The sequence below is a fragment of the Cyprinodon tularosa genome, unplaced genomic scaffold (genome assembly GCF_016077235.1).
Source record: "Cyprinodon tularosa strain WSP-4 unplaced genomic scaffold, ASM1607723v1 ctg23, whole genome shotgun sequence".
Taxonomy (NCBI): Eukaryota; Metazoa; Chordata; class Actinopteri; order Cyprinodontiformes; family Cyprinodontidae; genus Cyprinodon; species Cyprinodon tularosa.
Window position 1 is genome coordinate 1,557,382 of NW_024038861.1, and position 288,358 is coordinate 1,845,739.

At 38.0% G+C, this 288,358-nt stretch overlaps 2 protein-coding genes and 1 long non-coding RNA gene across 7 annotated transcripts; 1 reads left to right on the forward strand and 2 right to left on the reverse strand.

Moving 5' to 3' along the window:
* Positions 1–292: 292 nt before the first annotated feature.
* On the reverse strand, positions 293–35,072 carry LOC119784634. Its single transcript, XR_005280951.1, has 3 exons — positions 34,874–35,072; positions 3,966–4,110; positions 293–447 (listed from the first exon to the last, which is right to left on the reverse strand). It is a non-coding gene; the product is annotated as an uncharacterized LOC119784634 (long non-coding RNA).
* Positions 35,073–40,240: 5,168 nt separating this feature from the next.
* Positions 40,241–129,010, forward strand: zfhx4 (zinc finger homeobox 4). Of its 4 annotated transcripts, none has more exons than XM_038286775.1 (12): positions 40,241–40,504; positions 62,948–65,480; positions 65,887–66,099; positions 66,512–66,806; positions 68,445–68,986; positions 86,193–86,427; positions 109,677–109,775; positions 116,912–117,045; positions 117,995–118,195; positions 118,549–118,669; positions 118,815–124,202; positions 124,691–129,010. In XM_038286775.1, the coding sequence occupies exons 2-12, from the start codon at positions 62,994–62,996 to the stop codon at positions 126,250–126,252; spliced, it is 11,277 nt and encodes a 3,758-aa protein (XP_038142703.1). In that variant the 5' UTR covers positions 40,241–40,504; positions 62,948–62,993; the 3' UTR covers positions 126,253–129,010. The 4 variants fall into 4 exon arrangements, with proteins under 4 accessions (XP_038142703.1, XP_038142702.1, XP_038142701.1 ...); XM_038286774.1 differs by having other exon boundaries at positions 40,241–40,421; XM_038286773.1 differs by lacking the exon at positions 40,241–40,504 and adding an exon at positions 43,669–44,118.
* Positions 129,011–152,618: 23,608 nt separating this feature from the next.
* Positions 152,619–163,831, reverse strand: pex2 (peroxisomal biogenesis factor 2). Of its 2 annotated transcripts, none has more exons than XM_038286720.1 (2): positions 163,743–163,831; positions 152,619–154,787 (listed from the first exon to the last, which is right to left on the reverse strand). In XM_038286720.1, exons 1-2 carry the CDS (start codon positions 163,744–163,746, stop codon positions 153,805–153,807), a joined length of 987 nt encoding a protein of 328 aa, XP_038142648.1. In that variant the 5' UTR covers positions 163,747–163,831; the 3' UTR covers positions 152,619–153,804. The 2 variants fall into 2 exon arrangements, with proteins under 2 accessions (XP_038142648.1, XP_038142649.1); XM_038286721.1 differs by having other exon boundaries at positions 152,619–154,784; positions 163,743–163,825.
* Between the last annotated feature and the right edge of the window lie 124,527 nt (positions 163,832–288,358).

Genomic DNA, 288,358 nt, shown 5'->3' on the forward strand with positions numbered 1-288,358 from the left:
AATACAAGCTACAAGCGTCCATAATGCCTAACAACATTGGACCATTTCCTATTTATTTTTGAACAGTTTCTTTTGCATTTCTAGTTGTTGTTGCAGTGTGTAGATACATAATCTACAGCCAGGGAACCACTGGGTTTTCAACAGAACACCCTTGGTTAAAGGCAGATACACACTCACACACAGAGATTGAAAGGATGGAACAACATCAGTGGAAGAGACATTAACTTTCTTTTGTGCTTATTGGGTGCATAAATGTCACACATCACTACATAAAGAAGGAGACAGCATTCTGTCACAATACAAATACCTTTATTACTCCACTGGATCTGAACTCATCAGTATTACAACAGGCAATCCTTTAAAATTAAAGTCTAACAAGAAAAACATATCAAAACGAGATCTTACAAAGATGGAAAGTGTTCATCCATTTCGGTTCATTCTTCATACCTGCAGAGAGACGAAAGTGGGAGAAAAAGAAACAATAAAGATTCATTCAACAATAATGTTAAAGCTGTGACAATTAGAACAGTTCTCGCAATAATAATTTAGATGTATAACATCTTAAAAGTGTGGTTGTTTATTGACAGAAATCAGCTGCTCTGATAACCTCTTGCTCAGACATAATGCCATCAAAAATTTCTGCTATACAAAGTATAAAATGAAAGCTAGATGCGATACGAAACATAAATGTAACCTTAGGAACCAAACAAACACTAAAAGTGCATGTTACGGTTTAATTCTTTGCCCCAATGTTCACTCTTCTCTCCATCCAATTTACTCTTCCTTTCTTTCTGTTTTGCCAGACATCTTTCCCCCATGCTACAAAGCCCAAGTCATGTTCAGAGCTTTTCGACATAAGTGTTTCATGTCACTCCTTTTCTTCTAAAACACACTTGCCTATTCCGTATGTTCCTGGTCTTATAGTTGAGTTTGAGAGTGGATAGGTAACTTTAAAGAGCTATCACTTTTCTCTCTCTGTCATTCCCCTACTTCATACACCATTTGATCTGAAGCCAGATACGGCTTTTAGATGTAAGCGTGGACACACACTCTCGCACACACACATGCACTCGAACACATGTTCCAGCGCTGCAAGAGCGCGTGCACACGCCCCCTGACTGACAGATAAACAATTTTAGGGGATCGCACACTTTCGAGCCTGCAAAAAACATTCCTTTATTTTACAAGGCTTTTATTTTGTGCCATTCCTCTCCGCCAAACATCAAAAGCAAGTAGCAATTCTTTTCACTTCACACAAAAGCACATTACAATCCTGTGCACTGTATCATACCATTTGGAAATACCCCACCCTCGACAACTTGTGGAATAAGTTGAAGGAATAGAGTAGTCAAACAAAAAAGACATAAATACACAACAAATACCACCCACAGCCAATAAAATATGCATGGGAAAGTATGAATGTCTTTACTGTCAGAATTACTAAGTTGATAGGAAAATATAGCAAGCGACTGTCTTCCACAGGTGTGTCTCTGTGTGACTTCCTGATCTGTTTTAGTTGTCTTCTATCTTTGCAGCTTCCTTCCCTGAGTTTTAAGGCAGTGCTGCTCAGTTTTTCAAAGTCAAATCTACAATTCATATAATTAGTTGCTGTGTAGACAAGAAACAATAAAAATGCGTAATTTGGGCAAGCAATAAAAAAGCATGCAATAATTTTCTAAAATGGAAAGCTTTTACAAGAGAAATTACATAGAAAAATTGAATAAAATTATGGGACTCTTGTGAGCTTTAAATATTCAAGAACAAAATGTTCTGGCTGTCAAAATTAATGCACTTAGATTTTAGAGGCACAAAGCCTCTGATATATTAGATCCCAATAACTCTTTCCCTGTACTCCTGCCTTTGTTCACTCTCTCTCTGATCTGTAATTGAAAAAGCATTCAATTTTTATTTTGCTTCGCTATCCAAAGGCTAAATCCAAAACACCAGCCAAGAGGTTAGCCTGGTCACCTGGCACCCACAGGGACTCTCTCCCTCTCCTTCTTTTTCTTTATCATACACACACACACACACCAGTTTTTACTAACACGAACACACACACAAACACAAGCACACATACCTGACTGCTGTGCTTCAATAAACTGTAAATTCCTCCTCTGCACCCACCATACCCAAGATAACCCTTTAAAAGTCACCCGCCTCCACCTTGTAATGCATGAACACACTCACCCAGACATGCACATACATACTTACGCACAGTCGCACACAACAGACAAGTCCGAACACACAAAAAAACAATGTGGCTTAGTGGATGGTATCAAATTTAGTGGCCACGGGGATCTTGCTGGGGTCATAAATCTATATCCAACATGTGAGAAAATCTCTCTATGAATATCTGGAGACGCAGAGGGAGCGAGAGATGGAGAGACAAACAGCGGGATACAGGAGAAGACAGACACAAAGGAAAAGAAGCAGAAAGCAAAGTGAGAGTCTTGTGGAGAGCAGAACCACAGACAAAAACAGCAGGACTAGGACACAATGGCTCGAGGGAGGTAAAGCAAGAAATATACAAACTCATGCAAGATGGTGGGAAAACAGAGTGGGGAAACCGGGTGACATTAAATAGCAGAGGACCATCAGAGTGAAACATGGACTGATAGAAAGAGCAAAAGTCACAAATGGAGTCTGACAGCAATACATACTAGAGAAGGAGGAAGAGAAGAAAGACAGAGCTGGAGACAGACAGAAAGAGGGAGCGATACATGACCCTCTCGCTCTAACAATGGCTCTTCATGTGGTGCCCAGCTTAGCAGGCGGGCTGTTGGAATCTGGAATGTGGAATGTTGGATTTTGGACCTGGACGAGATAGCTAGTCAATGTGTGTAATATCTAGGGCCAAAGTAGTGAGTCCCTGGCACATTATGAAACACAAGTGATTTCTGTGCTGCAAATCAGTCTATAACTTGTTTCAGTAAGAATGTCCAACTAATGCATAAAAATAGATAAAGAATTAGGATGCGTAGAGTTTCATCCTTCAATAATCTGTAGAAATTAACAATTAATAAGGTTCTTCCCAAGTCCAAAGCAAAATTAAAGTATCAAATCCACTCGTTTCATTTCCACTTTCATGTATTAGACTATTAAAAGGCAGGATACATCCAGGTCATCAAACAGGAAGGAAGCACACCTTACTCTAAATCTACCGCTATAGTTCAAAGTGAAATAAATTCTAAACTTAAGGTAAAGTAAAGTTGATATAAAATATTTAAACATACTAGAATAATATTCCCAATACACCATCTATTTTCAGTTAGATGTCTGATCGATTTGACACAATAATTCAAGGAAGTAGTGAATTTATTAAGTGTTTATTTTATTTTTTGTGTTAAAGACAAATAAACAATACTTGCTAATTAACGTGTTAGAGTAGAAGCATAAATGCTAAATTGTGTTTTTTATTTATTTTTTACAACTGTACAGCAAATGTATCCTGTTCACAAATAAGGCATTCATCACTACATCAATTATCATATATAATATAGCTGAATCAAGAACTATTCAAAACACGGGAAAGGCAAAAAAGTGAAATAAAAAATATTATATTTTACTTATTGGATCTTTCTCATTAATGGGTTAGTAAGGTAAGCTTTGAACTAAGAAGAAGCAGAATGAAAAATTATTTATAAATCACAAATAGTGGAAAGACAATAACAAAACAGATACAAATATAAGATTAGCATTAAACATTCCTATTTTTTTATACTTTCTTTTAAAAGGTGTATTTGCAAAGAGGAATTTTTTTAAACCTCCATATTTATGTTGCTAGGAGGACTACAAAATAATAAATTTTCCATAATTTCTTAATAGTAATAATTTCCATAATTTCTTAATAGCAATTTCAGATCCTATAAGTAAAAAGCTCTAAAAGATTCCTTGTTACACAGAAATATTCATGTTTATGCAAAAATATAGCCACTCTTTCGATTTAAGATGAATCCAACACTCACACACACATATGTACTGCTGCCGCTAACACAGGAGACAGTTGTTGTCGGCCGCCCCGATGACTGTCATGGCTGTCAGGCCAAATCCCACGAATTTTGGCTTTTCCAGATGTAAGAGATTTCTAAGCTGCCTCCAATGGCCTACGGCCTGTAGTGTGAAAACAGAGAAGAGGGGGAAATAGAGAGAGAGAGAAATTTGGATTCATGCAGTGCCATATGAAAGTTCTTCCTTCTTTCTCTATTCCACTTAATGATTATTTACGGCACCAGAAAAGAAAGCTGTCATCACGGTACATTTTCTTTGAATAGAGGTTTATTGTATGCGTCAGACATTTAAAGTTATTAATGGATGCGTGGTTTGCATTTGCAAGAAAAAGATAATCCGGTTTTTATATTCCATATTCAATATGGGTTTCTTTTGTGTCTTTTTCCAGAAAAAAAATATTTTTCTTTCTTTTAATACTGTTTTTTTTTTTTTTAAGAAAGCAATCCTACATCCTCTATTTGTCTGAATGACTATCACATGAAGTAGAGATTTAGCACCCTCAGCTACCATTTGCTTCCGAAGTTCACACAGTGGTAGTTCAGTTTGACCAGTGCATCAGTTTAATTTCCCTACAAGCGTGTCAACACTTAAAATTCAGTCGCCATAATTCCTTTCATTCTTTTTAGTTTGCTCTCACTTTTTCTCTCATTAGTACTTCGTAACCAGACAGTTTATTTGAAATTATGAAAGCATTACACTCTCTGATGTAGCAGTTTAAAAATCAATAGCCGAAACCCTAGCTGCCTCACTTAAGCCCTCTCCTATGGCAAAGGGGATGTCTCTTTCTCCCTCTCTCTTAAATGGTAATTTCATTTGCAGTCACTAAGACCTCACCGATAATTACCAATGCCCTAAGAGAAAGGCAAGTAAAAGAAAGAGACGAGGGATGCGAGACAGGAGAGGGGAAGAATGAGAGATGGGTTAAGAAAGCAGAGTGAATGCCAGTCATTAGAAAAGCTTTTTTCTTTTGGTGCTTTGATCAGAGTTAAGGGCGCACTGCGTTCACTCATTTGCTCCCTGACACTTACCTGTGCAAAAAAAAAAAAAAAAAAGGATGGGGCAGGAAAGGGGAAGGAGGAGTGGGATGATGGTGGTGAATGAGGAAAAGCCAAAGGAAAAAAAGACCCTTAAATCTTAAATAGTAGTTCTTAATTTCAACCCTGAGTCGCTCTGTTCTTGGGTTACGCCAGGGCCGTCGGTTTTCAGAGAGCTTCACTGTCTATTTTTTCCCCCTTCTTCATCTTTCAAATGAACTAATCAGAAAAGGGAAAATGAAGTGTCCTGCAGGATCCATTTGTCTGCAAGCATATGGCAATGATTGATAGGCACAACTTTGACTTTCTGGGGTCATCCTCTCTGCACACATCTGGGAGCACTGCTGTAATTCTCTTTAATTTTTGACCTGGTCTCTTCCTTCTGTCTGCTTTTCCCCTCGCCTCAACAAACTTCAATTTTATCCTGATCAAAAAAACCTGACTCCTCTTAGATTGTCCCTCGGTCCACCAAAAACACCACCCCCACCACCCTTTTCAAAGACTGGCATAAACATCCATTTTAACAACAATATAAGCACAACAGTGGTTACCACATGTTATTATTGACTTTCGCAGCAAAGGGCTGTTTTTTTTTTCTTCCTCTTGTGTTTGTTTTACATTTCAAATGACTATGTTTGGGAAGAATAGTAAAGACCTGACGTTATTATATGTATATTGCCTTTGCTCTTCCTCATGAGAAAAAATTATTAATATAATGCTTTGAATAGAATTTTGAACCATAATCTTTTGCAAAAAGCAGAAATATTCATGCTGTTTTACAATTGAAAGTAATGCAAACACAGCTATCGTCCTTTTTTATGCTCTTTATATGCCTTGCAATTACTTAAATGTAGCACAAACAAATCAAAATTAAAAGGAAATTATCAGTCAAAAAATAGTCAATTTTAGCCGGCCGCTTCTTGATTAAGTGTGAAGGACGAACGAAGACATACAGCTGTCTCAAATCCCTCCGACAGCAACTGGACCTTGTTAGCTGTAGCAAAGAAATCAACCCCGACTCATGGTTTACAATAACACTGAGGAACTTCAACCACTAAATGCTTTTGGGAAACCCAGCCGTCCTCCCGCTGCCATGTGATGATCCCACCTCTGAAATATTCAGCACCATTAACATTCCGATGGGTATCATCCCCTTTCAGACACAATTCGCTTTGCTAGTCAGACCTGTGGGCCAAGGCAGGGAGAGGCCTGGAGCAGATGTTATCTGTCCTCATTCCGTACAAAGACCTTTCCTGCTCCATACAGGCACTGTAAATACCACAGTTTGGTGTAAAAGAAACAGTACAATCACAGGTGGCACAATAATATATAATTCAGTCATAACGATAATGGAACACAGAATTAGAGGTTTATTTTATTCTTTTTTAAAGAAACTCTGTAAAGAAATCAGATTATTGTATAGATTGATCCAAAGACTAATCAGCAAATACTTATTCAATCCGAGTTGGTTAATCTGTCAACAAAGAGGCAAATCAAAGATCTTAACAGAACCATGCGATTTGATGCAATTTACTGCAATAAAAATGATTCCACACTATACTTTAGAACACTGATTACCAAAAATGGGGTCGTTATTTCAATTGGGGTCCCTTTAATAACATCTATGGGGTATTGAGATCCACAGAAATGAATTTAAACTATAAGCATTCATGTGTAAGTGCTTGAACACATAAAAGCATCCCTTGGAAATGGACAAAACCAACTATGTTTGTTGTTAAAGCCATTATTGATATTACTACACTTATGACTAATTTATTTTGTAAAAATGTTGACCCAACCAAATATTTGAGTCATGTGTTAACCCTGGTACCATTGTCTGGGTCAAATGCTGAAACCTTTGGGAACGTCTGTATTTTTTTTAAATTGAACTTTATTAATCTCATACTGGGGAAATTCACCTCTGAATTTGACCCATCCTCTTCAGTGGGATGCCAATGTGCAACACCATGGTTGCAGTGTCGGGTTAGGGGTGTTGCTCAAGGTCCCAGAGTGGCAGTCTGTGAGAGTAGGGCTTGAACTCAGAACCCCTGGGGGGCAACAGCAATGCCCTAACCATTAGGCCATCAATCCCCAAAGATATCATAGAAAAGCTTTGCAACTGACTGATATTTGTCACTGTACACAATGTTCTTGGATTTTTTGCATAAACACCTGTTTATGCAAATATATTCTTCTAGTCTTTAAGTCTCAAAGCATCTTAGCCAGTAAGCTGAAAAATTAAGACTCAAAATGTATATTAGGCTTCTATGTAACTACTCATAAACTAGGAAATGTAGGTTTTACTAAGGTCCACATGATGCAATCCTAGTTTCTTAGAAGAAAAATAAATCTGACTTATCTTACCCGTAGTGCTAATCTTTAAAAAAGAAACAAAAAAATCTTTAATTGTAATAACCTTGTTATAAATCTAAATGTTACACATAGAAATGCAATAGTCTGTATTGTATTTAACAGTTAATTCACAGGATCAGAATGAAATAAAAACTGCACGACTGATGAGATATTAAACATGTCAGGCCTGATTTTCAAGGATCCCAAATAAGGAGCACTAAGTTGCAAAAAAAAAAAAAAAAAAAAGAGTTGTAAAAAAATAAGCGAGCATGTTGCAGGTGAACTGAAAGAACTTCTTACACTGATGGTGGTCAGAGTGCCTGATGGCGCCAGTATACGGCAGCCTCGCTTTTGTCAGTGAGCCCCAGGGCAGCTGTGGCTACAATGTAGCTTTCCACCATCAGTGTATGAGTGTGTGTGTGAATGGGTGAATGACTGAATTTAGTGTAAAGTGCTTTGGTCAATTCTCCTGACTTGAAAAAGCACTATATAATTACAGGCCATTTACCATTTACCATGATAAGACAAACCAGTTAGGATCTGCCCTATTAAATTGAAACGTAGCATGTGTTCCTGCCAGTTTGAAAGGGTCATAAAAGAAATATTAAGTTTTAAGTTATGGAGTTAGAGGTAAAAATTATAATAGTAATTAAATCTGCTCAATTATCTTATATGCTCATTGACTTACAGCTAGAATAAAAGCCACATAAGAAGCACAAAATGGTGCCATATTTCGTCAATCTTGAGATCCCTCTTTTACTTTATCCAGGACTGGGTTGCAGGGGCAGTAGTCTCAGCAGAGACTCTCAGACTTTCCTTTCTTTAAACACCTCCTCCAATGCTGCTGGGGCAAGCCCAAGTCATTCCCAGGCCAGCCGAGAGACATAGTCCCTGCTGGGTCGTCTCTGGGGTCTACTCTTGGTAGGACATGCCTGGAACACCTCCCAAGGGAGCGGTCAGCCGACATTCAAAAAAGAAGCTTGAGCCACCTCAGTTCTCGATTTGGAGGAGAAACAGCTCTACTCCAAGCCTCTCCCTGGTGAGCTCCTTACCTTATCTCTGGGGGAGTGCCTAGCCAACCTGTGGAGAAAGCTCATTTTAGCTGTTTATATCAGGGATTATCTTCTTTTGGTTATAATTCAGATTTCATGACAATGGTTCTAATCTTGTTTTGGTCCATTTCTGTGCTTTGTCTAGATTTTATGGAAAGACATATTTTTTCTTGAAGGAAATTATTAATTACTACGATGTTTAATGCTAAATTAAACCGTAAAAACAAAACTAAAAGGCTAACTAAATTGGTAAATAAATACAAGCAAAAACCCTTGACAACTTACAAAATGTGCCTGTTTTGAATCACTCTTAATTTATTTTGGCCTCTCATGTTATTTCTCTTGAATTCAGAGGTATAAACATCTATCCATCCATTTTCTGTCATGCTTAATGCCAGTTGTGGTTGCAAGGGATGTTGGTGCCTACACCCTGGACAGGTCGCCAGTCCATTGCCGAGGTATAAACATACACTGTTTTAAATGAGAGGCAGGTTTTCCCTCTACTTGTTGGACCTTATGTCAGACAGTTTCTGTTTTAGGACAGCTACGATAACTGAAATAACTAAGACTAAAAAAATCAAACAATTTAGGTACCCATTTTTAAGCCTACTACAATAAGGTGATTTAATAGTTGGCCCATTCCCTTTCACAGAATTGGTTTACCTGTGATGGGTAGGTAGGTCTCCTTCTCTTTAACTGTGCTTAAATTTTTTCCATGCAACTGTGATCAGTTTTATGCGATTGCCAACTCAAATTAGTAAAATATTCTGACAAAATCGTGTGAATCTAGCAAAAAATCACTATCTTGATGCTTATTTAGGATATCTCATACGTGTCAAGTTTTGGATTTCAAAACTCAGAAAATTTTACAAAATCCGCTTTAAACCATCCGATTTTCCGATTCTCCAGCATCCGTTAAATTTTAAGGCATTTGCACAAGACATCTAAAATAAACACTTGTCCATCAATTACAAACTACACTGTTAAATAAATAGAAGGAACAATCAAATAACACACCCTAGATCTGAATTAATTATTGAATTATTATTGAATACTTTGTGCTCTTCAAAGTTGAATGTTCTGACAACAAAACCACTCAAAATCCCCAAAGGAAATCAGATTTTTTAACCAATGGAGGCCTGGATTTAGAGTCACACACACGATTAAAGTGGAAAACACACTACAGGCTGATCCAACTTTGATGTAATGCTCATAAAACAGGTAAAAATCAAGTATTGTGTGTGGCCTCCACATGCCTGTATGACCTCCCTACAATGTCCGGGCATGGTCCTGATGAGGTGGAGGATGATCTCCTGAAGATCTCCTCCCAGACTTGAACTAAAGCATTCGCCAACTCCAGGTCAGTCTGTAGTGTAATGTGACATTGGTAGATGGATAGATAGACATGATGTCCCAGATGTGCCCAATGGGATTCAGGTCTGGGGAACGGGCTGGGCCAGTCCATAGCTACAAAGCCTTCCTCTTGTAGGAACTGCTGACAAACTCTAGCAACATGAGTTGCACCATTGTCATTCATTTTGGAGGGACCAGGGCCAACTGCACCAGTATATGGTCTCTGCCGGTCTAATGGAACTCTTTTCGGTAACTAATGGCAGTCATGCTACCAATGGCAGGCTCATGGAGGGCTGTACGGTACTCCAAAGAAATGCATCCCCACACTTTTATTGACCCACTGCCAAATCGGTCATGCTGAAGGATATTACAGGCAGCATATGTGTGCGTGAATGGGTGAATGACTAAATGTAGTGTAAAGCGCTTTGGTCAAGTCTTCTGACGTGAAAAAGTGCTATATAAGTACAGGCCATTACCAGTGTGAATCTGCTTTTCATCTGTAAAAGCAGACTGGGAAGAGCACAGGGAACCAGAGGTCAATTTGCAAATCCTACTTTTCTCTGGTAAATTCCAGGCATCATGCACGGTGTTGGCCTGTGAGCACAACCCCCATCTATGGACGTTGGGTCCTAGTACTATCTTCATTGAGTCGGTCTTTAACTGTTTGTGCAGACACTGTGAAAGTGTCACTTTCACAGTGTCTTCACAAACGGAGGTCATTTCGCAGGGCTCTGGAAGTAGTCCTCCTGTTCCTCCTTGCACAAAGGCAGAGGTAGTGGTCCTGCTGCTGGGTTGTTTCCCTCCAACGACCTCCTTCATGTCTCCTGGTGTACTGGCCTTTCTCCTGGTAGTACCTCGAGCCTCTGGACACTATGCTAACAGACACAGCAAACCTTCTTGCCACAGCAGCACTACCTGAGCCACTTTTGTGGGTTGTAGAGTCCATCTTATGCCTCCACGAGAAAAAAAAATAGAAAACATCTTGGCAACTGACCTGAGCTATTAGTTAACTATTAGTGTGCCATGTAGCGATTTCCTGTGACTTTGGAGACAGATAATGGCAATTTTTTTACCTATAAGTTTGCAAATCTGAAGGGAAATGTATCAACAAATAACTTTAATCTTTTCACTTTAACAGATTTAGCTTTAAATTGTGGTAGCAATTGCTAATGATGTAATAATGTGGTAAAATTGTTTTGCCAATCACAGTGTGTCCTCTTACAAACATGCAACCGTTTTACCCATCAAGCCCCTCAGCTGAGCTGCCGAGAATTAGCTAGCTGAGTGCGTTCGTTAATCACCTGTGATCATGTGAGAGACAAGCTACACTTTGAGCTCAATTAGCCAGGCATTTAGGCGTCTCAATTAGTGACATTCGATCCTAGGCTCTTGCTGATGAACCACTTAGAAGCAGACGTATGGATTAGCAGCCTGTAAAGCTCTCTGTTCTCAGATGTAACTAACAGGTCAGGAATTAGTGTTCTTAACTGAGATTTACAAATGAAGACAGCCGTATTGACTCTCACAGAAAGTCTTTACAATTCCTCTTTGCTTTATCCAAATACTCTGCACTTTTTTTTTCTTTTCTTGTTATCTCATGTCATGCATTTATCTTCCTATCTGCAGAGATAAGCTTCTGTTTGATTTTTGCTTTGCTTCTCTGGTAAGACTTTATGCACAGTGTCTCACAATTTAGCGTTTTTGTTGTCATGGGTCCAATGCTGTCCTCGTCATCTGTGCAACATGCTCTGTGGTTCATGGGAGCCTCATAAATGTCATGTACTGACAAAACCACTCTGGAGAGCAGGAAGTCCTTGCCAAAAAAAAAGATAGATAGAGCGCCACTGGTGTTGAGGATGCCATGCTGCATTAAATCATTTTTGCACCATGCATAGCCAACAAATAAAATGACAGCCCTTGTGTTTTCACAAGCAGCTGTTCATGCTGTTATCACAAACACATATACACAAATGTTACAGATGTTCCGAGGACTCAGTTTTCTTTGTTTGCTTCTTTACTCCTTTCCTGTCCATTAAAGAAATATTGTTCAGTGAGCAGTCTTAGAATTCCAGCCGCTGTAGGTGTGTCATTTCTTTTTTTTGTTTGGCACGCTTTATCCTCCCCAGGTCATTGTCACGAGTTCGGGCCTTCTGAGCAGGAAGGCTTTACACAGGAGAGACAGCTCTTGTCTGTTAGATTAGCATGTCTTGAGCATCACATGCCTGGCCTGCACACATCAATTTTTGTCTGGAGGTGAATGTCGAGGTTCATTAGAAAATCCCGAGATTCAAGAAATTTGGTCAAAAGGTAGACAAAAGCATTTGTGATCCATGAAGTGTGGTTTCCAAAAAAAGATGGGAGAACAAATTTGAATTGATTCTGTGTGAGTACAAGAATGCAAAATATAATGTTTTCTTAGATAAAACAAAAAAAAATCTTGGTTTATTCAGATTTAAATACAATATTTTTAAGTTTTATTGTTCTTATTATTTCTAATCAATAAAGCAAAACCTAGGCAAGGCAAGGGCCAGTCAACCTTTTAAAATCCCCTGAGATTTCTAGATATCATGAGACCTTCTCTCAGATTCATTGTGGGAATCAGAATTTATGATGAGCAAATTGGGCTTCTTCATCTGTGTGCCGGGGGGTTTGCAACATGCGGCCGAGATGGCTTGACTTATTGATTACAGGGAGTAGCATGCCCCATTTCAAAGGGATGGAGAGCCCCCACTACGCAACTTCTGAGAATTAATTTGCCTGGCATGGGCGTTCATGAGAAACACATGTTCATACACACACAAATGCAAGCACAGACATAAACAAGAACAGAGCATCCAAAAGCCTTCAGGTGAAAGAATCACCCCTCCCTTTCCAAAATAAGAAAAAGCAAAAAAAAAAAAAACCTGCACATGTACTCAGCCCCCTTTACCCCCACCAACACTCACAAACAAAAAGTAGTTTTTACAGTGCTTCAGGTACTGTTGGTAGTTAAGATTGTGCAAAGAATGGGCCTGTTCTTCTTGAAAGGAATGCATGCAGTCACAAGTATCTCACAAATTCTCCTGGTCTTTTGCAGAAAAATTTTCTTTTTATTTTACTTTTTTATTTTTAAATTCTAAAAGAGAAAATACTGTCTATTTCAAATAAGGGATATATGTAAGTACTTTCCATCTGCTGTTTTCTACACTTATATATCGTTTTAGAGGTTTATTAATCACAGTAAAAAAAATGAAAAAAGGACAAAATTCAAAACCCTTCTTTAGAAACCGTTTCTTTAGAGTACCATCTGTAGTAACTTTCCTGGAAGAAAATCTAACACAGTTTCAGCCCAAGTGCTTCTCCAGACCGCCAGAGTCACAGCTGAACTATCAGTGGTTCATCCCTGGCATTGTCCACTTTATCATCCTCGGCCCTCAGACACCAGCTCCTATTTCACCAGCAGCACCCGTGCTAATTTATCATTGCCGTCCTGACAGACAACACATCTGCGTGTGAACGGATTAAGTGAGGAAAAGTGTAAGAGGGACAATGGGGCCAGCAACGAGGAAGAGGAGGAGGAAATATGGTAGCTAGGAGGATTCCAGTCCTTACAAACCGGGCTTTTAAAGGGTCATATTTTGTTTGAAGGGCCCCCTCCTACCCTTCACTCGATCTCTTCCTATCCCTCCTGCCTCCACGCTTATAACACAATGTCAGCTAACCCCCTCGGCAACTGGACAGCTCATTGTCTTGGGCTATCTTATATTACAGCCCATATACTGCAAGTGGGATATAGAACAGAATTAAAGAGCTTAAGGAGTGAGCTGAAAATGCAGACCTGCAGAGGTTTATGTCGGCGTATAAAACGGGCCATGAAATGGCACATCTATGATGACCAGTTTTTTTGTTGACTGTTCTGCCTTGAATTTTTTTTTTCTTAAATATTCCTTGACTGAATGACACTGTTACATTTGACAGCATGGCAAAGACGTGCAGATATTCTAGCATGAAGATTGATGGGCAAGAGAGGTTAAAATACACACGGACAACAGATGAGGAGACACGCACTAGAACTCTCTTATGTTCGCATGTCCCGTGCTTGCATCCGTGTTGTATTTTTGTCTGGGCGCACATGCATACGTACGACACAGCAGGTGTGCACATACATGCGTTCTCATGTGTGTGTTCAAGCAAGCATATCTGTTTACTTTTAGCCTCCAAAAACCCATTCACATTTGAATGCTGGAGACAGGACACATCTCTCTGCTCTCTGAGCCGCTAGACAGCCAAGTCAGAATATTTTAGCATACACACACACACACACACAGAAAAACATTTCACCCCATGAATGCACACACACTTCCCTGGGGTACCCCGTTTTCGGTGTCTCGGGAGTGCAAAATGGAACTTTTTAAAAGCCAAAAATACACTTTTCCTGAACAAACTAGACTTGCTTAATAATACTACGCTCATGTTTCTCTCCTCTCTCGCGACAGGCTGTCATTATCTACAAGAGCTTGTTTCGACTGTTTTAGAGAAAGGTCTTACTTGTTGTTTTAGCATCTGAAAGCCAGGCTACAAGACAGACGGCAAATAGACTTTCAAATATTTGGAAAATGTGCATCAGCAAATTGTTTTGCTATGGAAATAAAAAAAAGGAAGAAGTTAGGGAATTGCAGATTTAGCATGAGGGAAGAGAGGCTCACAAACTCTCGAGACACTTCAGTTACTGAATTGCTGATTGTGGACCTTCTGGTACATGTTGCAATATATTTATGTTTATTATTTTGGGATATCATGAAAAATCTATGTTTTTTTTTTCTCATATACAGTGTGTGTGTCTTTTTGTTTAGTTTTTTTTGTGTGTGTTTTTTTTAGGTGAGCAAAATTAAGTTTTGTGCACACGCGAAAAACAAATATACAGAGCCCAGATCTACAGCCACTGTTTATACAGGCACATGCACAGCTTCTGTTCTTATGAAGATAAATATGGCAAGGTGTAGATTTTCACCCACACCTACTAAACGGGACAGATGCATTCATCTTTGCTGTAGGCTGGTGTTTTTGGATGTGTGTGTACGGTTGTGTGTGCCGCGGTGCTGGGGCCAGATTGGGGATACAGCAGCGAGGGTGTGTGCACCTCACTGCCTTCTCAATGTATGGAAATGTATGTGCATTTCTAAAGTAGGAGGGGGGCTAAATTTATTTCTCTCCACCCCCGTGCACCCTTCACCCATTCCTCTCCCTCCACACCTCATTCCCAAAGCTGATAGACCTATGGATGCATGATAGATGGGGAGGGAAAGAAAGAGAGAGAAATGAAGGGGGTCTCTGCATGGATGCATACATGCATGCATAGATGTATATAACACCCCCATTCCCCTCTTTTCCTCTCAAGCGCACACTATAAAGTCTCTAACATGCACCTATGCATACAAAAGCACACCACCTGAATGCAGGACTCATAGGCATACCAAACGTAATCCATAGTTTTACATAATAGGGAGGCTGAAAAAAAGGGAGGCAAGTCAACTCCTGTGGTAGGGTGATAAAGATAATATGAATCATCTGACTCTTTTTCTTTCTCCCTGTATGTATACACATTCACCCAGAAAGATGCTGATATGCTATAGAAGAGTATAAGCAGATATGGAGAAGGGCCCCCCACTGATCCACAAGAACACATGGGGGTCATGTAGGACTTTTGTCTATTTCTTTTATTTTTATATATTGCTCTGAAATTTAAGTAAACTGCTCCAAATTCACTATGCTCGTACAATGGAACTGTATAGTGTTTGGTTGTCTCTGGAATAAATTTAGAAAAGTATGAGATACACTCGACATACAAACAAAAAGGCAATGCGCTGTTAATTATTCACAGAAAGTTAATTTTTTGGAATCTAATTAAAGGCATTTAACCATCGGGGACAGAGTGAGATCAAAGATGTATATTTGATGTCATGCAGATAGCATTTTTAAATTAGCGAACCCTCTTAACTTTATAATTATCTTTGCTGCACAAAATGAAGCAGGAAGTCCTTTTGTGTTAATTCTGGGATTCAAACAGTCTCCCAAGAAATAGATGAAATTAATTATAAATAATTACAGATAGTCATGCATACTGCATTTCCAGTGCAAAGAATTGCATGCAGTAGAGAGTATAATTAAATAGTAATTTCTGTTGGGTTTATTTTATAGTAATTTAGAATATATGCAAATGTATTTGTGTGTGTTTAGGGGACGTGAATAAAAAAAGAAGGCAGGAAGAGAGAGGTTGAATTCTGTGATCCCTTCTTAGAAGCCTGTTTGATAAAAAAAACAAAAAAAACAAAAACAAATAAAAATAAAAACTGTTTGCCCCTGTAATTAAAGTCAAAGCCAAGGCCAAGCTAACGTCTTCTCCACCATTTGACTCCCTCCAATAGTTTATCACTTTAACTACAAACAAAAATGCATTTTCTTCCACTACAGAAATGTACCCTCAATGCTTTATCTCATAAACCATGGCCCGGTCTCTATTTCCTTCTTTTTGTTAAGTACGATCAGATTTTTTGTTACACCAGTGCACAAGCATATATGCCTGCAGGTGTCCGCGCCTCATGTGTTTATCGTCTCAGGAAGCTGTTGACATAGTCCTCGCCCCCACCACAACCACCCTGTGTGTTCGTAGGAGACCCCTTGAACCTGACAACAGTAGGAGAGAGGGGGTGTAACTGGAGCGAAGACTTTAAACAAACCATTCTGATGGACAACAGGACCAAGTACATGAAGGGTGGGAGCATAAAGGTTGGGATTCCACAATGAAAATCGTTAGACTGTGTTGTGTAGGTGTATAAGTGTTTTAACCAGTTTCAATTATTCTACCTAGCTACCTAATTCTATTCATTACCTAATCAACCATTCAGTCAGAAAGAAATGTCTCATCTTTTTGTATATTTAGATATTTTCTTGTGTTGCAGTATTTATGACACTAACACTGCCAAAAAGAGATGCTGCAAAAGACATTTATAGTATCCTATATAATGACAGTAAAGCTTCTTCTTCTTGATTTCCGTGCACAGTTAGAATAACCAACATGTCATTCCAAAGCTTGTCAAATGGCTGTACACTCCTTATAAACAGCTAATGCTTCCAACAGCAGATGGACACGGGGTGAAAAATACAGCAGAGTACTGCTGAAAAGTGAAAAAATGTTTCTGACACAGACCAATACTCCAAATAGATACGGTAAAGATGAGTTTAAGTAAAAAGCGGCAAAGAGAAGATGAAAGGAGTCAGACTAATGGCAGGGAGTCAGATGGAGAGGATAGTTGTTTATGGATGAAGATGGTCGGAGAGGATGAGAGGAGGGAAGAGGCTCCAATGGAGACAGTAGGTAAGGGAAATGGAGGTAAGGGTGAAAAGAAGAGGAAGATTAAATGGAGAGGAAAAAGGGAGAAAAAAAATGTTGGGGAGGGGGCTGAAGAAGACGAAGCTGGAAGGAGAACAGGTGAAGATGGGAAGGGGCTGAAAGAGGTCAAGGAGCATGGCATTTTTTGGTGAGAAAAATGAGGGAGCTGTGTGGAAGTGTGTGTGTGTCCTCCAAGACGGAAGTGGGTTAGGGGTGAGGTCTAGGCCCACGTTTTATCAAAAATAAAAAGTAGGAGATTAAGACAGACAGTCTAAAGCAGCACTGAACCCTTTGTATATCCGTGTGTGTGTGTGCCTTGATACGTGTGTGTATCTCAACGCTTTCTCTGTATGCGTATGTGCCTCTGAGTGTGTGTTTTAATAGCCACAGTCAGAGAGCCTCTGTCAGTCGGTCAGCTAATTGGCCATCTTACAAGTACAGAGGAGGCTGCTCTCAAATTGGCAAAAAGGGCAACCGGCTTCAATCTGATACCAAACTCCCCTCTGTCACGGTGCTGTCCATTAGACAACAGCTTAAGTCAGGGAAATGGAACAAAAATAAGGAAAAACAGAATACACAACAAGGGGAAAATAGTGCCGTAATTGTGCTTTGGAGACTCCAATTGTTGTGCTCGACCCGTGTAGAGCGAGACAATGGGGATCATGCAAGACTTAGCGTAAATAAAAATTTTGGGGGGGGGAACATGGAACTCAAGGGGATGGTGTGTTTTTATATTTGCGTGTGTGTGTTTTTACTGTTGCAGAAGCCTCGTGTATTTTAATCCATGTAAAGTCCCAACTGGGTTCCAATTAGGAACAGGTTTCCTAACGCCCTGTGGGGAAACTGATAATTATGCTGTTGACTGTGGTTGTGACTTAAAGTGTTTGTGTGTGCCTGAGTCTAGCTGTGTTTGTGTGTGCCTGTGCAGAGTGTGGTGTAGGGGGACTTAACACGTTATATGATACTCTTTTTTTTTTTTTATCTTTCTCTAATGTTTACAATGCTGACATTGTTAGTTGTATCAAATGATCCTTCATAATTAGACACAGTACTAAAATTCAAAATCCTCTTATCTCAGTCGTTTATCATAAGTAGTGCTACAAAAGCACACACACCAGCCACACACAGCCTTGTATGTTTTACCCTTAAACTAAGTTGAAGGCAAAATAGGCCATTATTGTTAGTAATTGTGTCTTCTTAATATATGTGGGCCATTATTATGATGCATTTTTGAGCAATTTAAATGCCTTTTTGAGTGACTTCTTGTTTTCCTCTCACTGTAATGATTAGCAAATGATTCAATTGACAATCAGCAGTCTTGCAAATATATATATATATATATATATATATATATATATATATACATATATTGAGTAGCCTACCTTAGGGATTAGTTTTTTTTTTAAACAAACAAAGTAGAATGTTGTTCAGTGAAACAAAAACATTATATCATAATTTTAAAAAGCTTTACATAAAAAACAGAAAAAATCATTAAAAATGCAAATATATTCAGGTACCCAAAGGCTATATATCTGATGCAAGTCTTTTTGGGTATATCTAAACAGGTTTGGCTTATCTAGACACTAACATTTTAGGTCATTTCACTTTAAAATTACCGCAAGCTAATTTGGAATGGAGAGAGGGAATCAACACTTTGTCTGTCCCATTCATTAAACAATCCTTTTACAGTTTAGAGTTGTTGTCCAACTGAAAGGTGGAATTCTAACCCAGTTCCTCCTCTTTTGTATTTAATTTTTTTCAAGATGGCCCTTGCTCTAGCGTGGTACTTTATCTATTCATAAAACCGACCAGCCTCGATCTCCTTTCTAATGAAAAGAAACCCCCAATTTGAAATAACCACCGTCATTTGGCAACCGATGGAGGTAAATATTTTAGGTTTAAAAGTCAAGCTGATCAGAACACATACTTGAGGTAAACTACTTTAAGGGCTTATTTTTCCTTTATTTTAACATAGTTTGAAAGAAAGCTTAACTCTTCCATAAAGCAGGATTTAATGTTAATTATTAATTACCCCTCTGACATATCCCCCTAGCTGAGTTGTAGAATTTCTGCAACTTCTCCACTGTTTCCATGGTCCTTTTGGCTACTTCCTTAAGCCATGCTCTCCCTGTTCAACCTTTTAGTTTATGTAAACTGGCTAGATTAGTAGATTAGTTAATTTAAGAGTACTCTCTAAAATGTCCCAAGTTTTAGATATTTTCTTATAACCAAACCCCACGTTAAACTTTTCAGCCATGACCTATCTACTCTAACAAACTAGAACAAACTCCTGAACCCTCACAGTACTGCTGAGATAAAACTAGCCATATATAGACTCTTATTACAAGTTGGATGACTTCAAATATATAAAAAAGAACTGAATTCGATGATCAGAGAAACAGGGGTGAATACATGGCATACAATGAGAAGGTGCACATAAAGTGTTTTGTGTGAGCAGTAATGTTTATACTATTCTGACAGGTAGCGGTGCTGTGGCGTTCATACCCTCCATCTAACCTTGAAAACAGAGAGTGACGCTGATATAGTGGACAATGTGCCTCTCCTATCTAACCTTAAATGCTGAAAAATGTCCCCTCAAATAAAATGGATGACCCAGCTGTCAAATCTGTTACACCATATACATTGTTTTACAAGGTTGAGCCAACAAGCATAGAAGAAAAGGTACGATTTTATATTTGCAGTTGCAAGCAATTTAAGAAATGTGATAGTGTTAGAAAAGTAAGGAAAAAGGGGAAAAAAACTGTGTTTATATGATGGGAGACAGAAGGGCACATTCTTACTTTATACCCACAACTTTTTAGTTTGAGTTTTTGTTCTTTTGATACCATAGTGTTTCAAAGAACCTTGTGGTAACAGTTGCATAAATAAAGGACAGCTTTTTTTAATCCATACAGATGTTCAGGCGGGGGTTACTTTCAGACTTTTTTCAGACTTATTCATGTTAGACGATACTCTGTTAGGGGGTACTGGATATAAATCCATCTTCAATTTAAAAATCAGAGATAATTCCTGAGAATTTTTCACTATTAAATGAGTGGGCGTAGGTTTAAGAGGTGCACAAGGAATCTTTTGAGTCTGCAAAAACAGCATAACTGTTTAGCTATCGAATCGGGTGTTATACTACACATAATATATGGTTATTTCATACAGCCTCCAGACTGCCAAGATGTTTTCAATTTGGCATGGCCCTGCGATCATGATATCACAGAGGAAAAAGTAAGGGAGAGCTTCCAGTCTGGGATGGCCAGAGCAGCAAGAGGGCGATCATTTCGCCAAACTCAAATGCTGCCCACCCCCCCTCCTTCTCTCCTCGCCTCTTTCTCCTTTTCTCACTGGGACGAATAATTCCACAGTTGCTGAGGCACTGAAAAAGCAATCTGCGGAATACCCCAGGGTCATGTCTGTGGCGGGATGATTTGTGTGAAATGTCATACATTAAATATAAGTTTAACATTCGGCCCGGTGCACTGTAAAACTGCCCTGTCGTTGCCACAGTCCACCATTTCCCTGCGTGCAGGGAGGGTTCGGGTTCAGGAAAGCGGTCACAAAGGAGTTGGATACACACATATTCACACACACACATGTACACCACCCCCTGTGTCGGCCCAATCTTAAAGGTAGTTGGAGAAAGGCAGGCTGCAGACAGCAGGGAGTTATGAGACCATTCAATCTACAGCTGCATTTCATTTTTGAATGTGAAAGCAAAAACTTATTTTCTTGGAATCTATCTGTTTTTTATTTGTATTTTTTTGTCTTTATTTACATGTGTGTACTGTATATACAAATAACAACAGAGTGAGCAAGACAGACAACAACATTGAAAAGATAATGGTCCCAGAGAGGCTTTTTTTTTTTTTTTTTTTTTTTGCTTTACAGGAATTGAGAAAAGTAAGGTAAAAGAAAGAGAAAGAGGGAGGGCAGTGAGGTAGCAGCAGACAGACTGATGGACAAAGGTGGACAGTGGGTTTCGAGGCAGGTGTTGAATTTGTGTCCAGGCTGTGAGATGAAAAAGTAAGAGAAGTGGTGAAGAATGGGGAAAAAAAGAGGTTTGTGACTAATTCATAAAGTTTCAGGAAAATAGCAGCCACTCAAAGCAATAGAAGCCAGAGACAGGGGGGGAAAGGTGTCTCCAGGGACTTCAGTGAAGCAGTCATCCCAAAGAGCAGCAGAGAGAAAGAAGAATCTGTCCATCCTAGTAGATGAGAAAGAAATGACAGAGGGGATACAAAGGATGTCATCTAGCAGAGGGACAACTGATGAGTTTCCTCTCTTTTCTCTTTGTCTTTCTGCCTTCTCCCCTCATGGCTTGTTTGTTTGCTCTCTGTCTTTGCCTGGAGAAAGTTTCTGTCTCAATGACTACAATCAGATCATGTGTTTGATATGTAAAGAAGCATGTTGTGGCGATTCCAGAAATGTGTATTTCAGTGAAGATAGCCAAGTTCGGTGATGATCAAAAGACAAGAGCAGATGCTTTAAGTGTAAGTATAAAACCCTGTATCGGCTATGATTAGGATATGCTAGGCTCAGGTGGATATAGTTCATGAATCTAATTATGTACCTCTGTGCGTGCTCAATGTATTCTTATCTACTTGCCACAGTTCAATTTAGTCTTTGCCTGGTGGTGTTTGACAACATTTGCATCTAAAAAAATCCATGCATCTCTTCTACAAATTCTGCTTATTATTGCCATGAAAGAGCTCACCACCAGATTTATCAATTTCACCTTGAAGGTGTTGTACTTGCCAGTGCATTTGTAAGCAAGCTGGGACTCTTTGAAGACAAACACAGTATCGTTCAATCTGCAGCCCCCCTCCTCTTCCTTGCACCTCTTCTCCCATTTCACCCCTACTTCAAAGCAGGAAGCCTGAGATGAAGGTTTGGAAAGAAATGGAAAACAAATTGTTCATTTGTATCTGGGAGGAGACCAGACACTTGAGCAAATGTTCTCTGCATTCACTCTTAACGCACGCAGCACTAAAGTTATCTTAAGGTTAGCTGCAGGAGGGACAAAAAAGACAAGATCTCAGTAGCTGTTGTTTTAAAATATCAACCAAACAATCAAACGTGTAAATAAAACTGAAGAGACTCAATGATCACCTCCGGGGCAAATTTTCAGAGATACTAAATGCATACAGCTGTATGAGAATCCTCCACAAGCTCTTCGGAAAGAACTTGTCTTGACATGAAACCTTATTTCCATGAAAAAAAATATCAAAATTAATAAATAAGTACCGATTCTCCTATTCACTTGTGCATGTTGGCTTTTATTAAATACAAAAATTTAATCCATTATTTAAAGAAACATTATTTAAAGAAACTGTCAATTAATAGGTATGGGATACAAATTAAAATTACAGTACATTAAAAATTATTCCCATCCCCGTCATCTGTTTTTTCTTAATTCTAATTAATTAAATGACTTTAAACTTACAATTTCAACTTTAACAGGTGTGGCTTTGATTTAGATTTAGCCCTCGTTTATTGCAGTATCCATTAATACATTCTAGAGCATCCATACAACTTCCAAGTCACCTAGTTAGAAGATAGAGGTTACTTTTTAAAACAGCTGAGCACCTACCTAGACATGGACATACAGTATACTTCGTCTTATAGGCCTCACAAGAAGCATTAATCAGATAAACAACCCATCACTTCTCTGAAAGAGATACAGAGATGCACGTCACTAATGGTAGAAGAACAACTCTTAGTCATGCATTCTAGAAATATAGCAAGAAGAAGGCCATCAAGACGTCTTTTTGCAGTTTCCCCCGGGGCGGATAGGGGATACAGTAAACACGTAAAAGGTCGCTGTTGGGCCAAATGAGACCAAAACTAAATTTTTTAGCCTGTGTGGTGGAAAATGCAAAATGTACATGAGTTTGAATACATGTATGAAACATAGAGGTGGCTCCATTATGCTGTGGGCATTTCATTTTCGATCATAAAATGGGAGCTAAGCTGAAGCACAGCTAATAAATTAGTGGAACTGAATACAGGGAATCCATGGAGAATAACCTTTCAGAGGCTGCAGGAGTTCAAACTGTTTTTTAGGTGTTCCTTATTATTATATATTAGATTACAATGTATTTTACATTTTTGTGGTAATGAATATAAAATAACAACCAAAGTCTAAGATCAAGCCTTCACTATTAGTAAAATAACAGTGTTCTCTACCTCTATTTAGGAAGCCATTACATTCTGTATAGATAAAAGACCCAGTGGCTTTGATCATAGGAAATAAAATTATGCTCTTTCATTGACAAAATAAGAGCGTCTTTTTGATGACATGCTTGACTCAAACAAACACACCATGCTGAGATAAAAAGATGCCTTCTATTAGATTCTGAAAGGCATTCAGAAAACATGCATATTTTTCTGTTTCTCTTCCAAAGGTTATGTTGGACACTTAAAAAGATGAAGAAGAAACTAATGTATGCTCTAAACCACCTCTGCACCAATTTGTTGTGCCTGTCTTTGACTGATGAGAGCAAGGACTGTGTGTATGAACAATACAGTAAATGGATCTTAACAGCAAATGGCTTTCATGTTCCTGAGCTGGGTTCCCTTTCAATTAACACCTAGAGACTGAATATGAGTTAGTGGTTGAGATATACATTTCAAACTGTTTACAAGATAGTTATGCAGTTTTAGTTAGACATTTGACATTGGACTATGCATGTATTTAATTGATCCAATGTTTTTAAATTTTTTCGTTTTTAAACTCTTCTTGTCATATAATGGAATGGTTACACAACATATAGTTACTTTGATTTTTAAAAACTGGATTTACAAGTTAATTAGAGGGTTTTCTGTTATCTACATGTCTCAAAATGTTCAGAATGTATATAAGAAAACCAAAACCATAACTTTTAAATAGTAGGGGATTGGTTGGGATATGGAAAAACAAGCCAGGGACCACTGAGGCCCAAAACTGTCAGAAGCTGGAAGATGCTGGAGCTACATTAGCTATATTAACCTATGCGAAATTTCCCCAAACTGATCTAAATCTTGTTTGATCAGAAATTCAAAATCTCTGTCTGCATGGACACCAAATAAAATGATCCAATCATGATGTGTAAATATGTATGAAGCATTCAGTCAGATTAAGAAGTAGAAGAAGAAAATGCCTGTTTTGTAAACAAACATACTTGTCCGCTCCTTCTCAAATTTAACTGCTCTCTGTGCCTCACATTCTTTCAGCTCTTTTGTCATGTCTGTTATGGACTTTTATGGAACTTTGGCACATCTATGTATCCATATTTTTGTTTTTGGTGGTCATGTTAGTCAAGGTATTGTCAACTTTTGTTTCACATCACAATGAACTAAGAGGGTGAAGTCCAGTTACAGCCTCCTAAAATGATATCTTTACTCTATTCTAAGGTTTGTAGTCACTGAAATAGATTAATAAAATGCCATCTGAAAAAAAAATGGTTTGTGGTCATTTGGTACAAAGGTATAGCTATCTGGTCAGAGTGACTGGAAAAGGTTTGTATTTAAGGCAAAACCTTCCAGCTTTGTGCCACAGGCAAAGTGTGTTGGTGGCTACGCCATGTTCTGTTGCATTTTCACTGTCGGAAGTGATTTGCAAACAATAGATGGAATGATGAGGAAAGGAGGTCTACCTTTGAAATCTTCCAACTCATATTTAAAATCTTTGGGCTCTGTTCAAGCTCTATTTTAGGCATGAAACCCAGCGATTTAAGCCATATTTACGAAATGATGGTGGATGTAGATTCTAAAACAAATCCCGCAGCCTATTTAAGAAATGTTTAACCAATAATCATTTATTATGTAAAAGTATTTTTAGCTTATATGCATATTTATTTCCTTGTTTGGAATAGAAAAATTCAATAATACATTTTAATTTTCCTCTACATCCAGTGGATGTAAATAAAAAGCCAGGAATATGAATATAACCCCGTGATAATGATATATAGACTGGTGGAAGGAGGTCAGGCTATGACTCTCTGCCATTATCCACAGGCAGGCAAATCAAGGCAGCAAATCAGGAACAATGGAGCCCCTCAAAGAGCAGAGTGGGGATCAAAGCAGTGCTAACTGGCCTTTGCAGTCCAATTGAAATATTCACTTTGCATTTTTCCAAACATAATGGATGTTGAAAGTGGGAGGTGAAAAGAAAGAGCTGCTTGCTCACATTGATGTAAAATTATGGATGCTAAAAAGAGAGGGAAAGAAGAAACATGCATGGCTGTCCAGGCCTTTTCCAGTCATCTACTGAGACTTCATAATGTCCCTTGGTTATTTTGACTTTGAATTTGTAAAGACCCATTCTCCCTGCCTTTTTTCCTTCCTTTGAACCCTCCAATGGTAACATCAGAATGATATATGAGATGCTATACTATAGCTGTTGTGCATGTGGAGTTGATTGAAGCAGGCTATTTCTTAAAGTGTCCTCTCACTCTCATTCCCTCTGTACTTTCCAATCTTCTTTCTCCATTCTTCCTCTCTTTGTCTCTCCCATCACTCCCTCTCTCCATCTCACCAACTCTCCATTTGAATGTGTTGATCACCTGGGGAGATGCTGCATTAATGCTGACGCCCAGTAAAAGGCAGAATCTCCTCTTTATTTATCTGCACTAAAATTCCTCCCAATCTTTCCAGCACATTTCACTCAATCACGCAACTCAGGCCTTTCCATTAGCCACACAGGGGCGTTTTACTCCATTGAGCACAACACGCCACGCACTTCTATGAATATAGATTCCCCTAAATTATGTATAATGGGAGTGCTCAGATTTTAGCATTTTTGCTAAGAGGGTTTGAAGACGTACAAGTTGTTTCTGCTGGTTTTTTAAGTGCATCTTGAAATTTGCAGTATGTAAGAGAGACCAGAGATGCTTCTTTTGAGTTCGTATTGAAATGGAGGGTGGAGGAGGTTGATCATGCGAAACTGGCAACACATCATGTACAACTTTTACAAGTGGAGAAGTTAGGAAATTGTGGAGGAAAAGTGAAACAAATACACATCCAAGCTGTTAACTTCTCCCGAGGTAATTACATATCAAGTGTACATTTAAACTTAATTATTTGATATAGCTTTGGCTTTCTATAGAATCTGTTGTTGTTTTTAAAACTACACCATCATTTTCAGACATCTAATAAGGAAGTAAGGTCCTATTATCAGAGGTCTGAGTTTGATCTCTTATCGGGGGGAACATTTCTACTGCTCCAAGTGTGAGTAGTGTGACTAATTGGATGGTGACTAATTTTAATTCACATGTAGGCAGTTGGTTTCCATGTAGCTCAGCAGGGGGTGGACACAGTTGAGATATAGCAACAAACAGACCAGCAATTCTACAATAAGAACAAAATCAACATCCTCATTACTGAATCCAAGCTGCTGCTGACATAAAAAAAGCGTCAAAACTCTTTCCCCTTGTTTTCAGGCTGTGATTATGTTTAGTGTCAGGCCAGATATATTAACATTTTTCTCTGTTGTTGTGCATGAAAACACGCTTGCTACACGGATGCTGATGAAACACGGATGCTAACAACTTATGAGGCAGGAATGGTCAAGTTATTTTTATCTGTGGTATTTTTGTAAAATCGGTTTCGTTACAATATTGAGGTATTTTGTAGTGACTAAAAACAAACCAATTAACTGTTGACATATTTGAAAGGCCAGGCTTATGAAACGGCTAGTCAGAACCTCTGAACACAGAACAGATGCTGTTGTTTTGAGTTCCTATTTTCCTGCACACAGTTTCTCAGTGTGCTCATCATAACATTATGAAGGCTCTTATACTATTTTGATTACTTTGATTTTCATGTGCTGCCGCATATAATTACCAAAGAGATTTTACTGTGGAAAGACCAAAGCAGAATGACTGCAAGTAATGTGATTTATTTATGTACATATTGTTCTGTTTTCTAGCACTTTGTCTGGATCTCCATCAGGACCTTGTATAAATGCCCAAATTTATCTAGTTTTTTTGTTTTTGCTTTTTTTTGTGTATTTATTTTTTCATCCATATGTGGTCTATGCTGTGACACCTATGTTTCAAAGCCAAACTATTGGTAAAATTATTTAGAATCAACAGGTGGATAAAATATGCATTGTCTTTCTTCTGGTTAGTAAGTTTTGTTTGTCTGCTTGTATGTTTTAAACAAAAGTAGGATAAATGTTCATTTATTGGGTTAAAAATGCAAGTGTGATCTTAACCTGTCCTCACATTTTGATATGCTATACTAAGGGATGTCCTTGTTATCATTAGGATGTTTTTTAAAATGGCAAAATACTATAGATTTGTTAAATGGATTGAAAGGATGTACAGTATTCAATGTTTAAACAACAACACCTTTGAATGCGACCCTTTTACTCCAATGCGCCAAAAATGAGGTCAAAATCCACTGCTTAAAAAACTCAAGGGTTCACCTTTGTCTCAGATAATCATAGAAGCAGCTAAGTGCCCCCTGTGAAACTGCAGAGATCCCAGTTTACATAGCAGAATCTGTTGGTGGAAGACCTATTTTTGTATGTAATCCGTAAATTTGGTCTTCATGTAAGTTTAGCCAATAAAAAGGATTCGTCAGAAAGAAAACAAAAGGAGGCTAGGGGTTAATATTTCAGCAGGACAAAAGCTATAAACTGCAGCAATAAATCAGAGAATTTGTGGCAAAACTGGGCACTCTGAATACTTCTAACCAATCTGAGATTGCACTGACTTGCCAAGTAAAAGGGACACTTAAATACAGTCTTTACATTTGGAAAGCTGATGGGGAACTGAGACTTATATGTATGAAAAATTTAAAAAAAAACTTTATTTATGCTTCTCAATTTACAAGTATACTAGTATATTTTACTTCCTGTTGGTCAGTCACATAGAGATATAATGTACATAGGAAAATAATTGAGGTCTGTGGTTAAAAAGTGTGTTTCCAAATTTAGAAAACTTTCAGGGGATATGCAAACTTTTGCACAGCGCATGAACTCTATTTTGGAATCACACAGATTCTAAACTAACTGCTACTCACTTATGTAGATGAAATTTTAGTCTAGAATGTCTCCCTTTGATAATTGTTCAATTCTGGCTTTACCTGTAATAATATTAAGAAGATACTGTATCAGATTTTACTCACAAGATATACTGAAGCCTGAACTTATGTAGAAAGGCTTCTCAAGCTCCAGACACTCATCTGTGTTATTTTATTACAACCTTATCCTGAATAATATATTCTTTTCTAACACATGACTGTGTATTTTATTTGTCAGTGGCTATGCTTTGCAGCAACCCGCAGAAAAACAAGGGCCAATAGGTTGAAGGCTTCCAAGAGATTCTACATGTTTCATGAACATTTCACCTGTGACACCTGCTGATATTATGCTATATAGACACAAACATGTGTCAAAATCCTTTAGGAAATGACTCCTGGTGATGCAGCAACAGTTGTAGTATGCAGATAAGTGGCACAGAGGCTGTCAGAGGGTGTCTAAAGCTGCGGTGGGCTTGGAAGCCTGTCCATGTTGTTAGTGTGTAATGGAAGTGTCGCCCTCAAGGAAAAGCTGCTGGATGCTTAGGTCACGATGCCCTTCAGCACATCACACACACCCATCATCCATGTGACACAAATGTGCATAAAGCATACGGACACCATGGCAACTGAATCTGTGTGTGTGCGTGCTCACAAGCTTCCACAGCTGCCGTGTGTTTGTGCCCATATTGATCCAACGTGATGTCTAAACTGTATTATTGACCTAAATGTTGTTTCTAACATCTAATCTGTTCTAGCTCAGATGTAATTTTGTAAAGAATTTAGAAACACTTGTTAGTTTCACTTAAGAAATTGTCGGCTGATGGGAATTTATTGCGCCGATTCAGATGGATTGCTTTCATAAAACCTGATGTTGCATTGAGGGAGCCAAATATAGCAAGTGTTCCAGTAACTCTATGATGCCTCAACACACACACACACACACACACACACACAACTACCTGCCTACACAAACACACTCACATATAAACATATAAACAGCACTCTCACATATACACCCTTACACACACTTTTATTGATCTACAGCTTAGCTCATGCCAGCAGGTAGTCCAACTCACCGGTTATTCTGAGGAATTGCTTTCAGTAGTTCCATCCACACACATGCTACGTGATTGTTTCCAGTGGCTAAATCTACACAATTTGTACACGGCCAACTCTTAAGACAGCATCACCTCCTCTTCATAGATCAAGAGCTCAATTCGTCGATACCACACACATAAATACACACACACACACACACACACTTTCACACTCCGAAGCATGCTAACTTTTAACTCAAGCGTGTTTAAAGCTGTGTGAGTATCAAGTTAAATTCTGTTGCATAGTTAGCTCTTTGTCCTGTTCTACCAGCCCTCCATTTCCATTGCTTCCTCCTCTAAATATTGCTTTGCATGCTTTTCTGTCATAGTCACGCTTTTTGATTTCTCTTTACAGCCAGTAACGCAGTATGGGGTGTAAAGAATAAGGGATTAACGCATCTCGTTGGAGTATGTTTGAACGACTGTGGTGTGCTTGTGTGCATGTCTGCTTTGTTTATGTCTTGCATATACCGCTGTGTCGCCTCTTTGAATCTATTATGAAAACAAGGAAAAGGGGCACAAAGTTCGGTTTGTTAAACTAACATTTGGCACAATGGAGTGTTTCTCATTAAAGCCAATCAGCCAGTAGACAACAAAAGAACCTTTCACTGACAAGTATGAAGTGAAAATAAAAAGCAGGGAAAGATTTAGCTGTTATATGTGCTGCCCCCACCTCTTCTCCCAAAACTGGCCTCTGTTGTTTGAAAGTGATCGAATTAAGACGTTCATGGATTTTCTTGGTGCCCCCCTCATTCTTCTGAAAGGTCACAACTCCATTATAAATTTTGGACATAACTTAGCAAGGGGAAACAGATGCCGAGAGATGATATGAACATATATACTGTAACCTGTAATTTTCACTAAAAAAGTAGCTTTATTACAGCTGAATCAGTACCTTTAACTAGGGCTTGTAAAGCAGGCCTGTTAGAGACTTTATTTAGGTTTACCTCTGTCTGACCTCCTCATACTCTGCCTTGACTCTCTCTGCGTGAGAACAGCTGTGAGTTTTGCATGAGAACCAGGTGGCTGTGCATATTGTATACATAAAATTGCCCCAGTAGAGCAGACTGTAAAATAGACATTTAATAGATTTAATGTAATATACAGAACGTGTAGCTCCTCAACACGTTAGTGCTCAAAATTAAACTCTAGTTAGGGCTCAATATATTTTTTATAGGTTTTAAAATGTTCAGCATGTGTAATGTGTTATATATAATCTAAGTCTGGTCAATGGTTTGTCAGTGTAATCTTTTACAAGTATAGTTAAGAGTCATTTGAGTGTAAATAAGAATGTGACTCTTGATATACAGTTGTGTCTTTAAAACACACATACTATGCTTGCACGGATTGTCTGCCTTGCAATATTTTGCCGACCGAGTTCCTCAAGAAAAGCCCTGTATGTAGTTCCTTTTATCTTTATCTAGTTTCTTTGTCTTTGCCAGGTAAAAGCCCCCCCGACATCATGATGATGCCAGCGTTCATGTTTTCATTCCGGTATGGTGAGTTCAGTTTGACTTGCTGTGTTTTTTATTATACATTGCATTTGGCATTTAGGCCAGAAAGTTTCTTTTTGGTCTCACATGAATGAAGAGAATTCTTTAATGTGTTTGCTGTGTAACAAATATTTTCTAGTGACAATAATAGTTATCTTCACAAAAAAAAGAAAAGAAAAAAAATAGCTTAAGCTCTCCTGGAATCACCCCCGCCTGCCAGTTATCTCAAGAATTATTCATTTGAAGGTTTGCAGTAATGCTATTATGTTTCCTTTTCATAATATTTTCTATCATTTAAAAAGGTGTTTTTCTGATATGTTCAATATTTGGAAGAAAAAAAAATATGTTAAAGCAGCTGTAATTCGCATATGATTGCTTTTAGTTGATTGGGTGTTTGGTACCAGTGGAATCTTGTAAAAAGCTGGTCAGCAATCATGGGATGGGTTTGATTGCTGTAACCTCATTAAAAGATTTTTCTATTGATCATTGAAAAAGGTAGTAATAATCTTTTGCATCCTAATGTTTAGCTGTTTTATTAGACATTGTGTTGCATTTTGTTTTCATGCTCTTAAAATCTGAGATCTTGGAGAAAATAACCGCTTAAAGCCACACGGCAATAAAAACTTGAAAACGTTTCCACAACTCAGCAGTTAGAGGAAATAAAATATCTCTTTTCTCAGAGATATTCAGAGAAGCATCTAAAACATTAACACACTTCTTTATGTAATACCGATCATTCACCCACATTGTTTAGCTATGTAAGCTTTACACTTTTTTACATTTTATGGTGGTATTTTCACCCAATTAACTTGATAAAAATATTAAAATTTTCAGTATTTAAATTCCAGTCTAATCTTAATTGTTATTGAAGAAAAGAAACGCACTGTGATCAAGACGAAAGCATTGAAAAAAATAAATAAAATAAAGAGAATGGGCACAAAATAGGAGGAATAATAAAAATTTCAAAGATTCTAATAGGCAGTAAAGAGACTAACCAACAATGAAACAGGTGTATGTGCATATCTGTGTAGGAGGATGGAGGTGGCAGTGTGAGCATGCTCTATTTGCTATTTTCTTGACTGGTAATCAGGCAAACACGCTGCAAGTCTCCTGCTATGATTTGCCCCCCAGTGTGTCTCCAGTCTCAGCACCTGTGAGTAACTAAGTGTTTTTCTATGCAGACATGTATGCATTTATATAGTGTTCAGACTTGACAGCATATAGTGCATGCCTGTTTATGTATTTGCATGCAATTTTGCTTTCGCCCATGTCCAAGCTTTCTGTTATTTTAAAATCTATATCTCTGTGGCTTCCCTCTGCTCAGAGGTATTTTGGTGACTGAATTTGATAAGTTGTGTGTGCATACTTGTGTGTTTTTTTCTGGCTCACAGATGTGTGTGTTTTCCGGATAAAGGTACAATTCCTAGGACATTTAATCTATGGGGGGATTTTATGCCAGTTACAGCTTGTCGTCAATTTTTTTTTTTTAAAGTAAAATACAGCAGCGTTCTTTTATCGTAGGATATCTGGGACAATTTCACTCAGACCTCTTAGTTTTCAGCTGCCCCTCTTGATAGATCAAAATGTATGTTGTGAGAGCAGGCTAAAGAAAGAAGAAGATGTTACTGCCAAAGTTTTGTTTCCGTTTTGATACCTTTCAACAGAGAAATGATTTATGGTTGGATGACAAAGTTTAAGAGCAAACTCTACTTCTAATATATTAGAAAAACTCTCATTCCAAAGCTTTAGGAAGGACTGGCCTCATATATCTGCAGTCATATGTGTTCACTTAGTAAGCCACAGCTGCTAGTGCCATTAGAATGATTTCCTGTGTGCATATGTCTTTTTATCTGTCCCTTCAACACACACTTGCATCTGAAGGTTCAGTCCAAATTGAGTTTAGCAGGACACATATTTTACAGCCTTCTGAGTCACTCTGATGTTCAGGTGCCTTATTGTAAAATGTGACCCAGGTTCTGTTGTTACACATATCACAACCCCCACAAAAAATGTTCCATGTTCCCTTCTTCATTTTTTTTAATCCAAAGAAAGAAAAGAGGCCAATAGCTTATCTAGATCTTAATGTTAAAAGCTTTTAGTATTTAAGCTGGTACGGGAACAAAAAAAAACAAAAACAAAGGACACATTTGTTTAATAGAATAATCCTTCTTTGTGTTTAAGATGACTCCAAAGCTTTCATGTTTGAGCCTTAATATTTCGACAAGCTGTTCAATCAGTTGTTTTTTGAGGAGATTGCAAATGGCAGGCTGTCTCAGAAATGCGTTTCCTTGTTTTACCTGACCCACTTTTCCTTAACTGTGTGTTCATGCACGTGTGTGTGTGGGTCTGCATATGTGTGTTGCTAGGTCCCTCTTTGCTCAGAAAGTTGTAAATATAATCTTAGACACATGTTACTCCAGCAATTCTTTTTTTCATATTCATGTCAACTGAGATTAGCATAACTGCTGCCAAGACAGAAGAGTGCTCTTTTAGGCTTGGCCCCCATACATGGTTACTTGCTGTCTCACACACAAATATATGCATGCAAACCACTGGGTAAACCTTAAATCAGCTGCCATTTTGAATCATTCCCCAATGATTATTTGACGTTGTGATTTATCTGGAATGCAGCTTGAAAGCAAACTGAAGCAAGCAAAGGAGAGATATCTGACTGACAAGCTCCGTAACAAAATCTTTCTCCCAGACTATCTCCTGAAAAGCTGTTCCCTGCAACATAATATTACACCACGGCCTCCGAGAGCACATTTTAACACTCCCCGGCCTCTAACTTTTAATGTCACCCTGCCTGTGTCTCAGAATGCAGCCATGTAAAATGCAGCTGTGACCATTGTACTCCTTGCCGAAACTGTTTCATTTACATTCATTTTGTGCATGAGAGCGAAGGTTTCCTATTCCATCCTGAGACAGACCCTGTGCAAAACGAATTTCTCGCCTTCCCTGGAGAGCAAACGGAATAGGGATTCTGAACACACCCATCAGACAATGAAAGAGGTGGGGGTCTCACTTTTTTCCTCGTATTCTCCACACCTCCCTGACCCTGCTTTCCCTCGACTTGCCCCAGCAAGGAACAAGTTCAAGAGAAAGGGAATAAGCAGAGATAGTTTTTTTTTTTTTTTTTTTTTGAGACATACCCAAAAAAGTGTAATAAAAGTAGTTAAAAGAAAAACAACAGGATGGTAGCCGACCAAATGCTTGCCGACAGTTCAGGAGAGGAAGACGGATGCAGTACGGGACGAAACGAAGGGTAGAGAAGATGAGAATATATATGTGGTGGCCAGTGTTGTGAGACAAGGCAGGTTGCTGTCACTTTAAAAATGACTGTAATAAAAGTGACCGTAGGAAGATGGATCTGGTGATTTTGGCTTGCTAATCAGTCATCTGTGAAGAGGACCACAGCCCAGATTCAACGGCCGGCTGACACCTTCTGATTGATGCCTATGCCCGATTTAAAAAAAAAAAGAATGAAAGAAAGAAAAGCCCATTAACTGTACTCCCATTAAACTGGACAAAAAGACAAAAAAAAAAATCATCCTTTCTTCCATGAAGTGCTGTAGATCTCTTTTATGTGTTTTTCTTATCTATTTTTTTTCCTAAGATATCCTGTTCCTCTTACTTATTACTGGCATATAGAGGGAGGAGATGTTAATCAGCTGGGCCTACTTTTGTGGTCATTACTGTACTTTGAGTGCAGCCCTCCAATCAGATCAATATGAGGCCTAAGCTCACCAATCAGACGTGGAATCAGCTATTTTCTCGTTAAATATTCAAATGAGAATCCCCAAATGATGGACATATCTGCATGTATGACCTCAGACCTTTGTCATTTTTACCACATGACATGCACAGAAAAAGATTAAAAAAAAAAATAGCCCCACAGTTGAATCTCATATTTCCTCATCCCTCCACCACTAGGCACATACACAAACACACACACGCAAACACACACAGGAAGATTGCCTGCAATAATAATAACCCCACAGATGACAGCTTCAGCCCCCTCCTTCCAATCCCCACTTTACCCCCCACCCCTCCTCCCATCACCACCACCATATACAATCAAACAAAGCCTCACTCTTACCTTGCGCATGACCAATCCTTCCATCTCTCCCCCCTTTCTTTACCACCTCCATTATCACTATGCATGCTCTTCCCTCTCTGTAAACCTAACCACACCTAGCAGTAGCAACACCTTGCACTGTCCCGACTGTCCCACAGCCTACAGCATGGCACTCACACCCCCACCAAATGCAACCCTAGTCTGCTGTTTTTCCCATCTATTCCTTTTTCTCTGCCCCAATCTCTCCCCCCCCCCCCCCCCCCAGTCTCTCTCTCTCTCACGCTTCCCTTTCTCTCCTCTCTTCTCCTTTCCTTTCCCTCTGTCTTTCCCTCTCCCCTCGCTCCTGGCTGGTGCTGGTGAAATATCAGGGCAAACGGATTCCAGCTTTTTTCTCTGGCTCAGAGGGGTTGTTCTGTGCGATTTGGCCCTGGGGTGCATTTCAGCGCTTCTGATGTGAGAGACACAGAGAGAGAAGGTATTGGAGGGGAAGAAACAGGAAGTGCGGGTGCATGTGTCTGGGTGTTTGTGTCTGTGCACAAGATGGATAGAAAAAGAAAGAGATATATAGAGAGAGAGGGTTTATCCTCTCATACTGAGGGGGTAGTCGGTGGTGTTAAAATGACAAGCCTTTGACCGGCGCTGAACCGGCAACCAAAGGTTTGCCTGCTGTTCGTAGTTTGCAGAGGCCTTGAGTTGATCTCCATATGTAATCAAGAGAATCCACCTCCATCACAGGTGTACCGCCATCTTGGAGTCTCTAAACCAGTGGGCTTAAGCAGAGTGACCCTGTACTGAATTTTCAAAAAGATATGATGCAAAAACTTTAAATACATGCATCATTTATTTTTTTCTTTGTCTGATGTTACATGTTACCAAGCAAATATGAATCTTTAATATATAACTGGAGTTTTTCTGATTGACTTTAACCTGTAGAGCATTAAAAATGTATGATAGACATAACAGATTCATTGAAATTTCTTTTCTTGTTAATATTATTTTCTTATATTTTTAAATTTCTAATTTAGGTTTTTAGGCCAGACATGCCATTATAAAAGAGATTTAGTTGATCAGAATGATGAACTTTATTTTCCAGTGCAGATTAAGTATAACCCTCTCATACATCCATGCACATGAACAGTTAAAACAACGTTGAGTGTGTCTCTCCTGTCTGTGCGTGCATTTATGTTTCATAATCTCACATCTCACTGTGGGGTGTCTTGAAAGGATTTGTCATTCTCAGTTCAGCCTGATTGTGAATTAAGTGTATTTTTAGGCACCTTTTTTTTTTATCCCTTTGTGAACTCAGTCACAATTGAGGTCAAGCCACACATATAGTGCACACACACACACACACACACAAATAAATACACACACACCCCTCTTCTAGAAAAAAGGACACATAGCTTTCAGAACAAATCACTGTTGAACTACCCTGTGTAGAGCGTTTCTGACATTTTGTTTGGGAGAAGTAGCATTTAATTGAAGGGAGGAGCAATATGGATGGCAGTTATGCAACCAAGGGAAAATGTCCACATTTCAACCTAAATTGAAAACATAACAGAGACTGTGTTTGTGTGCCCGTATGTGTGTTGATATATGTGCACGGTTTTAATAAAATTCCATCTGAATCTATGTTTTATTTAGGATAAGTTTAGGTTCAGGGGTGGAAGCTGTCCAAATTCATTTAGGTTATCTTCAGAAATGTATGAGATGATGCAAATATAGATTTTAGATTTTATGTATTTTTTAATAAATCCCTATTTCAAAACAACAATAACAAATCTGTGAGGCCTTTTTTTTTATTTTTAGGGCATTTATCATTTTAGTATATACATATAAATTGGTGAATTACTCATCTAGAAGAATGTTTGTTTTGTTATTAATTAAAGTGATTATTTTTAACAATAAAATGTAAAGCTTGCTCCTTGTGTATAAAACTGTTTTTTTTTATATTGCCATCTAACTCAGTAAGGTCAGAGGTCAGAATCACCAAAGCACAGGAGAGCCTGAAGAGCAGTATTTTGCTCACAGGCACTTGGGTGTTTGCAGAAATGTGCTGCTTGAACTCGGGTCACCTGGTTTAATGATGTTACCGGGAGAGGAGACTGAAGAGCCCTCATAAGGACCCTTCTATTGCAGCAATGAAACCAACAGGAATCTTTCAGGATCACTGTACATCACAAAAAAATGACAACAACAACAACTAAAACCAAACAAACAATCGGATGCCTCCATCCTTTTTTTTCTTCCTTTTTTTTAAATTGCCATTTCCCTCTAAGCATTCCTTATTTGTTTGGTCCATGCGTCCCTTTTAACCGCACGCATTTATGCATTGGTCATTGTGCCTCAGGAAGACTTGGCTGGGTTGGTGGATGATGATGGCGTCCAGGCAGCAGAAGCACTCAACAAGCTGACAACAGTGGTCGGTAGAATATATCTGCTTTTAGGTGCCTGCAATATAAAATAAAAAACCGGAGAAAGAAATTAAATAATTGTACTCAGGACTTCTGTATATTTACAACTTTTTTAATGAGGCCTAAAGCTATTTATTATCATATTTTAAGCCTGTACATTATATTTATTTTCATAATTCTTTTATTTATTTATTTTTTAGATAATTGAATTATTATTTGTATCCAACAATTGCTTGGTCAAAAAAAAAAAAAAAAGTCAGCATGAGAGGACTGTGGGGTTTTTACTCAAGGTGTCAAGATGTCAATTTGTTGCCATGGAGCTGACTTCTCGGTGCTGACCGGGTTATTTGTACTGTTGGGACGGCCGATTGAGTGTCAGAGGAAAGCTAAAGGAGGGGAGGTTTGGTGGAGAGAGAGAGAGGGTGGGCCCGACCGGTGGATGATGGGTTTGAAAGGTGCAAGGGTGACAGTGTTTGTGAGTGTTGGTGTGGGGTGGGGTGGAGGGGGGGTCCCTGCAACATATAAATTGACACATTCAAGGCTCCGACTTTAACAACAAGACATATAGTACAGATTACACAGGTTCGTTAGGCCATTTAGTGCAGGCCTTTACAAGTAAACTTAATTTAGTCAAATTTAAAATTGTCATTATGATCTATATGCTATTACTATTATTATTAATAATGTTATGTTGTATTATTATAATTGTTAATAATAATAATAATAATAATAATAATAATAATAATAATAATAATAATAATAATAATAATAATAATAATAATAATAATTTATGATCATTATAATTGCTTCTTGGGGTGGTAATTATATATTATTTTCTGTTTTTTTGTTTTATTGTAGGATTATGTGACAGTATGTTCTAATTAATTATTAGTTTCAGTTTTTTCGATTACTATTATTACTTTTTTTTTTTTAAGTGATTCACTCTATTCACATCAGCTTCAAAATATTATCCGTTTGAATCTGATGAACAATAAATAAAATGCGCCATTAAAATCTATAAGGTCTGATTCGGGACATCTCTACGCGGCGTTTTCCAGGGGTCTTTTTTTATTCCTTTGTCCATATATGGAAGGCATTCACTGGACGCGTGTCTATTAAATAGAGTTCAACAATGAAAAAGATCGGAGGACCAAAGGGGCAAGTGGGAGGAGGGCAGCAGGGCGAGGTGAGACTGAATGGAAAGTGTGTGCTGTGTTAGAAGCGCGCGTGTGCGTGTGCGCCCGTGTGCGCTCAGTTAGTGTGGATTTCCTCTCTCGTGTGAGCGACCCGAAATGTGGGGCGACCAACTCTGTCATGTCATCCTTCTCCTCCTCTCTTGTTTCTTCTTCTTCCTGGCTTCTCCTTCCACACTTGCTCAGAGGCAGCGGTAGTAACAGCAGCAGTTGTATCATGGCCAACTTTGCCCCGCCTGTGTCTCTAGAAAGAGTTTAGAGGGGGGGTTACGGTTAGCTCTTATCAAATAAACACAGAGGCACCAGCAGACCCACCGTCCCGGACCTTCAACCCTCTTTCTCCTAATCTCAAGAAGCCCCCCCACCCACCCCAACACCCTCTCCTCCTCCCTATGGAGCCACCCCACCTCTTCTGTTCCACAGCCCTAGCAGCTGTGGTCCCATGTAAATTTTACATGATTGCCGCCTCCTTCTTTTACCCCTCAGCCTGTCCTGACCCCCCCCCCCCCCCCCCCCCAAACAACACCTCACCCCAACCCCCCATATCATGTTGCACATTAATGCACAGTTTATGCAACAGCTCATCTGACGCTGCGCACCGGCTGTCATGTCCGTGCCTTTGGCCGTTGAATTTGCATACGTGATTACAGCGCCTGAAGTGGTTGATTGTTCTTTGCGCAGGTTAGATGATGTTGAAATGCGATATAAGGTGCGGAGGCGGAAGATGGGTATAGGTGGAGAATGGAGGTGGGGGTCCCCTTGACCCCTGAAATGTGAATTAATCCCGCGTAGCTCCGTTTGATTAGGGCATTTTTCTAATTGTTGTCATCAGGAGTTGGCCTATCTGTGCATCTGGAAGCACTTTGACATCCAGGGCTTAAAAGGGGGTTCAAGAACCTCTTTTAAAATAAGCCATGGGGGTTGGGGGCGTGGAGATGAACTGAGGAATTGTTTTATTTCTCCATCTATTAATGTAATTAGTGATCATATGTGTTTAAACAAAGGTTTATCTTGCAGCTTCTGGTATAAGCATTACTTAATTAACAACAAAAACATACTGGGGCCAAAATCCAATTAAATCAACCCCCAATTTCTGTGTGATGGGCCCTTTTTGAAAGTCCTTGATCAGAAAAAAACATTTTGGATTGTTCCTGCTCTAGGACTGATGTAAAGGTCTACTTTGACAGTATTTGTTTCTAAGCTTTCCCTATTTTCCCCTCCTCTCTCTCTCCGTCTCTCCCTCTCTCTCCTTAAAAGGGAGCGGAAGAGTGGGTTGATACCGGTCTCATGTTGCGTATGGATTTTCGTTTATATAATCGATCGAAATGACCCAATACATTGATTTTGAGTTCAGTGTTTTACAAACAAGCGTTTATAGGTCTCGATTTTATGTTAGGGGATGATTCCAATGTGACAACGACAAGCAGAAAGAAAGTCGGTGGATTGTTGATTTCTAAATAAATGACCTAAATACAAACAAATAAATATCCATTGTTTCGTTTATAAAGAGAATCTAAAATGTGACTGGAGAGGGGAGAGGAGGGGGGGAAAAAGAAGAAAAGAAAGGGGAAACAGAAAAAAGACAATATTGTGCTGCCTTTCTCCTTAATCAAATAAAGTGGTGTAAAAAAAAAAAAAAAAAAAAAAACACGCGCACACACGCGTGCACACACACAAAAGCATTTCCTTCCCTCTGAATTTCTCCTTGAATTATATGCCATCACTAGTGTGTGTGATTGCGGAATATTAAATTAAAGTGGGATAAGTCCGCACCGAGGCGGGCTGCGTCCAATCCCCAACTCATTTCCCCTGTTGTAGCACCGCATCACTGCGCTCCTCTCTTTTCAATGACAATGTGCCAAATCTGGGCATTTTGAAAACACTTTCCATATGCTATTATCGGATCGCTACTGAGCAAGAGAAAGACAGGAAAAAAGAAGGAAAACAGAATGCTTACCAAAGGTACCAAAGAGTCTACATTTTTTATATTGCTTCTTCTGTTTTTTTCCACTTTATGCTTTTTGGGGGAATTTAATAAAAAAGAGGTAAGAAGAGGTACATTTTGGAAGCTTTTTTTTCATGGTGGTTTCTGTTTTTTTTTTTTGCGCACCGCTGTTTGATGGCTTTAAGACTCTGTTTGACATTTTAGAGACACTTTATTTTAGGGATTCCGTTCGTTTTCATGGATTTGACCACTTTTTCAGCGTTTTATTGCTGAAAAGTCAAAGGTTGAAAGGCACTTTTCTGTGGGGTGTCCCGTATGTTGAAATGAAGTCCACATTCAAAAGACGCTTTTTATCATTTCTTTTTATTCATTTAAAACGAAATGATTTTGCAGCTTGGAAATTAACCACTTTGTCTTGCCATTTAGGGTTATTCTAACAGTATATTTATTAATTTGCCTTAAACTAGTTTTGAAGGGGGAAATGCATGTTCATTTTGTCTGGATCTGTAGAGTTTGGTTTAAAAGAGTTGGAGATAACTTCTTGTCTGCTGTATAAGGCTTTATGATTTGACGCTTTCTTTGCATGTGTTGTTGCTTGGCGATCAGTGTGGCAGGTTGCGGGTCAGATCTGGGGACTTTAGCGTGGTTTTGTGTGTGAGGGGTCAGCTCTGCAACCCCATGAGGGCGCCGGCGCATAAAGGTTGAAGTCTCGCTGAAGTTTTGAATATTCTAATCCAAAAATAACAAAGAAACCAATATATATCCAGGTGTTTTTCTGGGACGTATTACTTTTTCAATCTCCTTTTCATCAATTGAGGTTTCTAGATCTCAGAGAATATATTGATTGATCGACAATAGTTCAATCCCTTGGCATACCTCAGTGTGTCAAACCAACATGGTAATGTATCCGGACGATTCAAAGGTATTGATCTCCTGGTGTGACATAAGATCACTGAAGGTGTTCAGTGCTACGTTTTGCAAATCAATATTTTAAAAAAATGGCATAAAGATACACAACATTTTATTTCTTTTTTTCCCTTAATTACTCTACTTTAGATTTAATTGCTGCTGATTTAAAACGAAATGTCTTTTGGACAATGTTTTCTTCTTTACGCGGCACACTCGCGCGCACGCCTCCACACTCTGCTTCCCTCTCTCTCTCCCTTACACACACACACACACACACACACACACACACACACACTCCCACAGATTCGGGAGTTTACTGATAAAATCTATAATTAATTGAGGATCTTGCTGATATGGAAATGGGGCAAAATATTAGTTAACGTGTCCTATTGTCAAGCTGCGTCCAGGGAAAGAGCATCGTCTGCCGGGAAGGAGGGTGGGTGGGGACCATAAGGGGGATTTACAAAAAAAAAAAAAAAAGCAAAAGGTTAAGGTAAGCGCAAGCCTATATCAGCCACCCAAATCCGCTTTGCAATTTCTTATTTCTTCTAAAAAAAAAACAAGTAAAATCAAACGCATCTCTGCAAAAAATGTAAACTGAGCGCACCGAGTTAATTCAACAGAAAGTAAGAAACAAGCACATCCTCTTACAGAAATGTAGGAAAAAAAACACACACAAAAAAAAAAATCACACCGATTTATGTAAAGTCCTCCGTTTAGATGCTACAAAGTCGTAAATGATAAATAGGTCCTTTTCCTGCAGCTTTCGGGAAGGCGCGCGCAACGTCCCTGTGGACTTTATGCGCGTTTCGCTGCAGCAGCGGGGTAAACTCGCCTCTCCATGCCGTCTGTGAGCGACGCCTCCCAGGGCTGACGGACTAGCAAACCCCCCTGGAGGACAGGGAAGCAGCTGCAGCTGCAGCAGCAGCAGCCACGGCAGCAGCAGGAGCAAGCGCCTTGAATCCGGGTGGAAAGTGACGCCTCCGTTCATCACCTCGACCCACCCACCCCTCTTTGTCAGAGACCTCTCTAAACCCAGAATAAACAGCCCTGGGTCGGGTCGGGCTTGGATCTTTAGGCTTCTTAAGGATCCAGTTGGTGTAAGTGCAGTGTAGTCAATGTGGCTGCAAAGTAGACCATAGTACTTCACTTGCCAGCAGCAGCAGCCTTATCATCACATCCAAAGTCCCGGCTCATGCAGTTCAATTCACCCCCAGCTTCGATTTTTTTTTCCATGGAGGAGAACAAGATCTCTTGATTTTCTCTCCCGTTTCAGAATGTGGAAAACCTTCCTGTACTGCCCAAAAGCTTCTATTAAGGGACCCGATGGAAGGAAGACAATGAACGATTTGATTTAAAAAGTAAACATAATCAAATAAGCGGGTCACTTTATGAGAATAGTAAATGTAAACTTTGAACATAGAGGGAGATTTCTTTTTTTTCATGACCCTGTATTCGATCTTTTTTTGTTTTTTTATTTTTGTTTGAATCTGTTGAACCCACACGGGCCTCAGCGGCCCCGAAAGGGCAGCAGATGGCTTTAAGACATTAGATAAAATACTGGTTTTGATTTTATTACTTTAATGTTAAGAAAAGTAGAAGTTACACGATATCATTCAATTTAGAAAACAATAGATACCCTGTTAAGATCGTGGCATATGATTCTATATAAATGCATTTCCTGATATGTATTCTGGTATGTTTTGATGCGTGGAATAGGCCAGTTTCCCTGTTTGATTCTCATTTTTTTATGGATTCACTCACACTGTCACTTACATTTAAAGAAAGCTGTCTTCCAATTTTTTAAATGCTTAAAACTGAATCCAGTAGGAACATCAATATGTAGTTAAAAAAAAAACATAAATTCACATAATCTACAAAGACTCAGTCTCATTCCGCGTTCAGTTCACCTGTGGTGTCATAATCAATAAAATCCAGCTGATATGATGCACTTTAAACAGCAAGCGCAAACTTTAAAGGTAATCAATTCCTTGGAAAATCAAAACACATAAAAGGAACTATGTTTTTTAATTTGAATGTTCATTTGTAGAATGAAAGGGAAAATAGAGTTTTAGTATTAGAAGTCATTAGAAGGAGATAGTTGTCTGTGTGATTTGGCCCCTCGGAGAGAAACAGCACAAAAGGGATTTTCTGGGCGCATGGACCTCTGCGGCCGCCAGGGCTCCGTTTGCGCGTCATTTGCAATGTGGAGACTGTTGATCAACTCACTAATTACACTTCTCTCCACTCTCCCTCCCTCTCCGTCTCCTTTTTTTCTGCTCCCTCCCTCTCTTCTCTCTCTCTCTCTCTCTCTCCCCTCTCTCTCTCTCCCATTCGCCCTCTCTCTCTCTCTGTCTCTCTACCCATTCCCAGAGTGCATATCGGGAAATAGACACACAAAGACATGCGCACTCAACTTAATCAGCCATTTTTTAAACAGGGCTAAAACGATAATAATTAGCAGAATAAAGACATATCGGATTTTCATTTCCTTTCCTCCGTTACCCCGACCTCCCGTCCAACGAGAGAAACTGCGAGGCAACCCCCGTCGACACATCGTTTCCACCGCCACCGGAACCAAAATAAGGGATAGCTCTCCAAAAAACGCTTGTCATTTGTGATTTTTTTTTTTTTTACCCAGTTTTTTCCATCATAAAGTTGGAGGATTATTGTAATTTTCCTTTTCCACGTTTTTTTTCTTTTTTTTTTTTTATTGTCTAATTTCGGAAGCCGCTGGATGTGACTGTTTTACAAAGCCAAGAGCGGAGAGTGGAGCGGAGGTGACGCTTTTGGAGGGGGAAGAAAGTAAGTTTTTTTTTCTGCTTTCCACCTCTCCCTTTAACTTTTATTGAGTAGTTTGGGGGTGCGTGTGTTCAAATGTAGGGGTCGGGTATCGATTATCTATCTGAGTGGAGGATCTTTGGCACCGGGGTTGCCCGGATAACAGGTGCTGGGTGTTTTTTAGTCCACAACACAGAGAGGGGGGGATACGGTGATGATAGTGTAACTCCAGCGCTTTGGCTACAAGCGACCGTCAGGATTGGAGACGTTTTGGTTTTTTCCGGATGTGTTCATGGGGAAAACATACAGAACACAATCCGATTTTTGCAAAGTTGACGTGAATTTCGGCTGATCTTGAATTGTTTGGGGATTTATTGAAAAATAAAATAAAAGGAAGCGTGAGAGAAGACGAGCGGCTGTGGCTTTGCATCGCGGATCTGCCTTTTCCTGGAGTCCGTTCCCTTCTCGGACATGTCCGCTTCCAGCTTCTTCCCTCTCGATGCGTCCGGTTTCTCGTTTCCAGTCATCGTACCGAGCCACCACCAACCTTAACCCCCCCATAGAGTCCAGTTTAAGACGCACTTTGGATGCGCTCAAAGCCACTTTTATTTGTTTGTTTGTTTAAGTCGGGTTTTACGCACGAGTCTCTCTCCCGCGACACGGTCCCCTCTCTACACGATTGCACTTTTACAAACAAAAAAAAGCCTCTTTCAAACGTTTTTCCTCCTTCTTTTTGTTGCTGTTGCTTTTCAGCCACACAGTCCCGATTGAGCAGCATGTGTTTGCTACTACCTGCTGGACTTAGAGAGCGGTTTGGTTTCTACCGAAGCTCGAGCAGATGCGTCGCCTGGAAGCGGAGAGCGATCGCTGGGCTGCTGATCGCACGGGGTCCCTTTAAAAACACAAAACTCCCGGTTCTCCTGAATTTCCCAGACATAAGCATCTTAAAAATTAGACTTCATCCTCAGCATATATAGTTATTCTCATCAATAGATTTTTATGCATTTTTTTCTACATAAACTTATATTTTTTAGCCATACCATAAAAGCATTGGTACAGTGCTAATGACATTCTTGCATAAATTCATTTTCTTAATATTGACCCCAGAATATGCTGGTTGTAATTAATATGATTTTGGAATAGAGCTTTGTATTCTTTACATCCGGTGGCTGTTTTTGTTTTCTTAGCTCGGCGGGGTGGGTGGAGGGAGGAGGTGGGGGGGCATCGATTGCACAGGATGATAAAAAAAAAACAAAACAAAAAACACCGGGGCCAAGGGGCCGGTCACCTTCCATTCCGGGTATGCGAAGGAATAGTCGGGAAGGAATAGTCGCTCTGGGTCAACGGTACGCAAATATGAGCGATTTCACAGGGATGCTTTTTGTGCCCTTTCTCATTCGAATAACGTATTTATTTACCACCAAAAATTAAATTTCTATTTTTAGACAGTTCATCACAGATAATTTCATTTAAATTATTGGATGCATTAGATTTTTCTAAAGAGTAAATACATTTATAGAAAAATTAGAAATACAGAATAAATGAAATTTAGAATAACAATACTGGTTCCATATAGTTTTTTTTATTCTTAATTTTATAATTGTAATAATAAATATCAATATTTTTTTTTTATTTCAATTTAAAAACTGAAATACAATAGACTATGCACCCTATCTTTCTTCATCTAATACATTATATGTTTCCACTTATTTTCATGTTTATAAAGCCAAGGATTGATTTGTATTAGACAGGATGGATCTTCTGTTTCGCAGACAACCCAGCTGCATTTAAACAAAAGCCTCTATTTCAACACCAAAACACGCAGCCAAGGCCTGATAGAAGAATCATAATTTAGAAACGGGATAATCCTGTCTAATTGCATTGAATTTCATCAGTTAATGATGGTGTTATCTCACACTATATTATTCCATAATAAAAATAATAATTTATATTCTGCTTTGTTACTTTTATCCTTTATGTCTTGCAAATATATTTTGATTTTCTGCTTTATAATTGCAGAATTTTAGGATTCTTGTTTTTGTTTTTCTGTTCTGGGTGCACTTTTGTGTATCGCTCTTCTTGTTAGTTAAGCAATTCACAACATTCATTTTACCCATGGTAGAAGGAGGGCTAAACACACACACACACACACACACACACATAGTGTAAAAGATGACCAGACAGCCCTGGAAGGACAAAAGCTGTTGGCTTGAAAATGCTTCTTGATTATTAAAAGCTAATGCATTTTCAGCATTGCAGCCCTCATTAAGGGTGTGGATGGAGGGGGGCAAGAGGGATGAGAGGGTACTGGAAGGAGGAGAGAGAGAGAGGGGGAGAGAGAGAGAAAGACAGGGGCTGAGTCTGTCCTATAACTCCTGGGTCTAAGACACATGCAGCTAGAAGATTGGCTCGGGCCTCTCCTAGGGGTCGACAATGTGTCATTTCCACCCGGCTAGATTGCCCTCTGCCTATCTGATATTAATGTGCAAATCAATATTTCAGGGATTAAATTTCCCTTCTTCATTTTTTATGGTTTCTACCTCAATAAGTCTCCCATCTAATAGAGGAGGCTGGATGATTTAGAAGCCTTTGCTGCAGAAAGAGACAGAAAGAAATAGAGAGGAGCTTTGCAACAAGGCTACGGCTGCATTTTAATGTTCCTCTATGTGGATCTCCCATAGGCCCTCAGTAAAGAGGGCTATGTTACTGCCTTACAGTGTAAAAGCGGTCAATTTGACTAAAAAGGAAGAATAGGAAAATAGGAGCATGGTTGAATACTTAAGACGCTGTGGTAATCCGAGAAGCAGGTATTAGTTAAGGGCGAGCTTCCCCCCCGCCTCAAAAAGACACACGCGGAGCTACATCCGAACTTGCATTACCAGCCTTCATGCTTCAGTGAGCAGTGTAGCTCGCTACACGCTGGACTGCTGGAGCAATATCCATTTTTTCTTCTTTATTTTTTAGCTTTTTTGAATAGGCAACCATCGACACCAATTGAAGAGATTTACTCTCCTGCATAATAACATCTGGCGTGCGCGTGTGATCGAAATGAATAACTCTGACACAATGACCTGCGTATGATTATCGGGGAAGGGAGGAGCATATTACCATAGCCATAATGCTGCATCTCATTGAGAGTCAACTAAATGAGGTTGGACCTTCTGACTCCCAATAGACATTCATTAAGGGACAGCACACACAGAGGCTTCTGTCTAGCAATAGGTGTGTGTCCGTGAGTGTGTGTTTATTTGATTTGCCTTGGTGTACCATCTGGTGCGTGTATAGTGCACGCATGTGTCCTTGTGTGTCCAGCAGCAGCAGCACAGTGTGAATTTCCCTCCATTCAGCCCATATACTCCCCTCATTCACCCTCTGCTGCAGAGCAGTGTAGACTGTTTTAACATACCCTCGATAGGTAGAGTGTCAGCGATTGAAAGCAAGAAAAGAGAAGGAAAAAGAGACAGAGGAAGAAGCACAAAAGAACTCTAATTGTAGCTCGACCGCTTGGCTTCCTCCCTGATTCACGGCCATTACAATGTGAAAAGCACAACCGCCTGTCCTCCATTATCAAAACGGCAGGCCTACACACTCTCACATCCATGCACACATGCTCCCTGGAGGGAATCTTGTAGGTTCTTTTTCTTTGTCTTTTATCAATAGCTCAAATAATTGTTGTCATTCTTGGCACCTGCTTTCTTTGTTTTTATAGTATTGGAAAAGTCCAGAATTTTCTTTATTTAAAAGATTTATGCTTGAATTTAGGAGGTAAAAATTAGGTTAAGATGTGTAAATGCACTTGTTTTTACAGTTGGGGTAAATTTGTCCTGTTTCAGGCTGTTTCTTGTATACCTCTTATCCCTCTGATTTTCTTCCGTGTAACATCTATTAAGGAACGCTTTTAAAATCTGTACTTTTTGATGCAGAGATATTCAAGGTCTGAACCTTTTTTGCATGTGTGTTTTTGTGTGTGTTTGTGATGGTTAGGGATGTGCAGTAGTAATGGTCTCAGGATCTTCTGGCCCAGAGACTCCTGAACAGGGGAGACGCTAAGAAGTTCACTACAGCTCAACATCATGTCTGAAAGGGGTGGGGGGTGGGGGGGTTACCGTGTCAGCCCTCGGGCACCACTACTAACACACTGTTTCTTTCTATCTTTCACACACACACATATACCGACACACACATAAGTAAGACGCGGAGGAGGGTTAAAGACTTGGAACAAGATCAAGCCCATGCAAAGCTCCTGGGGAGGGTACTTGTGAATATGCGAGTTTTAGTGTAATTAGCACTTAATTATATTAACATATGCAAATTGTCAGGCGGAGAGCTTGTACTGCCGGTGGGTATGGGCTAAGATACAAGTGCGTCTATTGTACCGAGGCAGCAGAAAAGAGAATAATGGGTATGTGTAAGGCAACAAGCCAGCAGCAAGCAGCCAGCCCTCAGCACTAGCACCTAACAAGCTAGATCATTTAAATCTATGGATGGACAAATTTCATTAGTCACCTTGACAACATTTCTGATTGTCCTGACTAATGTCCCTGTGGTAATGGCTGGGATGAGTACAGTCTTCCCCCTTCCACCTCCAAAAGTAGAAAATAGGACTGATTGTTCAGATTGAACAAGTCCACAATGACTTGTCTTTACAACGTTTCGCTACTGTGAGTATTTGCATATTCAAAAATACTCTGTCTGCTCAATGCTTGTGTTTGCATGTTTGCAGGCAAGCAGCTTGCATGTGGAGGCAACATACTGGGATGAGGGAAACAACAGATCATTTGTGTATAGCATATATATCTCACATACAGTCCATACAGCAAGACGATTGAGTAAAGAGGGGAACTTGTGGAGGCCTGTATGGCAGTTTGACTGGACTTTTGTTATGAGGTTTTTATACAGCTGGGATTTTGAAAAGGGGATGCTTGAAACAGAGGGACAACAGTGAGGTGCCATCCCCTCTCTTTATTTCATCTAAATATCTAATTATAAGACATTTAAAGTCAAACCCCCAACAGAGCAACCTGACTTCCTTGTATTCAGGGAGGGTGGACTAACATTTAATGTGCTCTGCTTTCTGATAGCCAAAGGTGGATAGAGACTGGGCCTAGTTGGCGCTACTAGTACTTGCATGCTAATCCTGTTTTTTGACAGGAACGTAAACTGATATAATTGCTTTTCAGAGGCAGGAACGGCAGTTTATACAAGTGTGAAAGCACGGGAAAGGGGATTAGCATTATTTTGCATAATGCTGGGCAGGCGCTGAATGGGGCATTGAACGCTTGACTGGGTGACAGAGATGAAAGAGAGATGAAATGCTCTACCCCTGTGCTCTCTCTCTCTCTCTCTCCCTCTCTCTGTCTCTCCTCTCTCTCTCTCTCCGCCTGCCCCTGTCTCCCAGGCCCCTACTAGTACTCGACTGTCTGTGCTAGGGAGAACCCCGGAAACACAAGACCAGTGTTTTCAGGTGTTTGTTCAGATGCCAGCAGACAGAAGTTGTCATGAGGAGCAATATGTATGATAATAGAGCAACAGTGGAGACTAGTAAAATCCCTAAGCCTCCATATATATACTAAACTGGATCCCTAAAGCACTGGAGTGTACAATTATGTCGTAGATGGTCGTGGCTCAGGTAGTATTTACATGGAAGGAAGGGAGCGGCTTTCATGGATCAAATCGAACTACGCTGCTCTTACATTTTCCTTTATTGGGATGTTTGCCGAGGATTTGGTGGGATATCATCCGGACTGAAGCAACTGTGAAATTTTGAAGCAGGTGTGTTTTATGGGATTGCCTGCGTGTGTGTGTGTGTGTGGGTGTGAGAGTACGGAAAGCGCGCAATGGTAGTGAGGCAGCCTAAAATCACCACCTTGACTTCCATATGACCAAGCTCTACATTGTAAGTAATTTATAATCAACCGTTTTCGTCGGGTGCATGGAAAAGATCCAGGGTTAAGGGAGGGGCACAAGGTTAGATGGTGGAGAACATGAGCAGCACAAAGGCCGGTGTGGCCTGTTTTTGTTGTCTCTCATTGGACGGGATACTCTTTCTTTGACCTTTTGCACGCCTTTCTTCGCCTTTCATATGCTAATCCCTGGACAGACCCGAGGAGGAAACATGCTGGAGCTGAGTGGAGGAGGACAAAGACTTGCTCTCTTATTCTCTGCCTCCTTTCCACGCTATATCTCCTCTTTTCTTGCTTCTTCCCCTCTCAAACAACTTGACAGATTTTGGCATGAAAGGAAGTGAGTGCTTAGTGGATGAGAAAGGTGGGGATGCCATTCTCACTGTGACCCACACCACCTGTGAGGATCAAGTGTGCTGCAGAGATCCTTAGTTATGTGTATGTGGAGTTTTATCTGGAGTGGTCCTTGTGGTGTGTATTGACATTCGGAAATATTGTGAACCATCCTGCTGGTAGTGTTATAGCACAGGCTGAGTCAGTTAAGGAGAGATTTGTTGCTTTTCTTGTAGCTCCAGTCAGGTTGTTGTAATAGCTCTATATTTTTCCTGTCTCTCTCAGCTTTGGCAACTTCTTTCAACCAGTAAAAGGACTGTCTCTGACGGGGTAAAAGGATACTAATATAGTTACTAAAACCCTCCCCTAACATAATAATCCAGTGCACTACTCTTGAACATGACGTTATTTCAAGGCTCTGTTGGCTCTGTTATGGGAAGGGGGCATGTTATCTGTAGGAAATGTAATTTTTGTCCTCATTGAAATTGTTCATTATTGAGCGCGGTTATCTAAATGTTTTTGTTGCTGTTGGGCCAGCGCCAGCAAGGATTGCGTTACCCTCTCTCTCATGTCTCTATCCCTCTTGCTCTCTCTCTCCTTCTCTCTCTCACATCTCGGCAAGCCTTCATCGGTCTCTTAAGGGAAAATAGAAAGTGGGGGATTTTTCTCTACCCTCTGTGCTCCGTCCTGTTCTCAGGCTTTCCTGCCTATTTTGCATCAGCCATCCTATACAGGATATTAGCCATGGAAAAACATGGGTTTGAGTATTTGAAATAATATGTTTATCCTTTTCATTTCAAAGTGGAAGTGGGGGTATTTCAAAGGGTGGGGAAAGAACAATCAGGACTGTGTGTTTGGGTATTCTATCTGTTTGATCAGAGGTCCTGTGGGCCTTGTGGGTGACAGAGATTCTGAAATTTATGTCAGATAAGATAGGCCGGTGAAAAAATGAGGCTGATCACTCTCCCTGTATGTTCTTGCGTCGATATATAAGGTTCTCGTATGCTTTCAACTATAAAGTAGTCAACTAAAGATTATTAAGCAGTTTATTTATATATATATCATTATATATATATGTATATATATAAATATATATTTTTATATATATATAGCTTTAATTTAGCTTTAATATAAAATATTTAGAAAGGTCATATTTATACATATATCAGATAAAAGGAAGACAGCTCATTTGTTTACTTTTTAAAATCTGGATAGAAGTGTATGTTTGTATCCATCTCAATCTCATCTCATTTCATCTAAATGAAATTCAGTCCATCCAACACCACTTACAAGTCTGATCATTTGTAAACTAATTCAATTTCTATGTTAATTCAGCTGTACTGTGAAGATATTAGGTCAGGTAAACTTAAGGCCGAAGCTCTTGAGATCTGACAGAGCACAGTTGAATTAAAGTTTTGAAAATGGAAAGAAAGAGTTTACTATTACTACTCTACTAAGACACTGGCTATGTCTGCCAAGAAGCTAACAACATAGCCCAGAACACACCATTCCCTCTGTGGATCAGGGTGTTGACAGCCAAGGAAGAGGTGCTTCACTTGCATTTATTTAGGGAATCTACAAATATTTCAGTGCTTAGTTCTGAACATCAGGGTCTAAATGCAAATGCAAAACTTTTTTTCTTTTTTTAAATTTGATAAAAAAGAAAAATGTGTATCCTTTTTGAGTCCTTGTTGGTATATCACATGGCAATAAAAAACAATAGATGTAAAATGTAAAAAGATGTAAAATGTTTAAGGGCTATAGTTACTTTTGTAATTTACTATATATGCAGACCTGGTCATTATGCTCTGACATTGCTTGTCCTTTACACTTCAAATTGCATTTGCCGTGAAGGACACTTCCTCAGCTCTTCAGCTGCACGTGAGAGCCTCAAAGTTCTCCCTCACATATTCTCCAAAGTGTTTAGCAGCCTGTTTTTTTTTTTGTTTTTTTTTTTTTTTTTAGAAAGGTTTGTCCCTCTTGTACATAACAAGGAAACAATGTGTGGTACAAAAGGTTATATGCCACATTCTATCGATTGCTCTCAGAAGAATTTTCAAAGCTATGAAAGCTGGCAAGATAGAAACAAAAACCATGAAAAATATGCACAACTACCTCATTCAAACAGAAGAGGCAGCAATCTGACTTTAGAGGAGGCAACAATAAAAAAAAAACTGTTGATGAATGACTAAGTCTCTCCAGGTTTTAGAAAAAGAAGCCCACAATAGCGCAAGACGTCTCATGACAAATGATACATTCTCTTCCCTGTTGGCCAAAGACAAAGGAAAGGATTGAAAAGTCATAGAGCCCAGTCACAAGATCTGCACATTAATAGACCTCAAGGAAAGACTGAAATGTGAGATAGAGTGAGACTGTGTCAACAGGAAATAATCATAAATATTATTGTTGATTACTTAAAAAAAGTCTCTATGTCGGTGTGAAATCTGTATGCTGAAGATTTGTGACTCGGAATCATCTTGAATGGCTAAATTCTTTGCACAAATAAGGAACCTGAGTGTTTTAATTATTTGCATCATAAATAACAGCTCAAACAATAAACAAACTATGTAAAAAGCACGATTTAAGGGGATACATACTGTGCAGACTATAAAACTAAACATAGCAATATGTGCAATATCTTTTCAGAAATAGCTGATTGTCTTTTGGTATTCCTGAAGGCAAAAGCATGTGGATATCAAGGCCATTGGCAAGGTTTGTCAAGGAATAAGTGGTCAATTAATTATGCATGACTCATGGCCTTAAACAAACAGTGTAATGAGAGTTGAAATGAAGAAACTCGAGAAATTGATTTGGATGCAAGGGGATTCTGGTTAGTATTAAAATCCAGAATCCAATGACATATAAAGAATCCTAATGCACAATTTGAGGAATGTACGGAGATAGCATTATAAAACAATTTGTGCATGAAGTCCCTGCTAAAACAGAGTTTGTCTATGGTACGCTAAGGATTAAATCACCGTTCTAGTTCCAGTTGCTAAAATACTCCGAAAGCCACACTAAATAAGTCTTGATGTGTCCAATTCGTATTTGCTGAATTAATAGCAATAAAATAAATTGCAAACGATTTGTTTTTCTTGTGTGGGTCTCAGTCTATTCCAAAGCGGAGAAGCAAACATGTGTATCCACAACTCCCCAAGGAGGTTTAAGCCAAAAGTATCACTCTCAGAACCCAACTTCTTTTTCTGGCCTGGCACCAGCTGTGGAATAATCTAAAATTATTTGCTTTTCGAGAAGGAAGGGAAAAAAAAAAGGAAAGACAAGACTCCTCTTTTCTGTGACAGTAAAGAAGAAGAGCAGAGCAGGCACTGGAATGTTCTTGTATATGAAATTGCAGGTATTAACAAGGCTCGTTTTGTCAGTGGTTTTCACTGATGTATCAGGTCTCTGCACCTAGACTAAATAGTGAGGGGAGTTTTGCTTTGTTTCATCCCGGCAAAGATGAGCAGATATTGGAAGGTCTTTGGAGGAGCGGCTAAAAAAGCAAAGTATTTTGAAGAATGGACCTCTTCCTTAACGTTATACCCAAACAACTGTCACAGCATAGTGATGGATAGTCTGTTAGTTAGCTTGCTGGAGACCCTCAGTTATATCTCTGGTATATTTTAAAATGAAAAGTACAAGTTTTGTTTCAACCTTTACACTTTTTATTTCATTTTTTTTTTTATCTGACCTCACCACCAAATTACTCTGTAGTTATTGCAAAATAAGTCATTTGTACATTGTTTTGTCAATAGCTTCCATAGATTTGTTACATAAACAGCAATGCCCCATTACTATACAGAGAGAATTAAAACATTGTGAGCTTGTTACTATTTTTCTTATGTATGGGAAATAGAAAGGTAATGGCCCATTTTTATCTTGGTTCTTTCTCTGCAGGCTGGCCTAGATGTGCCTCGTGGGGTGTTTATTTGATAAAAGAATATTGTGGGGTTAATCTGAAACTATGCTAATTACATGTGACAGTTGTTTGTTTGTAGTAAAATCCAATTAAATTGTACACTTTTCCACTCCTCTGCTCATTTTTTTTTTTTTTCGTTCTTCTTGCAGTTCTCTGCTATCCTCCTACGGTAACAAGGGAAAGAGCCTATGATGGGATAAATAACAACTGAGCTTTGCTTGTGGGTTTTTTGTGAGAAGAGGGCAAACTCACAACAGCTGTCAGAAAAAGGGGGTTTGTTTAAAAAGCAAATGGCTTTGGTCTAAAGTTCATTTGGAGACCTCTCTAATTAAATAGAGAGCCGAAAGCTTAAGTTAATTAGTAATTCCCTGGGTCCAGAAATTAGACCTGTCACGAGTAGTCAAGCTCTTGGAAAGCCCAAAAGGTATTGTATGTTTTTCCACACACCCCTGTTCCGCTTCCATCTTTATTTAACTAAATGGGTGTTCATTTGTGTTTTTTTTTTCTAATGCAAGGTAAGCAGATTTCTTTTCTGTTAAAATGCTCAAGACATTAATGATCTTTTTGTGGCGTGTCAGAGAGGTGTTCAGGGGATGTTTTAGTCAGCGGCGCATAGCTCGTGGCGTCAGCCAGGATACCTGCCCTATGATTATGTTTATGAAACTAATGACAGGGTCGGGAACCTGCCAAGCACCTTCTTTAGAAACAATGGGGACCTGAACTTTAAACTTTGTGTTCACTCCTGAAAAAGAATCGGAAGATTTGGCCAGTATGGCTAAAAGATAACAATAAAATATCTGAATATTTTGTGATGTCCTTTTCTTTTCTCTCTCTTTGCTGTGTGGGTCTGTAATCAGCCTGATAAGCGCAGGTTTAGCAAGCATAAATCAGCTGACTGTGACACACAGGAGAGACAAGGTGTCCCTACCTGTTTGGACCATAATTGAGTAATAATAAGGATTTGAGACAGCCAGCAAACACACGACTGCTGTAAAACCTATTGAGTTGAACAATGTTTTCTTTAACATATTTCTATGTTTCTGCTTGATACTGATAGAAATCTTTCACCAGTTGGCTCAACATTTGTGACATTTTGTTTTCCTAAAAAGGAATTTGGCAACACATAGCAGGAGTTGCTACAGTAGTTTGTAACGCTTAATAATAGCCTTTGGAGTATCAGCAGGACCTCCTGGTCTTGCAAAACACTTTTCGGAGCTGGAAAATAACCACTATGATTTTTTTTTTTCTTCAGGATACTAGGTCGAGTTGTAAATATATACCTACTCATGGTGTATTGGACTTTTCATCACATACAATTAGCAGAGAGCCTGAAACACATGGTATTCCATGTAGTATAACCCAGCCATTTATATTTACCAGGTGGATATGAAATGCCTGCGTCAGAGGCTCCTCACTGTGTCTGTGCACACTATCCTTGACTGACGTGGACAGTGTTTGCTTAACCTCTTCTGTGCTGCACCACCAAGGCCTTGTCCATTTAAGTGTCTGTGTGTGTGTGTGTTTGGTATGTCTCAGCTATGGGAGTTTTCTCTTTTCATGGTCCCAACGGTTCTTAGTTTTTTTTTTGTTTTGTTTTTTAAAGAACTGGCTGAGAGGCACGGTGAGATAGAAGAAAATCCCAATCACGTCAAATAAGTGGTAGTTTATTTTTTTATTTGAGGGTGCATATTATTATGCATATGCATGAACCCCAAGAGAAAACATTTGCTTTTAGATTTTTTTTCAGGATTTGTATTTAGCAGGATTATTAATTTTAGTGGAAAATAATCCCACCCTGTCACCCCCTTTGGCTTGATGTGTTTTTTTGCAGAGAGGAGGTGTCTATGCATGTGTATGGTCTCATGATTTGGTATCATCCAAAGATAAGGCTATGATTTATGTAACAGCTTAACCCTCTCATATTGTGTATGTTGTGCCTTACAAGAGCATGATGAGCACAGTAGATTAATATTTATTTAGCACAGGCAAATCAAGGATTAAGCAGTCATCATTTTAGCACTAATCCATGTCTCTAGTGAGATGCAGAGACAAAGCAGAGCAGATTAATACACACATAACACTGCAACACAACAATTAGAAGGTGACTTGCTTTGGTTTGTTGTCCACAGGAAAGGGTGGCTAGTCGATGTGCAAACATTTACAAAAAACACCAATCCCAAGTTGTGTTTTTCTCTTCCTGAATGCTAACCTTTCCTCATTTTCACAGCTCCCTATCCATCCTGAGAAGAATCCCTCATTGAAATTAGTGGTGGTTTGTCTGAATCCCTCATCTGACGTAAATGTGTCTCATGATCTTTCCACTGTCCGAACACACACATGCACGCTTTCGCGGATTCACTCGCACCAACTGACACACATGCATGAGCAATGAATACTTCTTTTTTAGCTTCGACCACGTGGGAGTGGGACAGTTTGCTTAAACTGTGTAAGTTAGTGTGTTTGAGTTCGTGTGTGATTACGTGGGACTCTGTAAATAAAATTACATTCTTTGCTAATTGAGTTTCGCTGCTGTTCTGGAGATGTGACAAAAAAGATGAAGGGTCCCTATGTTTTTGGTTAGGTTTTCTTATTGCAAATGTTTGCATGTGTCTGTGAAGTGCTAATCTATTTTGTTTTTTAGCACTCTCTTATTCCTTAAACGAGGGATCTGTGTACCTTTTAGAGTTTACACGTTCTATCCTTTAGTAAAATACTCAAGAAAATCAACATTGTGTGATTTAACTTTTGTGTGAAGGAGGAACCCATGGCATAGCAAAGAGCAACAGAAAACAAAAAAGGGATCTAAAAGAGCAAAACAGATCTGTTTTAGAGATGTATTGGTGGCGTGAGTCGGGGGGGCGGGGGGCTAAGGGAGGACTCCATACCAGATGTTATGCTGATTGAGAGAAAGTAAAAAGAAAAGAGATAAATAAAGCAAATGAACAGATGAGTCGTGCTGTGACAGAGAAAGACGGGGGTAAGCAGAAAGAGAGCGAATGCCATCCTCGGTTCCCCTTTGCCCTCTTTCCTCTCTTTCACCCAGCCCCTGAATGTTAATGGCTTTTCTGACCCTCACCCTATGCCCCCCCCCTCATCCCCTCCCAATGTGCACACACATATATCCCTCCCCATGGACACTACCGCATTGTTTGTGGTAGGGCTTCTATTCTTTCAAACTTAATTACCTTCTTGGCTTTTGTGGCATCAGGGGCTGGAAGTTTTGCTCCTTGACAGTGGAGGTCGTCACACATTCTTCACAGCACGGCGTTTGGTTGGAGAAGTTATGGGGTGCAGGGAGTAGTTAAAAAAAGTGAGAGGAAGAGTCCATATCATCAAACTCCACTGTCCTGGACTCCCAAGGTAGCTTAAGTAACTCTTAGTGCACGTGCACACAGGCATGCCTGGTCGTAATAGCCAGGACATAGGCTGCCCTTTGTTTGTGCGGTTCACTTCCAATCAAGCCTAATTAACTAGAGAGTGTTTCCAGATTGTCGGCAAAAGAAAATTCCCCACTTTTTTTTTTCACTCCACTCGGTCTTTGCTGTTTTGAGTTCGTGCAAAGGGAGGGAAAATGTGGAGGCATTAGCTATGTAGATTGGCTTCTCCTTTGATGCCAGAAAAAATCTTTAGCAAGGGCAGTAAGTAGTGACTGTGACCCAGCGGTGTCTCACTGTTTATTTTTCTGTTTCACATTGAATTTAGTCTGAAAAATAGCTTCTTAAAAGCTGTGAGGCTTAGGCATATATTTAGACTGGCCTTCATAAGCATAAAGTCCATTTGTAAGAATCTTAAATCCAGTCAACGTTTAATCCATTAAAACTTGTCTATAAGATGTTACATCGCTGACACTGATCTATAGGGGAAGATTTCACACAAGGGTCATGAACTAAAGCTGAATTTGAAATCTTTGGGTATTAAAGGTTTAGGTTTGTAATGTAATCAGATTTTAAACCAGAAAGAACGAATCCAAGGCCTGTTATGAAGGTTAGCTAAAACAATAAGGCCAGATTGCAGTCCTCATATACATTGTAAAAACTCACAGCATGTTTTTATCCATATAACTCCTGTAAATATCATTTGTTACTTTTCATCTCCAGTGTCAACCTGCTTTCTTTTTCCTTAACAATGAAATATCAGCCTGAGGGGAGTTGGGTGTAATGTTACCTGAGCAACCTATGAGACCAATTTACTTGTCATCAACCTGAGGATAGAACCCACATACCTGGTCTCCGAAAAGGATAAAAATGCCTCCTCTGTCCTCTACATTTTTCCCTCATAACCCCCCTCCTGTATACCTCATCTTTCTTTCCTTTACCCCCTTTAACAGTCCTACCTCATTGGTGTAAAGCAGTGTTAGTTTTGATTTTCTTAAAGTCATTTTCAGCTGTGTAAAGAATCTGTTAAACAGGATTGCTATGTTAGAGTGGATCTTAATTTGCCTCTTGGATGCCCAGTGCAATAATGACAAGGTGTCTTTTTGTAATGAAGGCCTTTGCTCACAAAGGAGACACAAAGTAAAAGACAGGGACAGAAAGGGGGCACTGTTTAGATCTGCTAAAACTTGTGTCTAATATTACACCTTTAGGCCACAAACAGGGGCTGCATTAAAACCCTTTGTGTGTGTTAAGAAGCAAAGACGACCAAAAAAAAAAAAAAATATATGTTTATCTCTGAAAGCCACCCCCCCTTATCCTTTTGCATTTTGTTCTCTCTCTCCTTTCTTTTAAGATTGTTAGCAGAGCATTAGGCTCTCCACTGTGATCGGGTGCACATGTGTATGTGTTTGTGCATAGATGCACCAGGGCTCTTTCACGCAAACCAAATCTTCTTTCGCATTGTGAGGAAGGCAGATAATTCCCATCCTCCTTTATCCAGTTCGTTTTTCATTCCTTCATCTTTGCATGGCAACAAATAAACAGGTCTAATTAGACAGAGTAGGTCTATTCATGGTGCTGACAATGGGAGATGGATGCAGGGACATTCACTCCGTCTCTCCCCTTTGTCTTTGGTTAATGCTCGGTGACATTTTGATAGAAGATTTGGTGTTGGACTGAGGGGCCACATGCAGTGAGAGAGCTAACCTTCTGGACCTTAAGGAATTGATGCACAGCTGTAGTTTCACGCTGTCCTCTGTGTTTCTTGTTTGACTTGAGCCAGCTTGGGTCGCTTAGAAGACCTGGCCTTGATGTATTCTTACTACTCATCATATTTGTCTTCTCGAATAACATCAAACAAAGAAGAGGAAAAAAACCTTTTGGTCATTGTTGACCACATCACAGATTAAGAAGATGACTAATCCCAGTATTTATAAAAGTTGTAAATATTCGCCACAGCTTTAACAACACTTATTGCCTTTACAATAAAATGTCAGACAGTAAGTGATGAAGAATTTGAATCCAGCAGATCATTACGTAAACAAAGACGGCAGTGTTGTGGACTGCAATTACAGGTTTGACACACAACAGGCTAGTGTGCTGTAGGCTGACAAGACAAGGGAAGTAGGAGGAGACTCAGTTGCTCAGGTTTGAAAGCTTTGCATTCTGTTCAACCATTACTGTACAAGCATATGTATTATAACTGGGATAAAAATGTTTAAGGATGCAATTTAAAAAATATTAGGTAGCCTTAATGCAACTTTTTTAATTTAAATTGATGTTTTTCCCTTCTTAACTTTTGTAACTTTAAGCTGAAATTGAAGCCTATTGGGATTATTTTGAGTCTACAAGATGAAAAGTTGTAAAAGAGTGAAATAAAAAAAGGAATCCCTCCTACTGACTGCTTCTCGGCCTCTCAGGGGGCTACTGAAAAGCAGATGGAAGGATAAGGGAAAGAGCAAAGGGGCGGGTGGAGATAAACAAAGGAGTAAAGAGTCTCTTAGTCCCTTTCACCCATCAGAACTTGCAGTGTCTAAAGCTGGCATTCCTGGGCTATTATTTGCTTCTGATCTGCCACTTTAATTACCTTAATGTTATGTGTGCCTCTCTCACTCTGTGTGTATGTGTGTAGGTTGTGTGTGTTTGTGTCAGCCAGTGTCCGTGTGTATATGGGCCAAAGCAAGGGGGACATGCTTAATTAAAAAACAGAGGTAGGAGCGGCTCAGGCCAGCTCTTTTGTTCTCCTGTTAAAAGAAGGGAACTGTTTCTGTATTGTGGAAAAAAAAATCTTCATTGTTAGTTTCTCTGTATGTTTCTGTCTGCCTGTTTCTCTCCAGCAAATGGAAGTAGTCTGGTTGGTTAGCAGAGCGAAGGAAGCCAGTGGGGGAGAGAAACAGGAATGTTTCTTAGCTGGAAGTAATATGATCTGCCTTAAAAGAAGGACAAGTGGGTCTGCTGCTGGGAAAGGTGTGAAGCATAGCCAATGGAGGAGAGTAAGGATAGGACTGACTACAAGTGTTTTAAAGAATGTTGAATTATAAGGGTCAAGGTATCCAAAAGCTTCATTTTAACCTGAGAGATGTTATTGATGAAAACATCAAACTACAAAATTCTTAGTTTCCCTGGGATGCTTCGGAAATAATAGATAGTCATGTGACCTGTTTGATTATTTGTGCCTATATTTTGATCTTTATTGTAGCAAAAAGATCTCGATGAGGTGTATAGCTTGAATCAAGAGACCAACCATGAGTGTATCAAACTGCAAACAAAATGATATATTTAACACTAAGAAACATGTTCCACATGTCATCAGTGCTTCACTGATGAGAATGTTTTAAGATCATTTAGAATAGGTAAAATAAATAATAGACACTTATGTAATAGCTGGCAGGGAGCATACATGTACAGCGAACAGATCTGAACCTGTTAGCATTACGGAGATGATATGTCAGTTTAAAAGTGTTTAACACACTGGCTTAAATGTAGAACATAATTCCATTCTTAAAGAGATGCATAATTCATAAACCACAATGTTTTATGTCCGAGCTACAACTCAAAGGGGTCGCTCCCCGATGAACTCAGAGGCAAAATGATAGCACGGACGTGCAGTAAATCTTGTTGTATGTGTCGCATTATCCATCAAACCAACAGCTTGGGAGAGGCTTTACCCACAATCACATGTTAAACATGCACTTTGGGACACAGACACTGGGGGAAGATATGAAAATATACGACTGTGGGTTTGCGGAACATCAGGAAGAAGCACATAATTTTGTTTTAGGATTCCTGGGTGTAAAATGACTGACAGGAAAAAAAAAATCTTAATCAGATGTTATGCTGATTAAGGTTTTTCCATATGCAGCAAAACTGTTTGGCTGTATGTCTATTAAAATGCAACAACATTGTGCAATAAAGTTTAAAATTAAGTTATACACTAGTGTAAGAACTCTTGTCTGTCTGCCTGTCTGTCTAATATCCCTTGTTTATTCCTGGTATGATGGGCTTTACGTTTTTATGCTTATATTATTTGAACTTACCATTTTTTGTTGTTGTATTTTTCTTTTTAATGTGGCTACCATAAATATGCATAGTGAGACAGAAACATAATTTCTCCAGTATTATCTCTTGTGCTAGAGAATCATCTCTAGTACATCAGATTAAATCGGATTGTAATAAGAACACACATACATACATACATACATGTACCCTCAATACACACTGGTGCTCATGTTTGATTTCATCACTCACACATTCACTGTCCCTCCCACCATCTTTATTTAGCCATGGATCATTGTGGATTAATCCCCTAATTGCTTTGTAGCTTAGTTGTGAAGAAAAGGAAAGAGGGAGAGAGAGTTAAGCAGCAGGTGGATTGGGTTAAAGGTTAAGATAGCTCCTTAAAGTATTCTTCTAAGGCTATCTGGTTTACACTCAAGCCTCCTAAAGATGCCTAGTATTATACCAAGTGACAAGACATTTGTATGTGCAAGTAGTTCTCATTTTATTTATGTAGTCTAGGAAGGAAGTATTTTTCGTAAAGTAGCAGTGAACATGTGGTTCTTATGTTTTTATTGGAAATTACGATTGTGATTACACAATGAATTTGTTTGAGTGAGTGCTAGTGGGTTTGGGTGATTTTCTGCACTGTGTGTTTGCTGGCAGCTTTACATATGTACAATACCTTGTGGAAATCCCAGAGAAAGATGTAGTGAGGGGTTTAAATATAGGCTGGCACCCTGAGATTGATAACATCTCTGTGGTATTCCAAACATTATTTCTCATGGAATATTATCCTTTATGCAATGCTCTTTCTCTGTGAATCTTTGCTTCTTTTCATCGTGTCTCCTATTTACTTAATAAAACCATAAAATATTAACGATGAAGACGATCTCTGATTTCTCTTTCTTTTTCAATAAACCATTTGATATAAATTACACTCTTTATTGTGTTACTCAAGGTACTGACTGTCTTTTGTGTTTCAAAACAACAAAAGGTTTTTGTACATACAATAAGTAAGTTCAAACTGGTATGAACAAACTAAGGTTGAAAGAAGTCTCCATAAAGGAAGAAATGGCCACTTTTGGTTCTTTGTTCAATCCATTTGTGATATAAAACATTTCAAGAGTTGCTTCAGGCAGTAACTACCATTTAACATAACAAGATTATGTCTTTGCAAATCTTATGTACATCTTCTAAATGTCTACAAGTAAAAACAATAATGTTAAATTCATCTTATGCTATCTCCAAATAGGTGTGTTTTAATACAGTTCCTTAACACAACATATGTACTAAATATAGTATATTTGTTTTTCTTCTTTCACCAGGTCCCTGTTGGGCTCGATGAGATGAGATCCCTATGTAGTGGTCATTATGGCAACTTGTGACTCTCCCCCTATGGTGTCATCACGGCAGCAGGACTATGGTGGTCAGAGGTTGGATGCTGCTGCTGAGGACAACTCAGTTGTCTCCATGGACACCACTGTTGCAAACAGCATCAACAACCAGTCGTCACCTGTTGCCATTGGAGAGTCGGAGAATGGCCTTGGAGGGCCAGTTGTGAGTCCACGTAGATCCACTTCTACCCCCACCACTGTCAGTGCAACTATCGACCCTGTAACTGAACAGAGTCGGAGAGAAAGCTTTACTTCCGGTAACAAAGGGAGTGTTACCGGAACTTTACCAGGAGTAGGAGGAGGAGCAGCTTTGGGTTCAGACTGTTCTGCCCCTGCCACATCTCCTGTGGCACCGGCAAAGGAGATCCCCTGCAACGAATGTTCTAATTCCTTCTCCAGTTTACAAAAATATATGGAGCACCACTGCCCTAATGCCCGCCTGCCTATTGCTGGAGATCATGAGGAGGATGAGGAGGTTGAAGGGATGATGGGGGAGGAGAGTGAGGATGAAACTGAACGTGACGTTGGTGCTGCAGATTTAGGGGATATGAACAGTGAAATGGAGATGGAAGAGGATAGTGATGTGGAGAACCTGTGTGGCGAGATCATCTACCAGCCCGATGGCTCTGCCTTTATCGTGGAGGACTCCAAAGAGCAGCGTGGCAACCAGGGGGGGCTATCTGGGGCTCTTCAATTCAGGGGCCTCATGTCACCCCAGACCTTCCCTAGTGTCCAGGGCAACAGTGGCCAGAGTGGCCTCAGCCCAGGTGGGGAACGGTTGGAGCAGCCTGCTGCACCCATGTCCTTCTACCCCCAGATCATCAACACCTTCCACATCGCCTCATCCCTTGGGAGCAAATCACTAGCGGCTGACCACCCCTCCTTCCCAAATACCTCAGCTGGAGGGCTGGCAGGCGCTGGTCCTGTGTTGCACAGTTTCCGTGTCTATGACCTCCGCCACAAGAATGACAAAGACTATCTAACGGCGGAAGGTGCAGCCAAAAACTCCTGTGTGTCCAAAGATGTCCCCAATAATGTGGACTTGTCCAAGTTTGAGGGCTGTGTGGCTGATGGGCGGCGGAAACCTGTGCTGATGTGTTTTCTGTGCAAGCTGTCTTTTGGCTACAGCCGTTCCTTCGTGACACATGCTGTCCATGACCACCGTATGACCCTGAATGAGCAGGAACAGAAGCTGCTTAGCAACAAGCATGTCTCTGCTATCATCCAGGGCATCGGCAAGGACAAAGAACCTCTTATAAGCTTTTTGGAACCAAAAAAACCCCCAAACGCTGTGCTACCCCACTTTCCCTCACCTGCCAACTTCCTGGGGCCAGACACGGGGCTCCGTGGCTTGTGGAATGCTTTCCACAGTAGTGGGGATAATGCAGATTCTCTTCAGGCAGGGTTTGCCTTCCTGAAGGGCAGTGCCAGCAGCTCCTCTACTGACCAAACCCCCAGAACCCAAACCATGCCAAAGGCTGAGACCAACCCAAACCTCGGGGGTGGGGCTGGTGCCCACAAAACCCTCAGTGGAAGTTCTACTGCCGCTACCACTGGTGGCAGCCTAGAAAGTCGGAACTCTGATAGTGACTGCAAAGGCCACGTTAGGGACACATGCACTTTGCAACCCAATGGGCCGGACCTGAGCCAGTACCCGCAAATCAAGCGGGAGCCCGGTACAGTGGGAGAAGAAAGTCCAGAACAGGATGAGGATGCTGATTCACTTGGTGGAGGAGCAGAAATAGATGCAGATGAGGAGGAAGAACAGGTCTTGTCCATGGCAATGGCAACGCAGCGGGCCGACAGCACCAGTAGCAAAGATTTCCCTCTCTTAAACCAAAGTATCCCCCCCCTTTCCAACAGTCTGCTTAAGTTAAACAGTGACAGCAAAGGCCCTACAGCCACCTCCTCTTCCTCCCTGCCTGCATATGAGAAGCTGGAGATGGAGAAGGGCCTTCTATCCACTGCCCTAGCAGGTGGCAGAGAGCGAGAGAACAGTAGTGACTCAACCACTGACGGTGTGGCAGGCCGGGATGGGTTATCACCATCCTCTAATCCCCTTGACATGATGATGTTGCGCAGAGATGATGAGAGTCCTGGTCCGCTACATCAGAACACAGGAAATGCCAGTACACCTGGAACTCCAGGGACTCCAGGCACCCCTGGTCCAGGTGAAGGATCCCCAGGCAGTGGGGTAGAGTGCCCAAAATGTGACACTGTCTTGGGATCTTCACGGTCTCTTGGAGGACACATGACAATGATGCATTCACGTAATTCCTGCAAGACACTAAAATGTCCAAAGTGTAATTGGCACTACAAGTATCAGCAAACACTTGATGCTCATATGAAGGAAAAACATCCAGAATCTGGTGGATCATGTGTGTACTGCCGGACAGGACAGCCTCACCCTCGTTTAGCTAGAGGCGAAAGCTATACCTGTGGATACAAGCCTTTCCGTTGTGAGGTCTGTTCATCCCTTGTTTTATCTTTTGGATTTTGTTTGCAATACATTTAGCCTTGCCATGTAATGTCTCACTGGCTTTTTGAATCTTTTTAATTAATTTTTCCTCGCATTTTGAGAGTTTGGCTATAACTTTATAAAATTATTGGATATCATTTACAAGAATAATTTCATATAATAAGCTGTTTTTTTTTTTTTTTTAAACACATGTCAGTACAGAAATGGAGTAATATTACAATAGAGTTCTAGTCCCTAAAATATCTAAAGAAAGGGCTTGTGCCAAAAATTCTTGAGATAATATAAGAAAAAAAAAAGAATTTAAGTGTCCATTCATACATCAGATACCTGTCGGTGTTTATCATAATGTTTTTCATGCATCGGTTTTTCTACAACGATCTCTCTCTTTTAGGTATGCAATTATTCAACTACCACCAAAGGAAACCTTAGCATCCACATGCAGTCAGACAAGCATCTGAATAATGTGCAAACACTCCAGAATGGTGGCAGTGAGGCACCGTATAATCACAACCATGCCAACCCTGTGTCTAGTGCCAGCCTTGGTGGAAGCTGCAGTGCACCCTCTCCATCCAAGCCCAAGCAGAAGCCCACTTGGCGCTGTGAGGTATTGAAATAAACAGAGCATTATTGTAGAATAGTGGCAGCACACATGCCAATTAGCTTGTTGCACTGTCTGCACAATGATCCGGTTATTTCTCTGTGCGTCGCTGTGTCTATTATTTTTTTTTGCAGCCATATCATATGACCCCTATTATAAACTAGTGACTTATACATCCAACCAATATCTCTTATTGTTTTATGAAATGAAAATGTAGCACCCTTGCACCAGTACCTTTAACCCCTTTATAAGCTGTGTTTTTTTGGTTGGTTTATTAAAATTAAATTTCTGTTTTAAATCCAGACATCATAGAACTGTATATAAGTGTTCTTGCATACAAACTGATTGTGATTTCACAGCATAAATCAATGTTGAGGTAATCAAAACCCTGAATCTAAAAACCTTTTTATTTTGCCAGGTGTGTGACTACGAGACCAATGTGGCGCGAAACTTACGAATCCATATGACCAGCGAGAAGCACATGCACAACATGATGCTGCTGCAGCAGAACATGAAACAGATCCAACACAGCCTCCATCTTGGCCTGGCACCTGCAGAGGCTGAGCTCTACCAGTACTACCTGGCCCAGAACATGGGACTCGCAGGGGTTAAACTTGAGAATCCAGCTGGCAGCGGTGGACCAGATGCCCAAATGATGATAAACCCATTTCAGCTAGATCATGCAACTGCAGCTGCTCTTGGATCTGGGCTAGGTGATTCAATATTTACCTCATAAAACAGAGTTATGCATGCCTTATAAATTAGAAAATGTAGTCACTTTAAAACAGAAATACCTTTTCATTTAATTTGTTTTTAAAACATTTCCTTCTTTCTTAAAAAAAAATAAACATTCTCTTTCTATTATATAATTTATCTGATGCCATCTTGGTATGCCTCTTTATCTTTTTTTGTATTTTCTGTTGCTCATCATCCATTTTTACTCTCTCTCTTACCTTCTTTGTAATTTTCCATCATTTCTGCCTGAGCCCCTTTACGCTTATCCTTCTCTTGATTTCTTTCTCTTTTATCTCTGCTCTCATGTGGTGCCTGTGTCATTGTCTCCTTACTTTGACCCCTCTCACTGATTAAAAAATGATTATGAGATGCCACATGAGAATTATTCTTAATCTTTCGTTTGTAATTTTCTTAAATCAGCTTAATCCACCCCCTCTACATTGCAACCGGCATCACCACTACGACAATATACACACCATCCAACCTTTACTCATTCTGCAGAGGTGGATTCACACACACACACAGACACACCCCGATACACACTCACAAACAGCAGGAAGCGGATTCCCGTAGGAGTGAGAGAGATTTAACAATGACCCTGCAGTGCTGCACACCCACTCCCTCCTCTAGTGTGGAGGTCACAGCCCAGCTAGCAGATGTACTCTTGGTGAATAACACTGATAACTCACAGCTCCCCATAGTGAACGCAAATGTACATAGGTATAAGTGGTTGGAGCACAAACTGATTCAAATTTAAATCCATATTTAGCAATATATATATACATACACATAAGTGTATATTTAATGCACCTTTGCATTTAAAACTGCTGTAAGTTCATGTTAATTTGTATAATTGTGTTAATGTATAAATTCCTTTTTCCTTAATTGCATAAAGTACTTTGTAAAATAAATAATTTAGTCATGTATTCCTTTGCACACACGTGTTGTGATATTATCTTAAATAAAACAATCATGATAACTTGAGAAACATTCATAGAGGAACAATGAAGGGATCAAATGTTTGAGTTAATTGCATTTGCATAAATTGTAGATCTCATTTTTGTCCCATGGTTGGTGGGCGGAAGAAAAAGGATAGTGTGTGTAATGCATTGATCAGCTTTTCAAATCTTTGGTGGATGGAAGAAAAGCTCAGAGCCCTAAAACCATTGTACTACTATTGCTTGGAGTAGTAATTAAAGCTACCTGATGAGCGAGTTAGCAAGTTGAAAAGGATGATTGTAATTGATCCTGATTCAATCCTATTAAGGTTTTTTATAGACAAGACTTTGTAAGTAGTCTTAGTTCTCTGTGAGGCTTTATTTTATCAAACCCCTTTGTGCAGAAGAGGCCTGCATGAAGGCAGCTCATTTTCTGTACTTAATTTCATTCAAAAAAGAAATAAATTTTCTCTTTTTCTCATGTGGTTATCAGACCATATGCATGGTAGCCTTTTTATCATCGCCTTAACTTTGTATTACTGACATATGGCTTTTTTTCTTTCTTTTATCTAACACGTTACCTTTTTCTGCTGTGTGAAAAAAGTTTTACTAACTACAGTGCCTTAATTTATTTCTAATTTGCTGTCTGACCTGTGTTTTTATTCATTTCCCCTATAGTGAATAATGACCTATCAGCAGAGTTGCGACTTGCCAGCGGTCAGCTGATGGCAGATGATCTATCCCTGGTGTCTTCAGGTGGAATGGGGGGCATGTCCTCAGCAGACCCTTCGCTCTCGTCCTTGTCGCCACCCATCAGCGACCCCTCACTGCGCCTCTACCAGTGTGCTGTGTGCAACTGCTACTCCACAGACAGCCTAGAGGCTCTCAACGCCCACATCAATGCAGAGCGCTCCCTGCCTGAAGAGGAGTGGCGCTGTGTGGTGGGTGATGTCTACCAGTGCAAGCTCTGCAGCTACAACACACAGCTTAAGGCTAACTTTCAGCTGCACTGCAAGACAGACAAGCACATGCAGAAACATCAGCTTGTGGCTCACATCAAGGAGGGAGGCAAGGCCAACCAGTGGAGATTAAAGTGCGTGGCCATCGGCAACCCAGTGCACCTCAAGTGCAATGCCTGTGACTACTACAGTAACAGTGTGGATAAACTGAGATTACATGCCACCAACCAGAGGCATGAGTTCGCCATCCGCCTCTACAAGGTAAAAACCCTTTGCTTCCAATGAATCATACAAAAGGCCTTTCTGTTGTCCAAGCAGTGAAATAAAAATACTCAACTGTTAGAAATCACACAAAAGTCTCCTGATAGTAAAATAGATTTATATTTGCTTACATTGGAGCACGAGTGAAATAGCAATACATGATAAACTAATATATTTTTATTTGAACATAAACTGTCCTGTCCTCCTAAGTGCACTGTCACACAGATTAAAAAGTTCCCATGAAAATTAAAAAGACAAACAAAAATAAAAGGGCACCATGAGAGTACCAAAGCAGACCTCAATTTGATCTGGTTATGTTTCCTGCAGGGCTGGCACTGCTGTTTATCGCTATTACAAACACAGTCATGTAATATCAGTATATTTAGATTATCCTTGATAATTTGATCGCCTTCACCTATCTTTGTAATAATAAATAGCAGTGGAATTATTCAAAAACATATTTTAATGTCAGACATACCCAATGCAAATTAGCTTTCTACTATGCAAAGGAACAACCAAGTGTTTCTTTGTGCTGTGAATAATACTTTAGATGTTTAATTATTCTTTGGAATGTACACAAAAATAAGTAATTTAACTGCAGAGTTTACATTTGCAAAATAAATTATATAATGTGTATCTATTCAGAACTCCTCGGCCGGCAAACAGTTTTTTTTGGCAAAAATAAAAATAAAAGTGAAGCACAAGTTCATTAATTTATTAAATTAAGTGCTACTACACTATTTGGTCGTTATACGTAGATGGATGCAAACTCAGCAGGAACTCAGTTGAAAAAGCAATTAGACTTGTTACATTTGGAGCAATAAAGCGCTTTTCTAAAGAAATTCAAACACATCCAATATTTGGCATCGTTTTCTTTTCCTATATATTTAGGGTGATTAAGGTTGTGAGACATCTTCTCTCCTTCAGCTTAATAGGATGTTGCTACATTTCCAAGGGCTGGATCTACAGGAGAGGATGAAATGCATTACATTAATGAGGATTCTTTTACAGCTATATGCAAGTTCTGGCACTTAGATGTATTTGTGTGTGGATGTGTATGAGATTGTGAATTGTAATACCATATATTTCGGAGCAGTGCACAGAGAGAAATGTGTTTAGTAATTTATATATGATTTTACACACATATATATATATATATATATATATATATATATATATATATATATATATATATATATATATATATATATATATATATATATATATATATATATATGCTAGACCATACCTGTAAATTAGGATGTTGCTCATTTTAAACAAAAAACAATTATTATAGGCTTTGTGAACTGTTGTCAACATGTCACAGGTATGATTTGCACGATTAGAGATTTTAGCATGACTAACTTTAAATACCAGTTTGTGATTCTCTTGAAGACATGTGAGTGCTTTGAAAAGGCCCTTGCCCCTAACAATTTTGTTTTACAGTTTTTTATCTTCTTTGTAAGATTACATGTCTTATACTATTAGACAAATAAAAATAGGAGACCTGCGATAAACTGAGGAAATACAAAATGCAATTTTTAGATTGTTTTTTTTCCTTATTCATTGTTGAATTGCACAATGGTCTTAATTCAAAAAGGAGCCACTCAACCCACCCAACTGTGTTTTTTTTTCTTAAAAATATTGTGTAATATTTAAGGTTTTACTTTCATTTAAGAAATCTGACTTGATCTTACATACAGTTTCTATTTCTAACTAGATTAGGCTAATTGGCATTCTTAAGGCTATCTAAAACAGTCTTAGCTGACTTCAACAGGATGTTCGTATTAACACAAGATTGTCAACAGTCTGGCAAAAGCTGAACTTGGCATGAGATGAACTGGAGATGTCTCTGCTCAAGGGAAATTGAGAAATTTTTAGCAAACGTGCAGCTTTCACATTAGACTACATTACCTGAGGCATTGGCATATTGAATAAGCATGATTAGTTGACTCAAATCAGAATCTTCTTTTTGTCAAAGAAGGACTTGCATGCTAGTCCATGTGTCTGTTTTCCACATATGTACACACATTTAAAAGAGCTGAACCAGCTTTTGCTGATTCTTTTTTTTTACTGATATAATACGGACCACTTTAAAGACCAGTTACCAAGGTTACTCTAAATATTGGCAGCACTTAAATCACACAAATGGTTACAATATCAGGGTAATATGTGTAAGCTGGAAAAGACCTAAAAGTCTAATAATACTTATTTTATCTTCTTGCTTCAAAAAGGAGCCCAAAAATTAGGCAAATGCCGCTGCTTTTCCAAGACAAGTGAGGGCTATCCTGATATCCCTTAAATGCATCAAATAAAGATGTAACTCATCTACCCATCTATACACCCACTCCACATATATATATGTATATGGATTTTTTTTGACATGTGGTGGTAAGACAAAGTGAAAGGAAGCTAGTAAAAGTGTAGACTGGGCTAAGTGAGCTGGAGAGTAAAAGCGTAGGGGAAAAAAATCATTTCTTTATTTGACCAGAAAAACACCTCTTCTTTTATGTATTGGCAGAGGTGAAAAGCACATGGGGATAGCAGTAGCTTGGCTGCAGGCATAACAGATCCAAGTGTCAACGACTTAACCATCTGGCTTTTTGGAAACAGAGAATATCTTTATGGCATGGGAAACCATTTGAAGATACAAACAAAAAGCATATTCAGGAAATTTTATGGGTGCTTTGTAGCAGCCATTGAGTACTTCTAAGGGGAATTGAGAGTTTCAAAGTCATTTTTTTTTCCAGACTTTGATACAGAAAAAAGGGAAATGACATTAGCAGTTCATGGACATCAAGCCATCTTGTGTCCAGAGCTCAGCAGGTGGCGAATGAACTCACAGGCCTTGCAGAGATAAAATGGAGGTCTGCTCCTCCCTGCTTATCGGAAATGTAGACAGTGTGATTGGTCCTAGATTATTCATCATAAGAAAAACTATTTCTTGGGGTATTTTAGTATAACTTTCCTGCATTAGATTTAAAATGCAAATAGTGTGTGCTGAGCATTACTTTTTAGTTTTATAACAGCTTTAAGTCCAAAACAACTCTTCCATTACTCAAGAAAAATTGACAAAGCAGGAGATATTTCAATTAAATATATATACTACCAGACTATATTGTGTCCATAGCGGGTCTGGTTTATATTTAGCTTAGACTCTGTTATAAAATGTATGAATTGGTTATGATTTTTAATAACAAACATTAGCCTTAATGCACATGGAGTTCGGTGTAAATCTGTCAGTGCCATTCACAAGAGCTGCCTGGATAAGTAGGGGGTTTAGTTGGAGCTGAACATATGTGTTTGTGTGCAAGTCTCCCAACAGGGCTTTGAGGCTGAGACTTGCGCTGTGCTTGCCCCTGGGTCATTAGGAGTTGAGAATGTTCATGGTCAATGTGGCACACTGAAGGACCACACACACATATACACACATTTTATGTCCCCCCCCATCCCACACACACACACACACTCGGGACATAAACACTGTGTTTTAGGGACCATGCCACCTGCTTCTCCAATGGTTATCCAAATAAATATTAAACAGCTCTAAACCACTGCTAGTCATTTCAAATTTCTTCATAACTCTGGAAGAAAAGGAGATACAAATTTCACAGTGGTTTTGTTAATTTTTTTCTAGCTTTTTAGCCTTTTACCTTTTATCACATTTCTCAGAATTTTTATGCATCTGCTGCAGATGTTTTTCATCAAGGGCCTGATTTTTTTTAAAAGATTTTAAATAACTACTACATTGCTAGTGCAATTTTCTTTTTCAGTATCTGCAACAAGTGGGCGTGCTGATCTAGATAGATTGCTGTGCAAAAGTTTAGTTGTGCAAACTGATTTGGTTCTGCCCATAAAATGAGCAGATAGCATGTTTTGAAGGCAGTTTGAGAGTGGCCATAAAAGAAAGATGAGGTTCAAAGACATGGAGATGGGGGTAATATTAGTAATATAAAAATGTAGAATAATAACACAAAGTAGTATTTATAGTGTGCCCTGTAGCCTATTCAAAAAGTGCTACCAACAAAAGTGAAACAAAATAAAACATAACCGTGCTTTCTGCACATTAATGTTTTATGAAATTGAGGATAAAAAAAAAAAATGGTCGTAACGAAGAGATGCTCTCCCCTTAATTGTATAAAGATTGCCTGCCCCCCTGCTGCATTAATTCAAACCAGTTTTATTTCATTTGTTATGGTTAAATATTTTAAGGTGAGCCCAAAATCTCTCTTTATCCCATGGCACTGCACCAATGCCTCCTTTGTTGCAACAATTACTGCAGATATTTTTGTAATTCAGCTTGCACCTGACTTTTATAAAAACAACACTAAAAATGCAGCCATTGTTTAGTTTCTGATTTGGAAAATATCATTGTATGTGGAAAATGTTTACATTTGCATATCCTCCACCCATCTATTTGCATGCTTTAGTCATTAGAATGTGATCTTCATATTGATGAAAGCACATACGAAAATTTTTTTTTTTAACACACTTTCTGTTTAATTGCAATCACAAATGACTTTGCACCTTTCTTGAGGTTCTGCTCCCATTGAACAAACACTTTTGCATCTCTTTTAAGATGCACAAACCTTCTGAAGATCAGGCTCTAAGGGTTAGGGCTGGGTATTGTTAAAAAAATTTCGGTTCCGGTACCAATACCGATACCTTCACTTCGATACCGGTTCCTGAACGATACTTTTTTCGATACCAGTTTTATAATATCAATTCGAAAAAAAAGAAAATTACACAACATAAAAAAGTACAAATCTTGAGTTTTATTTTAAGCTCTGTTTTTCCATTTACATTTTTCCTCTTACATAAAAAAATAAATAATTCAGTGTCTAATATTCACTGTTACATTGTGAGGACCTTTTTACTTAGCAGTTTTCCTTTAGAAAAATTACCATGTCTGACAAACAAGCCCGTTGAATGGGATCCTACTGACAGCGCACCGCTGGTATGGGGGGGGTCTGAGCGGCTCCGACAGAAATATTGAAGGCAGGATGAACTGACTGCACTGATTACGTTTTCAGGTGGATTTTCCCACTTAAAAACATAATAAAACTACTTTATTCCCACTGATCACAGCAAATATTGCTGCAAGGCAAATAAAGGATAGAGTAGCTCCGCCCAACGCGCGTCTGACCCACTTTGCGACCGCGCAGCCAGAGCAGCAAAGCTTCTTCAGCAGCGCGTCAGAAGCTGGTACAAGCAGCAAAAATGAAGCAGCAGACGAGATTTTGCTGCTCTTGCTGCGTCCAGTTTGAAAGCAGCATGATTCACTCCGCTCTGGCTTTGCTCTGCCCACGGGCTGCTGAGAGGAGGATGGTCGCGCTGGCTGCGGTCCGCTCTTCTTGCAGTCAAACACAGAGCGACTTTCTGCTCTTAAATTATTTCTGTGCACGATGTATTGCATTGTGCACTATTAGCATCAGTCTTAATAAAGTGAAGCCGCACTTTTGACCTGGGGGGCATTTTAAAGGGGTTCCGCGACGCTGCAACCAGTTCACAAAAGATACACATGAACCCTGGCTGTAGGCGTGACCACCTGTGTATTTTTCCTGGATGACGCAATCACCTTAAGTGTTCCAGCCAATCACCGAAACTTGGTACCGAAAGACGAGGCATGTTTCGATACTCTGTAGAACCGAAGCATTTCGGTCGGTACCATAAAAGTACCGAAGTTCGGTACCCAGCCCTACTAAGGGTATAACCTCCATTACTTGTTTTAGACCCGCTTTGACTGCTGATGATTTAAATACAAATCTAATATTAGTCTTCTTTTGGAAATGGAATTATATCATTCAACTTATAGTCTCCCTTATAAGATACAAGTGTCTCAATGAAGGCTTATAGCAAAACAAAATTGAAATGGGGCTTAATGCACAATCCATAGAAAACAATGGCAAAGAGTTGACTCAAAATCGTAAATGAGATTAGAACACTTTAATAACAATCACCTTTTACTTGTTAAAACACTTTATTACCAATAAGTTTTAGTATATATGTAGGTATGGCATGGTCTGTTTATAGACAGACAATGGATAAAAGGTTGAAGCACCTCATTTCACCTCAGACTTTCCTTCTTCAGGGAAGCAGCAGATAGGACATTTCATTACCTATAATGCTCTTGGCAAAACCACAGCTTGGAATCATGGGGTAAGGGGAATTAAACCAGAGAAATAATGGAGGAGAGAGAAGGGAAAGGAAAGGAAAGGAGGCAAGATTTGTAGATCACATTCTTTTTTTCTTCACCAATCAAGGATTTTTTTTTTCATCTTGTCTTCTTCAATCTCTGACCCAAATTAAATTTTCCCCTATCTAGCTCAAACTGAGGTAGCTTTCCTTTTGCATCTCTGATATTAGGCCACAACTGTGCCTTGACTATTAGCTAGGGTCAAGCCTGTTCTCTCTCATTTAAAAATCAAATGGCCCAATATATATGCAGCCCAAATTATTGGACTGTCAATTGGACTTGTGTGATGGGGGAAATGGACAGGAGATTGACTTCCATAGATTTGCATAAAATATCATTGTGCTGGTCCCTATAATAGAAAAATGTCTGGGTCTATTTCAGACGCACTGTCCTATTTATGGTAGACCGTCACAGACACACAAAAACACATAGTTGTATATGCACATGCAGTGGTGGAGTACTACAGTATAAAGATCCATAAAAATACTCACAAACGTAAGTATTAAGTTACTATCTTTCCAGTTGAGTCGACGTATGCCTGTACCAGATGAGTTATGTTGATGGCAGGGTCCTTGTCTTTCACTCTTAGGCAGTCTAAGACATGATATTCTCTTTAAAAATGGATCTTGTCAGACACTTCACGCTAGATGTTACTTGAGTCAGAGATATAGATTTTTATGTTGACGGAGATATATGATGCTTGAAAAATTCAGAAATTTACACAGTTTTTACAACTATAAAGAGTCTGTTTTATCTTCACCCTTTTTCCTTACATTTGAAACACAGTAAGGCCAGTTAGTAGTGTCAATAAGTCTCCTATTTCACCTGTGTTAGAATTACAATGCAAATCTTTCAGAACATGGGGCGGGACATTAGGGATTGTGGCAAATTAAAACATAAAAGAAGATGGGTGTGTTTGTGTATATGCGTTGCTGGCTTTTAGTATGAGGCAGTGGCTTGAATGAACGCACATCCACACCCCTTGCCCATCTGCCTAATAATCATCAAAGATATGACAGAGACTTGCGACCATTCTCCTACCGACTCCTTTACCAGACGGTCATGTAAACAGTTGAATGTGTTTTTTTGTGATGTGAAAAGTTAAGCTTTGATCCGGCTTTTGGCTAGCGCTAATAAAAAATACTTAATTCCCTCCCACTCCCAAACACACACATGCACACAAATACTCAGACACACCTTTCTGCTTCTTGACTCCCAAGTGAATGGATTCAGGCTGTAACATAAATGCTTTTCTGTATTTTTCCTTATAGAAATCTACTTTTTGTCCTTTTGAAACTTAGAAACAGACACTGCTGGTTTTCTCAGATTAATAGCCAGATGCGATCCTTTTAATAACCATTCTCACCCCTAACTGCGGGTCATTTGGGCTGTGTACATGTGCAGGAGACTGTGAAGCAGATCTGGGCTGACAGGTATGGGAACGATAGCAGAAGGGGGCAGGGGTGGAGTGAAAACTGGGGGTATGGGATGTGGGGGGGGAGCAAAGGCCAGAGATGTATGGGAAGATGGGGTGTGGGTAGTGTCAGGATTGCAAGAACAAAGACGCTGACATGGGTTTGTTTTTGATTTTATGTCATTTCCCCATATTGTTAATGATCTTGTCCTCTTACTATGTCCTGGCCAAAATACACACCTCCACCAGATTCAAGTTATGCACTCCTTGCTCGTAGCCATTTGTATACACCTCTAGCTCCTTCCTATCTTTAGTTTTCTCTTGGGGTTTAATAATCCCATCTGCACTAAGATGAGAAACACAATTAAAAAAAGTAATAATAAAAGACAGTGCTTTGAGCTCAAATATGATCCCTTGTGGCATGTTCTCTCCCCTTCTGAAGCATTGATTTGATCATGCCAACTTCAGACTGATCACATGGCAGGGAGATCAGATTAATTATTTAGTGGGAGTTGATTAGATTTACCTTTGAGATGACTTGACATTAATTAAATGTGTTCTTAATTTCTACGAAATTTGTCATAAAATCATTCAGTTCCGCTGCTTGAAATGTTACATTAGCTCTACAATTGTATTTAGATCGCACTATCATGCTCTAACTGTCTTATGATTCTATCAGGATATTGATATGGACAAAGTTGAACTGAAATACTCCTCAACGTCCTTCTAAATCAATAATCAATCGATTTGAGGTAATTGTGCTACTCCCTTGGAACAATCCCAAGTCACTCTCTTTCTGGGCTCCTTACCCCCCACCCTAGTCTCACACTCTCTCTGTCATTATCAGCATGTGTAGCCGTATTCGGCATTTCAGCATACCAGCTATAATTGATTTTAACCATTAGGTGCTCAGTGAATAGATAAGTAGTGGGAGATATTCGATTATACGGTGAGGGAGAAGGAGACAGGGATGAAAAGAATGTGGAGAAGGAAGGAGAGAGAAAAATTTGGGGATGTTTTACGAGAGCTGTGGAAAGGGGAACTGACCTGTCCTGCTGTCTACCCAGTCTACCACAGGCCCTGCATTTTTGCAGCAGCACAATACCGCTGACCTCCTGTGAGTTCAAGCAGCTTAGTTTCTGCGAGGTAATCCCTAATGCTTTGAAATAGACCTGATAGAAAGCCCACTTACTTGTTCAGGATTAATGTGGTTTGTGTGGGGGTGAGCGGATCCCTGATTTCTCAACACATTCTGTTAAATTAACCCGTTGGAATTATTATAGTCCACTTTAATTGTTGATGATATTAACTGCTACACATTTTCATCACTATAAGAAATCAACTGCTAAATAAGGATCGGCAAACTTATGAGGCACTTGCATTTGCTCATCACCTCTAACAATTTCTGTTGGGAATTACCTGCAAGTGATCAGCTTACTACAAAATCTCTGTCGCCCATCGCTTTCAGAAAAACGTTTTGAATCTGAAGGTAGCTGAGTGCTATTGATTTGCCACTCTTTCCTTTCTCATTTTTTCTTCATTTAGGAAGCTCTCTAGGTTAGGACTAGGAATAGGAGCAGATGGGGGAGGGAGGGTGGTGGACAAAGGCAAACATTTGAGTAATCTTCAAAGGGCCCATTGGTATGTTGAGTGGACGCCGGTATGCGGACTGTGGCTAAGGCTTTTTCAGAGCAAAACAATATTCTTCCTTTAGACGGCTGGGGCCTGGGCAAACATCACCAGCCAGGCTTCTCTGCTTAGTGTTGCCATCGCTATCAGCTTACCCCCTCCAGCCACTCCTGCAGAAAATCCTGGGGTTCCACTAGTTCCGAGGACTGATCATCACTGTGTTTATGTGGCTATATATGTGGATTTATGGGACTAACCTGAACATCCAAAGGCTTTGTCAACTGTGTGCTTGTTAGAGTTTACATAAGAAGTCAGTAAGTGTTCTCTCAGTGTGCTTTGTAAAGTGCAGTTACTATTTAAATCTGTGAGTTTTGAAAAAGGCGGTAAAGTAGACAGAGATGGCTGCCTTTTGTAAAGAGAGAGATCAAGTGTGCCATCTTGTAGGTCAACTGCAAGGCATTTGATTTCCTGTGGCACTATGCAAAATAGCTCTGCTGAAGAGGTGCTTTCATTGTGCTTTCCCCCCACAGAGCACCACTCTAAAATAGGCTTACATTTTCCCTTGTTTAAACACAGTATGCCCAATGAGTGACAGAGAATGAAAAGTTTTGTTTAATATTTTAAAGCGTATCAACCATTGGTGTTCGAACATAATCTTGTAGAGATTCTCTGACTTCCAAAGAGATATTTATGCCTATGTAGACACTTATAGTGCAAGCCAAAAAGTGAAAAATCAATGAAATTGTATCAGATAGAGCAGAGGGTGTGTGTTTTTTTTATCTTAAGGAAAAGCAGTCTGCCATTTGACAGTTTCAAAATGAATACCATTTGTCCAGTCATCATCAGCCATTTTCTCACGAGGATCCACCACAGGGATAATTTCTCCCATTTCTCTGTCATTAGCAGGCCCTGGTATTAGGCTTGTGTTTTGTTCCTTGTACCTTTTGTTTTGTGCTAAGTAAAACCATGCGACAGGGTAGGGGCTAAATGGAAAACAATACTCCCCTTCACAAGCTCAGGAATGTGTAATTAGTGATTTGAACCCAACTATGCTCCTCTAGAATCTCCCCTATCTTTCCCCCTCTCTCTCTCTTTCCATCTTTTCTTCTTTTGTTCTTTTTGTCTCAGAATTTCTTCTTTTTCTTGGTATCTACCAATGTATGCTTCTATCATTGTTTTTCATTGTCAAATATACCAGCTTTAATTCAGCACACCCTTCTTTGATGGTATCACCCAAAAAATAAGCCTGTAATTTATTTATTTTTTTGGTTTAATTTGTGTTTTTTCCCATCTAAGGCCTCATATGATTATTTCCATGATAGGAAGTTCATCAAAAGCGTACAAGCCTGTGTGGTTGTGAAACATCTTGTAAGGAAATATATCTCAGCTCAAAGTGTTACAGTAAATAAGGATTTTGTGATCTTTGTCTCACTGAGTCGATGGAGAAGATAATCACAGGGGCATGATAGTGTAGGAAAATGGTGCGGTCTGGTCAGTCTCACCTGGCAGCGATGGAGACAAGCGGCAGCTTTTAGACCCTAATGGGCTAAGGTCAGGATGGCTAATAGGGAGTAAGTGGCTGAGCTGCACTGTCTAAATCTAATGCTAATGTAAATACTGATCCATTTTCATGGGGTGATGGAGGTAAGCTGACTTTCAAGACTCCATACACACACGTGCCAATGAGTAAGAGGACATTAAGGTGTTTTTGTTTTCTAGAATATGTTATTTCGAACTGCTTGGCAGGAAAATATCATTTATATAGTCTTTTGCAATAAGCAGATAGCCCCTAAAATTCATACTTCAAGCGTTTTTCCATAAATATTTATAACCAGTAATCTTAATGATTTTCTTATGTATTTATTTTTTGACATCATCATACTCTGAAGGGAAACAAAAGCTATACATTGCTTTGGTTAAGTTTTTTTTTCTTCAAATAAAATTCTGAAAATGTCTGGTTTGCATTTGATAGCCCTAAATAAAATGCGGTACAAACAACTGTAACTAGAAGTCACCTACTTAGTGAATAAGGTTTACATTTCAGTTTATGTTTCTATAAATGTGGCTGATAATGGTATCTTTAGAGGAGCTGCACAAATCCACAGCACAAGTGGGAAAATTTGTTTGGAAAAAGTGTAAAACTGCAAAGAAAAGAAGACAAAGCCTAAATCCAGCAGGTAATGTGTTAAGGAACACTAACACTCTATAACACATTGACTAGATTATAACCCCACTAAGAAATGTGGTGGTGGCAGGATCATTTTGCAGAGGTTGCTTTTTGTCAACAGTGACAGAGAAGCTTGACTGAGTTGATGTGAAGATTTAAGTTTCATGGAAGACCATCTATACTTTATTTCCTTCAGGTCTGACTGAGGTGGATGTTTTTTTTTCAAAGATGGGCAAAAATCATAAATCCTCCTCATATTCTTTAGCTTTTATTTAGCATGAAAAGAAACGTCTGTGCACTATTTTCAGTTTTACTATTGTCCTATCAAGTAACCCCAATTAATTGAAAATGTAGGCCTGCGGTCATAATATATATATAAAAACAATATTGCTTTGCAAACACAATATATCCTAAACATCGTTATTCAAGGCCAGAAATAAATGTATTGCATCACAGCTTTAACTTTTATGAACATTTTGGCTTTGTGGGAGATTGGGTTTGCTTAGGGAACAGTGTAAAGAGACAGACAGTAATTCGACCAAAAAGCGGCTAGACTTCAGAATTATTGACTCCAGAGCAGCCTTTACACTGTATTCTATGTCAGGACACACTTTCTATGCTTCAGACGTGTATTATCTTTAACACAATAGGCTCTATTGTACTTATTTCTGCTTGCTGATAAGCAGCAAAGAGGAATATATATTAAAAATAGAGGGATGGATAGAAAAGCAAAGGAGAACATTTTGGAAAACTAGATGCAACAATAAAAGGAGAACTTATCATAAATAATATTATGATAATACATACATCTTTTTCGGTGGCAATAGACAATCAAACACTTATTTTTATTGGGTGCCCTAAACAAAGTTCACCTAAATCCTTTACACCTCAGGGACAAGCTCTAGAACTGGTACGACATAGTGATTCCCAAACGGGAGAACTGATTTAAACAGGAGAGGCAATTAGGCTCTACAAAATATTAGTATCTGCATTTATAAAAGAGTCCGATAATAAAAGGTTGAGCAAAAAGAAAATACAATTTGGATTTTAAATATACTTTATTTTATCTACTGTTAGAATAAATATGTCTTTTTAAAAGCAAAAAGAAGAATATAGTTAACAACAAAATTTTGCATACAAATTCAGCAGTTCAGACGGTGTTTTTGTGCATGCACTGAGCTTAAACAGTGTCAATACACCACTGTTACCAAATTGAACCAAGGTGGCACATACCTGGGCCTTCAGTGTATCCTTTCAGCAGTGCAGTCTGCCAGCGGTTCCATTGGCAGCGGTCTTGTGTTACATCTATGTCTTTGAGGCTGAGTGGCGGTTAGCAGTAACATGTGTTAGGGAGGTGGTAGCACTGATGGAATTCTACTCTTGGCAGCCTTCCAGGCAATGCTGGTATGTGTTTAAAATACTTTCAAGGAACAATGCATGCTTTTGTAGTTTGCTGGTCCAAGTGGGGCTGTTTTTGTCTCTGATGGCCCCCGGAGGCCCAAGGGGGTAGCACCGGAAGCTAGTAGTGTTTCTAAAAGAAGGTACATTCAACAACAAGCTTTAGGGTTTTGCTTAAAAAACACTGATAAAAGTCTAGAAAGAGGTTGTTTTTTTTATAGCCACAGTGTTCATGTGTATACTCTCAGCAAACTCAGAGCGAATGTGTGCACTGATTCTTTACGTATGAGACGTGTGTACACATGCTCCGACTCACACTGGTTATTAAGACACAGCTGCTGTTAAAGAGCATTCTTACTTTCAGAATGTATTCATTAGCTGCCTGGTTCTATACTTAATGGCAGGAAAAGAGTCTTAGTGTGTTTGTACCGAATGCGCTAATTTGTCATTAGGTTTATGGTGTAAAACGCAACCCCACCACTCTGCATTGCTTTCAAAAATATTTTTATGATGGCGGTGAACAAATCACATGCAAACAAAAAAAAAAGACAGAAAAAAAAAGAAAAGAAAACACGCTGGATTGAAATTATAGACAGGCACCAAAATACACTTACAAGTTAAAATGAAGAGTGGAAATTACCGATGCATAAAAACCATACACACAAGGCCAGAAGAATGGATGGATTGAAGCCTTATCCACACACACACCCACACACACAATCTTACATTCGTGTAGACAGAGAGATAAAAGAAGTTGTGAAATGATGTCTTTTGGCTTGGCTTATTAAAAATTCAGTTAATGAGGCAGCTTTGTCACCCCAGATAGAACAAATGGATATCAGACAGCGGCACGGAGACTCTCCCCACAAATCCTCGTGAGTGAGAGTAGGGGAGGTGCGTGCACGCTTTTGTATACATACATGTGTGTGTGAGGAAATGTGTTTTGTAAACATTTCATTCTGCATAATGAATGCAGTCCTCTGTCATACACACGTAAACAGACACAGCAGCAGCAGAGGTATAAAAACAACAACACAGGAGAGCCTCCTCCACCTGTCATATTGGCTCCCCCTCCCCTCATACATGTTGCAATGAGTTCATTCATGTGGTTGTGTGTGTGTATGATTGAAGGTTGACAAAATTGTGCTTTTGACAGCCGAACGGAAACTCATGAGAGTTGTAATTTGTATTTCATTTACACAAGGGGTGTGCATCCTCATCCTTCCTAGCCATCTGTGCCACGTGTTGGTCCAACAGAGAATGCTGTTTAGCCGATCTTCATCGGCCCATGGGGAGTGTTAGCTTATTTGGTTGTTTGCCAAACACTAATCCACAACAATTAACCACCAGGCCTTTTGGAAAGGTGCCATATTGACAACGATGGCCTCTTTTTTTTTACATTTCTGCCACACAGACACACAAAGACACTCAATACAAATGTTCATACAGCGCAGTTCCAGACAGACAATCCTACTACAGCATAAATTACATACACATTGCGAGCAGACACAGAAGGGCGCAAACCCAGGAGCAGGAACAGTGTGTTTGTGTGTTTGAATATGCATTACACAGCTCATGCCTGGCAGGAGTCAAAGTGCTTCTTTAAAAGTTCATAAATCATGGATGGTTCTGGCCTGTGATCACCAGGCCGCCTGCTTTTCAGACCCGCAGAGTTCCACAGAGCGACAGACAGCCTCTAGTTTTGGTCTTAGACAAACCCTCTGGAATGTGCTGATGGGGAGAGAATTAATATTTAGCCTAAACCTATCTGGCAGCCTGGTTCAACACAAAGTATATCATTTGGCTGCTCCCAGCTGACGCCTTACATCCCAAAATCCCTACAACATAATCTAGGATGTGTGATACTTCAAACCCCAATTAACGGATATGAAAATGTTAATTTTAACACTCTACAAATTTTCTTTGTGGCCATGCCTAAGAGACAATTGAAAACAATAAGGGAGACTTTTAAGAAACATTTCATTTGAAGCATGTGCATGGAACTAGAAGGGAGATAAAAATACTCTTTTCAGAACACTCTCCTCTATCTCTTGTAAACATGTCATTATAGTCAAAACATTTACTTTTAATGGTTTTGGCCTCTAGTTTTAAAGATCTAAGAGGTTTAGATGTATCTTTTTAAATAATAGTATCATAAAGTAGTTAGACACAATTAGAAATTTACAACAACACTAGAGTTTTATGGTCTATTTTTATCTTTTTCTTATTTAATTCTAGGTGAATCCAATTTCTCTTTTATGATAATATAACATAAGAAGATATAGCAACAACTATAATAGCAGCAGTATTCAGATTTTTGTTTTTATGGGCTTGCTAATATGATCATTAACTGTTTTCTTTATAAAAGTGGATGAGACTTCACTTTGTCTATATGAGGAGTGGCAAAAAGCATTGTTTTACTTGTATTTAGTAACAGACATTTGCAGAGTTAGCATTACCAATCCTTTAGAATCATATATTAGTAGTACCTGTACTACTATGCCAGTTCAGGAGATTCAGCAGACCATTCTAATACCTCAGTATACAGCTGTATTACCTACAGAGAAATATTCTAATTTCTAAAAGCCTGCAAAATCTTGCAGGTTTTTCATCAGACAAAAGTTAAAAGTTGGGATAAAACGTGAATTTTTCTGTTCTCAATTTAACCCTTCTGTTATCTGGAAATCTTGCTTTCTCCTGGTTTTTCAAAGCATGGGTCAAAAGCAGAAATGTGCTGACAGGTCACAGAAAATAAAGCGTATTTCATCTTTACGTCTTAAAAAAAAATCCTGTCCTCCTTTGACTTAATTGTTTTCAGGTGTAGTGCCAACACTGAGAAATACATGAGTTTTCAACCGACTAGTGAAGGGACTAGTTAGATGGTACATAATAAAAGAAAAGGCCATAGAGAAGACTTTACTAATTTGTATGCAGTGCATTATATGAGGTATAAGCAGGTACATACTTTTTAGAGACAATTATTTTATTGGGATCAAACAACCTGCTTTTAGAATTTTAGAAGTTGAGAAAGTTCTAACTTCAACAAAACGTCCAAAACTCTTACATTATTGTGTTTGCCAGTGATAAATACATGTTGTCTTCTGTAGCGCACGTGTGTGGTTTCCACAGAAAGGCTCAGCAGTACGGTTCCTCTGTAAAAGAGGGAGGGGATAAAAGAAAAGAAGCAAAGAAAGAGAGGAAAAGCAAAGGAGGCCTCCTTTCACAGAGAAACAAAGATAGCTGTAATTAATGGCCCTGAGCTCTGGACTGGGGAGCTTTCTTCTGACAACTCTGACTTAATTAAAACTTAAGACTTCTGAAAGAGCCCTCTGACTGCGAGGGGACGTCCCACCGTCTCGTGAGAAAAAACCTCACTAGATTTCCTACAAAAGGAAAGAAGGAGGGAGAGACAGAGAGAGAAAAGATGTTCTAGCGGCTGTAGCTATGTTGCTAATCCCTGTTTGTCAAAAGAAAAAAAAAGGAAGAGGGGGTGTTGAACTCTAACACCTGCGTCTGACTCCTCTTACCACCCGCATTAACATAAACACGCATAGACACTCCTCCGTCACATGCATCTTTTTAGACTCTTTTTGCTCTGTATAAAATGATGCAAGAATGTGAAAATATTACCTGTCTAAGTTTTAATTACTTAATTAAAGAAAAATCTTCCTATAGGAGGACACGAGAGCTGGTTACTACACACACACATTCACACAACCACACACACCAATGCACGTATTAATTAATGCATGAAGCCCTGCACCTGTTTCTCACAAAAGCAGTGTGAATAAATCTTAACAAAGTAGAAGGCAACCTTCATGAGCCACCTCTGTGTATCTGTCTCCATGCCTTTCTCTCCTCTGCTCCCTGTGCCCCCTCCTCCCCTCCCTTTGCAGAGGGTCAGATAATAAAAGCTTGGCCTGCTCTTTTGTTTTTGTGCATTGTTCATTAGCCCGGCAGCAACAACAGAAGCACACTTGATATGCTTGGCTTGACTGGGTGTATGGGAGTAGGGCAAGGTGGGAATGGGGGTGGGGCGGGAGTGTGTGTGCATTTGGGTTCATGCACCTACACGACACAGAGGGCGGGACAAGAGGTAGGGGGTATCTTTGCATGGCTCCAATGCCATTATAGAAGCAACTGGAAAATGAAGGGCCTGCAACTGGCAGCACACGTTGAATGAGAAACTCACACAGCTGCCATTAATGAGGAGAGCTGGATAAAATTTGTGTTAAAGACAAATCATAAATCTAGACTTTTCTAAACTTTAAGCGCTTTCGATTTTAGGAAATAAATCTCCTTAATTTTAAAGGTCTGTTCAGGGGTTAGTTTGGTCAAACATATTAAGCAGGGCTTAAGACTTTGTACAACTGTTGATACATTTCTTTCTCTACTCCCACAGCACTTGCAGAAGCAGGACAGCGCTTACAGTCAAGAGTCGTGCGTCTACCTCTGCGCTCTGTGTGACTACACCACCAAGGCCCGCCTCAACCTGGTGCAGCACGCCCGTTCTGCTCGCCACCAGCAGAACGAAGGCCTGAGGAAACTCCAGCTGCACCAGCAAGGCCTGGGAGGGGAGGACGATGGACTGAGTCTACATGAGATGTTCCAAGTGAAGGAATGCCCCACCAGCCCAGGTCTGTTCTTCATCAATCCATTTTATTATTCTGCTGTTCTTTTGACTTGAACTTTAGTCCTACTGCTACTTTATCATTTAGCTCATTTTCCCACCTGTTATCTCATCTACATCTACACATTTTTAAATAGTTTTTATCTTCACCAAATCTTGATATCAGCCTATCAGTTGTGTCAGTGTGCTCTATTAATTTGCTTATATCTTTAGCCTTTTTCTTCTGATTATGCATGAATTGGAGTTTTCTTTGCCAATTTCTGATCTCTGGTTTGCCCAAAGCCCATATATTCAAATCCAGATTATTGTTGGTTTCTATTTATCTTTGCAAACAATAATTTAACATAAAAGCCTTTATATTTCATGCCTGTATGGTTCTTGACATCACGTGTGTGGGAGTAAAAGATACTATTATATCTCTGTATTATATTTTATTAGAAACATCTCATTAAGTTTCAAATTGTCTTTAGTATCTAAATTATCAGTAGCAGCGCTAGCATGACTAGCATTGTTAAAGCCTCTGTTTTAATGTATTTGTTGTATAGATTGTAATTATTTACTTTGGAGCTTCCAAAAGGCTGCCAACATTCCAATGGCAGCATGTTGCGTGACAGACAGATGTTTTGAAACTCAAAAGGATAAAACGGAGGAAATTGCCCTTTCTACCTCCAGTCTTTCTGTTATCTGCTTTAGATCTTACTCTCTCTTATTCTTTCTCAGAATGAGTGAACTAAAGCCATGTCTCTACAGTTTTTAAAATGTAAAGACTTACGTTTACTAGTTTCCTACAGTTTTACAAATAGGCGTAGCTAAAACCGAACATTTCAAAACCATGACACCTCTTCACTTAGTGATGACTTCAACTCTATAGTTATTAAGACCTGAAGGCGGTTAGGAATCACTTGTTTCCTAATTATTTGAAAGATTGCTTTTTGGGGGGTTTCCAGCCACTCACTGATAAGAGACAATCAAGCTTTAAAACCCCGATTCTGGAAAACTGTCAATTTCTCAGTGCATCTTCATATTATTTGATCAATTTTTACTCTCTACCTCCTTTGTTCCCTCTTTTCTTGGGCCTTTGCATCCAGACCACGTCTCTTGATACAGACCCGTCCGTTCCCCCTAATCTCCCCAAAATGAGCATGCTGTTCCCATTAGGCTGCCGCACTTATATTTGAAACACACAGGCACACACCGTCCCGTGCACAGGGACATCCCAGGCCAGCAAGCAGTCAGCTTATGAAATTTCACCTTGGGAGGATCTCACAGTGGAACGCCTCTACACACACACATACACTCACATGCATTGCTGACACACACTCTCATGTATGCTATGGCTACACAGTCTCTCCCTGGAGTGAGCTTTCATTTCCTTTCTCATGACCAAAGCAATTTGGCTTTCATTTAAGAGTCTCCATCCTGCCAGCAGCTAATAAGTGTAACAGAACTGTAAAACATTCAGAGAGACAAAAAAAGGAAAAAAGATTAATCGTTTTTTTCTTTGAGTGGGGGTTGGATGGTTGGTGAGGGGTTGTAGGGTGTAAGAGGAGGGGGCTGTGCTTTAATTTAAACCAGAAGACTGAGAGTCAGGGTCCATTATTTAGTCATCCCTATGTTAATGCTGCCGGGAGAAAATGAGTGCTTAACTTGCTTTTGCTTTCCTTGACCTAAAGGAGTGGGTAGACTGGGGCATAGTGTTGGTGCAGAGGGGGGGGGCACGTTTTTGATATAACCTCTGCCCAGCAATATGCCATGCATCCATTTGTGTGTGTGTGTCTGCCCATGTTTGTATTTAAAAACTGTGCACCCCAAAGAATCCTGTTTATACTGTGCCTTTACTCCCGAAAACAGATGGAGACTAAGAGCTTACTAATATATAAGAATCACAACACGCACTCACACGAACAGGAGAAGAGGAGAGGCTTTCAGTCCTGAAATAGGACTGATGCTGGCGAACGTTTGGTTTTAATTACACATGGATCAAAGCATCGGTGAGAATCAGGGTGCAGCAGCAAAACATGCTTAGATAAATCATAACCTTACATTTCAACTTGACCCCATCCATCCCTCCCTCTTTCTCCCTCTCTCCTTTTTTGTCCTGCTTGTTCGGTATCCCTCTGACTCCTGTTAGTGTCTGTTTTTTCAACCCAAAGAGTCTTTAAGCCCCTTTTTTTTCTTCCTTGTTCTCTCTTTTTTTTAACATCTCTAGTTAAGCAACACAAGCAGGTTTTAAAGTTGTCAAGAGCACAATATGCTTGCTACATCTCTTTCTAATTACACCACATTTAAAACATGTTCTACTTTTAAATGGGCTTTTAGTTTTGCCACAGTTTTAAGCCCAAATGTAGAATTTTCATTAAGAAGTTGCAGAGCTCTACAGATGTTTGCAATTTCTAAGATACTAGATCAGATATTTTCTGATGCCTACTTTAGTGACTGCTTAATATAAGGGCATTTTTATCCTACTAATTATTTTTGTTTATTGAACAAATACAAAAGATTTGGCTACAGATCAAAGTTTTAGGGTACAATTAAAATTATGCTGCTTTGTTTTACGCAGTGAAACGTTTAAAAATTTGGTTACAACGTTTCTATTTCTTTTATAGTCATATCTAGTGCATATGTTTTGGTTTTAATACTTGTCATACCCTAAGATGGATTTATTGCCTAATGGTATGTGAAGCACTAATTTCCTTTATTTTCAAATAACTGAAATTTTCACATTCCTTCATCCATCTTCTGTTGTGTATCCGTCAGGGTTACAGTGGGTCTGGTGTCGTTCTCCTGCAGCCTATGGGAAAAATAATGAATGTTTTTCCAAATAAAACGATAAAAATGTTAGACATTTTCTCTACGTTGAAAATTAATCTATATTAAATTAGTTCAGATTCTGAGCTCTGATCAAGCAATCAAGCTTTGAAGAAAATGCCAACTTTAGCATCATGGACCTTGCAATATTGTTAACAAGTTGCTGTATCCTAACTTTGCTTACAGACCCTTCCTTTCCTATCCTTTATTCTGTCAGTTTCCTTTTTATTTATTACCCCAAAATCCTCCCAGTGTAAAGGATTCTGCAATATATTAGAAACCAATCAAAGGGCAGTCAGTTGATATCTTTATTAGCTTACTCTGAAAAGGCAACAATGCAACTAAAAAGCTACTTCCTTATAGCATAGGAATAAGAGCCTCAAACATGGAGACAATAGTGTGTTTCGAGGTTAAAGCATTTACATTTACACCCCGAGCCCATAGTAATAACTTATTTCACCAGAGGAAGTCGCATCTTCACAGCATCCCCACTACGCTTAACCAGACGGGGCTTAATCAATATCCTGAGAACTTGTGGCATGAGATCTCATTACTCCCAGACTGGGATTTCATTGTAACAAACAAGGATTATCTGCTTCTCTAATAAATTTAGGCTAGAAGATTTTCTTTCTACAAGAGTAATATTTTATGCTATGAGAATTGTATATTTTACTGCCGTATATGTATTTATAACTATAGATGACGTAACTGTTTTAAGGGTAGCAAAACTTTCTAGTAAGCAGCATTTTAGTCAGTCTATGGTTTGAGGTTGTATGTGTGTATATGTGAACGTGGCTCTTAGTTTTTCTGGGGCTGCAACTCCTGACTCGAGCACTTTCTGTTCATTAGAGGCTGGTATGAAAAAGATTAATTTAAGTGCTGACCGGTATCTTTCTCTTAAAGCCTTGGACTTGGAACCTTGCCAGATAATTATAGGCTCATTTGGGAATAAGAGTTCTAATGCTCTGGACTTTATGTACATGTGAATGGCTTTCATTAAACAATTTGGATGTAGATTTTATGGCCCAATTAAGGATACAGCATTGCAGACACATTTTAAGGGTAAAAGTGTTTTTAACAAAGACAGGAGCAAAACTAATAGTATGTTGTTTGATTATGTTTGCATATACTGTTGTTTTATTTTGGATAATTCTAGCTTTATTTACCCGTTTCAGTCTAATTTTTAGAGGCACATCTCAAAATAAACACAGTTATGAGAGTGAACCAGACAGAGTGAAGAGTTACTGCGCATACACTGAAAACCTTTCCTGATGATCGTTTGTCTGGGTCCCTCTCAGACAAAAAGCTCACTGTGTGCATATTTCTGAGTTAAACTGTCTCTCTTTGTGTACAATTATAAGTGATAAAGTAAATTGAGTTTATAAAAAAGAAGAGCGAGCATAAATGAATTCCCTCTCAACATGGAGGACGCGGATGCCATTTTTGTTTGAGGGCTGTCCAAAAATGATTAGAAGAATTAGATTTTTTTTCTCTCTCTCTCTGTTCTCCAATGAACCCTGAATGGAGCTGTTTAGTGTAGTTCAAGGGGGGAAAAAAAGAGCAACTATGATAAATGGTAAGTCATGGGTCTTCCATCATCAGTTTCATAATTTAAACAATTTGTTTAGCTAGATGTTTGGGGACATCTGGAAGAGTCTCTGAAGTTGAGGTTGTAACAGTGATTTTTCTGTTGTCGGCTCCGTTTCAAGCATTTCACCATTTGTTTGGCCACAAAGCACATTGCTATGAGGTGCACTTGTGTGTGTTTGTGTGTGTGAGAGTAAATGTGTATCCTCGACCATTAGTCCTGCTTTCCATCATGCATACAGCTCTACATAAGTCAGGCCGAGTAGAAACATGGGGCTTTTTCTGCATACTTTCTGTCATTTTCCCCCCTTCTGTGTTCCCTCTCTCCCTCTCACCAAAAAAAAAGATAAAGAAAGCGAGATGTGATCTTATGGAGGTAATTATTTCAGAGAGCCTGTCCTGTCATCCATACTCCACCAGCCCACCATCCACACGTCTCCATCCCGCTGTAGCACCCATCCCACCACCACCCGACATGCATTAAAGAGGGAGTGAGAGTACCCTCTTTGTCTGAATACCCCCTTTAAACAAAAGACCTCCTCTGACTTAGAGAGACCAACAACACTTTTATCATGTGCTCAACACTGTGTGTATGTGAGGGTGTGCATATGTTGGTGTGTTCTGCGTCCCTTTGTTTTCTCTGAGTGATAAGGCTCTGGGACATTTTTTTTGGTCCTTGTCAAATTAGTGTAGTCGTGCTAACCATTTACATAGCAGCTGTAGGCTAAAAAACAGAGCCTAATGCACTCCTCTTATCCCTGCGCTTGTGTGAGAATATAAGCGCGTTTTTGTTCATCCAGAAGGAAGTGATGGAACATCGGAACAGCAAAAGTTTCCTCCGACACGTTCCGCTCAACTCAAGCTGTGTCGTAGTTGGGTCAGAATCACTACAAATGCAAAAAAAAAAAAAAAACACAATTCATCAGATTTTTGTTGTCGGAATAAAACTGTCTCTTTCCACAAGGAGCATTTTAAGAGCCATGACTCCAAAAAACCTTTTAGGTATTAGGTTTTCCCTTCTCCCTTACTTTCACTGCTTAATTTTATCCTTTTTCTCCCTCTGGGTGGTGGAGGTGGTTTTTTTTGTCATTCCAGTGGTTTTCTTTTTCTTTTTTATTCTTTTTTTTTAGTTTCGGGCAAGGTCTCTCCTCAGACATAAGTCTATTTCCAGGGTTTGTCTCAGTAATTTGTGGCTATTACATAAACATTTACAAATGCCCATAAGAGTGAGAGAAATCATAGAACACGCTCCCAGACCTTACTAATCACCAGCGTTAGCACAGGGGTGGCCATTTTGTCATATAAATCTGCATGGAGAAGATTATGCCATCTAAGATTTTGTAAATATCTTTATCATTTTCAAAAATATAGTGATAGTTTACCACTAGTTGCCACTAGTGGTAAACAAAACAAGCATTTATGTTAATGAAAGCTGTAGGAAGTAGTTAGTTGCAGATGAATATAGGTAGTTTGCAGATATTCTGAATTTATTGGCTTATTTTTTGTGAGTAAAAGCAGAGCATATATTTTTAAAAAAGCCACACGGTGATGCACTGGTTTATATCTCTATCTACCCACCACTTTCAGGCCAAGATCTAAAATGTATTGCTTGATCAGCATTAAATTTAGATTTATGTATTAAATTTTGCTCTAGACAATTGTCTTGGAGATGTTTGCTAGCAGAAATCTAAATGCTGAAGTTATGGGCTAGTCTTAGAGAAGCCAAGGACAAGGTGGACTCATTAGTGTGTAGATCCAGTTCAAAGTAAAAACTATCTTAGTAAATTATGTAATTTTATTTTAAAATGCTTTGATTTTTACTTGAAAAGAGTTCAGATACCGTAAAAGGCAAATATTACTTTAGCACAACATTTCCTTTATTTAAACTCCCTAAAGTATTTTTGCATTTTACACACATTTTATACATATTTTACACAATTTATATCTGACGATAAAGACTGACAGGGGTCACTTAAAAGTCCTGTTTTTGGTATGTATACCTGGCAACACACAACTAGGGCTGCACCACCACTTGGATAAATTGATTGATGACTTTGCCCCAATGTTCCATCCATTGTATATTAGGAAATAATAAAGGACTTTACGTTCACAGATTTATGTCAGAGTCATTCCTCTAACTATCAAAACCTTGGATTTTCATTTTGCATCCACAAAATGAGTTTAAAAAAATTAGTCCCCAATGAGACATAGGAATTTCACTCCTGAGGTTCCTCTTTTCAATCACAGAAAAATTAGCTGGAGACAATGTGCTGCATTTTAAATCATTTGTCAAATCAAAATGAGATACATTCATATGTGTATATTATTATATTTTCGTCAAGTAGCAATTTACCCCATATTTCCCAAAACCATATTCTCTTGCCGTGGGAGTAAAAGATGTGGTCACTTTTTGAATAATTCCCTCCAAGCAAATTATAATTACTTTGTGGTCTGTGTGTGCACATAGAAGAAAAAGGGCAGCGGCCTGACTTGTGCTTCAAGGGGGAAAAAAAAGGCTTCATTCACCATAAACTATTTTTGAAATGGTGTGTTGGGGCGGTACGGACTCAGGCCGATTGTTTTTCTTTTGGAGCTGAGCAGCTCTTTGGTGAAGGGGTATTACCCGAGCTAAATTGTTCCCTCATGTTTTCCGCCAAGGTTCTGTGCCCACCGCACTGACAGTTATAATTTGCAGAAATTGCACTGATTATCTGAATTTGCATACCTGACCAATGCCACATTAGCCTTATTTACAATACAAAGCCATGGAACTCTGAGGACGCATACTAAATATGACTTAACCCTTTGAAGAGGGGACTGGTGTCACAGGGCCATGATGTCTTTTATATTGTTGATATCACAAAGAGCTTAAGGCCCCGCTCCATATGGAACTAAAAACGTCTGGAGGCTCCAGGAGCAGGAAGTGATATGTAAAGAACCCCAGCGAAATCACAGGGTCGTTGCACCTTTATCCTTATCCGTAGGTTCTTTTTGACCTTTCTCTCTCCATATTTTTCACCTTTTAGCTCTTGTTTCCATCTTCTTTTTTCTTTTCTTCTTGTCACTGCACACCACCCCTTCACCCCCTCTTTTTTTCTCTCCCTCACCTCCATTCTCTTCCCTTCCCGATCCCTTCATACACCCCCTGTCCATTGACTCTTAACCACAGATGGACAAAACAATGGACCATGTCACACAGCATTAAGACAAACAATCCAGTGATGGGAGGAGGGTTGTGTGGAGCCAGAGCCACGGTAACCAGGCAATGCACTCATAGAGTCCAAGCAGCTACTAATCTCTGACAGCAATGATACAATTCACAGATGACATTGAAAGCACCCTATATCCTGCAAAGGAAAAAAAAAAACAGCAAAAAAAAAGCAGTTTAATCAGACCGAGCTTGAAGAGGTACAAATCACCCCCTTTTCAGCTATTTTTCCTCATTCTTCTTTTTGAATCCTTTACCACATCCATCAATAGCAGTATGGAATTGATAGCAGCTATTGATTTCCTATAGGCTAAGGCTAATCGTCGCTAACCGAAGGAAGCTTTGCAGTAACAGCAGCTGTCAGAGGCTTGTAGTGTGCATGTGTGTGTGTGTGTGTGTAGTTTTTCGTGGGGGATAAATGTGTGTGTGTGAGTGCGTATGACCCTCCAGGGTTTCAGTAGCAATAGCTGTGCCTCTCCATTGTTTACTTACAGCAGGCTAATGGCCTAACAGCAAGGCAACGTATAGGAAGGAAAAAAAATAGTTCTCTTTCTAGAATAAGGAAAATGTATGTTTCATCTGTCCAAAAAGGGAAAAAAAGGGAAAAAGGAGAGATATGTCAAGTTTCACCTCTCTACCTTTCCGAGTAAGACCCATCTCCCTCTCGCTTCTTTTCTTCATCTCCCTAATAGGAAATTTGAGCACACTGTGCGAGATTAAAGCAGAGAATCAATGCCTTGTGAGCAATCATTTCCAGACAAATCTCTTTCATCTTTTCTCCCCCCCCCCGACGTTCTCTCGTTCCCTTTTTTTTTCTTCTACCTCCTAATGCTAACAGGGGGTCCTGTGTCATGACATCCCTTTTGCTTTTATCATGTCCTAATAACGCTCTGAAAATAGAGAGGGAGAAAGAGGAACGTGACAGAGGGTTAAAAAAGGATGCTGGGAAAAAAAGTACAAGAAATGGATAGACTGATAAAAATCTATTGAGTGAGCATAGAGCTTGATTTCTGCTTTGATGTGGATGTCTTTGTGCAAATTAGACAAATATGCCTGCTGTTTTAGTCATCTTGAAGCTCTTCTTAAGGGACTGTCTTCCTGTTCTTTTTTTTGGGATAGAATGAATGGACCAAAAATGACAGACAAGTTCACTGTAGGGCATAAAAGAAAAATATTTTGTCACATTTTGGTGACTGGATTGACATAACAGGATATGTAATGGAAAGTGGCTACATACAGGTACAATAACAACGAATAGAGTGTCTGCAAAAGCAGTTGCACCCCTTCAACAGTGTTGTGAGTGTGGGGTTCACAAGCCAGCATATCTTAATCAAATCAGTGGTTCATTATTGGGCATCTGCTAAGCTGAATGACAAGCTGAGGGAATTCAGCTGTTAGATTCAGGTGTTGGAGAGAACTTGCACCTAAAAGTTGCAGGATGGCAGCTCTTGAGGATTAGACTAAGGCACCTTTTAGCTTGACCATGATTCCACATAGAAAACTGTTCCACATTTAAAAGCATTCTCCTCAAGAAGTGATTTAAAAAAAATCTTTTTTGCTTAACTGAGTTGACAGAAAGATATTCTGAGTGATAGAAATTCTTTAGAGTATTTTAAAGGGTGGTTACCTTGCAAGCAAGATAAATTGTCGCAAGATTTGTGAATTCACAAACTCCCGAAAATGCAGCTTTGCCAGAAGCCAACAGATGCATCAGCCTCAATACAGAAATGTTTCAGATCAATGAAATGCAGTGATGTGTATGACTTAACATGCCAACCAGTAGTGGAAGACTGTAGCTAAAGAAAAAAAAAGTAGCTGGAATATCCTCTATATCTTTTTGAAAAACAAGCAAAAACACGTGATTTTTGCATATGTAGAAGATGTTTGCTTGCTCCTCCCGACCTGAGTTGGAAACAGTTTGATTCATCAGCTAGCTCCGTAAAACAAGTTAAGAATGCGATACATGTCAGCTGCTACGGCTGCTGTGATTGGCTAAAAACATGACATGGGAGGGAGGTACCCAATCAGCTCGAATTGCACTTATTGTCCCTCCCTCGTGCAATTATTTTCAACAGGAGGATTTCCATATCGATGCAGAGTGGAATTCAGAATGAAATACACGTATCAATCTGGTTTATGCCAGATTATAAGGGGGGAGATTGAGTAAAAAGTTAAAATGTCTCTGCTGTTAGGTTTTGACTGTTCTGGTTATTTATTTTTTTTTTGGCTAATGAGGTTTTAATAAGGACTAATGCGGTGTATCAATACCACAGAGGTAAAGGGTAAGCATGGAGGCCTTAATCCTTAACATGGCTGTGACAGGTTGGAGTCACTGCCTGTTTAATTTTGCCGTACACTTTCTCACTTTCTCCCAACCCCATTTCCTGTCTGTCTACTATTAAATAAAAGCTGCTGGTGCCAAAAAAGAGCTGGATTCTAGAGGAGTCTTAAGTAACTGTTTAATGATCTTATTCTTAACTGAAGAAATTTCACTCTTAAAAACTCTTAAATCTGGTCCCTAACATTTTTAGGGACCAGATGTTATCTGTGGATGTGTAGATCTTCTTCAATTTGAGTACTCAGATGAATTTTAATTGTTAAGTATGATGTGACTTGGTGTGATTTAGCTCAAAACTAATTCATGTGTAAAAATGGCCTAGTTAAGGCTTACTTAATCCAGTTGATAATCTTTTGCAAGACCCACAAATTTGTGATCAGTCTCTTTATCCAAACTGACTGAACTTAGGCACTTTTACAAAGAGGCATGTGTAAATACTTCAGCATGAAGATGTTTAAAAGCTGGCTGCGGCATGGGCCAAAAGGCTGTAATTACAGCAAAAGTAGTTTCTACAAAGTGTTGATTTCATTCAGTTGGGCTGAGTGTAAATCACACCAGTAGTTTCAAATTTCAATTCATTAAAATAGCAAAACATTTTTCTCCTGCTTCACAGTACATCACACTACTTGATGTTTATCTGTAATATAAAACTCCATATCAAAGTTTTTAATTATAACATGTGAACATGCCACAAACTTTTAAGAAGAACAAATGCTTTCACAAAGCTCTGCAACCTTTAGGTGATCTGCTTGGTTAGACCTGCAAGGTGCTTTAAACATAGGGTCCATGCACAGCAAATACACACGTCTAGGCCCGGCCTTTGTTTCAGAAGCAGGTTAATGGGGAGTGAGGAAGAGGAGCATTGCAATTTTCTGCTCTTTAGGCACCAGAGAATTCTCTTCAGTGTAAGAGAGACCAGACTCTCAGTGTAATAGGCATTTTACACCCTCATCACCCCTTGCACACGCACGCAAATATAAACCTGTGGAGTGAAATAGGCATTCTGTGGTGTGCATTGCTGGTCCCCAGAGTGCCAGTAAGTGTTAGACATGCAATGAGTTGGCAATGAGACAATCAGCATACTGAAATTGAAACCTTGTCTGAAGTCACACAGGAGAGGAGAGAAGAAGAGTGGAGAGGAGACATAGTCTGGAGGAGCAGAGATTGGAACAGATGGTATAAGAGAGGAGAGCTACAGAAAAAGTAGAGAGGAGAGACAGAGGGGGAGGAAATAAGAACTGATGTTTGTTTAATTGCCTCATAAGTGATGACAAAGATAATTATGTCGAAAGAGGAGATGCTCCTCTTAGGCACGGCCAATGAACAGTTGGATCTGTTTTAGTCATTTGTGCGTATGTGTGTGTGGTGCTGTCTCTCTCTATAGCCTCATCAGCTGTTGTCCCCTCCAGCTCCATCAAGTATAGGACACCATTAAAGCATGCGTACGGTTTGTGTCACATCAAATCAATCAGCTTAATTAACAAAAAAGAAATAAATATTTCAAGCAAAATGCATACAGTCATCATTTGGAATCATGTTAATTACTCTACAGCATCCTAATTATGAATATCTCTGCTTCATGTATCCGAGAATATGAATATGAGCACGCTAAACCTGATTTCCTGCGATGTGTGTGCGCTCACGGCTCTTTCATGTGTGTAAGCGATGCTCCCTTGACTTCATATCTAATTGTCTTTTTTTTAAATCCCAATATTCTGCCATGTGCCGACTGTACGTAATGAGTCAGGGCGTGTCAAAGTGCAGGCCTGAGCTGTCCGACTGAGTTAAGCTCTTCCTGTCTACTGTAGAAGCCTCCGGCTTGTGCGCTTGCACACTCAGAGACACAGTATCAATGTGGGAGTTCCTGTATCTGACATGAGATTAAGAGGGCCAAGTGGAGGAACGTCGAAGAGCTGCCCTGTTGCATTTGCAAGAGGGGAAAAGGACCATCCTGTCACACGTGCGTGCACACCCAACCACACACATGCAGAGCACACTGTGCTGTAAGTGAGCAGTAGCCTGCCTTGCATTATTCACAGTGGCCGAGTGATCGAAGCCCGGTTCAATAGCACTAAAACGGCGCACGCTGGAGAGATTTGTCTTACAAAACCTTGACACACACACAGGCGCACATATGCTCTCACACGCATTGATTTTAGGTGGTGGGAATCTCTCAGGCTTTGGACGAAAGACATGGACATAAGAGGGGTTTCCCCTGTCAGAGAAAGCCCCTAGCAAACTCCATGTGCTGCTCCTCTCAGTCTTAAATATACACTGAGACAAAGGGCACAGGGAAAAGCTGTAAGGTGAAGCTTCGCTTGCCAAAAATAAGATTTTGATGATGTCCGCAGCAAACATTAATATTAAAATTAAGAAAAAAAGTGAATAGAAGAGGAAGGATCTATGTCTTAGATCTGATGTGGTTTCATTCACTAGAAGATGAGCTGCTGATAAAAATAAAAAGCAAGCAAAAAAGCCTAACTGATCATATTTCTTTTTTGCTGAGTCTCCTTTTTTGCATTTTACCATCAGGAGGCTTTTTGCAAGCAAGGCAAAAAAGAAAAATCATGCTATGCACTATATGTCACATCTTTCCTCTGCAGTGTGTGTTTTAGTGTTTTTTCTCGTATTTTTTTTTCTTTTCTAGAGAACTGTTTAAACTTAAACTGAATAGCAAATTTCCTCATGCATCCATCACTTCATTCGGTTTCCCACTTTTTCTTACACTCTGAAATCCCACCATCTCTTACTGGATTTTTTTTTTTTTCTCTTGGCCAAATTAACATGTATTGACAAGCGAGGACTTGCATGCCTGTAAACACAAAGGAGCAAACACACAGACGGATACACACCTTGGTCCCCTGAAGACATGTGATGGAGCAGACCCAATCCCCTGTAATCATCTGGAGCTCCCACTTGTACCCACATCTTGCTCTGTTTCAATCCCGAGTAATGGTTTGGGGCAGGGGGCCGAAGCGGTGGGCTTCTTTCCCTTAGCCCCAGTGTCTTAAGCTGCCATTGATTAAATGTTAACTGATATACTCGGCCCTGGCAATCTTGTTAGAGCCGGAGTAGGCAGGCAGCTCGACAGACAGTTTAGGACCTGCACCCTCCTGATCAATAGCACAGATAAAGATTTCATCCATCAATGGGCTCCCAAAACAAAAGGTACCTGATACCTGATTAGGCCCACAGGGACACATACACACATAGATTGAACATGAAGACATGCTTCGACATTACTATATGAACTGAAACAGATGAATATACAATGAAATAGTATAGACGTATGGATTTAACACAAAGTCACACTCTTATTCTTTATGTTCACTTATTTTGTCCAAAATAATTCTATAAACAACCCCATACCAAGTCAATCAGTGGGGTAATTACAATAGATACTCACATATGCACCTTCAAACATATGGGCAGTCAAGCCTGCAGGTACGACAGCTCTGACTTTTCCCAGATGAAGGTTAATTATGCTCTGTTAGTCGACTTCGGTTTGTTCATTTTGCTGGCCCATGTAGGTGCGAGTTCATGCGTCTCCACTAAAAACTGCATGTGCACTTAGCGTGGGTGTGCGTGCCAGAGGTACCACAAAGTGGTTGAATCAATGTCTGGGCGACCACCACTGTTAAAGTGTATCAATAACGTTTCCCTATCTTCTTTCTGAGCTATTGTCACAGGGCAGCTTGAAAGTCCAAGCAGGGCTGCAATTAAGACTTAATTATAAATCAATATGTGGGGTCATTTAAATATTGATTTTTCCCTTTTCCTCAAATTGTTAACATATTCCACACCCTGTCTATGCCTTTTTTTTTTTTGGGTTACATCTTCAAGAGGGAATCAATACTTTCCCTTACAGTCAATCAAGAGGAGCTTTTGCATTGCTCGAACTAAAAAAAACAAAAAAACACTACAGGACATCTTGATATATTTCGACAAATGTCACAGCCCTTTAAATTCTAATGGCTTTTTTAATGAAAAACAATGACAGTTTGGAGCTCTGTAACAGTTGTCTCACTTTGAGAGTTTTTGGGTTGCGTTTGTTGTCACAGTGCCAAGATTAATTTGCATAATTTTCACAGCTGACATTTTCTTTGATAGGTGCATCAGAGCACCCTCCAAGAATGATATCAATGCAGCCCAGTAACCTGCATGTTATTTGATTAAATGATAAATGAGCTTTGGAGACCCTTTTTATTATCCTGCTCAGCCATTGCAAGCGGCAGAAACATTTTCAAGTGGCATGTCAGGGGCTGGAGGTCTAATGCTTGGAAACATGGAGCTCTCTGTTTTTTGACGGCTAGCAGAGATAAGGTGGAGATATGGCCCTAGCACTGGTTCAAATTTAAAACAGATCCCACCGGGGGAAGGGGTGTCGGGGGTTCGGGGGTAGTAAAGGAAAGGAAATGGGGGGAGAAGGGGGAATAGCAAGAAGCAGAATATTGTCAATCCTCTAAGTGTCTAGTGGTGTCTCTCTTTCTTTTCGTCTTTCTCTCACTCTTTTACTCCCCCATTCCCCCTCAGTAATCTGATTTATTTGAAGCATATGTGTGTAGCTCTGTCTTTGTCTGCTTCTATTAGGGCTAGTGGGGGCCCATATGACATTGTTTAGCCAGTAATGAAATGGACATTTTTTGCATGTTTTTGAGAAAGTCAGAGGAAAGCCAACACTCCGTATTTGTAACAGTCTGCAAATACCATCTCCACAGCAGTTCAGTATCACCTCCAGCCCTGCTGTGACTGTGTGTGAGTGTGTGTGTTTCCATTCCTTGTTTTATATTTGAGTTGGACTGACTATACTGCAAGTAACCACATGATAATTTAGCTTAGAGATGTTTTTCTTTCATCTGACCTTATCTCTTTTTTTTGTGTGTACATATAAATCTCAGTACATATAAAACAACAACACATTTTTCTTGTGCAAATGCTTGTATAAAAAAAGTATTATCACATAAAAGATATAGAAGTAATTTTATAACAGGTTGGCACAATTTAACTTGTCCGAAATTAATAAATAAAGATTATATATATGAAGAAGTCATGCTTATCTAGATCAGTCTACGGTCAAACTTGTTGATTCAAAACAACATCATTTATTTAAACCTGGTAGATTTAAATTTACAATAACCTTTTAGTTTTATTTAGATGTTTCTTCTGAAATAATACTATTTAAATGTATTTATTTATTCGAAAATAAATATGCCAGTTAAAACATGAAAAAGAGTTTAATTTCTGCAGTTATAATTAAGATTTTCTTTTAATTATTGAAAATGTGTGAATAAAGTATAATAAAATGTAAAAAAAAATAAATTACATAGTTTATTAAAGATTATTTGTTTACTTAGTATGGGGAGTACAATTTTGATTTTCATTGTCAGAACCAATTAAGTGTAAATTGTCTGGTTCCGATCTTATCTCTTATCTCTTATTTTATTGGTACAGAGCTTCACATGGTGTTAATTTAAAGTTTCACCATTATTATAAATAACCAAAAATTAATAAAATGTTAATGTGAGGGTCCCTTTCCTTTGTTTTCCAACTAAGATTACAGCTTTGTGTCTTATGACGGATCTGAAAGCAGATTCTTTGATGCTGCCGAAAACGGGACAGTAGCCCAACAGGATAAAGATCTGTTGAAGCATTATCCATTTGGCCACTGCCCGTCCCAGGCCTATTTTAAGCATACACACCCACCGCTCCACACCCGCACGCAAACAGACACACATATAAAACCTATTCTTTCAAACCATGGCAGCCATTTTATTAGATTCTTCGTGTTCAGGGCTCGTATTAGTTCCCGGAAAACAAATAAACCTTGAATGCATGACAAGGACCAGTCTGGTCAATTCCAAACTATATCTATCTGGCCCGCATCTTTGTTTACCGGTGTAGTGATTGATGGAAAGATAGAAGGATAAATGGAGACACTGAGAAACAGATGGGCCAGGCATACGGATGGATAGCTGTGTGAAAAGATAGAAAAATAGATAGACAGATAGAACGATATGTGGATAGATAAATGAATGGACAGATGGATGAGTAAAACAGGCAGATCTCGTTGAGCTGATAGAGTTGAGCAGGTATGCCGAGAAACAGCTGCTTTCTTCATTAGGTTCATCTATTGATCTCGGACCCTTGTTGTGCACATTTATATATGTGTGCATGTGTGGATGTGTGGTTGTGTGTATGGGTGCATAGTTTGAGAGCAAGGGAAGAGAAAGACAGGAGCCTCTATAGATAAGTGCTGGTAATAGAACAGAATGAATTCTTATCACAGAGATGGGAAGGCCATTAACCCTCAGCTCCTAGTTCTCTCTCACTCCGTCGCTGTCTGGTCTGACTCCCTTTGCTCCTGTTTCCCCCCCCCTCCTTCAATCCCCCGGTCTGGACCTGACAGGGTCACGTTGCCAACTTTGTGTGATATTTCCACTGCATGTGTGAGTCACACTATGTGTGTGTGAGGGGGTGTGTGTGCGACTGCATTTTTCAGCTGCTGCTGCTCCATCGCCCAGATGTTTATAATCAGGGGCTGGATAAATATTGGACAGAGGAATTATGAAAAAAGAGAGAGAGAGATGGGAGGAGATGAAACAGAGGAGAGGAATCTTCTTTTAAAATTATTCTTAAATCCCTCGGTAAGCTTGCCATGCCGCCTCTTCAATTCACCTCTTCAGCCTTAGGTGATTTAAACAGCCAAAATGCAATATGGCTCTTGTGTAAGATATCGGTCTGTGTGTGTGTGTGTGTGGTGTACAGTAGCTATGCTGCTCTATTGTATAAGGACAGGTGTTGCTGATTTTTTTCCCTCATCACTGTATCTTTTGAAGGCATGTTTTTGTCCTGTAAAAACCCTTTGTATTTGCGATTTAGGAATCATTAACAACACCTCGCCGACACACACATCCAACTGAACACACACACAGTGCCCACAGCATTGAAAATGAAATCCCACTTTGCACAAAACAACAGTTTCTTTCTGCACAGCAAGCAAGACATGCAAGCCTTTTATCCTGGCTATGTTTATTCATATGATTTCCTTTTTTTTGGAGTAATAGGTGTTTTGTTAGCTGCCTGTAAGACAGGAGAAGGGGGGGATATGAGTAAAAAGAAAACACAATGAAGTGTCCCAGGAAGTTGTAATTGACAACAACAAAGCAAATTTGATACTGCTGATACAAGCACTTTTTTCCCCTGCTTTTTCCATTGGTTCACTTTGCCGACATTCACATCAGAACCGTATCAAAAGTGACAAACCTATTGTCTCGATTTCAGAATCTCCCTGAAACCCGTTTTTTTTCCCTGGCGTAATATGTTCTGGAGTGCTTTCACCCAACAAATGGCTGTGCGTGGGTGGAAACACGTGCGTTTACTGGCTCTGGTGTGTTTACACATTAGCATGTGAGCTTCTGACGCTTGTGCGTGAAATACGGCGAAAGCTGCATAGGAGCAAATGTGTGCAGTATGCATCGAGGGCTTTATCATTTAGGTGTGTGCGAAAACCGTGCGCGACAAGTGAGGGAGTTTTTCCCAGGCCCTGTGCAGGAGCTGTAGACCCTCTCCGCTAGGTTGATGTTTAGTATTTTAGACATGCTACATTAACAACATCTGGTTAAGATCTAAATGCTTGTTAAATGCGCTGAAATTCGGGGGAAAGGTACAAGGAGAATGAGGGAAAAGAGAAGAGGGGGATACAGAGGGAGAGAAGGGTAAATAAAGATTTGGGGGTGAGAGAACAAGAGGGAGGGAGATCAGTAAGTCTGTAAGGTTATTACTCTGGCAGTATTACCACTGGCCCTTGACTCTGTGTGTATATATGTATGTAGGCCTGTGACTGTGTGGGATGGTGTAATGTTTCAAAGCTTCCCCTTAAAACCTGGAGGCCACACTAGAGCCACGCGCGCGGCGCAGGAATGTGACATCACAGGGCCCCTTCCTGCTCTCTCTCACACACACATGCACAAATAGTCTCACAGGGGACATGACCAGAGTTGTAAGAAGGAATCAGCATCAACATCAGGCCTAACTCAAGGAGACATGGCAGTCAGGGGTGCAGCCCGAAACATTAAGGCTGCATTACTGCCATAGATATACTGGACATAGAGAATCTAGTCTTCATTAATATTTATACATGGATAAAGTCTGTCCTAAGACTGTTGTCTGACCCATTCAGGCAGAGTTTTGTGTATTTATTATGTCTTTTCTCTTTATTTGTCTCTTGATGTTTTCTGTTTCCAGCAATTACAGCTTCAGCTGATGCTCCATTTTTATGGCGTCTCTGATTTAAGATAAACAAAATGTTGAGAGAGATTTTTTTTTTCCACTCTTTCGCTTCTTTAATGAGCAGCCTCCTAGCCCTAAGGAAGCAAATTAGAGGAGGCTAAGCCCAGCTAATGAATTCAGCCATTTTGGAGTCTCCAAACGTCCAGTTTCCCGGAGTGGCATCACTCTGCAGTTTGTGTGCTTGTATGACTGAGTCTTCCACCGGGCACATAATGACCCGGCATGGCGGTTATGGGCCCTCAGGGGCGGACGGGAGGGGGAGCGAGTGGTCTCAGAGCAGGTCATTATATAGCTAGAGGGCACACTCTCTCGCACATACGCACACATACACAGCGAGAGTGCTGACACTTTAAATACATTCTTCATTGCTTCCATCTCCCATATGTCTATCGCTTTATTTCTTACCTTCCAAATATCTCATTTTATATATCTTTCAGTGGTTTCTCCAAGATGAATCAATTTGAATGCCTTTTTTCTCCTTTAGATATCAAAGTATTTTTGTCTTTTTTTATTTAACAAAAAATCTTATAAAAGAAATGCTTTTAATTAATCAAAACAAATTTCCAACTCTTTATGGACTTTTAATTAATGGTTAGATTTTAAAGCAAAATGTTTAAACTTTAACTATGATCAAGAATCTCCTAATTATTCTTCCACTTTAATAGTTAAATATAGGCTTGTGTCAGTTGCTGGGTAATCCAACCCAGGTTCTGTGGTTAACTCAAGTCCACCGCCCGGCTTTAATGTTCCGACTTGCCCACATCAAAGATAGTCCCACCAGGCTGCCAAAATCACACCCCCTCCACATCCACAGCCTGGACTGCTCTCCCTTTTCTCTGTTTGTGTCTGTGCGCTTGTGCACAGAGACAGAGGAAGGTGACTGCGAAAGTTTTCCCCTTTCCTCTGGTAGCGATTAAGTTGATGGTTAAAAGTCTCCCCCCGTCTTCTTCAAACACACACACACTCTTGCACATGATATCTCATATTCTAACACATGCAGTCTCTCTCTCAGTTGATCAATTACTCACACGCGCACAATAAAAGACTGAAGCGCATGCACAGTCAGGGACAGGCGTGCACAGATGTAGGCACGAATGCGGTGCGTAGTTGTCAGGGTCAGTCGGAGGGCAGACGTTGGGCTGATGTATGGAGGGAGCTCGTCTGGGAATGTCCTCAGTGTGGAAGCACATTCCCTGGATTCACACAGACACACCGCAGATATCACTGACTATGGGGAGAAAGGAGCAACAAAAAAAGGGCTGATTGGGCCCAGATGATCACACTGCCGTTTCTTTTTTATTCTGTTTTCCTCACCACTCCCAGTCCTCCTTCATCTCTTTTTGTTCAGTTTTACCATTCATTTCCTCTTTTCTAGCTACAGGTATACTGCCCCCTACAGGGCTGTTGAAAAACCTTTTTTTTTAAGCCTTATAATTTTGGACTGACTTCATTTTGACCTCTGTGTTGGTTTTGTTTCCTTTGTTCTTGTGTCCATAAAAAGGAAAGATTTTCTGTCAGATTTATATAATCTCTAAAATGCTACTTATTTCTTTCAAATGTGATATCAATCAGGGGTTACATCAAAAGATGAGCTGTTAATGTTGATAGTTTAGAGACAGTTATTTCTACTAATATTGAAAATGTTAATATTTACAGCTTTTATTCAGACTTATAGATATTTTCTTAAATGATATAGAGGATGAAGCGTTAAACACATGGTTTTACATTATTATGACTGTAATTAAGAATCCCTAGAGTTTTAAATAGCTGCATGCTCCTACTACAGTACAGATGTGCAGAAGCACCCCTGTACTGTTTTTTTCCCCTGACAGATTTGAGCTGGTTTTATTCTCACTCTTTAGTCAGAGCTTCTTTGAAACATGATCTTTAATATGTTTTTCGCTTTGCAAAGCTCAGTTATGCATAACAGCAAAAAAAAAAAAAAAAAAAAAAACAGACATGAAGGATTTCCAAGCTATATACGTGTATAGCAGTACAAAGCCACACAGCCTTTCTCCTCTCCTTCTTTATATGTGAAGGTGAGGTGAATTAAAATACAAGATGGACGCTACAGCAGCAGCAGTGAAAATTGCAATTTCTGCAGCCAGGGCTCTCCCAGCTGACAGGAGATATTTCATCTCCGTTGTCACCAATGTATTAATAAAACATCAGGAGCAGAGTGCTGTCCCGGTCTCTCTCGCGCACAAACACACACACATACAGGCTCACACAAATGTGTACATACATGTGATACAAGTGCACAGCACACACTTGGGGCTAATGCAGAAATCTAACAATGAATGCAACACACACAAACACTGCAGCAAATTTCCTCAACAATCACATGCCAGCATCTGCCATAAAAATTTCATGCTGTATATAATGTCCTCTTAATGTGATGCTGCTTAAAGCAATGGCGCCAGCGCTTAGTCTCAGCTTCTGTGTTTTGCACCATGTGTTATGTGAAAGGGTTAATCATATCATGTTTCTTATGCAGGGTTTGGAGACCCTGTTTTGCCCATCATACAATGGCCAAAGTAATTGTATTCAAATGAAAGCTGACCTCAGTGCACCCACACCACGATTTTGTTCATACCACTCTGTGTAAGTGTCGTGTGTGCGTTTGTGTTTCGCAAACCACGGTTATGAAGGATCTGCTGGATTGATGAGCACAGGTTTTTTTGAAACACACACACATGCACACAGATACGTAGCCATCTAATACTCTAAGGGGGGAGTCGGTTGGTGAGGGAGAGCCCCCTCTCCCTACCTCTCTTTCTAACTCACCCCATTTTAAAGACATGAAGTTTTAACGTTTTTGTGTGTGTGTGTGTGTGTGTGTATGGGTGTGTTAACACAATGGTGTATGTGTGTATGATTTGATGCCTGTTTGCAAGTGTTTCACTTTGATTTTGGACTGGTGTGTTCTACCCCATAGATGGAGGAGTGTGCTATATGTGTGGGTTTGTGTGTGTATGGGGGTGCATGTGGGTGTGTGTCTGGTTATCTGGCCTCTCTCAGACTGCTCAAAATTCATTACAAAGTGACATCAGCCCAGCCGGAGACAAATGATGGCTGGATGAAAGGGAGCGCTGGGGCTCGGCTAGGATTAGTGTTAGTTGTGCTGGCGACACATATACGCACATACACACTTACGCACAAACACGCATGCACGCACTTTAATCCACTGGCAGAACACTGCAGATACACAGAATTATCAAACAAGGGGCTGAACTCGCAGAGATGGGCAGGCTAATCTGCTAATAGTACAGAGCTGCACGTGTGTGTTGGTGTGTGCTTAAGTGCAAAAATATGAAAATTATGTGTATATATATATATATATATATATATATATATGTAAATGTATATATGTTAGGGTGTGCTTTAAGTGCAACGAGGCTTAGTCAAACAATAGGAGAACATTTTTTTTTGTGTGTAAAACAAGATATATTTTTACAGGCTATAAGACATTGAGGGATTAATACTATTTCGCTCTTTTTTCATCATTCCTAACCTTTAGGTTTGTTTTTTTTTTTTACAAATGAAAAAGAAAATAAATGAATTGTTTCATAAATGATACAAAGATAAGAATGGTATATAGTACGTTTGAAGAGGTTGTATACCCTAGGTGTTTTTGGTCAGACACAAATCTTATTTTGATGCGTTTGATGACACCGACAATAATAATGAATGCAATGCCTTATTTTGATTATTTTAATGTGTATTTATTTATTTTTTTTGCCACTGAAAAGTACTGTTTGAACTGTAACAAATAGTTTGCAATATTTCTTGATTTAAAATATTTTAATAATAGTTTACATCTGTAGGTTGATAAACACATCTGTGTTTTTATTTGATGTCATTTCAGTTTTAGTTACACCAACAAAAAACCAAAGAGTTACAGAGTATATTTAGTTAAAATACTGCTTCACAAGAATAAAAAACTCTTCAGTAGGTACCTAGATGTATTCAAAAGTTTTATCCTGGTAAAAGTAAATTCATTATGTGTTAAAAATTGAATAGTCATGTTAATCATTAGTATAAATCAGGCATGTTTCTTGATTTGTTTGCTTTAAGTCTGGCAGTTTGGTTATAACTGTATACTATAAAGTATTTTTTTTGTCAGCACCTTTTTCATGAATGAAAATATATATTTAGCACAAATACATAGATTAATTATTTTCACAATTTTTTTAATTTGATGAGGGTGTCTTTCTTTTGAGAAACTTGAAAACAATATTAGCTTAAGTATTCATGGCTGTTTGCATGATATCTATAGGAATGATCATTCATGTATGCTTACATTGCCAGATTTTTTTAATAAGTGCCCCATTTAAACTAATTCATTTCATAGAAGTTGCAATGAAATGGGGAGGGTTAACCTTAGGAAATGGGACTGAGCCTAAATGGCAGTTATTTTAGATTTTTGTTTTTACTTTAATATCGTTTTTGATAAGGTTTAAAAAATATTGTTGGTTTTAAAATCTGTTTCAATGCTAATTTTCCAATATGAAAATCATTAAGTATCGTCTCCATAGTTGTCTACATATTGTAGATCTACATATTTTATGTGCAGAAAGAACATTGCACATTAATGAAGGAACATTACTGAGTTGTGTTTAAACAAGTTTGAAACATTCATGATAATAACGTGCATCTGAAGTACTTTCCCTTTAGGATATATTTTAATGTGCTATAGATCCCTGCTTGCAGGCCATGAATGGATTGTGTTTTACTAAGTAGAAGTGGCCTTGCAGGGCTTTATTCATTGAACCCTTTGTTTAAGCAGCTGCATTATATGATAATGAGTTTTTCTATCCACTCTATAATACTTTTAAACTTGACATTTGAAAAATAAGGTTATCTGGCATTACGTGTAGATGAGTTGCAAGCATTAGTTACAAAAAAAAACTTTAATAGCTTCAAATTTTCTTGGTTAATCATATTTTCAAAAGAATATACTTTTGTCCTACACACAAAGCTGTTTATAGGAACCATAGGTAATAAACCCTGTCTGTGTTTCCAGAAGAGGCTGCTGAGGAAAGTGAGAGACCTCTTCGATCCTCCTCCAGGCCTGGACTCAACTTGACTGACCGAGATTTGACGGAAAGCAAAAGAACTGACCGTAAGTTCACAAATAAAAACCCTAATTTGTCAAACAAAACACACATTAAACCAATGGCAACTATTTATCTGCATATCTTTCACTTTGATAACATACCAGCGCATGTGTAACATGTGAACGCTGCTTACTAGCCATCATGACCTGCTTTAATCGCTTCCATCTGACAGATAGAGAAGGGGAGAAAAAAGAGACTGAGAGAGAGAGAGAGAGAGAGAGAGAGAGAGGGAATAAGAAGAGAGAAAAATGAAGAGAAAGAGAGAGGGAAAAGTTGAGTGTTGTGAATATTACCAGGCAGTGTCCAGGCCCTAGATTATTTTTTAATCAAATCAGTTTGCGTGCTTGTAATTTATAAGCGCCTTGCATTAATCTTTTCTCGTTCTTGTGCCCTCTCCGATGACATATTAATTTTTCATAAGCGCAGGATTAGATGGGGGGTTGTGTATATGTTTTTCTAATATTGCACTGCATCCCTGCAACCCTTAAATTAGTTTTTTTTTTCTTTCACCAGCACCTACCCTGCATTTTCTTTCTATCCTACCCCACCCCCCTTTTTTTAATCCATAACTTAATTGTTGTCCATACTGTGACCCTATCAGCAGTAATACCAATCATACAAAAATGGCCCGATGTAGAAAGAGGGGAGAAGAAACACAAAACGAAACACAGATCTGGAAGGGACCACAATCTCTAAAAAGAAGCTCTGTGTTTTTTGATTTTCGGCAACGTATTTGGTTGTGGTCAGGATAGTCCTGGCTTTGTTAGGTTTTATTTGCCCAAATAAGAATTCATCTAGTTTTATGTATGAGATGGAAATCCATGGCTGGGGATGAATATTGCATGGGATCTCTGTACACCTTTTTTTTTTATTCATTGCATAAGGTTCTCATTTTTCCTCCCCTTACAAATGTATCTCATTCCTCTTTAGTCTTGCCCCCTACCCCCATTGCCACCCCCCACCGCCTCACAGACACACACCAGCTCCCACCCTCTATCCATCTGAAGCTCCCTCCACACCTTCTTTTCCTACGGTGCCATACCTAGCTCCATAATGTGAGACTCAATGAGGCAGAAGGAGAGCTGAGTGAAGCTGGGGCCTATTAGTTTAGCTAGTCATCGATCTTTTAGCTCTATCATTCTGACAGGCCAGTTTGACCAACCGGTGGGGAACCACCATCCATGCATTTCTTGCTGTATTTCACTGCAGAGTGTCATTTCACAGCCCCAAAAACATGCAAAACAGGAAAGCGACACCGTGCCCAGATCCCAATCTGTTCTGAGGCATGTTTTTGTACTGTATGCACGTGTCCTTGCATGTTGTTTGAGCATAGTGAGGCCTGTTTTACAAGTAGGAATGCTTGCCAATTTTTTTTGTGAATAACTGCTTACAAGAAATGCCTTGGGGGCCAGGTTTTAGCTTTGCTGCCAAGTCAAATATAATAGTGTAAGTATTTTATTTTATATTCGGATTAACAATGCTTTCAGAAAGTTGACTCGTAGAAAAATCTATGGTCATTGTGTTTCGGCGTAAATCAAGTAATGTGGATTTTCCCCAAATATTTTTTTCATCACCTACAAATATCTGGCCTGCTTAATCTGTTTAAATGAATCATGTGATAGTTCAGATTTCTCGTTTAAAGTATAACTTTAAGCTAAAATAACATGGTATTACCATATTTATACAAATATCTAAAATGAAATGTACACATAACTGTAAAAACTAATCCAATTTGGAATGTATAATTACTGTCTTATTTATTTATAATATTCAATTCAAAGCAGGCATCCACATTTTTTAGTGATTTTGTGATTGTTATTCTTCTGCTGTGATGCTGCAAGATTGTTAGCTGACCAACAGCTATGGTAGTCAGCTTGCAGTTGGTTGCTTATGGTCAAAAACTCATATCCTGCACACTACAACGCTACTTAGAACTGAACAATTTATTAAAGGGTAATTTAATGCTCGGAATTGATGTGTACAAAATCTCAAACAGAAGGAACCGCTTTAATTTTTATATCTGGCGGGCAGCAATATCTCCGGAGACATGCATGTAAACTATGCTTGCTAATAATATTTTTGACCACTTCCCTGGACTTTCATTGTCAACATCTGATGCAGAGCTTGGTAACTGAGGTCATACATTTTAGACGGGAGAAGGGGACAGTTGGAAAGAAAATATGGGTTAAACAGCAGTACTGAATAATACTGCAATGTAACCTTTCCCTAGAAGAGAACAGCCCTAGTTTTAGCTTTCTGAGGCTGATGAGTGGTGTTGATCACTTTTCTAAATAAAACGTGTGCATATCCTTCACAAACAGAAATATACCCAAGTATTCATATTCATCTTCCTGGTAACCATTGTTTTTTCCTCACACTAAAATGTCTTTAGTTTTTACATAAACTCTTGAAAACCTTTCCACACCTTGATATTGATAACCCGCCGATGCTTAGTTCCAAAGGAAGTATTTCCAAGTTGATCAGAGTGTGTACTTCATCTCAATGACTGAAGTGGTTTAAGTACAGAACAGCAGAAAGAGAAAGATATTGTAAAAATGATGTAGATTTTTTTTATTTATTACCAATCTTTTTTTTTTCTAATTTAGATGTCACTTTACATTAACTATATCTCCTGTTAAGTTTTTCATGCAAATGCACTTGATCTGGATTACTTCCAGAAAGCTTTGTGCCGTGTGTGTAGATGGCACATGTCGCCACTATAGCTCAGGGGCCCAGTTCTTATAAATAACAGACCAAACAAAAGCCCGGCATAGAAATGAGTCTGTCAGATAGCCCTAAGAAATTAGACATCTCTAACCGATTTAGATTAGAACAGAAAGCATTTATTGTTCCTGCAATCAAATGTTAAATACAACTGTTGTGAAGGTAAAATAGGGGGAACAAAATCATTTACAAAATACTCCATAATTGTTTAGTCATATTCAAAACATTATCAGGGATTTGTATGTGCATATATCTTGCAAATTTGCCAAACTTGAGAGCAGCGATGTGCTTCATTTCTGAGGAGATTAAATATGTTAAGCAAATTAGCATGTTTAATTGCAGGCCTGCAGCAGTTCCTATGTGGGTTTTCTTTGTGATGACAGCTTGTTGAATGTCTCATACAGTTTGTCAAATGTGACAAGACCTTGCTCATATTTATATCCCATTAGATGTGGAGATGGAGGTGAAAGGGAGGCTAGTCATTAAAAAACACAAACTATAAAAGACAGCTGCTGTTTAATAGCCTTTCTTTGCCCCCCTCCCTCTCTCTTTCACTCCCTCTCTCCATGTATGCCTGTGCTCCTTTCCATTTTCCTCCTTTCTGAGTCTATCTCTTTGTGTACTTCCCTCTGGCTAGACCTGGGCCCGCTGAGTGCTTCGGTGGGAGTTTGAGGTTCAGAGTGTGTTGCTGTAATGTTATCAGGTGACCAGAGGTCAGCCTAATGCGTAACCCCAGAGCAGTAGGCCAGTAAATCATCTTGGTTGGCCCTCCCTGGCCCGCTTTGGCCGGCTCTGCCTCCTAGATTTACTGCTCTGTAACGCTAGCCAGTCTGCCAGGGATCAGAACAGCTAAATTGAATACTAAATCCATGCCACCAAGCCTCCATTGCTCCATGTTTGTGTGTTTTGTTTCTGTTTTTTTTTTTCATGAATTTGAAAGAGTATATTAAAAATACTTGAAGACATATTAAAAATTATGTAAATATTTAATAAAGTTACGTGCTAATGTAAAAATGTTGTTGCAGCTTTACAGCTCAAATCTGCAAGCACAATGATATTTCTCCCTGAGTTTAAACAGAAAGAAACTGAAACTTGCTTATGCACATAGCATCTCATCTTGCTATATGTAGTGAGGATTATGTGTTGACTCTGTGACTTTATTGATTTTCAGTTATTTGCAACCATCTCTTTGTCCAACTCCTGACAATAGCACTAAACCGAACCATCAACAGTGCATACCTCATCCTGAGTTTAACTGACACAACATAGTCCTAAACCTAAGTTTTAGTAAAAAGATAGAAAGGATCACCAAAATATTTTCACTTCGGTACAAACGGTCCTCAATTTGACAGAAAAAGGAGCTCAGATGCACATGATAAACCACAAATATCAGGCTATATAACCTTTTTTTTTTTTTTAATATGTATGTTTTGGTTTTTCAGACAATACCACTTTCTCTTTTAGATTCAACTTTGCATTTGTGCAAGTGTGTGTGTTGCTTGCAGGTCTTTAAACGCCACTGACAGTTGCAAATAAAGATGGGTGTTGTGTTTTCTGGTCTTTCCTCCAGCAATGCAAAAGGGGCTTGAGTGTCATAAATCACTTTTTGATTTATCTAATCAAAGAAGGTCCTGCTCTGTGCAGACATTTGTCACCGGTGGGTTGAGAGGGAGAGGGGTGGGGTAGGGTTTATTCTGTCGATCCACTTCATTTGGTGAAGGGATGAATTTAAGGTGGAAGGACAGGAGGATACAGAGAGGGGGATGGACAGTCATTAAGTGTGGGTTGCAGATTTGCAGACAAAGAGAAGAGTGGTGCCAAAGAAGATAAAGAGAGGTTTTTAATATGTATAATATTTCTGAAAATAAATCTCAATTTCATGATTATTTTATTTACCGATCTATAGGAAACTCCATCCTTGGAAATTATTTACCACTTGAATGTACTTTTACACCTCAAAACAGTTTTTTTTTATTCACCATTGATTAAAAGCACTAGGTCAAAGATACATATAAGCCAGAAGGACATATCAACATGTTCCATGTGCAGAAAAAAAAATAACTCACACATTACACAAATACGCATTTACATTCAGCATGACAGTAATCAATGGTGATGTGCAGGCCCCGTTTCCCTAGCCACATTGTAAATGTGTTTGCAGGCTCTTGTCCGACAATCGCCTCATCTCTTTTCTCCTGAATGTAATTTAGTTGCAAATTGACTGGAAGACGGGGGTAAAAATTGAAAGTTGAAATTAGAAGTGGTTATAATAAATGTGGGAGGCGGAGATGCAGACTTTGGTGAGGTCATGTGATGTGACTGGCGCTTCTAGCCAGGGCCAATCTGACCAATGGAGTGTCAATGTCTTGACAAGAGGTGAATATACAGACGCATATATGCACATACACACATATGCGAGCCTTGCAGGGGCCATCATGAGCAGTGAAAGACAAAATTACCTCGCTCTTCTGGGTTGCAGAGCAATTCTCGGATGTTCTTGGAAATTCACATTGTGCCCTTGCCCCCACCCCCCCACGCTTTTTTTTTTTTCCAGCCCACTCTACTTCTTTCTCTCTTGTCACTTTCCTTGACAGGCCAATATTTCAGGCTCCAGATATAGGGGATTACAAATAAAATAAGTGGAACGCCTACTTAATGCAACAGAATTAAAATGCATGAACGGGCCGGAGGAATTGATATGCGTCCAATACAAACACGAGCCAAAGAATAATATGAAATACAAAAATGTTTTTTTTTCCACCCCCCTCTCCATGTATCAGTGCTTTGATTTCCCCTTTTTTCCATTTGTGCATCTAGCGTGAAGCGTTGATTCGCAAGAGTGAGGCTCACATATTGCCTTGAGTGACCAGACGAGGGAGGGGACACGAAAGAGGGAGGGGAGGAATAGCTGTGGGAGAGGGGGAGGAAGAAAGCAAGAGGGAGGGAATGAGGGAGGGAGAGTTGCAGTTGCTGTGTCTTTGTGTCGAGCAGATTGGGTAAATTGCAGTGGCAGAGTATAGCAGGGCCTGCACGCCTTGTATCTTAGGATGAGGCTAATGAAAGATTTATCAGTGGCTGCAGCATTTACTAAATACAACCAGAGGCTGATCTCTCCACATTGAGCCCCGCTGTTTACGTCTCGCGTACACATTCTTACACGCGCACACACTGCCACTGTACCACCAGCCGTGACCGGGCCTTGAAAATTTAGCATCTCGTACAGACACAGGAGTTGTTGAGGCAGTTGGGGAAATGTATATGAACTAATGAAGTGTATAATATTACCATAACATTTAATGTATGTCGTGCTGTGATAATGAGCCTGACTGAGTTTTTTCCCCATTTTGTATGTCCTCAGGGCTGCATCACGTCACTGTATGTGAATATGAATTGTACAATTTGTGCTTGTACCCATGCTAATGTTGTTTTGGAGCTTGATAATTTTTGAATCATCACCTATGCCCCACTGAATATTAATTAGAAAAGCCTTTTTTATATATAATCTCAATATTATTTGTAAATAGATAATCATTTGATCAATTACTGAGGTCATACAGCTTCATAATTTCAGCATATCAGCATGTTTACTAAATGTAGTTTTACTAAATGTAGGATCTTATTTCTATAACATGTGGGATCCAGGTCCTTAATCTTTGAAGGATACTCACATTCCTTTCACATTCCAGCAGGTTGAGATCTGTACACTTCTCATTGCATTTCACTGGCTTAAGATAAATTAAATTTTGGTAAATTTGGCATTATCTTCCTACACTTTTGATAGTGTAGTATATGCATGTTTATCAGTAAGCCACACTACAACAGGGTATTTTGTGTTGCAACCTATGCACCATAAGCATAGCAGCACTGATATGCCGTATATAGTATACATATGCTTCACAGCTATTCGGTTTACACAAGTGCCAATTAAATGTTGCTGGAATAACTCAGGAAAAATATTATTTAATTCTATATCATGCTATGCAGAAGTTCTGTCTGCACAGATAAAGATTCAGCATGCAGAATTTTAGAATTGGCTTAAACAGAAGCATTTGGGGGCAATAGGTGGTAGATTGAACACAAAGGTTTGATTCACATCACAGAGTTGTTAAGTGATTTGTAATTATCTCAAAGATTAACACAAATACTTTATGGATAAGACAGGACCTTGTATTTAGACCCACATAGGATGATTTTCAGTATATCAACATACATGCCAAAAACTGTAAAACTCATGGGGAGAAATCAAATCAGTTATGGATTCGATCTTTGTGTTTGGTAGCTTGTATATTTTGATTATTAAAGCATTTTGTTAAATCAAAGTTTAAACAATCTAAACTGCTAAAACTATTGAATGAAACATTTGCTTTTAATTCACAAATACTATGAAATTTAACTGATGTCATTTTCTCTTTTATAGGACCGAATGCACTGTCCAAAGAGGCAACTGGACTGAATGTCATGGGTAAACATTCCCTCCTACCAGATCGACAAATTGAAAGTCCACCCAAAAGGCCAAGGTCTGCAGAGGGGAGGACATCTGCCAGCGACCAGGTAAAAGTTTGCAGAAAATTTATTTAAAACTAGAGATTTTAAGGATGTGTTTCCTGGTAACTTAAATATTTTGGTTCTTAAGTTTACACTAGAAATAGAAAGTGTGTGCAGGTTGAATATGGAACATTTTTTTTCACCAAACTATTCACGTGTTTCGAGTTAAATATTACCCTCAAATAACAAATGCTTTTGAAGAATTTGTCATTGCTAGTACAGAAAGCTAGTGGCTAATGAAGTAGGTTCATAAGCACTAATGAAATCTAACCTTCACTGTCACTGTGGGATGAGCTAATGGGAAAATACTTAACTGTAAGAAGTAAAACTGCTAAGCCAAGCATTTGGCAATTGCTGCAGCCAGCTTTCATTCAAAGGGTTAAATGTATCCCTCCATCCCTCCCTGACAGAGTGTTTTAACATCAAGCCCAACAGGACAGCTTTTGTGTTCTGAAGAGGAATACCAGCAATAGCCTTAGGCGTCCCTCTCTGCTTCTTTTTCTCTTTTTTGCATCTCTTTAAATTATATGTGTTTTTAAATTAGATTATGAAGTATTAGCTCATCTGGTTCCGGGCCCTGGAAGGAGAGAGGATGTACTCATTTCAGAAATGGATTCTATTAAAACAGGTGATAGAGACGTAGCTAGGCTTAGAGTACTCCGTCTAATGAGGGCAGGACATAGCTCAGGAGAGTACACACCTTTATCATCTGTAATCTCCTGAGTAGAAATTCTAGTCAATCATGTTTTTTCAATAAACTTGCACAATTTGCCTACATTTTCTGTGTTATGATAGGCTCTTAATATTCAGGAGAAGCTACTTTCATAGGATGAAACAAAAGTGAAATAGTTGACTAAAAAGAACAATTTCGTGCAGTTAATATTGACTTTTTAAAATCAAGGTCCATTTTGACTTAATATTTAATGAAAGGTCATCGTGCTTTGTTGTTTTTCAGGTTCAACAGTGTCCATATTGCAACTACAGCAGCAAAGATGCCAACCGTATGCAGCTCCATGTGATGTCCCAACATTCCATGCAGCCTGTAATACGCTGCCCACTATGTCAGGATGTCCTAAGCAACAAAATTCACCTACAGCTGCATCTTACACACCTTCACAGCGTGGCTCCTGACTGTGTGGAGAAGTTGATTCTAACAGTACGCAAATTTGATGATTATACACAAGACTTTTATGCATGCGTCAGCCAATGTAATACAATAAATAAGTTAATCTAATTTTACAGGCAGACTAAATATAGATAAAGCACAATTATGAGTCTAGTTTTTATTCCAGTCTCCTGTGTGCTTTAGGGCATTGTTGTAAATATGTGTTTATATTTAAATAGTGTTTTTTTCTTACACAATAGACATAATGTACTTTAATCACATTTTGGCAGTTGAAGAAAGTATTTTAGAAGTATAACTAAATACAACTAATATAGCTTCCTTTTCTGAATATTGACACTGTATACTCCACTAATGTAACTAATTTTATTTCTTTCCCTTGATAGGTTGTTGGACCTGATACAGCCACACCAAATAATGTAATGCATACCCAGACTGGACAAGGGAAAACAACATCTTTAACTGAGTCGCCAACCTCTCTTACTGATGGGTCAGGTACAAATAAAGGTGAGCAGGGAATTATATTCCCTTAATTAATATATTTAAACTGGAAGAACTGATTTTTTGCTCTGTTCATTTATAAGCTGAATTATAAGATTGCCGATTTAGGATTTTGTGTTACAATTCTACAAATTATTGTATTGTCTTGTAGGAAACACCTCAAAGGAGGATCAAACCATTCAAGAGAAGAATGAAATAGAGCACCAGGAACTCAAGCCCCCCAAAGAGGCTTCAGAAGCCCCAGACTGGAAAAGAACCACTGGCCTGGGAAACGATAGCAAGTCTCCTGATAGCCTACAAGACCATCTCACTGAGCTCCAAAGACTTCAGCAACAACAACAACAGCTTTCTGTTTCTGATCGCCATGTATATAAATACCGTTGCAACCACTGCAGCCTGGCCTTCAAGACAATGCAAAAGCTTCAGATACATTCTCAGTACCATGCTATTAGAGCAGCCACTATGTGCAGCCTTTGCCAGCGCAGTTTCAGGACATTCCTAGCCCTCAGAAAGCATTTGGAAAATGGACATCCTGAACTGAGTGAAGCTGAGGTACAGCAGTTAATTGGAAATCTGCCACTGAATGGTGACATCACTGAGAGTGAGGTCAGGGCCTTGGAGGAAGCTCAAGGCTTTGACCATGACTTGGATAAAGATGATGAAATGGACCAAGAGGACAAACCCAGTCCTACTGGAAGTGACAGTAGCTCTCTGCTTGATGACATGGGAGCAGAACCAAAACGGACCTTGCCATTTAGAAAGGGCCCCAACTTTACAATGGAGAAATTTTTAGACCCCTCCCGACCTTATAAGTGTACAGTATGTAAAGAGTCCTTTACCCAGAAGAACATTCTGCTGGTTCATTATAATTCTGTTTCCCATCTGCATAAACTGAAAAAAGTCCTTCAGGAGGCATCCAGCCCTGTTCCTCAAGAGACACCCAACAGCATTGACAACAAACCATTCAAATGTAACATTTGTAATGTTGCCTACAGCCAAAGCTCAACCCTTGAAATTCATATGAGGTCAGTGCTCCACCAGACCAAAGCAAGAACAGCCAAAACGGACCTAAGCAGCAGTGGTGTCACTGGCAGTAGTGGCCCCACCCCTGCAAAAAGTCCAGCTCCAAATGCACATGGAAACACTAGCAACTCAGACAATGCTAGAAGTGGAACTCCCTCTTCTAACAAAGAAAACACAGTTGAACCCAAAGAGACCAACAACAGCAACAACACCAAACAGACACCAAGTAATGAGCATGTTTCAGCACAGACAAGCAGCCACCAATCAGCACAGTCTTCAGCCCAGCTTCAGCTGCAGCTTCAGCATGAACTCCAGCAACAGGCAGCCTTCTTTCAGCCTCAATTCCTCAACCCAGCATTCTTCCCTCATTTTCCAATGACTCCTGAAGCTTTGCTCCAATTTCAGCAGCCTCAGTTCCTTTTCCCCTTTTACATACCAGGTGCTGAATTCAATTTAAACCCAGAACTTGCTCTGCACTCAGCAGCAGCTTTTGGAATGCCTGGCCTGACAGGGTCATTTCTAGAGGACTTAAAACAGCAGATGCAACAGCAGCACCAGTTACAACAGGCTCAGGCACAACAACAGGCTCAACAACAGCATCAAGCTTCTCAGATTCAGTCCCAAATCCAACAGAAAAGCCAGCAATTGCAGACTAACAAAACCAAAACTGAGCCAAACACTGTATCAGTTTCTGATATACAGATGTCAACCGAGGCCGAAGACCAATTAGATAAACAGGAAAGCAGAGCTAGGATGGAAAATCCAGGAGATGGAGTGAATGATGGCGTAAAAGAAAATAAGGACCCCAAAAAGTCAAAGTTTTCAGAGCCACTGATCCCTCCTCCACGTATTGTGTCAGGAGCAAGGGGTAATGCAGCTAAGGCTTTATTAGAAAACTTTGGATTTGAATTGGTCATCCAATATAATGAAAACAGACAAAAAAATCAAAAGAAAAACAAAGAAGGCATTGAACAAGTAGATATCAACACAGATAAGCTGGAGTGTGGGATGTGTGGAAAACTATTCTCAAATATGCTGATTCTCAAAAGCCACCAAGAGCATGTGCACAGTCACTTTTTCCCATATGTTGAGCTAGAAAAGTTTGCACAACAGTACAGAGAGGCCTATGACAAACTGTATCCAATAAACCCTGCTTCTCCCGAGACCCCTCCACCACCACCACCACCCCCTCCTCCTCCACCACCAACTGCTCCAACCCCAGTATCAACTCCTCAGCCCCCTCCTGCATCAATGGCCAAACCTCAAACACCTGCACCATCACCAGTTGCTGTCTCTCATCAGACTGCACATCAAACTACTCTCCAGACCCAGCCTTCGCAACCCCCACCACCACCTCCTCCTCCACCGCCCACTGTTCCACCTGCACCACCCCAAGTGCAGCTCCCTGTTCCATTAGATTTGCCACTTTTCCCACCTTTAATGATGCAGTCTGTCCAACACCCAGGCCTCCCACCTCAATTGGCATTACAGCTTCCCACTATGGACTCTCTGTCCACAGATCTTACACAGCTCTGCCAGCAGCAGTTGGGTCTTGATCCAAACTTTCTTCGTCAGTCCCAGTTTAAGCGACCACGTACTCGTATAACTGATGACCAGCTAAAAATACTTCGTGCAAACTTTGACATCAATAATTCTCCCAATGAAGAGCAAATTCAGGAAATGTCAGAGAAGTCTGGGTTGCCACAAAAAGTCATTAAGCACTGGTTCCGTAACACCTTGTTCAAAGAAAGGCAGAGGAGTAAAGACTCTCCATATAACTTTAACATTCCTCCAATTACCACTTTAGAAGATATAAGAATGGAACCCCAGGTCAGTGCACATGAGTACTACAGAACTGACTCATCCATTAACAAGAGGTCATCTAGGACTAGATTTACTGATTATCAATTGAGGGTACTTCAAGACTTCTTTGATACTAATGCATATCCAAAAGATGATGAGATTGAGCAGCTCTCTACTGTACTCAACCTGCCAACACGGGTCATTGTGGTGTGGTTCCAAAATGCCCGCCAGAAAGCTCGTAAGAGTTATGAAAATCAGGCAGATTCAAAGGACAATGAGAAAAAGGAGCTCACCAATGAGCGTTACATTAGAACCAGCAACATGCAGTACCAGTGCAAGAAGTGCAACATTGTATTTCCACGCATCTTTGATCTTATCACTCACCAGAAAAAGCAGTGCTATAAAGATGAAGATGAAGAGGGGAATGAGGAAAACCCCTGTGAGGAATACATAGATAATCCTGAGCAACCTATGTTCAAAGCTACCCTGGCACAATTAGAACTATCCAAGCCATCTCAGACAGGAACTGCAACGAGTTCTGGCTCAAGCTCCCCTTTGATGGCCTCTCCTCGTGCACCAATGGGGAAAACATCACCTAAGCCAGATATTTCAACTGAAATAGAATTAAAACAACCTGAGATGGCTCCCTCACCAGTGATGAAGTCTCTACCAGAACCAAGGCCATCTAAGGCTTGCACACCTCAACCATCGCCACAAAAAGCTCCGCAGCCACAATTGTCAAGACCCCATTCTCAACCACAAGCAGCCACAGTACCCTCAAGTCCCCTTTCCCTTGCACTTTCCTCACTCACAAATAGTCTCCCCCACCAGATGCTTCAGTATCAGTGTGACCAATGTAAGATTGCCTTTCCCACCGTGGAGCTGTGGCAAGAGCACCAGCACATGCATTTCCTGGCTGCTCAAAATCAATTTCTTCATTCCCAGTTCCTTGAAAGACCCATAGATATGCCATACATGATCTTTGATCCAAACAATCCCCTAATGGCTAGCCAACTATTATCTGGGGGACTGTCACAGATACCATCCCAGGGTAGCTCAACTATGTCTGCAGCTGCAAGCTCTGGAGCAATGAAGAGAAAACTAGATGAAAAGGAGGAAAATGTTAATGATAAAGATGGTGGAAACAGTAGTGAAGAGCAACACAGAGATAAACGTTTGAGAACCACCATTACGCCTGAACAATTAGAGATTCTTTATGACAAATATCTTCTTGACTCTAATCCAACAAGGAAGATGTTGGACCACATTGCAAGAGAAGTTGGTTTGAAGAAGAGAGTTGTGCAAGTGTGGTTCCAAAACACTCGTGCAAGAGAAAGGAAGGGTCAATTTAGGGCTATAGGACCCTCACAGTCCCACAAGAAATGTCCTTTTTGCAGAGCACTTTTTAAAGCAAAATCTGCTCTAGACAGTCACATTAGATCAAGACACTGGCATGAGGCTAAACAAGCGGGCTTTAGCTTGCCACCGAGCCCAATGATGAATCAAGACAATGAAAGAGGTGAAAGTCCAAATAAGTATAATTTTTTTGACTACCAACAGTTGCCCAACAAGACCGATTCAAATGACTATGAGTTGCCAACTGCATCCTCAACTCCTGTCAAACCATCTGAGGCGCAGGTAAAAAACTTCTTAAGCCCTTCATCCTTAAAAGCTGAAAACTGTGATGAAACTGAAGGGCCTAATAATAATTCAGCAGAAGCTTCATCTTATGATCTCAGCAAGATGGACTTCGATGAGACATCATCAATTAATACAGCCATTAGTGATGTCACAACTGGAGATGAGTGTAATAACAATGAGGTTGAGAGCCTCACATCCAATGGAGGGGATAAGATGAATGAGGGCAAAAAGGGCCTATTGCAAAATTCTGATGTTGGTAATGAAAGGTTCCAATTCAGTATGGTGAGCCCTGCCCTCAGCTTCTCTGGAAAAGACTGTGACTCCTACTTTAGCTCCAGAGATGATGAAGTAGATGACTTTAATGACAGAAGTGAGTCATCCAGTCTCACCGACCCTAGTTCCCCCAGTCCATTTGGGGCAGCTAACCCTTTCAACAAATCTGGAAAAGTCAACAATACTGGTGATCGACCAGGCCACAAACGTTTCAGGACCCAGATGAGCAACTTGCAACTTAAAGTACTCAAAGCATGTTTCAGTGACTATCGCACTCCTACAATGCAAGAGTGTGAGATGCTTGGGAATGAAATTGGACTTCCCAAACGTGTTGTCCAGGTGTGGTTCCAGAATGCTCGTGCTAAAGAGAAGAAATTCAAGATAAACATTGGAAAGCCATTCATGATCAGTCAGGGTTCTCCAGAGGGGCCAAGGACTGAGTGTACACTGTGCGGTGTCAAGTACACAGCTCGGATGTCTGTTAGAGACCACATTTTCTCTAAACAGCACATCACAAAAGTGCAAGAAACACTAGGAAACCAGGTGGATAGAGAAAAGGACTACCTAGCACCAACGACTGTCCGTCAGTTGATGGCCCAGCAGGAGCTGGATCGTATGAAAAAAGCAGGAGATGGACTTAGTCTGCCTAGCCCACAGCAAACATCTGTGGATAACAATAATGCACTTCACGGCCTCAGCCTACCTTCTGGGTACCCAGGATTGTCTGGCCTCCCACCAGTCCTACTTCCTGGAGTAAATGGGCCATCATCACTTCCAGTTTTCCCACCCAATACACCTGGTGAGTTATTATGACAAACAGTGAAAAAAACTTATTAGAAGCTTTATGAACTGAACTTTATCATGCACTATTTTATTGTACTATATAACTGATTATTCTGCATCACAGATATGTTTGTGAAAAATCTTAATTTTTAAAGCTATTTTACATTCAAGAATTGTGGTAGGGAGTGCATGTATTATGTCAGCAGCAAAGCTGAACTGCTATTTGCTAATTTCAAGATTTTACTTAAAGCAAATTATCTATATAACACTTTGTTTTTATTTGCCCCCTATTTTAGGTTTGGTATATTTATGTCATATTTAGAAAACTTTAAATTGTTAAAAAGCGCATGTGACAGTTTTGATCCATAACAAAACCTTAACAAAAGATTTAAAGATTCAGCCAGTAACATGATCTTTATCTTATGACATCAAATTTCCAAAGTGATCTGGGATTGAATATTGAATCATTGAATATTTCCATATTTATATACCACTGTATTTCAGCTTTAGCGTCTCCCGGTGCTGGCATGCTTGGGTTTCCTACACCAGCCACCCCCTCTCCTGCCATGTCTCTCAGCAGTACCCCAACCAAGACTCTTCTGCAGACTCCTCCTCCACCTCCTCCTCCTCCTCCTGTTCCCTCCACATCTTTGGCAACAGTAAATCACGCAGAGCAGCAAGGCACAGATGCAGAGAGAGACAATATCAAGAAACCAGGAGACAAGCCACCTCAAATGAAGATGAAGGACAGAGAGAATGACAGCAGCTCACGCCCCAACACTCCAAGCATGGCCAAATCAAGGGAGAGATCATGTCCAGTGCCAGGAAAAGCAGGAAGTGAGACTGTCCTTGATGCAGCACAGCTCCAAGCACTGCAGAATGCTCTTTCTGCAGGTGATCCTAGCTCTTTATTGGGAGGCCAGTTCTTGCCCTATTTTCTTCCTGGATTCCCTAACTGCTTTTCTCCTCAGCTTCCCAGAGGGGTGCAGACAGGGGGCTATTTTCCACCAATGTGTGGAATGGAGAGCTTGTTTCCATATGGACCCACAGCAGTCCCACAAGCTGCCATGGCCGCTGGTCTCTCCCCAACTGCTCTCCTGCAGCAGTACCAACAGTACCAGCAGACTCTCCAGGATTCCCTGCAAAAGCAGCAGCAGCAGCAGCAGAAACAACTTGAGCAGCAGCAGAAGAAACTTGAACAGAAGCAGTCACAGCGACCAACCCCTGTTAAGACACCTCAGAGCGTCCAGAGCACCACAACTAATTCCTTCAAACCAAAAGAAGCTATAGACGCTAGGGATGACAACAAAGGCTCTTCGACAGAAAGCACAAAAGAAGAACCGAAAACAGACTCCAAATGTACCATGGATTTCCCAGATGCTTTTATTGTACCATCTGTCAAGCATGAGTTTATATGCAGGAAGTGCCAGATGATTTTTGCTGATGAAGATTCAGTGGTACGTCATCAAAAGTCTTTCTGCTACTTTGGACATCCTTTTACCGACCCGCAAGAGACAGTGCTTCGAAAAGCAGTGAGCAACTACACTTGTGTTGCCTGCAATGTGGTTGTTAATGGGAATGAAGCACTTGGCCAACACCTTCAGTCGAGCTTGCACAAAGAGAAAACAATCAAACAAGCAATGAGAAATGCCAAAGAGCATACTAGATTATTACCTCACTCTGTCTGCTCCCCTACTCCTAACACCACATCTACCTCGCAGTCTGCAGCTTCTTCTAATAACACCTTTCCTCATCTCTCTCGCTTGTCCATGAAGTCCTGGCCAAATGTCCTGTTCCAGGCCAACACAGCCCGGAAAGCTGCTTCCTCTTCCCCGTCTGCGTCCCCCCCTCCCCCCCTCTCCTCACCCTCAACAGTTACCTCAACTTCCTGCAGCACCTCAGGGGTTCCAACCTCACTACCCACCGAGAGTTGTTCAGATGAGTCTGACAATGATCTAAGCCAGAAGCTGGATGACTTAGATAATGCGTTGGAAGTCAAGGCTAAGACAGCCCCTGGCCTAGACACAAGCTTCAGTAGTATAAGAATGGATATGTTCAGTGTGTAGGAGTGACAAAAGGATCCCTTGCTTAAAGAAAAAAAAAAAAAAAATAAGACTTTTTAAACTGCAGTTCCAAAGTTTCTCTTAACCCAAAAAAATTACAGTACCAAATAATTGACTCAGGATTGTTTTTCCCATATTGATATGCTGGCAAGATATTGATTGATTTTTGTTATGGACAGAACTGTTGCAGATGCTTGACTGAGCTTATATTGTATACAAAAACAAGGAGTAGGAAAAAAATCTCACAAGCTCCTTTGGGGAGCTTGTTTCAAGCCAAAAACTCTCACGATAGCAAATTGCACCTCAGATGGATTGTTTTCCAAATGCTAGCATGTACTGTATGGGATGACGATCCAGAACCCTCAAAGAGAATTTCTCTTAGTTTAGATAGGTGTAATTCAGTAGCTTTAAATTCTCAGGTCAGAACATAACATTTCTCATTTGTTAAAACAGCACCAAGCCTGGGTACACTTGGCTTATAACCAAAACATGTCAAGCTTTATCGGACGCATTTCCTTGATGTGTATAGAGTACCAAGAGACAATATTACTGTTACAATGGACAATGTGCATATCCTTTTAGTTTTACCCTACAAAGACAGTATGGGTTTGCCACTGAGGGAATTTAGAATGGTGAAGTAAATGTGTATGATGCCCCTGTGTTTGCCAGTTTGTATTACAGCAAGCTGTATCTATTTCCCACCCCCTGTTTTCTTGTAGTATATACTTATCTGTGCCAACTCTTACCTTCTCACTTTTACCTCTGCTCACACCCTTTTCTGAAGAGGTAATAACTCTAGTTTTGATAGACTCTCAGATTATGTGAATATATCATTTTTCATTTGTGAATTGCTGTACTGTTACGGTACCTGCTTGTGTCTGGACTATAGTGCACTTAATTTGTTTTTATTTGTCTTTTTATTATTTGAGTAGGTCATTTGTTAATTTAATAGATTTTGTTTATATGTATTGGTTTTAATTATTATTTGTGTCGATCGCAGCAGCATATTGGTCCATATGTGTTACAGGATTAATGCCTAACAATCTAGAGACCTATTTAACAATTGGTGCATCAAAGAAAGCAGTACTGTATACTTGAAACTGTTAAGGTACAAGTTGGTCACAACGTTAGAAAAAATGTATAATAATTTGCTATATGTAGGCAAATATGCTGCTTTAAGAGGGGGACAACAGCATTTTTTGTTTATTACCATTTCTTTTACATATGTGCAGGATTTAAAACAGTGTTAAACCTATACACAGCCACTTAGTGCATAGGTTAACATTTTCCCATCAATTTTCTGGGCACTTCTGAAGATCTACAGTTGAAGTCAACCTTAGACTCTTTCGTATTTAGTTAATTTTAAAAAATTTTAGAGTATTACCATACAACACTTGCTGCTACTGTGTAATCTTAATTTGCTTGCCATAAAGTCTTTCAACTTTCAACAAAACTGTTCCATTGAATGCTTTCAATTTTTTTTCTTTTTTATATTTTATTCTGTGGAACTAAGAATGTGAAAGCTGTCAAAGGGTGTTCAATTTTTTTACGAATCACTTTCTAGTTTGGAAACCAGTGTGATTCATTCCAAAGTAACAGAAGGCTATTTGTATGAAAGAAAAAGGCTTGTGAACAAAGAAAGCTAAGCTGTTGTACATATTCGTAGTTGGCTGTGCATGGTACAAATTTATTAATATGAAGAAATGCAAAAATGTATTGCTTTTGGTATTTCCTATTCTGAAATGAGCAAGTAGCATGTAATGCAACTGTTTGACAGGTTAAATCGAATCATGCTTAGTTATTGTTTCAAACAATGAAATCAAGTAACATTTCCTCTTATGTTTTATATTTGTAAAGGTGTTTTTTCAAAGTTTTAAGCAGAACATCACTTTTTAATTTTCTGTGTGAGCTTTTCAAATGTCATTATTTAGATTTTTAGTATTTTACATTTACTTTATTCCTGAGGACACTTTTCGATTGTGTTTCATGTGAGACATCCTGGCCTCCCAAGGTGCAATTCTGCCATTGTACAAACATGAACGACTGTCCTGATTCCAAAGGCTTTCACAACTCTGGCTTTTTGCCTTTCCCCACTTTGTGGCTCAGCATTATAAGACTGAACTGTCAGCTAGCATCATGTGCTAAGATGCTGGCATCAGACAGGACACTTCCCACATGAAGGACTGGTAAAAGCTACGAAACCAACAAAAAGGATGGTCTATCAATATAACTGTACATATATATTGCAACTGCACAGCAGCCAAAAAGGAAAAAAAAAACAACCTTTTTAAAAAAAAAAAAAATGGATGGATTGTGTCATGTTCATGGGGACAGCCTTCAAAAGGTTGAAATTGGAATTGCTCTTCTAGATGTCAAAGGGATTTTCATGGCGCAATCATATCCTACACAATATGTACTCTACAACATCTGGGTTACATAGGAAATGCACCCTGAGGTTTTAATAAGAAGAAGCCCCTATGGCTAAAACTTTAAATAAACTAAACCAAAAATGTTATTGATGTTTTATATATAGAGAGTAGTCGCATTAGTTTTTGTTACTGTACTGTTTGAGGTCTCAACTGTACCGTATCACGGTAATAACATGGTTTTGAAACCTTTTTTTTTATTTTGTCACAGACCTGTTGTCATAGTTGAAATGACGTTTATTGTAGATGGTATTTGAACAACTTCTGGAAATAGTTCATCAAGTATGTTTGTTGCTCATTGTTGTGATACATTAAAAACTGTATCTGCAAACCGGTTTTGTCTCCTCATATACTTATTTTATTTAATTTTTTCAACAGACATAAGTTCCTGGTATCGACTGTTGCTCACTTTTTTGTAAATGAAAATATCAGCAAGCTGTTTTTTTGCTAGTTTTCATTAGAGTATGTAACTGGCCATTTAAAGGGTTCAGTTTTGTGGTGCTAAACTGTAGATAGATAAGTACATCTTCAGATAAATTATATATGAGTTTGGTCTATACCCAAGAATAAATTTATACCACTAATGCATATACTAATCTTATTCAGAAATGAAATATTCAAAAACATTCTAACAAATTGAATAGCTAGCTATATTAGAGTTTTACATTTTACCACCCTTTTTTTTATTTATTCAAGGTTTTCAGCATTTTTGCTGGGGTTTTTTGTTGCATATCAAGAGCACTTTGACATTATGTGCAGGTTTATGGCTAAATTGTAATCTAGGATCCTACTTGTTGGTGAGATAAACAAATTAATGTATATCTCAAGTGAATGGATACAAAGTGCTTTACACTACATTCAGTCATTCACGCACAAATTCAGATAGTGATGGTAGCAAGCTTTATTGTGGCCCCAGCTGCCCTGGGGCTCACTGACAGAAGCAAAGCTGCCATAGAGAGACTCAGTGGTGCCTTGGAAAAAAACGTTGATAATTGTAGATCAAAACCAATTTAAAATGTTTCGGACAATCCAGCGTTTTAGAAGAAAGTATGCTAAAAATAAGGAGGGCGTAAAAGGATAATTATACAAACAGGCATAGTAAACATTTACTTTGAATGTAAAGATGTTTGGATAATGTAGTAAAGAGGAACATGTACTGATGTTCCATACATGTGAAAGTATTTTAAAAGGGAAAGTAGATGGAATACAATTTGATTGCTGCAGTAGAACAAAGAAATTACAGTATTTTAAAATTTTAAAGTTTGTTTTTATTAGTTGTGAAAAAAATACCAGGTGGCTAATATAATCTCAGATAAGAAGCAAAGTCTGAAATCCTACATGTTCTGATTCACAAACAAATGATGGGACATGTTTAACACATTTTGAAAAAAACAACCATTTCATATTGTAAAGGATATTTTTCTTTTGAATGCAGTTCTGTTTTATCTTATCAAGATTATCTGCTAAGGTACATTATCTTATTTTTTCAAATCATCAGTCTTGAGAGAAGAACCAGCCCAAAACATTAATCGTCCACCACTTTGCTGAAAAGCCATTTTACAATATTTCAAGATGAAAGCAGATGTACAATTCAGACTTTCCTCTGTAGAATTACATAATCCAGTATTAGGGAACTTGTTAATTAAGCATTTCACGATGTGCACTAGAAAATACAAACTATTTCAGTTAAAATATTTTTTTCAGTTAAGCTTTGCAATATAGTTTTCTTCAGTAGTTTTTTCTGTCAAGACCTTTAAGTAAGGGAACTTTACTAACATTCTGGTGCTATACTTAATTTTGCATTGCATCAAAATTTGGAATCCTCTAGTGCATGCTTTGTTTTATTAGGCCATGTGTGATGACCAGTTTTAAACAGATGCTATGGACCGTGGTATCGGAAAAAGTCCACCATGATTAATGACATTCATAAATTAACAGATGTACAGCCACAGCGGGCAGCATAGAACATGCTTTATTACTTGAAATTGGTGAAAGAATATAATATTTTTGCCCTAGATTTCCTGTTTGATAGATCGATAGACCGATATATGAGAAATTGTTTCACGTCCTGACTTTATATCGCCTTTAGAATTCTATTAGGAGGCGAAATGGATGCTAGTGTCAGAGAAGAGGGTGACTTTTCAGATGTGAGGTCAACAGAGGCTGTCACATTAAAAATTGCACCTCAGGAAAACCTTAACACAATATATCACACCCTGCCAGCGAGACGTGTCCGCCACCGGTGTCAGGGTCACGGAGAAAGCCGACATTCACAAGTTGTTAAATCCACCTAATGAAATTTCACAAGGGCAACAAAAATAAAAGGGGAGGATGAGGATCTTTTCACTCGGGAGGCGTGGTGGATCTTATTGGCTCTGAACGCTTTGGTGTGTCACGGTAATAAAAACTCAGCAACACGTAAAATGCCTCAAAAATAGCATTTTTCTCTCTTTTCTGTATCCACCCTTTGCCCTTGACGAATGTGCTTGAAACACAGGGTGCAACTGTTCTGCTGAATGGCCCTTTCCTGTTGCTCGCCCCTAAAATGTTCGCAGTTGCCAGGTTAGCCCACCCCTCTTTCGTATTATGGGATTGAATTGCAATTGACCTTTGTAGAGAACAATGGCTGAAGGCTTTTCATTTTTTTTTGCCCTTCTCAGCACCTAGAAGGACCTCTTTAAACAGTATTTTCCCTGTGGTCTGCCAGGATTTTATATGCGGGATCTGTTGTGTGCTTGTATTACTTTATACAAAATAGCATTTTCTTTGTTATCTTTATGCCATAGATAAAAAATGAAAGTTTAACACACAGTTTCCGCAGATCCACTGCTGAACTCCCTTTGGACTACAAAAATATGCCTGAATAAATAAAAGAGTAGGTTATAGTTTGGGCACAGTATTGCTAAAGAGGCCACCGCAGTGAGTGATCTTGCCCTGAATACACAATAAAAGGTTTACTGCAAGTTCTAAATGGCGTTTTCTGCAACCTATACATCACTTATGACCATTAGGTTCCACCCTCTCAGTACAGCGCAGCTTCCTGGGAGCAGCTTTCCAGATGATACAGTACAGAAGCTGTGGTGGAGGCAGATCTGGCTTTGAATAGCCTCCAGCCAATGGATTTTCTCTGGATAATACAATGTTTGGGACGGAGAGGCAGGGATTAGTCCAGACGGATACATCCACCACTATCACTCCCCCCCTTCACACACACATGCCCAATCTAATTAGACTGGAATCAGTTTAAGATGAAAGCAAGCCCCAGCATCAACACACTAAATACTGGAATTAGTATTCCCCGCATGGGAATTTAATGATGGAGACTGAAAATCCAATCACATTCACTCCCAGTTTAGCCCCTCATGCATTTGGTCTGGACAATGACGACACAAAAAACAACAATGATTTGTTTGTCAATGGATATTGACTAACATCACATTTGAGGCCACTCATGTATTGGCATAACTATGTTGTCATCATTTAACCAGGATAAACAGCTTATAATCAGATGTTTAGACAGTCTGTTTCAAATTTACTCCACAGTGACATTCTGACTTCTACTGTGATCAAGGAAAATGGAGGATATTTCAGGCCATGTCTATTTCATTGTTTGTATGTTTATTGTGTCAGAAACATTAAATGTCAGAAACATTAATGTATGATGGCAGAATCCAAATAAATATTGATGGTTAAGATATGCTAATGTTTAATATCTTTGTCTCTTGTTTTATTTTAAAGAAAGAATTACAAATTACCTGCATTGTACTGGTGCATCCTAATATATTTGGATGTGATTTATCTAATTTATTGTAGTTATTCCTTTCAAAAGTAAAACTCACATGTGGGGAGTGGCAGCCTATTGGTTAGGGCATTGTACTTGGAATCAAGAGTTCAAGCCCCACTCCCACAGACTGACACTCTAGGGCCCTGGGCAAGGACCCTTAACCCACACTGCTCCCTAAGCGCCGCACAATGGCAGCCCACTATTCCTAAAGGGGATGGGTTAAATGCAGGGAGTTCATTTCGTTGCTCTGTCCTTGTGACAGTGTAATGAAAGTAAAAACTGGAAAAAAAAAAAGAAAATGGGACATTTATCAAGTATTTATTTTCATTTCTCACAGAACAAACTATTTTCAACATTGGTCAATTTCAAACATTGTTACTTACAACTGATAAAACCTAAAATCCTGTATTGTTCCTAACCCTAGTATATAGCATTCAGTCACAAATACAATACATTTTTGTCACCGCTGCGTTTTCATGACCTTCCAAATGGTTTGGAAGACCACAGACCTGAATAATACCCTTTACAAGGAGGTTAAACAACTAAAGGTCATTGCCAGAGAGCTGGCTTCAAAAAGAGTACGGTATCCAAGGATGAGAAGGTAAGTAGAAGGAAAAAGAGAAACAAATACTCAAGTTACAGGATCCTCAGGTTGAATTTTCTACTTCTGAATCAGATGATAATCCTAACTACAACTAACTGCATATTATTATTATTTAACCAAGAAATGTACACAGTACTGCACTTTAAAGTATTGTTTCTTGTTTATTATTATAGCTTGTGATTGTGTCCATTTTGTTTTTACTTTTGTATATATGCAGATTTGAATATGCATTTTCTTATTAGGTTTTTCTTTTTTTTTTTTTTGCTAGCAGGAGTCAGTACTAAAACAGAAAGAAAGATTTTCAGTTTTCCCACTTTCAACTGAAAAACCACTCAGGTAAAATAAAATGACAGAATGCCCAACTACTTTTATGGCAACAACTTCGGGAACAAATCAAATTTGGAAATAGCACCCTTGAACAGATTAAAAAGCAATTTTTTATAATAATTTCAGGACAATGTTAAGGAGTGAAGGTCACAATGTCAAGCTTTTACACCAGCAGATCATTTTTACAGCATAGGTGTTATCCATATGAAACAACACGCTTCCTGTAGAGTAAAATTTGTGTGTCTAAAGATGGCCAAACTCCAGTTTGTATTCCCTTTTAGCTTCAGTGATGTAGCAGTGAATGCAAAAAGGATCCCCAACCAAGTATTTATTGTGTATATCTATCTATCTATCTATCTATCTATCTATCTATCTATCTATCTATCTATCTATCTATCTATCTATCTATCTATCTATCTATCTATCTATCTATCTATCTATCTATCTATCTATCTATTTGTTTGATATTAATTTTGAATTTACCCACTGAATGTTTTCTTTCCAACAGCCTTATGCCATAGTCGTCAACATAAATTTAATCTGTCTGGATTAAATCCATAGAATAATGGAGCTGAGTTTTTGAAATAAGTTAACATTTTAATTTAATTTTGATTAACTTGGACACATTTGCTGCTTTGTAGAAGCATTATCCATATTACTAGTCTTGTCTTTCCATTAAGACCTTTGTTGCTTGATGAGGAAATCATAAAACGTTATGCAGCAACTACTATTTTACTAAATTTTAAATGCATATTTGCAGCTAAAATAGAGTAAATATTTACCTTCTACATCTAACCCATCTCTCATGACTTTGCCCTTGTTACTTTCACAGCTAAGTATATGAAGCCAAGGGAACTCTATATTAAACCACTAAAATGCAAGCCATACTTCAGCGTCAGGTTGGTGATTAACGGCATAGACTGGAAATAACTCCTGCACCTGGGTTCCATCAAGCACACAATATCCCCTACACCTGCGATTCATCCTATTCCACCTGAGAAATCAGGAAGCCATTGTCCCCCGTGCACAAATACTCAACATGAAATCTTATTATTTATTGCTTGCTGTATTGGGGAATGCGCACCAAAACAGAACATGCTTTTTTCTGGTGAAGAGATGTAAAGCAACTTTTGAGCCTCTTTTTTTATGATTCTGCAAAACTTTGTTATGTTTACCCATGGGGGGGTCGAGTATGTTCCTCTTTTTATTAGTAAATGAAGTAAGGCTGTTTGTGTCGCTGGTAGCAGTGAGTCACTGGGGAAGAGTGTACTGATTCTTTAGCACACAAAAGAAATATCAGCTTTTTTTTTTCATAATTCTAGTAACATGTTAACAAAAGCCACACATAAAACTAGTTTTTAAAAAACCAGCCGCCTTCCTTTCTCCATAACTTTGCTTAGGGCTTTCTTCATTCATTGTTTATTGTTGCAACACCTCATTTCTTAAGTATAAAAGAAAAGAAATAACACAAAGAAAATGAAGTGGACAGGAGTATACTTGCCTTATTATTTTCCTGCGGATGAAGGATACAATCATTGCTGGCATTTCAAGAAGATACAAAAGCCAACTAACACGCATTTTAAAGTGAAGGAGAGGGAGGAGGAAGTGTGAGAGAAATAAAAAAGGAGAAAAAGGCCCGAGAGAAAAAGAGAAAGAACCAAACACGGGCAAGCCAACAGGTTGACAGGGACTGACTGGCAGGAACGAGAAAAAAAGGGAAAAAGAAAGGCAGAAAAGCCAATGATACAGACAAGATGAACAAGTGATAGAAGTAAAGTGAGAGTGAGAGCAGCAGAAAAGAGGAAAGGAGGGGCAACCTGAGAGAAATCAAACATGGGCTCAGTGTAACTGAGGTGCGTTGGCAAACGAGCATGTTATGGCAGCCCGCTGGGACTTCCCCAGCACATCGTGCTGCTTCCCAATCTGTTCTGAGTAGTGGCACAGCCCCACATGGGGACGTATGAAGGCGTCAAGATGGGATTGCTTAAGACAGATGAAACAAGGTGTTTTTGATGCCATCTAGAGCGGACAAAAGCCTGATTTCCTGTTTTGCCTGTGACACAAAGGGTGCTGTGTAGCTTGCTGAACAGTTCAAGGCTGTTTGTTGTCAGGGCTGTAAATAACTAAACACAAGAGAGGAGAAGTTATGAAAAGCTGGATCCACATGCCAAACACTGGAAAAATGTGTGACACGTTCTCCTTTTTCTGCCGTTTACAATGCTTAACACCTGTGACAACACACACTGTTAGTCATTTTTCTTCACAGTAAAATCATTCAAAGTCTTGAATTTTTTTTTTAGCTCAGACCTGTTTAAATTTTAGACTGGGCATTGCCTTGTATGAGTTTCCCACTGGATGAAGAACTAAAGCAAAAACTACCAAATGCTCATAGCATTTACACAAAAATGTAAAACAAAATGTATACCTGGAAACAAAGGATTTATTTACAACTTTCTGCTCTGGCTAATGTCTATTTTTCATCCTATTAATTCCTGTTTTACTTTTATTTTTGCATAGCTGCTGAAAAGCCAATGCACCATATGATGAAAATGGTGCATAGGTTTGGCATCAAATAAATGCATATTTTTTAAAGAGGATAAAAGCAAACTATATGGGTAGGTTTGATTTAATGCGACACTTTCCTGCCTAAACCTTCAAAACTACTGCACCATTCACCAAGAGTTCCAGGAACTCTCATTAAGCAGACAGACTGATGATGGGTCTAGACCAGGCATCCCCAACCTTGGTCCTCGAGGCCCACTGTCCTGCAAATGTTAGGGGTTTCCTTGCTCTAGCACAGCTGATTTTAATTGAAAGCTGATTAACAGGCTTTTGGTCTACTGCAATCATTATAATCAACTGTGCTAAAGCAGGGAAACCTCTAAAACCTGCAGGACAGCAGTCCTTGAGGACCGAGGTAGGGGATGCCTGGTCTAGACCACTAAGCCCCTGGGATTTGTCAAGAAAATACATTGTATAAAATTAACAAATTAATATATATATTGTTTATATGTTACAGTATATGTTGATTGTACCAACATCAAACACCTTTAATAAATAGTGTAAATCACTTTCATAGCACTTATAAAAAATAATTAATAATAACAAAAAATATAGAGACTTTAATATAGAGATTTTTTCCAGATATTCATTTGCATTAGCGTCCATGTTAATATCCATCATTGCTTTGGAATTATCAGTCCATTTCTTGTTCCAGCAAATATACTGGAGACTTTTGCGCCTGGAGAGTGCCATCTGTCTGATGTTTGTTACATCTAGGCTGAAAACTATTTTTTCTTAGTCCAGGTAAAAATAATATATAATATTCAACTAAGAAGCTTGTTTATCTTAGGAAATTAGACAATTCTTACTCAAAATATACACTTTTGTTCCTTTTTGTATTCAGCCAGGAATATGGAATGAGTAGCTGTTATATTTAAAACGATTTTTAGGTGATTATTGTTGAAATGATTGTACCTTTTACTTCTAATGCTAATGCATTATAGATTTAAACTGGTCATTAATTGTAGATACTAGCTGATTTATTAGTAGAAAAGCTTGGATTCAAATACATCACAGACAATGCTGCTTGTAGCTTTTGAACATCAGTTTTATAACAGCATCAGTCTGGTAAAATATGTCTTTGGTGTGTTTTATTTTTAACGTTCATGCCAACATGTTGTTTACTATTACTGGATGTAATTTAAAAACAAAGTAATTTTCTTTACCTCTAATCAAGGGGGAAATGTTGAAACCTTACTTCAGCTAGTTGATTGGCATTGTTCAACAACATATCAGTCTTGGACATGTAATTTAAAAACCATACGCTGCCATCATTCAACAAAATGACTAAGCTACAGGAACAGAATAATTATTTAATTATGCTTTTTAAACCCACTTCCCAAAATCTCTGGATATTATGATAGGAGTAAGCAGTCAATGCTTTAAGAGGCAATAACCTATAAGAAAATAACTAAACAACTGTCAATGTTTGGTGGAGGCTGGTTGAGGACCCAAATGCAGGGATGAGTTTTGCTGATTTAATGCAAGATCTAGAGGCAAACAAGGGGCAAAAATACAAAGTACTGAAAACCAAAAAAACAGATGTCAGGGACAAACACATGCAGGGAGCCAAGAAACAACAAAGCAACAAAACAATAAGAAACCAGCATTGAAAAACTGCAGAGTTGGTGTATATATGGGGAACAGAACAAATAATGGGCCAATGAGCTGTGCACATTGGAAACAGGCCCAAGGTGGCAACAGAGTGTGACTAAAGAAATACAAAACTGCATAAATATAACACAAAATGGAAAAGAACCCAAAGAACAAGAAAAAACTGAAAAAGATAACTCATAGTGGAGCTGAAATCTTTAAAAAGGGGAGTGGCAGCCTAGTGGTTAGGGCATAGAGCTTGGAACCCTGAGGTTCTGAGTTTGAGCCCAACTCCCACAGACTGCCACTCTCTCTGAGCAAGAATCTTAACCAGAGCTGCCCAAGGGGATGGGTTAAATGCAGAGGTAAATTTCTAAAATGTGAGGAAAAATTTAAAAAGAAACTCAAACAGAAGTGCATGAGGGGAGATTTTAGTGGAAAACTTGAAAGTTTTAAAAAGGTGCTGATGCTTTAACAAGGCATAATGAGTCATTTAGAAAATTAGGGAACAAGAATGAGCAAGTATGGAAGAATGAGCAAAATTTAGAGGAACACAGGAAATGTCTCATGTTTTGGCTTATATGCAAACATGTATGCATGGTCGCTGACTGAAGTCATAACACATACAGTAGAAAAGCAGCAGCTAAACAAATGGAAACTAAATGAAAAGTGACACTATGCGTTTCCCAGATTATTCACAGAACCTGCTCTGAATCAAAATGCTCCACAGCTTTAGGCATTATCACAAAGCAGTAAAACTAATGTTTTATACAAAAGATTGCCAGAAGGTAGGCAACGTTTTATCAAGGGGGACCATATATTCAAAAATGAGGTTTTCTTCTTCTAATCCAGTAGCCTACCTAAAGAACATGGTTCTTAACAATTCTCTCTGCTTAGCAATTCCATGTATATCTAGCTTTCTCTCAGTTACTCTGGTCATTCTTTGCAATTTGATCCAACCATATAATCCTTATTGTGACGAGCTCTCTGTGCAACATTGTGAGGTGCAGTTAAAAGCAGTACTCAGCATTTTTTCCCTTTAATTTTTCTTTTTTCTACTTGCATTTACAGATCCAACCGTGTCATCACACACACACACGCACTGAAGTTAGTCATAAAAAGATATTTCTTTTAAAAAAAAAGGGAAAAAAAGCCATGCCTTTGCATTTATAGAATCATCACCAAACACATGAGGAAATGCGTTTACATCAAATTGGCTCAGATGCTGGGGCATTATTAGAGTCCTCTTTGTAAATCAACTCGGGTTCCTGGCAGGAACATTTGTAACAAAAAGCTTTTTTAATGTCTAAATGAAAATTTTAATGAGACTCTGTGTTGCTTTTCCTTTCTAGGCTTTAAGAGCTCTCTAAATCATTAAAACTTGCTCTTTCTTTGATTTCAAGGTCATTTGAAGAAATAAGACAGCTTTAAGTGGCCCTCGGACCAAAAGTGGCCTATATGCCAAAGACCGCAAATGAACGTAGTCTAATGCTTTTTAATTTGCATTCATCTTTAAAAACATAGATGAGGCATCTCCAACTTATAATAGGCTGAGATGGCAGTTGGAGGCCCTCCAGTCATTAGTGGCAATGCTGCTCCTCTAAAATGAAGGCCTTTCTCATCTTGTTTCAACTTGGGCGCATTACTTCAAAGATGCATTAGCCTGTTGTCCATTTCTCATGCAGTACTTCAGTCTGACTACCTCTTTGTGTGCCCACATGCAGCATGTTGAAATTAGACTTACCTCCTTATCTGCCCCGCAACATGCAACTGCACATTTCCAGGAAACACATGCATGCAAAAAACAAAAGACACAGAAAACTGGGACCTATAGGACATGATGACACACATTGTTTGTTTAATCACGTGTTTGAGGATTCTCTGTAATTATGTTATCTTCCATCTGTTTCATACGTGTAACAGTCAGCTGCTGCAGCCTGCCACATGAGTCCACATATCAAGCTCAAACAAAGCTGGGTGAGACGTTTATTCTATTTTTTGAAATGTTTAAAGGGTCCGTCATTTCAACTTCTGGAGCCCATATTAAAGGCCTAATGTTTCGCATTTCAAAACACATGAGGACAGGGCAGGAGGTTTCTTATACAATTTTGCCAAATGGGTGAGATTGCAAATATATTCTGCTAAAATCTACAAGGAGGTACAATTCCTGTTTCCTCTTTTTTGCAAAAATCCTGAGTGCTTTGCATGTCTCTGTTGTTGTGCCTTGCATTTCTTTGCCATTCTTGTTCGGTTTCCTTTATCTGCCTTGATTTCCTTCTTGGGTGTGTCCTCTCATTCTGCGACGGTAGGTAGTGCGCATCTGAGGAAAACAGAACATCTCCAGCGAAATTGGTTTTCTGTGGAGAAACTGATGGATCACTCTGTGTTCCTGACGGGAGAGTATAAGGGGTTGTTTATACCACATGGACAAATACATGTGTACACACTTTTACACACACGCACAAGTGCACAAGGGTGTGAGGACAAGGAGATTGTTTATGCTGAAGCAGAATGAATTTTTATGAGCCGTAGATTGCTGTTTATGGGAAAATACACTTTTAAGCTGCGAGAGATGTAATCTAGATTGTAGCATGACCAACAATGAATTATGGTTTTGGAGCCAACAGCTGCAGCAGCATTCCTCTCAACCTCCATTTTCTCAACACACAAAATTACTGAGACGCACAAACACAAAAGATTAGCAGCAAATTGTTACTGCTTTAAAAAAAAAAAAAAAAAACAGTCACACACCCAAACAAGAGAAACCGACTTTATACATCCTTTAAACCAGACACATTCATGTGAAAGTATTCTATTTAGAAAAATTACTGCTTGAAAACTTAGGGATAGATGGGTAATTTGCAACTACAGTTAAAAAATAGAACCATTAAACACAAATAAAGAGGCAGAAAACTGCTGTAAAAAGTAACACAAACGTTTATTCATAATTATTCATTCATAATTTCCTTGTGTTCATTAAATCAGCAATCAAAAGAGAGCTGTTATTTGGCTTTCTAATTTTAAAAATATGTCAGATTCTGATGAGGCCTGTTTGTACTACTAGTTTGTATTATTACATTTTGATATAACAACCTTTAATCAGGTGTTAAAACATATTTTACTATAAGCCCGTTTCTATACTGAAATTTGTATTCTTATTGGGCTAATCTAATGTTCTAATCTTAAATGTGTTTTTATGATTAGCTGCAAGTGGAAGACCATCAAAATGAACAGAAAGAAATACTTAAAAAGACCAGTTTGAGTAATTAATCTATATAAACTTAGTGAACAGAGTCACTAAAACAAAGGAAATGTTAAATATTATTACAATTTATTGAATATGACTCTAAACTACAATATATTACTAAGATAAGCAGTAAGAGGTTTGAGAAATATTGAGACTTCACTTTTCTTCATCTTCAGCTTTTTATCTCCTTAGATAATCAGATAATTTGGGTGCAGTTCTAATTGCCGTTTCTGTCAGAGACAATAGATCTTTCAGGGCAGAAACAATGGCTGATTACATAAAGTATTGCATAACTATTACTGAGATATGTTATTACATAAAGCAACCGTATAGATAAGAGAATAACAAATTAGTTTTATTCTTAATAAGTAATTAAAAATACAGAAAAATCTTTAAGAAATGTTAATCTTGAGGCAATAAAACAGTTCAGAATCACACACTTGAACAGGGATCACACAAGTACTAACATAACCAATACGTGACACACGAGAAAACGCATAAGTCAATGATGCCACCACTTAAAACAAAACAGCGAAACACAAAATCTAAATCTAATTAACATAGGATTGACAAAAAACTAACAGTAATCAGAATTTTTTTTCGGAATGAAAACAGGGATGACTTTTAAGTGGACGGAGATATAGTCAAGTCAAAATTACTAATACCTCTAAAAGATTTAGATTTATAGTTATCTTAATTCAACCAACTAGTTTCTGTTATGGGATGACAGAATCCATTAATTGATACTGAAACAAACAAACAAAAAAATAATAATAATAATTCCAAATATTATAATAGAGCAGATACTAGAACAAATAAAACAAAAAGTTTTAATTACAAATATTAGAATAGAGCATGTGTGAAATTATTTATACAACACTCAATAACTGCTCAAAACGTTTTTATTTCCCATCAGAGGGATCAAACTTACATTTTAACTGATGACCAGCTTGTTAAATCTTAATTCTTTATTCTTATTTTCTAATGACTCCTATTTGGTGATAACTCCAAGTCTTTAAGGTCAGAAGGTTTTATTTTTTTTTCCACTATCATGTAATTTTAAGCTGACTGCACAGATGATCTTTTAGATTTAAATTAAACTCTGGCTGGGCCACTCATACATATTGATATCATTTTTAGTATTTTTAGTCAGAAGACACACTACCCCATAGAAATCAAAGGGATTGCCTTTTTGATAATGAGTCGATGTAATCAACTGGTTAGAAAACTTTGAATCAATCTGACTGTATGAAGTCTCTTTAGATTACATGTGTTTTGAATTGGCGTTATATAAATAAACTGAATTGTAATAAAGAAACTTGTATGTAAATAAAATAAAGTACACAACTTACAGTATCTGAACTCATAGAGACAAATACTGCAGGAGGATGGTAAAGAAGTGGATTCAGTAGCAGAAGGAATTTAGTTTCTTTGTTCACTCCCTCACCTGCAACACAGGTGAGTAAATAAAGAAATGAGAAACAGCTGTGAAAGAGTAAGAAAGAGTAAGAGAGGGAAGAACTGTAGAGTAAACCTGGAAACAGAGAAATAAGTCTAGGATAACTGTTAATACAACAAAACAAACTTGGAAAATTAGCCCAAAAAGAAGAAGAGAAAATATATTCTTAGCTAAGCTTAAATCTGAACAGAATGCCACGCTAAAGTGTATTAATAAAAAAATAATAAAAAAAAAACATGTTTTTTTTATTTTTTATTTAAGAATGCCCTGAACGTAAAATATCCCTTTGTTTACTTAAAAGGACCCAGCGTGACTGGGCCATCTGGGAATTTCATTGGGTGTGCTGTCTCTTAAAACTGACAGGACAAAAAGCATAAAAAAAGAATTTAAATAACAAAATAAGCGACATGGTGTGTTGAATTAATTACTTATCTCATTTCTCTCTTTTTAGGCCCAAGTTTGCATCAACTGTCATGTAATAAGTCAAGCAAAGAGATGGAGCAGCTGTATATGTATGAGTGAATGAATAAATATGATTAGCCAGTCTTGGACCCTCTCAATGACAAAATGTTGTGCTCCCCCTGTGTCTCCTCATAACTGCATATGTGTATTTTACTCTCTGTGCTTTGGTTCATCCATGTCTCAGCTGTAGATGTATGACTATGAATTTTCATTTTTTCTCAGCGTCTTCATCTGCATTTACAAGTGTTTCCTTGCGTGTCTGTGTGTGTGTACTGGCTGTCCCGTTCATGTCTGCTTTTTGTGGAATAATGACAATCTACCTCGCCAAGCAGCACAAACACAAATACCCATCTCTCCCTGCTCCCTGTCTTGCCTCATCTGTGGAAGTCACATTCACATACAGCTGTTTGCAGGTGATGTAGCCAGGAAATGCTGCCCTGTAATTGTGTCACTCTGTCTTCCTGCGGTGAGGTAGCTGATGGCTTGGTGCCTGTAGCCTGCGACTCACCAGAATTACCAACTGAGCAGCGAGTAGGAGAGGAGGGGCTCCATTAAAATGCAAAATCACCACTGCTGTGCACTGCGGCGCCTTGCACCCTCACTTTTTTCTCCGAGGCAGCCATCTTATGATGGAATGAGTATGTGTTTGATGGTGTGTGAATGTGAGTGTCCAGGTGTGTGAACGCGTGTGCACGAGCATCTCTATGTCCCTGCTTTTGATAGAGTGTAGAGTTGAGCTGCGGCGAGAAATGGTGAGATGGTGTGGTAAGCAGGTTGGTGTGTGTGTGTGTGCAAGGCAGGGGTGATAAATCAGAGCTAGGTAAAGGCTTTTTAATGCAGCGGACCCCTCTCCCAGCCTCCATCCTCTGTCAGGGCTCAGTAAAAGATGAGAGCCCCCTGGGGAACAGTACTAGCCCGCAGAATAGCACAGCTACACCGCAGGTCACACACACATGCATGCAAGCACACACTAGGATAGATGCATAGCCACTGACTGGGCCTTGTGAATGAGTGAATACATGAATAACTGAATCAGCTGAATGCATGAATATATAAATAAAACTTTGCGAAGGAGCTACATTTATTGATGAACACCCCAGCAAATAAATGTGTTTTTCAAATGATTTCCAAATGAATCCCTAAATGATTTATGGCCGGTGATATTGCATTTAGATCAGAGAAAATATTTTTGCACAAAACAGAATGAATATTTGGTTCATTTCTGTCTGGGCTCCGAAGGTCAAACTCAGTCCCTCTCGTTGATGTGCCTTGAGTCTTGAAGCGGCCCCAGGTTTCAAGAGGCCGGATATGAAAAATATGTGGAATTTGCCAACATCTGACAATACTTAGTCGGCAATATATCTCCTGTCTGATAAAAAATGTGTTCTGAATTGCAGATACGCTCTCCTTTTTGGCATACCTTTTTAATTTGACTTTAAGGGAAAACATGCCAAGCTCTGAGATAGACAAAGAGAGATATGACCGCTGAATTTTGGGTAGGCCATTGTGGATGGGGCAAAAGGACTCCAGCAGCTTGGCTCAGAAGTACAAACACTTGAGAACATAAAACTTGACAGGGAGCCCAGAGTGTCAGGTAGGGGCCCTATAGAGAAAAATCTGACGTGTATTAAATGGAAAAAAAAAGAAGCTAGTAATGCAAAAGATTATACTTAGGATAAATCATAGTTTAGCTTGGAAATTTCTACTTATTTTAAATAAATATTTTGGGTAATTTAACAGCCTCACATTACTGCCTTGTGGAGAGAAATGCACATGCAAAAGACCACAACATTTTTTTTGTCAAAAACAAAGCATTCATTGACATTGTCAACAAATGCCATATGACGGTGTAACAAATATAAAAAAGATATAAAATATATCAAATCAATTTTTTGGGACAGTTTTAATTACATAATAAATACTGTCTTTGAATGAAATTTCCCTTTAATGACTTATTTCATTCCCTTTCTATGTTGATGACATCCAGATTTATATGTCACGGAGTCCTGATGATCTGCAAGTGGTGAATTGTTAAAGGATAAATAACATCCTAGAGTTTTATAAAAGTAAGCAACAATAGGACTTTTTTCTTCGTTATTTAATCTTCTGGGCAAACCAAGATTTAAGGTATTTAATGGCCATCTGAGCTTTTAGACTTTTTAATCAATCCTTTATTTCACCATGCAAAACATTAAGACGTCCTATTTACAATGTCAGATCAAACAGATCAGTTCTGAAATTAAAATACATTCCCACTAATAACAGAATAACCCAAAATATAAACTGTTTTAATCAAGGTTAAACTGCTGTATTTTTATTTTATTTTTATTCTGGCCTAAATTTGTGTTATCTTGTGTGGAGATCTAAGATTGGAGCCTGAATAAGAGAAAGAACCATTAATATCTCAGTACTATGCAACCTGGCCTCTTATGTTAGTTATGGTACTGATTCATTTTCTGACTTTCCATTTCAAATCCACTTAACACACATTAAACCCTTATTTTCTTAAGTAGTATTTTTACTTTACTTTTTACATTCATTTCTGAGACTGGCTGGACTGGTCTTACCTCTGAGTTTAATCTATAGTGCTTTGAAAGATGTCTTGTTCTTCACTTTGATTTTGAAATGCTTAAAAAAAAAGAAGAGTTACGGTAATTAAATCAGGTTTAAGATAAACAAAATGTTATATTTCATCCAGTGTGGTCAGTTTCACAGCGCTTTGAGACATTACGTACATGCACTCTTTTGGAGGTTTTAAACAATATACAAGGACTAAATTTAGCTGACATGTGCCCTGTCTTACATCTTAGAAATGGCTTCACTCTGCTCTTACTTCCATGTTTAGGAAGATGTGCTTCAGTTTGAACTCCATTTAGAGACCTCACTACGTTACTCCAAAAACAGCAATGTGCATGTTGCTGTGTGTTTACTATTTCTCTTTTTCTTCTCTGTATTGGTATTTGTGTCTCTGTGCATCTTTCGGACTGAGCAGGTTAATGTCGGTTGACACGTGCGGCTCACTGATCTCCAGGAGGAATCATGACTCCCAGCTAAATGTTCGCACACAGGTATCCATGGCAACTACTAAAATATGTTTCTTTTTTAACCATGGCATAGGAAGCTGGAAATTCCAGCATTAAAAACACTGTTATTACCTGGCATTTTCATACTTTACAGGGTTATGCTTTCTCTTGCCAATGGTAATTGTTGCCTACATAGGTAATATAGGAATTGTCTTATATTTTTTTCCTACAGTGCACACACTGCCTTCCAAAGGTAATCACACTCTCACATTTTCTTCTATGAAGCTATTTCTAACCATACATCATTTTCCTTTTAAACAGTTATATGCATTTCTTTTTGCTCATCAACATATAAAGCAGGACATACATGTAACTTAAGTTTTAATATGGAGGTTACAAAGTACAGCAGCGTAATCCAAACATGAAAAAAGTACCATTTTGATATGTATTCCTTTAGATTTAACAATACTGCAGTTTGTCAATAAACTAAAGTAATGCTGGTCAGACTGACGGGATATAATCAAATATTCATGACACTTTACACATGTCCCTGCTTGTATTTGGTTTCTTGAGTGTATTGGGAGCCCGGTTGTAACATTGATTGATGGATGATGGAAAATACAGGTCAGTTCTCTTCCTGTTTTCTTTCTATGTGGTTGACAATTGCTGGTTGATTGCAAAATAGTTCTTATGGTTCTTGCTTTCAACAATGCAAAGCTAAGGCAATAAGCGTGTAGCAGCATCCTATTTACAGTTGAGCATTTTATTTAAACATGAAATCATACCATAAATCTCACCGTCGAACGCGTTTCAGGTGTCTTCTCGCAGTTATTAGACATACACCCCAAGAAAATTAAACTATGTCCAAAGTTTCATAATGATGAAGCCTTTGGGGCAAAATATATTATTTGAAGCAAAACGCAAAGCAAAAGGAGAACAACAAAAAATATCTTGAGCCAAGCGCATGCCTCCCACTTTATCTCTTTTAAGGGAAAAACAGAAATAAGTACATTGTGTTCTGCACCACATTCCTGAACAAGCAGAGGCTCAATCACATTTGTAGAAGTTATCAAAACTTTCAAAGGGCTCAGCTGGTGCCTTAAGCCACAGGAAATTCACTGGGCCATCTGGAGGGATGTGTGCAGATTATTGCTCATTTAGTCTGCTCTAGACATCAGTAGGAAGAGGACTGAGATGGCTAAAGCCGTGCGCAGACATGACAATGCACATGCACAGACACAAACAGTTGTTATTGCTGGCACAGACAGCACACCTGTGTGTAATCCCCCCTAATACCCTCTGCTATCTTATTTGTCCTACCCCTTTGTTGCTCTTGGCAATCAGTGGACAGATCAGTGACATGCAAAGATCTTGCAAGTCTTTTTGTTTAAATAAGAAGGTGTGAATATAGAATGATAGCAATGTACATTGATCCTTACCATTTTTATACATCTACTTTAATAATCATAAGCAGCGCTCCTTCTAATGCTAATTTTTCATTTGGTTTCAAAACACAACACATTTCTTTCACCCAACATCTTTTCTAAAAGATTTTCAATTTATTGTCGCAAATGATTAATTTAATCGCTTAAAGAACTATATACCAAATATTATGCAAAAAAAAAAAATAAAATAAAATAAAATATATATATATATATATATATATATATATTTTTTTTTTTTTTTCTGAAAACATAGGGGCTTATATGCATGGCCAAAAGTGCAATTTTTGTCTCATCTGTTAATAAGATACTACCCCAAAAGCTCTGTGGCCTTCCAACATGTTGTTGGGTAAATTCCAGTCTGGCTTTTTTATTATTCGTTTTCAACAATTCTTGGGTTGTATTTCAATGATTGCAAGACTGTAGACACATGTAATGCTAATTGGTGGACAGACATTGATTTAACATATGACTGTAACAGATAAATTTTTCAGTTCTATCATTTTTGTTCAGATCTGTTCAGTGAGATTTTTTTCTTTTGTAATTATTGAAAAGCAATGTCTGACTTTGACATCATGGGCCTTCTTTCATCAAGCAAGATGTGGAAACAATTTTGTCCATGTGTTAACACATATATATATATATATATATATATATATACATATATATATATATATATATATATATATATATACATATATATATATATATATATATATACATATATATATATATATATATATATATATATATATATATATATATGTGTATACATACAATATTGAATTTTTTGCTAACCACTATATTCAGAAGTTTTCCGACAGGAAATTGGGTTAAGAGAGGACAGAACATAAAGCCAAGGTTCGAGGGTTGGGACTCAAAGCCAGGACAGTAGCAATGAAGCCCGAGGCCTTGTTACATTAGTTTCATATTCTACTCAACCATCACGACAACGCTATCTTGTTATTTTATGATGCAAAGGTTGTATAGTGTGTAATGCTAACATCCTGTAACATTTTGAAAGTGTAGGCTGGGTGTTGTGCTTTTAACTCACTAAGAGATACCATCTAATTAAAATAATTGACCATGTGAAGGGGATGCCTGGTTTACACAGCAGGAGAGTTGTGAACACATTTGCCCTGATCTTCCTCTTCCTTCAATCCATCGGACATAACATTGTGAGGGCTCTAAAGATGAGATCCACCTGCTGGGTGTGCTGTGTGAAGACTGATCCAGGACTCTGGGATCGCTCCGACTTCAAATTGATATTCAACATGTTGAATTGTATTGGCCTGGTGTATGGGGGGTGTTTTGAGAAGAAACAAGTATTCTAATTTTTTCATGTTAAAATTTGTCCACACTATTGTAATTGTTCTTTCTGAACTCAAGAGTTTTTAAGATTTTTATCTTATATTCGAATGCCTTATGAATTACATCTGTTATGTGTTGTGCTTGCTGTGTGCCTTTACACTACACCACCATGACGTAGAGTCATTGCCTACAGTGGCAAGGATAATGCTATGACTCAAAAAGAGAGAAAACTAAAAATTTCTCCACTTGACTCTTAAATAAATTTGTTTTCTGTTAAGAGTTTAATATTTCAAATGGTCACATGGCTGAATTTATGGATTGCCGATTCAAGTTAGGCTGGAAAGTCAAGGCAGTGATTAGCTGTGCCTCACCTCTTGTGGCTAATGGCACAAGCATTTGAATAGTGACAAAGTCCTTTCAGGAACTAAGCCAGAGTAAAATAATGGTTTATTTAGTATAACACAAAATAACATCTTCTATTTAATAATATTAAATTGAGGTTCTGAAGGATCCAAAGACAGATGCAGTAATTTTAGACGAAGATAATCTCAGGGTGAGAACTTATTTGACGGCATCTGGGAAGCCTCTGATTTACCGTGTATCTCCAATAACACAGAAAAGGTTGTTGCTAGTCTCTTTGTGGATGAACAACCACTAGATGGGTTTTAGTATTTGCTAAATATAGTCAGCAGGACTGGGAGGGTTTGCTGAATTACACACAAACTCTAGTTCACTTTCTCAGTGTTGTAAGATAACTGATACTTTGGCTCAAAATATATTTCCCCTTTGTTAAAGTCCACACAATACAGTCACAGAGAACAGAGTTTCTTTGCTCTGTGCTCCCACAAGTCTGTCTGTCTGTGTGTCTGAGACCTGACCGCTGACAGAGTGGGTCATGTCACACAGAAGCTGCATAGAACAGAACAGTGTAATTTACTGTAAAAGGATACGGTGAAAGTTGAAAACACTAAAAAACCCAAAGTTTGTTGCCATTAATCATGTATGAAAAACCTCTATAATTAGAGTTTTGCAAATAATTTCTCCACCCCTGTGCTACACAGAGGACAACAGGGGAGGCCAAAAACCTATTGTCTGCATTGCTTTTTACATTTTTTTCTTAAGAGAAATCTAAACTAATATAAAAATGTTATAAATCAACTGCAAAGCCCAGCATTTATGCTGACACATTATAATTCTAAAATGAACAAAAGTTATTATTAACCAATGCTCCTTTTTTCAAATCGTGGGATAAGGTAAAAAGAAGCAAAACATGTCAAATAGATGTAGTAAGATAGAAATAAGGCAATATTCACTCATCATTCTCTGGACTATATACACACACGTCAACATGATTTGTCTTCAATGTGGCATAGGCAGATTCAGCTTTTAAATTTCTGAAGAGAAAAAAATCTTTATCGATCTGCGTCATGACATGCAGCAGTTTACAGTGCATCCTCATGATTGCCCTTATACATATTGGGTTGGAAGTATGATAACATAAACCCCCCCAAATTACCCTGGGACCCAAGATCAAAAAGGGAAGGCCAAATTCCCAAACCATAGCTGTTCTAGCTTTGTGTGAAATACAACCAGACAAAACCTAAACATCATGATAAAAGCAAAGGAAATTACTTTCCTTATTTTAGGTCTGATTGATTGTCCCCTTGACCTGTTAGACTGAAGAGGTGGTTAAAAAGAAGAGGCAGACTTAGATAATTGGGCCCGGTGGTATCCAAAGCCCGGCAGGTGTTGAAAAAAGTCTCATAATACAGGTACCAGCAGCGGCTGCAACCCTGAACTTCAGCACACCTATGATTTGTCTACCTTCGAGGAATTTTTGCGTTTTATGTTTAGCGTTTCTTTTATTGAATAGATTAAATATGAGCTACTTGTAACGCCTATTGACGTATTGGACATGCCACAAGAAAAAAGGCATACAGGTGTCAAGAATCCTCAGAGATGTCAACAAATAAATAGAGCATTTTTGTTTCATCTTTTCTTGGCATGGAGAATAATGTCATTCTGCCTTTGAAAGTGATGTCAGTTGTTAGAAGAATCTAGCCAATACATAAGGGAAATAATTCCCTTACCTGTACAAAAGTGGGTAAAAAGCTCAGGCTGTCAGGAGAAGGATCACAGACTGAATTTAGTTGAACAAAAAAAGCGCAGATGTTTTCCCTCTTTAATTTTATTAGTGAATCATAGGGCTATCCAAACCTTCTAGCCATTTTAAATTAACAGGTAAAAGCCAGGCATGAGCTTTAATGATAACATTTTTTCTTAGAAAAATACGCATGTTCTATCCTTACCATTATCTGAAAGCCAAAGGCTCTGTTCCAATTAGAGAATACCACGGATGGACCATTCAACAAGCATGCACACAAACGAACCTACAATAGGTACAGTAAAGTACCCAGTATTAGAGAGCCTAGAGAAGAGCTTTTTACTTAAAAAACTATTTAATCAGGAAAATCAACGCTTCACATCAAAGAAATGGAGATGAGGGACAGGCGGATAAAGAGGCTCAAAAAAGAAGGAGATCTAGTTAGGGATTCAACGCCCTAATTCACTTTCTCTTAAAACCTTCGTCAGAGGGGGCACAGGGCCAATTTGCTCCCTAAATGGCTGCGTGTGAATGTGCAGATTGCTTTGCATAGCCGCTGGGAATGTGGGCTTCCTCCTCTTTTTCTTCTCCACATAGAGCCTGAGAATTAGAAAAGATCCAAAGACAGATAGGCTTAACTGAGCCACAGCTACCTTCTTTGAGTCCAGAGCCCTGTTCAAACTTTCCACTAATTTAATACATGTCCTAACTCAATTAATAGACTTTAATGCGTTGCTTCTTCCTTATTACTTTTCTTTACTGGGGACTGGGGGCTTCAATTAAGAATTTTAGAGAAGTGTCAGCAAAAAAAGGGTTTGGACTGAATGTTAAGACAATGACAAGTCCCAGAGGCATTAAGGTTTATCATACAGTATGTGCATCCTTAATCTTAAATCTCAACCTTATCTCAATTTCTGGGAATTGTTCAACATTAGTTTAATGTAGTGAATAAAATATTGACCACCAGTGTTTCTGTCTGAGGTTTATACGTATGAGTATTGCATTAATTAGTCAAAATGGCCTTGATATACAAAAGAACTTCTAAGAATCCCTGTTTTCAACAGAATGTCAACTCAATCATCTTCTAGGTATGTATCAACCTCTTCAAGGTTTAGGTTTCCTTTTACTACATCACAGGGCTCTGTCATTACTTCTATAGGTGCTTTAAACCATACAATTGATTAATTATGGCCTTGAATTACCACAAAGGACATTGCCCATAGAGACCTGGAGAGGTTCTAGGACAAAGAAAGATCACATTGTTCCGTATCATATAAATTATTCAAAAAAGATCAAGTCAGCAAACCAACCCAGTGTTCTTCAGGGCCTCATCAGGTCAGATATTGCACGCTTTATTCTCCAAACCAAAAACCTTACTTGAGTGAAAATTGTGCCAAAAGAACTGAAATCAACTCTTCTTGCTCTCCATTGCGTCTGCAGTTCTGATTGATCATCTTGGCAATCAGCAATTAAGCACTGGTGATCACAGCAAGGAAAAAATGGGGGGTGGGGGTGGGTAACAACCGCCCCGACCCCCCTACATCCCCAGTATCCCGCTCCTCTCTTGTAAGCCCAGGAAAGGCTTCACTCAGCTGGGTAGAGTTTGGCCTGGGGCTGGGCTCACTGGTGGAGGTTAACTCCGGCATAAATAAGCATCTTTGGACTCATTACAGGGATTAGGGAGTAATTCGCCTGCGAGGAAAGAGACGACTGCCAGGGTTTTGGTACAGTTTACTACAGTCTTATAGGGGCGAGGGCCCTTGAGATTACAGAAGGAGAGAGATGGAAAGGCAGCAAAAGAGAGAAAGGCCAAGGGAAAAGAGAGGATGGCTGTCAAGTGTGTGTGAGTCAATCCAAGCCCCCGGCTGCCCCCTTGATCTTGAGCATGTTGGGGTGCTGTGAAAACGGATAATGGGAGTTAGAACGACCAGGCCTGTCTAGAGAGAAGTGTACTGATTGTTATAACTTTCCCTCATCTCTCACTCTCTCTCACTCCTCCACTTAACTAAATAAACACCCAAGAGGTAGTGCTCTATCAATTTTAATGATGTTGAAATACAATTTAGGCACAAAATACACAACAAATGCTAATTTGGCCATGATGAGAGGCATCAGAAATTCTTCCCATTATTTATTCAGCTGACTTTCTGCATTTTTCATCAGAACAAATATTTCCATTTCAACAAACACACACACACATCCACGCGCCCCATCACAGAGCCAATTTGGAGCATAAATCAACACATTCACTCATCAAATATATGCTCTGTGTCGTACTCTGCAGTCTGTCCAGTGCACCAAAGACAAATAATTCTACCCAAAGTCCAGCCAAAGAAACAGAGGGCACAGAAGACTGTCAATATATGCACACACATTAAACATAAAAGATGACTGTGTGCTCAGAAAAGACATAATAAAAGTTCTATCATGAAGTCATACATGGCTAAATATTTGAAAAAAAGAGCAAATAGTGAGAACTGACAGCTTATTTGTTTAGAATTTACTGTCTCCACCCATTTGTGTTTCCATTTCTGTTTCCCGTTTAAAGGGATCATTCAATCATTTTTAAAACCATGTGTTGAAAGGTTGACAGTAATAAAAAAATACCAGCATAACTACATTTCATAACATCCCAATTTGTATAAATCTAAATAAGATGGATTTTGGATGTGAAGAAAATGGTTCATCTGATAGAGGCCGATATCAAAGTAGACTTCTGTTGACTTGAAGTGAATCCATTCTCTAAATACGAAGCAGGTTAAGGATCTTTATATATATCTAACTCTTAGTAAGAACCAATTATCTTAGTGTTTCCAATCAAAGTAACTGATATAAAAGACACATACAAATCCATTAGTTTGTATTTCTTTCTTATTTAAGCCACTTCGGTATCTCTGGCGGCAATCCAGTCTTAAATGTAAACCAAACCGATGTTTGGTTTGAGCCTTTTATGAAGTGTTGCCAAAGAAGGCTATGCGGTTTCTACTTAGGCTGTATTAAGCTAATAGAGGTCTACTTTGGTCAAAGCCTTTAGCCACAGGGCCCAATTAATGTGTATTTTTTTGGAAGATGACGATGGTTAGAGTTATCTGCAGAACATAAGATATGGCCAATCTAACACATTTTAACAATATGTCATTGAAACGTTCCTTAAGTATCCATTTCATTCACGAGAGGTTTTAAAGAATTCCCGTTTAGCTGGATGAAACCGTCACCTGCCTCCAACCTGCATCTTGATCTCGAACATCTTAGGTGTCCCTGCTTCTGCCCCACATTGTGGACATGAAAGGTAAGGGTCTGCAATGCTGTGGCTTTTTATGCAGTAGTAGCAAAAAACATGCCCGCATCCCACTGTATGAGGCATTGTTGGCCATTCTCCACATAGTCCACAGTATTTCCACACATCTTGTGGCATCCTTGCTCCTTCTTCATTGGAACTTTTTCCCCCAAGCACATGTAATAAAACAGTACTTTTGAGTTTCCTTAAATTGACCAGTGGTAACAGGAAGATGAGGAACTCCGCAAAGCCATGCCAAAGCAGTTCCCTGTTCATGTACTGGTAATTTACATCTCGAACCACATTGGGTTTACTGAAAACTGTCTGGGCTCCTGCGATTCTTTCAGCTAGGACAGGGTGACGGCCGTTCCTTAGGAAAACAAGGAAGTTTACAAGGGTTGCAAACTTTGCCAGACCAGAAACGAGAACCAGGGCTTTTCGAAGACCTCGCTGGAGCAATCCATCATCCATTTCTGACAAAGCCCCTCTTGCGCTTAAACCGAAATATGAAATGAGCCTGTAGGAACGCTCCTGCAGCCAACGAGGGACGAGAGTAAGTAAGGCAAGACCTAACTTCTGACGAGAAGACAGTGGCTTGTAGTGTGAAGATACTGTTGTGCTTTGATAGCGCAGACTCAGTAAAGACTGACCTACTGTGGCACTGCTAGAATAAAGAGTGAACCTCCATAGCAGCAGATAGAGTAGAGCTTTCAGTTCAGGCTCCACCGGAGTGAGCACCCCTGGGGGGCAGTTCTGGAAACACTGGGTAAACTGGGTCCACAGCAATTGCTCAAGGGCCGAGTCCAGCTCATGGGCATCCAGCTGGCTGATGCGCAAAACTGGTGTCTGTAGGTTGACTGCCGAATCTGAATCACAATTTCCAGCTGTCCTGTGGTTGTGGTCTCTGGTCAAACCTGCTAAAGAAAGTAGCAAAAAATAGACTTTAGTTAAAAACTACTAAGGTTTTCAGGATATAGTTTGAACTAGTTCAAATATTCTGAAAACAGACAAATGCTGACTGTGTGAATTTTCAAAGAGATATTGTCACTATGTTTAACCTTATGCACCAGTTCAACGATATATTGTTACAAAATGTTACGCATAAAGAACAAAAAATTTAAAAAAAACTAACATCTAGCTTAAAGATACAAAAAAACAGGACACAGACAGTTTGCTCTAGTTTTTAAGTAACAGTTTCAAAAATTGAACAAATAAAGAGGTGGATTTCTCTTAAAGTTCTGACACATTTATTGTAGATTTTGGTGTAGTCCGTTTGAAAGCAAAAGGAAGCCAACAAGTAGTGAAGAAAGGAAACAACATTCAGCATATTTACCTCCCAGACTTTATTGCCTATATACAACTGAACTACATATTTTCCCATACTTTTTTCTTTGTCAAATAAATATACTATGGCAATATCTCGCAACTAAAGATCCAGTGAACATGTGTCATATGGTAATTATCACAGACTCCAATAACTGATCCATACAAGTTATGAGCAATATATAGAAGCACTTCAAATAATAAACAAGTTTGTCATAAGGAGTAAAGAGGCCCTGGAGGTGAAACCCATCCTGTTAGAAAGGTTATTTTTCTTAACACAGAAAAGGAAATCACTTTTCACATGTAAAACCCATCCTTAATGCAAGCTTTGAGCTATGGCATACGGTGGAGCAGGGGGTCTTAGAATGCTTTCCCCACTGTACAAACACACACCACACTGCACACACAAACACACAGAAGGCAAAGCCAAGGGGCCATTGGTGCCTGCTCCCTCTGGAGATAGGAGTGTGTGTACAAATCACATCACCAGGGATTAGGCTAACGGCACAGTCTCTGGTACACCGTGAACATCTGCCAAATGTGGAACAATTCCATCCAACCCCCCACCTCCCAAGATTCGGCTCCATATGGGATCTCACCATTGTAGTGTCTAGGCCACTTTGCCCTGCATACATTTGCAAAAACTGTTAAGTTCTCCAGTTTTATCTGCCCTTTGCCCAACTGAAATCTCAGAGAAGTGGAAGACTAACTAATACGGGGAAAGACAGGCTAAAAAAGGCCACCAATAGAGTGAGAGAGAGACAGACACACAGAGAGGCCTTTCCTTGACAGTAGCTTTTGTGTCTCCATGAACAGGATTTGTCACGAGGCTTTAAAAGAGATTTCCGCTGGGTAAATATGGCAGTTTTGACAGAAAGAGAGAGGGATGATGGTCACTTTAGATGCTTCTCAAGGAGGTTAAAAAAAGCCAATCCTAACATGCTGGGCCAATTCTGAGGTTGCATTGAGATGCACAGGACTGTTTGTGCATTCAAGACATTTAAATAGAGCCAAGATACCCCATCCAAATAAGTGGGAATTAGCACACCGATGAAAAAAAGTGAATTTCCGCCGACCTAAGCAGGTATGACAAATTTATTGAGCTTCATTTGAAAAGCTGCCATGTTAAGCGACCAGGACCTTGTCTGTGAAGGGAGAGGAGTTAGGATTAAAAAAAGAAAAAAAGAAAAGAAAAATAGAGGTAGTTTGAATGTGTCTCTAACCTATAAACAGGCTCTATTTGTTCAGCCTAATCTGAAAGTTTCCCTTTGATGGAGGAAAATTTAAAGATTATGTGCATGTGTGTCTGCCTATGAATGTATGCCAAGCAAGGCCTTGATCTATGTGGGGTTTTAATGCAACACTAAGTTAATCTATCAGTCTATAGCTGACACACACACACATACATCGACAAATACACACAGTGCCAGGTGGTGGAAATCCCCGTCACAGCAGCAGCACTCTCGGGAGAGCAAACTCAACCGGGTCCAATAGTCTTTTCAAAGCCTTTTATCGAGCAGTTTACAAGTTATGAATGAATATGTTTTATTTGGGGAAACACAGTATTGACAACCACCTATCAATAGTAATGTGACTATTGTCAAGGGTCTGTCAATATTAATGTAATTATGATGTAGAGGGATCAGAGGGAAGCTGAAGTTGAGGGCCAAGTAACATCTCCTGCCCACTGCCATATCAATAGCTGGGATTGTTATTGACAGCTTCCCTTCAGACTTGCAGGACTTGGCAAATACATAACAAGCAGGCACTTCAGTCAATGCCGGGCTGCCTATAAAAATTAAGCATTTGAATTTACATGGCTTTTACCGTGGACAACTGGAAATCCATGTTTCTTATGTAATACTCAAAAGTCACAGTCGATACAAGTGTTTAGGCAGCTCTGACAGGGTGTGTAAAGAGGCCATGCAGTTCCCAGACAAACCTGACAGATCACAGATATAGGAAAATACAATTTTTATTTATAGTTTTTATATATACAGTGGCAGCCTCAGCCATTACCACCCATGATGTAGAAAAAGCCTTAAAATAAATGTATTTTATATACTAGGAATAATACTTGAAACGAAATTTCACACACTTCACATTAAAGGATAGCTACTTTTTAAAATAAATAATATAATTAACTGTACCCTTGCAGCAAATTTATTGTACAACTATTAATACCTATCAGGTACTTGTGATACTTGTGAGATTATGCTACAAGTATAAAAGATTTATTTATTTTAACTGATTTTTTTGGGTGGATATCAATTTAGAAATTGTTTTGGTCATCCCACCAACACACAAATTAAAAGAAGAAATATTTATGGAGGTTGGTGGCGCATGAAAATGAATTTCATTCCTTTTTTTAAAATCAGACGTGTAAAAAGAAAATCACTTTCCTTGGAATGTTAAAAGCTATTTCAATTCAGATCAGAGACGGTTCTCTTCTTGTTTCATTAGCTTGTGCATGCTATTTATACAAAGATAGCTCACTGACTCAAGGCTGACTGCAATAGCTTTGGGACAACTACAACAAAAATATCCAATCTAACATGAAACCCACTGTAACACTGCTCCGAGGCAAAAAAGGCTATGACCAGTGTGAGAAAGGAGAAGAGAGGCTACAAAAGCACACAGAACATCAGCCTAAAGCTTTGGAGTAGAAACGGCTTCTCTGAAAGCTATACAATAGACCATAATGCCAGCTACTCTACAAAATGATGCATAGACAAAAAAGAGATGTCAGCTGGCATGTCATGAGACCATAGATGGGAGCTCTGAGCTAAGGTCTACAGATACACCAAGACAAAAAAAAGGACTGAAAGATAACTAGAAAAACTGTGGCGACAAAGCAGGGGGGTTGCAGATAAGCTTAAACCTTCTCTAGGAGTTGACCTTGAGGATGATGGTCACAACAAAGAAGGGGGTACCATTCCTGTAGCACACACAGCTCTGTCACACTGAGGTGTGGGGATCAGGGGAATAGCCTATAGAAAAAGGAAGACCTCACTTTCTTCTTGACCTTGGCTTTGGTGTCTGGGGAGAGCAGGAGGGTGTTTAGCACAGGGGTCTGAAGACTGAGGGGCTGGGAACATGGACAGTGTCTAGGGAACAGCATTTTGCCCCCTTTTTTATTTCAAAGCCACTCATCCTATCATTCCCTGTCGCTGCTAACAGCCTGTCCAAAACATCTCAGTTTGGTTTTCTATGTATTATAACACTTGAATTACTATGCACTTACTGTAGGTGTGGTATTTGCATAATGTATTTGCTGAAATGCTGCATATGTTCACTAGGTTTTCTATGATGCTTTGAGAGAGAATTAAGCTTTACATTGACAAAGCATGCATATTTACACCAATCCATTTTCTTTCTTTTTTATGCATGCAAATTAATTGCTGTAAAAGCTTTGGTAGGAAAATATATTTAAAACAAATCTCTAAGCAAGCCAATTTTCTTTCGTCCTTACGACGTCTCTAGCACCAAGAATGAGTTAGGACCTACAGTATTTGTCAACGCTTGCTAATGTCCACAATATAAACATAGATGAGAATGCCAAATTTTAAACTTCGAAGAGTGATGTCAGACAGCAGGCATTATGGGGGACACTAAGATCACCCAGGCGGTAGGTAGACTAATTGTTATGAGTCTGTTTCATGAAAAATTTATGTGAGTTGATGCACAGAGGGGTCTTTGGGCTGTGTGTGCATCACACACTAATGCTTTATCAAGGCTTCCCCCTCTTTCCCTAATCACCCAAGACTCCTTTGAGCCACTGGATAAAAGCCAAGTTAATGCATGCACAAAAAAATACACCAGCTAGAACAGTACATGCAATGCACAAAAATGTCTTCTCCTTATTTGGGTTTCCTCAAAAGGTTAATTATTTAGAGGAGTTAATTGATTTCATGAGTACGAAGGTTGAGTATGCTAAAACTGTACGAGTAATAAGAACGGCAGTCTGCAGCAAAAAACTTAAAAAGTCATGAAACATTAAACAGCAGAAAAGCACAATGAATGCAGAGGAAAACGCAGAGCACCTAATGAATGCGAGAACTGAATTTGCGTGTTCCTTAAGAATCAATGAGAGAGCAAGTCATGCAAATAAAACATGTAATCCTGTTGAATATTTGACCAGCATGTTTTTTTTTCTCAGCCTGTCTTTATAGATAAAAAAGCTCAGGGATAATAGATGAACATAAAAAAAGAAAATTAAAAAGTTATCTGCTTTTTAAATCTTTCCAGCTATTCACAGGACTGTTAGGTGAAAAAAAATAAAACAGTGAGATGAAGCTGTTGCTTGTCTACAGTAAAAAATGTGGGAGAATGTGAAGGCTACAGTTAACATAGTCAATCAAACTCAAAGTATAGAAGCTACTTTTAAAGGGTCTGATACAATTTCAATTGGAAATGGATTATTTTTCAATAAAAATACTTTGGATTTACAAAATATTTTCATGTAAAATAAATTGTTAGAAGCTAACCACATCTGATTTCTATTGTGTCTGCAAATATTTCAAATACAGAGTGATATTGAAATAACTTACTAAATTAATAATAAATCAGATATTAGTTAAGAATCAAATAATATTTTCTGTGTACATTTAAAATGTGGGAAGGCTTTATTTTTCTTTATTGTACATTATTTTTAATTAAAGAACTAAGTGGGTCCTCTGATAAAGCTGATAACCTTTCCCTTATTAGATTTATTGTTAATGGGTTCAAATTCTATGTGATACATTGATTTTTATGCAAACATTAAAACCTTATAGAAGTTCAACAAGGTTCATATCTGGTCCAACAATTTTAAGTGTTACGTATTGTCAGTACAACAGGATAAGAAAAAAAGAGAAGAAGTGTGTCATTGGTGTAATTCTTGATCAAAATGTTTGTTTAATCTTATGCAAGATTATTTTTGACCTCCTCAAGATTAGCTATTTTTCCTTTGGGTCCAATGCAAGGATTTGAATGTATATTTTTATCACTTTCAACATAGAAACTGTAATTGCAAAGTTTTGCCCTATAGTCATCCTAATAATAGCAAAGCTCCTCTTTAACTACAACTAAAATTCATCTGCTCAAGGCCCTTGATAAACAGAAGGAGAGCATTTAAATATCAATCTTAGGTCTACATGTGCAAGTATGATTTTAATGGCTCTTAAATTCATTAATGGTCTTAATACTATGTCTTTAAGATTGAAATTATATTCAGACCTGCCAAAAAAAAGTTACAAATAAAAAGTAAAAACAAAAGGCCACTGGAATGTCTTATTTTGTTTCCCTTCCTTATCTTTCCAAAGACTTGAAATAAGTTAAGAGCTTTGAAGTATGGTTACAACAGGAAAAAGATTGGGAATGACAGCAACTCAGCTACAAAGTAATCGGCCAGGCAAAATCACATAGGTAAAGAGGATGTGCAAAGTTCTCAAACATTCTGCAGATTCAATATCTGCATATTCTATAAACTCAATGTGGCTCCTAGATTAGCTCAAAAACAGAGAAGAAAGCTTAATGGAATGTGTTTCAATAGCTGAGCAGCTAAAACCAAGCCTTTGATCACCAATTGCAATGCAAGAGGCAGTGGTAAAAAAGTACATCACCACTAATCTGATCCACTTTACTTCTACAGTACATTTAAATAACAAGAAATGTTTCAAAGTGCTGCACGAATTAGGAAAACAAATGTATAGCAGTGAATGAAACACTGTACTACTAACAAAAAAGCAATTAAAAGTAATTATATACAGAGAATCACACAATTCAAGGTTTTTTTTTAAAAGCCAAAGAGTAAAAGTAGGTCTTGGACGTGAAGAGTCTGGAGCCAACTGCAGAGAGAGTCTGTCTCCCCTGATTTTAAGTCTGGTCTTTAGCACCATGAGCTGAAGCTGGTCAACAGAAAAAAAAAAGGAATCTGGAAAAGGTCTGCTATATATTGTGGGATCAGTCCACACAGACCCAAGTTAGGGATCCTGCATATTAAAGTTTGAGTAAAACCAGAAGAAGAAGCAAGATGAAAACGATAATCGCAGAACGGAGAGAAGAAGTGTTTTATAGACCAATGACAGAGGAGCAAAATGTGTAAATGTAATATACACAATGAATTAAACAGCTTCTAAAGTAGATTCTAAAAAAAAAAAGCGCTTCATATCTAAAGTTCACTGTTGTTGCTTGTGATTACACAAACCAACCAGTGTTTAGACATTCGGTGGATGGGCTGACAATACAACGGCAGTGCTGGCTGGCTTTAAATCTATCTACTCTAGGAGCTGGTTTCAAATATAGTCAGTTTTGCAGACACTTCATTGGGAAGCGATCCTCCATCTGATCACAAGAAGTTAGTTGAAAATGCCCAAACCTGCTCCCAAATTAAGATGGGACATGAAGAAATTGAGAACTCTGCAGTGGTGAATCACACCTGTTTACCTGGCATCCCAAAAGATAGGCTTGAGTCTCTCAGCCACTTACCGGTAGTTTGAGTGAAAGGAACTCCAAATATTTTAGTATATCAAGACGTCTTGGAATATTTAATTCTCTAAATTTAGTGAAAACAGTTAAGGGATGACTCTTTCCTGTTCTAAAATGACTCTGTGGCAATGCACAATGCCAGTTCCGTAAAGGCATGGATGAGAAATGTTGGTGTGGAAGAACTTGTCTGACCTGCGCAAAGTCCTGACAACAATCTGAAGGAACACTAGTAAGATGAAGAAAACCTTTGAATTTGAGCCGTTAGTCATTTAACAACAGTATCTGGCCTCAAAATTATGCAAAAACCCAAAGTTGTCTACAGCTGCCTTCATGAAGTCTGGTAAAGATGTTTTCCACTTGTAAAGGGGAAATTTCCATCACATTGAGGTCAAAGTGCTTTTGCTGTGGTGGAGAAGAGGAACACGGTTGATCCACAGATTATCCTGACATGTCACTAGGGCAAGATAGTCATAGGGTCATCTCCTGGTTCCACTAAATCATGTGCTAAAATACAGATCGAATAAGAAAATTGTTTCTGTTAGAACACAGATCACACAGCACTCTACTGACTGCTATCCTTGACAGACTACTAGCTAGCTAGTATCTGATAAAATTGAACATCATAAGTTATTTTAAAATAAACACAAATTAAACTGCGATATTGTGAAACAAAACGACTTCACAACATTGTATAGGCTACAAACACACTAATCAACTCATCAACATACAGAATAGTTTTGGTGCTGTCCTCCAAATATATATATATATATATATACTGTGTATATATATGAGGACACACTGTATACACTGATATATATATAAACTGTATATACATTTGGCACCTTCTTCTTCTTTTTGACTACTGAGCCAATATAACCAAAACATTTCTCCACTGTGAGATCAATAAAGTCAATCAATCAATTAATTAATGTTAAAAGGTTAAAGTTTACGTCGCCTCGGCAACTCAGGTATCATAACATTTTTCCAGCTTTTCAGTGGAAATTACATTAGTTGGTGCTTTGTGCAATTTTTATGTCGTTTTTTGGTTTTACCATTAGTTTTACTATTATTACGATACCACATGAAGGCAGCAATAGTTGCAAAGGATATTTTAATCCTAAGTTTATTTTTTTTATTAATCTTTAATTAAGGTGAAGGCTTTAATCGACTTTGTGGATATATAAAGGTTTTTTTTATATAGATGAAGAGATAATAATATATTGTGTTCTGTAATTATCTTCTGACTTAATTTTAAAAGAGAATAAAAATAAACTGATTTATGGAAAGGTTATTTATATGTCACTGATATTTCCAAACTTGTATTTTTTAGGCTGAAAGCAAGTCTCTGGAAACAACAATCACATACTAGAATCTTAAATGAATTACAATTGTATTCCCCTCATCAAAACTTTGTTAATGGACCTTTAATAACAGAAATACCTTAAATCTGTTCTATTTTGATAATAATGCAGGGGCTTTATGTGCTAATCAGAACACGGGGATTTGATTTATGCAGCAGGTTGTGCAAGCAGTACAGTCAGCACTGGAAAAGAGAGATATAACCAAAAGACAGATAAGGGGAGAGAAGAGATGATGGGGTTGAGAGGAATGAAGTCTCCAAAAGAAAAAAAATCAATAAGATCAACTTTGCCTTGAATCTCAGTGCGGAAGGTTTTGATCTCTAGCCCTGATTATTTTGTGGAATAATGGAATTATGTGCGTGGATGCAGAACATAATCTTAAAGAAGCTCAAAGTCTTTCAAGGTTACTAATCAAAGTTTCATTAGGTTTACATACACCTGCACCACACACACATTGATTAATAATTCCCAGTATATTTGATCGTTCGAGCTGTATGCTGCATGTATTAAGCATGCCGATAGACACACGCAATCAATTTAATTTTAAATGCAAAGACGAAGCAAATGAAAAAGTAGAACACATGTAGAGAAAAAACACTGCAGAACCGCAATGTTGAAGTAGAAGCTGCGTTTTAACCCAAAACTAAACGACGCAGATGTGCCATTATTCGGATTAAAAGGGAAGTAGCTTCCAAGGAACTCTGATAAATGCTTTCTTACCCATTTCTTATCGGTGAAAGCTAAATTCAACCGATCGGCCCCTGATCTGTTGAAGACAGCTTGTTTTTCCGGTTTCTGCAGCTAAGCCCCGCCCCTTAAAGGAACATGACCATTAGTATAAAAGAACAATGTGATTGACAAGGTCAGGAAGGAAATCAACCAATAGCAAGACGAAGCACCCAGAGAGTCACATACCCACTTAAACAGATGGAAGTGGACTTGGTTGCTCCTTAAAAAATACTTAATAAACAATATAGTAAGAGGAATTTCTAATAAAATTATTCATGATGTTTATCCTGCTAAAGCATTTTCGATAAAAAGATATAATTGGGATTTGGACCCAATGTGTACTTTTTGTAAAAATAATGTAGAAAAGCTTATTCATCTTTTGTGGGGGGATTCTAATTATAACAAAATATTCTAGAGAGATATGTCAATTTTTTTTCCATAAAAAAAATCTTAACATTACTTAAACAGGTAAGGATGTTTGGGATGGAGAAATGTGAACTTGTCAAAATAGAATTTTTATATGTTATAAATGTTTTTTTATTTATGGTAAATATCATATTCACACCTCCAAATATTTACAACAAAAAGCTAATTTCCAGATTTTATTATCTACTATTAATATAGAATCCTTAAAATTTAGTTAAAATGCTAAAGCCATGCAAATTCTAAAGAATTATAACCCTCGAGCATAGATTTGATTTTGACCTTTTAAAATAATAGTTTTGTTCTGTAAAGCCCTTTGTTGTTGTATATGTTTGTAATTATTAATGTTCTATATTGGTCATGAATGTTCTTTTTTTGCAATAAAAGCAAAACAAAAAAACAGATGGAAAGTTATCAATATTTGTTCCATTCTGTGCTTAAATTATGTCTAACAACCAAAAGAGCGGTAACTCAACATTAATTTGCATAAAGCAGCACATTAAATAATGATTTACCCCTCATGTTAAGTTTAAATATATTTAATTATCAAACAAACATTAATTAAGTAAAAATAATAATAACAATGATGTGACAGCCTGTAACTTTTCAAAACCTGCATGTGGAATGCAGGCAGAAATCTAGAGATACGTCACTTAGACTGAATTGCCTGCCTGCCAATTTATAATTTTCGAATTTATCAGGTGGATAGACAAGCCGAAAACTTTACTAAAGTCAGTAAAGCATTTCTTTAAAGTATGTATACTGAAGTACATTTAAAAGTAAAAAGTAGCCATGGAAGAAATTACTCAAGCAATTCCGAATATGGATTTCATAAAAAATACTTTTTAAGCACTGGTTATCTTACGATGATATTGCATTTAAGATATATGACTTAACATTAAAAATATATTTTACCAAGCAATATCAGACCAGTATCAGAGGTTGACTGCAAATTCTGGTAAGTCAAAAATGGTAAAGAATGAAAAGATTAAGCCCACACATGTGCCCCATGGTCAGGAAATGTTTCCTCTAAATGTAACACATCCTTTAATGAACAAAGTGTTTCCACACCGAGTAGTGGGAGATGAGAAATCTGGCAAAGGATCTTGCTCAGGGAATCAAAGTAAGTGCCCTGTTCTCTAATTAATAGGTGGCCACTTCCAAAAAAAGGTTAGAAGTTGTGCCTCTAAGACACTTAAGCCAGTGGTTCATAAGCACTAGTCTTAGAAAAAACCTTAAATCTGAGTTAAAATGGCAAAAGATGTAGTCTCTGATACAAATAAAGGCATACTATTTTCCTTTGAACTATTTTCTTAGTCAATGCTTATGTATTTTGCTCTAATTTTTGCTTCCCTTTGTCTTGTTTTTATATTGCAAAGGTCTGATTCAAATATAAAAAGCTTAAATTCCATCCTCATTGTGTAAGTATAAATTATCTTATGATGATTGGGTTAACCCCGGGTTTTAACTGGGTACATTCTGCATTTCTATTCTTTCGGATATCTAACTGAATTTGCTGACTGAATTAGCAAGTGTGCAAAATGTATCTTAAACACATACATCACGCTGATATATTAGTGTATCAATGTTATGTGTAGTTTTGACATACTTTGATTAGGTTATAATCCATCCATTTTCAGTCAGAGTATCATGTCCACCCCTGACTTAAGCACCAGAGGATGACCTCTGTCCTGTCAGACAAATGACAGGAGGAAGCACAGCGCTGCTTTCATAAAGCCGCAGCACTTGTAACAGGTGGCAAATTTCGTTATGTTTCCATCTGAGCAACAGAGATCAGGAGCACTGTTCCACACCCATATTTAAAAAAGAAGGGTTTCTAATCATCAGGATTGTCATGTGAGATCATTTAGTTGCCGAATGTAGCCTGTGTGAGCTGGACTGTGCATCAAAGCAAAAATAACAAGGTTTCAGAGATGGCTTTCGGTCAGCTGGCCCCAGTCGAAGGCCCACCTAACAAGGTTATGTGTTTAGAACCCAGGAGCGCTCAGGTCTTATAGGTTGATGTGGTCAGTTAATCATAAGGTTTGTCCTCTGAAAGTATAACACTGATCCTTTGTTCAACTCATTGAAGGGATTCATTTCAGGAAATATGATGTTCCTGAAATATTTGAGTAAATCGCTAATAAGAAATTCAGATCATGTTTATTCAGTTGTTTTTTGTTTTGTTTTTTTTACTTAAACATAATAATACTTTTAGCAGTTTTCACAAACAATGTATCCAGAACTAAAAAAAATAAATAAATTAGAATAATGGTTTCTTAAACCTCATGTTATACAAAGGTACTCTTAGAGTTGCCATTTGTGTTTTTAGCGTTGTATTTTTTACATATTTTTTTTCTTTCCTTTTTTTTTTACTATAGGTTTTTTTTTATATGCCCTACAAAATGTTTCAGTAATAAATCTGTGCCTTTGTATTTCAGTAAAGCTCTAATCATTGTCATGGTATGCTGCTGATTTATAGCCATGCAAAATCACCAAATGGAAAAAGGACATAGAACTGTTTTTGAAAGAAAAAAAGTGTATGAAAAAAATTAGTATTTCAAATATATTTTGGAAACCATACTTTATATTATAGTATAGTACGATATAATAGTTGTAATATCAACTTCCTTTGAGACAGTAATAAAAACAGTGTCTTAAATAGTTTTTAATAGTATTTGCTGGGAGAACAGTGTCTACTTTCTAACTCCTCGCAAACCTCTACAGTGATATCTGCACGGAGCTTTTTGAAAAAGTGTGTGCGTGGGGGTGTGTGGTTTGGGGCTGTTGTTTATGGAGCCTTTCTCCATCATTGGGTTTCCTAATGACTTTATACAAATATTGTAATGCCCTCCAAACGAAGTATGTCATAACCAAATCACATCAGCAAATATTACACTTGCATGGCAATTGTCTAAGTAGATACATTTAATAAAGTCCAAGATGTTTTTCTGCAGTATTATTACTATACATGGTAATAATGCAATACTGATAAACTTGGAGTATGTGGAGCAGCCGTAATTGAAATTACCTTGAAAAGGATTTACATAGCTTTGTTCTTAATCATGTTTATCGACCTGTTAAAGAGGTATCAGAGTTTTCTAATGATACTACCACCTGTGGCCAAAACACAGAACTACAGTACTCTACTGCTAATTATCAGTAGTGCTCATACTTAAAGTACTTTTTTGGTTGTTTTTTTTTTACTTTTTCACCTTATATAGCATTGCCATTGGTGTCTGAGTTGAGCTGGATTCTGGTTGCTTCTGAGTATCCACAAAATCCATCTTCAATAAAACCCTTCGATTGTTTACTAGGTTGGGCCCATTTAACATCGACACACTTGACGTCACATCTGCAGAACAGCGCAGGAACTTCCGACCCCAAGTATTTCAGGGGAAATAGGCTACAGGGTCGTAGATGCATTGGCACTGAACTAAAAGATGACTGTAAATATATTTTTCACCAAAAACATACAAAATGTCTCTTTAAACTTAATTGCATTTTTAAGTCTTTAATGGTATTTGCTGATCAGTATCTCTAGTTTCTGAAAATATAAATCTGTCCATTCTTCCTGATAGGCTTTGAGAACCTGTAGATATTTTGCATAAACTGTATGTAAATTGAGCCCAACAGTGGCTCAATATGAACAAGGAGCTTAAGATAAGATGGCTACCTTAGGATATTGACTTGTGTAAAGTGAAAGACCTGAATGACTACATCACTTGCCATTGGCTAGTGATATAGCCAATCAAAAGTAAACTTATTATGTTAGAATAAGAAAGTAAAACGCATCTAAAGTTTCTGAACTAAAAAGTTCATTATATTTTAATAACATACGACCATCATTTTAACTTATTATAGCCATACATAGTGCATTTTGTAGCTAGCCCATGCAATTATTCATGGTACTGGCTTTTTTCAGGTGAACTGGCCCTGTAGCCCATTGTGTTTCAAGTTCCTCCTGATTCTACATACAATTTCTTCCATCTGGGGTTGGAAAGTTGGTTGTTCTGTGAATATTTTAGCTAGCAGGAGTTGATTGGAGGCTTTGTTTGCATCTCAAACAGTTGTGCTTTATTTCTTGTTTTTTACCTGACTCTTAAAGGAGAAAGAACAAATACATTGATGCTGAATAACTCAAGCCTACTACTAACCCTGAAAAAATGATTTTGCAGTGTATTATCATTCGCTTTCTTTAAAAAAATAAATTCTGCAAGGTCATGCGAGGTTACAAACAAGACAGTATGTATTTAACGTTTTAATTTTATGGTTCTAATTGAACAGAAGTCAAACAATTATTTTTTTACTTCAACCTATATTATAATAACGCCTTTATTATTGGAAATGTATGATGTTACCTGCTGTTGTTTTTCTTTCAGAGTACAATTAGAGCCATAGGCGGATCTACTGGGGTGGCATAGGGTGGCAACTGCCACCCTAAATGACAGCCTTGCCACCCCAGCTGCCACCCCAGTTGGCGGTAGGGGTGGCGAGGCTTATAAATTATGGATCATTTGAGAATTGCGACCGCTAATTTCCAATGTCGGACTGCAGTGAATGCAGCACGAGATGACGCGAGAGCGACTGAGACTGATTTGTTTTGAAAACCGAGCGGGGCAAAGCGAGGGAGCCAGGGGTGATGTGGAGAGGAGACACGGGATGAAATAGGTAAAAACTGATTAACTATCTATCGAGAAATGAAATCATAATGAAAGTACAATGTTGCTAGCATAGCTGCAAGGCTGATTTTGAGATGATAAAAATCAGGTTGCAGAACGTTATTTCTCTAACTATGATGTTAGTTAGGCCTGACGTCTCAGGCTCATAAAGACATATTTGCGGTCAACTATGACAGAAAAGAGACTATATAGTTTGGTTGCACTCAAATCAAAACGCACAAAGGCATTGGATCTAAATAAAGTTGTGAAGCGTTTTGCTGAGCAACATGGAAATCACTGCATTCAGCTGTTATAGTCATGTTAACTTTATGTTCTGCTCTCTGGTGAACCTTTACAGAGCTGTTACATTTTGTTTTGGCACCTGAGAAAATCTGATATTTCCTTAAATAAAACCAAAAGTGTTAAAAGTTAAAAATGTGATACTGGTGTGAATCCTGCTTAATATGAAGCAGAGTTGTTGTTTCTTTTTTTGTATATATAACATGAAACTATCCAGAAATGACCTGTATGAACCTACTCACAAGCAAAATGTATTTTTATGTTGCTTCTTTTCAGATTTGTGGAGATTTTGATGTAACATACAGAACCCGCCTTTTTGTTGATTTGTTGATACAGCAGTATGGAGGACCAACTCTGCCATATTTAAAAATAAATACATAAATAAATAAATGCTTAATAAATAAATAAGCATACAATTAATTGCCACCAAAAATACAAACAACAAATAAATGTAAGTAGAAATTAAATTATACAGCTAGTCATAAAGGTATATAACTCTTTTAATTGGCTTCTTTATTTCTTTGCCTTTTTAAAATTTACCTTATTTATTTTTTTTGTCATTTATTATCTTCAACTTCATTTTTTCATTACTTATATTTTTAAGTATTTATTTATGTGCATGTTATCATATTTTTGTCTGTTTTATTCTTCCTTTGTATTTTTTTACCCTAGTTATTTCTTCGCCGCTATTTCTTTCTGCCTGCCCTTTTAAAATTTCTGCCTGCCATTATAATATAATTTCTAATTACATTTATTTGTTGGTTGTACTTTTGGTGGCAATTAATTGTATGTTTATTTATTTATTGAGCATTTATTTATTTCTGTATTTATTTTTAAATATGGCAGAGTTGGTCCTCCATATACAGCTCTATCTACAGCATATTTACATGCATGAAATGTCCCTTTCATGTTGCCGTAACTGCTGTATGTCAAGTTACTGAGGAACAAATGGGGTAAATGTGTGTTCAGAGTAAACAATACATAGATGTCCAGTACCTTGTCAGGTGCCTTGACCCATTTATTTCTACTGTGTAGTTCTGCTCACTTTAGTACAGCTCAGTCCATAGATCTCTGATCAGTAACTTTTTCTTTCTATAGTTTCTTCTTGTGCAAATGCTGCAAAGCTGCTTCTCTGACAGTCAATCTGTCACATCTGCGACTCAGCACCTGTGTCTTACCTTAATACCTTTCCTGTGATAATGCCCCTCTAGAAGTAGTGTTATCATTCTTCTATCTCCTATTAAGTGAGATCTCATTGTATGATGTATTTCTAATATGAACTGTTTCACATGAAACACTAGTACTGTACATACTATTCTCACCAAACTGTGATAACTGTGAATAAATTCGGTGTAAACAAATGCCATATGTTGCCACCCCTAAAAAATTCCTGCCCCCCTCTTGCCACCCCATAAATATTTTTCTAGATCCGCCCCTGATTAGAGCCCTTTTTGTGCTGCAGAACTTTTGAGAAGGTACGAAAATGCTGCAGCTGTGAGTGTGTTTGTCACTAAGGAAAATTGGATCAAAGATCAGAGAGGTGTCTGTTCAAAAGTTCATAAACGGTGATGGAGATCATGAGATGTGGCTGGCAACTGTCGCCCCATCAGTTTGCATGTTCTAGCAAAATCATCTGATAATGTCTTTATTGTGGACCACAGGTTTTAAAAATCTCCACAAAGTTTATTATCAAGAGTTTGTGGTTTTACTTGTTTTTTAATCATACTGATATGATGATGATGACTCAGATTTTCTTTTACCCTTTAGTCTCTATTAGCTGTGTTAAAAATATAGGGATCATAAGGATGCTTTTCTTATGGAATTTCAAATCAAAAAGCTATGAAATAGAAGAATGTGTATTTTATGTTTCCTTTGATAAAGTTGTTTCATGATGAATTAAGGACATGTCTTAGGTGTTTTCTACTTTTCTCATAGACTGCTGGAGATAGACACCAGCAATCATGACCCTGACGGACAAGAGGTGGAAGATGGTTTGATGAACGGACAGAAACACCATATCCCCGTAACTACAGGAACATTTGTGAGGAATCTGAACTTGATTTTTCTAAATAAAAGTTGGTGTCACCTAGTAAGGAGGTCAAAAAGAATAAAAAAATAAGATTAGATTCTGTCTTTAAGAGAGGAGCAGACAAAGTGGTTATGACTGTCCAGTTGGACAATGTGATCATTGATAAGCAGGAGAGGACCGGCCCTGTGATTGATATGACCATCCTAAACGACGGTAACATTACAGACAGAGGATTACGAGAGAGCAGAGTGATAGCAAGGGCTAAGGGAAAAGCAAGAGTGTTTCTGGCAGTTGAAAACAGAAGTAATGCCTGTGGTCATTCAGGAACTTCAGGCAGCGACTCCCTAAAAGTGGTTCTAATAGATATCGCCAGAAAAATCTGAGCAGCATGCAGTCTTCGGCAGAAGTACAGTGAAAATCTATTGAAGTCTGAGGTCTCTTATACAGGTCCCAGGCTTGAAATAAACAGCCACCTGCTCCATCTAAGCGAACAGCTGTACAGTAAGAGAAGAATAAAGATTAGCAAGAAATGTGTCACCATGTTTTTTTTGAAAGAGCAGATTAAATTGTCACTGTAAAGTGCCTTGTGATTACATATGTTGTGAATTGGCGCTATATGAATAAACTGAATTGAAATTAAATTAATCCACGCAAAAATATAATAGATGGTGATAATTAAAAACTTTTTTAATTTCTGAGTAGGTGCGGGGTGATTGTGATAATAAAAGGGTTTTCAGTCAGGTGAATTAATTAAAATTCAAATAATCTATAATTTTTTTCAACAAGTATATCACTTAATAAAATACAAACAAACAATAGTAACACTCAGAGGAACCTAGCTCTGTATTGAAATAAATGCTATTAATATTTTAGCTCAACTATTATCTCTGTTGACCCGGGATGTTTATTAAGTACTCAGCAGTCAGCAGGGTAAAATATGTCAATAATATGAGGAGGCTACTTGTAAACAATATCAAGTATGCATGAGGATGACAGTTAAAATAATTTATTTAATGTAGTAAAATGAGAAAAGGAGAGAAGAGCAGTTCATGGTTTTCTTTTCTCCAATACTATTGTATCTGGATCTTTTGTTTGTGTTCACTAATGGACATGGAACCATTTACAACCTAATATATTCAGCCAATGGCTATCACAATGAATATGGTTAATAGTACAGTTTGTGACAGTTCTTTATTGGTTGCATAGAGTAATATAATTTTGTAGAATAATGGCATATAGAAAAGCAATTAGGAGCAGCATGGAGCTGTGCATCAGTTTTCTGTTTCTTTTGCAGAATGGCAAGCACTCTTTGTTAAAAATACATTCAACTTTTGAATTTAAACTAAAGAATAAGTCAAGTACAGAATGTCGACTGTAATTACCTGTGAAGGTTGTGACTTCAACCATATTCTTGAGAAAACTACAAATTATCTTCCACTTTTTTGGGGGGATAAAGGTTGAAAGCAAAAAAAAAAAAAGATAAATTATTTCCTTACGTTTAGACTGAATAGTGCAGTCTTCTTTAAAAGACTGCATCAACACGAGGCAGGACTAAAGACATCAGCACCACTTAATGTAGTGACCTTAAGTTATTGTTCCATTTTACTTATGCTCTGACTTCTATCAGTTTTCGCTCATGTTACTGATTTTTGCACACAGTAAAGTAATTATAGGCCTATTATGCATGAAAGTACTTACCTGCTATTACAGAGAAGGTCAGAGGAATAGCTTTACGTGCTGTCTACACTGCAACTATAGAGGTTATTGTAACTCCGAGTTGCATTTCTTGGTTCTGAAAGCCATACAGTAATTTTTATGCATTTTGATGCAGAACTTAATTTATTGAAATGACTTTGCTCCACCAACAAAATGTCAGAATCTTTGCAGATTCCATTTCACTGTACTTTGTTTTACTGTATGTATTTCTTCTGTGTCTGCTTTTCACTCAACTGAATGTTTCATATCGTGAAATATAAATGAGTATGTAAACACAAGACACAAATTCTATTTAAAATATTTTCATTAAAGAAAGGAAAGAAAAATTAATGAATCTTCTCTGTGTAAAAATTCATCTTCACTTAATAATGAATTCACAATCATTTTATTTATTTATTTATTTTACTAGTCACATCTAGAATTGATTGCTTCAATAGTTGCAGGGTCATGAAATCATTCAAGAGTCCCAGTTTGAAAACATCAAGTTGAATGAAAAAACTTGAGCTTAATAAAAAAAAAAAAAAAAAAAATGTAATGTTCTGAATGAGAAACAAAGGCGCTTAAGATAAGTGTTTATGCAATTAGCCAGAGACTGGACAAGAATGGCATCCATGAAGAGCTCATCAGCCAAAACCACTGATGACTGAAAAAACCCATAGGCCCACTTTTATTGTTATTAAAAATCTTTGGGGACAAAAAATTGTGAAGGTTTGCATATGGTTCTCTCTTAAAAAAATCTGACTGCATTTCGGAAAAAGAAAACAATCTTACAGTTAGTAGCTTGTACTTGGATATCACTTTATCAAGTCTGAGGGCTCCAAAGCACTTCACACTAATCAGTCATTCTCCCATTAATGCACACATTCACACACTGATGATAGAAAGGAACTTTGAAGCCTCTAGTGCCTTGAACAGACTGACCGAAGTCACACAATCTGCACCACTGGGACCTCTGATTACTAAAAACAGGCAAAGTGGATGAAGTGTTTTGCCCAAGTGTCTTTGGCTGCTTTGTTATGTGATTGATGGACCATGAACTCTAAAAAAACAATTTTAAGGAAAATGTTCTTGTTTCATGACCTTACGCATAAGTTCACCTAGCGAAATAATGTTCTGTGGAGTGCTAGCAAGTCTAACTCTCAATAGCCAGAGAAAAAAAAAAGGCTTTAGAATTGCACAGTAAAATCCGGCTTTAAATTTTATTGAGATCCTGTGATCTGCCCTTGAATATGCTTTCTATGAACAAAAACTGAATCATTGTGCAAATTACCCTCCAGAGAAATGCAAATGATTTATTGTTACTCCAAAGTCTTTGGCATTAGTTCCTTCCAATAGTGACAAAACAAGTTCAGTTATTGACGGAACTAGTATTTTACAGGTTTTGTAGTGATTAATAAATCAAATCATTATTTCAAAGCTACTTTAGGTATAAAAGCAAAGCATATATGTGCGCCAAGACTTTTTTTTTTAACAGAATAATAAACAATGTTTTGTATTTTCGATTTCTTGCTCTAATTAACGTTTCTGACATCTACAAATTGCAAAGAAAACACCCAAAGTAAAAATAGATATAAAATCTTACTGGAGAGACTGTATCCTAATACCTTGGTGTAACTGTATTTACGTAGTTGCTTATTTTGGTTTCCAAAATGAAGCTGTGCAAAGAAAAAAAATGTCATTTGTTACTGCTACTGCTCCATGTTGTTAGCCTATTATTCTCAATTTTCACCCATTTTAAAAGATGCCCTCGCAGTCTTTTTATGTTACTTTGTATATTTTCAGGGTCTACATTGGTAAACAAATACAAACAAATGGACTGCCTCACTCAACAGTCTATTAGGATAGTCAGGGGACAATAGTGTGTTTCTGCTCTGATGTCCGTAATGTGAAATCCAATCAAATGAGGAGCATTTAGAGGTACTTATGGACCGTTCCACCATGAAAACGATGCAGTGAGCTCTGTAATAAGAGCTTGGCTAAAGTCTGATTGAATCGTAGTGTATGGTCTTGTTGATGCACAAAAGGGCTGAACTCTAATGGACACTAAACAGAGTTTGTTTTGCGGTCATAATGTCATCAAACCCAGTGCTTGTATTCTCTGTTTTAGACTACCACAATTAGCCTGTCCCCTGTTTGTCATTGATGGAGAGACTGGAACACTCTTAAAATACCCTCTGCATACAATCCTAACATCACTTTCTGTAGACAGATTAAGATGTGTATATCATATGTATGTGCATGAGGTTACATACCACAACTACACATTTGAAGTCCTTTTGAGGACTTAATAATTTGTGGCTTAAGAAAACAGTTTTCTGTTGTCTAAAGGGCAGATATATTATTATTCTGTCTGGCCTTTGTAAAATTGGCTTAAAAATCAAAATATGCTCATTATTTTACCACAATCCTGTATTTATTTTTATATGTTTCTTCTTTAATAACGTATGATGATCAACCCTTTATTTTCTTTGGAAATTGCTGTGCTAGTGTGTTGTGAAACAATACGCATCATGATACTTGAGTCATGATATGGTATTATCACAATATTACAGTATCATGATATATATCCTGATATTCTACCAGGCCAATATCAAATTAAATGTAAATATAAAATGTAAGTGATTAATATGTTCATCAGAAGTTGTTTTAGTAGCAATGTTAAGTGTCTGCCACTGTGATTTGCATCTATTATGGTACAGAAATGCACGATTCTGCACAGTAAAAGGGATCCATGGCTCCATCTACCGGAGCGACGGTGCAGAAGTAACGGATTTCCCCCAATTGCTTTCGGGAAAAAAGTTAAAAAAAATAATAATTCAAAATCAATATTATATCAGGAGGCAGAAAATCAAAAATATATATGCCAAATCAATTTTTCCAACACTCCTTGCCCCTTTGGTAGATATTTGAGATTATACCTTGCTTTGTACCTTATTTAATGAAGTTACTCGTTTTGAGATGATGTGTCAGATAAACAAATAGAAAAATGTTTAAACATTATTTTAAGTGTTATACTAAAAACACAATTTGGATCTTTATTTTATCTTTAAAACAACACTATTCTTGATGAGAGTATTAGCTTAATTTGTGATGTATGGAATGATGTTTCAGATTAATATATACTGATTATGTCATGTTCATGTTTATGAAACTTTTTCTACACCATTCAGTTGCTGAAGAAAATATACATTTTATTGAAAATGCAGACTTTCAGTAAGTATATTCAAACATATATTAAATATGGCATGCCGTTTAGGAAATTATTATTATATTTATATTGAAATGAATCAAAATATATTGAATCAAACTTGGATATATTGAATGAAATTTGGATTATATTGAATGGATCTTGAATATTTATAATAATTTTCTGATTATATTGAATGAAAGTTATGCAGCCTAAGAGAATTATGGGTAATGTAGTTTTAAACCTGAGAGATGACTCAAGACTTCAATGCAAGCAGGCCAGCTCACACATTTTGGCTTGTTAAAGGCTATCATACTGTTCTAAAAAATAGAGAGTGATATACATTTTGCAACTGTCAGGGCATTGCTTAAGAAGAGCATTGCTTAAGAAAACAGTTTGGAAAATATATCTGTGTGGCATGTGTTTGGGTCATAATGCAGACAGTCAAAATGCATTAAAGTGATCTTAATACAACCAAACCTTATATTCCTTTTATTATTTTGAACGGGAGTGGTGGCCAAGTGGTAAGAGCAGTGCGCTTGTGCTCTGAGAAGGTTGCAAATACCCTTAACCCCACAGTGCTCCCCGGGCGCTGCACAATGGCAGCCCACTGCTCCCCAAGGGGATGGATTAAATGCAGAGAATTAATTTCAGTGTTTTGCACTTGTGACAACGTAATGACAATAAAGTTGAATTCTATCATATCGAGTCATATTTGATACGAAGCTTTTTAGGTCAAACAAACATTTGTTTTACTCCAAAGCTAAATTTAGTCTGTTGCATTCCTATTAATACAAAATGACCAGATTGTTAGCTTACCTGGTATTTAGGAGCAAGGGACACATCCATTTGTAATAGTCTGGAATCAAACCTCCAACTTTCGAATTCCAAAATGTCTGCTTTACTCATTAATCCACAGTCTGCTGTTCTCCCACTTTAATGTGATGTCATCTGTATCTGATTTTGCAAATAAATGTAATTCTCAGGTTAGACAGATACAAAAGAATCATCAAGAGTCTCTGCTCTCTGTGTTAGCCAAGTGTGCCACTATGACATTGTCATACAGCTCATGATCATTATGAGTTTGTTTTTATTCCCTCTGTGAATTAGTATAGACCTCGACCCTCTTTCGCTGTCAAAGACTTTCAAGTTGAATGTGATGTTTAAAGGTATAAATTGTGAAATTGAAATGATAGACCGAAATTAGTTATTAAAAGGATAAAAAAGTCTTTAAGACTGAAATCTAAAGACTTCTAAACCTCATCTAAAATAGGTCTGAGGATTTTCAAGGCAAATACAATAACACTTGTACAACAAAACCCTTATTGATGAAAATGATAAAAGTTACTAAAGTGTTTCAGCCCAAGTTTTGTTGACCAAATATAGATTTTTAAGGAAGTAATACTGTAAGTCCTTAATAACCTGAATAAAAGTTAAACAGGTTGAGCTAAAATGTTGAAAAACAGATTTTGGTCTGACCCTGGAAATAAACTTTACATTAAATGGGATCTTTAAAAAGAAACTGAATTATATTGTTTTTTGTTTTTTTACAAGTACTTTTAAAAAAGAGTAATATCTGCAATGAATCTCAGAATTGTGGCCTTTCAAATTCATAGAGCCTTTCATTCCCACACATCCATATTAAGATTTTAAAGTGTAGGCTACAAAAAAGAGAAAATGAATCCCATGACCTAATCGATGATAATGAGAAAAAAATATTCTTGCCAAGTGGAGCCCATTTTATACTTTAAATCGTATTCCCAACTCTGCTATCTAGGCTGTTATTAAAACAAAAATAGTACAACATGAAGAGTGTCTGTAAGTTACTCTGGCTGTTGAAAACCTCTTGATCTTCAAAAGAGAAATGTTTCTGGAATCAATCAAGCAACCCCATGAGCAGAATGACCACAACTGTTAGCTTTACAACCGCACATGTGGGTGCATTAACACACACTTTAATCTGTTTCAATGGGAGAGCAGCGACACAAATATATTTACAGCCATTTCCTCAACCCTTCAGTTAAATTAATTCCAACGGTAATATTTATATACATTTTTGTGCGATAAAGGATGAATAGCATTATAACTCCAGCTTGGTTATGTGCTGCTCATTCACTGAACATAATGAAGAAAGCATTTGCTTCAAACCTGGCTTACCCTGAGTTGTAGTGATGGCTCCGCTCAAGCTGACGAGAAAATGTATAAAATCAACTCAGCATTGCATCAAAAGCAGACTTTGAACCGTGTGACCTTTATCATTCTCTCTCCTCACGCCCCTGCCCCCCTTATGCCCTCACACAGGCGCAAGTATTTGCTTGTGTAGCAGCAGCTTGGAGGTAAATAGGAGTGAAAATGAAAAAGACGGAGCAGAGGAGGTCAAAGGGTTGTGGCGGTTGACTATTCTAATGCTGTTGTTAATGACTTTGCTGTGAGTGATAATTGATCGTTTTCATTACCATATTAACTTTGCTGCCCAGCACAACTATAGCCCACACTTGCTTTTTTTCTCTAGGCAGTAATGAATGCCCCTGTTTGATCCTTGGAATAATGAACTAATTAGCTTAATTAAAATCAATAGAAGTGCCAATACCACTTTGGACATTTCAGGGACAACATCTTTTTTTTTTCTTTCCTGCAGGAAAATGAATTTGATCAAAGTGAAGGTAAAAAAGAAAGGATTGATACATCAACACAAGAAGATTAAAAAAAAAACAAGAGGAGCAGGACAAAGTAAAAAGGGCCTGTGGAAATCAACCAACTGGGGGATGGAATAAAAAGAAGAATTAGAGGACCAAGAAAGAGCCGTTTAAAGAGAGTTAAAGGGAGCATCGTTACAAGTTTTTAAATGACAAAACCGAGGACATAAAATGAGTAAACTAGAGTGCGGAAAAGAAAGCATGAAAGAAATAGACAGAAAACATCAGAGGAATGGAGGGAGCCAAAGAGAGGGGAGACTAAACGAGAGAGAAAGAGGGCGAAAGAGGTTCCTAATGCTGATTTATGAATGCTTGACGGTCGTTAGCTGCAATAAATGGCTTGTAGGAGTGGTTGCAGCATTACTCCCTGTACAGGATACTAAGTGCATTGTAAGGTCAGCCAGAAGGCCAAACTTACATATGTAAAGCTATGCCCTTGTAAACCTTTGCTAATGAATCTGCCACAGGATGGAACTGTAACAAGTCCATCTGATAAGCTGTGACTCCCTGCTGTGATTATTTGTTTCAGTTTTATTTTAATAGCAAAACAAAGGTTTAGTGGACAGCTTTAATACAAGTTTCACTACAATGCATTCAAATAAAAAAACAGCTTGTTGTGATTGTTCTTAATAAGACTAGAGCTGGCAAGAATCATAAACACAAGATGAAAGTTTCAATTGGAGCAATGAGTTGAACTGATCTTCTGAGCAGGGTTCTGGTTTGGCACTAAGGAGGAGAGGTAAGTATTTTTTGAAAAAGAAAAAGATAATAAAGAAATGATGCAGATTCTTACTCTAGCGATGATGGAGGAGGTCCGGGACACTGAAAAAAATAAATCTAAATAAGTAACTTCTTTTCAAAATAAGTGATTTTGTTCCTTAATTGAGGAGGTACCTGAGACACTTTGCCAATGGAACAAGACAATTTACATTGAAAAGAAGAAAAAAAAGAACAGTTGTATTGTCTTATTTCCGGTGCATATTATCTAAATATATTTTTATCAAGAGTAAATACTAATTCCATTGACAAATCATCTTATTAATTTACTCAAATTAAGGATAAATACACTTAATTTCAGAAATTCTGACTTATTTCTAGATCATTTTGAAGTGGAGGAGGTAAGCAAATCAACTGAGACTGACAGGATGTGGGGAAGGAAGGGTTGGCACTGCAGAGTTTTGTTTTATTCTTTCAGAAATTACCTTCGATTGTAAGCATTGAATGCTGGATAGGGGGTCAGAGTGAGAAGTTGTTGAGCACTCTGTTTGGGGCAGTTAGAAGATTCACAAATGTGGTACTTGAGAAGGTTTCATCAACAATCCAAGGAACATATGAACTTTAATATGAACTTAGAATTGTTTCCTTGCTGATGAGCAAAACAAGCTTGCGGCTTTCTCAGGTTGGCTGCTGGTCTCTGTGCTACTCCTGATTAGTCCTGATAAGATGAGGAAGTGGGAAAACACCTGCAAGTCACACAGTGCAAGGAAGAAGGTAAGGAGAGACACTCCAGAACACACCAACCTGTAGACCGCACTCTGGATAAAACACAGCTGCTGTATTTCAGAACCAGAAATAACTGGGAATCGATAAAAATAAGTAACACGTTATCATGGGTAAGCAAATCTTTATAAGATGCTTATAAAAAGTAACATCAACAATAGAAATAATAATAGGAGGAATAAGAAAAAGCGCAAGAACAAAACCAAGAACAATGAACATAGTTTTTTTCAGTTTCAGGTGTCTTAATTTAATAAGGAAAATGGTAAAGTGTGTTATAGTGCTTCACCCAAAGTTGAGTTTTTGACCAACTACACTTTTTTAGGAGAGAAATACTGTCACCCCTCAATAATTTGAATAAAAGTTAAGCAGGTTGGGCTAAAATGTGTTAGTAACAGTGATTGTTAATGATAAAGAACAAATAACTCCTGACTGAATGTTAAGGTAAGCTTTAGATTATTAATAATTATTCATTGAAAAAAAAAAATTAATTTGTCAATATTTTTCTGAATTATTTGGTAAATAAAAGATTATGTAAGAACATTTTGATGGATTTTAAATAATCCATCAAAATCGAAATTTTGATGGAAATTTTTTAACTTCTCACCTTATGTGGTGTTGAAGTAAAGAATAAACCCCTTAAAAGTATTTGCTGTTGCCTTTCTTTTAAGATATAGAAAAGCTGATTTTGGTATAACCCTAGAAATAAACATTACATTAAATATGATCTTTAAGAAGAAATTTAATTATATTGCTGTTTTTCAAACTCTTATCATATAAGAGTTGATGTGCTGCTAGAAAAGATATATTTTTTTCCTTGCTGATGAGCAAAACAATCTTCCATCTTCTGGTAATTACTGCTACATGCAGGGTTTTATTTTGTACATATGATCCAATATTCCTCTTCTACTTTCTACTCTTCAGCAACCTTTTTTTCCCTAATTCTTTCAGGGTATCTGCATTGTTGCATCACTTTATATCTGAATTTAATACCAGGCTGTTGTACAAATTCTCCGCACTGTAAGAATGTAATGTGTAGGTCATCATAGAACAAGCATCCGGTGAGCTCCTATAGTATATTCACCATCACTGAGAGCTAAAAGAACTGTTGGCTCAGAACAAACATACAGCATTCCTGCTTTAGCTGGGTCCTCTCCTGTTGTCTGCACTTGACCAAGTTTAAGAGATTATGACTGGATGAGAATGAACAGATGCAATAACTACTTAAAGGGATTTTTTTTTTTTATTATATCAAAAGACACAAAAATAAATCTATGGGTGCAGAGAGTGCACAAACGGCGTCTAAGGGTTTGGTTAAAGGCAAATTATTTAGATGAAAAATGAATTAGATATGAAGGGGTTCCTCTATTATTATTAAGAAATGTGATTTACTTTCCATGTTGCTCCCTCTACACAGTGACAAAGGTGTTGAAATCTTTATGATCGCTACAACGGAGACAAGTATAAGAAATAAAAAAAAAAAAACAGTTTTAAAACCCCCAAAATCTAATGGAAAATTACAGACAAATTAATGAAATAAACACTTGTTTAAAGGAAAAGTCCCGTCAGCAAGGAAAAACCAATGGGTCATTATTTATACCTAAAACTAATACCTTTGTAATGATGTAATGAATTTAGCATTAATCAGAAAAAAAAAATAAAAAAGATAATTTTCGGCACGATCACTGAGTCTGGGACCGGCTATTTTTGCCCAAGTATAGTAACACCTCACTCCTGACATACTCTGGCAGTGACATCACGGTGCATTGAGCCTAGTGCCATTCTACCCGCTTTACAAGCAAAATCATTTGGAACTACTAGACGCAGCTGCAATCAACAACAATTATTTAAGATTTTTGAGAGCACTTCCTCATTGAAATCCGCAGGCCAGGAAGTATATATAAACTGACAATTCCCATGTGCAATAGTAAAAAAAAGAGTTATTTCAACTTTCCGATCATGATCCTCCAAGGACAGGTTCGTCATTTGATTGCAAACTTGATGAGGGACGATTTGATTTAATTGAGAAGACAACACAGAAAACAGACCCATTTTACAGATACAGACATTTTTATTGAATAGATTGGACTAGAATACATTATTTTTTCTAAGTTTGTCCCATTGTCTTGTTGTTTTCTTCTATATGTCTTGTACTCAGCTGACTTTTCATGCTGTCTCAGAAGGAATGAAAGATTTTTTCCAAGCACTAAGCTCACTTAACCAATTGCTCCTTCCTGTGTTTCTAAAAAGGCGACAGCAAAAGTAAAGAACACAGTCCTTCTTTTCATTGTAGAGAAGGCATGATCTGCTTATCTGTTCACCATTTTTCATTTGTATGAAATAATAGCTGCATTAATCATGACAGCAGACAAGATAGAGGAGAGCAGGGGACAGGGTTTCTAATGTACTTGCTCTGGAGAGCAGAGTTTGGTGCTTTTATATGTTGTCACCAAAGTCTCCAGTAGCGAAAGAAACTTTCTAGATTTGGCACTAGGGGGCGTGCAGGTGGCCCATACCCCCTTTCATTTCAGCCTACTTTCGAAAAAACAAGCGACTAATGTCATAAAAAAAAAAAAAAAAAGATTTGTCACTAGGCGCTTTTTTTTAAATAAAAGTGCTAGAGTGGTCTGAAAAGTCGCTAAATATAGCAACAAAAGTGCTAAGTTTGCAACATTGCGCTTCTCACAGTTTGTTTTGAAATGGTTTGCTGGTGTCTTTTTGGACCATTCCGAACATGTGTAGCAAATGGACTGATTCAATGTGTTGGACATTGAAGGGGGGTGAGAGACACTCAAGATTATAAGCATTCTGATGGCATTTTATCAAAAACATAATTAATGTGCACAAAGAAAGAATAGTGGTATTAATCATACATGTCAACAGAGTTTTATGGGGCCCCCAGGAACTTGGGAATTTACATTTGCTTTGGCATCCTTTAACTCTGAGTACAAAATGCAGTAATGGAGAAAAACGCCAGCTTTGCTGAATGTCTAGCTGGACGTCCATGATATAGCTTTGCAATTCTACAGCAATAAAAAGAGCAAGACATCATGATTACAAATGACTTTATGTTGTGCCTTAACATTATGATTATGGCACCTGTTTCAGTCATTGAAAATATGAATATATAACTGGTTATCGAGAAGCTGCCTGTTGGTGAAAAATATTTTTTTTGGAGTAAAATGACCTACGAGCTTTACAGTTTACTAAGAGGAGCTCATACACTATTGCTTTAAGTAATCAGTTTTAACTGTCCCCATTGCAGCCTGAAAATGATGTATGGAACCTTGTGTGACAGATGATTATTTTTTACTGCCCCCCAAAAATGTGGATGTTAAAACAATAAGTAACATTTCAACAGATAAATAGTAAAGCAACAAAATGGCAACAACCTGATTCAGATGGTCCACAAATTGCCTGCATTTAATAGTTTACTGAATAAGCTGTTTGGGTTCACATAGACAGTTATTGCTGTGTACAAACAGGATTGTTTTTATTTACAGCCGACAAACGCAACCGGTCTATCGGATGAAATTATTCTAGAAGTAAAATACAGACTTAGTTTATGGTAGTCCATTATCCCACCACAAAATGATATTCTGTTATTACACATAAAAAGGCAATCCTGCTAACGAATGCATTTACTGTAGTCATAACCCTCCCATGGCTTATTATCATATATTGCAGGCCTTTTCATAAACTTGAGTCCACTGGTGACAGATTACTAACAGGATGGACGGACACATACAATCACACACAAACACAACACACAGTGATCTCTAATGAGACCTTATTCCGGACACCCAAGCCAGCTGCCTGTAAATTACAGCCGCCACTCTGCTATACATACTTAATCAGCTAATGTTGTTTTATTCTTTATTATTAATTTGTTCGTGTTTCTGATTTATCTAAAGCTCTTTGCATCACACCAATATTTTGCACCCTTTACAGTTCATAGAGGCAGCACACGAGGGAGGGCAATGGGCTTATTCATTTACTTAAGGGATTGCATCTGTAATGAATTGACTGGCTGTTTAGGCATACATAACACAGCCTACTACTCACCTTAATAATGTAAGCAGGTCGTAACTCCTGCTAACCCAAGGGTATATAAGACATTCGTACACAATTCCATGCAGCTACACTACTAAACACACATAGTCTACCTATCTCAGCCACTGACCTCTACAATTGCCAGGTCCTCTTATTGTCACACTGCAGCTGCGATGGAACATTATCTTTTTATAAAGGGGAAAGAGGTTTGTTGTTTTTGTTTTTCGCCATAGTTTTTTTCCAGAGAATAATTTTGTCTAGTTTGTTGAATTTAATCCATTTGAAACCTCATGCCATGGTCATCCCTAAAATTTTATTTTATTTTTTTCGATCTCAAGCATTAGTTCTAACATGGAAAAACACAAACAAGATGCAAAAGTGTGAGCTACACATTCTTTTCTTTCTGACTTACAAGTCTGAAGCAGATGTCTTACAGGCAGAGGTGGATAATCCAGGTCAAGAAAACAAAAACCCTGCCTTGGTTTCCTTCATCCTGTTTCCTTAAAATCAGGTGATTAACCTGCATGGGGAGCTGGATATGCAAATGGTTGGAAGTGATCGACATTCTGGGCCTGCTTACGCTGCTTACTGTCTTACAAAGTTTGTTGTGCCATTTGAACACATTTTTTTAACAACCAAAACGTTAGGTTATGTTGTTTGGATTTTATGCGAAAGACCTAACAAAGATTGTGCTGGTTCAATTCAATTTCAATTCAGTTTATTTATATAGCGCCAAATTCACAACACATGTCATCTCAAGGCACTTTACAGTTCAACCAGATCATACAGTCAATCAAATACCTTAAAATTAGGGGTTTTTATTTGCATTGAACCCTTTCACTACCAAGTAAAACCAGGGCAACAAATAGCGTTTGAAAGTAAATCATCAGTTTAATCTCAGTATAGATGCAGTTTTTACATGAGACTAAGGGGAGCTCTTGGATAAGTTTAGTAAACAAATAGAATCATCAAGACAAATGAAGACAATCAGACTTTTTCTCATTTTTCTCTGCAGCTAATGAGGGAGATAAAGATAAATAATCATAAAGCTAAAAATAGGCCCATGCTAACGACTGTATGTGGGAGCTGTTAAACTTAAGTGTAATATCCAATACTGACATCCTACAAACTGAAGAACATTGGAGTGACTGAACTTTGAGTTCAGGTATTTCTGTTGTGTTTTGCTAAAAAGAAAAAAAGAAATGCTGTTTTTTTTAGTTTGGACATTCTAAATGGTCTAAACTGGAGGGAGTAAATTCATATTGTGACTTTCTATGTTGGTCCTTGGATGGACTTGAGACCCATTCTAAGGCACGAACACATAAAACTTAATTTATCTTTGAACCCAGGTTTATTTTCTGTTCTGTTTTAAATGTTTCAAAAAAAATATATATACATTTTGTCAGTCATTAGACAGTAGAATACGATCTTTACCATCGTTCTGCTTCCTATGTACTTCCTTAAATCTGTTGGGTATTTTCTGTGCAATGCTATTTTATAGCCAGATATACACAGTTTCACATATGCGCTCAGTAAGCATATGCATAATTGAAGCACACACTCTGGTTTTTACTTACAGCGCTCTCAAACACACATATACTCCCTCTATGTGTTGACCTGTGAGTCACTGCTGCCACAATTGATTTCCTTTTCTAAAAGTGACCCCAGTCACCACAGCAATAGAGTAGCCGATATTTCAGCAGTGCTGCTGTGTGTCTCTCTCTCTCTCCCTCTCTCTCTATATATAAAGCCTTTGGCTTTCCCTCTTTGTGTTCTGTATTAAACTCATCTCTCTTGCTTATATTTTTCCACATTTTGAATTTTTGTTTGTCGCCGCATGCCTTTCAGAAAGTGAAATGTGATAACATATATTTCCTCTTTTTTTTTTTTCAAATGTTTGACAGAAAAAAGTCACATTCAAGTGGAACACGAAAATGCCACAGATTCTTAAGCTGGAGACTCTGTGTGGATGTCTTTTTGACATGTTTTTTTGTTAAGTATCTTTTCACATCCAGAATCTCTATTTTTGATCATCTCCTTTTTAAAGCAAGTGGCATCTGACACTACAGCTGTGTGAGATATAGTCTTTTTAACTCTCCAAAGAGGAAACCCAGAGTAAAGATTAGAGCCTCATTTATTCTACCATCGTTGATAATATTATTTTTGGACTAACTCAGTCTTTGTCAGCATTTATTTGTTTATATAACTTTACCTTTATTATAGTTTTTGTACTATCTTTTTTTTCATATTGTGTCCTTTTCCCCTTGATAATATTGTCATTTTGCTTTGTTAATGAGATGATAGTTCTCAGCTTTAGTCAGCAATGACACTCCTCACATTCAAAGCCCCTGGGAGCTGTCAAACCTCATCACAATTTATAATGCATATAAAGTCTGTTTTTACTTCCTAATTTTCATTCTATCAGCTATTTTATTTTATAAATCCTAAAATTGAATTTCAGCAGATCTAAAATGATACAACCTATATAAAAATGACAAGTAAAAAATGAGAGCAAGATATAAAATTTCTGAACGTTTTCAATCTTAAATATGATTTATTACTTTAACTTTCAAGAATATGAATTCTGTTAGGAGGGAAAAAAATATATAATAATTTGGCTTCAAGGTCTCTGTGGATGTGCCAGTGGTTGTAATTAAACACCACATTAAAACTCAATTTAAATATAACCTACACATTCGCCATCATTTAAATTTACTTTGACTAACCCAAATTAAAGTTACCCTGATTTGATAGACCTTGACTTTTAGCGCTAACGTACAGCAATAATGATTATCAGTAAAGCCTTAAAAGGTCTCTTAACGTGAAAATGGTTTAAAAGAGACAGTAAGTGGGTCATGCTTTGGTGGTGCAGTTTTTAGCATGCACAATCCATGTATGGAGGCCTTAGTCCTCGACAAGGCCGACCCGGCTCAAATCCGACCTGTGGTCCTTTGCCGCATGTCTCTCCCACTCTCTTATACCCCGTTTCCTATCAGCCTACTGTCTAAAAAAAGCCACTAGTGCTGTAAAAACTAAAAAAAAAAACTTTTAAGGAAGAAGGACAATTTCAAAGCATTACCTTTTTTATCAAGTGAAGAAAAAGTGGCAAAACAATGATTTTACCAATAACTGCAGTTCCTCTAAAACTGGTGAGCCTAAAAGAAATCTTGCCTGAGAGGAATAAAAAGGGCTATTTCTGGCAATTACGAGCTATATAGGACACAAAACCACACTCTTGTCTACTCTCCATTATGTCCAGTTAAATTGAGGGTTTAAGAAGCTGAAGTTTAAGTAAATGTCCACGAATGGCTGAAATCTCCCAGAACTTTAAGAGAAAATAGGTTGAATTGGTTGAAGATTTCTAAATGTATTTTCTAAGGATAAAAACTATACATGAACAAATAAACACCAACAACAATAACAAACGGTGAAGGCAGCATCATTATTTGGGGCGGGTTTCTTTTGCTGAAACTCTGGACTTTTCCAACCTGAATAGAACTACAAACATCCACCAGTACCGGGATTATTTTAAAGGTAAAACCATTTAAATTCATACACAATTAAGTAAGAGATAAAATCAGGCATATAACGGAAAGGTCTTGTTTAAGCAAATCATTTCTTCAAGGATCACATTGTAATTTAATGTGTCAGATTTTGGACTTAATGGTTGTTAACAGACAAAATAGTTCTGAACATTTTGCAACTTGATTCTAAATCATCAATATTTTATTTTATCACTGTAGTTAAAATACTTTGAGCTTAGATGACAGATTCCAGATAAACATACTGGATATATGGTTTCCATCCGGGGCATGAATGCATTTGCTGTCCATTTAGCTGAGTTGGAACCAACATTCCTTCCTTATTATCCAGATAAAAATGGCTTCATCTAAAAAAAAAGGTATATTTCCTTGACTAAAATGGCCATTAACTCTCTGAATCAGCCTCACATGTACCCACAAATATGCTCAAATATCTACCAGCAGAGAAAGGTAACAACTGGCCTAAGGGACCATGTCTATCCTTAGGGAGGTTAGGTTCCTCAGGGAGCTACTGCAACACCACTGTCCCCATGGCAATATGCAAATCCCCTGTGTGATATTTCCAACCATGCAGTGCTCTAAATTCCCTAAAGACTTGCCCTGTTTTAAACCTTAAGTCGTTTTTTTCTAGTGGAAGATATGTATTCCAAGTTTCACAATTTTTTGACAAAGCTAATATAGTATCAGATATTCAATATCACAAATCTGATTACTCCAGATTTCTTTCAGTCTAGAAAGACAATCAAATTTATCAGAGCACAGGTGCTTTGCAAAAAAAAAAAGTTCTGTATTTGTATTTGACTCATCTGTATGTTTTTGATGTAATTTATTTGCAGAAGCTTCCCACTATTCTAAAGGATGACATTACAACACTTTCTGATAAAAAAAAGTTTTAAGTCATTTCCAAACAAGTGGATACAATGGCATTAACTTGTGATTTTCTACAATCCGTCATTTGAAACCAAAACACATCCAAATATGGTCAAAAGTAACAGTCAGTGGTTTGACAGCCTGTAGAGCAGCCAATTAAAGCAGCTGGCCAAGCAGGAATCAGTGGTCTTATACAACGTGTCACAGCTGAGTTTGGTGCCCTGCAAGGTTCCCTTCCCATGTGTGTAAAAGGCCGTGATGGATCCTCTGTCAGCGCATTCGCTGTCAGAGATGTGGGGATTTGAATCACACCTTTAGCGTTTTAAATGGGTGCAAAAGTAATAATATAAAAAAATGAAATAAATTAAATGAGTATATCAGGTCTCATGAAATGAAATGACAGGCAGGTTTAAACAGCGGGTGAGTGTGTGTGTTTCTTGCCACTAGCGTCAACATTAAACACCATCAGATTGAAGCCACCCTCCAGGGTAGCATCACTCAGCCAGGTATGCCAGTGTGTATGTGTGTGTGTTTTTCACTTGGTGAAACCCTAAGTCTTTTATCTACTCTCTATTTCTTATGTTTTTTTTTGTTTTTTTTGTTTATCTACAAATTTATTTATATATTTCTGGAAATGGTGCACAGAACACACACACCCACACACACACACACACACACATTGATCTATCAATGTATTGAAGTGTGAGTGGATGTCATTTTTTTTTCCATCTCCCACAATATTTTAATTATTTTTCCTCAGTATAATCTCCTGCAGAGTTTTTTTTTTACTCTTGAGTTACCCTGAAAGCTGTTTTCTTTGGCAGAGACAGTCAAATGCTGAAAGTTAGTTAGGAAAAAAAAAAGATGCTTTGACAGAATATCCTGATTGTCATATGGGAGAGGTAGAAACTTATTTCACACACAGGCAGTATCCCTCAGAGCATCTGTTCTTCTTCAAACTCAAAACTTTCTCCCGTTAACAGAAGTAATAAGATATTTAGGCTGCAAGGAAAGGTAAGTTCATAATCTTTATTTAAAGACTTTCCATCACTGCATTCCTTGTTTTTTTATTGTCCAGCTGTTTTTATGGCAGTCACTGACCTCATACCTTACTATTTTTTCCCCTTGCACCTACAGTAGTCTTACCTTTGTCTATGTCTCTGCCCTCTGTTTATTTTTCTACTTACCTCTCTCTCCCACTTGTCTGAGGACAGGAGGAGGATATGTCTCTTTTTCTCCATATTGACTTTCCCAGGTCAGGCTCCTCTTCTCCTATTAGGCCAAGCTCACTGATCAATACGTGGGCCCGGTGGGCTGCCATATGAACATGCAAGCAGGCACACACAGAGGACTGTGTCCTGGTCAAGTACTATGCTCATTTACAAGCAAACACACATAGCCTACATATCCAATTTTTTGTTTACTTTTATGCTAAAAGCACTTAGGGTTTACTAATCAGAGCTTTTGCACCAATCAATTTTGTAAAGCTTTGACGTATCTACTGATTTTCGTGTATTACATTTTTGTTTCTTTCACAAAAAATAAACATCTGTATTTAAAAAAAAGAAGTATTAAGAAAAATTGGTAGGATTTTCTCAGAACTCCACAACAGTTGCAAAGCTATAACTTTCTACATCACTCGGAATAATCCACTGGGTTGTTATTGGAAAACTGTTTCTGTACATGTAACATATAATAAATTAATCACAGCACATCTTCTTTATGGTTTTTGCAAGAACGCTCAGTAATCTTTTTTTGACGGATGGGTTAAACTGTTTAATCATTCATTTATTGTATTAATATAGGGGCCTTAAGACCTCCTTCTGTGATTTTTCATTTACAATTTATATTAGCAGCAGAGGCGGCATAATTGTTATACAAATTAAATTTTCTGCAGCATATATTAGCGATTAATATGATTAACAGAGTAAGCATTACTTACTGTTATCAACAGCCTGAGTGTCTATTTTCTGTAGAGTAAGTTTTTACTATAATTGGGACAAAGTAGAAAATATAAATGACTTTCTAGAAGCGTCTGAGATGTTCTGCACTTGCTCACAATTCTCTTTAAAACAAATGAATGGTACTTAGAGATGCTAGTTTTCTTCTTCGATTAGTAAAAGATTCTGATCTGAAGAGGGTTTTGTTGTTCAAATCAGCAGATAATCATTCAGGGGCTGTCAAGCGTTAACTGACCGATTCTGGTTTATACCTGATTTTTAATTATATGTCTTTTGATTGGTTAACAGTATATGAAAAAAGTAAAAAAATAATGGAATTGCGGAAAAAGTTTATAGTCCGATCATTCATTAGTTTCTACATCTTAATTCAGTTAATTGTTTTTCTGGTAATTATATACATAAAGAAAACTCATCCTTTTCCTTTAATTATTTCCTCCACTCTCTTCCCCTGCTGTTCCTATCTCACAAGCTGTCATCTGTTATGCAGATGTCATCAAGTTGACATGTGCAGCGCTGTAACATGGATAAGCAGCTGCCAGAGATGGTGCTAAGGAGAGCAGGGGGAAGCTGTGAAGAGAAGACAACGTTGGTGAAGAGTGAGGAAGGATTGGCGCCGTAGGAATTGCTGAAGGACGCTGACAACCAGCAACAGTTAAATGTACAGAGGGGGGAGACCTGACTGTGTAGGGGTGTGTGTGTGGGGGGGGGGGTGTTCTCTAATGTGTGTGTGCTCCTCAGTATGCCGGAGTGTGCTTCTATGAGAGCACTGGTGTGGGCATATGTGCATGCATGTGTGCGCATGGCAGCTTGCCAGGCGGTGCCATCTGGCTGCTTGACAGAGTTCCTCTCATTAACAAGGAGGTTAATTGCTGTGGCAGCACCCAGGGTGTGTTAAACATCACCCTGGGGACTTGGAGGCAACAGACTATCTACGTGTTGGTGTGTTTACAAGCTCTAACATGTAGATAGGAACCCCCAAATCAGTTCTTCAATATCAAAAAGAAAAAGACACTGCACACAACCTGTCCTATGAGGAGGGTGGGGTGGGGGTGGGGGGACCTTTGTCCTTTTGTGTAGGTGATCATGCATACATGTCAGACTACATGTATGTTTATATTATTCTTATGAATGATGCCTTGTTGCTGTAATGATGTAGAAAGAATTGGGTTTACAGAGCCAATGTCTATAGCCCTGAGGGCAAACACATACACACACATATGGTCTTGGGGTGGGGGGAGGTGGTGGCAATTTGCATGTTATTACTGCATATTCATGACTAATTTGGTTAGCCATGCTTAATAGGCCTGAGTGACAGCTTGAGAAATCGAGAGCTTGCTTTAATATCACACGTGCTCAGTGATACACACACACACGGCCGTTAGTCACATTCATTCATGTTTGTCCACAAGCTAATCATAACAAAGCTTATTGCTCTAAATCGGAATGCTGTGTTCATTTGTTGGTTTGACATGGTGCCATTTTTTTAGTGCAACTACTTATTGTATATAATAATATTGTAAGTTCTGTGGACTCGTTTGTTACATGCATAATCATGACCTACAACAACAGTCAAACACAGGCATGAATAAATTTGCATTTTGACATTTTGCAGACAAGAATCAGTGCAATTTGCATTTTACTTGCCAAAAGAAATCATTAATGTCCACATAAAACTTTTTTTAATTTTACAAGGAGAACTTCCTGTGGTCCAATAACACAAATTAAGAGTTTTAAGGGCTTTTAGATCAAATAAATTACATCTGTTTCTATGTGGTCCTATGGCTAATGTGATTGATGTTTATTTCAACGGTATCCAGCACAGAAATTAATGTTTAATACATGAATCGATCCCAGCTGCATAACCTGGAAAAGGTGGACCACAACTGCTTTATGTTACATTTATTTTCCTGGTTGAATTTCTCCTTATTTCAGGTTTTTAGTACCTTAAAATGTTATTGTTTTGTATTTACTTTAAAATATAAAAACAAAAGTTTAAAAGTTAAACCCACACAATTTAAGCAAACCTTTTTTTAATAAAAGAAAAACTAAAAGTACTTACTTTTTCTGTGAAATGTTTTATCTTTTCTTTTGCAACAGTGTAACTTGAAAATATCTGCATCTCTTTCATACTTTTTTTCTTAGGCACCTCGATTTTAAAACGCATTCTCTGCTCAGTAATGGCCCAGAAAAGTGGAGCTGAGGTTTTGAGGTAAGATCAAAAATGTAAAAATTATCAAGTGAACTAAAAGCACTGCACACATTTTCCTATTCTCTCATAGACGCTAAAACAGACTTGTAATTTAAAGTCAGCTTTTTTCCAATTTCCCTCTGCGAATTATACTACTGCAGTTGAATGAAAAGTTGTTTTTTTCTTTTTTTTCTTGAGTCGAAGATTTAACTCTCAGCGCTCTCTATCTACTCAGATGTCACTGTTGTCAAATCCTGCCATTCCTTCTCTGCTTGGCGCAAATGTCTAGACGTGCTTGATCAAATGTAAGTTTAACATTTTTAATCTGCACAAAGTTTCAGCAGAATAGCTCATCTCATGAGGCTGGTAAATATAAAATTATATGTGTGTGTCAGCATGCCTTTGTACATGCTTGTGTGTTTGTGAATTTGCTCCACATAGTGGTAGAAGATCTGTTTCATATCCCTGATCTTCCATCTCGGGTGTGTGACAGCTGTCACTAGTGAATCAGAAAGGTGTCTTGGGCAGAGTTAATACATTTTTACCGTTGGGAAACAGAAAAACCAACATAAAGACAAGTATCAAATGTAGCTGCTGTCTACTAGCACAGATTTTTTTTTTCTTCATTTGTAGCACCGCTTTAGGAGTTTCAAATGTAATATATTTTATCCCAATAAACACAATATACACATATCCTGCATTTATGAAGCATTGGATGAATAATTTTCAAGCTATAGTATATAGACATTCTACTTGTTGTTTTTCTTTTAGAATCCATTACTGCTGTATATGTGCATTGCATAGATGTGACTTTATCATACAAACAATGGTATTGATTATCAGAAAGTGTAAGAGTAGATCAGCAGTGTTAAGAGAAATGTATAACGGCACACAAACAGTTATATATTTTGAGTTTATACATACAGGTAGATATTCCTTTTTGTAGTATTGATATGTTTCAATATCCTTTTAGGCAGTTTACTCCTCTTACTTAAAGTATTCTAGTACAAGTCATTAAGTTGCAAAACCAAGACAGGGGCACCTCTTGAGATGAAGGTCAAAGAGAATTTCATATCAGAACAAACTGAACAAATTGGCAGGTCCGTCTGTCCGTCCATCCATCCCTATCTGTCTGTCTGTCTATATATTTATCTAAATAAGTACCGTAAATAAAAGCAATACTGAAAAAAAATATCTTAATATAATTTTTCAGTGATCCTTCAAGACTGACCAAACTAGTTAATACCTAATTTAAGAGACTGTTTTGTTGCACGATTCTTGTTTAGAAACGCGCCTGAGAAGTGGCAAAGTCTTTTTTATGATATTGGTTTGGCAGCTGTGCTACAGGCGCTTCATGTGCAGCCAGATTTAACAGGAAACCATGGCGTGTGTGATGAATTACCAGCATATCTCACAGCCCTGGGTAACAAACATGGCATCGCCGGCTGGGATTAAAAAGGGAGAGTTTTTTACGGCCTTCCCACACCTCCTTACAGGGTGTCACTAAATTATACCCACTGCTGTTTTACTGTCTTCTGTGGCTTCTGGTTAAAACACACGCTAACTCACACTCATAGGCCTGCAGAAATTAAACCCACAGTCATATGTGTTTGTGGCAAACCCAGTGTTGTTAGTTGTTTATGTGCTTGTTGTATGGTTACCATTTATCTAGGCTGCAAGAGAGTTGATTCATTTGTACTGTTACTAATTGGTGGCTTGTGTAATTACAGAGGCTTAGAGCAGCAATTAAAGTATACGTAGGTTGTTTTCTTCATGATATTTTCAGCAAATGTTTGTTTTTTTCTTCTGCTTGTGCTGCTTTTAAATTTTGCTCTCGAACTACACAAGCTGTCTCACTTGAACCAAAACAACCTTGTCACATTGTATTTCTTAAACTTTTAATTCCATATTATTTGGCCAAATAGAAATGTACTTTTATGACATTGGTATATTTATAGGGTTTTACACAGTTTATCAAACCCTGTTTAACAGACATATAGACAAAAATCTAAAGTATACACTAGACTCATTATAAATCTTTTTATTTAAATACTGAAATCCATCCATCCATCCATCCATCCATCCATCCATCCATCCATCCATCCATCCATCCATCCATCCATCCATCCATCCGTTTATTTGTTTTTATTCTCTGATGGCAGTAAAGAGACAGATCCATGTGCTTTCTTAGGTTTTAGCAGACCTCAGTTGGGATGGTCCAATTTCTTTTTAAGAACTGCTGTATAAGATGATAAAAGAACATCTCTCCTACTGTAAGAAGTAATTAATAATTTATTTTAGGAGCTAAAGCCACATACCATTTCAACTGTTAAGGTTAGTATCACAAAAATGGCAGTCATATGTGGTGAATATAGATCCATCATTTTACTGTGTGTTTTCAAAAAAAATCCTCCTTTATTTTGAAATCCAGCATATTGTTGGAGATACAGTTGTTGGTCCGAATAAAGAAAATCAGCAACCAGTAAAGGTCCGGAGATATTTTCAATTATAATCTGTTACTTTAAACAGAATAAAACACTGAAATGAAATAAGGTGTTTATGCATCCTTTTTATACATTGACTTTATAAATAAAAAAATATATTAAAAAAAGAAAAATTTTCTATTTTTAAATCTAAAGTGTTTTTTGAAGTAGAGAACCACAATCATTCATTTTGGTATATAGATAATTTCGTGATTCACATATATTATAAAACACCTGAACCTTGTTTGTTTTTTTTTCTTTCTTTTGTATTGCTTAATGTGGGCTTTATGGCTTTTAAGCCTTTTAAAACTGTGTTTTAATGGCGAAAAACCCATTCTCCAGTACATATCAAGGTGCTTATTCATTATTCTGGATCTATATTTATTTTTTATTATGTTCATGGTGGAGAATCTTGCTTCACAGCAGCAGGGTAAGCCAAACAAACTCAAAATGTGCAGGGTCATCTTTGAGCACGCCATTTCACTTTTCTGGCACCAGTTCACCAAAGTTCTTCCAAAAGTTCAAACTTTCTCTGCTTTCTTTTTCTCATCATCTCTTCTCCTTCTTTCCCATCACCCGGCTTGGTTTGCGTGCTGTGTCTAAAAAGAGCTTGCAGCAGTAAGCCAGACTGATAGCTCATTGGCTATTTTCAATCATGTGTTGCCTGGTCCCGGATGCTCCGGAGGGCTTTACCATGTTAACAGAAAAAAACGGCAAAAGTGAAGTTAGACACTGTCGTCAGACGACATGCGGTAATTTACAAATGTTTTAAATCAGGTTGGCCGTGAATTAGCCAGCAGGTATATATAGACTTCTTTTAAGTACTTTTAAAGATCTTTTAGCCTCATTTTAGTTCTGAATACCTTTATAGAAAACATAGCTAACTTTAAATATTATTTGCTGATTCACAGGAATCACGCTGTTGTTCTTGTCACCTGGTCAAAATTCAATGGCATTTGTTTCATTTGCCAGCTGTTTTTTTTTTTTTTTTGTGTGTCTACCTGGAATTTCTCATTTTTTCTTTAAAAAAAAAACAAAAGGTTACATTCAATATCACAGAAGCTGAGAGAATTCGCATCAATGGAAATGAGCAAGAGGCAGCTGTATCGGGTGGGTATTACATGGTCTTCACTGTGAACCACAACTAAAGTTCTCACAATGATTTTAACTACAAAAGGGTTGGGGGGGTAAACCTGGGCCAAACATAAAAGGAAGGCAGGGAAGTAGAGGTCATGAAAACAAAGGAAAAAATGGAAAAGAAATAAGTAGATGAAGGTAAGAGAAGAGGAGGAAGAGAAGAGTAGAAGACGAGCATTGAAGAGAACAAAATGCCTAGACTTAAGTCTTTGTAAAGTTGCTAACAACATTGCTCTGATCTGTGAGGTAAATTTATTACTGCTGCTAGTGACTAATTAATTTACCGAGCTTCATAGAAGTAGACAAAATTGTCTAAACTGGGTTAAAGAAAAGAAGCAGACTATATTTTTGGTTTGTCTTCTTTAAATTTTCTAATGTTAGAAAATCCATTTATCATTTTCAAGAGAGTTAGGAATTCTACCTAATTATTCAAGACTTATAAAGCTACTCTGTTTAGCTAGCTGGGTGCACATTCCCAAGCACTGACAGTATGATATCTCAAAAAGAGTTTATTTAAAGGGACGGATCAGCATTAAACAGCTAGGGCATCTAAAGCAGGAACCTCTGGTCTTAAAATTCAGTCCGTGCCCAGAGGACGAGTTAGGTTTTAGCCGGTCGGCTGCCAACAAGATGCTGTGGACCGTGCCCGGAGAATCCTAGACGTTGAAGGCCTGAAGACCAAATAACAGGCAGGAGATCAGATCTGAGCAGACAAAGGAAGGCAGGATAATCCAGAGGGTAAAGCCAAAACTGGTGTCGAGGAGGTGCACAGCAGTCCGGGCCAGAAGATCAGAGATCGGAAGAGGTACAGAAGGGATATCCAGGACAGTGTGAGGAAGCAGTTTCAGGTTTGGTATACAGGCATAATCAGAAGTCCAAAGGCAGAATGGGTCAGGATCAGGCAATCAGGCAAATAATCAAGCCAGTCATCAGCGCCATGATCCTGACAGCTTCAATGTCACTGTCCTGCATCCTTTGCATGCATCCCTTCTTCAACACACTTGGACCAAATACATGGTTCATGGCCAGGCCTCTGCTACTTACTAACATAGCAAGGAGGTAATTTGGCCTTTTGTTTCAGGTGTGTTGGAGCGGGGATGCATGAAAAAGCGGCAGTCAAGGACCAATGTTTTCTGTCCCTGCATTATTAGATGGCCTGTGTTTTCTCTGTAGATTAGACAGCCAAACTTGTTGATGCTTAATGTTTAATATAGTTTGCTTACAATCACCTGTTCTGATCAGTTTTGTATGTAAACTCTCATACTCAACATTACACACCATTATGCTTCTTTTTCGTGGACAGTCAAGCAGAAATCTGCTGCCCCATGCTGTTTATACTATCACAGATGGGCTGTGAAATGCATGCCTACTTTATTCTAGTTAAGGTATGTTGTATGATGTTTCTTGTTAGTTTTCAGTTTCCCATAGGGTTCTCTATTTAAAGCAAAACTGTAGGATTATTGAGTTCATCAGATTAGTTTGTGATGTACACGGGAGGATTTAGGGTTATTAAAATAACCCTAAATTAAAATCTCTGGCTATATTATCCTATTTGCAAATAGCCCAATGAGACCAGATTTATCAACAGATTTCCTCACCTGAGCTGAGTATCTTTACAGATCTTCCAGATATTGAGGCTTTGATAGGCCACAACTTTGTGATTCTTTTTTACTGTATTGTGTATTGTATTGTACTGTGTTATATTTTGTATTGTATTTTGATGAAGGCTTCCTTTAGCTGTACCAAAGACATCATGCCAATGGACAGACACTCTGAAGTTCTGAAGAAAAAAAATAATATCACCTTAATTCAGACCTCAGACACTCTCCTCTCCTCCACCCCCACACCCCTACTTCCTGCCATCTCGCCACAACCGCTCCAAATTAATCTGCAAAATATTGATTTGAGTACCGTGTGTGTGTGTGTGTGTGTGTGTGTGTGTTGGGGGGGTGGGGGTGGTGCAGGATTGCGGCCGCATATTAATACGAATGAGCCGTACTTCGTCTCTCCTCTATACTTTAAGATCCTCATATCTTCATAATTGATTAATGTTCCTTTGTGAAGTGGGGATGAATAATACATTAGTGGGCCTGCTGCACCCTCAGGCTGATGAGAAAATGTTTAATTTCAGTAAATGTAGCGCTCCTTCTCTATGTCTCTCTCTTTCAACCCCCCCAACCCCTCGCTTATTTGTGAGTGTTGGAGCCTGTTTGTGAGTTTTCACTTGCGAGCTCAAGTGCTGTTGATTTGCCTTTTCTAGTGTTTACTGTCGGCCTTAAGCGCATGTTAAGCATCGCAAAGACTAGCGTCTGCATTTGCTAACATGAATGAATAAATTGGTGAAATGAGCTCAGCATTGTTCTGTCAAATGAGGTACGTTCAAGAGCAGTTTCACTTTGCAAGTTGTTTTACTTCACAAAAGATCAACATCACTTTGGACACTTTTTGCTCAAATTGCCATGGTATGCACTGTAAACAATACTGTGGCATCATCAGGTAGCACACAGTGAGAAAATTCAGAAGTAGCAAACCCCAAATAGTGATTGGCACAGCCTGGAGTTCTGTTGTTCTCTGTTAACATGTTAAGATACACCATGAATTATTATGAGGAATCGAGGAGCTAGAATATAGCAAACTTTGTGTGTTTTTGCATATCTTTATAGTTGGTCTATGGCACCTGATAAACATCTAAGTAAGAAAGATAAATGATGAGGTGAATACACACATCAACCTTAGATTTAACTTCATGCTGATTCAGCTTAGCTTTGTTTTCATTTGAACTTTTGCCAAGGACCCCACAGATCTGTGTAGAGTTTCATAATACACACAGAGCTAATTGAATAAATATCACTTATCCGTTAACAAGGATCCTAATTAGTTATGCTAATAAGCCTAGATAACCCAATTAACCTCATAGAGTGCATCAGAGAAGTCTGCTCTTTGTGCTTATAGGTGGGTGTGGATTTCTATGCCAGAGAGCATATTAAAGGCACTTAAGAAAGCATGTTTGCCTAATTAGTTTTTAATGACAAAGACGAGCGTTTTCATTTAACAACTGTTCTGCTGATGAATGCCTGGTAAGAAGCTTTCCATTTTAATAGAAATAAGGTGTTAGGGATGCATTATTTTCATTGCACCCACATACCGCATATTTCTCTCTGCTCTCTGCCAGTCTGTCTCTTAGTTAGCTCAACATCAGTATGTATATTTTCACAACTATTATGGTATTTTAAAGAGTGTGTATTTGTTCAGAGAATGTCTGCCTGCTCCATTAGTTTATGTCTTTGGAAATACCATTTGGCCTCAAGTCCTCTCCGTTTATTTAAACCCTTCAGTCAGTGTTCCCTCCTAATAGTGAGCTGTGTTTCCTCTCGTTTAGCTCCACCACTCATTATCTGGGCCATGTGGAGAAGACATTGTTTTGAGAGGAGAGCGAGAGAGGTGGTGGCGGTTTTGGTGGTGGTGGTGGGGTTCTTGAAGAGGGACAAAAAGGGGGAAAATGATTAAAAATGAGAGGAAACCAGAAAAGGAAAGACATAGGGACTTAATGCGTGACTGGAAGAGAAAGAATTTAGATTGTCTTTGAACCTGACTACAGCTGCTTTTGCTTCTAATGAATGAGGAGGAGGAGGTGGAGGAGGAGGAGGAGGAGGAGAAGGGAAGGGAGACACTTACACAAGACAGTCTTTGTTGTGCCTGTGCCAGGGACACAGTGAGAATGCAAGAGATTCATGTCTTACAGGAAGTCTTCAAGATTTGGAGGCTTTGGAAACTGCTTAATCTAAGTCAAAGCTCTGCTCTTGCTTTTTATTTATGGGCTTTTTTATTTGTTTATGTGTGTGCTTATTGGTGAATTCTCTTATCGGTTTGGGCTATGCATAAATTTGTAAGAATTATGCATGTAGCTGCTAAACAATTTGGTGGTAAAAGTACTTTGCAAAGATATACACAAGCTTTGAACTATTTCACATTATGTGACTTTAAAAGAACAAAGACTGCTTTATTTTGGGGGAAATTTATGAAATAAAATAACATAAATACATAAAGTGGCATATTTAGGAAGTTCAGGGAGAATCTTTAGAGGCAATGTTCATTTTTCTTTTTTTTCTTTCAAAAAAATCCGCAATTTGTGGATTTTACTCATCTGCAGCCACAAGTCACATTTAGGTCTGGACTTGGACTGGGCCATTCTAACAAATGATTTTGCTTTTATGAAAGCTATTCTATAGTAGGTCTTGCTGCAAGGTCTATCTCTAGATCCATTTTAAGCATTTTTTTCCATTTAAGTCTGGAGTGCCTGCATGATATCCTAATGCTTAGCTTCATCCACCTTCCCATCAGCTCAGACCTGCCCACCTGTACCTGCTGAAGATAAAGTGTCTTCAGAGCCTGATACTGCACCAATCTTGTTTTTTAGAGGGAATGTTTTAGGGGGGCAATAATTTTTTGTGTTCTCAAACAGATTTTTTTTATCAAGAAAAAAAGGTTTCAATTTGAACTAAACTACAGCATATTCTTAAACAGGTATGCTGTGTGGCCTACATGAATTAAAGCAATAGTTCTGCTTCTTATAACATTTCCTAACAACAAAGTTCTCCTTGTTAATGTTCCATGAAGACCAGTTTTAAAGTCTCTTGCTACTAGGCCTTTTGACTAGATAGAGTGTACTAAGAAATATTTTTTTTTTTCAAGAGAGACTGTTCCAGCAATAAGGTCACATTAACAGATTAACTTTAACTCTTATATTGAGCCATCTAAGAGGATGGTCAGGAGAATGGATGATTTTGACGTTTTTGCACTGGTGTCATGCTGCAGCAAGCTGCTGTTTTAAACCATACCACTTAAAATTTACAATGACTTTCTCTTTGAACAATCTGGACTGTTAATTTGTCTTTACATGGCCTACCTGTAGCTCAGAAAATAGACTTTTAAATACTTCAAGTAGTTTATAAATCGCATACATACGATACAATACAATACATTAAAGACCTACTGTCTGTCAAGGCTCAGAACAGAGGACTCAGTATTCAAGGCAGATAGACAGTCGGATAATTCGAAAGTGTTCATCTAAAAAATGGAAGAGGTAGGAACCTCTGCAGGAGGAAAACACAGGTTAGTGACCATGTATATCTGACGGAGGATGATTATGAACGTGTGAGTCACTAACCTGGTTTCATAGTTCACTCTGTGCCCAGAGAATGAGGTTGACCTCATCGCCACTGCACGTGGCAGCACACCGACCGTTGATTCAAGGGTGCCCCCCATAGAGTACCAGATGCCGTAGTCCCAGGGGACGGAGAACAAGCAGGGGATCAGAGCTGAGCAGACAAAGAAAGGCAGGAAAATCCAGAGGGTGGAGCAAAAGCCGGTGTTGTGGACAAGTTCAGGATTCAAAACCAGGAGATCATAAGTCCCAAGAGGTTCAGAAGGGAAATCCAGAATGGTGTCAGGAAGCAGTTCCATATTCAGTATACTGGCAGAATCCAGCAGAAGCCCATAGACATGTCATGAAAACAGATCAGAAATGGGACAGGCATGCTCAGTGGTTGAGTGGCAGAACAGGTCAGGATAAGGTAATCAGAAACACTAAGATAATGCTGGAACACTCTCCCAAGTGGTTCAAGACTAATCTGGCTATGACACTGGTTTAAGGGCTGGTTAAATAGAAGCTGAGCAGGTGGATCAGATGAATGGCAATTACAAACTGGGGGGAGCTAAGCAACTGAAGGAAATGAGTAATGAAGTCAGACATAATCGCCAAGAACATGACACTATCATGGTATCAAAATTTCAGAACTTTCAGGCCCTCTGGTTCCAGTCTACTTTTTATCCCCAGAACTAGAACCAAAACAGGAGAAGCAGCTCTCAAATTTGATTCGCCTTCATTCTGGAACGAACTCCCAGAAATCTGCTAAACAGCTGAAATACTATTATTCCTTTAAATTGAGGCTGAGGACCCATCTGTTTAGAGCTGAATTTGATTAGTGGTTTGTAAACAAATTCAGGTGAAAAGCTAATCTAAGCAAAACATCTAATTCCACATTAACAATCTCCCTATGACTGTCGTGTATGTTTTTGCCTACATACTAGGTTTATGATTTTTGTGATTTTGTGACTAGATTCTGAGGTTCTGCTCTGTGCTTGATTAATGTTTTAAATGATGTTAATGATTTTATTGCACATTCATTCTGAAGTTTTCAATGCTGTAAAGCATTTTGAATTGCCTTGAAATGTCCTTAAATGTGCTATACAAATACAATTTTACAAACTTACTTCTATCACACTAAAATCCAACTGAGAACAATGACTTATAATTATACACAACTAATTCTTAATTCTAAACTAAATATTTTCTTTTACATATGTTTTCATAGTTCTTTATCAAAATAAACATAAATAAAGCTAATTTAATATAAGAACGGCTATACAAAAGCAAACATATTGTAATTTGACAGCAGTAGGAGTAAGTTTCTTTATTTTTATACATTTTTATTATATAGTATACATTTTTAACCACAATTCTGAGTTATCTTAATGTTTAGCAGCAATCATATGGATATTCTTTAATTGAATTTCAAAAGATGCAGCAGTCTTCACCCATCCTTTGCAGAGGGTCATACATCTTTTACTGATGTGCTAATGAAATTTTGAGGATGAGCTTAACTGCCTCTTTAATGTCCAAAGCATGCACAGCACCTGACCCAAGATGCTGCTCTGTGCACCGTAGGCCTCAAATGGTTGAGATGCTAATATTAGCTTATGCTCGCATCAGCTGAGTCATCTCCTCTGTGTCCTTGGCTTATTAACTGATTTAGGCCTGATTAGATCAGGCTTGCAAGAGCATGCACTGGCTCACTTACTTGCAAAATTTGAATATCAAAATGGAATTGCTTAACCAGTAAAAACTAGATTAATTTAAGATCTTTGCATCAAGGTGTAGATAAAATAGATGACTATGCATATTTTTAATGCATCTTGCAGCATTTAAAGCCATTTATGACATTAAGTATAGCTCATGTTATGCAAACACATCTTTCAAGTCAAAGCCACTTAAGTTGAGAATATGTGATGCTCCTTTTTTCCTTTGCCTTGATGTAACTTCATGGGATGATTTGCATAGGTATTGATTCTGTACTTTGTTAGATGAAGTTTTAGGGAGATACTCTGCATGTACCTCATGCCATAGTATCAACATGATAATGTGAAGATGTTTTGCGACAGGTTCATAATTTTCCTGTCATGCTCCTTTCATCACACGGTACTTACACTTCAGATGTGTTAATAAGGGAAGATGAAAATGTTTGTGATTTTTCTTAAATGGATTTATTTTCAGCCTTTCCTGATTAAGTGGGCCTTTATCTATCACTGAAAGGGTTACCCAAACAGATTCAACATCACTCTACTTTCAAAAAATGTCTCAGACAGCTTTTTTTCCCTACTACCAGGTTGAAAGTTCTGATAACCTAACAGCGTGAAGATGATGTGCACTTGGCATTGAAACCTCCTACATCCCTCTTCTTCATTTGAAGAATAATATTCTTCCCATCATAGTTGCAGTTGATGTGAGTGCATTGCACTCCTGTTCCTTCTCATTTGAACATGTTGCTCACTTCTGCTTCAAGCTGTTTGATCAGCTCCAAACATGATGTTACGATTTGACATACTTGTCTTGGTAAATAAGAGAAAGTTGTTTGGGTGTCTGTTTGATTTAGTCATCCAACCTAAAATGTGTGTGCCTGCTTGTCCTTCTGCGCAGGACTGAATGTTTCTACCTTTGTGTGTGAGTGGCTTTGTGTGTCTGAGTCTGACAGTTTCCTCATGAGATGTTGATTCCTCTCCTCCCTTTTGTTGCCATGCTTCTACCAGCAGTATCTGCACCAGGGAGACGAAGACATATTGGTGTTAATGAAAAGCCCTCCTAAACTATCCTCCCCACATGAATGTTTAAACATGCTTGTCATAACATTCATTCGCTCACACATGACAGCTAGCATCTGCAGCTGCCTTGCTCGCCCTCAATATTTTATTATAGCATCTCCCCTAACCCCACACAAGTACAATGGCTGTGTGTTGGCTAAATGAATCGTAATGACTCAAAGCTGACTGAGTTCAGACCTACTGGCAGTGCAGGCCATACATAATGAATTCAGAGACACCACAGGTCTCATAATGACACATTTAGTCCATCTTACGTATAAAAAAAGGAATGAAAGGCAAAATGAAGGGTTGTTTTGTATTTTTTTTATAAGAAACAAAACAATAATCAGATAAAAGCCGAAAAGAAATAATGTCTTTGTCAAAAATGTCTTTAACAAAAATCTCCATGAACAGTTTGCTAATCAGAAACCCCGTAACACTCAAGGTCAGCTTTTGTGACCTTGGTGGTTTTGACAGAGATGATTCACCATGGTAACGGTTGCTTTAAAACCCTCAATACAGCTCGGCACCCCTCATCTCTCATCAACCTTCCTTACTGCATTTCTGTTTGATTGGATGCACATATGAAATGTCATGCCTCAGCAAATTACATACAGGAGTATGAGAGCTACCTGACTGAAAAAGTGAAAGCAGAGACCAGAGTAAAAGAGAGAGATGGTGGGTTATTTTACTGAAATGTATACATTTCAACATTAGTATGTTTTATCTAGGAAGGTAACCAATTTGGTGTTATATATAGAGGTGTGTGAAGCACTTTCCACTCCCTTAAAATATTTACAGTGCCTTGCAGAAAGGTGTTCACAGGCTTTGAAGTGTTTTGTTCCAATTTCATTATTTTTCTTTATATACAACCACGGTGCAGTTCTTTTTTTGTGAAATTGAGAAAAAATGTATATTGTTAGAAAATTTTGAAAAGAATGGCATGCATTTATGTTCACTCATTATTCAGTTTCATATCCCTAATTAAATGTCAGCACAACCAATCGCCCTTTGGGATTATAACTGCTAAATAAACATCTATGCAACCTAATGATAATATAAACAATTCAGTGAAAATAATGAAATAAGCTAATTATGTCAGTGCAAATTTTGTCAAGCAGACCTGAGAGCCTACAGTATGGGTGAAGTCACAGAGAACATTATGCGGGCTTGTGTTATTGACCAATATCTGACGCTTTGAACATTTTATGAAGCACTTTTCAAACCATCATCCGTTAAAAAAAAAAAAAAAAAAAAAAGAGTATGGTACAACTGTGAACATCCAAAGACATAGCTGTCTACCAAAACCTATGGGTTTGGCAAAGGACCATTAACCAGGAAAACAGCTGTCCAAGATGCCCACGCCAACTCTCAGATCCCTGGTTGGAATATCTATTAAAGAGACAACTATTATGCACCTTTTCCTTTAGTATACTTCAACAAGTCATCTCAGTTTGGTTTTATGCTATATTGTTTAGCTTTTTTTCATTGAAATTGAGTATTATTTCAATATACAAAGATTATCAAAAACATGCCCCAAAGTCAGAAATACGAACATGATGTAATTGGTTGAGTAAAAAACAACAGACTGCTTTTTAATCTTTGATTTTTGTCAAACTCAGGGTAAAAACAACAGAGCAACAGAACAACTAGATAAGTCAAGGAGAGAAAGGGAACCAATGGAGTGGTTTAAAATGAGTTGGAGAAAATGTGAGGTTGAGCTCATAATTCCTAATGCTAAAGTGCTGTCAAATGTACAAAACCCCTAGTGTACAACAATTTTTAATAGCTAAAAGTATTAGTTAGCATTATATTTATTTGTGAAACAAACCACAACTCAATCACTAAGTCATATTCTTTGATGTAGCATTTTCAGAATGACTCAGTGCACTTTGAAGCACATCTAACCAGGTACTAAAATATTAATAACTGTAATAATAATAATAATAATAATAATAATAATAATAATAATAAATCTTTCTGCATGGAGTTTGCATGTTCTCCCTGAGCATGCGTGGGTTCTCTCTGGGTACTCCGGCTTCCTCCCACAGTCCAAAAACATGACTGTTAGGTTAATAACTTCTCTAAATTCTCCTTAGGTGTGAGTGCTTCTGTGAATGGTTGTTTGTCCTGTTTGTCTCTGTGTTGCGCTGCGATGGACTGGCGACCTGTCCAGGGTGTACCCCGCTTCTCGCCCATTGACTGCTAGAGATAGGCACCAGCACCCATCACGACCCCACTCGGGACAAGCGTGTCAGATAATGGATGGATGGAATGAATGGATAATTAATAACTGATGGAAAAGCCTACAAAAGATAGAGGAGCTGAGAAGAAACTCATTCCATTTAACCTTTCTCAGCCAAAGGCCATTACTTATGGTAGATGAAGCACCCAAAAACTGTAATAAAAAAGAGAATCACTACTTTGCTTACCTGCCCTGCACCTTCTTTTCAGGAGATCTGCTTCCTGGATCCTTGTCTTGTCTAATTGTAGAAAGTCTGACTCTGCATGAAGGATTGCCTTCGAGTCAATTGATTGATGCAATCAGCTGGTTTTCCTTTGATAGAAAACTTTGAATCAATTTGGCTGTATGATCTGGTTGAATTGTAAAGTGCCTTGAGATGACATGTGTTGTGAATTGGCACTATATAAACAAACCAAATTGAAACTGAATTAAATTGAATCGTTCAGTAAATTTCTTGATTCTCTGTCCAGGGTTGGTGGTGGTCCGCTCTTTATTCATTTAAGATAATCAGTCGAACCTGGATCTCCTTTCAACACTCTTTGACTCTGGTAAACTCCACCATCTACAAACTACCTTTTCTGGATCTCTGGCCTCTAATCTAGAAAAGTCTCATTTGGGCCGCACATTCTCTGAATCTGGTTCCCCATCTAACTGTCTGAATCTTCTAGATAAACCGCTTTCTAGTTGTCCTGCATTTCTGTGCAGGAAGATCTCACTCTAATTAATAGATAAAGAATCAAACCATCTAATTTGTCTCTTAAGTGTATCTGCATGTGGGCCTGAGCTCTAAACAACAACATGAAAAAGTAAAAAATGCGCATACAGTACATGGAATTACTCCAAAAGGAAGAATTATTCATAAATAAAATGGCTTCTCCAGTACTGAATAACTTATTACATCTGGGATGTAATTAGATAACCAAGCAGGCAAAAATATATTTACAGGCATCTAGACCAATTTTAAAGTGTATTTCACCCTAAAATCTAATATTTTGCATGTTAACTATATAATCTTTGGGATGCCACTTTTATGTTACTGAGGGTTTTTTTTATTTTCATGTGAGATTTTAAGCCAGCTTTGTTTGTCTCAAAATCATCTTAGTACTGCACTAAGAGGTCAAATCCTATTGTTACAAGTGTTAAATGCTGGTACACACCTACAGCACAGTCTGTAGTACAGTCTTTCATCAACTTAACCTGTAGTCAACAAGCCATTAGGCACATGCCTCTCCAGCAAGTCTTTCTGTCCAACGTCACTTTGCCATCACCGGTTTCAGGCATTGCTAAGTCAGCAAATTCAAGAAAGTGGCTCAAACTTATGAGATTCAGAATGTATCTGTGATGATACTACAGTGGTCATCTACATGCTCCAGTAAGAAGAATAAAATCAGGCAGAATACCAAATCCATCTTTTTCCTTTATGCCTTATTTTCTTTTTAAGCAGCTGCTCCAGTGACAATATACGGTTTACTGGATATTTATTTTACCTCTAAATGCCACAGTGAGCTCAACAGGTATCAATGAAACATCAAAACTTTTGTACAAGGGAAGTCTCACTCTAGTATTAACTATAGTTTTGTCTGTCTCATTTATTTTAGTTAAAAACAAGCCTGCCCTTCATTCAGTGAAGCAACTATGTGACCAGAGTACCCCGAAATGCAACATAAGCGTAGGAATACCTCACAATATATCTCAATATGGCTATGAAACATTTTTTTAAGAAGTACACTTATGAGAGCAAATGTATGTAGTGACCCAGCTCTGGTCATGGACTGATTTACAAGAACAAAGCCATTTTTGGATGAAACACAAAAGAAGCCCTGGTTGCAGTTTGTCACATGTAGGATTTAGCAAATGTGTATGAAGGTGCTTAGGTCAGATGGGAACACCCTTCACACTTCACCCTACAGGCAAAACTCAACATGTGGCAGAAACTATTACTAGATTCTCTAAACATGCAATCCACATGGAAAAACAAGAAGGAAGAGCAACAAGCAGTGGGGGATGCCTTTCATCAGGAAAGCCAGGGGAGCTGGTATAAACTGATAGGAAGTTGGGAGAAAACTGTTCTGCCCTGAATATGTTTAATATGTTTAAAAGACACTTAAAAACAACTTCAAAATGTTAATATACTGTTCTTTATTTTTCTATGTATTTTCGGGTGCTTTTATTTTGAAAATTCGCCGAACCGGAAGTAGGAAGTAAAAACGTAAGCAGGAGAAAAAAAACGTGTATACATCATCTCAGGAATGCAAAAATGCAGCTAATCTCTCAGAAAGCAATGGTTGTAAGTGTTACTCCTTGTTTATAGATTCGATAAGAAGTGTTGATATCTTTTATTGATATTTTGTGTGACAGCAGTGTGTGTTGTGTTTACTTGCTAATTTGCTGCTGTGCTAGCCTGTTGTGAGAATACCTGTTGAGTTAATATTAAGCAGCTAATACTTTGATACGTTAATACTGATATTTACATGGCTGTTTAAGACATTTTTTTTGTATCTTTCTTTTCTAGTTTTACACCGAATTCAATGCAGTCAGAAATGCTGACTAAATTTGTAAGAAGACAATAAAGGAGCAAGCCGCTCACTTCCTGGCTCTTGAATAAGGAGTTTGGCTGGCTGTTTATCTGTGTTCACGCAAGAGCAAAACACATAGAGAGAACAGTACAGTAAAAAACCATTTCATCAGAGGGATTTGCCTGCTGCAGTTATGGAAGCCCAGACAACGCAAAAGGATGAAAAGGCAGCATCAGTAGCCAGCTCAAAGCGCACGTCTTCCTCCAAGCATTCAGTGGCTAGCGCTGCTGCTAAGGCCAGAGCTGCAGCTGAAGCTGCACGCACCAGGGTCACATATGGACAAAAAGAGTTGGAATTGAAAAAACAGAGAGCCAAATTAGATTTGGAAAAAGCTACACTAGAAGCAGACCTAGAAGCACTAGAACTTGAAAAAGATGCTGCTGCTGCTAATGCAGAGGCTGAGATTTTAGAAGCTGCGGCACGATCAGAATATGAGGACATAGGCAGTGTCATCAGGAGTGACGTCTCACCACAGGTAGTTCAACGGCGAACGGAGGCATACCTGAACCATCAAGCTCAGACCAGGTTCACTCCTGACACACCTGCCTCAGACACACTGTCTCCTCCCCATATAAAAGAGACACAGCCAATGACAAGGCAGGAGGTCCCTGAATTAAGCCCCAACTACCACCATGTTGGTTCACCCACCACACCAAGACACACAAGGGCTTCTGCTATTAATCCAGCTGCTAACATGATGGACTTTGCTAAATATCTGGCACGCCGAGAGTTAGTAACGACAGGTCTTACCAAGTTTGATGATCAGCCTGAGAGCTTCAGAGCGTGGCAGTCCTCCTTCCTTAACGCCACTCAAGACTTACACCTAACAGCTAGTGAAGAGTTAGATCTCCTAGTAAAATGGCTAGGAAAGGAATCATCTGAACACATTAAAAGAATTCGAGCAGTACATGTCACTAACCCTGAAGCTGCTCTTCATATGTCTTGGACAAGGCTCAGAGAGTGCTACGCCACCCCCGAAGTGATAGAGAGTGCTCTATTCAAACGGTTGGACAGTTTTCCTCGTCTCACTTCAAGGGAGAACATCAAACTAAGAGAACTTAGCGACCTGCTCATGGAGCTGCTCTCAGCCAAAGATGATGGATACTTACCTGGACTCAGCTACCTTGACACACCTCGGGGCATTAAACCCATTGTTGAAAAGCTGCCAATAAACCTGCAAGAAAAATGGCTGTCTACTGGATCAAGATACAAAGAACAGTATGCTGTAAGTTATCCCCCATTTTCCTTCTTTGCTGACTTTGTCAATAGTGAAGCAAAAGCTAGAAATGACCCCAGCTTTGTCTTGACAAACAACAGCCGCCCTTATTGCCGTAATGAGAGGCCCATAGGAAAGCATGACGGTGTGAGAACGACTATAGCCGTCCATAAGACGGACTTGTCAGCGGCTGCAGGTTCAAACTCAATGTATAGAGCAGAGATGGAGAAGAAAAACAGTGGTGATCCAGCTAAATACTGCCCACTTCATAACAAATCTCATCCTCTGGAAAAGTGCAGAGCCTTTAAAATGAAACCGCTAACAGAACGAAAAGGATTGCTAAGAGATCACAGACGATGTTTTAGGTGCTGCTCTGCTACTCACATGGCTAAAGACTGTTCTCTTGAGCTGAAATGCTACGAATGTGAAAGTGATCGACACTGCACAGCCATGCATCCAGATATACACCTCTCACCAGCAGTGTCATCTATGGCTGAGCCAGACACAGAACAGCAAAACCACACGCCTTCAGAGATTACATCAAGGTGCACTGAGGTCTGCGGAGAAGGCTTCCCAGCACGATCTTGTGCAAAGATATGCTTAGTTCAAGTTTTCCCACAAGGACAGAAAGAACGCTCAGTCAAGATGTACGCCATCCTTGATGACCAAAGCAATCGTTCGCTGGCTAGAACTGAGTTTTTCCAGCTTTTTGGTGTCCAAGGCAACCCTTCACCCTACCTGATGAGAACTTGTGCCGGCACTGTTGAAATGACTGGAAGGAAGGCAGTCGGCTTCCAGGTACAAGCAGTAAATAGTGAATTGTGTTTAGACTTACCACCACTCATTGAATGTAATGAGATCATGAGCAATCGATCAGAAATCCCCTCACCGGAGGTCGCTCTTTCCCACGCTCACTTGAGACCTGTTGCGCCTTACATCCCAGAGCCTGATCCTGAGGCGCAGATCCTGATCTTACTGGGGAGAGACCTCATACGTGTCCATAAGGTGAGACAGCAAATCAATGGGCCCCACGAAGCACCTTTTGCCCAGCGTTTGGATTTGGGGTGGGTGATAGTGGGGGAAGTTTGTATTGATAGTGCTCACAAACCCACTGTGGCTGTCTATAAGACCAACATCCTGCAGAACGGACGTCCATCCTATCTGACGCCCTGTCAGGAACACATCAGCATCAAAGAAAAGGTGAGCTACGGCGGGGAGCACAGACCTGGCACCTCTACTCATCTCTCCAGCTGTTCTGGCAACGGCATAGCATCTCAGGACAAGCTTGGATGCTGTGTGTTCGTGAGAACAGAGAATGATGACAAACCGGCCTTATCTTTCGAGGACGAAAAGTTTCTGGAGGTCATGGAAAAGGAGTTCCACAGAGATGAAAAGAACAGCTGGACTGCTCCCCTACCTTTCAGGTTCCCCAGGCCACGCCTTCCAAATAATCGTGCTCAAGCCCTCTCCCGTCTCCACTCCTTGCGACGTACACTGAACAAAAATCCTGAAATGAAAGAACAGTTTGTTGCCTTTATGGAGAGGCTTTTTTTAAACGGACATGCTGAAGAAGCTCCCCCTATTCCTGAGAATGCAGAGTGTTGGTACTTACCCATTTTCGGAGTGTACCACCCCCAGAAGCCGGGTCAGATACGAGTTGTATTTGACTCGAGCGCACAAGAATGTGGCATCTCTCTTAACAACGTCCTGCTTTCAGGCCCTGACTTAAATAACTCACTCCTGGGAGTGCTGCTAAGATTCAGAAAGGAGCTTGTTGCACTGACTGCCGATATCCAACAAATGTTCTATGGATTCTTGGTGAGAGAAGACCACAGAGACTTCTTAAGATTCCTCTGGCACAAGGATAACGATCTGACTAAGGAAGTGATGGAGCTCAGGATGCGAGTACATGTCTTCGGGAACAGCCCTTCGCCGGCAGTTGCTATATACGGCCTCCGGAGAGCTGCCCAAGAAGGCGAACAAAAGTATGGCTCTGACTCTCGCCACTTCGTTGAAAGACACTTTTATGTGGATGATGGGCTCATCTCCCTCCCGTCAGAGACTGAAGCTATTGATCTGCTCAAGCGTACTCAAGCTTCGCTGGCAGAATCAAATCTGAAACTGCATAAAATCGCCTCTAACAGCATCACAGTGATGCAAGCCTTCAAACCTGAAGACCTGGCTGCAGGCCTGAGAGACCTGGGCCTCGACAAAGAAGAGCTTCCAGTGCAAAGAAGTCTCGGTTTGTGCTGGAACATAGACTCTGACACCTTCACATTTAAAGTGGCAGTCAACGACAAGCCGTTCACCCGTCGTGGAGTGCTATCCACCGTTAATAGCGTCTTCGACCCATTGGGCTTGGTTGCGCCTGTGACCATCAAAGGGCGAGCTTTGCTCAGAGAACTTTCTGCTGACATTCACGAGTGGGACACTGAACTTCCTGCAGACAAGTTAAACAAATGGGAAACATGGAAAGAATCGTTAAAGAACCTGAGTGACCTCCATCTACCTCGCTCCTACATACAACGGTCACTCTCCAGTGCCACATATACAGAATTATGTGTTTTTTCTGATGCTTCAAACTGGGCAATAGGGGCAGTAGCTTACCTCAGAGTTGTCATGACAGATGGGCAGTGTCGAGTTGGCTTTGTGCTCGGAAAGGCTAAGCTGGCTCCTCAACCCGAACCCACCATCCCTCGCCTCGAACTGTGTGGAGCTGTGCTGGCCGTCGAGATGGCTGAACTGATCCTTGACGAGCTTGACCACAAACCAGATGCAGTGAGGTTTTATTGTGACAGTAAAGTTGTCCTTGGTTATATATGCAATGAAACAAAGCGATTCTTTGTGTATGTACACAACCGTGTTCACCGCATATGCAAGACAACTTCCCCTCAACAGTGGCATTATGTGCCTACAGGTCAAAATCCAGCTGATCTGGCCACCAGATCTGTTCCAGCATCTCAACTTACCAACAGCATGTGGTTTACGGGGCCAGAGTTCCTTCACAAACCATTCCTGGCTGAAGCACAAGAGACCTTTAAGTTGGTGGATCCCGAAACAGATCCAGATGTAAGACCTCAACTGACCACCCTTGCTACCTGCATTAATGAATGTGAACTCACCTCAGGACGTTTCCAACGTTTCTCCACTTGGGGGTCTTTGCTGAGGGCAGTTTCCTTTTTGATCCATCAAACTCGTTCATTCAGATCTGACTCATCAGCTACATGTAAAGGATGGCATCGATGCAGCAGACTTCGTACTCCAGAAGAGTTGACAGCAGCGAAGCGGGTCATACTCAAGTCTGTTCAAAGGGAGGCTTACCCAGAAGAGTACACTGCACTGCAAGAAGACAGAGCAATTTCAAGAACAAGCGCAATCCTGAACCTCGATCCTTTCATGAACGATGACCTCTTACGGATCGGAGGACGTCTGAGACATGCATCAATCAGTCCAGAGGTGAGAAATCCACTCATTCTCCCAAGGCAAAGTCATGTCACAACACTACTGGTGAATCATTACCACATGAAAGTTGAACACCAAGGGCGACAATTCACAGAGGGTGCAATCAGGGCTGCAGGCCTGTGGATTGTGGCTGGCAAAAGGTTAATAAGTTCAGTCCTTCATCGTTGTGTCACCTGCCGCAAGCTGAGGGGAAGACTTGAGGTCCAAAAGATGGCTGACCTCCCTCCCGAGCGTCTGAGCTCTTCAGCGCCATTTACCTATGTAGGATTAGACGTTTTTGGCCCCTGGGAAGTCCTCACCCGACGCACCAGAGGTGGCACAGCTCAGAGCAAGCGCTGGGCCATACTTTTTACATGCATGAGCACCAGAGCTGTGCATGTGGAAGTCATAGAGTCGATGGATACAGCCAGCTGCATTAACGCCCTCCGAAGGTTTTTCGCTTTAAGAGGGCCAGCGAAGCAGCTGAGATCAGATCAGGGCACAAACTTTATTGGAGCCAGCTCCGAACTGGGCATGGGACCGGACGATCCAAAGCAAACCAGCATTTCAAAGTACTTAAATGAGAATGGTTGCACATGGGAATTCAACCCCCCACATGCATCCCATATGGGAGGGGTGTGGGAACGCATGATTGGCGTGACCCGGAGGATACTCGATTCCATGCTGCTAAGAACCAAGCGTACTCACCTGACTCATGATGTGCTCTGTACTTTAATGGCAGAGGTGTGCGCTATAATCAACGCCAGACCGTTAGTCCCAGTCTCCTCCGATCCCTCCTCTCCAATGCTGCTGACCCCTGCTATGCTGCTGACCCAAAAACCAGGTGTGTCTCCTCCACACGGCAGTTTCGACGAAAAGGATCTTTTCAAGTGTCAGTGGAGACAGGTGCAGGCACTTGCTAATGAGTTTTGGAGACGATGGAGAGCTGAATACCTCCATACCCTTCAACCAAGGCGTAAGTGGCACACAGCATGTCGCAACTTGGAAGTCGGAGACATTGTGCTACTTAAACAGAGTGATTCCCCCCGCAACGAGTGGCCAATGGGTCTGGTCACATCTACGAGCCCAAGCGGTGATGGGAAAGTCAGCAAAGTTGAGGTTAGGACAACATCACAGGATAAAGTAAAGACATTCTTAAGGCCTGTTACTGAGGTGGTCTTACTCCTGGCAAAGGAAAGCCAGAGGTCAAATCGGGACATTTAAATCTTAAGTGGCATCAGTAAATGCCAGACGGGGAGTGTTCTGCCCTGAATATGTTTAATATGTTTAAAAGACACTTAAAAACAACTTCAAAATGTTAATATACTGTTCTTTATTTTTCTATGTATTTTCGGGTGCTTTTATTTTGAAAATTCGCCGAACCGGAAGTAGGAAGTAAAAACGTAAGCAGGAGAAAAAAAACGTGTATACATCATCTCAGGAATGCAAAAATGCAGCTAATCTCTCAGAAAGCAATGGTTGTAAGTGTTACTCCTTGTTTATAGATTCGATAAGAAGTGTTGATATCTTTTATTGATATTTTGTGTGACAGCAGTGTGTGTTGTGTTTACTTGCTAATTTGCTGCTGTGCTAGCCTGTTGTGAGAATACCTGTTGAGTTAATATTAAGCAGCTAATACTTTGATACGTTAATACTGATATTTACATGGCTGTTTAAGACATTTTTTTTGTATCTTTCTTTTCTAGTTTTACACCGAATTCAATGCAGTCAGAAATGCTGACTAAATTTGTAAGAAGACAATAAAGGAGCAAGCCGCTCACTTCCTGGCTCTTGAATAAGGAGTTTGGCTGGCTGTTTATCTGTGTTCACGCAAGAGCAAAACACATAGAGAGAACAGTACAAAAACATTTTAGAGGTTTGAAAGTTAGTTTTCTTGTCATTAGAGCATTCGAGTCAAACATGTAAAAGTTTAATAAGTATGAATCCCTTTGTAGGACACAGTATGCCTAGTTAACAGCTCAATGTAAATTGAAGTTTGCACCTAGGATTATTTTATAACCGGCCAAATGAAAGCTAGTATCAAACTCTGTCTTGTTTGATTGTACTTTGACAAAAAAAAGCAAAACTGACTGAACCTATGCAGCAATAATAATAAAAAACTGTATTTATGACTCTCTAATCATCAGTAACAGACTTTGTATGCCTGTGTCTCAGTAGTTTTGGGGTCTGTGTGATTTATCTCATGCTGTTTGAGCAACTGAGCACAGAGCAACCAGATGCTTGCAGGTCTCTAGCTTCTACTCATCTGCATAAGTGACTGTGCCACACATAAAGCCCCATCTAAATCAGTGTTAAAGCCTTGATAATAGACCTCACTGACCAATTGATTGTCCTTCATATGTTTACAGCTCACTTTAATTGCTTCAAAAATACAATTTATCATCTGAATGTGTTCATGAATGCATGCATGTGTGTGTGCACGCATGCTCCTCCATTGACAAAAAAAACTCTATTGATTTATCAGCATCTGGATTTGTCCTGTTCACCATACATAAAACCCCTGCATATGGGCTGTTTAAAATGGGAAACGGCCCCATCGATTCCCTTAAGTTGGAGCCCAAATGCTAAAGATTTTTGGATAAGCTTTCTCATTACTTAAGCTGAAATCAATAGGGGGGAGCATGGGTCTAATGAATGAACGGGCCACAGATCAGATGGGGTGTGCTCATCCCTGGCCTGTCCTGGTCGATCTTTGTGTGTATGTGTGTTTGGGGGGCTCAAGTAAGTGTTTTAGAGAGAAAAAGAATGAGAGTAGGGGGCAGAGCGGGACTAAAAATGACTCTTTGTACATCATAAGCCTTTTCCTTTCATCGTTGCACCCAGAGATGATTTTTTGATAGGATTACATCAGTTGTCATGCCAATTAATTGTCAGCCCACACTGGTTTTCTAAGTGTGCTTTAAGTCTCTGTATGATAGAGGACAAATAACCTTTCAGTTAGCTCTAAAAACAGCAGGTTACTAAATATACAAATAATAGACCTAAAATTAGAAAAAAAACATCATTAGTATTCTTGTAACATGTTTATTTAACCAGTTAACTTTTCAAGAAGCCTTTAGGTACAAAATTAGCCATCTGCACTAAAGCTTTTTGTAGTATCAGAATTTTTAGTATTTGTTGCTACCTTTATGCTGTTTTGTTACTGCTTTAACAACCATTGATTTCCAGAATTTTTCTATTATACACTCATAGTGTACTGCATAGAGATGTTTTTTTTTTTTTTTGTAGCCTCTTTACAAATGACACCCCTGAGCTTTATTTTCATAACATATGGGGACAGTTCATTGACTGGCATTCATTTTATATGGCCTAACCCAAACCCTTTCCCTAACCCTAACTATTACCAACATATACATACCCTTACCCTAACCTAAACTGAATTCAGACCTTAGTCCTGCACCTAACCTCAGCTCAAGAACAGAACTTTACCATATGGGGACCAGTTGAATCTCATCATATGCACCTCTACTGCAAGTCCCAGCATGTAGGATATTTTACTAAATACTTACCTCATATTGTGGTTAAACAAGATCACACACACACAACACATGCCCCTCCTAAGACAAAACAAGTGTGTCTATTAATCTATATGATGAAGGTAAGCAAACATTGCACAAACTGCCTCCCTGGAACTAACTAACCAGCGGAAGCAAGGCCGCCATACAGTTGCACCACCTGCAACACACTGGTTACAGGTCCGCCCTCTACCTCTTGACCACTGGTAACCCAAGCAATTTATTAATATTTTTATAATTTAGATTTTTTTCTATATGCGTTTGTAATGTCTGTCTGTGCTTTATATGTTGCATTTGTGCCAGATTTCCTAGCATAATTTTATAATGGCCTTATAAGTAAAATAAAGATGCCTTATTCTTCTTTGAGAGTCATAATCTTTTTCGAATCAGCTACCAAAATGGGGATAAGAACCTTTCTCCTGAAAAAAATGGTGTAATTTAAAATCTTCAAAAGGGGGATTGAAGCATTTCTTTTCTCCATGGTTCATAAAGAACTAACTACCAAGAGAAATAGAAAGATTCCCTATATTTTGAATGCAAAGCCCTTATTTTTTGTACATTATTGAAAAAGGGGAAATTGAAATGGAGTCTGTGGCTTTACGTACAGTGAGTAAATCAAGTGCATTATTTGAAGACCCTTCTATTTTTCAAGTTCTCCCACTTAGAAATCATGGTGGGCTCTGAAATTGTCATATAGGTGCATGTTCACTGTGAGACACATAATCTAAAAAGAAAACCAGAAATAACAATATATGATTTTTAAACTATTTATTTGTATGATACAGCTGCAAATAAGTATTTCAACACCTATCTATCAGCTAGAACCCTGACCCTCAAAGACCTGTTAGTCTGCCTTTAAAATATCCACCTCCACTCCATATATTGTCCTGAATTAGATGCACCTGTTTGAGGTCGTTAGGTGCTTAAAGACACATGTCCACCCCATACAATTAGTAAGGATCAAACATGGCTCATGGACATAGTAACTAGTATGGCACAAGACCATGCTAACATGACCAAGACCAAAGAGTTGTCCAAATACACTAGAGACAAAACTGTACATCTCCACAAAGCTGGAAAGGACTAAAAAAGGTCCTCTGTTGAAGCAATCATTATAAAATGTAAAAGCTAAACATGACTGTCAATCCACCTCTGACGTGGGCTCCATGCAAAATCTCACGTCATGGGGTCTCAATGAGCCTTCCAAGAACTACAGGGGAGGAGCTGGTCAATGACCTGAAAATAGCTGGAATTCGTTTCCATTGTTCCAAGTTTCAATGAATCAATACAATCAACTGGCTTTCCTTAGAGAGAAAACTTTGAATCAATTTGACTGTTTGATCTGGTTGAATTGTAAAGTGCCTTAAGATGACATGTGTTGTTAATTGGCACTATATAAATAAACTGAATCTAATTGAATTGAATGGTTGCTGTTGGTAATACACTAAGACGTGGTTTGAAATCATGCATGACACTGCTTAAACCAGCACACATCAAGGTCCATCTTAAGTTTGCCAATGGCCATTTCGATTATCCAGACGAGTCATGGGAGAAAGTTATGTGGTCACTTCAGATCTAAATAATTAAACTTTTTGGTCATAATTCCACTAACCATGTTTGGATGAAGAAGAATGATTAGTACCATCCCGAAAACAACGTCTTTACTGTGAAGCATGTGGGTGGTAGCATCATGCATTAGGGGGGTTTTTCTGCACATTGGACAGGATTTCTCAGGTGTTAAAATATTTATTTCCAGCTGTATCATACAAATAAAAATTATATGTTGTGATTATTGGATTTATATTTTAGATTATGTCTCTCACAGTGACCCCTATATGATTTCTAAGTGGGAGAACTTGCAAAATATCCGGATGTTCAAAATACTTATTTTCCTTACCGTATATACTTGACATAATATCTTATTTTGCCCAATATAATGTGATTCATATAGGTGAACTAAATAAAAGCAATTCTTACAACTGAAAAGAAATTTACTTGGACATGGGATAGCCCTTTATTTTTTCTCAAGTATTATGAAATAAAATGATTTCTTTAGCTAAATATCTAAATAATATATTAGGGTGGTTAAAGTAATTTTTTGTTGTACTTTCCTCTATTATTGGTAGGTTTGTCTTTTGAATCTTAATACTTCAGCCAAAAAAGTTCAGAATCCTATAGTTAGTAGCATTTTGCACAAGTCATCTATATAGAGCTGCAAGTAGCAAGTAAGTCAAGTTTGTGGACCTCCTTGCTTGGACACACCTTTCCAGCTCCACCCACAACGTTTGTATGAGCATGGGATCAGTACCTTTAGAGGACCACCCCAATCTCAGGCATGCAAGTTTCCTCATTTTCTCTTCCCTAATTCAGTCAACATTTGGACATCTTTTACCCCTATTCCGAGGTTGTTCACAAAACAAAGCTATAAAACACAAATGCTTTCCCTTCAAAAACAGTATTATGTTTTGTGTTTTAGAATTCTGTATAAAAGTTTGAACAGATAAGCATCACATCAAAAATCCTGCATTGTAAGTTGAAAAAGATTGGGAGAGATTCAGCGTGGGTATATTTTTGATAGATTTCTTTTGATTTTCTAATGACGTCACACAAATAAGCAGCCTACAATTGTACCAGCCAGTTCTAAGTTAAAAACATGACCTTACCAAGAAGCCCTTAAATACCAAAACACATCAAAAGATGGAAATATACATTTCCAGGTTGTTTATAAAGTAAGCATTGTAATCTAATCATTAAAAATTGTTATAAGAAATCTAATTAAAGACTCTTCTTCTAGTGTAAAATATAAATGATTTCAGTAATCTCGTATCGACAGGGAGGAGTTTAGTTGGATTTGATACCAAACAGTGATAAATAAATGTTATAAAACTTTTATATTTGATATGTAAACATCCAGTTTCAACTTGGGTAAAGTCCCTTCGTGTAAGTTTAATTGTGTGAATGAATGCAGTTAAAGAGATACACAGCAACACTTTTTTTTTTTTTTCTGTAACTGTTATTAATTTATTTTCCCTTACAGTAAATGTAAGTAAAAAAAACACAACATGAGTTATGAGAAGGAAATTCTTTGCTTTCTTCATCCTTGATAAGCCCTCCTTTTTATGTGTAACTTACATTAGGCCTATGCAAAAGATCTAAACTAAAAATATTATAATATAAATCAGAGATAATTGGCCCATGGGAATGCAACATTCCCATGTGTTTTGTGATAGCCTCCCTACCCGATTTTACCACACACAAATTCCCACACAAAACTGACCACAGCTACGTTGGCTGACTTTTTACTTTATTTCCACTTCCTATTTTATAACTCTTTAAAAAAAAAAAGACTATGAACATTAAGTGTTAAATTGTCTGACTGTTGACTGAGTTGACAGATACTGCCTTTTAAAGTACTTTGACCAGAAATTGGCTGATATTCTAAAAAGAAAAAATCCAGTGCAACTGCATGATTTTGTATGGCCCAGTTTAAAAATCTCAATGTGAAAGAAAACGAAGCCAACTAAGGTTGTATATTTTCTCTCTTTTGCTGATCCTTGAACCAATCCCCCAACTAGACCAGCTGTGTGAATGAGCCCTAGGTGTAGTACTTACTTTGAATGTAAATACTAAGAACAATCAATAGGTTGTACAAATCAGCAATATCAACAGAGGAAGATCTGAAGTACCTGTCAGTATTCAGCCCTATTTTGTAAGAGTAAACTCCCTCTGCCTTCTCCTCTAAGGTGTCCTGCCTTTTTAACTCATAAATATGGAAGTCAAAAGATGATGAGATTCACAGACAAGAAAAGAATCAAAATCTATTGTAGCGTGTCCTTTTCCCCGTGTAAAGTTTGGATTAAATGTCACACATTAGCATGTGAACTTTTAAATGAGCTTGTTTGCTCTCCACGGTGTGGGGCATGTAAATATCCTTCTTGACTATGGAATGGGGAATTTGAGTTGGGGGCAGGTGGAACGGGGGGGGCGGTAATACAAGAATTGAGAAGGTTAGGTCATATTTGTGGCCTTCAGTGACAATTAAGCTCCAGCAAAGGACGTCAGCAAATAACTTTATTTTCTATTTTGGTTCTTAGTTGTGTTCTGAAATAGCAGATATAAGTAGAAAATTGAAAGTTCCTTGGTGTTTGACATGGTTCCGTGGAAGGAGATAAATGACAATTAATATCAGCATTAGATAAAGTTACACACAGAGAGTATTGCTACTGCTGTGTAATTTTAGATGTGAAAGAAAAATAATCACAGAGGTTGAACTTTAAAGTTTTGACTGTTGTTCTAATACAGATTATCACAGATTGAAAAAAAAAGCAGCTGCTATGAAAAAACTTTGCCCATCCCAGGGGGTCTGCAAATATGTTAATTAATCAAACACGCCTCAGACATGTTGTAACAAGCTCAACTGGCTACGTGTTAGAACAATAAATTAAGCTCTTCGCAGTCTGTGTTGCTGGATGGATCTTGAGCTTTTTGGTGTCTTGGTTCTGAATCCAAGTGTGGAACTTCTGAGGTAGTCTACTTCTATAGACTGAGAGATAATGTTACAGATAGTCTGTTTTGCAGAAATCTGGTTTTGAACATGGCTTTAGGACCACTGAAATTGAGCACGGGTTGAGGAATAAAGTCCATGTAGCCATGTTTCCTTTTTTCTACGTCATGTGTCACTACCATGGCACAAGAGGACAGATGTTTGTGGGTAGATGCTTGTCCCCTGCCACAGTGGAGGACAGGATTGCATGTCCCTGTGGGTGTTTATTGTACGGGGTCTTGTGAAGCTTTTAGACATTCAAACAGCCAGTGTGGACATTAGTCCTCCATGTCCAAAATGAATATCAAGGCTCATGGCATAAAACAGCGAAAGAAAGACATAAAATTTCATACATGTATTTTTTTATATGTAAGATTAAGGTGAACCTTGATTAAACATCATATAATCATTGTGTCAACACATTGAAATTTATTATTTAATTTTGAAATAAAATAGTATACATCAAGTGCTAATCCTGTTTATTTAGTCGTTTTTTGAGTGTTAAAAAGAGTCTTGCACTGGGCACTATTAGCAGACATAAACATGGTTAATGGCCATCTGATGGCAGCTTATGTAACCAAATTTGGAAACTTGAACAATGAGAAATATACACGATACATACTGTATAAACTTTTCTTTTTTCTCTAGCAACTCTTGCTGGTGTTACTGGCTCGCATGGCTCCATTGCTTCAGAGATAATAGCCTGGCCAGCCAAACAACCTTTCACTGCTTGTATTCAACTTTAAACCACCGCTGACTCAGGCCCGATTTGGCCAGACCAATCACAGAGCAGGATGCATTACTTTATTATGTGTGACACTCTGCACCAAAATTACCCATAATGCTGCAGCACTTTTCTGCTAGAATAGCAAGAAGCTGTAGCAATGGAGCGATGTTGTGGTAAAAAATATGAACCGACAAGATAGAACACCTTATATCCTCAGACTTTTTAGGCGAAACCTGCAGAAATCATTCTTTGGAGAGTTTCTTCAACAGCTTGAAATGTGTCATGGCATACAATATAATGTAAAAGGTTAATTGATGAATTGATTGAACTTTATTGAGCTCACATTGGAGAAATTTACCTCTGCATTTAACACATCCCTAGGGGAGCAGTGGGCTGCCATTGTGTGGTACCCAGGGAGAAATGTGGCGTTAAGGGTCTTGCTCAGGGAGCCAGAGTGCAGGGTGTGGGGATTGAACCAAGTATTTGCACCCTTCTCAGACAACAAGCACACTGCTCTTGCCACTAGAATAACACTCCCCAAATGGAGTGGGTTGCTTCAGGTGTATCCAGTCCAGAAGACCAGGTTGAATAACTACTTTCATACATCATACACCACACAACCCCCTTTCAATGATCAACCGCCATTTGTACACCTGCCGATGAGATCTCATTCCTCCCTCCTTCCTCATACATCAGATTATAAACGTTACTTAGATGGTAGACTATTACAGATAAAAGAACATCAACAAATATCGTTGTAACTTTCTAACCTGGAATGATTGACATTAACTGGCAGCTTCTAATATCCAACATGCTGCCCAGTACATGCGTGTAAACCGAACTCCAGCTGCCCCAACACACTACAACAACAAAACCTGAGGACATTGCTTGGAGTTTTTACGTCACATCCGTATCTGATTGTTTCTAACCTAATGAGGCTGATCCTCTTAGTCCTGCGAGTTGTAACAGCCTTTTACCAGACTACCGCCGTGTATACCTCGTATCAGTCTAGCTAGCCAGGCTATAGAAAAAAGGCTCTATCTATGTACATCTCATTGTTTACTCAATGTGTGCATGGACATTGTTGTACCTCTAATTATGTGGTCTTCCTGTGGTAAATATTCACAAAACAAATGTGTTTACTAACTAAAGTGTAAAACACAGAAATTACATATTAGTCCAGCAGAAAAAATATGTAAGATCCTTGTGAGCAAACACAGCTAGCTAATGGCAGAGAAATTTGTAAAGTCATAGTACATCACTAGGCCTCTTAAAGTAAAAAAAAATATCTATGAAATAGTTTTGATTAAAAGTGAATTAAGGCAAACCTTGGGGTTCTAACCTCACGAAGGGGTTATGTGTCTGTTGCTGTGTAGAGATGTATTACTGTGCTCTAAGATATTTGTTTGTAACAAAACCCTATTACAGTGCATCTACCCCTTTGTTTCATTGACTATTATCCCTTTTGTTTTAAAACATGAGCCAGGTTATTTATTGATATAATTTCCTACCAGTGAAAGGTTTGTGTCTATAAAACACATTAGAATCATATTGCAATCTTTGCTTACCCAGGAACAGCGTCATTGTTCTATTATATTCTGTGAACAACAGCATCACAGCCTGTTATCAATCCAATATCTCATAATGTGCTCTATGCTGGGTCATTTTGAATATAAAAAGATCTTTTACTCGAATTGTACTATATTTCCTATATTTAGTATTAATCTCTGGTACCAACAGAAGTCTGACACATCCAATATGATATTTGATTAGTTGCTTTTTTGTTTGTTTTCTCAGTCTCCAGGTGATATTGGAAACATGTGCCGAGCTGGTACTATGTTGGCTGTTTCATCTGGGTATAAAAATGATTTAGTGTGTACTCAGCACGCATTGTCATTGACTAGCTTTAATTTCACTGCAAGGGTGGGCTTTATTACCCCACTCTCCAAACGAATATGTGTGTGTTTATGTCTGTGAGTGTGAGAGAAAGAGACACGGAGATGGAATGAAATTTTATATTTGTGTGCATATATCTGTCCTATTTTATGCTCTATAGAATAGTGGTACCCCTCACCTGTAAATAGCTACACACACTCACAACACACACACACTGTACTCAAAGTCTACCATTAACCTTAAAAAAAACCATTAGCTTACCAACTAACTAGGGATGTGTGAAATCTTGTGGATAAAATTACAAGCAATATTAAAATAAATCCCAATTTTCCTTGTTAAAAGAAGGTATGTTAAATCACTGAAAGTGTTTCTCCATTATAATAACTCTAAGCTGCTGTGAGGATATTCATAAATATATATATATATATAAATATGGTTGCCTAATCCCAGGTATACACTGCACTTATCCGCTGTCACAGACCAAAGCCGTTTAAATATCATGCAGAAATCTAATGTATTGTCATGGCCATAAATTCATGGTGTTACATAGCAGTGTGAGGCAGGCTCTAGGATGGACACTTCCACATTTTGTGAAAAAGATAACCTGCAATGATTATCTGACAGTGTCTGATATTTGAAATTATGATATCACAATGTGACAGCTGCTACGACCTTCTTCTACTAATCAGCAAATAGGAAAGCAGCTTCTGCTAGAAATGCACCACATTAAGATCCAATAGAGGGGATGAATGTAAGGCAGCTTGTTTCCAGGAGTTTTCTTCATTTTTTTCTACATAAGAAAGGCATTTGCAAAAAACAGACGTTTTTGCAAATGCTGATAAGCATAAGACTACCACATCAGATTTATTGATCAAAATCGATACAAGATACCTGACTGTGCAGTATTGGCTGATGCCGATAAGATACCGATACCATCAGTGTGAAATTGATGCATTATGCACTATGTATCAAGAACTGCATACTACTTGGATGTAAAATAATTGCCATCACGGCTTTGGCAAGGTGCTGTGTACCTTTGTGAAGCCGGAAAAAGACTGATACAAAGGGAATCCAGTAGAACTTTTTATTGCCTACCTGGAATGGGTGATAATAGCTGAATAAACTTTTGGCTCTCAAAATGGTATTGGTGCCCTATTTGTCTGTATTCGTCGATACCAATACCACCATTTTAGTGCTGGATCGGGGCCCCGCCCGATACTGGTATCGGTGCAACAGTGATATATATATATATATGTGCTGTCAAAATTATCGCGTTATTAACCCGTTAACGCGAGGCCATTTTAACGGCGATAATTTTTTTAACGTGAGATTAACGCTATGTGGTTTTATGGTACAATTTTCCAAGTACATCCCACTGCAGCCAGCGAGAAGGCGGGGCTATTTTCCCCCAGTGTATGCATTTCTCATAGGCTTCGAGAGCGGAGCTCCTCAAGGGAAAAAGACGCTCATACACTGGGTGACGCTAGTGCCTTTTCTTTAAGCCCCACCACCAACAAACAAGTTGAGTGTCTGGTAATAGCAACCTGAAATACGCTGAGAAAACAGATTACTGAGGTGAAATGGAATCTGCTACGGCACTCTTGCCGTCTGTGTACGCCACAGGTCAGTATCGCGTGTGTGTGTGTGTGTGTGTGTGTATGTGTGTGTGGGGGGGTGGGTGCTTGTGTGTGTGTTCTCATTTTTGTTAAGAGGCTGAAAAGTAACTTTCTAGAGCATAGACTACCTCCATCTAGTGATGTCGGTCTATTGATTTTGATGTATTGATTGAAAATTGTTCATTATTATCTTGGTTAATTAACATCTAATGTTAAAGGAGAAGTTCGGTTTTTTACACTTTAAGCCCATTTTCTGTAGTGTCCAGGATGAAATCGAATGATCGACACCAAAAGTTTGACAATTGCTCCTGTCTCTGCTTTTTGGCTCATTTAGAATCCCCCCCTGGCTGCTTTAGAATGGCTTCCATTGTGCATGTCCGATAATGTCCTTAAAACAACCTTAAACGTTCTTTTTTTTAAATATGCTACTCACCGTGTCGTCAGCGCTGTTCAATGACGTTCCAAAAAAAGTTTCGTGAAGAAAAAACGTTCCTGTAGTGTTTTATTTAGCATTTTGTAAATCCCATTGAGTTCTGTTGGAATAGTCAATATTCCCCTGCCACCGGAAACGGAAATGGGGCCTGTTTACACAGTTGTAGTCTTTTCGCTTCACTCTGTGTACTCCGACGTCGAGGTGCTAACGTCTCTGTTAAACACTTTAAAAAACTCTGAAAATGGAATACGAAAGGTGGATTCTTGATTCTCGACGTCGGAGTACACAGAGTGAAGCGAAAAGACTACAACTGTGTAAACAGGCCCCATTTCCGTTTCCGGTGGCAGGGGAATCTTGACTATTCCAACAGAACTCAATGGGATTTACAAAATGCTAAATAAAACACTACAGGAATGTTTTCTCTTCACGAAACTTTTTTTGGAACGTCATTGAACAGCGCTGACGACCCGGTGAGTAGCATATTTTAAAAAAAGAACGTTTAAGGTTGTTTTAAGGACATTATCGGACATGCACAATGGAAGCCATTCTAAAGCAGCCAGGGCGGGATTCTAAATGAGCCAAAAAGCAGAGACAGGAGCAATTGTCAAACTTTTGGTGTCGATCATTCGATTTCATCCTGGACACTACAGAAAATGGGCTTAAAGTGTAAAAAACCGAACTTCTCCTTTAACTCTACTACATTTTATAGCAGTAGGGTAAAATGCTTGTCTTTGTTCAAAAGACTGTATTAACTGTAAAGACTGTCTTTTACATCAGCCTGTTTTCAGGGCCCTTTTTTTGCCTACATATTTGTTATTTTTTGCTACATGCCTCCCCATCTTCTTGCCATATGTTTCTAGGGCATAAATCAGTATCTGTGACCTGTTCTCATTTAAAAAAAAGAACATTGGCACAAACCTAGCCTGTATGTATTTTTTTGTATGTCATCGAGAGTATTTAAATGATTTTCAATCAGGAAAAAAATGTGCGATTAAAATGCGATTAATTGCGAGTTAACTTAGGCATTGATGCGATTAATCGCGATTAAAAATTTTTTATCGATTGACAGCACTACTATATATATATATATATATATATATATATATATATATATATATATATATATATATATATATATATATATATATATATATATATATATATATCTGAAGTTAGGATGTGTAAAATAAGAATTTATAAAAAGGGGAGGAGTTTGGGCCAGAGGAGCAGGAAAAGTCTGTGGATTCCAAATGTGCTATGCATAAAAATAGATAAATAAATAATTTTTTTACAAATAAATACCTTTTGGATCAATTCTTGTTATGGAGAAGATATTTTATGAATGTGTTCCGATTTTGGTCAATAACAATCCTAATGGCAAATTTGGGCACGAAAAAAGGATTTTCTCTCCTATTAACTGTTTTTTTATGCCATCATAGCAGACTTAGACACGCTAAGTATAATAAAAGTTTTTTTTTTCAGGATTCAGGATTGAAGATGTACCAGCTGTTGTTTGTTTAATTGCATGTGTAATCCAACAGGCTGATGTTTATCATACCTGACATAGATCTGGGGATGTTTTTGGCTCACATGCAAAAATCACTAAACAATACTTCAAGTTTTATTCAGGAAAAACAAGCATTAAAATTGGTTTCTGGAAGAAAGGGCCTACTGGCATTTGGAAAAAGGAGAAGAAAGCTAGCAAAGGTGATCTGCAGAATCTTGCAGTTAATGGGTCTACAAATTTGCTTAGCAGGCTGGGGTTACTGGTGTGCCTTCAAATACTAGGTTGTAAATCACAACAGATTGTCTTTGCTTATGAGAAGGGAGACTAAGGTTAAAATAAGATCAAAAATATGTCTTAAGGTGAGTTTAAGTTTTTAAAGTGGACTATAATAGGTCACTTTTAACATGCAATGGCAAATCATTCCATAACATTGGAGCAGCAACACTAAAAGCTCCATCTCCTCAGAGCTGAGGTTTAGACCTCAACAACCCTAGGAGCAGCTGATCAGCTAACTGTGTTGCAATGAGAAGGAAAGTATGGGTAAAGGAGCACAGTGAGGTAAGGTGGGGCAAGAATTTAAATACACACAGAACCACGGGAAGGAATGTGCTCCTTCTTCTTGACTACAGTCAAAAGACAAGCAATAGCATTCTGGACCAACTGTAGACGGTCCTGAGAGGACTGGCAAAGTGTGATGTAAAGAAAATACAGTAAATAACTGTAGTGCTGTTTAAAAAAAAAAAAAACTTTATCTGCCAGCTGTCTAAGGCAATAAAACCTGGACCCTTGGCCCCCTGGACAAGGTCCTGGTTAAAGCAGAAGACAACGACTACAAGTACTGGTCCACAATATTAAAAGCAGTGGTTAGGTCATGCATAACAAGAACAACATAATCACCTATAATTTTCCCTAAATATGTCATGAAAATCTCTCAATAAGACATACTCTGTCTTGTGATGAGTCTTAAAACCAGACTAACCACAGCATTTTGCACATCTAAAAAGGGTGTGACATAGAAAAGCTCAACTTTCTCTAAAACTTAAAGGCATAGTGGGGGATTTTCGTAAATTTTTCAAAAGACACCTCCCGAGGGTTCTCTGTTTAAAAGTTGTTTCTTGCATAGCTCATACAAGCTTAGTTTTTACAAATTTCCCACTATGTCAGACTCACCACTGGTAAGTGAAAATGGGGACGAGCAGAATGATTGACAATTAGGACCACTCATTTTTGAAAAAGAACATCCTTCACTATATTTTTAAGATATAAAAGGTAGTTTTGCTGAGACCGTTTGGTCAAGGCCAGGTTTCTTAAAGAGAGGCTGCACCACAGTGTGCATAAAGCCTACAGGGACAGCACCTAACAGCAAGCTGCTAACAGTAGCAAGGATGATCTGTCCAAAGATAGGGAAAGCCTCCATATTAAATTAAATAATATAACCACACAATCATAGTTGATCATTTTTGCTAACAAGAAGTTGGAAAAGTCACTTTAAAATCCTTTCTATATTTTGGAGAGCAATAGACAATAGTACACAGCTAAGGTTGAGAGTGACTCACCTAAAATAAAGTTACCTTCAGTCTTGAGAATGAAGATTGTCCTGTATACATTGAAATAGCTTTTTGTAAACAACTGTCGTTGCTCCTTCATGTCTGGATGTTTAAGGGAGCTTAGATATGAGTAAGCAAATGGTAAATGTTCAACAAAGACTCTAGAATCTCCAGCTTCAATCCAGGTCTCTGTAACGCAAAGGAAATCCAAGTTGTTGGAGCTGATGAGGTCATTTTTTTCTGAAATCTTTATGTCATATGTGCACTTTGAGCGCCTGTATCCATAAATGTGCTATGAAACCGACAGACCAGATACTAGCTTAATTTCCCAAATAATAGTGAAAATACCCCAGTCGGGTACATGGCAGCAATACACCATAAAATGAAGATAAGAAAAAGTAGCAAAACAAAAAGTGGGAACAGCAGCAAGATTAGCCTCGGTAGGAGGAAGCATCACTAATCAGTATCCGCTAGTGTCAAAATATCAGTACTTGCACTCGTACTTGGTGTTGAAACACTGTTATTTAACCGTTACAGTATGGTATCAAGGCATCTCTGGTGATAAAGTTCTTATTTAGGTTTGCTGAATGTCACAGACCCTTTCACAAACAGAAAACATTTTATAATTTCAACATTATCAATAGCTAAAAAAATTAGGTGGTCAGGATCTGCTTCACATCAACATTCACAGATCAGAGAAAATGGCCAATTTGCTAACTGGGCAAAGACATACCAAAGTAGGGTCTTTCTGGTGTTTCTTGGGCTACTGAAAAGGAGGGGCTTCTCTTCAAAAGTGCCTACCCAGAAATACATCAGTCATGCCAATATACTACTTTGGGAATGAATTATATTTAAAAAAAGCATTATAACATAGTTAAAAGATTAGAAAGTTTGTTTTCCATGATATTGGCGCAATAAGAAGAGCAAAATTTAAGCTTACACTTTCAAATGCTTTCACATCACGCTTTGGGCATTGTGGTCATCCCAATTCAAGAAAGCGAGAAGCTCTACATTTCTTTGACAAACCTTGGTTCTGATCAAATGCTACAGATCCATAATCATGTTTGTGCCACTGAATTCTTTAACCTTTCCATGACCCTGCTGAATGCCAATGGCCCAATCACAGAACCTAATTGAATCTGCTCAGCGGCGCCCCCTCAACTGATGAAAAAATAAAATTGGAGGTGAAAAATGAATACAACAGTAGAGAGAAACAGAGTGTGCAATGAAGGGAAGCCATGCTGGTGTTGAAGGGAAATCACAATGCAGCGTTATAAATACAAAAATGCAACTCACAACCACACAGCCAGAAATGCACACACAGTCACACATTTCTTTCAGTCTGACAGGAGAATGGGAATTGGGAAATGACAGAGAGAATGGAGGAGAAAGGTTTGGGTGGTTTCTTATTACCCCTCTAGCCTGTTTGGAGGATTCCTATATGATAATCTGATTTATTTGCAATTTTCTTTGAAGCGGCCTAGTGTTTACCTCCAAGATTAATATATTTTCCTGTTATTAATATCAGACTTTAATTAGGAATGATCCGTCTTACTGTACACTATTCTGTGGTCAGCAGGCAGCCAGCTGAATTAAACTATTGATGTTACTTCCCCGTTGTCAAGGAAAGAGATTGAAGAAATAATCAAATTTTTATTTTAAAGAAAACATGACTAGAGAGTTGGAGGTTGGGGGGTAGGATTATAGCATAGTGTACCTGTCAGTTTGCCCAAGCAGTGTATTTATACTGCTATGGCTGTTGGAGCGTGCATATATGTGAGTGTGAGTTTCTTTTGTGTGTGTAAGTTTGTGTGACAGTGTGATGGTAGCATCTGATTGATAAGGTGTCTGTGGCTGCTGCAGATTGCTCTTGCTGATTGCTTCTGAGAGCTCCAGCTGATTTATAATCAGAGCAGGATGAAGGATTGGACTGTGGATTGCTTATCTGTTTACCCTCCTCCCAACATAAACTGACAAATTATCATGTTGAACACACACACAAACACACAAAAGCTTGAGCACATGTGGACCTTCTTATTAGGTGCACAAGAAGTCACAGTCATTCAGCTTTACACAGACAAACCTTAATGACATAGATAGGCTTACTTATTAGCATACTAAGATTCATGATTGTATTGATTATGTCTGCGAATATTGTCTCCAGTTTTTAGCATTTTCTTCTTGTTATTATTCTATTTCTGATTCAATCCAAAACACCTGGACAAACAAGGTCAATTTTACTTATTGAATATCAACTAACAAAAGTTTGAAATTCTCAAATTGTATCTGTCCAATTTTGAAAAAAAAAAACACTAAAACAAATGGAATAAATGCTGTTTCCATTTTATTTAAGTGTAAATGTTTTTAACTGTAGCTAGACTAACCTGTAAGATTATCCTGTTATAACATAAGATAAAATGAAATGGTTTTATATTATTTTCAAAAATCATAAAAAAAAAAACCAAACTTTATCTGCTATAATAATATAAAATAATAATTTATATTGAAAATATGTGTCTCACCTAAAGCTTGCCTGAAGCTTGTAAGACCTGGAGTGCTCCTCAGATGAAAAACTGCCTTACCTTAGGTGCACTAAAGAATTCATCACAGATCCTTACTCCTGGTACTTGTAATACTGCATAACTATTACTAGTCCTGGCAACTTTGGTAAGTTATTTACATGTCTGCTATTATTTGCAGATTCAAGTTTCAAATTTCATCTCACTGTCTTTCTTGATAACTGTATAGTAGTGATCTTGTGTCAAAATAAATCAAGCTCCTATTATAAATTTATGGTGTATTTTTAGACTTCGTTGGACACCGTCTATCTAAATAAGTGGCTTCAAACTGATAAGATTGTGTTTGCTTCTTTTAACACTGATATACAAAAACAAACCACAGCAATATTCTGCCATTGTGTTTACACAACACATACGGTATGCTCCTCTGCATCATTTGCAGAAATGCCTTCTGTTTGAATGTATCCATATTGTCAAAATGTTTGCTTAAAGACTATATTAAAACTATTATTATATTAATTTTAAAACAAATTAATAATTAAATAACAAATTAATGCAGTTTCCATTTTCTCTGCTTAACAGCTTGTCTGACATCATCATTGGACATGCTCAGAGTAGTCCAGCACAATATAATTAAACCATGTTTATCTTTTTTTATTCTTTTCTTTCTTTAGATTACGCACTATATCAAGAGCATGTACGGGTTAATTTCTCCTCGTGCGTGCTCCGTTTAAAAGTTGCTGTTTGCATTGCTAATACAAGCTTACTTTGCAAATGAAGATTTGCAATTTTTCCACTATGTCAGACTCACCAGTGGTAAAGCCGCTGTCACACCTTGACGATTTAGATCAGCGTATGCCTGACGTACGAAAAATCTACCCAAAAAGCTTGCATGCATTGGATAAGTTATGGGCACTTTTGTATAAGCTATGAGCACACTGAAGTACACTGAAGCATGCTGAAACACGGGAGTACTCACCGTATGCCAGCGTATGCGCATACATGGGCCCTTATTTACAGGTAAGTTATGTCATTAGTGACATATGTTAAGTGTAAGTTACTCATAAGTCGTGGTGTCTAGCTTATCCAAAACCTATGAGTAACTTGTGCATAACTTATCATAACTTATCTCCAACACATATCAACTTAATTGACGTATTCCAGACGACTGCTGAACATGTTTCTAAAATGCAGCTACTGTTTAATAGCTACTCAACCACGCTCTGTTTAAAAGTTGCTTTTTGCATCACTCATACAAGCTTACTCTCCAAAAGATTTTCAATTTTTCCCCTAAGTCATATTCTACCACGGTAACCGAAAATGGGCATGAGCAAGTAGGACGGCCTTGTTTAAACATATCACTAGAATGAATGACAATTAGGAGGACCACTTATTTTAATGATCCGCCCGGAATAAGGACATCATCCACTATGCCTTGAAGAGAGATTATTTGCCTCGTTATAGGACAGTTTTTTTCTACATATTGTAGCAGCTCCCCAGCACTTGAATTACTCAGCCAGTCTCGACGGGTGAATCAAACCTTTTATTTTCTTTGATGAAGATCCTCATCACAGTCACCACAGTTATTTTAGTAACCGTGAAAACTAAAACATATACCCCATATACAAATATTAGAATGCAAAATATAAATTTACTTTACAAATAACAAAATAAAACATACTTCCCTGCTTTCACTGGGGAACACCAAGTGTTGATTGCTTGCTTGCTTGATGACAAACAGCTTTAAAGTTCAAGTTATTCATTAGTGCAAAGATCCCACCAGCATTTATAGGGTCTGCCCTAACCCGGCAGCCCATAAGGTACAAAAAGCCACACAAAAAAAACCACATTAAACATTACAAAGTACAAATACCACTAAACAAACCACAAACAAAGCTAATCAAAACAGACAAACATAAACAATCTGCAACATTTAGAAAATTCACTTCCAATAATGTACTTTAAAAATAAATTACACAATTCATTTTCAATAACTCATATATTAAAACCTTGCCCCTGTATTGCAGTCCAGCAGCGAGAGCAGTCAATGGAACCCAAACTCTTCCACCACTGGTCATCTACCCACAGAGTTCAATTATTTTCCCTTTTTTTATATAATTTTATTCTTATCATGCTGAATGAGGAAAGCGTAACCAATCGTACGCTACTTTACCTGCTGTCTCACCCAGTTTCCCTTTCTTTTCTGCTCTTTGTTTCTTAAATGTCATAAAAAAATTGTATTCATGCATGTTGATGTTTTTCTTTATTGCAAGATGCAAACTTCACATCATTCTTCCCATGACAGTGCTTAAGATTTGCTGCTGCATGCATTGTGAAGGAAAGGGTTGAGATAAGCTGCACACAGAGCTTCTGCAGAATGTGAAGTACAGGTTATCGGTTTCTGTGACTGACGTCAAAAGGCAGTGATGATTAGTGATTGATTGCATACTTTTTAATGGAAATAATTATTGGTGGACGATTGATTGGTACTCCACTAGTGGAAATATCAAAATTGACAGTATGTAAATGTTAACATACTTTAATAGAAACAGATGAGGTGACTCTTATCATAATATATTTGTTTTGTGAATAACATGAGTATTTTCTTTATATTTGAGAAAAAGGTTTCCGTAAAATATATGAATAGTGACAGCTTCAATGTTTCTCACAACTCCGGGTCAACCTGTGTGTGAGTCTATTCTTTTGTTTCGACATCGTTTTCTTCACTATTTTCACCCATCAGCGTGATTATTTGATCCTGTCTTTCTTTTCATCTCACAATATATAAATACATGGTGACGAAATCATAGGAGAAGGACAAAAGCATAAAGTACCTGGTGTACAGACACGCACACACATAAAAACCCCCTGACGAATGGCAGCAATTAGATGAGGAAACCAAGCATGTGAGGATAGAGGAGAGCTGAGGGGCTTCAGCCGCTGTATGGAACGTGTGTGTGAGTGTTGTATGTGTTAGCTTGCATTTGGAAGGTTTTTATCCTTATAATGGACCATCTATCTGTCTAAATATCAACACTGTCTCATAAGTCACTGGGCAGTGAAGTGCTGGGGTGTGATTAGCTGTTGGATGATAAGGATTTCTATTGTACAATACAATAAAAAAATATATGAACTGCTGCATTGTTACTTACCAGAAGGTAACTGATCTTTAGAGCATATTGAGTATTTGATTTCAGAAATGCTTGTTATTTTAAAGTGTTTTTAAATAAGAAAGGCAAAACAACACTTATACTTCCTTTCTTGTTCTGAAAGAGTATCAACCTTCTATTATGACAAATACTGGGACCTTAAAATGTTTGTGATTTTCTTTTATCTTTTTACGAGATGATAAAGATCCAGACCCGAGCTCAAACAGTCACATTTATCATTGTATAATTTGACTTAGTAAACTGTTTTGTTTTTGTTGCTGTTGATTTTTTTTTTCAGTTAGGCGGTTTGCTTAACCTCTTGTAACTGAAAATAAAGTCCCTATAGAATTCGGTAAATGTACAAAGCTTTATTTCCTTTCATTCACCATGGTGGCAGAATTTTGTGTTTTCATGACTCATGATTTCAGACTAACATAAGATCAACTCAAACACTATTATGATCATGGGAAAAGAAGTGCAGTGGTGGAGTATGCATACATTGGTGCTTACCTTGACAACAGACTAGACTGGAGACACAAAAGTGAAACTGTCTACAAGAGCGCAGAGAGTACTTTTTGAGGAAGCTAAGGTCCTTCAGTGCTTGCAGCAAAATGCTGCATAGCTTCTATAAGTCTTTGTTAGAAAGTGTTATATCTTCTTTCACTAGTTGACAGTACCACTTTCAATGCCAACTCCTGCAGCCTCAACCATTGTGTCCTTAGGCAAGACGCTTCACTCCCAGGGCTGAACGGGATCTGTGCTCGACAGCTTTCCTAGATTCTTCCTGCCCACGGCCATTAATACCTACTACAACTTTTTGAACAAACCCCAATATTTAGTATTAGATAGTTGATACTTAGTTGAGGCAATGGCCTGTAGAGCAGGTAACCATGACTTCATGGTGAGCTGTTTTCTTCTGGAATGAAGATTCTGTATATCTAATGAGCAAAAACTGTGAGGTCGACCTAGCACACACCGTTCTGATGCAGAGCATGTGGGCATACCTACACTTAGTCAGAAGACTACTGCTGGAAACAGTTAACACCTGTCTGGGGGCACAATTTGTTTCACCTTTACATGTGAGCCCTAGCATTTAAGTGTTAAGGGCTGTGTATACTCCCGCAGCAGTGTGTCGCAGTCAGCTTGTCGCCCGTATGGCGCAGATATTTTTGATTTATGCCTAAATTTGAGGCATGGTCTGCGCTATGTTATTGCATGCCACAACGCAAGAGGGACAATCATGAACTAGCTAGGATTGTGGGTGTCCGTGTGTCAGTTTGAAAAGCTTGTTCGCCGTCTACAACCCCTCATCCAATGCCGGACGACACACCAGTTTACACATTAGTGTCCCCGAAAGAGTGGCCGTAATGCAAACCATCAGACCGTTGCACAGAGCTACAAACTAGAATCCTGCATGGTGTCTGGAATAGTGTCTGAGGTGTGCCAGGCGTTGTGGACGGCACTACAACCAGAGTTTCTACCATTAAGTACCAGACAGGAAAAAGTCATAGTGTAGAGCGGATGTAGAATTGACCAGGCCTCCTTTCTCTCCTCCCTACAATGGTATCTGCTGCCCTGTCTGTGGTGACCTACAGTTTTGGGGAGGTGCACCAGAGTGTCTGCGGAAGTGGGTCGGGGTGGTTGGGGGGTGGGGGCATATCTGCGTTAACTGCGACACACACGCACTGAGCATAAACCGGGCTTTAGTGTTTGGAGATTCAGGGTCTTTTGGCAGAATTCCTGAACTTTGGACTTTGGACCAAGAGTTTCAGCACGGGTTCTGTACCATTTACTCTTCCTACTACATTAAAGTGCTGCAATCTAGTTCTACTCTGGTGTTATCTTTAAAAGGTTATTTTACAGTGGATTTACAGCTGGTAATAAAGTGAAGATAATTTTAAGATGCCAATACTTTTTTTTGAGTTGTACATTTAATTTCCCTTAAGGATAAATAAAGCATTTTTTATTGAATTAAAAGATGCTTAAATTTAAAAAAGAAAACAAATATCAAAATTTGCTCTAAAATATTTTTCACTTGATTTTGCAGTAAATTTTATCTGATTTTAAAGTAAAGAACAATTACTGTAGTTGCCCATCATTATATTTATCATTTTTTTTCATTCTTTGGCAGGGGTCAGTGCTTTTTTGTCATTTGTGTTGAGTGTATCCTTTAATACAGAAAATAGCACAATAAACAAATCTATACAAATCTTAAATGCTTTCCCAACAAGTTTTGTAACTTGTTTCTAGTTAAAATCAACTCACTCAATAAAGTTTAAGATGGCAACTTTTCCTTGTTGATGTCTTGTTTCCCTGGTATGTCATGCTAAATTTTTCAAATTTCACACCTAACAATTTATTTTTTACCCCAAGCAATAGTTCTACAATAGTTTGTCCTAAAAAAAAAAAAAAAAAAAAAAAATTCTTAACCAGTGCAGTTATGTACCTGACACTTCTGAAAACCTTTCAATTCCAAAATGATTGACACAATTTTACCATTTACTCTTGAAACCTATTCTTAATAAACATTTTAGGTCTTACAAATATATATCTGACTTAATATGCTAAGGTAAAGTTATTATTTTGATATACAAACATAATTTTATCTTGTAAATTACTGGAAATTCCTTCGATAAATGTTTGAAAATTCTTGAAAATGACTTCAGAAAAGAAAAAAACATATAATATGTTCTACACATAAAACAGTGATCTGTCACACTTGCGTTTATCTATATAAAATACCTTTTTTCAGCACTACCCTTCTACACATATACATACACACACACATATATATATATATATATATATATATATATATATATATATATATATATATATAGAGAGAGAGAGAGAGAGAGAGAGAGAGAGAGAGAGAGAAAGAGAGAGAGAGAGAGAGAGATTTGATAGTTTTTTTGTTTTAGAGATTGTCACTTAACTGAGTTTTTTTGAACAGCATATGTATTGTAAATTACCCCTCTGTGAGAACATACTCATTTAACACACAGGTATAGGTGTGTATGTTTGATAAATCAAAAACTCTTCAAAATTAAACATACTACTATTTAAATCCAACAAAATTGCACAGTGAGTTCATATATGTAGCTTGCATATAGTGTCTGTGGATAATATGAATGAGTGAGTAGGTATGTGCGTATGCAGTGTGCCTGTGTGGTAACCCTGTATTGCTGGCAAGCTCATTTCTCTCAGAAATCAAAGTTAAATGGGTCATCTATCATGAGAATATGTGACTGGGACTCTTGTCTCTGCCATGCTCTGTGTGTTTGGATGTGTGTGTCTCAGGCGCACATGCAAGGTGGGTGGTGGAACACCAGTGTGAGCCATTGCTTTTGCAGCTGTGTTTGTGAGACAGGTCTCTGTGTGCATGAGCGTCTGTGGCGGCCACTTGTCTTTGCCTACACTATGATTAATGGTTTACATTGGGCTGTTCACCCATGCATGTTTCTTGGTTTATCGTTTTATGCTGTCTCCAATTAAAGCTCCATAACTTGAGTGATGGCTTCACGCTAGTGTCCATCAATAGAGGCCATCAGCGGTCTCATACATTCAGGATATGGAAGTCACACACTAACTAATATCCTCTTGTGTCAGAGCTAGTGGGCAGCCTGCATCTGTGAATATAAAAATTTACGAAATGGATGTTTATGAGAACATAAAGTGTGATTTCACTAGACCTGCCTTTTATTGCAAAAAGTTACAATATAAAACATCTTAAATTGATTAGGTTAAGAGTTCAAGATATGAATATAACCTTTGATGTATTTATTTTTGTAATTGAGTTTTTATATCTAAGCGTTGAGGTGCAACAAGATAAAAAAAAACTATTGCTATAGTACAGAATATCACAGTTATATTTTGAGTTTTATTAAAATAGGTTACCTTTATGTGAAACAAATAGAATTATTCAATCTTATAGCAGCAAGAATGTTTGTATAAATGTATTGTTACTATCATTAGTAGTAGTTGTTTAAGTATCAGTTGGACCATTTAATTTGCATAAATCGCACTCAGTACCTTCCACATCAAAACACAAAGATGTTATGCCTGTCCCATTTGGATTGCACTTACACAAGATGTTTCTGGTTTAAATTTTGTGCAAGCTCTGCATGAAATTTGAATTTTCTCCCTGAGAAGATACAGGTTCTCTCAGGGTACTCTGTCTCCCTCCCAGAGTCCAATAAAATGCATGTTAGATTAATGGAATTCTCCTAATTGCTGTGAGTGTCAACTAGGGGGGAGAGGTTGCTTGAGGACCCAAATGTAGAGATGAGTGAAGCAAAGATGAGTTTTTGTTGGTTTAATGAAAAACTGAGGCAGACATCCAAAAATCTAATATACAAAGAACCCAAAAACCAGAAAACATCAGGGAAAACTTGTAAGAAGAGCCAGAGACGAGGAAGCAACCAACAATAACAAGGAACCAGCAAACAATGATTAGTCTAAAGCCTCCACTGTTCCTCCCGTCCTGCTCCACTCCGACATCCTCGGAGCTCGAGTTTGCGTGACATAATTATTAGATTCATAGGAGCAAAACATGTGGAAATGAATGCTTTATTTAATATGACATATTAAAAAGATCCCCATTAGCATCCAGCTTATGTGCAGTTTCTGCCCAGATATTTGCTTTTTTTGTGGATTTTTGTAACAGGAATAATTAAGATCATACATGGTTTGTATGATCTATGTTTGTTCTCTACTTAAATGAGAGACTGAACAGAGACCAGACTAATCAGCAGATTAGGAGCAGGTGTGGACAGAGGGAGTCTAGAAGGGAGCAAGGGAAAAAGAGACTGACACAAGAGGGAAGCAGAGGGCACACAGTACCTAAGAACTCAAACATGTACAATCAAAAATAACTAGAATTACACAAAATGGAAATTAAACCAATAAAATAGAAAACACAGAAAGTCATGAATCAAAGTATAACTGAAAACTCAAAAAAACAGAACTGAACGGAGTCAAAAAGTGCAGAGTCATGACAGTGAGAGGTGCATTAGAGGTCCTTAGAGCCCCAATGTATGATCTAATGACCCCTGCATTAAGCAGGAACGAAAACATCTTGAAATAGGCTTCTTTGCACTTTAACATTAAAACCACTACTGAATTAAAAATGTGCTTTTTATATTTGTTAAAAAGTGCTGCTTCGACAATTGTTAGACAATAAAAACATATATAAAAAACAAAGCTTGTTTTATAATGAAACCACTTAATACAATGGCAATTATTATGTCAACTGTGCAAACCAGAAATCAGATTTTTACTATACACTATTAGGAAAGCAAGCGCTGATATATTTGTTAACTTTTTTTGTTTCAACCTCAGTGCAAAATTTGGCATCTTTTGTCCCCCTGCTAAAGGGATCTGGTAGTTGATACTTACATCTGGATGTGCTAGCTTGCTCATGTGTGCACCACACAAACACAAAGAAACACACACCACGGAGTATCATTTCACGCAATATTATTTCTCATATAGCTGTAATGATATTAGGCCGATATGTTGATTATAGTGTCGGAAAACAGCAGGCTGTTGATTGGGTTAGCATATTACCTTATATCACATCTCCCCATTCATCCCTGTGTTTTTTTTTTATTGCCCTCATTTTTCCAAATCACTTCTCACTTCTCCAGTTTCCAGGGCGAGGTTGCAGGCTATGCAAGCAAGGCGATGCGAGGTAATATGATGATTGGAAGGCTCACAACAATGCAAGGGAGGAGAATACTAAAACCTGAGAGCAGCCAGTATTGTAACAACATGGGCAAAGCCTAGCGAAGGGTGGTAAAATGAAAACATGTGTAATCAAGCTGACATAAACATAAACAAGCTCAGCCACATCCAGTTCTCTCTATGTCCCGTGTGTTTTTGACAAATACATTTAACTTCTGTGCAGAAGTAAAGGAAGCACAGGGTCTGATTTAGTGAAAAATAAGAACATTAAGGAAGAGGACTGATGCAAGAGGGGAGAGAGATATTTTAGAGTGGGCTACTGAGATTGTTGGAGAGAATGAGATTTCATTTGCAGCCGGGACATTGAGTGATGACCCCATGGAGAGTGTCTGTGTACTTGTTTGGGTTTAAAATTCTAGTTGAATGTGCATCTTGCACACTGAATTCATGCACAGTGATATGTTCTTGCCATTGTGAATGTAGTGAGTTTATGGTTTGAAAAAAAATGTCTTGTTTGGTTTTGGAGAGCATCTCCTTTCATAGCTGTCTCCCAGTGATACATCCTAGATGAAAAAACAAACAGATAGAAAAATCACCTGTACGCATACTACAGCTGTATACATGAACTTATATTTGCCCAACTAGTATGTACACACAAGAGAAAAAGACTAACAATATTAGCTAAGAGGAAACATACAGTATACAGAAAACAGCACTGGTAATATTGATGCTATAGTAAAGCAAAGCCCTTTGGTGCTATTTGGTGCTCAAACACAGAAACATGGACATGTCCAAAAAGAAAATTTTAGGGTGGTCCTACTCAATACTTATGGTGCATGCAGAGGTAATGGTTTATCTATGCATTCAATTTTGATGTACATACCAAATGCAAATATAGCAAAAACTAACAATAAGTATAATCAGCCATCTCTGACACAAAGGCTGTTAAAATGTGCCATGGCTGCTTGGAACTGGGAGAAAAATGAACAGTGGTTATCTTGAAATTAAAAAAAAAGGGGGGCCTGATTTAATATTCCACTTTGGCTGAAGGGGCTGGGGGAGGATTTGAGAAAGCAGACCCTATGATGGGTGGAGGCGTGGGGGCGATGAAGATGAGGGAAATTAATCAGTGGTATCATCTTCAAGGGAGTTTACTAAACCACCCACCTCAACACTTTGTTAGCCTGAAAGTGTACAGCAAATAAGACATCTTAAAAATATATTTTGAAGGGCAATTTAAAAAATCTAACTAAAGCAGACCATCATCATAGTAAGCAACTGGAATACTATCCATATTTAAAGAGATATGGTCTCTGAATAAAGTCAGGACAATTGCACCAAATGTGACAGCAATAAGTGAGTTGAATGTAGCATGTAAAACAAGAGTTAGTAATCTCAAACTGCTATTTGTGACATCAGCCTTAGTACAAAATGTTATCTTGTTTCCATTTATTTTTCACAACAGATTTCCTGATAAAGAGATATTCAGTAAAATTCCTTTTAGTGGTCATTATTCCTGATCAGTGAACAATAACTTAAAGGCATAGTGGAGGATATTATTTTTCCAGGTGGATCATCAGAATAAGTGGTCCTCCTAATTGTCAATCATTCTGGTGATATGTTTACGTAAAACCTTCCTACGTGCTCGTCCCCATTTTCACTTACCATTGGTGAGTCTGACATAGTGGAAAAACTGCAAATCTTCTTTTGGAAAGTAAGCTTGGCGATGCAAACAGCAACTTTCGCACGTTTTTAACAGGCGTTCCCGCTTTGGAACAGGTACAGGGTTGTGGATGTGCATTTATTGTTTTAAGTGAAGAGGGCGAGTCTTTTCAAAATTTTGTGAAAATCCTTCACTATACCTTTAAGGAAGCTGCAGATCTACAGTACAAGAGTGTAAGATTTTCAACGAGACAACTATCTGTTGTTGAGTAAGATATAGGTGTGTCTAAAGGAAATGTGCGGAAACCATGAGAGAAAGGTAGAGAGGAAAGTGGGTGAAATATTATCAGTTAAATTAGGAGATTAATTGGATGAAACTGAAGGTAAGATGCCTGAAATCGAGCTTTAGAATATTTTCAATTATTGTATTAAATCTAAACATAATATACTAAATTTTTAAATCTACTTTATTAAGGAATTCATGCCTATATGTATTTTTATAACTGTTTTCTGCTTTGAAACTAGGTGATCTGTTGCCAAATAAATAATATTTCCCTGTGAGATCATAGCGAGTGAGCTGCAAAACATTACAAAATATTGGCTAACATTAGAGCTTTACCCCCTTGGATTCTGTTTACTAATTTAACTGTTATCACAGTGCCTTAGTTTGCCACCCACTTATATTATAGCTTTTCAATTATACAGATTACCACTGCTGGTACAGCTTATTGAGCCATACTTTTGATTCAGTGGCACATGGCCCATTGAGGCATAAGCACTGACAGATATGCACACACAAATGCATGAGCACACACCACTTGATCTGCATATCATTATGCTTTTGATCGAATGCCAAGGTTTCGTGAGAAAGACATCAGTGTCAAATGAAGCGAACATGCACGCCAACACCTGTAGGATTTATGTGGGCTTGTGTGTCTGCGTTTGTGCATGCATGTGCCCATGAGAGAAGCAGCTGTGAAAGGAGCACCTGTTTAATTGAATTAGCCTTGTTAATGTATTCACACAGGCTGCCAAAAAAGGATGGCATCAACAAGCTCATTAGAGCAATTAGTTAATTAATTGTCTGTATGGCAGTGGCTTCCCAGAGAGCTGTATCTTCATTATCTGATGACTGCCGCCTGTTGGAACATTGAATGAGAGCTGGTAATACAATCTGCATGCCAATAGCTCTCCTTAGATATGCATATGGGATAAATGTGGATGCAAACACACAGAAATACAGCCCACTGCAAGCAGGCTTGTGTGTTTGTCTGTGTGCAATTTGATGTGAGTATGATGGCCAATATCAGTGTGCATATTGCATTGAAAGGTTATGTGGGGGGCGTCACTCCCACAGGTAAAGACAGAGCAGTCCTCCTACCCACTTTCTAATCTCTCTTTTATTAGAAGTTAATATCTCGCCTGCTCTTTCTCACTCCACACTTCCACCTGCTTAGAAATGGCCCCGCTCCATCTTTTTAATTCAATTATATCAGCCATCCTCTTCCTTTCCCTCTCCTTCTCACTGTGTAGTACTAACTCTAAAATTCACATCTCTCTTTAATACACTGTATGTCCTTTTCCCTCTGTCTCTTTCCATCTCATTCTTTTTTTCTTTGTCCTTAATTTTTTCATTTCTTTTCCTAATCCTCGAAGGAGGATAGACTTCGGCCAATCAAGGATTTGCACATCAGTCTCCTTTTTCCCCTTGAATAGCTTGGTGACAAAAACATATAACAGTGAAGAGAATAGAAAAAAAAACAGTGTCAATGGAAGGAGGTGGGAAGCAGGATTTGAAGGGAGAACCCCGGGGGTGAAACTTTGATTGCTAAAGTAATGAGACTTGATCAGATTGGGGGTTCTATCTCAATAGGAGCACTGCTTATATGAAAGACCAAGACTTAAGCACTCATTTGAAATAAAATCACAAATCTGATACTCTTTCTTCCGGACTCCAGCCAAGGTCTTATAATCCCCGACTGCAGAATTACGACTTCAAACAGACCACATGGGAACTTTTAATCATCTCTGATGGGGGGCACATTTTGAGATGGGAAAAATCACTGTGATGTATTAATTATGTAACAATATTATAGAGCTGACTAAGTCAGTACTTTAAAGACCTTGAGCTATAAGATTTTTTTTTATGGACAATGTGATCTTTAAACAGAGCAGATATATTGATTAGACAGACATTCTGGGACCTTGTTTTTTGAGCAATTTTTAATGCAAGCCTGCTTCTGTTGTCTTTTACCGCCTGATCTACTGACCTCTTAAATATTTTCAACTTTGTCTTATTACATATAAAAAGTATACTTTGATTTTATATGACAGAAGATACTAAGCAGTGCATAATTATGGACCAGGAGGAATGTGAGCATTTTTTGCAAATTATATTGAAAATAAATTGCTTTAAAACTTAATCTGGTACTCCTGAATAGAACCAAAGGCAAGTTATTGCCTTTAGAAGCTATGTAGTTGGTAAATATGTAAGTAATTTGATCTCAGCATAAATACATGTGTGAAGGTTTAGGCCAGGAATTAAGTTATGGAGAAGATTAAAGATGGTTTAGGTTTTGTTAGAAAACAATATTTAATGCTTTTAACATGTCATCGACCTCTGATAAAAACTCAATTTTAAAGTTGTCGTCAAACCTTTTGTAACAAAAAAAGAATTTGCTAAATAAACTGATATAAAGCTCCATTTGAAGTTTTCCAGTAGATATTTAGGTTGCATATGAAACGTGGAAGAATATATTTTTGCAAAAAAACATCAAAATGTAATTTTAGGCATGTGATGTGAAATGTGTCACATTCACAGCTTTATCATAAAGGTACAGCTTGGTTCAACATTTTTCCCCAAACCTTTACTAATATATACGAAAACCATTCCTATGAGATTAGGTCCAAGTCTTTATACTTCATCTGTTGTTGCTATGGCAATTTGTTTTAAATTGACAAATGCACTGTGACTATAAAAAACAATGATGACGGATGGGAGTAGTTGAAAATAATGCTTTATGATGTGTCTAATATGTGTTGAACAGAGAGAAGAGACTACATATACACACACATACATACATATATATCTATATATATATAGATATACATACTCATTTGGGCTGTGTTGAGAATGATAGAAGAATTATATAGTCAGATTTATGTGTAAAAATCCTTAGAATTATCAAAATGAAATTGAATGTTTTCTTTCATTCATACCTGTTTCAAAGGATTCTCGCTTAAAGCACAATAAAATACTCATGTTTAGAATAGGTTAATGCTTTAGTTCAGTTTTACATTGATGGTGATAATATTATATAAATTCGGTTTAAAAAAAAAGAGCACTCCCGCTTCATTTATCATTTGTACTCCCTCTTGTACTGTAAATGAATTTACATAAAAAAGATGAACTTTGGAATAGTTGTGGAATAGGCTAATCTTTAACAGTCCAAAGGTACTAAAACTCACACATCATCATCTTAGTTTTGTAAAACCTTCCTTTATTTCCCAATAGTCACACAAATGTGGGATATTTCTATATAAAATATAATTTTATATTGTATTACATTTTATATGGTAAAACTAAATGGTTCATTGCAGGTAATTTTTACTCTTCATTAGGTGATGTTTTACATTTAACTTCATAAAACATAGCTTCAGTTTACATTATGTAGGATATGACCCTGTATATTATATGAGATGAATGTAGTGCAGTCTATGAAGGAAGCAGAAGTGAGTTGAATCATTGTAAAGATAAAAAGGCTTAACTAAACTAAAATGAGCTTTTAGATAACGCCCCATTAATCAGAAGGTAAAACTAACTTTTTTTTTCTTGTGTGCATGCGCTCCACATAACTCAAATCCCTAAGTTAAAAAAGGGTGCTACTTTTGCATTCAAATGTGCATGTTTTTATATGGTATGATCTGTTTGTGATTTTTTTTTTTTGTATGTATGGTGATTATCAGCAGAGCTTCCTTGCTAATCTAACACATGGCTCATTTAACAGAGGGCTAATGAAAAGCGTCTTTGATTTGGTAGGGGGCTCTGATTCAACACACTGTCATATTCATCCATGGGGGGAGGAGTTCAACTACTGTCTGCTTCCCTTGAAATTAGCGTTATTTTTCCCTCGCTGAGTGCTTAAGTACTTGTTCAGGGTTTTCTGCTTTTCATACATACAGTAGTGAGGTACATTGGGGTTTTGATATAAAAACTCTTTTAGTTTACCATGCACTTTGGAAATGTTAGGCAAAAAAGACAGCTATGATTATGGGTAAATAGGCTAAAGAGTAAAAGGTCCTACATTCTAAGACACTGCAAGATTTTCTTCTGAAGTTATCCTTTCAACATCTGGCAGTACTGTGTGGTTCACCAACATTTTTTGGCAGTTGACACAATTTAGCAATTTATGGATTCTCCACGAAACCAAATGGGCTCATGGGGCTCTCTGTAGGAGACCACCCCAATGAATATCAAAGTAAAAAAAAAAAAAGTCATCTAAATTACTTGGATGTGGTGCATTTGGCTAAGCACAGAAAGATGTAAATGAAAATAAACATAATATAGCAACAAAGAAAAAAAGGACAATTTTACTATGACATTGTCTTGCAAAAGTATACCCCCCTTGCACATTTTAATATTTCATCATATTAAAGATAAACTTCAATGACTTTATGGATTTTGTTGTATAGATTGAAACTGATAAGTAGCTGGATGTGAAGTTAAAATAAATGTGTTTTTTATTTAACATTAAAATCTGCAAACACATGTAAAGTATGGGTTTTTCACCCATTTTAAACATCATGCAAATTAAATACATTTAAAACCCATTACCTTTAAAAGCCAAAAGTGATCCTTGTATGCGGTCGTGTTTTGAAGGTGTTATAGGTTTGTTTGAGTACAATATGGAAATTAGGGTCATGAGTACCAAGAACACACCAGACAGGTCAGAGATGTGCTTGCAAATAAGTTTGTAAAGAGGTGTTTGTTTACAACTATTCTGTATAAAACTGTATAACTGTTTCATCTACCATCTAAAATGAATTTTATGCACAAGGCAGATTTACTATTAAGCAGTTCTTTACTTAAAAATTATTATTCAAAAAAGTATTTAAAAACATTTTGGTGACTTTGGAGGAGCTGCAGACATCCATAGCTCAGGTGAGAAAGACCGCTGACGTTACTACTTAGGACTGGTCTTTGTTTAATATTGACATAAATGAAAAGAAAGCCAAATAAAGAATTATTTTTAAGCTATGAAGTGCTGAGGGCAAAAGCAGAGTAAGGTTTTCTGGTGAGATGAGACCAAAATGCACTGTAGCTCTGTGGCTTGCATGCAAAAATGTGTGAGTATAGACTAATACTGGATTGTTAGCAGTGTCAGATCCATGCTTTGGGGATTGATTTTCTACAACAGGGTCAATGAGCTGAAAAAAATATATATAAAGTTTTAAAATATATATAATTTTAAAAAGCAACCATAAAACCTGTTAGAAAAGACTTTTGAGGGGGGCAGCATTGTTTCCTGCTAAACAACAATAAACATATGAGAACTGCAACTAAATAATTTAGAGTATGTCATATTTATTTGATACCTAAGCCAAATTCCAATAACAAAATATCTGCTAACAGATTATTTCCAGTCAGACTCAGCTTGAAGACTTTGTCAATAGGCAAAAAATCTGTCAATGTGTAAAGATGGACCAAAGTTTCTTGTGATTGTAATTGGAGAAAGAGGTAGAAAGGTCTGCAAAAGGAAGACTGGGCTTAAATATATTCTTTCTTTAGACCATTTAGGTTTTATTTGTAAAAAAAAAAATTAAACGGACACACAGTACTGCATGACTGTGAAGTGCTGTATAAGATTAATACTTCACAGACATGCAGTACTGTGTGTTGCCCTCATAAAGCAAAATACATTTATAATTTGTAAGTTTTGTGTAAGTACATTAGATAAATATACTTAGTGAAAACAATAGTATACCATGGATATATACTTAATCAGCATATGAACCGGTGGGAAACCGCATAAGACTTAGTGAGGAGATCATGAAGGAAAAGCATTAAAACATCTGTCACAGGGAAACAAAACTTGAAGAAAGCCTGACCACACTGCAAAGCGAGGGAGGTGACAAACACACTGTCTCACACACTCAGATGAAGGGAGTTCTTAAATAAGGAACAGAATTGAGCTGCGTTCTCTAAATCAAATCCAGTGTAGTACATCAGGGAATTCGCCTCATTTTTTTTTTTCTTACTTCCTTCACAGTTAATCATCTGTCCGGCTTCCCCTCCTCTTCCCCCTCCCCCCTCTTACCCTTGCTTTCTCTCCATATTTAATAACTCATCACCGCCACCTTTGCTCCACTGAGTCTAGTAGTCTTACAATAACGCACCATGTTTGCTGGAATATTATTTAGTCATGGAACCAAAAAAAATTCTAGAAAGGGGGTAAATGTTATTCATAAAATATATTATATCTGCTTTTTTATTTCTTTTATTAATATTTTTACACTTTCTTTTATTTCTTTTATCCTTATCTCTCTCGTCCGGTCTCACCCTCACCTCAATGAGAACCAGTGGTAATGAATGTGAACATTAAAGAGTCATATGCATGATGAATGGAATGGCCTTTAGCTTTCTCGCTTCGTCCTCTCCCTCTATTTTGCTCTGTCTTTCTGCAACTGCTTTTCTCTTTCTCTGGCTTCTCTCTTTTTTCACCCCTCAAGGTATTTCAGAGTGCTGTGTGGCAGTGATGTGTTTTAGGCTTAAATTAACCCATTTACTGTGTCCTTGACCAAACTGAATGATTTGTCTTCTAGTGGCATAGCAGTGTGGATACCTGTCAGACAACTAAATTAAATACATTCAACTTAACATAAAGGCAGCTCTCTATCTCACCACACTAACCTAATCTTTCTTTTTCTATTTTTATATCACAGTTCGGTACATTAGATAGTTTGTTGTATTCAAATGCACATGTGAATTTATCTTATTTAGCAACACTGTCAGTTTTTATAACATTAAGAAAATTAGCGCTTCAAATTGAAATGCTGTGACTTTGCAAAAAACTGGAAGAAATTACAGTAGTGCATTTTGAAAGTTGTAGCTTTTTTATTATTTTTTTAATAATTTTCTACACAGATGAAAACTACACACTTACACACACATGAGAAAAGAAACATGGCACTATAGATCTAGTTTCTGCAAATAATGCCCACATTTTTTTTTATGGTGTCAGATACGTCCACAGTTACCAGTGTTGTTTTCGACAGAACCTTCCTCCAACAAGGCTTGCATTAAGGCTTGATGCTTTTATTAATAAGTAGTAAACACTTCAATGATCCTCCAGAATATTTATCAATGCTGTTTTTTGTTTGCTGTAAATAGAGGGGCCAGCCTAAAATTTGTTAGCAGGTCCTGCTGTTCTCAGTGTATGAAATATGTTAGATATGTTTCAGCAGATATCCTGCATTTTATTAGGTGGTCCCAAGTTCTCATTTTAGCTAAAAGTATAAAAAGTATACTCTTTTTACCTACCTCTTTTAAAAAAAATCAGACTTTTTGAAACTCTTACAATTCACACATGGCTATTGTAAGATTATAAGGCAGATTTTGTTACACATTTATTTAACTTGGGAACCACTGCTTAGCTGAAATAATTATTAAGATATATATATATATATATATATATATATATATATATATATATATATATATATATATATATATATATATATATATATATATATATATATATATATATATATATATATATATATATATATATATATATATATAAAAAAATCAACCTGACTCTGGCCCTTAGTAATGGCGTTTACACTTTTTTGTCCATATGTTGCACAAAGAGAATAACCTCATGCAAGATGGATTTTAAAGATGCTTCAAGATTTGGGATGGTAATTCAGTTCAATTAAATTTATATAAAACCGAATCACAACACGTCATCTCAAGGCACCTTACAGAGACAATACAGCCAGATTGTTTAAAAGTGTCTATCAAGGAAAACCAGTTTATTGCATCTAGTGATTCACTTGCTTGGCATACTCCTCCTTGATGAGCTTGCGCTGACAAATTCACTTCCATTTTGTCGTTGACTCTTCAGCAATCCCTCACATCAAGCATGCATGCAGGGACAGTGGAGAAGAAAATATTTTATTAGGAAGAAACCTCCAGCAGAACCAGGCTCAGTGTGTGCGGCTGACAGGGTTCAGGGAGAATAGACAGATTTTTCACAGGTAACCAGACTACCATGACAGCGACTACAGCAATTAATTTTAGTAATGGACTCCTCAGCATGTATATACTGTCTACCATACAACAGGCAGTAATTTAAATCTCTGAATGTCTTCTCGAAACATCTCAGTTAAAATAAGGCTCTACATTTTTGAAGAACACACTTACACTTAAATTCTAATTTTTACATTAATACACAAACCTTGGTAGTCAACTCCCCTTGAACACACCATGTGCAATTGCTTCTACTTCTAATATGCAAAATAATGCCGACTTCATAGAAAAGCTAGAATAGAATGTACTGAATTCTCAGAGTTAAAGACTTACCGGTACTATTTTTCTCTACTCTAGCTGAGTCTTTGTGAAACAGGTGCTGGAACTGTGACCATTAGAAAACTCGTGGCTAACAAAGAACTGACAGTTTAAGTATGGTTATACAGCACAGTCCCTCAGAGTTGGGCAGACAAGTAGGTCTGTTTGTTTATGCTTTTAGAAACTTTCATTATTTTCTAGGGTTATTTTTTTAAATGTTGCTTTTCTGTCTATCAAAAGTAGCCCTAGGTAGAGAGGTGAAGTCTTCATGTTAAGTTTACATACACAGCAAATGTTTTCTATTAAAAATGGTGAATGTGACTTAAGAGAGGAGGAGTCGGTCCTTAAATCTCTTTATCCATTTTCATGGAAGTCCTCTTCAAACATGGGTTCCACTAGTTTAATCCGATCAGTCAGCTTTGAATGTAATGTTTCATTTTCTTGAATAAAGTTTTTGTGATATTCCTTTTCGCAGTATGTGGACAAACCAAACGAAAACATCTCAAACTCTGACTATCAAACATTTCCTCCCCATGTGTGCCAGCTCAATCTTTTCTTTTCACACAAAACAGTGAGCAGAACTCTGCTTTGTTTCTTCCTTATGCCTTTCTTTCCGTCTCTTCAGTTTCTGCTATTGCAATCAATGGAGTGTGTGCTGAACAGCAGCAGTAGGACTACATATCTGACCGAAATTATTTTAAGCACTGACATAAAGTAGGGACCAAAGATTCCGGACAACATGCAACAAGTCAGCACAGAAATCATTGTCGTTCCACAACAGAAGTACTTTCCTGCACAATTAATGTACGTTTGTTTTCTCAGAGGGTGAAGAAATTGTTTTTAGACCAGTAAGGCTGGGAATTAAAAGAAAATAGTAAGGCCAAGGCTACAAAGTATACAAAGAGTGCACAGGCATAAGACAAATATTAAAACTTTGTCTTAACCCTGTGCAGTCTCTCTTTTCCTACAATACAATTGATAAATGGGGTTGCACAGGTGACCGATTTATTTTCCTGTGAAATCTGCAATGTTAATAATTGTAACATGCTTTATCTGGGCATACAGTGGTGTTCATAATACGACTTTAGATACAAGATAATAGGATCTTTTATCTTTAGAGCCTTATTAGAAATGCACTCTGGGAATGAAGGCAAGGTTCACTAAAGAATGTTATTTTTGTTCTAGACAAGTTGGATGTTAGCAGAATTTGCTCTTTCAACCTTTTAATGCTTTGCTTTTATTTAAAAAGAGCATATGTTAGTGCAGGTTAACCTTTAATTAATTACGTTAGAAAAGATATTTCTCCTAAAGCCAATGTTGTTATTCAAGGGCTTGGACTTCTGTTAAAAAAAAGCTGAACACATTTGCAAGCCTCTTCAATGAATAAAATACATTTTCATAATTTTCTTATTGGTAAGGTCAAGGTTGTTGGTTTCTTTTATCTTCTTCTATTAGAGACACTGTTTTTTCAGTGGTTTTACACCTTATGACGTACACATTTAAAAAGATTTATTTATTAAGGTGTAGTTCATGAACTAGCCAAATGGTTAAAAAAAAGAGAAAAAAAAAACAGAAACTATGAGAAAGACATTTATAGATCAGTCTACAGGAGTCAATATACATGATTTCAGTTCATCAACATCATCATCCCTCAGCATCTGATAGGAAAACTGGAACAGCTGGGCTTCAATACAGCCCTCTGCAATTGGCAGTTAGACTTTCTCACAAACAGACCTCAGTCAGATGGGTCGGACCGTACACCTCTTATATCATCACCCTGCATCCTGAGGCCCTGCTGTTCACTCTGATGAAACATGACTGTGTCTCCAGGTTCACCACCAATCACATCGTGAAGTTTGCAGACGACATCACGGTGGTGGGCCTAATCGGAGACAACGACCCGGACGACAGAGCGGAGGTGGAGCAGTTGATGGACTGGTCCAAAGACAACAACCTGGTCCTGAACCTGGAGAAAACAAAGGAGATCGTCGACCAGGAAAAATTGGCCCAACCAAGTTCCACTTATCATCAACAGCTCAGCTGTAGAGGTGGTCAGCAGCACCAAATTCCTGGGGGTGGACATCACAGACAACCTCACCTGGACTGTAAACACCACTTCACTGGTTCAAAAGGACACAAAAGTGCATGTACTTCCTGCGGAGGATGAGGAGAGCCTACCTGCCCCCACCCATCCTCACCGCCTTCTACAGAAGCACCATAGAGAGCATTCTGAACTGCTGTCTGACTGTACGGTGTGGAGGCTGCAGCGCTGCAGACTGGAAGAAGGTGAGGAGAGTAGTGAGAACTGCAATGAGGATCATCGGGGCTCCTCTTCCCTCCATCAAAGACATTTCCTTCCAGTGCTGTGTGTCCCGAGCTCGTAACATTATCAATGACCCCTCACACCCCCAACATTGACTTTTCTCCCTGCTACCCTCTGGGAAGAGGCTTTGCAGCATTCGATGCAGGTCCAGCAGATTCCAAAACAGCTTCTTCCCCACTGCCAACAGAAAGCTAAATGTTGAAAAAACTCTAAATCATGTCACAGACTCTGCACCAAACTGACCATATCAATGTGTTTTTTTGCACCATGTTTTTTTGTCCCACAATGTTTACATTTGATCACTGCTGCACTTTAAGAAATGGAAATGCCATGAGAACTGTACAAAACAAAATTAAATTTTGTATACACTGTGTATATAAAATGACAAAGTTTGTCTAAGTAATCTGAGGATGAGCAGAGTGATTTTTGTTGTTTAAATATTAATAAATAAAACCATTGCTGTTCCTGTTTCCTTATTTCATCTTGATGAAATGAACTGTTTTTTTCTACGAGCGGGAAATGTCCTCAGATTTGATTTCAGAAATCTGGTCACCTTGATATAATATCTATTTGTATGTTATTGATTATCTCCTGAGAAATGAAAGTCTCAATGTTTATATTTGCTTGCCCCAGAAATTGCTATTTATAACTCCATACGAGTGAGTTTGCATTTGTGGAGGCAGCCATCTTTGCTCCACAGCAGTGCAGAGCTGACACACGTAGCTATAGAGATCGCCTAACTAGGGGCTATACATTCATTGACTGAAGCAGAATTACAGAAGATCTGATTATTCTACTGGGAGGGCAGAGAGAGGTCCGAAGGTAGGGTAGAGTGGCTGGGGCTTACTATGAGAAGGACGGCGTAACATAGAAGGAGCCCGTCAGGCTGAGAGAGCAGAAAGAGCCAATAGCAGGCCAAGGCTACTGTCTGGAGGCTAACTGATAGAGGACCGCCGCGGACAAGGGATGAGCTGGTCCATGTCTGTGCTGGAACGGCTTTTTAAAAAGCCATTTGTGAACCTCTTATGAGCATTCCCGGCTTTATCCTTTATCAACTTTATTTTCTGTCTTCCATTTTGATTTAAGAAAGCGTGTCTCTGTGGCCTCATTCAGTAAAACAGTGGGCAGTTCATAATACTTTCTCATCATCTAATTTGTATACTTGTCCAAGTACTTGAGACAACAGTATTGAAGAATTAACGGATTTGATGTTGCAATCTAATGTAAATAAACCTCGTTACCAATTGACAAGATATATGAAGCAGTCGTCGATGTAGCAGATGATGAAAGCTAAGCAAACTTGTTTCTGCTCAACATCTGACCTTAATTTGCACTGCGAAATTATTTTTCTTTGATGCATTAAAATATGTTTCTCATAGGCCCACATGCATTCACATGTCTGTCCTACTCACACACCCACAACTTTGCATTCACCCTTCATTCTATTATTAAAAGAAAATTGGAAGTGTTTGTTTTTTATAGAAAAACTACATTTTTTTTCCTGCAAGCAATTGAGAATTTTGTGTTAGATATTTTCTACAGCAACTCTGGATGTTTTAACACTAGAAAAACTAAACAAATACTTTCAACCCACTCTCATCATAAATATACTCCACCAGCTTGCTCCTCGTTGTACTCCTCCATCTAGACTTTCTTGCTCTTAAGAATAAATTTGAAGTGTTATTTTTGTGTAAAAGACAGATAACTCTCCCCAGAGGGAAAAGTATTTTGGTTTTGCCTCTATAAGTTATCCTCATAGAAAGGTTGAAAGAATTATTGTAAAATTCAGCATCAAAATACAGTAGGCACATGAATTCCTCCATTCCTTCCTTCCATTCCTCCATTTCTATTATTTGCCCTCCCAATTTTATTCACTAAAGCCCATTATCTGATTAAACACGCATTCCTTCGAAATGAACATAAGGTGACATTGTTATGTTCTAAACAGTTGTTCTAAACCAACAACTCATGATGGTTTATTCAAGACTAAAGGAACACATGTTTTTTCTGTAGGCTTTAATTTAAAAGACTGGATAGTTGAGTTTTGCAGCTACGGTAAATTAAGTCCTTTAAATGTGGCTGCAGGATTTTCCTCTTTTTTTAGATTTTTTTTTTTATCATAATAGCAGTATTAAACTATATTAAAATATGTCAATGGTCTGCAACTTTACACTGTAAAGTTGAAACCAGTCTATATACTGTAAAAAGGTACCAGATTTTCTTTTTATTACTATCTGACTTTAAAGCTACATAGTGACATTATGTGCATTTTCGAAAAAAAAAAAAAAAAAACATCCAAACCTATTTGATCACAATAAAATGAGGTAATATGTGTTAAGATTTTACACCTTAAAATAACATAGTAATAATTTAACTTTATTGATCTCACATTGGAGAAATTTACCTCTGCATTTAACCCATCCCCTTGGGGACCAGTGGGCTGCCACTGTGTGGTGCACTGGGAGCACTGTAGGGTCAAGGGTCTTGCTCAGGGACCCAGAGTGCAGGCTTTTTGGACCGAACCGGGTACTTAAAACCTTTTCAGAGCACAAGCCCCCTGCTCTAACCACTAGGCCAACACTCCCCTGATGATGGTGCAATGAACAGACATAAACAGACATGTGTACCATCTACTGGTAGTACCGCTGACCTATCAGAAAGGCAGATACTCACACAGCTACTTAATAGAACCTGATCGCCTTGCAACGCCTTGCAGTAAAGCGATAGCTTGGCATGCTTATAGAAAAACCCGAAAGTAACTAGCACATCAAGAGAAAGGAGAGTTACTGTTCCTAAAAAACACACAATGGGAAAAAGCATTAAGGTAAGAAATATTTCAAGTTATGAGTTAAAAAGCTTGTTATAGCAATGAACACAAATTAAGGTAAGTGCATTGGCAACGAGACATTTTTTGACAACCCACAATATTTCTAAACATGAAATTAATGCTTTAAATAAATAGTTTAGGTTCAAGTTTTGACATAAGCAGCAATCAAAATCTAAAGTTGCAACTATTTATGGATTATTATAAAGGCCTTTTAACCTAGAAGTAAAACTAAACAAAATTATTCATAAGAAAGATTTGGTAGGTACTGATAGAAATTCAGATTATGAGCACTTCTCCCGATGAGCTCATGTATTTCATAATTTCATTACTTTGGTACGCCAGCTGGTTTTGTAAGAAGTTAGTTTAACTACAGTATATACAGTTTCTTACCACTTAAGGACATTTTGAAATGTTCCAGTGGCAAATATACAAACATAAGACTGCTTTTCTGACCACCAACCCATTGAGAAGTGAGTACTTACACCGCCAAATGTTTTCATTTATTTATAGTCAAATACGTTATTTTTTGCACTTCTTTAAGCAGCTTCAGCTACTACAGATAGAAACCACTTATTGTGGCTGAAATCTTAGTGTCATGATGGACTTCAGCACATAAAGGCAGTTACCTCAAGAACATCTCCAGGATTATAGGACTAATGTCCAAGCAGGATCTAGAAAAACTAATTTACTGTATGCATTTATCTTTAGTAGGACTGATTACTGCAACAGTGCCTTTTATATGTTTGCCTAAAAAACCCAATCCAATTTGGGGAAGGGGTGGCCTAGTGGTTAGGGCTCCCACAGACTGCCACTCTGGGTCCCTGAGCAATACCTTTAACCCCACACTGGCAGCCCCCTGCATCCTGAAGGGGATGGTTTAAATGCAGAGGTAAATTTCTCCAATGTGAGATCAATAAAGTTCAATTAAATTCAATTATTAATATCAGTAAGCTGCAGCTGATCCAAAATGCTGCTGTCCATGTTCTCATTAGAAATAAGAAAGTAGAGCACATCAGCCCTGTTCTGAAGTCCTTCCACAGGTTCCCTGTAGCTCAGAAAATTAACGTTTAAATCCTTCTGTTAGTCTATAAATCACTGAATGGATCAACACCTCAATAATAACAGATTGTTATGAGTGTATCAACCCCGCAGACTACTAAGATCTTTTAGTTCAAGTCTACTTACCAGTCAATCAGTATTTGAACACAACATAGAGAAGCAGCATTTAGTTCCTATGCTCCACTTCTCTGGAACAAACTATCAGAATACTATAAAAGTGCTGAAAGTCTGAACCCTTTTTTATGTCAAAGTAAAAAAAAACATTTCTTTAGAACTACCTTTGATGGTTGAAATTAAACTGCTAACTGGGGTATTAGTTTAAGGTTGTGATCCAACTGTATACATTTCTTTAAGTTTTTTTTTTACTTGCTTTTGTTCTGCTTTTTGTGGTCCAATTGATTTATTTGTTTTACAAATGTTTTTGCTTTTATTCTGCTTTTATTTTTGTCCTGTTTTATTATCTAATTAACGTAAAGCACTTTGAATTGTCCATGTACTGAATTCTATACAAATGAAATTGCTTTGCCTTGGAAAAAAAAAGAAACAGTTTTGAAAATAATAAGATACTTAAAGAAAGTAAACAAATTCCCACAGTGGAAGGTAAAGAAAAAAAATGAAGACCGTCATGGACATAGACATATCGGTTTGTAACAAAATTTTCGAAAACCATTCCAATATATGACAGATTTCTCTTTCTGCTTACTTTGGTCTTGATCTCACTCATTGCTCATTTCTCTTCTTCTTTTTTTCCTTTTCATCCCCCCACCCTGCTTCATTCAATGCATCCCACCCCCAACTGTTGAAACATTATTTTCCCCCTCCTGTCGTCCTGCCTAACCCCCCCTTCCAAACACCTCTCTTTATCTTGTCATTGCTTGTCAGTAGGGATTCTGTCTACACTGAGTGTTGTGTGCGTGCCTTACGTATGAACACATTGAGACTGAGATACACTTAAGAGCTCATTGATTTAAAAATACCTTCGATATTGGAGATCCCCTCCTGGAGATTCGTTGTAGAGCTTATCAAACACACATACACATGCGTATGGAGATACGCAAAAACCAAAGCTCCACTCCAAAGTTTCTCCTTAAACTTTGTGATTGACCTAGTTAGCATGTCGTTTGACAAGTTGTCTGTTTTGACACGACATCCTCTGGTGTTTATCAACATCCATTCTGCCTATCACACGCTCACATTGGGAATTCACACACACACTCAAAGATAAATCAAGCTAAGATTTTAAAATTGGTTGGAAGTTACTGCTGTATTTGCTCTGGGTTAAGTTGAATGAAATGCAATTTCAACATGAAGGAAAGCTTTGGTCAGGTTTTTTCCCCTCCATGTGTCTCTGTATAAGTGTGTGTGTGTAAGAGACAGAGAAAGAGCATGTTTGTATTATTTATCTGATGTGTATGGAATTCAAAACACAACCCATATCACATCTGTCTAGGACACTCGCTATTTGTATGAGTCCAACTGTTTACATGAAACGCTGTGTGGGATTTGACTACAGGAATTACAACCGCACTGCGTCTGCAACTTTGTTTTTGCCCACCTTGCAGTAGCTCAGGTTTACTACGTTAAGCGAGCCTGGTCACTGACATCCAGAGGTGAGAGGTCAAAGAGCCAAGTTAACTCCATCAATTCCCTTGGACAGTTACAAACGAGCCCTCAACTCTGGTCAAAACAATCCCTGGATCATTGGGGACAGGCGAGAGCTGGAGAGAGATGGAGAAAAGAGAGAGAGTGGGTGACTCAATTTGGAATTAAGGACTGCTGTAAATTAAAAGTGGAAACTACTTTCTATGAAGTATGTTCAAATGTTAAAAATGTTGATTTTTTTCAAGGTTATTATTTTCAATGTTATGGAATCACTTATCCTTGTATTTTTAATAGAGGCACTATTTCTAGTATCAGAGTATACAGTGCCCTGCTAAAGTATTTATTCACTTTGAACTTTCTCACATAAAAAAAAACTAAAAGCACAAACTCCAATGTACTTTCAGTGAAATTGTATGTATATAAAGCTTTCGAACAGTGCACCCCTTACTTTGTCAATCTAAAATAGGTTCTATGGATTGAAATTAGGCCTCTCTATCTATCTATCTATCTATCTATCTATCTATCTATCTATCTATCTATCTATCTATCTATCTATCTATCTATCTATCTATCTATCTATCTATCTATCTATCTATCTATCTATCTATCTATCTATCTATCTATCTATGAAATTAAACCATAATTAAACTTATTGTTTACATTTTAAACATCATATGCTTTGATGTGAAACATGTTGCTTTCTTGGACAGTAAAAATGATCATAGTTTATGAGAAAATAGATCAAGATAAATGCAGGGCAATCTTGGAGGCTGTAAATCGTAAGACCTGGGCTTCGACACACTATACATCCAGAACTGTAAATTCACCTTTTTGAAGAGCAGGGAATTCCCTATTAGAAATGGCAAGAGTTTTTTTTCCAGACAATTTTCATCCCAATCTTAATCTAGTCTGTCTGGGCTTGAGCTATTTTGCAAAGAAAAGCAAGCAAACATTTTACTCTCAAAACAGGGGTCACCAACCTTTCTATGTACTGTACAATGGCTGCTTGAAGGTTTCTGATATATAGGAAGGGCCACCAATACTGATTTGTGATATGCGAGGGTAAGCATTTACCTGAATTGCATACACTTTAAACATATATTTTATTCTTTCTTTAAATTTCTAATTTTATTTTTGATGTTTTAATTTTGTATTTTCTATAAATACTTAAATGCCATATGCGGTTAATATGATGAGATGCTCTATAAATGATTAAAAAAAAAAGAGTAACAGAGTACAGTAAAATCTCTAACTTGGCCCACTGGCAATTTGTTCTATTTTCAGAAGCCTCTGAGGGAACTCCATGTGGTCCTTTAGGGCCCCTTGATGCCCACGGTCACCGCATTGGTGACCCTTGCTCTTAGACTTATTTTTAATGCTCTTTGGATTCACCTTTCATAGGTACAGCAGATGACATAAATCCCATGACCCTGATTCCATTGTTCCCACAGGCTGTTTACCTGTTTGAAAGAAGTATGATTTATATTTGTACTACTAAAGCAATAAATAAGTCTAAATGCCTTTGGACTATTGAAGAAACAACATTTCAACTTTAATATTTTGAGGACTGAATTGTCTTGGAATCAAAAGCAAGACATTGTGATTGACCTTTAGTTTGATAAGATAGAGATAAAGAGAACACAGAAAGGAGACAAAAAAGTCTAAAACATTTCCTCTGGCAAACTTGTGAGGCACCACACCCACTCAAAAGCTTGTGCAGACATGCACACATAAACACACTCTTTCGTTTGGCATACGGCTGAAGTGGGTAATTAAGGAAGGGTCACCAAGGAAACAAGCAAACACAACCGGTTGGGAGATATACTGTATACTCAAGAAACCATCTGTTTCTCTGCGCTGTCATCCACCCACCACCATTATCTTGAAAACAAATATAAAAACAAAACAGGGATATTTCATCTGAAATTCAGTAAACATTCAGTGAAGTTTCCCTGTTTACTGATTCACAAAGATTGTTGCCAGTGTATCAAAAATATATATAATTTCACACAATAATCACCTGTAAAGATACTAAGAAAAAAACAATGATAATAATTAAAGATGACAAACTTTGATTAATGTCTCTGAGTCAGGAAATGTTTTATCATACGCAGATAACGCAGAGGTTGAGAGTTTCATATATTTCGTCTCAAATTTAGGTAAGCGCAAAGATGATATTAGATTTCCAATGTAATTAGATTTCCAATGATTACATTTTTCTGTTGTTCTGCATAGAACCACTGCCTACTTCACCAAACCTGAGCCAAAAGTAAAAAAAAAGACAAAACAATATGTCTGATTTTATTATATTTAAATTTTTTTAATCCATGTTACCTTATGTGGGTTCAATAGACATTGCAATCTGAGAAATAAGAAAACTGAACCAAAATGAGTGTGTCAGCTTGTTTTACATCTAAATTGATATAAGGTGGGCTAAGTACTAGATATGACTAAAGATGACATTTTTTTATTTTTTTTATCTTAAATTTTCTTCCTCATTTCTCTATGACTTACAAAATACAGTGTTTCTGAATCCGTTTAGTTTTTCTTTTAATTTGTCCTGGAGCTTAAAATTATTGAACCTCATACAGAAGTTCAAACCAGATTTCTTTTGTCTCATTTTGCTTATTTCTATTTTTTCCTTTTAGATTTATGAGCTAGATTTGGTGAGCACTTTAAAGGTTTTTTACCCTATTGATGCTTAGCTTTACACCCACATAGTTGCAAACATCTACAGAAAGGAAGGGTACAAATCAGCCTTCTTTCTTCACTGTTGGCTACTGAGTTGCTTCACTGTAGCAGTGGGATGTACAGCACCTTGCTCAAAGGAACCTCAGAAGTCATACCGAAATAAAACCGAATTGTTACTCATTAATGTTTGCTTTGCCTATATGTTTCTTTTCAGGCCCTGAGGCTTAACTTGGAAACTGTTTGAGCCAAGCCTGACTCAGCCACTTTTTGGTTGCTGTCACGCCCTCTTGTTGGCTCTGTTTGTGTGTGTACAATATGTGGACGCAAAGTATTTTTTGGCTTTTACTTTCTCTCTCCTAGCCATATGGTGTCAGAGAAGGTAAACAGGTCAGACCCTTGAACCACCGGATCAGGAAAATAAGCAAAAGCTCTGTCATTTATAAAAAAAGGATAGACGGACACAAAGTGCCTTTGTGACCAAAGGAAAATAAACAACAACTCTATATCTTGGCAGCAACCACAGCTGATCATAAATGATCTTACAAAAGAGCAAAAGAATCAATACTCAAATAAAACATGTCTGGTTTACAGGTTTGTTTGGGTGGTGTGCATCAAGGCCATTGCATAGCCTCTTTGTATCAACTATCCTTCTGTTGATTTAGGGTCATACACAATTTTAAGGTGCATCAGCATTTCTGGTAACAAATATCTCAACATCATAATGTAACCAACAGTGAGAAGAATGTTATTTAAAAAAAGTATATTGATTTTAAAATTCAACCGAAATTTCCATCAGAATTGTGTGATAAATTCAATAAATAGTCGAATTGGCTTAAAGAACCACATATCTTAACAAAATGTACAGAAGCCTACATCATTTTGGTGTTGCAGGCAGTGTTGGGAGTAAGTGTGTTATATGACAATGTTATTAATTGTGTTATTTATTTCAAAAACAAATTATTTTTCACATATTTGTAATTCCATTACGTCACTTGCAATCTAACATGGCACATTAATGGAACGTGGTCAATCAAAGCAACTTTTCATTACTGCACTCTCTTGCTAGGGAGAGAGATTTTTACAGCCTAGGGGAGATGGGATAGAGGCTTATGTGACACAGATTGGCTGAGGACCGTGATGTGGGTGGGAGTTCTGCATGTTTTTACTGCTGCTTATGCAGACTAAAGAGAGTCGATGGCATAGAGCTCTGCATATTGGATAACAGTGCTAACAAACTGGAAGGGCTGAAGTCAAAGGCTAAATGTTCATGTGATTTGCTCATTATAACCAAGAACATTTGAGGACAACAGTTTGTGTCAGATGTTTTCCACGTTCATATAGTTGGGTATGTGGTTCTGGCTCACACAAAGTGTGGTTTTAAATAGGTGCGGCAGGATGGCTGAGGGCTTTCGAACTCTCTTATGCTTAGTATGCTTAAAAGATTAGTGTGCAGTAAAATATCAACAAGTTCAAATTAGCTTTACAAGGTTTAACAAAAGAGTGGCTTCACTAAAACCTTGCTGATGAGCACAAAAATATGCTCAACAATAAACTCAAACTTGTAAAAAATAAATAAATTACGTAAATACAATCTCAGAAAGGAGGACAGTTTTATTTTTTATTTTGTGTCTTTTCAGACGAGTCCTGACCCTTTAGCAAAACCTCCTACAGATAACATTTGAATAAGGAAAATGAAATCCCCTCATGCAACTGTGATCTAAACCACCAGCTTTGTTTTGTTGTCAGCTTAGATAAGTCTCCATCTACGTCATCTGAATTACCAAACAAGATAAACGATCCTCTGTTTGCTGAATTCTCACATCTAATTGAATTCAAACATGAATACAGAATGAAAAATATGAAGACCAAGCGATTCAAATAAGATAATTTAGATAAAAATAAACGTATCAACCGCAGGTCATCTCGGTTAGTCAGCTGACAGCCATGAATACTCAAAAAAAGGCCAAATGAGGATCATCAGGTCATAAGAGTCAGATGTGTTTTCCATCATGCTTTATGGTAGTTATTTGTTTCCCTAAAGCACAAGCTCCTAATTATGGTCACAAGAAAGCCATAGTATCCACATTAGGCCTTGTTATGAGGTCTTTCATCTAGTTATAGATACAAGGTTGTAAATCAGTGCAAGCTAGTTGAGCTTCAAGATGTTTCAGAAAAAGAAACGAAATTCTGCCACATAGAGAGTTCAAAGAATAAATATAAAGCTACAGGGCAATCTGTGGCCCTTCATGTTTTTGAGCATATTGTGAAGTCACTCTAAAATGGCAACCCACGTTCAATATTTATGACCGTCACTTATCCAGGAAAAGTGTACATGGAGTGAATCAATGGCTTTTTGAATAGCCCTCACACATATTGCCCCACAGCTGTAGAGGTGCTTCAGTTATTGACTCAATAAAGTAAAGAATCACATCTGATGACTGTTATTGTCTCCTCTGATTTGTGTCTCTTCCTTTTCTTTGCATGAGCAAGTTCCCCACTCACCGTTATCCAGTGTCATTGCTAGATGGGCCCTGTTAATCCCTGGTTAAACCAAGCTGCGGTGAACCACTGAAATCTAACTAGTTGGCTGTCATTAGCTGTAAACCCACATGTTCTGATCCAGATTACAACGGGATTAACGTGGATGAACTCAAGCTGAGTGTTAGAGCGGGTTTAACTTTCTCAACCTCTACCCTTGAGAGGTGAGCTATGGTAGGATTCCAAGTGTAACTACAGGATTAAGACTGGTTTCACTTCCTTGGTTCCCCTGTCATTATAACAGAGGTTACTGTAGAGCAGCTAAGTATAAGGGCCTGTTATTGAATGCTTTCTTCAGATACACTTGTTTAGTATTGTGCTCTGCTTCATTTTTGTTTTAAATTAATAGTGAGAATAAAAGGTACATTTCTTCAGTATTTATAAGGCTCTTAAGACTTTTCCTTCACCCTTTGTCATGTTAAAACCATAAAGTTAAGTGGGATTTATTAAAATCTTAAGTACTAGATTACAAAAAGTATGCATAATTGTGAAGTTAAATTTTAAATGCCTTTAAATGCGAGAGGGTCTGAAAAATAGATATTGGAAAAGTGTAGGTTACATATGCAATTGGTCTCATTTACTGTGATACCCTTTAAATCAGGGGATGGAGCGGGGACCCCCTAATTACATATATTGTATGAAAATGTGTTATATAAAACTGGTCCTATATTTACTCTATTACAGATGGACTAATGTAACAAAAGTAATTTCGCCTTGGGATTATTAAATTATTTCTGATTCTTATTCCTCGTTGATTGGACAGGTGTTGTGAATACAATGGTGCCCAGCTTGAAAAAGCTTCTGTGTGTCTCTGAATGTGGGCATTGATAACTGAAAGACATCTTCTGCCTCTATTTATCTGTTTACTACAGTGTGTTGAATTAATGTTAATGTGTATTTAAAGACATTTCAATTAGTGACAAATTCAGGTCTGAGAACAGGCAGGCCAGTCCATAGCTTTTATGCCTTTATCTTGTAGGAACCACTGACAGACACCAGCCACATGAATTCTAGCATTGTTCTGCATTTGGAGGAACCCAGGGCCAACCGCACCATCATATGGTCTCACAAGGAGTCTGACCATCTTATCTCTGTACAAAATTGCAGTCTTGCTACCTCTGACGAGCACATGGAGGATTTTATGGCAATCCAAAGAAATACCACCCAACACCATTACTAACCTACCTCCAAAATGGTCATGCTGGAGGATGTTGCAGGCAGGAGATTGCTCTCCATGTTTTCTCCAGACTGTGTCACCACTGTCACATGCTTTCTTCTGTGAGGAGCACAGGGCACCAGTAGTAAATGTGCCTAGTGTTCCTAGTGTTCCCTAGTGTTTTCTGACAAATGCCAAGCATCCTGCCCAGTGTTAGGCTGTGAGCACGACCCACCATCTGTGGATGAGAGGTTCTCATACCTTCCTCGTGGAGTTGGTTTCTAACCATTTGTGCAGACACATACACATTTATGGCCATAGCAGTGCTCCTCTTGTTTTTCCTTGCACAAAGATGGTGGTAGTGGTCCTATTGCTTGGTCCTTTTCCCTCTACGGCCTCCTTCACATCTCATGGTGTACTGGCCTGTCTCCTGGTAGTGCCTCCAGCCTATTGACACTACCCTGGCAGACGTAGCAAACATTCTTGCCATAGCTGACATTGATTTTTTATCCTAGATGAGCTGTCCTACCTGAACCACCTGTGTTGGTTGTAGAGTCCATCTCATGCCATGCTACCACAGGCGTAAAAGCTCCACCAAAATTGAAAAGTGACCAAAACATCAGCCAGAGAGCATAGGTACTGAGAATTGGTCTGTGGTCCCCACCTGCAGAACCACTCCTTTATTGAGTGTGTCTTGCTAATTGCCAATAATCTCCCCCTGTTGAATATTCCATTTGCACAACAGAATGTAAAATTGATTGTAAATCAGTGTTGCTCCCAAGTGGACAGTTTGATTTCAGAGAAGTTTGATTTGATTTTTGTATTGAGATGTTTACATGTCCCCTGTATTTATTAAGTATTTGTTGATATTGGAATGTAGTTTAAATAAAAAAATCTAAACATTGTAATTAAAGCATATTTGTTTATGTATTTTCATCTCTTGATTGTCTTTTTTTCTTGTTTACTGATCCATATTGATGTATATGGTCATCGCCCCACTCAGAATGCCTGTTCTGGTCAAGAAAAAACATATGAAAAGAAATGATTAAGGCTGACGAAATGTGGGATATTTTTAGAATAAATTTAGATACTCTCAATCAACTTTCTTAAACAGAATAATATATATAAATTGTGTGATTAGGGTTTTTCTCATGTTTTACAGAAATAGTAGTGATTCATAAAAAATTCTGCTTTCAGGTTGAGGACCTTTGCGGAAAACTGAATCATCAGGAAATTGTGATGGTGCTTCTTTTTCAGCAGCTCAATAGATTGAAAGATTCTGTAAGGTTAAATCAGCAAAAGTGAAAAAAATCAGAGCTTAAAGAAACAATAATTTTTCAACAGAGGTAACCAATGGCAATAGAAAAAGAAATATCAGTAACATGGAAAAGGGAATGAGCCTTACACATTATTGTCTATCTTGTGTCTGTCTATTCACTGCCATAAGAATTACAAGGAAAACTTGCCTGCACCCTTCTTCCTCCATAGATTTTTTTCAGTAAAATGTTATGAAATGCACTTCAAATAAAAATAATCACAAGGTGTGACTGCCATGAATAAAATAGGACATATGGTAGCTTTCTGTAAATTGAACATATACACCTTGAGTTGTCTCCTGCTGGTTAGAGCACAATTGAGCTTGGATACAATGTGAACCAGGTGGCAAGTGCCATCAAGGGACTTTACCGTGCTGATTCTGGGTTATACTCTTAGGCCTTTGCACATCTACTGCTCAGCAATACCAGTTAGAAAGAGTTGAGCTCACATCCACTCATAGGTTCTGGAACCCAGCTCATTGAGAGAGGCTGGACAATATTTCAAACTGCATATTTCATTATTGGACTTTTGGATTGGATTGTCCTTAATGCATTCATCAGTGCACTTGGCACCAGGTCACCCAAGACTACACGTCAATGATCGACTATGTAGTTTTATCTTCCAACCTTTGGCCACATGTCTTGGACACTTTGGTAAAGAGGGGGTAGAGTATTTTCCACCAATCACTTCCTGGTGGTGAGCTGGAAGTGTGGACAGGCCCAAGCGAGTAGAGACAGTCTGCTGGGAATGTTTAGCTGAGCCCCCGGTTAGGGATGTATCTGACTTCTAATTCAAAGTTGTAGAAGCTTCCTATTTTCTTTGACTTTAAACTTCCTTAACCAATTATTTTCTGACTTTGTTCATTTTCAAAATGCTTATTCATATCTAATTGGTATTAAATAGGCTTCTATTTAGAAGGACATTTAGTAAAGAAAGACCTTACTTAACAGCTGTGGCATTATGAAGAAAAGTTTGGTGGGAGAGCTTACGGGAGGCTCTTTATCAACTTGAAGAAAGAGGTTATGATCTATCAGATTTTCATGTGAAAAAGTCTGCAAAAAGGGAACCATTGCCTTTTGGGATATCAGCACATGAAAACCAATAAACAACAAGTAATAGCAAATGATACTCAGTACTAAACCATATGTATGTAGACAACAATGCACGAATGAAGCCCTGTGCTACTTCCTTTTTACCTTTTTCCAAAGCAAAATAAGTGTGATATATTTTTTAGGTAATTAGATAAATAATAAAGCTGATTTTTAGTTGATGTTGTTGTGGTCCCATGTGCTTCTCAACTCAAAATGTGTACTGTAAGTGCATGTATGCTTCTTTGTCTGCAAGCCTATCCGCTTGTGCAAGTGTGCATGTGGGCACTGGGGTGTGTCACTTAATATTTTCTCCTCTTTCTTTCTGTTTTATATTTACAACGTCAGGCAACAAATGAATCATCTTTATTACAGAGAAATTTAATTTGGATGAACTTAACTGCTGCCGCCAAGGTCAGACGGGCAGAATGTCATTTTAATCCAATCAACTTTAATCTGTTGGTTATAAAAGAGTTAGGCTGTTGAAGAATGGCTGTATCTCAGGCCCTTTATTACACTGGCTAATGACTTTGATTGTGAGGCGCCTATCAAGAGGTTAGGAGTTCTTATGGAGTTTCACGTCCTGCTAATTCGTTACCTCAGGTCACTGTTGGGCTCAGCTAACCCTAAAACCTCTTTCCTTTAGTCTGTGGAAAAAGATGGTTAATGTTCAACTTAATAATTGTAAAACTATGTGCCAATCATAGTATATATTTAATGTTAAAATACACGTTGAAGTATGTTATCTTAATTGTATCTTTTCTCTGGTCCATTGGTATTTTAAAAAGACAATATTTTACATTAAGATAAAGAAAAATGCCAAATGACATATGCTCTAATATTTCTTTTTATCATGCTGTCTAGACATTAATCACCAACAATTTCCCTATTTAAAAGCAGTCGTTGATAAACAGTTTTTTCAAATATTGATATAATATAAAACACTAAGAAAAAGAGGGAAAATACTTTCAGTGGTAAAAACAACTGCAGTATTTTTCTCCAGACAATAACCATGTGCAATTATGGGATTCCAAGTTCATTGCTTATACTTGTTTAATAGGATTTCCAGCTATTTACGTAAAGGTGTTTTTCAGCTATTTCTGTCACACCATTCATTGCAATATCTTTTAAAACAAAAAAGACTTGATCGGAATAAATTCATTTTTGTTTTAAAAGTGTACACTGACACTATTAGGTTTCTGAGCATTTTTTGTGTAAACAAAATTTAGTATGCATAGATGAGTTTTTACTGATTTAATGCTGATCCATAAGGATATAGAAGCAAAATCCAAAAACAAAATAAAGAAAACAAAAAAAAAAATGTCACACATAACACACATAATGAGTAAAGAAACAAGTAAACAGTAACTCAAGCGAGAAGTATATATGCCAAATAGAACAAAGACCAGAGTAAACAACTGATTGGGAGCAGGTGTGGACAGAAGAATCTAGAAGGGAGCTAGGGGAAGAAGACTGACATAAGGGGGCATACGAGGGTAAACATGCATAAGAACTCAAATACAACCAGAAAAAACTAAATTACCACAAAATGGAAATTAAACAGAATTCAGGAAGAAAAATTAAGCAGAACCAAAACCATGACACCCTTGCTATGAAACATGATTTAACTGTTATTTGCTTTCTCTTCATATAACTCCTTAATATTTAGTTAAGTTGAAAAACATAAAACTTTACTTTAAAGTGACATTATATTTAGAAGTGTATTTTTTTGTTTTTCAGTGCTGCCATGAAAACAAATGCCTCACAGCCTGTTAAAAGGCTGTTCTTGAGATGAAGTATAAGCACAACAGTATTTCAGTAATAATAACAGAGTCCATAAAGCTCTCCTCGTCTGGGTAGATCCTAGAGTCTGTCCTTGTCTCCTTTCTCATGCCCTTTCCATTTGCCTTCTCCTTCAACTCTGTCTTATTCTACAGTCTATATGCGTAATGCTAAACAGCACTCATGTGAGACTGTAACAAAGCGTTGAATATTTTTCTGCAGAGAAATTCTTTTAGGTCTAAAATCTGCTTGCAGAATGCATCTTGCTGCGGTTTGTCTCTTATTTTTTAGAACACAGTAGAATAAAGATCTTAAGTAGAGTTTTGCTGTGTTTGATGTGTAGACAGAACAGGAAGTCAGGAGTCTAAAACAGGAAATAGCTATTTAAGCATATTTTACATCTTCCTGGGATGTTAGGCTCATCTTCCAACCTGTGAATTAGTTTGGAGAGATTCATCTTGAGCAAGTGAATTCTAGATTGTTAATTGGGACTTTTCGACATTTTAAAATAAACCTTTTTGAAATCAGTATTAAATGTAGCTTTAACTGTTTATTAGCAGTAGTTTTGATAAACAACCTGAACAAGTTAAAATGTTTTATTATTGATATTACTAAGTGGCTGAATAAGTTGAACTTATAGCAAACATAGGTAGTACTATCCCCAGAAATCAGTAATGATTAAACTAAAAATAAATGATTATTGCTTAAGGGTGGGATTTTTGGCTTGGATGTACTGCTGATGTTTTGAAAAGAACACATGTCAAAATGCTTGCAGATTTGACTCAAACCGATGAAAATTACATTTTGCTATTGATTTCTACATTACATAACGGTGCCCTACCACACAGCTTTCCCATAACAGCAGAAAAATCAGTATTTTTATTGAGATGATGTGTGATAAAACAAAACAGTAGTGTATATTAGGAGGAAAGAAAATCAGACCCCACCACACCAAAAAAAAGGGAAAGAAGTATATTCCACGGTTAATCAGAATCCACTGCAATCGTCGTACCAGTCCTTTCAGTAAATTAACAAAGACTTAAACGTGTGTTCAGTCTTCATAGCCAAATACTTTATTCTAGGAAGACTGAGTTCAGGGCATAAATGAACTAGTATTGTCAAGTTTTGCTACAGAATCTTATTGGAGTTGGATTCATATTTTAACCAAGATGTTCTAAATGATGGAGGTTCTCTTTTACTGTATAAGTATAGTGTCGTGCTGGAATTTGAACCTACCAGCCGGCAATTGGTGTTCCGTTGTCCTTATATTTAATGAAGAGCAGGAAACTGTCACAACCATGTGGAGAGGGGTAATGTGGGCTTGATGTTTCAATCTTTGTTTTTTTCTTCCAGTTTTTGGCAGAATATTAAAGCTTTGGTTTAAAATCTAACTTCCAAACACTTCTCCACAAACTCATCCATGATAGGTTTGTGTGTTCCTTGGTCTTTATGATATTGTTAATACACTAAAGCAGGGGTCTGCAACCTGTGGCTCCAGAGCCACATGTGGCTCTTTGAACCCTCTCCAGCGGCTCTTAATATAGGCTAAAATGTATATAAAGAGCTAAATAATTTACTATAATATATACCGGTATCAATAGCTTTAGCGTTTTTTATAATATGGAAAAGAATGAGATTAAAAGAACCAGAAATATGTTTTAAGAGACATTTTTCTATGAATTAGCTTGAAAATGATACGTTTTAACATTAAAAATTTATGAATTGATTGTTTGAGATAGCAACAACTAATTTCCTATACAAGAAAAAAAAAAAAAAAAGGTTTTCTAGAAAAAGTCATGGTATATTTTGCGGCTCTAAATAACTTTTATTTGGTTGTACTCTGGGCAAAACGGCTCTTTGGATATGAAAGGTTGCAGACCCCTGCACTAAAGTATTGAAATTTACCTTGACATATGTGGTCTCCACATTTTGGTAAATTCAAAACTCATATTGAATTTACATGCATCACAGTAAAAGGAATCAAATACATATGCTAAAAACACATTTGTGTAGGATTGCCTTCGACTGTTCTAGTTAAACAGTTCAACTGAAACATCATTAGTTCAACTTTTTTATTTTCTTTAGTCCAAATGTTGTTAAATGTTTTTTGTTTCTGCATTTTTTATTTTATTCTTTATTTATTTTTTGTCCTACTTGCTTTGATTCTGTTTTATTTTCCTATATTTTAATCATGTAAAGCACTTTGCATTGTCTTTGTACTAAATTGTGCTATACAAATAAATTTGCCTTGCCTTGCCTATGCATATATCATCAATTCTTTTCCTTTTTCACTCTTTTTCGGTACACTTTTATATCAAATTAAGTGCACATGTTGAAAACACTTTTGCATACTGAGGTGATTCCTTATGTTTATTGATTATGACTTCTTTCTCTGACTGAAAGCATAAAATTATTCTGTTAATTTGGAAATAATAGCAGTTTTTTTGACTCATCTAAGTATATAGAATGATTGAAATCTGTGTAATGTTTCATAGCATTATCTAAAATACATGATTTAGTAATCTGGTTTAAGTTTTTATAAATAACCACTTTAACCACTACCACCGGCATCACAAACCGCCCACTCATATGATTTTCATGTGATTGCCTGGCAGAAACAAATTACCTTGTCATTAATTAAAGCACCAAACAGTGCCAAGGCTATTGAAATTGACTCTAATTAAGAGCTCAATGGGACACTAAATATTCAATTACTCAAAGTGGTGACGGAGGCCTGGCAGCGTGCCAATGAGGCTGGCAGTGTTGGACATGTTATGTCTGTGTGTGTCAAACCTTTATGCATGATGGAGAATATATGGTAACAATCACTAATACAATTTAGCACGTTAAATGTTTGCCGTACATAACACATGAATCATTTGTACAACTGGTAATTAGATAGAAACAAAAATAAGAGAAAATGAATGGGACAGATTTTTTTTTTTACTTGCTTGTCATCTTTCCTGCTGAATAAAACAGTCAATCTGTCTCTCGTAAAAAAGACACGTAAAAAAGACACAAATTGAAACCTACATCTAAATTCATCACATGCATTACGTATGTATACATTATTATTCATTATCATTATGTAAATACAAATCATTTACAAGAGGTAATCATTTACTTGAATGTTAAGATGCATTTTTTGTCGGAGGGCACTGGGTAGTGAGTTTTAAAAAATAGAAAGTGTTTTAGAATGCTAAAAATAATATATATCTGTGTGTTCTATTGATTATAATAATAATATATTCATAGAACTTTGTAAAAAAGAGTGTGCCTCAATTAAAATCCAAACAATAACAATTTTATTGGATGATTAATATTTTTTATCATTAGAATTAGTTGCTGTACGAGGCATAAGCATTTTGCATGGGTAAAAGTAAATGCAAGCACCAAATAAAATTAGATACAAAGGAATTGGTCAAGACTTTTTTTCAGTTTAGTGTTGTGAATCCTTAAAGTTGAAGCAGGGAAAATGTCCTTCGTACAGATCATTACAAAAGTACTCGTACACTTGAATTTTCACATATTTTGTCACTTTACAACCACAATCCTCAAAGTAGTTTTAGACAATTTTATGACCTAGGTCAAATGAAAGCAGTGCATAATAGTGAAGTGGAAGGTAACTTATAAAATGTCAAAAGCAATGCATGCAATGAAAACAAAGACAGATTTTCTGACTGAATAGTCTGAGTCAATAGGCTATTTTATAGAACCACATTTTGACCCAGTTACAGCTGCAAGTACGTGTCTACCAGCTTTGCACTTCTATAGATTGAAGCTTCTGTTCATTATTCTTTGCTCAAGAATAGAAAAGAGCTCACCCTCTGTCAGCTGGATAAGAGAGCAACTCTGAACATCAATGTTCAAGTTTTGTCACAAAAGAAATTTTTTTTAAACAATCTATCTTTTTGCTTTTCTTCCATGAAGACCAAATGTGTGGACTGCACAGCTAACAGCTTTTTTTCTCAACAGATTCACCTACTGTACTTTGATCCCCACCTGTATTGGCAGGTCTATGCAGCTCCTCAACAGGTATTGTGATGCTTCTGTTTTTACCCATCCTCTCAGTTTAGGCAAAGGTCCATATCCTGGTAGGTTTTCAGTAATGAAATACTCTCAAGATTTTTAGGTGGATTTCATAAGATTGTCAAAGCCAAGAGTATTATTTAATAATTTAAGCCACTTTTAAACCAGAGCATGTGTGATTTGTTCCTTGGACTTTATGAGGCTGATTGTTATCCAGTATCCTCAAAACAACTCTTAGGCCTTCACAGACTAGATGTATTTACACTGATATTAACTTACTTGCATGTGAATAGATCTAGATTAGATTTTTATCTTTAGTACTTTTGCCTTGTATGATTTATCTCCCTCTTTATAATCATGCAACAATATGTTTTTGCCCATTTTATGTTCTAATAAAATTCAAAGGGTGTGAACAGATTTGTAATGCTCTTGTGTCTCGTTTTCACCTTATATGTTCCTTGCTGATCTTCCCGATGAACAAGAGGATCCTAATGCATTCAGGAGAGAAACAAGCAGGTGACAAAAATAAGGACTGTAAAGATGGGTATAGAGGGAGGAGAGCTGCTGATAGTTAATGGGAGAGTTTCAAGAGAATTAGGAGAAGGAAGACCACAGAAGGAAATCAGAGACTGAACCAATACAATATCATACAGGTATCTTCTACCCAAAAACCAAGCAAAACAAAACAAAAAATATAGAAATAATTAGTATACAAAAATATAATTTTTACTTCTAAAATACAAAATTTAACTTAGTAATATCATGCACATTTTGGTTTTGGGGTAGTGCCAATATGAACCTTTTCCTCACTCCACTATTTTATCCAGTCATCACAGTTATTGTTCTCTGTGAACATTTATCTGTGGCCTAAATGGGAACACTGAGCTGCTAAAAAAGGGGGTGTGCCTTTGCCTTTTAGAGAAGATCCAGCCAGACTGCTGTTGGCTTGATCAGCTAGCTCAAATTAGCCATCAGCGTGGTGATTCAGTTGCTCACTCAGTGATACACACACACAAACAATGAGGATAAAGGTTTTTATTTAATGGCACACTGCTTTAGCCGTATGGTAATGATGTGCTTTACGATTGTGTGTGCACGGGAATGTGTGTAAGACGATGGCCTTTGTAGTAGTGTGTCAGTGCAGGAATGGTGATGTTTAGGTCTCTCTGGGCACAGAAATGTCTCATTAAGAATTAACGTACATATCTACGGTCACGGCAGGCAAACACCTCACATCGGCATGCTCACAGTCATTTTTTTCCAACTCCCACTGCTTTAATTAGCACACACACGTGGATCCTCAAAGGTACAAACACACACACAGACACAATCACCTATTGTCCGCAGAGAGATGAATCTGAGGTCTCCCTCTCTGTGGCAGACAGTGGCTGGCTTGCTCAGTGAACAGTCCTCATTAACAAGATAGAGACAGAAGGACAACACTGTGTAGCTTGGCCTTTGTCTGTGATCAAAACGCATTCCCTCAACTCTACTCTCTACACAAAACCACATATTATTCAGCTTTTACCTTCAGCAGAAACAGTTCACCAATGAGGACTATATTGTAATGACTTAAGGTGAATAAATATGCATTGTTATAACAAAGGGGACTTTGTTTACCTGGATATAGCCATGGTCTGAATGAACTGGAGTTAGCTTGAGAAATTACTGTCATGAACAAAGGGCCTTTTTATTAACATGAGCCTTGTTGTGGTTCTCTTTGTATCATAAAAGCATTGCAGCCACATTGATGGATAACAGACGAGATAGTGTAGGATGGAGTGGACGCTGGAAAAACAAAAGATCACAAAGCAGATTTTCTTGAAATATAGACATCGTAAATGAGGCATTGAATAGTGAGAAGAAAGGATTTCTTGAGCACAAAGTTATTATTATAAGGCCATTAATTTCTTTAGTTCTTACATGCTGTGGCAGGGCATGGGCTGGTATATAGCTCTTACAATATGGATACTGATTTCAACAGAGTTTTTTAACCAATTATGATTACTGTTTATTAAACGTTTTAAATACTAAAATTCGGAGTGACAGGTGGGCCTCTATTTTTCTAGACCTACTATCTTTTGTTAGCAGTATTCAAACAGAAAACAAAAGGGCGAAAATCTTTTTTTTTATTATATGTATTTATTATAGGCAGTCAACTTTTTCATACAGCTGAGAGGCGTTATGTAGTAAGAGGGGGAATTGCAGTGCTGCACAATGCTGTGTCATAAAACAGAAAAAAAAAGCCACTATCAGGGATTTCAATACGAGGGTTCTAAAATGTAGAAATTGATCCAAAACCTTTTTAAAATTTGCGACCACTTCATGCCTATTTTTTTCTTTCAGCTGTGATGTAAAAAAACAAACACGAGTATTGTTAGCACTTGTAAAGTTGTTTGTTGCTTTATATAAATATATATCTTTTTTTTTTTTACCATAGATTTACACTACCATATGGGTGTGATGAATATATCACACCCATATGTTAGAGAGAAGATTGCTGTTGTCTAATAAAAGAAGCAGAAAAAAATGGTAAAGTATCATGATGAAGCCAAAATCTCTAAAGGCAGATTGACTCAGTTGGATCATTAGATTAGAGAGACTAGAATGATGGTGTGATCCAAGTTAGTTTTTTAAGTTCTTAAAATCGGTGGCAGACTTTTTGTGTCAAATTAGCTGTCCATCATATATTCCTCTTGAGATATGCTTTGGGGTATGTTGTAAGTGGTTCTGTAGAGTATGAAAAAGAAAATACACATACATGTATCAGTAGGTGATACATTAGGTTCTGTTTTTAATTGTTTAGAGAAAAAGAGAAATAATTTAGTTAAATTTTAAGACTATTCGAGATACTTAAAAATACACTAGCAACCGGTCACATAGGTAGAGCTTAGAACCAGACATTTTTCCTTTGACTAACTCTGATCAATGAAAATGTGAAGTTACCTTCTTTGTCTTCAATTAATAAATTATAAAGGAACGGCCACAAGCTTTGATCAATGGATGCATTTCCCATTGTATGTATTGTGGTGAACTTTTTAAAGTTGAACAAAAAAAAAAGGATGAAAACATGTAGTCAGGAATACCCTTGTAATTTATTTAGTTGTTAGATTTAAAACTGCTACCACATATTTATTCTCTCTTCTAAAAGTTCCCACAGAAAAATCTGTCATAATCAGTGGGTCGAACCTCAACCAGTAAGCAATATCCATATTGACTAAGAAAAGTCTGATTGGTGTGTCTGTAAAATCTAATGGTAAATTTTAAGTCTCATATATTTTGTTTTACCATATGGCCAGGGGCGGATCTAGAAAAATATTTATGGGGTGGCAAGAGGGGGGCAGGAATTTTTTAGGGGTGGCAACATATGGCATTTGTTTACACCGAATTTATTCACAGTTATCACAGTTTGGTGAGAATAGTATGTACAGTACTAGTGTTTCATGTGAAACAGTTCATATTAGAAATACATCATACAATGAGATCTCACTTAATAGGAGATAGAAGAATGATAACACTACTTCTAGAGGGGCATTATCACAGGAAAGGTATTAAGGTAAGACACAGGTGCTGAGTCGCAGATGTGACAGATTGACTGTCAGAGATGCAGCTTTGCAGCATTTGCACAAGAAGAAACTATAGAAAGAAAAAGTTACTGATCAGAGATCTATGGACTGAGCTGTACTAAAGTGAGCAGAACTACACAGTAGAAATAAATGGGTCAAGGCACCTGACAAGGTACTGGACATCTATGTATTGTTTACTCTGAACACACATTTACCCCATTTGTTCCTCAGTAACTTGACATACAGCAGTTACGGCAACATGAAAGGGACATTTCATGCATGTAAATATGCTGTAGATAGAGCTGCATATGGAGGACCAACTCTGCCATATTTAAAAATAAATACAGAAATAAATAAATGCTCAATAAATAAATAAACATACAATTAATTGCCACCAAAAGTACAACCAACAAATAAATGTAATTAGAAATTATATTATAATGGCAGGCAGAAATTTTAAAAGGGCAGGCAGAAAGAAATAGCGGCGAAGAAATAACTAGGGTAAAAAAATACAAAGGAAGAATAAAACAGACAAAAATATGATAACATGCACATAAATAAATACTTAAAAATATAAGTAATGAAAAAATGAAGTTGAAGATAATAAATGACAAAAAAAATAAATAAGGTAAATTTTAAAAAGGCAAAGAAATAAAGAAGCCAATTAAAAGAGTTATATACCTTTATGACTAGCTGTATAATTTAATTTCTACTTACATTTATTTGTTGTTTGTATTTTTGGTGGCAATTAATTGTATGCTTATTTATTTAGTAAGCATTTATTTATTTATGTATTTATTTTTAAATATGGCAGAGTTGGTCCTCCATACTGCTGTATCAACAAATCAACAAAAAGGCGGGTTCTGTATGTTACATCAAAATCTCCACAAATCTGAAAAGAAGCAACATAAAAATACATTTTGCTTGTGAGTAGGTTCATACAGGTCATTTCTGGATAGTTTCATGTTATATATACAAAAAAAGAAACAACAACTCTGCTTCATATTAAGCAGGATTCACACCAGTATCACATTTTTAACTTTTAACACTTTTGGTTTTATTTAAGGAAATATCAGATTTTCTCAGGTGCCAAAACAAAATGTAACAGCTCTGTAAAGGTTCACCAGAGAGCAGAACATAAAGTTAACATGACTATAACAGCTGAATGCAGTGATTTCCATGTTGCTCAGCAAAACGCTTCACAACTTTATTTAGATCCAATGCCTTTGTGCGTTTTGATTTGAGTGCAACCAAACTATATAGTCTCTTTTCTGTCATAGTTGACCGCAAATATGTCTTTATGAGCCTGAGACGTCAGGCCTAACTAACATCATAGTTAGAGAAATAACGTTCTGCAACCTGATTTTTATCATCTCAAAATCAGCCTTGCAGCTATGCTAGCAACATTGTACTTTCATTATGATTTCATTTCTCGATAGATAGTTAATCAGTTTTTACCTATTTCATCCCGTGTCTCCTCTCCACATCACCCCTGGCTCCCTCGCTTTGCCCCGCTCGGTTTTCAAAACAAATCAGTCTCAGTCGCTCTCGCGTCATCTCGTGCTGCATTCACTGCAGTCCGACATTGGAAATTAGCGGTCGCAATTCTCAAATGATCCATAATTTATAAGCCTCGCCACCCCTACCGCCAACTGGGGTGGCAGCTGGGGTGGCAAGGCTGTCATTTAGGGTGGCAGTTGCCACCCTATGCCACCCCAGTAGATCCGCCTATGCATATGGCAAAAAATGTAATTAATCACTTCATTTGAAATATTTAAAACTTTCAGAAAAAATGAACTATACAGTAAATGCTAGTCTGTATTGCTGATGTCCATCCAGCCATTCCAATGATAAAATTTTGCAGGTTTGTACGTTTGCATATGTATGTGAGTGTGTGTGTTGATATCCAACCTGCATCCCCTGGACACACACATGTACCGGCCTCTCTCCTCCAATTCACCTCTATTACTAGCTATAATCCCATTTCACACTCTATCGATCCCCAAAACTGTTGTTCACCGGAACCAAGCACAAACACAGGCATTTCTCCCCATCATTTCACAACTATTGTTCTTTATTACACAAAGAAGCCCCCCCCCCCCCCAAACTCCTACCCACTCCTTGTCTTGGAGCAAACTCAGCCTGGCTGAAATATGAATTATAAATGTATGGCTAATAAAAGAAAAGGGGGAAAAGAGAGTGAAAAAGGGAGAGAGTTAGAGATAGAGAGAAGTGGTTGGTGGAAACATCAGAGAAAATGACTCCTTTACAAGAGTCTATTGATCAGTTTCTATCAAAGGAGGATGTCAGACATGAGATTACCTGGCAGTTTGAGCATTAGGTGCCGTGTGTTATAGCCCCAGGCCCTTGTACCGCTGCCAGAGGATTGTAAATAAAGCGAAGAGGAGAGAGCAAGAGGGGAGTGTGTTGGGGTGTAAGTGTGTGTGAGTTTAAGAGTCTTTCTGTTTGTGTTAGTCTTTGTGAGTCACTGTTGTGTGCATATTAGTGTTTTTTTTTTTTTTTATCTTGTGCTGTATTTGTGTGCATGACGGTGTGCGGCTGTGTGTCTGCACCTTTTGGCTTATACCCAAAAGCAGTGTTGCAAGCCTATGAAACTTCAGAAAGAGAGAGTAAGAGTCATGGGAGGCTTTGGGATGTCTCTCGGGAGCACCTTAGCCAGCTACGAATCCCCCAACAAAGCCAAAGGAAGCTCCCATGAAGCCTTATGAAGCTTTTATGAGGGCCTGGCAGGGCCCAGCCCAGCCCCAACTACTGATTCAGGGTTAGCAAGGTTTTCATCCTTCTCATGTTAAAGGTTAGCTGTGAGAGCAGGGTAATCTGACCGCAGATCTGTGATTATAGCCTGATGCTGTATGATGGGCTTTGAAGTGCCTATGAAGGCACTGGGAGAGAGAGATCTAGAGAGTTAGATCATGGACTAATATTGTGCCGTAAGTTGTGAAGCCAGAATTAAAGGGTCAAGAAAGTCTTAGACAGGAGGACCGAAGATCTTAGATTGTGGACTACTGTCATAAATCATGAAGCCTGTTAAAAAACAGACTGTAAAATAGATCAGATTGTCTGGACGGTTGCTCTTCTTTAAGATATTAAGAGGTGTCCAAATACACAATCTTTGCTCATTCTGGCTTACATGATAATAATCAGTTTGGACTAAACTAAACAAATGTTTTATTTATTCCTGGTATAGATATGGGGCCCCTCCCTTTAGTTAAAGTTCTGCTCTTAGTATCACAATATCTTCATAAATGTTTTAAAATATTATACTTTTTGTTTTAAATTCCATCTGTTTGATTAAAGATTGACATATGTATAAGTGCAATATTAATAACAATTTAAATAATAATATATCTAACATTATTCGGTGTTCCATATTTAGGAAAGACACCTGCTAAATTTTTATGTAGTTTCAATGTAGTTATTGCACAAAGTATTTAAGGTTTTGGTTTTCTGCTCTAGGGAAAAGCTTTGTAAAGTCCTCATGACTTTAACAGTACTGTAATAATTACAACTCTGTCTTTTAGTGTATGTTTCTCATTCATATATTTATATACATATATACATTTAATTTAAAATATTTTTTCGCTAATTTCAATAAATCAATTCAATCAATCAATCTTTATTGTCAACTAAAAATTACATTGCAATTGAAATTTCAGTTTCAGTACAAACTGTTTCTTCACAATACATCACATTTAATTTAACGTTTTATTGTTAACATAATAATAATAATAGTAATAATGTATTTGGGAGCCATTTTCAGCCAGTCTAAAATAAGTGCATAAGAGCACATCTAGAAAGGTCACCTCACATCTTTCCATGCTTCATACATCTGAAGAAAATTTTGGTCTGTAGAGCACTTACACAGGCACCTCATTTTCAAGCTGTTTAGCTCTTAGAGAATAATTTTTTAAAATCTTAGCATTATAAACTTTTTAGCTTATATTTATTCTGATCCTCCTTAAATGAGTAACCCTTTAAAAAGGGTTTGAATTCATCTGTCCTTTTCCTTAAAAGTTTTGAATCAGAAGTTTTGTCCACTAATTTGTTTACTGTGTTGGCAGGTTTACAAATGCTTGTTTGTCTGCAAATGTCGGAGTTTAGGTAAACGATCATTGTGTGCAGCTAATTGCTCTCTCTGTGGCTTCCCCTTTTGGGAAGTGACGCCGAGGTCACCTCAAGACTAATGCCTTGAATATGAATTTGATCCCCACCTTAAGTTTTCACATCTCTGCTTTATTGATTATTGAGATTCACTGCAAACTTTCACCTTGAGATTCAATAAAATAGCCAAGATAGGGCGCATACACACACAGACACAGAAGTAAAACTGTTTGTGCATCATAAAATATTTAGCAGTTTCAGCCGGAGCTTCAATTTTCCTAGGGCTTTAGTTTAAACTGTTTGGATGCTACAAAACCATAAATTATTGTTGGTTCTATTAAATGCAGATTTATTTTCCTGTAAGGTGTTCTTTATTTTTTATTGTTTTGCCCTCCTCTGGTTCAGGATGTCTCGCCTTTCTTATCACATCAGGGTGTGAAGCCCTAAAAGCATTACAAAAAATTCACTTTGCATTTTCTCTGTTTCTGTCCTGCTCAGTCAAACACACAAGCACACACAAAGTCAAGATTTGTCCAGTAAAAATTCAGCGCACACAATATACATACACAACACTCAATCCCCCTACCCACATTTTCATATTCAGCATGTACACCCTCTAAATATTCACCATCTTTGACCACTGATGGTTGACAGTTTATGTTGTATTCAATGAATACTGAATTTAGTAAAAAAAATATTTAAAGAGCTGTGAGGAAGCACAGACAAAAAAAAAAAAAAAAAAAATCTTGTCAGAAAAAAAGGGAAAAATGCATTTTAGGCTTCATTTGTAATTCAAACTGAAAAGGGCCTGTAAAGCAAATTTAACTAACAAACCTGAAGAGTGCTTTATTATATACCCACTCAATGTGCTAAACTTCAAAATGTAGAACAACAGGGTTTATATTGCATGTAGAAGTGAGAGACAGTGGACAAGATATTGTAAAGGGCTGCAGTGTAGGGAATCAACACAAGTGGCCTGCTCAAGGTAAAGACTGCCATCTGTTGACCAACTAAGGGAACACTGCTTTTGTCTTCACAAAAGGGTAGCCATCACATCCAAGTTTAGACAGTGAAGGGGTTTAATTCTGTTTTCTTTCCCCTACTGTTGTGAATCATATCTTTAGTTGTTTGAAGATTAAATAAAGTTTATGCATCCCTGTACATAGTATGCTAATTTAATAAATTATGTGATACAGAATGTATATCATTGTCCCGTTCCATATTTTCCAACTATATGTAAACTGAAAGATTAATCAACATCTGTTCTTTATTAAATATATGAAATTGAAATGAATGTAATTGTATTCATCCATTTAAAGCAGGCTTCTTCTAATGAATAAAAAAACACTGTCTGGGTGAACTCTTGCATTGCATCCCACACTTTTCTTCCTCTGTCTGTCATCTTCCTCTTTCTCCTGCTCAGTGGAGGAGTTGGCAGCACGTGCAAAGAAGGTGAGGTGGATGGAGGGGTACCTGGGAGAAGGAAAGCTGGCGGAGGAGAAAATAAGGTAAAAAGAAAGATGGAAAGAGGGGTGGAAAAAAATTGCATCCTCTCAGGTCCCTGGTGCCCATGCTCCCCTGTGTATGCACAGTAATCAAAAACATTTAGATGTTTTACATGTGCTGTACAGTTGGCTCTTTAACTGAACATGTCTTTTACAGAACGGCCCTAGGCTCTTGGTACATGCAAGTTGTTTTGGAAACCCTTCAAAGAAATGGACTTTTACTTCATTGGTCGAAGACAATATGATTATTGTTTTTGAGCAAGTCACCATGCAACTGTTTTCATCCGCATTGTTTTATGACTCATAAAGTGGCAGTATTAAACTGCATTGAGAAAACAGATGTGGGGACACAAGAGTTCAGAGTTCAGAGGCGAGTCCCCTAGTTGACCCTGTGTGTTAGCAGAGCTGTGGTGATGACATCAGCAGGCATGTATCACCCAGTGTAGGGTGCATTTTCTGTGTGTGCGTGCATGTGTGTGTGCACGCATAGCTGTGGTTGTGGCTTTGGCTGCAACGCGACCTCAGTGAAACCATCTCTGTCTTAGGGAGTTTCTCGGTTAAGTCCAGCCAAGCATGGAACATTTTCATCGTTAACCAACAATTTAAAACACAGTATGGAAACTTTATGGAGGCTAGATCTGAAATCTTAAACTTTATTCGATTTTAGACCAATTTCAGGTAGTGGATGGTAAAACAATTGCCGTGTCTGGATATTAGATCCATTTGCTGTTTACTATTAACCCAGTATTATCTAATAACTGCAAAGACATGAAAGGTTTTTAAGCAACAACACCATGCTAATGGCTTCCATCTGTGCTGTGGGAAATCCCCCTCTTTCTCTACAGGATGCCTCTCTCTCTCTATCCTTTCAACCTCTCTGTTCTTACTCTGTTTTCCCTTTAGACCAATCTATCATTATTTTATTTTTCTAATTCTTTTTTGGCTGTTATTGAAATCCTCTTTAACAGAAATGCTTTTAAGGTTATGGCTACAAAATGTTTCACATGTTAAATCAGCGTGAGGTTGGATGTTTTGTGATATCCTTATCACTGATTTTATCGCAACAGTATGTTGATGTTATTAATATTTGTTTATAATTAATTTTTCTGATAAAAGTATTTCTGCTTAATAATTTCAACAAAAATACTTCCTACATGTCATGACATCACCTGTATGTTTAAGGAGAGTAGATTTTTCATAATGTATTTTGATTTTTGAAATAATCAAATTCACTTATGTTGTCAAACATAAATTAAATTAACGCAGTCTTACCCAACAAGCGTTTGAAAAAATAAAGAAAAACACATATTTACATTTCCATGGTAAAACACACAAACAAATTAGAAATAAAAACTACAAGTTTCAGTTTAAGCTATTTTGTTTGATTATTTTTTACTTGACTGAAACATCTAAAAATTTACACAATTGAGTTAGATGTCTAAATATTAAAGTATTTTCCTATTTATTGATTTATTTAATTTTATTTTCACTGGAAAAGAAACAGGCTAAATCTAACTGTACCATTGATATGTCAACTCACGGTCATGTACACAAACCTTTCCCTGTAAGAGGCCCAAATATTTTAGAGCACATAAAGTTGTGTTTTATGTTGGTTTCTGTATAGTGCGGTTCAAAGGTGTGGGTGGTGTGTTTGGGCTCTGTGTCTGTGTGTGCAAGCATGTGTGTTTACACAAGGGTGCAGCGAGCTGATGGGGTGTGCGGAGGCTCAAGAGTGGCCGAAGCCAGGTTGCGCGCAGAGGTTTGTGGAAATGGTAATCATTTGTTGCATCGATTCTGCTGTAGCCAGGGCAGCCGGCACACGCAAACTCACTCGCACACAAGCGTGTACATTCTCCTAGACACTAACTGACTCACATACACTTAGACGCACAGCTCCGTGGTAGAAATGGACCCCTCTATATTGATCCACTTCACATTCCCTTAGCCATGCTGCCACACATGGCCACAATTGCATGAATATATACCAACACATTCATGAACCTTGAACACTTAATGCTCATGTGAAAAAGAAAATAATTAGTTTTTCATTCTTGAAACTTAATGGATTGATGTGAAGTTGCAAGCTACTGGAAATATATAAGAATGAAGATTCACTTTTCAACAGATCATCTTTGTTTTTGAGTAATATTGACCTTGTCCTGCTATTTGTTTATGTGACTGTAAGGCTACGCAGTGACAGAGCTCAGGGAGAAATTTTAACAGGCTGCTGATTGGAGTAAGAAAGCAGAGATAGAAAAACCAGAAACACTGAAGCAGGTTTATAATTTTTTAGTATTTGTTGGAAAATTATGCTATGAATCCCAAAATGCACTTTTCATAAGCTTATTGGACACAAAGTATTCCACTTACACCACTTTATGCATTAAAATATAATTATCTAAACACTTTGTCAGCAATTGTATTCATTTCTGTACTTTCCCTGGTGGTATGCACTGCTGGAGATCAAATATTTCAGGTACTACTGCCTATACATGAACGCCTTAGATGCATTCTGTCCTCTGGTTTCTCTCCCTTCAAGGTCCTCTTCACTTTTCCTTCCCTCTCTCTTTTCCCGCTTACCTTTCGGATGATTAGTGTCATATATCCGGTGCTAGAGCCTGGATTATCTTGTCTAAGAGAGGGAGGGGTCTATGCGGGACCTAAATCTATAGCAAGGTGATTTTGAGTGTTAATTCTGGGATGTAATATTCCCTGATACTCCCTAATGTTCCGGCTGGGAGCTGAGGGAATCTCAGGGGAGAGCATTGTCAGAGCTCAGCCACAGCTGTACAAGGGCAAAATGAATAATTAAAGGAAAGGCAGGACAAGGGAGTGATGTTCAAAAAAATCTGTCTTAAGCCTTGTCAGTCTTTATTTCTCTTTTTTAGATATTTGCTTTCTTTTTATGCCTGTCATATTCATTTATTTCATCTTATTCACTTTCTTCATAAAAAAATTTTTTGTTGCGATTTCCATTTTTTTTATTTTGGTTTACTTCCTCTCACATTTAATCATCTATATATTTGCCTGTGAATAATGCAGCACACATGGTATGGCTCCTCTTTTATTTTTTGTTTATTGCACCAGGGTGATTGCCTAGGGGCTAGTAAGACACCAACTAAGGCCAGTTGATTGGTTCGTCGGTAGTCAGACGAATACTCTCAAAGAGTTCTTCAACTATTTCACGATTGTTAAAAATCCTTTCATCTCTGCATTTGTAGTGTGACAGCCTCTCTTTTCTCTGTTGCCTGTGATCAAAAATGTTGCATGACATGTCAGAGTTTGCCAGGAGTCTCTCACGCCACACCACTGCATTAAGAAGATATGGCAAAGGCTAGTAGTGTTTGAATTATCATGAATGAAATGAAGGTAGGTTTCTTTAAAATTCAAAGCAGCGGTGACTGAAGTCAGTGATTTCAAATTGTTGATGTAGTTGAAATTCAGTGCTACATTCAAATTAGCATGTTTGTTTTTTTTTATCTTAAAACAGGTGTCATGCTGCTGTACCGGTCACATGAAAGATCTTAGGTTTTAAATTGCTTATCAACCAGTATGGACTCCTTTGGCTTTGTACTTTTGCTCTATGCCTTCTATAACAGACTAGTGGGAATACACTAATAACCAAACTCTGTCTTTGAACTTAACTTTTTTTACTTACTGCCTCTTATCACTATTCTGTAAATACTGGTGAAATGTCCTACTGCAAGGATCTCAGATAATTGCTAATTACGACTAAATGATTCAGACTTGACTGATGCACCCTTTCAAAACTTACTTACATGCATACAGTGCAGTGTTTAAAAAAGGTGCATCAAAAAGGGGACATGTCATAGTATACACTAATATATCTTATTATTGTTTCTTGATGTTATATATATATATATATATATATATATATATATATATATCTATATATGTATAGATATATATATATGCATTAATAGCACATCAAGCAAAACATCAACAATTGATAACAAATTAAGGGCACAGCAATGCATGCGCTTCACATAATCTCAAGGTATGCTGACACGTGGAAAAGGCCAAGCTATAAAGCTATATTTGCAAATGAAGTGATTATTTGGGGTGTTTTGTTTATTTTCTGTGCTACCAGACCAAGTAGCTGCTATGTCCATTAGTGCACCCAGAATATTTAATCTAAGAAAGAATAATAAATCTAATAAAGTATTCAATATTTTTTGGAACTTAGTAGCTGATAGTATAACATTTTAGGTGGATATTTTCAGTATCATTCCAGAATGGAGGTCTTCAACAAGGAGGTGTTGCATGTGGGTCCCAAAAGTTTTGGTAGATTAGACTTTTTTTGAATATTTCCGACTGCAATTTTTTACACTTATTGAAATGTCTTTAAATACACTTTAACATGAATTTAAATGCTGTATTAAACAGATCAATGGAGGCAGAAGATGTCTTTCAGTCATCAATGCACACCTTCAGCAACATACGGGAGCTTTTTTAAGCTGGGCACCTTTCTTATTCACAACACCTGCCCCATCAACGAGGAATCTGAATTAGAACTAATTCAATAACTCCAGGGCAAAATTACTTTTTGTTACATCACTACATCTGTAAGAGAGTGACTATAGAACCAGTTTGATATAACACAATTTCATACAATATATATATATATATATATATATATATATATATATATATATATATATATATATATATATATATATATATATATATATATATATGTATATGTATATATATATGGTAAATGGCATGTACTTATATAGCGCCTTTATTCAAGTTAGGAGACTTGACCAAAGCGCTTTACACTACATTCATTCACCCATTCACACACACACTCACACACTGATGGTGTATATATAATTAGGGGGTCCCCGCTCCATCTCGCCATCAGTTCCCGGGTCCTTGGCCTGGAAAACATTGAAGACCCCTGTTCTAGAAGGCTCTCACCGTAGTTCACTGGAGTTTTGACCTATACCACTCACAGAACCGGTATACACACACAAACACATACTAATATATATATATATATATATATATATATATATATATATATATATATATATATATATATATTTCTTTTTTTTTGGTTATAGCTGATGTCTATGGGGCGTTTTTAAATGCCTTGGCATGCACTGCTGTAGGTAGTATTTTTATTTAGGTGCTAGAAATATAGGTTTCCATTGCTTTTACTAAGGAATTCTATCTTTACATTGCAAGTGCAAGTAATTTCCTCATTTTTACTTTTGCTTTATTCTTGCTTTTTTTATTTTATCAAAACTGGTGTAAGAGTATTCATTTATCTACTTATAAAATATCTTTGGCTTTACAAGACCAAAATACAGAAATTATCAAGCTCACTGTCCCACTGGAATCCTCTTGAAATATTTTGTGCCACTTGGTCATGTCAAATTGGAGGGTAAACACATTTTCTGCACGGAGTCTGTGTCTCATCCTTTGATATAAAAATGTGCATCTTCC

Coding starts and splice junctions, on each gene's coding strand:
- zfhx4 (XM_038286775.1), top strand. CDS start 62,994: ATGGCAACTTGTGACTCTCCCCCTATGGTGTCATCACGGCAGCAGGAC. Junction 65,481..65,886: donor ACAAGCCTTTCCGTTGTGAG/GTCTGTTCATCC, acceptor TCTCTCTTTTAG/GTATGCAATTATTCAACTAC. Junction 66,100..66,511: donor AGCCCACTTGGCGCTGTGAG/GTATTGAAATAA, acceptor TTATTTTGCCAG/GTGTGTGACTACGAGACCAA.